We start from the raw sequence: 288,358 nt of genomic DNA on the forward strand, positions 1-288,358 counted from the left end.
GTGCATTGCTCGACTGTTACCGAACCCTGGCTAGCTGACCTTCCTTTGTTGTTGTTTGTCTTGTTTGCGTTTTGTGTGTCACATATATAGTAAGGGATCGTCTCCAAGTTGCCGTCTATTACATGGATAGGGCCTGGCAAGAGGAAGGGACAGTGGGGGCTTCAGCTTAGGGCTCACTGTCTCTTGTGCACCTTCCTCCAGGGTTCTCCAGCAGTTACTGGGGAATTGTCATCTAAGCAATTCCCTAACACTTTCTATCCTATTTTGGACAAGTGTTGAAGGTTCTCATACAAATTTTCCTGCACAGCTCTGATGTTGTCTGGCATCATATGAAGGTCTTGTTTAAGCTATTCTGCCTCAGGGGACAATAATGCCATTGGCGTCTCTGTAATATGGCTTCAGCACTGGAGTAATCCTTGTTGTAATGGATACATATAAGAAACACCAGATGTTTTTTCAGCCATAATTCACCTTCCATCGCAGCTCTTGTTGATGTTCCAGTTGTCTAGTATGTCTAAGTAAGATGGCACAATTCTGTCTCGTTTCCGCCCACTTTAGTCAGAACAGATTGGAGGGCCAGTAATTCTTCTAAGGCCTCTTGCTTTGATAGAGACAGGTTGTTACAGATTAAACTTTTTAAAAAAAACAAACAAAACAAAACAGTCACCAATTTATGGAGGTTCTCTCTCTCTCTATGGAGGGTCCAGGATAGTGAAATTTAATGCAGTTTAATGTCTCTTTTTGAAAAGCATTGTCATTTTTTTCTGCTGATAAGAGAGGGGTCCATTTTCCTGATTCAGTGTTGAACTGGGATGTCTAGGGTTCATCAGTGAAATTGTTTCTAGGGGCTCACTACCAGGACCCTTACAGATCAGCTGTATTGAGTCAACACAGCTACAGGTAATAACAATGTCATGCTGCTCACCCACCATACAATGTGCACCACTGCACTACCTAAACCCACCACTATACCCTATATGGTAAGTGAGCAGTGTGTCTCTTGGAATCGTTAACATTGCGTGTAGCCCCACTGTCCTGGAAAAGCTGATCTGCAAAGATTCCAGATGTCGGAAACCTGAAGATGTAATATTGATGGCCTAACCTAAGGACAGGACATCAATGTTAGAATCATTTTATTGCTTAACTGCTCTTTGTCATTAGAGCGGCATGACTGAGGATGAGTCAGGGGCCTCCATATTAAAAAAAAAGAGAATTCCTGAAGACTGCTTCACACCATTTGAGCCAACGGAACAGGGTGCTGGCCATTTCCATTCTTCTAAGCTCCATAGAACCAGAAGAACTCTAATTCACAAGGTTTTTCTCCATCTATTTTTACACCTGTCTGCTTGTTTTGTCATCTTTGCTTGTCTATCATTGAACCCTTGGGTATTAAATCATTCAACTTAAAGAGGACCTTTCACCATTTTGCCCACAGGCAGTTCTATATACTGCCGGAAAGCTGACAGGGCACTGAATTCAGCACACTGTCGGCTTTCCCGATCTGTGCCCGGTGTGAAGAGCTTACGGTCCGGTACCGTAGCTCTTCTATGGTCAGAAGGGCGTTTCTGACAGTTAGCCAGAGACGTCCTTCTTCACAGCACAGCCAATCGCGCTGTGCTGTGAGAGCCGGGAGGAACGCCCCCTCCCTCTGCTCGCAGTACTCGTCCATAGACGAATATTATCAGGGAGGGAGGGGGGCGTTCCTCCCCGTTCTCACAGCACAGCGCGATTGGCTGTGCTGTGAAGAAGGACGTCTCTGGCTAACTGTCAGAAACGCCCTTCTGACCATAGAAGAGCTACGGTACCGGGACCGTAAGCTCTTCACACTGGGCCCACATCGGGAAAGCCGACAGTGCGCTGAGTTCAGCGCACTGTCAGCTTTCCGGCAGTATATAGAACTGCCTGTGGGCAAAATGGTGAAAGGTCCTCTTTAATTGTAATTTGTATTCGTTCTATGAACCCAATACCTTTATAAAGTGTGTTTGCATTCGACTGTCAGAGAGACGTGTGCATATGCAGGTGGGATTTTTACTGAGCTCATTAGTCAGTAGTGGTGGCAGTATTTATATGGGTGCAATTTACACTCAATTTACAGCCTGAGTAAAGAGTGAGTGCAAGACTGAGGCCTCATGTACATAACTGCAGTTTTATCTGCAATTGGGTCCAAACAAAAAAGTCATAATTTTTGTGGCTGTGTGTCCTGGCCACATTTAAGAGCTGTAAATTATGGAGCAGATCCTATTCCTGCCCACATTTGCTGCCCGGCTCATTCAATAGAATGGATGGGTCAGTGAAAACCACGAATGACATCCAGATACCAATCCATGCGTCATCCATGTCATTTTTACTGGCCCGCAGGTTGTGGGCATTAGGCCAGAGTGAAGTGAATTAACCCCTGACAGCTACACCTATGTCACGTGCTAGATCTTATAGTTTTATCTGTGTATCTATGTGGTAGAAGACTACAAGCAAACCCTGTGTTGTCTGTAACTTAGGGAGCATTCACACTACCGTCAGTGTCCGACAGGTAGTGTCCGCTCCTAGTGTCCGTTCAAAATCTTGCACAGACATTAGGAGCGGACACTAGCTGTCGGGTTTTTCTGTCCGTTTGAAAAGTCGGACATCTTTACAAGCGGACAGTGAAGGACAGGCACGAAGTGCAAAAGAACGCACCCGATCGCCATTTAAATGAATGAAAAGTGTCACGGACACAGCTAGTGTCCGCTGCTAATGTCTGTGCGAGATTTTGAACGGACACTAGGAGCGGACACTACCTGTCGGACACTGACGGTAGTGTGAACGCCCCCTTACTAAAAGTGTTATTTACATCTGTATTACAGAATTCATGTACAAATCTGTCTTAGGCCTTAGCCTAGGCTCGCATGCAGTTTTCACATGTGCAAAATATACATTTACATGTAAAACATGTGACTACATTTTATGGAGATACAATTATATTGCAGTCAGCTTTACAGGATGTCACTGCCAAATCTCCCACCTCTGAAGCTGGTGTTAATAACCACAATGTTAGGTGAGATGTAGTTCTACTGCACCCCTTCCCCACATCACTGACCTATCTCTGTGTATGGCTAACAACATGTATAGGCTACAGAAGGGATAGGTGGAGTAGGAATCTGCTTTTGGCTAGGTAATTGATTCATTGCCTCATCCTGTATACAGGTAGCCTTTTATAACCAAGCAGTGTTAATAAAGCACAGAGTAGCAAAATATAACAGCAGCAATTATATGAGTGTATTTTCGAGCAGGTTCATCCCAACTTCATAGACTAATATGTAGAAATTAACTCGGCCTGAAAAGTGTAGAAGAAAGCATATTTCCTTAATAAGTTATATTACAAAGTTTCTTATAGTCACCTGCACTATTCATTTATGAACAGTTGTTTAGAACTGGAGGTATGCTTGATATACCACAGAGTATCCCTTTACAGAGCATATTATGTGACATATTATTCTGCAATGAGAATGAAAGGCCTGCACATCCTCACTACCCCATCGTATAACTTCGGAAACATTGTTCTGCCAGACGTCTGTGTCACATGTTCTGCTACAAATATTACTGTGTGATGCAAATGTTCATACACAGGTGTCTGAAACCACTAAGGTTTAATTTAGAAACTCACTTTCTCAATACTGTGTGCAGGGCTTGTCTGCTTTTGAACACCTACTCACATTCTGACTGTCCTCCACAACAATACATTGGGAGATCAAAAATATCCCTTTGATTTGCTTTTCATTCCCAAACAGTAGATGTGCCAAGTATCCTATAACTGTGAGCAGTTTGCCATCAGCACAGCGGCTCTTATGTGACTGGTGTTACATTTCATGCTTAAAGAGAACCTGTCAGGGTGATTTGGACCACTAAGTCATGCACAAGTCCTTATGGATCGAGGGTTTAGTGCCCCAAATCCATATGTGTCAGCAAATAAAAAAAAGCTAATAAAAAATCCTTATGTCACCCGATTGCCCCCCTCCTGTGAGATTGTGGAATTCTGAGGGGTTGCCATGATAGCCAAGTAGACCAATCAATAGCCTCCTATCTACCACGAATAGATGTGCAATATGCATTGACATAATACACATAAACAGTAATCCTACTACTGTGTGTGTTTGGGTGTTTGTTCCTCAATCACACAAAAACGGCTCTACAGATTGAATGAAATTTGGCACATAGATAGTTTGTAACCTCGATTAAAATGTAGGCTACTTTTTATCCCAGTAAATGACATGGCTTCACAACTGTTATGAATTTATGTTCACATACTATATTACACTACTCCTGCAGCAGCTTATCTCAGGTTCTGATAAAGCCAGGTCTGTTATCTCTCTGTGTAAACTGTCAGCTAACCCTCAGTCCATTCTGTACATGCATTTACAAATTATGTGATCTGCTCCAGGAAGCATGCTGACACACTGGATGGGAAAACACCTTTAATCCAAATTGGCAGTTTGCTACTTTTAAATATGTCGGGAAAAAGAAAATCTAATTTGTCACAAAATTCTAAAACAACAACAGCTATGAAGGTAGCCAGATGTCAACAGAGTTCTCCTCAAGTGGAGCTGAGGGGGATCATTGGTGCCAACAACACGCTCATTATGTGGTGTCCCAGCGAGCTGCTGAGATGCTGAAACAATCACGGGCATAGCGCAAGGAATGAATTCAGCGGCAGGCCAGCTTAACAGCTGCTGAAACACCAGAGCAGATGGATCATCGACCCCAAAAATATGCTCATTATATGGCATCCCAGCGTGCTGCTGAGATGCCGGAACAATCACGGCCACAGCGCAAGGAATGAGTTTAGCGACAGGCCAGCTTGACAGCTGCTGAAACGCCGGAGCAGGCGGATCATCAACGCCAACAACACGCTCATTATATGGCGTCCCAGCAAGCTGCTGAGATGCCGGAACAATCACAGGCACAACGTGAGGAACAAGTTCAACAGCAGGACAGCTTAAGAGGTCCCGAAACGCCTGAGCAGGCACACCATCGACGGCAGTAATTTGCTGAATATAGGTGGATCATCGACGCCAACAACATGCAGATGAAGTCGCGGGCAGAGGCTAGTTTACTATACACTGTAACATAGAGAAATGGCATTTTACAATACAGGGGATCAAATAATCCCATTTTCAAGTCCCATTGTGGCACAGTAAAAACATAAAAAAATATAAGTGTAAAAAAGTATAAAATTAAATAAATAGTAAAAAGTATTGGCACACACCTCTTACTCATTGAATTCTGGTGTTTCATTCAGTGTATAAAATCCAGCCTGTAGTCACCTTTATAAACATTTGTGAAAGAAAGTGGCAGAGTGGGGTTGCTAAGGCACACAGTGCATAACTCCTCGTTCACATCTGCGTTTGGTAATCCATTCGGGGAGTCTGTATGGGGCCCCTCTGATCGGAATAACAAATGCATTGGTAAGTGGTGTGCAGTGAAAGCACACGGACCCCATAGACTATAATGAGGTCAGTGTGCTCTCCGCGTGCTGCCCGCACGAATCATGCAGACATGAAAGTAGATCACAAAGTACTTTTCTGTCCGCATGTTCAGTGTGGACACTGCACGGAGAGCACATGGACCCTATTATAGACTATGGGGTCCATGTGCATTTACTGCACACACCGCTTGCCAATGTGTTTGATATTCCGTTCGGGGGGTCCCCATGTGGACTCCCCGAACAGATTACCAAACGCAGATGTGAACGAGGGGTAAGATTCGACAATGTTTTACTGCCTCAGTAACTGCAGAGATCCAAACCATCTCTGGCATTGAGGTCAGTACAAAAACGTTTTTTCCGGAATCTTCATGGCATTGGTTTCCATGAGAAAGCAGCTCCATGTATGTCTTACATCACCAAGCACAAGTGTGAGGAATCCCACTGTATCTACCAGTGTAATGGACATGCCTGAGTATGACAATCGCCAGCAGAACATTACCTGCCTGGCTGTACTCCGCACTGTAAAGTTTGCTATAGGAGAGATAATGGTATGGGATTGTTTATCAGGGCATGACCAAGACCCCTTATGGTATGTTGACGCGGAGCAATTTGGAGCTGATTTTGAAGCAGATTCTGCCACAAAGTCAGATCCAAATTCCCCCTGAGATCTGCCTCCCATTCATTTCAGTGAGAAGTACATTTTTTCAGCTAGTAGAAAAATAAGGACGGTCTGGTTCATTCTTCAGGCAGATTCTACCTGAGACTCCGATTGAAATGAACTGAGGCAGATTTTGGAAATATTTTGGAAGCAGATTTTCAGAATCAGCAAATAAATCAGCTCCCAAAACTTGCTGCTTGACAAATTTGATGTAAAATCTGTTATGTTTCACATGGAGCTGTGGTAAATACTAGCTAAATAAAGAGGTACCCGTATATACTTGAGTATAAGCCGAATTTTTCAGCAGTTTCTGTGCTGAAAAAGCCCCCCTCGGCTTATACTCGAGTCAGCAAAATACCAGCCACAATAGCAATGTAGAGAATCTCCCATAAATTAGTGCAAAAAGAAAAAAAGAAGATTTAAAAAAATAAATAAAAGTTTTAAATCCCTCCTTTCTCTAGAATACATACAAAAGTAGAAAATTACTGCGAAACACGTACACATTAGGTATCCCTGTGTCTGAAAGTGCCCGGTCTACTGAATATAGGGTACCGGCAGTGCTCCTGTTCCGTCAGGAAGGGGTTAATAGGAGCACTGCAGATACCGTATATTCAGCCAGACTGAATTCCAAGTGGGGGAAGAAAAAACAGTCCTCAAGCTCAGGGAAGGGGCAGACAGACAACCAAAACACCCCCTCCCCTTCCCCAGCACCTACTGCACCCAAAAACTCTGACCATTTTAATTTTTGAAATTTTCCAGTAGCTGCTGCATTCCCCCCCCCCCCTTCAGCTTATACTCGAGTCAATAAGTTTTTTTTGTGGTAAAATTAGGGGCCTCAGCTTATATTCGGGTCGGCTTATACGCGAGTATATACAGTAGATTTACTAATAAAGGGAAAGTCATCATTGATATAGATGTGCACATTTAGAACAAGGCCCTTTTTTGCACCACATGTGAGCCAAGCCCGATACAAGTCTTGCTCACCACATTCTGCGCCTCTTGCCTCAAGTGATTTCTAAAAACTTACATCAGTCATAGTGGCGTAATTTCCACTCTAGTGCTGGGACCACTTCACAAATCACATTGACCATGTTCCAGATGGCTATTTATTTAGACTGATATACAATATGCCAGTCTTAATACATTTTCCCATAGTGCCTAAGTTTAGATAGCGAAAACTTACACCAGATCTGATTATTTTAAGAGTCAATGCAATTTGAAAACGTGACACACTTTTACACTGTCTATTCTAACTTTACACCAATTATTGCTTGGCTTAGTTATCGTAAAAATGTGTCACTATTTTTGGCACAGTGTCAAATAATAAGCCCTTTAGCTTTTGACAAACCCTGCACTCTTGTCAGGCAAGTTGTAGAAAGTTGTAGATTAGAAAGTATATAAAACACTTAAAGAATGAGGTGTAAAGTATGCTCATCACAGATCTACCGGAATTATTTCCAGAGATATCACCAGCTGAAAATACAGTTGGGACTGGGAGCAACTGCCTATAAATATCCTAATCCCCATTGTGTTTTCAACTGGTGATATCTCTGGAATTTTTGCAGGTAGAAGAATCAAATCTCATTTTTCATACGATGCCAAACAAAGTTTTCTAGGTTTTATAATTCATGAGATATGTCTATTTGAAGTGCCCCCCACCACACCCAGCCTCAATAGGAAAATGTAGTATTACATGTGGACCATTCAAGATGAAAACCAATTCTTGTAATACAACTACACAAAAATGAGAGTTACTCATCATACTCATCAGTATGTCTTTGGATTACAGGGAAGAAACCCACACAAACACGGGGACAAACTCCATGCAGATGTTATCCTTGGCGGGATTCACCCCAGTATTCCAGCTCTGCAAGAGAACATGCAAACCAAGAGCAGTTATCCTTTCTAGCTAATAAAGGTGTGTCTTCATGGGACACCCCCTTTAAGATGGGAAACCCCTATTAGATGGATATTTGTTCTTCCAGAAGCTATTCTTACAATATCCTCCATTAATATGCATAATCAGGTTGGTAAGGAATGTATGCTTTTTCAGTGGGGAAAACATTCTGGCAGTCTTCAGCAAAACAAAGATTTATTGAAATCCAACATGGCGGTCCTTATTTTCCTAGACAATTGGCATTGGAAAGAGTAAACCCCATACACATAAGATGTTTGGTTGATCCCATTGAAATGTGTGGCTTTGAATAACACTTATAAAATGGGTGGAAAGCTTTACCAAGCACAGCATGGTTTACTGAAAAAGGACCTTCCACCACCTCTACCAATTCAAGTTTTTAGCATCTTTTAGTAGGTGTCATGCCACTGATTCCATTGCAGTTGGAATTTTTTCTCTAGCCTTTACCATTCTGAAGCCACAAGCATTGTTTGGTGTTTGCTGTGCTATTTAGGGTCCATTCTGTCAAAAGGGCACCCTTTACACTCTATAATGTCAGAAGGCCAGTGTTAAGCATGGGGTGAGAGGTCCAATCACAGGCAGTCAGTGTCCGAGCTCAGAATCACCCCTTTGTCTGCTGCTGCCTGACACCGCCCTCCTGATAGTACAGAACCTAAATAGAATATCAGGCACCAAAACTAACAGCATTGATTGCTTGGGAATGGTAGGGGGCTAGAGAAAAAAGATTTAAGCTGCACCTATTAATTGATGTAAATAGTTTGACTTGTTGAAGGTCCTCTTAAATGGGCCTGAGATGCAATAGTAGACAGTCACTTGACATACATAGGATCATACCCCTTGCCCTTTGCTAGTGTTTTGGGTCTATGTGCTGTCAGTGTTACCTAGAGCTCACCAGTTCTGGGGGCCCACAATATAACTAAATGTGAATATTACTTGTCTCTAATATTTTTCAGCTTTACACTAGGTTCACACTAGTGTTCGGTTTTACGTTCTTTGGGTCCACTTGCGGACCCAAAAAATGGAAAGCTAATCTGCTTAAAAAGCAGTTACTTATGGAAACCATAGACGATAATGGGGTCCACCGGGTTTCCATCCGAAAAATGCAGAAAAATGTGAAAAGTCCTGCTTGCAATAAACCGTGTATTTTGTTACATATCATACCCAGCTTATTATATGGGCTGTGTGAGATTCTGTACACTGCCTATCTGTATGTAGTGTTACATGGTGTTATATTACTGTTACTTTTGTTACTACACCTTTAAGAGCTCATTACATATTCAGTGGTTGCGTCACACCACACATGGGTATAAAGATAAAAAACAGGAAGGACTCTGTACTGTGTAGAATCAGACTGGATGACTGAAGCGCTGAAACTTCCTTGTATTGCATACAACTCCTCCATTACCAATGACTGTCTCTGGGCAGCAAGAAACTTTTCTGAAGTGAACTTTTCCATTAAACTTTTTTGTTCTTACATTCTCTCTGTACTGTGGACAATCTGCAAAAAGAGAGAAGAGATCTGACGGCAACGGAGGAGTGGACAGATGTCCTAAGACAGCGATGACACTAGTCAGGAGGGAAATTTGCACAGACAGCACCCAGGTAAGCAATACTCCAGTCACTCAGAAAGTAAACTGCAGTCTGTTATATGACTATAGATGATCTGCAACTCATACACAGTGAGTGGCGCTGACCAAGTGTTGTATAAATGGGGTGAATATTAAAGTTCACCAACAGCAGTGCCTGAATTGTCTTCTTTTGTCAACTTGGAAAGCTGGGTGATAACTAATATAACCACGACCACAGCTCCGAAATGCATGACACACAATGGCACCTGAAATAACAAATCTGTGTTGCAAAATGAGATCAGGGATTATAAAAGCTTGAAGTAGGCAGAATTTTCATTCAGGTATCGTAGAAAGTTGAGTGACCACATAGACTGTTACACACTAGTGCTAAATTGTCACCCTGCCTTCTGAAAGGCAGATATGCCTAGTTATGACGATATACCCCAGAACTGGGCAGAATTATCTTCTGGGATTTTAGGAAAGCTGAGTAACAACCTCCACGGAAGCTGTAATGACAGCCATTTTGACTCAGCTTTCCCTAAACCAGATAGTTCTGCGTTCTTGACAAGAAAGCAACTAGATGACATTGGAATTCTTTACATTTTTGGGTAAAAGCCCCTGAATTCTTTGTAATTGTGTAGTTTACAGAAAGGACTTATCATGTTTGAGCAAAGGTTAATGGCATTAGTTTGTCGTGTCACAGCCTGAAGATAAAGCATGGCTCCTACAAGGGTTCGCTCTGCTTTTTGCTAATGTTCTTTACGTTATTTAAAGAAATTCATCTGTATTATATTATTAAGAGCATAACTGAATAAGCCTTTGTTCATGTCTGCATTGTAGGATATGTAGCAGATCCCGCAATAATTCATTGGAGAATGGATTGCTTGGTGGTCGCTTTCATGTAGTTATGACCTGTACTTGCTGGGTAATATTGAGGTTTGTCCAAGATTTACACAGGGTGGGATGAAAAATTAAGATGCATGGGGTAAAAAGCAGGGATGTGTAGTCAGGCTTTATACAAATATCACCCGTAAGCTTGTATTGAGTTAATCACACACCCAGCACAGGCAGATGTACCCAGAGCAGGCACTACTAGAAGAACAAGGTTCAGAGTAGACACAGTGTCCAGGACAAACGTAAACATTCAAGAGGCAGTAGTACTGGCCCAAACACCGCTCACCCCTCAAACAGCTGATTAATGGGAAACCCAACCTATCCTAAAGATAAGACTTCCATCTTAAGGTTGGTTAGCGCCTTACTGGTAAAAGTTACTTTAAGACTATGTCCTTTTTCCTACTGAGGAAAAAGTCTTTTTTTTCCTGATGGTTTAAGTTCAAAACCCATGAACTCCTGGTGGACCCCATTATAGACAATGAGGTCTGACAGACTCTGCATGTTACCACCTCTTGGTTGTGCAGGTCCCCCAATGGACTCCAACAATGTAGAGGCGATACTACTGTAAACCAAGCGTGAAAGGTACAAAAATTCTTGGTGGTTGTCTCCCACTTGGTGGATAAATTCTCTTGGACAGTTGAACCATTATGGAACATTTACATTTTCAATTAGGGAGTGGTCGCAGACCAAAGTGTGGTCATTACAGTTCAAGTCCAGTATGGGTTAATGGTTCTTTCATAGTACCACTTTAACTTTTGCTTACAATAACAGCACATAATATACCTTGAACAGTAAGTTCAGTAAGTAAGTGACCACTTGGTGCCACTTGCATACCAGTAGCACACGAGGTAGGTTGCTATGGACTGTGGCTACCGTTATAATGTCCATTTTGTACTGTAATATGCATGAATCCCATCACTTTAAATCTACGCACACAGTGTCTTTCAGTTTCAGTTCTATTTGGCTTTTGACCAGGTCACAAGACAACCTGTCCTTAGTAGAAGGTTGAACCTGTTTGGGATAATAAGGTGCTCCGATAACAATACATAGCCTTTGGTTTCCTTTTACAACAGTCTCATTGAGGCACCGATTATGCCTGAATTTTCTCATGCAGGATCAGGCAGGGGGTCATGATTCAGAGCTTTGACATTGTCCAGTCAGAGACCCCTTTGCTTACTTCTTTGTGAGACCATACTTAAAAGTATAGTGCCTAACTAGATTATCAGGCACCAACTCTAAGGGTAAGTCCACACTGGTTTTTTGGTCGGATTTTGACGCAGGAAAGAATCTGGTCTAAACACCCCCCCTGCGACCGGATGCCATTGCAGGGCATCAGCATCCAGTTCCGGCATTAAGCTCCAGTTTAGGCCCAAATGAATGGACCTAGTCGGGAGGGAGTGTCGCGAGGCGGATGTCCATGGCTGAATCAGCCGCAGAACCTGCTTCTTTTTTCAGCGAGCAGGAGCAAACTGCTTGCGGAAAAAGGAACACATTGATTTCAATGGGAGGTGGTTTTTGAGCCGGATTTTGACGCAGATTCCGCGTCAAAATCTGGACCAAAAAACCCCATGTGAACTTACCCTAAGAGCACTGATAGCTCAGGAAAGGTGGGGGCTAGAGGAAAAATTCCAACTGTGCCAGAATCAGAGGAGCAGCACATACTAAAGGATGCAAAGAACTGGAGTTGGCGGAGACAACGAAATGTTCTCTTTAACTGCTCTATCTATAGCTAAATTCTATAGTCAACTATCTAAACCCTGCAGCTATACTATTGCATTGAAGTCCTATGATCATACTCTGAAATCTGAGTTAGTGCTCTGCTACTTATTCTTACTCTTTTAGTGTTATAACTGCTTAGCAATTGTATAAGGGAGAAACACGTCGAAACATGATACTAATCTCTATCTGAATATTTGACACTAGTCTTTGTCAGAGGACTAGAGCTATCTAGCTTATTTGTGGAGGGAGGTGTTGAATCTATACGGTATTGGGATCAGGGCTCTCATCCTAATAATACTACTCCAATATGTTTGGCTCTCTTCCATTCAACTCTTTAGAAGTGACTGCCAGGTCCTGTGATGTTATTTGCACTTCTATCCTGCTCCATGTTTCTTGGTGTATATAATGTATGAGACACAGATTTTAACTGATACCAATAGAAGTTATGTTTTAGTTATGTCAATTCCACCTATTCAGTGTGAGGTTTTACACAATAGGTTTGATAACTCGAATCTGTCAGCGACAATTTGGCTTCTCATGTACTGCTGTGCTGCTGAGCAACTGGAGGGCATGTGTTTAATCTGAACAAGCCGAGCTGCAGTGTAAAGCAGAAGGGAAAACCAGAGAGAGTGTCATTGTAAATCACACCTAAACTGAAGTCATTGACTCTAGCTGTATTCTATAAAAATTGCAGGTAAGCATTGTAGATTTAAAATGGAGTTAGACTTGTTCATGCAGGATTAGATAGCCAGGATGGCTTCCTTCTAAAAACACACTTGTTCCCAAGCTGCCTGCGGTACTAATGCTAAGGGCATGTATGATGCTGTGTTGGATAAAGACATCCACGTTTTTCTAATCCTGGGCAAGCCCTATAAAACCCATCCGGTAAGTGCTGCCATTGTGCTATGGTAACAGTGTCACATCACAACCTTTACAGTTTTGTGGTTAGATATGACATATGATATCACGTAAAGTCAATGTTCACTAATGCATGCATAAATGTTTATCAGGAAGCAGGAGAAGAATGCATTACATCAAAATGTTCATGGAATACAGAGCGGCTCATTGGCTGGGGAATAGGAGATTCTTAGAAAGTACAGCTGCTGCAGAACCTCTTGGGAGTTACAGCAAAGGGCAATATGACTGTTCAGACACCATGATCTTCTGATTTAATATATCACCTCAGGCAGCTGAAAAATAATAAGTAAACCTGTATCTCTGTAAAGCACTACGGAATATGATGGCACTATATAAGTAAGCAAAATAAAGAACTTGACATTAGATTGCAAACACTGAAATGGAAAATGAAAGTCCAGCAAACTTCACCAGTAGCTCTCCGCACAGAGAACTAATGATTATGAGGATGACCATGAGGTCTTCCTCTTTCTCTTCTGTTTTTCCTTAGCTGCCATGGACTCCTAGTATATCTTCTCTTCTCAGCTTATCTGTGTCTACGTCTGTAATATATTACTGTGTATTATCCTGTATCTGTATTACTATGCTGCTGTAACACGCTGAAATTTCCCCAAGGTGGGACTATTAAAGGATTATCTTATCTTATCTTATCAAAAATGTATATGTATATCAGGAAAATGACACGCAAGGGGTATGTCCATCTAAAGACACAAAACCACTAGTAAAAATAGGCAACTGAGTCATTCCCTTCTGTTAATGCTGTATGTCTTTTCAGTACTAGCCATTGCTGTGAATCAATATGGCAGCCATTATAGTGTTCACAGGGGTTGTCACGTTGCTGTGTCCAGTTGTAGAGCGATACTGGAACTAGCAATATATTAGCAGTGACATAGGAAAGGCCAGTCACAACCCCTGTATGGGCCGGCATGTTGGTTGTCACTCGGTTATCCCAGATGGTCCCCAATACAATACTGTTACACTTTACACAATAAGGGGTTCCCTAAGGTAATATCAGGAGGTAGCTGTTGTTTAAGTAAAGGATGTGAAGAACTTGTGTGCGTTTTCCTGTGCCAACATCTCTATGCTCTTGCAGATTACTGTTGGACACTGAATAAACTAGTCTATACTATGTATAGGTATGTACAGGGAATATACTGTACTATGTATATGGATTTGTAGATTTACCTACAGACAGCTGTGACTGAGGCAAAAGCTGAAAATATCAATCAGGGCTAAGAAGATGACATTGGCCAATGATTCCTGAGGATAGTTGAAGCACTTGTGAGTGTTGCAGGCCCACCCCAGAGCATTTGCAGGGAGGGGACTTTTTATATCCATAAAAAAGATTATTTTTTTTCTTCATCTCTTCATTGATTTGTGGCCATAATGGTACGTTTCTGCTCCTATTAAAGGGGTTGTCCAGCCACAGAATTGGGGTTAATTTGTTGATTGGTGGGTGTTTCACTGCTGGGACCTCCACGGATCTCAAGAACTGGGATGTTTTGCACCTCAGTTTTAAAATGGAGCAGCATGCACTGACTACCAGAGATAGTTGTGTGTTAGTTTGGCTATCTCAGGTAGTTCCCATTCATATAAATGAAGCAGTGTGTGCTGTCTGACCTGCTGCTCCGCTCAAAACTGGGGTGTAAAAACCTCAGTTCTCGAGAACCAAGCGGGTCCCAGTAGTGTTACACACACTCACTGTGACTCAAAGGCTCCTAACACTGCAATATTCTTGGCTTGGGAGACATTATGGACCTGAGAGATTCCCTTTAAAAGACCTGTTTAAAGCTTGGTTCACACTTGTGCTGAGCAGACATGAAAGACAGGAGCCTGCAGACTCCATAGACTATAAAAGGGATCGCTGGGTGTTGATCAAGCAGCACTTTTCTCTCCATTTGTTTCGTGTGGAAAAAGAGCGGAAACCACATGGACCCCATTGTAGTCTATGGAGTCTGTGGGTTTCTTTAGGTAACTACTTTTTTATGCATATAGGTTTCCATTCGGGGTGTCCCCTAGCAGACTCCTTGAGCAGAAACCCGAATGCAGATGTGAATAGGGCCTTAGCTGTGCATATATTTGAGTCATACAACAGTTTTGTGAGAACAGCAGCCAAACCCCCAAAATGATCATAATATGTGAACATAGCTGTAATTTAGCGGTAATGTTCACTCTGGATCCCAAAGGGTCCATTTTTCCCCTGAGACTAGTTGCTGACAATAACAGGCGTCAGCAGCAGCTGCATAGCAGTGAACTTGACAAAATGGCAATTACTCAATTTCCTCTTCTTGTCATAATGTGTGTGCACTTGTTACAATGACATTCAAAGGCAAACCCTGAGGTTTTTAGAGATGCGGCTTTAAATCTGCTGTGGTCTTGTAAACGTATGAGAACTTTGTAAAAGCAGGCCAGTGCAAAGTGCACATAGTGCAGAGTATCCATATTGAACCATGTTGTAGTTATAGTGTATCCATATAATGCACGTGACCATATTACATCAGCTGATCCAGATCCAAACAGCTAACTAACAACCACTAACAACATCATAGCATTTTATGTTATAGTTTATACTATTGCCCTTCACCCTCACTTTGTAGCATTTAGCAAAAAATTAGCATTTTTTTATGACTTGTGTGCCCTTTTTATTTTAGGTATATTCACATGCACCTAATTTACTAAAAAGCGCACAATGAGAGGCCAGAGGTGCATGGCATCTATTTCATGATCCATACTGAGAATACCAAATAATAGCCCCCTATAGTTTTTTTTTATATTACATTTGGGGGAGGGGCTGAGTGGTGACGTTGTAACATGACCATTTTCAGTACAAGAATTTGAAGAAATGCTTATCTACTGATCAATATAGACTGGCCAGTATAGTATACAGAAATACAGACACAGCTACAGAGTGCGCCTCCTATAGATGTACAAGAAATACATATAGACTGGTCAGTAAGACATTAACCCTGTCATATCACATCAATAAGACACTATGAGTTTTGGCAGAAAAAGCATGTTCTTATACATTGAATCTATGCCAGTCAAGAACTAACATAGATTTCCTATATAACTCATGCCAGTTTTCTGGCATGGATTATAATAAGTATGTTCGGCTGTAGGTGCACTGAATGTCTGCAGAGAAAATCATGTACACCCGCAGATCAGCTTTCACGTTCTGTGCCCCCGGTGAAGAGCTATCGGTGTCGGTACCGTAGCTCTTCACTGTCAGAAGGGCGTTTCTGACAGTCAGTCAGGAACGCCCTTCCTCACAGCAGCGCCTATTGTGCTGTACTTTAACCTGTTATCTTTCTGCTCTCTTCTTGATCCCTTACAGTCTGGCTTCTGCTCTCTACACTCTACAGAAAGGGCCATTGCACAAGTCCACAATGATCTCCGGACAGCTAAAGCAAAAGACCTTCTGAAGCTTGACACTGTAGACCACCAACTCCTCCTCACTATGCTCCACTCTGTTGGCGTTAGATCTCACATTCAGTGAATCATTTGTGGGCTCTTCCCCTTGCTCTTGGGATTCCCCAGGGCTCTGTCCTAGGTCGCCTTCTATTTTTACTCTACATAGTCCCTATTATACAAACCTCTCTGCTGTGTTTAATATCATGTATTCTCTTTATCTGAAATCGAATCTCTTTAACACTAAATTTCAGCTGTTTCCACCATAAACTAACCGACCTAACCCTGATATTTCCTTTTCAGTCTGTGGTCTTACTGTAACACGTAGACATTATGCCCACTGCTTTGGGGTTATGTCTCATTTTTTCTGTACTTGAACCGGAATTTGTAAAGTTATGCAAAATATGTTGATGCTATATAAATAAAATGAGTTATTTTATTATTAATTTGCCACTTTAGCACATGAAAGAGGCATCCGAAGATGCTCCACGTTTACACCCATCTACATCTGAAGATTGGCATTCATGGAATTATTAAATCCCCCCTAAAGTGTAATAAATCTTGTGCAAATTCACTTAAAGATGAAAATGGGATGCAAACACTGTGAGATATCTTGGTATTCTTTATGCTGCCCATGTAGTGGAGTGCAGATGGATAAATGACTTACAAACATATTATAATTCTTGCAATTGTCATACAACTTTATACCCATAGAACACAGTGGGGGGATTAATTATTATTTTAACTTTAGTCTTTTGGTGTAAAATAGTTGCAAATTAAGGATTTGTGACCATTTAATGCCACTAGTGCATCATAAGCCCATTGGGAGGAAGGATAGGAGGTTGGGAATTGAATAGTCGTGACTAGGGTTGAGCCGATCTTGAGATTTCAAGATCGATTTTAAAATCCGATTTCCGATCATTTTCCAGCCGATCCCGATCGTGAAATTTGCTCGATCGCCGATCGGAATCCGATCTTTTCCGATCCCGATCCTCAATCCTAGTCAATGCTTTTCTATGGGAAAAGTCACTTTTGGGGTTGAGCCGATCTTGAGATAACCTCCGTTCTCGAGCCCGCTGGAAAAGATAGGGTCGGAATTCCGATCGCGAAATTTACTCGATTGCCGATCGAAATCCGATCTTTTCCGATCCCGATCGCTCAACCCTAGTCGTGACCACTGTGGCAGGGACCTCTACCAGTGTCTCTGGAGCTCTTCATATCTAGTGCAGTGCTGAAAGGTCATGCAGGGTGTATGATGGTGGTTGTAGCATTCCTAGCAGGACACATCCTAGTGGTAAGCCTCCCTGAGTCTGACGGCGATTAGAATGCCCCACATGGATGGTAGGTGCAGGAATGAAGCTCAGGAAACAGTGTTGAAATTGAGAAAACCTTATCCTAGTTTAGGGAGGAAGAGAATAACTAAATGTTCATAGGTCAAGAGTTGTAACAATTGCTCAGATCACAGTGTAAAGGTTTGCTGTATATGAAGGTACATGTATTGCACATAGAATAGTGTAAAACTCTTAGTCACAGCAATGCGTAGTCTCACAAAGGGTTTCCTTATCTCAGAGTTTCAGCTGCCCTCCTGTCTCGTCTCTCATCTCCCCTCCACTTCCTGGTGTTCAGTTCAGGCTCGAAGCTCCATGCTTGTGTCTAAATTGCAGTTATGTTGGAATTTACATACATAGGTAACAGCAATACTCGATAAACTGATCTCGAGATTATCTAGGCTCAGCAATTGAAAGCAATATGCAGAGAGAGGGAGAGAGACTATAGTTGAACATTGCCTGACCATCAGCAGACCAGTAGAGCTACATAGAGATGGTCTGTAACCTAGGCAATGAAATGCAAACACCAAAAAGGAATATTTAGCTGTACTTAAAGCAACATGGATAAAGCAATATGTCAGGTAAAATATTGCAGTTAGCTTATGTTACAAGTTTAAATATGATCTTGAAGATGGGAATACCCTTCTAAGGCAAAGGTAGGGAGAAGTAAGTAAATCTTTCCTATATGTAGCGCTCCCATAGGACATTACACTCCTGATTAAAATAGTCTCCGGTGTTTTTTCACACCTCACCATTTTTCAGAAAGTGGATGGGACAGGGCTATTACCCATGATGCCACATTCACTCCACAAAGAGCCGTTGCAGGTTTTCATCTAGGCCTAAGTATTACAGAATGATTCACCTTCTCATGGTGAGGTAAAAGCTCATTATGAATTACACAGGGGGCATAAAGATTGGGGTATGATATGCCAGTCTTTATGAATTGAGTTGGTATGACCTGCCATTGCACTGTCGCCTTCTTGTGACCAAAAGTTGTGTCATTGTAGTCTAAACAAGATAAAAGAACATTCCCTTTGTTTAAATGTAACTACTCTCTGCCAGGACATTCCAGTGGCCAACAAGCTTTGATTCATGTTATTTCTTGCTGGAGAGTAGTGTCCTTGCATGGCCTGTTTTTATGGACGTTCAGGAGGTCTTCCCTTTTTTTTTAATAGGCTGGTTAAAGGCCTAAAGTCTGAGGCTGCACTACTGAGAGGTTCTGATGATGATATGTTCCTTTTTGATTCTTGCTTAGCAGTGTGGTTCTCCTATACTTACGTGGGATATTCTATTTTAGATGTATTTACCTATACAGGTGTTCATATCATAGAATTAACATGTAATTTTCCATTGGCCATATGGGCCAAAAGTGGTTAACCCTGGGGACTGTTAGTGCTACAATGGTTGAACTATTCCAGACAGCAGTAATTTCTTTAAATGTGTGGAAAATTCCTGACTGGATACCTGGCTCCCGACCACAGGAGCTTACAATCAGTTTGGAGTTTCTCTTTATATTCCATATTGCTACACATTTCCCATTTCTACTTGTGTCATGTAAAGTCCATTTGATCATGGGGAAGGGAGGTTATGTGAAGCTTGCAACACAAGGAAGGAAGTGGATGCAGTAGTGCAGAAAGCCGAGGCTTGGGGTGGGGGATAGAGTAAAATTATACAGGCAAAAAAAGCAGAAGCAACAAAACAACGAGGAAGTAGTTTAGGGCTTTCTCCATCATGTGTCGTGTAACATAGTAGCCAGCCATAAGAGCCAGAGGTCATCTGTCAATCAGCTGAGGTATGGTAGGTAAGTAAAGAAGGCATACACCTCTGCCTGCAGCTATTTTCTTATTCAATGTATTAACCCTATCTATCCTGCTTTGTAGAACTACTAATTTTGCAACAGTGGATGTCCTCAATTGACATCTATGAACAAGTGTCACAAGACTCCTGTTTCCCCCCAAAAACCAGGGGTCATACGCTTCATAAGATTGAAATACATCTCTAAAGGGTTTTGCCTGTGTGTTTAATAAAAGGTCCTGCAACTTACTGGTTGAGTTTGTCTTTCAAGATCTCTGCATGCTGGTAGTAAAATAGTTTCTAACAATGTTATAATAATGTATCAGCCCGAAGTCAAAAACATTGGATCCCACTACAGGGTGTCTCTGACTGTAATAGACCACGTGTTGAGGAACTTGACGTATTGCTAAATGAACATGAAGACAGAGGTGAAATATGCCGCTCAGGCTTGCTTAAAGGAGAAGTAATCTGGGTATTTGTAAGCTTTATGCATATGTTGTATGGTATGTCTGGCCATAGAGAAAAGTGCTGGACTTATCCTGAAAGTTGTCATATGTGGTATATTCTGTTAGTGCCACCCCATATAGTGTCTTTCTACATACTGTATCACATGTTAGAGAACAGTATGGTGCTCAATAACAGTATCATGTGTTGATCAAATAATCCTTCCATACAGTTACCTAGATATTAACATTGTGCAGTATTGCTGCCATTATATAGTTTTCCCGCCGCACATGTAATATACTATGCAGTGTCTAAGGAACAGTGTCACCATATAGTGTACAAAACATACCAACATATAGTAACAACAAGCTCTGTAGATACAATGATGTGATAACAGTATTTAAGGTATCCAACTAATACTATTATCAAAAGTGTTATGTGGCGCTAGGCTACCTCCATCTGCAATGAGTGGAGCTGAGACACACATTTCCAACCACCTCCTGTGTTCACACTGGGGTGCTTAACCCCTCCCCCCCCCAAGTGTTTCTACAATCACTGAGAGCACAGTGCTTGGCCACCCACTGTTCAACAAGCTACCCCAACCCAGTGGACAAGGGGTAACTTATTGCGGCTAGAATACCCCTTCAATCTTTTTTTATGTGTGTGATAACTAGATGAAGGCATGCAGTAAAATATCTGCAATATGCAATGACATGTAACATATCAGAAAACTATGTATGTAACTAATGTGTAATAAAATGTCACAATTTTGATAGGACTGAATTATTATTAATGATAATTGTCATTTCTTGCAGTTAACCTAATAATTATGTCATGTTTATTCCATCTTTTTTCATTATGTGAATGTTACAGTGACACAGGTAGATACAATGTTAAAGTGACACATAGATACAAGGAGTATTTCAAACAGTGTTCTCATGAATATATATCCAAATCTATCTATCTATCTATCTATCTATCTATCTAGCTATCGATTATCTATCTATCTATCTATCTATCTATCTATCTATCTATCTAATCTATCCCACACAAGCAGGATAAATCACTGGCACATCAACGTGCGATCAATAAGTCCAAATAGGGCTCCTTCATTGAAAAACCCAATACTGCAACTTTAATAAGTGTATAGCCATATCCGGCACTGCAACTCAATCCAAGTGAATGGAATTTAGCTGCAGTGCCAGTGACATGGACATGTGTGGATGTGTCAGTACTGTAGTGAAGAGGCTCAGTTATTACAGTGTGACTTTCCCAGTTCTGTTAAGAGGTGGGGTCCTGGTGGTGGGACCTCCATGGATCACGCATTGATTGTGTGTCATAAAGATGGGTCATAATAGTAAAACCCGCTTTATACCATTCAGACAACACAAATCAGCACAATATGCTTTTTATATGTAGCAGTATCACATTAATATGAAGCTGTTGCCATTGTGACATATGTGACACATTTATTTCTATAAAGTTTCATAGGAGAATCTTATTTCACTTGTCTTTTTGCAGTACATTTGAGAGGTCAAAGGTGAGCGTGGAGTGTGCGTGATTAATATGGCGCGGAGGAAAAGCTCAGATTACCGGGCTCTGCCGGAATATGAGAAGAGCCAGATAAAGAGGACTCTTGAACTGGGCACTGTAATGACTGTATTTAACTACAAGAAGTCTCAGCCTGAGCGCAGGACTATCCAAGTCATAATGGAAACCTTTCAGGTGGCCTGGAGCAAGACCGCTGATAAACTTGAAGGATTCTGTAAGTATCATTGAATTTCTTGTAGATCTATTGGTAAAAGAATATCAGAACGTGCACATCATTTTTTGTGCAATTAACACCGAGATAAGGCCTTTTGCAAAGGCGGTAACATCACAACTAGATAATACACGTAGTGACTTAGTTTAACTTGTTTGTCAAAGTCATCACCTCAGGGTCTCAATAACTTGTCAATAGAGTTAAAATATGGTCAAGCAGATTCGTCTTGGTCTTTCTCTTCCTATACAATACACCCAATGATCCAGTTAGTAGACGTAACGGATAGAACTCTCTCCGTTACCTATAGAAACCAATCAGAGCACTGCTTTTATTTGGTATTCTGCTTTTGAGACATGAAAGCTGCATTTTATTGGTTGCTATGGGCAGCTTTTCCTTTCAGTTTTCAGAAAACTGAGTCTGAGGATTTCCTATATCAGCTTTCCCCAACCTTGGGGAGCCATTTGTGGCTCCCACAGTTATTGATTGTTATATAAGACTTTGGTGGTACCAGGGAGGTCATATCATTACTAGAACGTGGTATCAGGGTCTATATCATGTCTGTGTCAGATAGAATAAGAATAAGGGCATTTTTACTCAATCAGGACTCTTATAGCCTTTCTCCCTTTCAGTATTTAGCATCATCGTCAGTACTGTAAAATGTAAGCACTTTGGTCTATAGTTGCCTTATCTTTCATGTTCATTTCACTGGGACTAGACGTAAAGGCAAAGTACTTATAAACTGGTCTTTTCATCTTTCTTCACCTTGAAGAACCCTATTTTTAGAATGATCTCCCATGGATCATCTGTTTACAAGGTGTCCTGATGCTGATCAGGTATCCTCTGCAGGGAAATACTGCATAAAGTAATGCAGAGAAGCCCTTTAAATGCTACATGGAGATAACCTTGCATTTAGAACTGTATGTTGTATAAAGACAGGTATTAGATAGACTTGTGGTATGTGAAAGGAGCAGCTTTTCCCTTGACTGAGCCACTGTCTTGTTGACTTATTTGATTATTTTGTTAATACGTCAGAGTTGTCCATTTGTGCTACACTTGACGACCATGACTGACACTTCATTCTTATCTGAGGTCCATCACGCTTTGCTCTTTGCCAGCTGACGATCACTCAGGATATACAAGACATTGATAGTTTAACTGCTTCCAGGATTGTATAAGGAGAGCCTGATACTTAGTACCTGGGAGATAAATATTCTATTTGCTTTCAAACCCAGAGAAGGTATTCATTCTAATCTGAAAAAAAAATAAAAATTAAACCTTCTTTTGATACCGGCCACAAATCACTTTCACGAGCTGCCACAAGTCTCTTGAATTTGCAGCAAGAATACAATTTCACCGCTGTGCAAGAGGTCAGCGCTTTAAATTGCTTTTCCCTATCTCACATGAAAGAACTAAGCATTTTCATTTATTGACGAGATGATGGCTGAGCTGAGACAAGTTACTTAAATCCAATGACCCCTGACTTACAGTCCAAAAGGATCTAGTTGTCTGCGTTCAATAAGGACAAAAACCCGATTGCTTGTTTTTTCTTAACAATAAATTGTCTCTTAAAGTCACAGTGGTACTTAGCAGCTGCAAAAAATGTCTTTAGCAAGACAACCCCATGCATTTCCTATACTATGCTCAAGAGAAGAAAGTTGCAGGTTAGAAGCCATTTAATATCCTGTACTATTGGTTAAGTCAAGTTGTAAATGGTTCCTGCTGTCCACAGTTATAGCAACATTAGCAAACAAAGGTAGGGGGGAATGGCAGAAGGTCCTGTCAAGATTCCTTAATTCTGAAAGTAGGAAGGGAACACCGAACACAGGGCACACATGTAGGCTTTCCTGAGGGATGGGTGATAGAATGAGTTCTCCAACAGAGAAGTAATTGATGGCTTTTACAGGACATCAATGTCAGTCCAACATCCAGCAACTCCTACTGGGACCACCAGGTCTTCATAGTGTACAGACTTAGAATCAGACAGTTCTGTACACTCTCTTGTGTCCATGTCAAGATACTACAGCTCAGCTCCCGTTCACTTGAATGGGAGCCAAGATGCAATGGCCTGGCCTGGCCACTACATATTATATGGAGTACACTGTGCAGATCTGGAGGATGAAGCAGCTAATGGGTAGGGGTGCTGGGTGACAGAGCCCCACTAATCCTAATGACAGGCCATCAATATCTACTCTTGGATAACCACTTTACTACTATAAAAAGATAATTAAAAACAATTAGATTAGTAAAAGTAAGTAAAGCTTTAATTCTATATCATGTCATGACTTCTCCGTTTACATGGCTTTAACATTTGCTATTCAAACACCTCAGAAGGAAAGGGCTTACATACTGTAGCCGTAATCTCTTGGAGACCAATTGAGTGGAGGGCTCCCAATGCTTAAGTGGAGGGCTTACGCTCTATTTGCACAAGAACCCATGAATGTCTTCACAGCAGCTATATCAAGTAGGTTTAAAACATTAAATGCATATACTATAGATAAGCTGGGATATAGCACTAGGGGATGCGGATACAAAAATAGCTATCATACACAGGCTCTGGAGCCTGAGCTGTCCCAAAAGTCTTTCTGCCACACTAGTCATCAGTAAATGGTACATGGTAGGTGGGGGCCCAATTGAAGATTATTTTTTATTGGGGTCCAGGAGAATAATGTGACCCTTTGTAGATTGTCACCTTATATAGAAACCAAAGCACAGACAATGCTTCATCCCAGACAGAAAATGTCAGTGGCATGTATTTTATACCATGTGAACACTAAGAGTGTGTAACCTATAAAACTCCGGTAAACTCCATCACATATGGGCAACTGTAGCTTGTATGTAAGGATTGTTCAGACATAGGAGAACCTCTCTTCAGGTTTTTGGTTAGACAGCAGGTCGATTACAAAGAACATATCTCTGGAGAACAAGACCTACAGGACTCTGCAGTGGGCTGTTATCTCATCTGCACTGGAAGTGAACAACACCGATATGAGCAAAACCTAACACAGTGTGAATGGGCGCTATAATGCTTCATTTCCCCTCTGATAGCACATTGAACTAAACAGTGCCTGGTTTCCCTACAGATTACAGCCGATCCCTGGGGTTACCACCAGATAGACACTTTGTAATCACTGTTGCCTTGCAGGACTGGAGTCCTAGCTTTGAGTCTGACCAAGGGTAACATCGGCAAGGAGTTTGTATCTTCTCCCTTGTTTGCATGAGGGTACTTCCCACATTGCGAAGACAAGACTGATAGGAAATGTAGTTGGTGAGCCCTATATGGGGCAGTAGCCTACAATGCCTCTGAAGCGCTGGGAAATGTGATGGAGCTATACCAATAAGATCAATCAGTTTATAGTCAAGGACCTTTTAACAAGTAGAAATTACCAAAAGAAGATAACCCTTTCAACAGGGAGAACAGCACAGATCCTATAACATGGGCAGAATATCGGGAACATACATTTTTAGGAAAGCTCAATTTCAATGACTGGTCTATGTAATTCTGCTCTGGATCAGACAACAGACCAGCACACACAAGCTTTCAGCTTCATCTTTCATGAAGTATAAAGGACACTCGACAACAGTATCAGTCGTCCCCCTTCCCCCATGTAGTGGACATCAATCAGTGTAAAAGGCTAATGCAAACAAAGGCCAATCGACGTGGTATATTGTCAAATGGTGGTCTTCTGTCCGAGCATCAGGCAATGTGAATGTACTCTTAAACACACTCCTCTGTTCCGTTATACTTTGTGTCACATTTGTCTGAATGTAGAAAAAACATTGTAATTGTGTCTGATCTATGTCCTATTTTTAAAGGATTACCTCATTGCTTCAGTACACAAAGGTCTAAAGTACAGATGCCAGGTTCACAATTGATCTGATGGCCACTTTTTATGCAAAGGGGAAATTGAATATAAAATCATCTTCTTACATGTCATATTAACTTACAATAGGGGGAATCAAGGACCTTAGTTACTATAACAAAATTGCAAAATAAAATAGAAGAATCTATTTCTATCATTCTTGACATAATCTCTTAAAGGGAGCCTGTCTCCAGCACGCAGCCCCATAGATAGGTTAGGGTCACTCACTGACAAAAAATAACACATCTAGATAGAAATGTGTTATGGCTCAGTCAGATATGTAAATGATAACAGATCTGGTCTGATTAGTCCTATCCCAATAAGGCCTGCAGAGACTACTTTTAGGTAGTGTACCTCTTGTTGAGAGGTCATTGGCTGCTAGACATGATTCTACAATGCACTCTAAGACATTTTGACCAGTTGACAGACTTTGAGAGGGGACTGTCATCACTCGACTGTTAGTGGATCATAATTTGATCTGCCAACAAGCATAAAAAGCTCCTATGGTTTCATTGTCCACCATTCAGGCACAGGTGGCATCTTCAATAAACACCACTGTCTCTGCGTGGACCATTTTCAGGTGCTTAGAATATTTAGTGTTATGGCATCCACTATGTGTCCTGCCATTGACAGCCATCCACTTTGTTTGCCATGATGTGAATGAGAAACCTGGACTGCTATGGACTGGAGCTGTATTTTCAGTAGCAACAAAAACAGGGTCTGTTTAGAATCTACTGACAGTTGACTTCAAGCATAGAGGCCTCGTGGTGAACACTTTAGTCCCTAGTAGTGATATGAGGGACACTAAGAACTTAGTGATAAGTGCAGGACATTCTGCGGCCATGTGTGTTACCTCTCATGGCAGGGCTTCCAACTAGCATTCAGTAGAGTAATGCTTGGCCACACACAAGGGTTTCCCAGGAATATTTCCTACTGAATGTGACATTTCCTTGGCCTACCCAGTCACCACATTTATTACCAATCAAGTATTTATGTGACCTTAGCAACCTATGAGTGTTCACAATCTACAGGTCCAGCTGAAGCACTGAGTGCAAGTGTGCTGCAGGATATAATATAGAGCAGTTTTTTTTGTTTTTTTTTTTTTTAACTCAAATTTTTTATTGAAATTTTTTTTAAACAATAAGAAAAGAAAAAACAATTACAAGTTACAAGGCGAACACCCGCCCTGCGAACAGAAAAAGCACACAGTGCAACACAAAATACAATCAGAAGAATAAAATTTAAAAAAAAAAAAAAAAAAAAAAAAAAAATTAAAGACAAAGAAAGCAACATAGAAAAAAAAGAAAAAGGAAAAAAAAGGGGGGGGGGAGGGAGGGGTTAGTGGGACAGATGAGTGGGGGAGAGGACTAAATGTGGGGGGTGAAAGGGTAGGTAGGGGTGAGTGTGAGCAGTCAGGAAACCAGTGAGAGCGCTCGCCAGGTCATCCATACCACAGCCAGTTGGGAAGGGCTCGGGAGCAACCACTGGTCAAATACCTGAGACGAACAACAAGAGTATCAATCAGAGGAGGGGTCAGAGCCCAGGAGCGTCCGGTACTCTGCAGACTGTTGAAACCTGAACCAGTAGAACCAGGTTTTGATGTACGCCTCAGTCGTGCCATGCAGGAAAGACGTGAGATTTTCCATGCGCATTATCTCGTTGACCTTCGAAATCCAGAGGGAGAGAGGAGGAGGATCCACTCGTTTCCAAAAAAGGGGGATACAAGCCCGGGCAGCGAGGATCAGGAATCTAAGTAGGGAACGCTTAAAGACCTTTACAGAAGACTCACAATGATTAAGGAGGAACAGGGCAGGGCCCAAATGGTGAGAAGTTTCAGTAAGCTGGAGGGTTATCCGCTTGACCCCCTCCCAGAAGGACGAAAGGGCAGGACAGGACCAAAAAATGTGTAGCAGCGTGCCTTCCTCGTCGCCACAGCGCCAACATAATGGGGAGACCTGAGGAAACATAGCATGGAGTCTCGTAGGAACCCTATACCATCGGGACAAGATTTTGTAGCTGGCCTCCTGGTGGCGAGAGCTGATGGAAGCAGTATGAGAAAGGCGAAAAATGCGCCTACGCTGTTCCTGAGAGAGGGAAAGGGATAAGTCAGATTCCCATTTCAACAAGAACGGCGGAACAAAGTCCTCCGGAGGTTCAACCAGGATCCGGTAAGTGAGCGAGAGGGAGTGGCGAAGGGGGCCAGCACCAACAAAAATCTTCTCCAAGGGGGTAGGTTCGACGCGGAACTCTGCAGGAGCAGGGAGAGAATGTAAAAAGTGACGAAGTTGCATCCCCCACCAAGCGTCCAAAGGGGGCAGCTCAGGAGGGGCCTGGGAATTCAGAAGTGTAGTCCATCCCCCAGAGTCCTGGATATATAGAGCAGTTATGTCTCCATACCCAATCGTATATGATCTTGTATACAGGTTAGAGGTGGCCCAGCAAGGTACTAGAGCCTCCTTAAAATTGAACAGTTTTCCCAAATAACCTACAATGCCTATCTTCACTCAACTTATATCTTCACTCAAATTATAGTCAATGAGCAAACCTCAAGCAATTGTTACTTTCCTTCCTTCTAAACCTTGTGCATTATTCAGCTGGGGCCGACAATAAACACAGGAGGAAGTTTCTTGTATGATTAAGAGAATATGAAATCTATAATCCTACCTAAAACACAATTTATTTAATATTCTGAATATAATTGATGCATTTAGAAAAACCTATTTTCCCAATATCTTTATAATGGAAGGTATTCTTGTGCTTGTTTACTGCTTCATTAATTCTAATAACAATGTTAACTGAAGTTGACTGTCTACTTCACCTACATCCTTTGAAGACATCAGTAGTGGTCTTGGGTCCATTAGGTCTGAACATTTTTATCATTGCTTCTGACCCTTCAGGAAAATCCTGAATATGAATAATGAATACTAATTGGTTGATACATTTTTAGATAGAAAAAGCAATAAAAATGTAAGTAAAGGCCATCGGCGGCAAATCATGGGCTACATTTTAATGAATATTGATTCAGACCACAGAGTTCTTCCCTGTGAAGAGAGGTAACATTGTTTCTGAGGAATTTTAAGAGCAGTAGTGTTCAGTTCTGTATGTTATCATCCCGGTGATACTGTGTGACAAGGAACACAAGGTTTTCATATGCAAATATCCTTCCCGGCATGAACACAACCTCATAAAATTGCCGATTCTTCTTTTTACAGACAAAACAAAGAGCCTATGAATATATAAAGTTCCGGACAGTGTTCTGTATATACAAATTATGACCTTTACGGTTATGTTCATATTCTTGTGACTGCGAGGGATTGCATTCTCAGTCTTCTCAGAAAACTCTGCTACTATGAATTGGAAATTCAATATCTAAAAGCATAAAACCAACTCAAAAACAACAATAAAGTAAACCAATGATGGCCTCATGGATTTTAATGAAAATATTTGACCTTTAGTGCTACACGGCTGTCCTACAAAGTAACTCCAGGACTGCGGACTTTATATTTAATGTAGTAGTGGCTTAATAAATAGGTTTTTCTAGAAAAGTTGCTGTAAAAATATGAGAAATTCTAAAAATATAAATAAATGATTACCCAGTGACATTTTGATAGCATTCTTATAAGGTTTTCTATGACACCTTGGCTTACCATCCCCAAATTCAATGTGTTATACAAAAGCCCTATCTCTAAACACACTGGGCAAAGAAGAGGCCCCATCACTGTGAATGGGGCAAAACTGCAATATCAGACACAGTCCCCGTGGCACTTCTTGGTAAAAATATATTAGGTTATTACTTATGCAAAGAAGAGCCAGGAAGGAGTTTAAGCCCTCTAATTTCCGTACTTTCATGTTAACATATTGTTGCACACACTTTATTCATAGTATTGAGGAAAATGCTTTCAGTTCTCAATGCCAGCAAAATACTATTGTCTAGCGTTGTCAGAAGATACATACTATATAGCCCATAATAGCATTGATGGCTACATTCAATTTACAGCAGTCAGGTTGATATTTGTCACTTTTCACGGGAGATCCTGCCATGAAATCTCACTATTATTTTTTCTATTTTCGCTGTGCTTAATGCGCCTGTCATTCTTCTTTGTTATGGGAACATAAAAGACGGCTACTTTCATCAGATTGGTGCATGGAGCGTTCATGTGCTTTTGTTTTACTTCCATTTTCTCATCTGTCATGTTTTATTTCGTCTTGCTCGGTCATATACTTTATTGAATGTTGTTGAAATAAATTATTTTCTTCAGTATGGAGAGGGCTACATTTACAAGGAGAATAAATCCCCCTCCTTTGGTCAGTAACTAGAAGTATGAGGTATTCCGGTGACCTGAATGGCTGGAACTTTCTCATGGCTATTATTAATTGCCATGCTCCATACTTTATATACCTCAGGCTCTAGTAATATCCATAGCTATGGTAAGAGTAGGGCTATTTTTGGTTAAGCATCATGGTCTTGAGTGTGTTAGTTCATTTCAGTGGGGTCATGCATAAAACCATATGAAGACAAAGTCTGGAGTTATAAAAAATAGCTGTATGAGCCAACATGCAATATAATGGACCTTCATATAGATTCTTTTTTTCTTTTTTTTTTTCTTTTTCTTTTTTGGTAGAGTTGGAAGGGACCTCAAGGGCCATCGGGTCCAACCCCCTGCGAGTGCAGGTTTTCCTAAATCATCCCAGCTATATGTTTATCCAGATTCCGCTTGAAGATTTCCATTGATGGAGTGCCCACCACCTCCCGTGGCAGCCATTCATTAACACACACAACTAAGCAGCCCTCAATAATATGTTCAATACAGTTCCAAGTAATAATAGTAACAATAATATTGTTTATTTTATTTACATAGCGCCAACATATTCCATAGCACTGTACAATTTGTAGGGTTCAAATACAGACAAGGAAGATACATTATGAAGAAATAGTCAATTCACACAATGGGACTGAGGACCCTGCTCGAAAGAGCTTACAATCTATGAGGTAGAGGGGGTAACACAAGAGGTAGCAAGAAGAGGGAACATTTCTTACACAGTGTTCCGGCCATTTTTTGTGATAGAGGTGACTTTCATTACACACATATAAAGCCTGTATGAACCATGTCTTTAAACGTGCAGATGGTACTTGGACATATAAAGTTAGTCTGAAACAGTATCATATCGTGTGGGGTCATGCGGGAGCGGGGACAGAGGAGGGTTCGTCTCAGGGATACTAACTGCAGGAGGGTTTACATTAACAATTGGGATAGGCCTGTCTGAAAAGATGTGCCTTTAGTTTGCGCATGAAGCTGTAGAAATTGGGAGTTAATCTGATTGTCCGGGGTAGAGCCTTCCAGAGAAGTGGTGCAACTTTGGAAAAGTCTTGTATACGAGCGTGGGAGGTTCTGATAATAGAGGATGTTAGTCTTAGGTCATTGAGTGAACGGAGAGCACAGGTTGGGCAATAGACAGAGATGAGGGAGGAAATGTAGGGAGGTGCAGCATTATGGAGAGCCTTGTAGATGAGGGTGATAAGTTTATATTGTATTCTGTAATGAACAGGCAGCCAACGTAGTGACTGGCACAGACCAGAGGCATCGCTGTAGCGTCTAGCCTGATAGATGAGCCTGGCCGCTGCATTCAGAATAGATTGTAGAGGGGAGAGTTTAGTAAGGGGAAGACCGATTAGTAAGGAGTTACAGTAGTCAAGGCGAGAGTGAATCAGAGCAACAATAAGTGTCTTTAATGTATCTTTGGTAAAGTAAAGGGCGTATTCTGGAATTCTACATTGTGCTAAACTCCATGCACATGCCTTTGTATCGCCCATGCCTCCACAGCCCATTTACTGCCTTTAGTGAGTAGGGCTGCAAAATGGATAGGTCTAGCACCTGTCCTGAGTTTTGCCTTTGGCTCACAGCCACATTTATGGGCCCATGATAATACATGGACATGGTTATACGGCAATAGAAATGAATAGGTCAGTGTTCTAGCTGTGAAAAACAGCCAACACGCTGACAATGCACACAGTCGTACTATCTTGTCTACCATAGGGAGTATTGTATGGTGTAAAACCATATCTATGGATCTGTATTCTTCTATATAGTCTCTGTGAACCAGATTCCACCATGTGAATCAGGCCAAAAGCCAGTGTTTTAGGATTGACATTGATGTTTTTAGCTGCACAGCGGCACAAATGCTGTGATTTCACAAAGTGGGGCTTTAGCCTTTAAAGGATTCTTAGATTTAGGCTAAGACCCCCACATTGTGGAAATGCAGTGGAAAACACGCTGCATTTTACAGAATGAGCAAAGTGAATGAGATTTTGTTTAATCCTGTTCAGACAGTCCCGGAAAAAAATCTGCAGAAAAGCGTTAAACACAGCATGTTCATTTCAGCTGAAGAATCAGAATAATAGTAGTAATAGATTTAATAGGGGGAAAAGGGGGTGTTGTCTGAGGGACTCCATTTACAAGGGTCAGGATTTAGGGGCCCTTTCTGTTGGTCTCTTTAGTGACATTCTTATTCAGGAGTAAGGGGTCCAATCATAAACGTTTGCACTGGAACCACCAATGTCTTAAAATGGCCCTGACTGGACCATTAAGATTGCCAAAAACTTAAAGGTTGTGAACATTTTTTACAACCACTCTTATTACTACAATGTCTCTAAAATAAAATACAATAACTACAATTACTACTCTATTTATTGCACACTCAGATCCTATGAAGGTCCATGTGTCTTCATGGTTTCCTTCAATCCATCTGGTCCCCCCTCCCACTGTCTGTAGGTTGCCCATTCACACACCCTCTATAACAGTGTATATCATTATAGGGTCTGTGTAGGGTTTTGATTTGCTTTAGTAAGGTTGTTTTTAACGCTCTGCCTCCCTGTGATAAAATCTTTTCATGTAGCCATGACTGGTGGCCCGGGGTTTAGTTGCCTGTAAACTGTTCATTTCACGCATTTCCTTAGTGCTGGTGGGAGACACCATGTCCTGACAGAAACAGGAAGAGCTTTGCGCCTGTCCATTATATGTGGTGTAAAACCACTTCCTTCACTTTTCTCATAAATGTGTTATCACAAAGTAGCATACACGGTAAAGTGTACGGGACAGACCTATTAAATAAATGACAGCCAGAGAAGTTTTTACTTATTGTACTAGAGAACACAGTTGTGGGTCTGAGAGGCCTTGCCAACGGTTATTAGGATTCCATGAACTTTGTTGCCAGAATAAGGATACATCTGCTCTCCCAAAGTGCCATGATTGAAAAGAAATTTTGATGCCACTGATATGTCTCATGGAACTATATTATGCTAAGACATAAGATAGCTTCAACATGAGAGAGAAGGATGCTTCCATACACATTGAATTGCCAATCCATTTTGCCAAAACTGACAAGCGACCCTCCACTAAGGATAAGGCCCCACGTTGTGGAATCGTTGCTTTTTTTGTTGCAGATTTTGTTGCACTTTTTTAAGCCAAAGTCATTCCTTCTATATGTTTGGCTAAAAAAAACGAAAAAAAAAAAAAAAAAACACAGCAAAATTTGCGACAAAAAAAGCAGTTTCCACAATTTGGGGCCTTAGCTTTAAGCAGTTTACCAGGACTTATATATTGATTGCCTATCCTTTAGGATAGGTCACCAATATTATGGCATACTGCGAAATGGGCTGTCACTGAGGATAAGCATGTGTTTTATGCCTGTACTGTCCTAATAAAGTACTATGGAGCTGTTCAGTAAGGGCCCATCTTTTGCTCTGTTTTGCCATCAGCCCCAACAAATTTTTCACCATTTACACAAGTGCTTGTAAATGTTGACTAAAACCTACGCCAGTAATGCCCTGCTCACATCAGCGTTTATCTTCCGTCCAGGGGACTCCACATGGGGACCCCCCTGAATGGAATACCATATGCAAGTGCAAAGCGCTGTGCTGTAAAAGCCCACGGACCCCATAGACTATATTGGGGTCCATGTGCTTACCGGCAGATGTCCGCAGAGATCGTGCAGACAGGAAAGTAGTTCCCAATCTACTTTCCTGTCTGCATGATTCGTGCAGGCAGCGTGCGGCTTGCACACGGACCCCATTATAGTCTATGGGGTGCAGCACAGCGCTTACAATTGTGTTTATTTTGTTCGAGGGGTCTCCATGCAGACTCTCCCTGGACGGAATACAAAAGCAGATGTGAACCAACTCTAAGGAGCAGGGTAGAATTTGAACTAGTCACACAGACACCTGGGGGATGCGCCTAGTTTTTAACTGGATGTGTGCCTCGTCCTAATCCTATACTTTCAGGAAAATTTCTCAGATATGATACATGCAGAACAAAACTTGAACAACTTATAAAAGGAGAAGTCAAGGACTTGTATGTATAAAATGTGAATACGGTATAACAAGTGCAGATAATAGTATACTGTATGTGTATAAAGTTGCATGCTTAGGGTAAAATACAAGTTTGGCATGTGTGGGGTGAAATCTTGATTTGGATTATGTTTTCCTGCAGTGGACTTGTCCGAAATCAAGGAAATCCGTCAAGGAAAAAACTGCAAGGATTTTGAACGTGGAAAAGCCTCACGACTGAGAGAAGATTGTTGCTTCACTATCTTCTATGGAAGCCAATTTGTTCTCAACACAATAAGTCTGGAAGGTAAGTTATGGAATAAAACACAATAGTGGCTCTATTTAGTCCACTAGGTTTAGTTCACTAAGCCCTTTAAGGCTATGGCCCCATGTTATGGAAACACAGCAAAAAAACCATTTTATAGTACCAACAAAATGAATAAGAGTCTGGCTAACCCCATCCACACACTGCAGAAAAAAAAAGCGCAGTGGAAAAGCTGTATTTTCAAAAACACACATATTTAAATTTTACCTATGGAAACACTTCTATTTTCCTTCTAGATTTAATAGGGGATGAAAAACTTCAAAGAAAATAAAGCAAAAAATGCAATGAAAAACTGCAGAAAAACACGATGCATTTCCGCTGCGTTTTGTTTTTTTTTGCAGCATTTTTTAGCTGCATTCTGCAATGTGGGGCCTTAGCCTAGAACAGCAGGGCAATGGTAGTGAAACCAAATTTCCCACTGCTAAGCCAGGGTTCTATGTTGCAAAATTGCAGCGTTTTGGCCGCAGGAAAAACCGCTTCATTTTCCATTACCTGCAGAGTGGTTGGGATTCGGGCTAAACCCATCCACACATTGTAGAAAAAAATCTGCAGCGGTAACACTGCAATTCCAGAAATGCGAGCATGTCAATTATACCTACAGAAATGCCAGCGGGTTCCATTTTGTTTTGGATTGCTGGCCCCTTGAATGAGATCTAGGGTTAGTGATCTATTACCATGAGAGCTGGGAGCCTATTGAAGGCTCCCAGGTTTGTCTGGCATTTGTCTATTGGGCTGCTCTATGCAGCCTGTAATAGAATTGCCAGTATTTTACAATGTGCAATGCATTGTATTAGTGATCAAGCCCCCTTGGGTTCAAAGTAAAATAAAAGTAAAAAAAAAAATTGTAAAAAAAAAATCAAATCACCCCCTTTCCCTAGAACACATAGAAAAGTATATAAAAAGTTAAACACATACACATTAATTATTCCTGTGTCTGCAAATGCCATCTACCAACTTATAAAAATATTTTTCCTATAGGGTGAATACCGTAGTGGGAAAAAAAGTTCAAAAGAACCGAACTGCCTTTTTTTTTTTGCTGCTTCGCCTGCTATAAAAATTTGAATAAAAAGTAATAGACATCCCTCTAAAGGTATAACTATAAGGTACATCTAGACCCACCAAAAAAGACCCCTATGCATCCCTGTACACCAAAATATAATAAAAGTTGGGGGTTTCGAAATATGGTGACTCCAAGAATGTCATAGACATGTAGTTTATCTCTAATCCCGCCCCATTCTGAATTTTTTTTCCAACTTCTCAATACATTGTACAGATTATGGTACCATTACAAAATACAATTTGGCATCCAAACAATAAGTCCTCATATGGCTCTGTGAATGGAAAGATTAAAGGGATTCTCATTAAAATGCTATTTTTTCTCACTAACACGCCTCTCTCCGTGTCTTCTTCCACCGCTGGGTACAAACTTCTATGCATGCGCAGTGGCCATTTACGCTCTGTACTCCATTGAACTACAGGAGCGTATTGTGCATGCGCGGTACGCTTGGGTAAGCGGCCACAAAAAAATGGCCGGGGCATGTGCAGTTGGCTCTACCCAAGGCCTGATGGCAGAGCCCACTACGCATGCGTAGATGTTTGAACCCAGCGGTGGAAGAAGACGTGGAGAGAGGACGTTCCAGACGAAGATGGAGGCAGTGCTGGAGAGTTCTCTCGCAGCATTGGGGACACCACCAGTGCTGTTTGAGCGCTGGGGTCTGCCCCCAGTGCTGCGAGAGAACTCATTTGCACACCTAAGAAAAACGGGATTTCTACTGAACAGCGGTGTGGAGAAGACATCTAAAGGTAGGAGAAGAATAGCCTTTCTTAAGGCTATACCTACGTGTTAGTGAGAAAAAATTTTAATGATAGAATCCCTTTAAAAAAAGTTATGGGGTTTGGGAGAGGGGGGAATTAAAAAAAAAAATGCTTGCAGTGGGAAGGGGTTAAAAAGTTGTAAGTCATAAATACAGCGTAATAATATAATATTAATAATATAAGCATGAAAGGATTATCTTATCTTATGTCTCTGCTAGTTATCACAATCCAGACTATGTTCTGCACATAAAGCAGCAGATACGGGTTGTTGTAAAACAGCTCATGCCTGCGAGTAGTTGGACATAGGTTGATGAACATGTGTCTTGTCTTTACTGACGTATTTCATGTCATTTTATCTTACAGCGGACTCTGTGGATGATGCTGAAAAGTGGAGATGTGGGTTAAATATTTTACTTGAAGAAGTGAATTTGGCTTCCACGCCAACCACTATAGAAAGGTGCGTGTAAATTCTTAATTCTTTTCCTAGTTTTAGGCTAAGGCACACGTAGCGGGCCATAGCAAAAAAGCGATGTGGGAAAAACTGCAGCCGCAATGCGGTTTTTCCCGTAGCATGAAATACACGGATAGCACACTGACCACAGCCACGGTCATCTAAGGATGAAACCATATTAGGGTCAATTTGCTTGTTTGTATATATTTATATAATTTTAACTATTTGTGGTCACACATTCCTTTTAAAAAGATAATAAAGGTTAGGTTTCACTGTCACATATTTCCGTATGTCTCAGCACTTACTTTCCAAACCTTATTTTTTCTATAACTATAATATGAGGTCTACACCTTGGTGAGATTAACAGAGATGAACTGGTCCTTAGATGCAGATCTATATGACGCTCTTTATAGACCAATAAAAGCGCCATTTTGTGAAATATGCAAATTAGGCTTAAGTGCCCTGGACCTGAGTACAGAGTGCTGGGAGGCTTAGACACTTCCTCATTGCACTTAAACCAACCAAACAGCCTTTGCAAGGAAATGTTGCTTCTAATGGGCTACATAAAGGCAAGATGGTGCTCAGTATAATGTCCTTTGCAATGCACTGTTTGATATTGGCTTTCATGGTGACAGGCTCCCTTTAAAGTATAGGTTCCTTTAAAGTATAGCTCACATCTAGATAATATCTATACAAACAGTTGAGTCATTTTGCAAATACATGTCAAATTTGATCTGATCCTATGTAGAAATATATAGATTGTATCTATTGTATATGTTTAATTGAAATGAGTGTTACAGTTCTAAAAGGTGGATATATTTACCTATATGCACGCTATACATGATCATTTGCCTATACTGTATAGAGGGGTAAGGGGTCTGCAACCAGCCGGGGATGGGTGGGGCCCAGGACCTCCATGATAGCATTAGAAGAAAGCCTGATTCCCTAACTGCTTTACACATTGTCATTGGAAATGGGTCCGACATGTCAGGTGATGTCAGTCGAGAAAAAGCGACTCTCTCCTGGGCTTCTGAGTCTCCCCAGCATCCTCTCCGGGGCTCTTCTGGCCTCTGACTGAGGAGATGTCACTCCTGGGGCCTGTGATCCACTGTGATGACACTCCGGGGCCTGGGGTATGTGACTATGGTGACCCAGAGCGAGGTCACCATAGTCACAAGCAGAAGAAGACTGAAGAAGATGTTGGAGAGAGCCTAATGGAAGGAGGATGCCCAGGATAGCTGAGGTAAGGTGATTATAAGTGTTTGTTCATTTTAATCACTTTGGGGAGCAGGACCCCTAATGAACTCTTACATTTCTTAGACTGTTAGGACCCTGCAGATCAGCTGTTTCCCACAGCACACAGTTCCCAGTATTGTTTGCATGCTGGGTGCTGTGCTGCTCACTTCATAACTGTGGTTATAGGTACTAAAGCTGTACCCTTTTCAAGTATCTGAGATCCAGCTGCAGCAGTTTTTAATTGCTGAAAGCACAACGAAAAAAGCTGCTTTTCTCCAATGTGAGGCCTTAGCCTAAATTTGTGTTTGCGTTTGGTTGACCTCCTTTGTTTTTTTTGTGTTCTCAGTTGGCTGAGGAAGCAGATCTACTCTTTGGATCAGACCAGAAGGAACAGGTAAGGTAGCATTCTCCATGTTTCATTTTTGTCAAAGTATGGCCTCATTCACATCTGCGTTGCTATTACGTTTACGTTCGGGGGAGTCCACATGGGTACCCCCCGAACGGAATACCAAATGCATTTGAAAGCGTTGTGCAGTGAAAGCACACGGATCATCATAGACTATAATGGGGTTGGGGTCTGTGAGCTTGCTGCCAGATCTCCGCAGGGAACATGTTGTCAGGAAAGTAGTTCACAACCTACTTTTCTGTCTGCGTGTTCCGTGCGGGCAGCACGTGGACATTATAGTCTATGGGGTCCATGTGCTTTCACTGCACACCTTTTGCAAATGCGTTCGATAGTCCGTTCTGGGGGTCTCCATGCGGACTCCCTGAATGGATTACCAAATGCAGATGTGAACCAAGCATAAGCATCAGTTGATATTCATCAATCCACTTGGACTATGTGAATTATTGTGTGTGAATGTAATTTGCTTAAAAGGTTTGTTCACTAGAAATAGTATCAGTCTTTCCATACATAGTATTTCAGCTCAGCAAAGGGTCTGAGCTGCAATAACAAACAGAACCTTTGGACAAGAGCAGATTTCCAAATTAAAAAAAAAAAAAGGTTTTAATCTCATACACTTGAGTATAGAAGTATATTTTGACACTGTGATGAGGTATGGGTCTAGTTATGGTTTTTCATCATTGTTGTACAGTAGTTATGAAGTTATTCATAGCAATGGTTATGACATGCTGCTTATGGTGTAACTGTCTGATGTACGCCTGAGTGTCTCCTGTGTATGGTAATGCCAAACAGAGTTCAGGGCATCAATTAAGCAGGATGTTAATACAATGCAGACAGTTAACCAATTTGCACATAGCTGCCAAGTGGCTTTGTGTAGCAGACAGGCGAGATGTCCTAGCAGAATGCTTAGAGTTAGGAATCCTTCAGGAACAAAGGAGAAATATGACATCAAATGCATGTATGTCATAATTAATGTTTTATAACCATCCATGTACCAAAATATGGCTGGGCAAGCCCAAGCAGTCAGTGATTTCAAACATCTGGACCTTCAACGTTAATAAGCACCCCAAATTATGTATCTGTAGAAGGGAGTACAATTTGATCTTCATGTTTGACATGCCTGGAATTGTAAAACATTTTATATCACTTGCTGGACATATCATAACTAGGTTTGGTACCCAGAGTTATGGCATGTACTCAAAATATATCATATCTCTCTGGATTTGGAGCCTTGTAATTAGCCATATCCAGTCACATGCAGGAGGTTCCAGAAAGGTGACTGGGTAAGTGTGTCCTTCACAATGGGTGCTGTATAGGACCTCCTTTGTCAGATACCTGGGGAAGCAAGCTTACCAAGTGTCCAATTCTTCCACTATCCATGGCCAGGCTTTGTAAAGGGGCGTTCACACTACCGCTGCTGTCTGCCCAGGGTTTCGGTCCTAAACCCCGGGGAAACTGGACAGGGGACGACTTGCCGGCGATCAGCTTTAAATGGGTAACTGCCGGTATCCGTATGCAGCCTCTCCGCCTGGAAACGGTTTTTTTTTTTTTGCATGGACACAAAGTCGGACATGCAGAAAGCTGTCCCCTGTCCAGTTTCTCCGGGGTTTAGGACGGAAACCTGGTGAAATGACACAGGGCACACAGGGGCGCAAGTGTGAATGCCCCCTAAGCTTGTTACTATTTTGTTTGTCAGTGTGTGTAGGTGTAAATGTTCTGGGTATATTGGCACCTCATCTACCATAAGTGGCAGCTATTTGTGTGGGTGTGCAAATGGTCGGGTCGCTTCACTCTTTTGTAGTCTAGTGTGAAAGTGGAGTCCCTCTTTATAGTCGCATCCAGGATCACATATACTTGTGTGGGGAGTAGGTGTTTGAATTTTTAAAGGGGCTCTATCACTGGGAAAAGTCATTTTTAACTAATTACATCCTTGCATAGCCTTTAGAAAGTCTATTTCACACCTATCTTTAGTATGTAAATTGTTTCAGTGGTTTCTAAATAAGTCCGTTTTTATTCATATGCTAATGAGCTTCCAGCCAGCACAGGAAGTTCCCAGCAGCACTCGTCTCTCCTATTATCTCCTATGTGTGTGTGTGCAAACAGGAAGCTGAGTCATCATCATCAACAGCAGCCAGTTCATATACCCCCATAGGAAACAATAGCAAAGGGGGTGCATGATGTTTCGTGCACCAGTCTAATTAGCATATGAATAAAAACGGACTTATTAAAAAACCATTGACGCAATCTATATACTAAAGGTAGGTGTGGAATAGCCTTTCTAAACGCTATCCAAGGATGTGAATAGTTAAAAATGACTTTTCCCAGTGATAGAGCCCCTTTAATTCTTTTGTGAAAATTTAACACAATGGTCAACCTTTCCAACAGCTGCAAAACTACATCTCCCATCATGTCCCAACAGCCTGCAGAACTATAGTTTAGAGTCTCCTGCCTTAGCAAGAGCTCTACTTTTAACCACAGTGTAAGGATATGCTGGCACATGGGATCTCATGTGATCTTAACTTTTCTTCCATTGTGCTGAGGGTCTCACAACCAGGGTGGGTCATTCAGGAAGCACAAGATGTGTTTTTCCCACAGTGTTTGGCCCATAACTGAACTTAATCAAAGCATCTACTTTTTTCATTGTTGTATTTCTTCAGGAAATACATTTTGTGCCAAGTTTTTCTGTTAAGGTAGAGTTTTTTTTTTCTTAAGCAAAAGAACCAGTGTAGGTTCATTACATTAGGCCATATATCAGATGACTGACTAGAATGATGAGGTCTAAAGACCCTGATAAGTCCACCATGGTTTGTTTACTTGCTGGAGAAATTCAAGTAATGAGGAAGAGCAGGTACGGTGGCATTAACAGGAGAAAGTAGAAGACAAGGTGCCTCTTTCTTCGTAGGTAGGAGGAGGAAGTTTGCTGGTATGTGTTTTCCTTCCAGAAATGAGAAGGAATGTACGCTACTGTGCTGGTTAGGTTGGCCCAGGCTTGGAAAAGTCTGCAAAGTGTTGTTCTGCAGTCAAAAGAGAAATCCCTGCTTATGTTGTGATTGATGGTTTGCTAGTTGGAGGAATGAGGAACAACAGGCACACGGACAGTAATGTCCTATTGTTGTACTTCAGATTGCTGGTATTTGTTAGGCTGCATTCACACTGTTTTTCTGTTGCTTTTGCTAATTAAGGACTGCATACCTTTGTAACTAATGAGTGGCAAATTTTTACTCTTCATTTGATCCGAGTAACACATTTTTACCATACATTTAAGCTGTACACAAATGAATATTAGAGTGAATAGTAACGCAAGGCCCCATGTAGTAAAACGCAGCCTCTGCCCCTATTCTACCTACACATAAAAAGCGCCAGCGATTCTGCAGCTATAATTGACATGTTGCGGACCTTTTTGAAAATGCTTCTCCGCTGCAAAATTTTTTCTGCAATGTGTGGATGGGATTAGCTAGAATCCCATCCATTTTGTAGGTACTGTAAAACATAGCGTTTCTTGCCGCAGCATTTCTGCCACGGCCAAAACACTGCGTTTTCACAGTGTGGGGCTCCAGCCTAAGGCTAAGGCCCCATGTAGCGAAGTGCAGCAAAAAATATCGCTGTGGAAAAAACCTGATCGGAAGCTCATTGCGCCTTTTTCTACAGCGTTTTTCATTAAGATTTAGCAGAGTTTGTCTCTGCGGACTTTCTGCTCCATTATACCTATAAGGAAAACACCAGTGTTTCCGCAGATATAACTGACATGCTGCGATTCTCAAAAACGCTAGTATTCAGCTTTTCTGCTGCAGATTTTTTTCTGCAATGTGTAGATGGGATTAACCAGAATCCCCTTCACTATGCAGGTACTGTAAAATGCAGCGTTTTTTGCTGCGCCGTTTCCAAAATGCTGTGCCGTGTCCAAAATGTTGCGTTTTCGCAACGTGGGGCTCTGCTCTAATTCTTACAAAACCATCATGTAAATCCAGCCCAGCACATGACAGCTAGATATATTGTGGATTTCAGTCGAAGGGTGTAAATATTTTTAAAGTATTTGACAAAGTTACTTTTTACACGTCAGCTGTCACTTTCGTTGATGTATTGTTGCCCGGTTTCGGCTGCTCCTAGGCAGCTTCTTTGCATAGAAGTAAATAAGAGACCATTTGTGACATGATAACAATTTGTTTAACTCAAATCAATTCTAAGGCTCTCCAGCAAACTTGTAACTTACTGTACCTTACCCAGTGGCTTGATGTTATAGGTTAGCATATGTATTATTTGTAGGGTATGAATGCTTTTGAAACCAATAGTTGTATAGCAACAGACCTTAACTAATATATGAAGAGACAATGGAAATAGTTTTAATTAAAAACATCCTATCTTTTGTGTACACAGTCCTTATACACAATGATATGTCCCCAAGGTTGCCGACTACAAACAAATCCAGAACAGATCCTGCAGTATTTGTTACTCTGCCTCATCTGCAGAATTGGGAATTCTATTGTGAAGCTTTGTATTGGTGCACACACTGCATGCTCACCTGTTCTTATACATTTCTCTAAAGCTGGCTGAGTTGTGGATGTACCTGATGTTGATCGGGATGGGGGGGCGGGGGACACTGGGGTTCCTTTCTCCCCAAACTCTGGCAACCATATCCTCTGCTGTGCTGTCCGGCCTGACCTACTGTCTAAGTCTAAGAGCACTACCTTACGGCTGTAGTAGTTAGTTCTCTCCAGGAAAGGCAGGGCAGGCTGTACAGTGTGGCAGACTCTAGAGGTCAAGAAAGTGGCAAAATTAAGGCCAAAATAATTTTCCAAATTATGGCCACACATAAAACCCACACAGTGCCTCTATATAGTAATAGTGCCCCTAAACAGTGATAGTGCTCCGTACTGAAACACATGCACAAAATGCACCTTAATGCCCCTATACAGTATTAGTGCCACCACACAAAAAGTGCCCACTTACCGCCTCTGTACAAAATTAGTGCCCACAGTGTTCCTAAACAGTGATTGCCTCTTACTGCCCCCGCACATAAAGTGCCACCTTAGTGTCCCTATACATTAATTGTTCCCTGGATGCTCTCCCACAAAAAGTGCCCTTTTAGTGTTCCTATATAGTATTGGTTCCCCCATAGAGTCCACACACATAAAGTGCACCTATAAAGTTATAGTATCCCAGAAAAGGTGCCCCCTTAGTACCCACACTAAAGTAAAATGCCACCCAATGTAGTTAAGATGGACTGAAAAGATATACTTGCATTAAACAGTTCCTATGCTATACAGAGATACCCAGATTCCAGGCCATTTCTAACCGCTACCTGTGGCAATGAGGAGCCAGCACTAAGGCATTGGTATATCCAGAAATCACTTGAAATAGGTCATTATTTAAATTATTTATCGTATTCTGATTGTTATATTGATTTTTTTTTCCAATATTAGGCATCCAGCAACTACTTCAAATGGCTTGCCTTGCCTTCTTCTCTTCAAGGCTAGCCATAGGCATATGTGACCTGTGTTGTTACATAGGCAACATCATTGGCTTATACTATAGGGGGCACCGCAGATGGTCTGGCACCTGTGACTTGTGAACTCCACAAATTGTGCAAACATTGTAATATTAGCTGTATAGCACACTCAGATATGGTGTAGCCCTGTTTAAGTTCCATTATGTACAGGGCTGCTATCTAGTCAATCTTTGTTAATATTATTTGATGAATGTATGTTGGCGTTGTCTTAGGCACGGCTAGTCAGGTAACGTACACTATAATACAATAGTATGGTTGTTTTGACACTTAATAGCACTAGGGCGGAAGAGTTATTTGACTAACACATGTTTAGCACTTATATTTACAGTATACAGTACTATATGGCATAGTTATTTGTACATACCGTATGATAGTGCTGGTGTTATACAATGTATCACACAGGACATCATCCAGTATAAGACTAGTCCTTTAACTATGATCAACACAGTAGAAAAGGCCCTAGAATACGCCGTAGCCTAACACTTCACCCCAGTCATTTTTTTTAGTTTGGTTCCTGAATCTCTAAATGTCGCCATTTAGTAGAAACCAGAAAAACTGGCTTATTCCTCGAACAATTGTTCTTTTTCTACTGAAACATCTCTTCTTATAGGAAACATTGTCATACAATAAGTAGAGGTGAACAAAGGTTAAACCTCAACCAGTGACACAAAGTCTGCACCTAAATCGAGTACAGCAGAGCCCTGAACTGTAACAGGTTCATTATGTTACACACAAATCAGAGTTTATTCACTTTGCGGCAACATGGCCTTGAATAATATTCTATATTAATCATGAATAATATCCCTGCACTGTTCGATTAAACTCCGTCTCGTACTGGAACTGTCAGCAGCGACGGCCACGGATTAGATTGTAAACTCTACTGACATATAAACAGGCCGGCGAGTGAATTCTGTTTAGGTTGAATGATTGTTACCAGCCAAAATAATCATACCACCTGTACGCTCAACCATGACGGGTGGAAAATTGAAAAGCTGCTCTGCGGTAGCAGATATATACAAAATGTAATTCTGCTGAAATGCTTTGCCTATCTGGACTAAACTTTTTAATATACTTCTTCTTCACAGTACATTGGGGGTTAGTCTATAACCAGGTGGATGAATGGACTTCACTATATAAAAAGCCATATTATACTACTCTTACAGAGGTTCTCCACCTAAGTTTTATGGTCACTGTTGCAGTATTAGAATAGTAATAAAGGATGTCTTGCTATGCCACGCTGTCATTACTCTGAGTAGTAAGCAGGCTTTGCAAGACATTATAATACCTATTGGCAAGACATCATTTCTCGTAAAGGTGTTTTCCAAGATGATAACATTTATGGCTTATCCTTAGGCTAGTTCATCAGTATCCGATTGGTTGGGATCTGACTTCCAGTTATTTGTAGAGGCCCTAGAGGTCAGGTCACTATACAATGTATGGTGCTGTGCTTAATAAGCATCGATGAGCTCTTGTCCAAAGCTGCACCCCATTCAAGTAGCTCATTGTTGGGGTTTCGGTTGTCAAACCTCCACTAATCTGATATTTATGACCTATTCTAGTTCCCCTTTATGGCACATGGACATGTTGAGAGAGTGTCCATGTGTGTCCTATATCCGACATCAGGTAATTTGCAGAAGTTGCTGTCTGGTGGCAGCTCAGGAGAAGTCAGGCCGGGAACAAGAGCACATTTTCTCTGGAGGAGTACTGTGTTGGTCATACTGAGCAACCATATTGCCTATTGTACTAGTACTAATATTATGCAGGCAGACTCTGGTGTCCCAGTGCTATATCATGCGTAGAAACAGTGATATACTATTTATGTGTACAGTCTGTGGTGTCTTAGTGCTATACTATGTATACAGACTGTGGTGTTCTAGTACTATATTTTGTGTCCATACTGTGGTGTCTAAGTAATATATTATGTGCAAAGAATATGGTGCTGTTGTGCTGTATACTATGTACAGACTGATTTGTCTTAGTGCTGTATTATGTGTACAGACTGTAGCGCCCTAGTGGTATATTATGTGATCAGATTGTTTTGTCTTAGTGCTGTAGTATGTGACATACTGCCATATCTTAGTGCTATATTATGTGCATAGAATATGATGCCTTTGAGCTACATACTATATACAGACTGTCCTAATGTTATATTATGTGTACAGACTGTAGCGCCCTAGTGGTATATTATGTGATCAGATTGTTGTGTCTTAGTGCTGTAGTATGTGACATACTGCCATATGTCAGTGCTATATTATGTGTATAGAATATGATGCCTTTGAGCTACATACTATATACAGACTGTCCTAATGTTATATTATGTGTACAGACTGTAGTGTCCTAGTAATATATTTTTTGTACATACTCTGGAGTCTTAATGCTATATTATGGCACAGATCATGGTGCCTATGTTCTTTAAAATGTATGCAAGTTGTTTTGTATGAGTACTATATTACATGTATAGGCTGGAGTCCTAGTGTTATATTACGTATACAGACAGTAGTGTTCTAGTTTTATATCATGTATGTGGGGCATTTGATATATAGAGCCCTATGACACTTGCCAGTTATAAATTAAAGTTTATATATGTTTTGGTTGTTGAATATGATAAGGCTGAAAATTAAGCTTATTTATGGTGTAAGAAAGAAATCTTATTTTTTTTTCCTTTTTCCAGTATTAGCGTTCGAGAACTGAAGACAATACTCCCTCTGATTAACTTCAAAGTTGGAAGTGCAAAATCACTGAAAGACAAATTGGTGGTAAATATTCGTCTGTGAAGTATATAAGCCTTAAAGGGGGTTTCCAGGACTACAATGTGACTAAAGACATGAAATGCTTGTTATATGAATAAACAAACATAACTAAGTACCCTTATTTGTGTTAGACCATTTTTACCATTTCTCATAATTTCAGACTCGTGCAATACTTTCAGGTTTACACTTCCTTGTTGTGGGAGTGTCAGTGTTTTTCCAGAAATATATCTGTTTTCCAGGATATGATCTGGAAAAAAAATTTGCATATATTTCCCATAATTCCCCAGTGGAGCAAAAATGGCTTGTAAGTATGGTTGAGCCGATTTTGAGATTTCAGGATCGATTTTAAAATCCGATTTCCGATCATTTTCCATTCGAACCCAATCCTAATGTAATTCAATGGGATTTTTTTTATTGATCGAAAATCGGATTTTAAAAACGATCCTATTCACTACACAGCATGGAGTCCAAAAATTTTGGACTCCACGCTGTGTAGTGATTAAAAAATCCGCCGGCAACTTAGTCCCCCCCACTTACCTGCACAGAACCGCTGCCGCCTCCTCTCCCAGTGTGTACGCCACTCCCCGGAGCTCCGGGCGCCCCCGCCTCCCTAGGCTGGTGTGACTGATGCTGGAAGAAGGCGGGGCTTGTTGTGGCTAAGGAAAGTGTGGGCGGGTACAGTGCGGGGAGCATGCGAAGAGAGAACAATGGCCCGGAGCTATGGGGAGCGGCAGTGGTTCTGTGCAGGTAAGTGAGTTGAGCGATCGGGATCGGAATTCCATTCCCGATCTTTTTTAGGTGGGATTGGAACCCAATTGCGATTGTGAAATGTACTCGATCGCCGATTGGGATACGATCCCGATCGCTCGACCCTACTTGTAAGTCTCCATACGCCTGTAAAGGTTCCTACTCCCTAAGGAGTGTTATTATCCCCTGACCCAAGTGTTTTTCTAGGCACTCCCTGTGTTTTATGTCTCATTTCAGTGTAATATGGCTTATGTACATATATGATATTTAGTTTTATCCATGTATTCAAGTATATACATTTATGTGGTTGCCTTATTTGGGTAGGCCAGCATCCTTCCACTGCACCTACTAGCAGTTTTTCATTCACAACCAGTAACCCTTTGATGATGTGCAATACTCTCCCTGTCTTGCTATGTGTCTTTATCTTGCTTGTTTTATAAGTGTCCTTATAAGTGTATTATTATGTTGCAGGACATCGGGATTCCTAGAGATGACCTCAGTTTTGAGCATATACATACGTTCTACAAGAAATTGATGTTTGATCATCAGAAATCTGTGAGTATACAAAACTCCTATATTTCGACCAAGTCTTAACCCTTTGGCTGTATTCACACAGAGTAACGCCAGGCGTTTTTTGTGTGTTTTTTGCACATAGCGCCGCGTTAACGCCGGGCAACGCCACCGCAAAATAGCGCGGCATTAACGCGGCGCTATGTGCAAAAAACACACAAAAAACGCCTGGCGTTACTCTGTGTGAATACAGCCTTTGTGCTTGCGCATAAAGGAGCTGTGCCATGTGGATTACCCCTTTCCATGTACCCTACTGTAATTAGTCATATGCTGTAGCAAGTAAGCATGCAGTATATATGGAACAGCTCCTATTATATTTATGCACAATGCGGAAAGGAGACAGAGCTATTTTTGAAGATTTTGCTTGCAATTTGTTTCTAAAAAAAAAAAAAATAAATAAAAAAAAATCTTTTTTTTCAGATTCTGGATGAATTCAGGAAAGATTCTTCAGTATTTATTTTGGGGTAAGAATTATTTAAGACTATGTACATGGAGCCAAATATGAAAACATGGCTAAATGGAGGGTTAACACAACACTACAACTCCCAGGATGCCCTAACAGCTTTTAGTAGTTTTGCAACAGTTGACAAGCTTCAGGTTGCATTATGCTAATGAACTGGCAGTGAGAAATGGAAGAATGCAGCTCACACCCAGTAGATGATCAGCCTGAAATCTGTGCGGGTCAGCTCCAGTTAGTGCACTATAGTTCTCGCATCTTGCCCTGACTAGTATTTTGGGCATATACAAGCTTTGTTGATGGGAGTGATTAGCCTGTGATCAGTACCCTTCTGTGGATTGTTAGGGTAAGTTCACACGGAGTATTTTGGTCCAGAACCTGAGGCGGAGGCTCCTGGAAAAAAGACCTGAGCGGCTCCCATTGATTTCAATGGGAGCCGTCTTTTTGGTCAGGATTTTGAGGCGGATACGGCCTCAAAATCCTGACCAAAATATTCCGTATGAACTTACCCTTAGTGTCGTCAGGCGGTGTTTCTGATGTTAGATGGGCCACTAAGTTGGTTCTATACTCTCTTAGGGTGCAGTGTCACGGAGGAAAATGGCGCTGAATTTTGTGTGGAATCTGCGTCAGAGTTCTATTGGGAGGCTTATTTTGGAGGCTGATTTTGAGGCACCAAAAAACTCAGTGTGCACTGACCCATAGACCAACAGTATCAATGGAGGCTGACAACAGAAAACCAGACATTTTCTTAGGCAGTCATTCTATTAAAGAGCACTACACTCAATCTCTCCCCGAAATGGCTGATAACAAGGAACAATAGAATGCATTGTCCTGCATAGCAAATATAAATAAGATATGGAAGACTTTAGCTTTAAAGCCATTTCCCCATTTGTATTTGGATATGTACATAACTTGCCAGTGTGGTTGTATTTTTTAGAAATGTCGATCGAGCAGATGCTTCCGCTGTTCATTTGCATGACTTTCAAAGGTTTTTACTGCATGAACAACAGGTGAGTACGTGGCAGTGCTGTGTTCTTAGGAAGAATGACACAGCCATCCATTAAAAACCCCATTATACTCTATTCTCTGGTTATAAAATTGGATGAAAATATGGTCCAAGGCTGACATCTGCATATAATATCTGATAATGAACAAAATGAGATTGAAAGTATCTGATATGCAGTTCCAATGCTACTTGGATGTTTCTTTTCTGAAGAACGCATTGTGATAATATATATAAATTCAGCACAAAATCGAGATCATTGCTGTCCATAGCTACAGACAGCAAACAAAGTCTGAGCCGTCCGATCTTGTAGTTCCTCCATTCCATCTTCTGTTTCTAACCTACTGTCTGATGCGTTGGAGCCTTACAGTGAGAATGACGTGCCATGAAAAAAAGCATAGTGCACCGTGACATAACACTTAGAGTCCATTCACACTGAGTTTTTTTGGCGAGGATTTTGGCGCTGAATCCGTGTCAGAATCTACGTGGAAAAAACACCTCCCCATAGAGTTCTATGGGTCCACTAGCTTTTTTTTTTCGCTAGCAGAAAAAAATCTTCCTTCAGGCAGATTCTGCCTGCGAAAACCAACGCAGTCAATGGGAGGCGGAAAATCCATGTGGAATTGGCAAAAACCATGTGGAAAAAAATGCTAGTGGTTTTTTCAAGGTCCTTACACTGTGCTGGAGGAAAAAACTATTTCCTAATTCCTGAAGTGGATTTTTTCCTCGCCAAAAAAGTCAGTGTGAATGGACTCGACTCCATTCACACAGAGGAAAATGGTGAGGAATTTGGTGTGGAATTTCAGCGCTGAAAAAAAAGCCTCTCATTGACTTCAATGGGTTACCGTATATACTCGAGTATAAGCCGACCCGAATATAAGCCGAGGTCCCTAATTTTACCACAAAAAACTGGGAAAACTTATTGACTCGAGTATAAGCCTAGGGGGGGGAAATGCAGCAGCTACTGGAACATTTCAAAAATTAAAATGGTTGGAGTTTTTGGGTGCAGTAGGTGCTGGGTGCTGAGAAAGGGGAGGGGGTGTTTTGGTTGTCTGTCTGCCCCTTCCCTGAGCTTGAGGACTGGGTTTTTTCCCCCCACTTGGAATTCAGCCTGGCTGAATATAGGGTATCTGCAGAGCTCCTATTAACTCCTTCCCGACGGAACAGGAGCACTGCAGATACCTTATATTCAGTAGACCGGGCACTTTCAGACACAGGGATACCTAATGTGTTTCACAGTCATTTTCTACTTTTGTATGTATTCTAGGAAAAGGAGTGATTTAGAACTTTTTTTTTTTTTTTAAGTACAACTCCCAACATGCTCCATTCACTTCCATAGGAGTTCCAAGAACAGCAGAGTAAGTGTGCATGTTGGGAGTTGTAGTTTTACAACAGCTCGAGTGCCAAAGTTTGCCTAGCCCTGCTCTATAGGTATAATTGGAACAGAAAGTCCTTTCTGTGAAAAGCACTGTGGGAAAAAAATGTGATGCGTTGCTGCTGCGCTTGTTTGCTGAGGCCCACTACGTGGGGTCTTAGACTAACAAAGGAAGCAAGCAAGCAAGAAAAACAAAATATATATATATATATATATATATATATATATATAGATAGATGGATAAATAGATAGCATGCCTATGTTTTAGAAATAACATAGACACCTGCAGACAAATGAATACATTATCCAATATTGCATATGTTGATGAATAATATTGCACTTTATGTCATAACTCAAACATCTGAATAAAATAATGTACATAATAATATTTGCTGATAAGGGCTGTCCCACTGACACAAGCAAATCCAATCTGCATCCAAATGAATCTCTATAATACAGGGCATGACTTTTATTTTTTTCAGTATCGTAATAAATACCCTTTCATACGGGGCTTTCGGAGTAAAATCTCTGGCAGCCCAGCACGGGGCTTATTATGTCTCCATTCACAATAGAAATTTCTTGCTCATTTAATTATTTAAAGCAAAAAAGTCTATAAATGGCAGAACTGTGAGGTCCATTATGTTCATTGTGGTACAGGGCTGATCAAAAGAGCGCATTTTGAATATTCTGCCTCCGTTCCATGTACAGCAGGGGTGCGACATGCAGTGTTTGCGGATATTTAACATTTTCTATGCAAATAAAGAAGAAACTACTGCTGGGAAAATGATTGTTCTCTGCACCTACAATGCCACCTAAAGACCATCATTATTATCCAGATAGATTGAGATCAGTTTGTAATGCTTTTTTGCATATGAAAATGGCATGTCCTCTCAGTGGGGAGAGGTGCTGGAATCGAACAGCGTCTTTCTCTGTCTCTGTATTTGCATAGAATAATTATATCAAACTTAGGCCTATTCATTACCTACCGTGGGGCGCTGATGCCACATATAGTGAGTGCCAGGGTTGGCTGCTGTTTACAGTGACGGCACATCGCAACGGTCAGATATTCCAAACAACTTTATTACTCACTTACCTGGGTGTCACCCTATTCTGTATCAGAATGCTAATAGGATTTTGGCCATAGCTACTCCATTCCAGGCACAAAGGTATAATAATAATAATTATAATTTGTGTGTTTTTCATGATATTAACAATCACTTTTGTCCTTTGTGCTGATCACAAACTGGGGACCTCAGTGGTAGCCAGTGGAAAAACACTGCAGAAGATGTTTATTTTCCCTGACACACCAACTGCGAGAAAATTGCATATTATATTGTGTCCATTGAAAGCAATAGCATGTCTGTGAAATGCATAGGCAAGCTATGACACTCTTTGTAACTCTTGCTAATAGCTAAGGGTCCTGCGTGTAGCACCATCCCTAACAGAGTATTTGGATATGAATTATCAAATGTGTATAACCCCTTATCTATTTTTTTTCTCTCCATCTCTTCTGCAATGTGGCCAATAGAGATGAGTGAACAGTGAAATATTTGAGATTCGATATTCGTTTCGAATAGCCCCTCAATATTCGACTATTCGAACGAATATCGAACCCCATTATAGTCTATGGGGAAAAATGCTTCGTTTCAGGGGAAGCCACACTTCGACTCAGGAGAGTCACCAAGTCCACTATGACACCTCAGGAAATGATGCCAACACCCTGGAATGCAACTGGGACAGCAGGGAAGCATGCCTGGGGGCATTTAACATGCCCAAGTACCTGTATTACGCCACTATCTTGTCGGGATCCCTGTCAGCTTGCGATATGCAGGAGCTGACTTTTTTCCCATAGGAATGCATTGAGTAGCGTTGATTGGCCGAATGCCATACAGAGTACAGCATTCGGCCAATCAACGCTGGTTCTGCCGGAGGAGGCGGAGTCTAAGATTAGTCCACAGCAGTCTCCATTCTGGTCTGATCTCAAATGTAGCAGTGTTGAGCGCACAGCTCTGCTACATCTGTCAGATATGATTGCCACCAAAAATGTCACTTTTAGGCCAGGATCCCATGTAGCGTGCCTTGATTTACATTACCTGCAAAGTGGATGTGTTTCTGGCTAATCCCATCTACACATTGCAGAAAAAAAATCTGCAGCGGAAATGAGATATCTTCTTTGAGGCAAATGTTGATCTTTTTGAAGAGTTTCTAAATGGCTCTTAATTCTTTGTAATTTGAAGATAGGCGACTTAAGGACTGCGGCCTCAGAATCTCAGAAAAGAATGTGTCCTGGCCTTGAGCTCCCCAACCCCAACGCTGACATCTGTACTTAGAGCAGACTAGCTCCGCATGCCAGAGAACTCCCTTGTCCAGATTTTCTGGTTTTAGCAACCAGTTCAGGGACTGATGGATTGATGGGGGAAACATCATCTCCTTGATCAAATTGAGAGATTGTTTGCTCCAAATTTTTAAGATTTGAACTTAAAGAGACTAGGCATGAAACTGACTTCATTTGAATGGGTTTGAAAAGTGTCCGGCCGTGAGCGCTGGTGAGCGTTTTATGCTGTCCCCGGTGAAACCTTTTTTTTTTTTAACCGGACACAGAGTCGGACATACAGTACTCTGTGTCCGGTTTAAAAAAAATGGTTTCGCCGCGGAGAGCATAAAACGCTCACCGGCGCTGAAGGGTTACTATTAGAGATGAGCGAACACTGTTCGGATCAGCCGAACCGAACAACATGCACTCATAGAAATGAATGGAAGCACCTGTGACGCCGGCCGGCGGCAAAGTCAGCGTCACAGGTGCTTCCATTCATTTCTATGGGTGCGTGCTGTTCGGATCGGCTGATACGAACAGTGTTCGCTCATCTCTAGTTACTATGGCAACCTGGGGCCTAACAAAGACTGCCATGATTGTCATTATAGATTCTCTATTAGGATCTGCTAGAGGCATATCCTAATAGAATGCCTTATAATTAAGTAACAAGCGCAATGTATTGGACAGGTGATAAAGCCCCTTAGTGGTAAAGTACTCTAGCGGGACTTGGAAAAAAAAGTAAAAATAAAATGAATAAAGTATTTTTAAAATTAAAAAAAAACAAAAAAACACTAAAATAAACACAAATGAACCTAATTTCCCATTAAAATATTTAGCATGTTTTTTTTAGTTTTTTTTAAAAAAAAAATAAAAAAAAAATACACATTTGGTATTGCCACGTACATAACAACCTACATATTTCACCCCCATGATTAATGACATAAAAAATAATGCCAAAATCTCCCTTTTTATCCTTCTGTCCAAAAAACAGAATAGAACGTTATCAATAAGTCGCTCGAATCCTAAACGGATACCAATGAAATCTTTACGTTAACCCGCAAAAAATAAGCCATCGCACACCTTCATTGATGTAACAATCAAGAAATTTATGGGTTTCAGAATATAGCGACTTCAAAATGAATGCTTTTCTTAAAAAAAATTTTTTTGGTGTCCTAGTAGTAAGAATTAAAAAACCTATGCATATTTGGTATTGCCATAGTCGTACTGACCCGCAGAATAAATTAAGAATGGTATTTTTACCATAGAATGAATAGTACAAAATTTATAATGCATAAATCACTTGCAAAATTGCTATTTTTCCCATTTTCTCCCAGAAACAGTTAAAAAAAGTAAATTCTTAAATGATTTGTGTTGTAAAAATGATGCGGTTAAAATTTTTTTAACTAATCTTGCAAAAAACAAGCCCAAATATAGCTATATCAGCGTAAAATAAAAAAGTTAAGGCTATTGCAATTTGATGATAAAAAAAATAAAAAATAATACTGTGTCCTTAAGGCAAAAATAGGCTGTGTCCTTAAGGGGTTAATAGCTGCTCGTCCACTGATTTTGGAACAGTTGGAATTTTTTCTTTACAGTTGGAATTTTTTCTTTAGCATCTGCCAAAAAGGAGTGGCCAATTTCAACATAGGTATATAAACAAAAATCTGTTCCTTAGAGGTCTTATTGTCAAGGAGGGACTCCAGTTGTTGTAGCCAAGCATACATGGATCTAGCTACACTAGTGGCTGCTATATTAGGCATGGGCCCCACTGGCCAGAAACACGCGATTTGCCCGCGGCGGAGACGCTGTGGGAAAAATCATGGCATTATACAGTAACTGCAAATTAGATGGGATTCATGCGTTTAAAACCACAGCGCAGACACACTGCGATTTCCAAAACCAGCGCGGTTTTGGAAACCGCAGCATATCAATTATAACTACGGAAACACTGGCAGCTTTCCCATAGATATGATCGTAACACAAAGTCCGCAGAGGAAAACTCTGTGAACTCTCTGTTCAAAGTGCTGCGGGAAGAACCGCAATGCATTTCCACCGCGGTTGTGGGAACGCAGGGCCTTAGCCTTAGGGATCAGCAATCCAGAAAAAGCTTTCCAAACTTTCCTAAGTACCTCATCCCTATAGTCCATGGGATTCCTTAGCTGGGACACATCCTCAAATGCAAGGCCGTCTTTAGAAAAATTTAGACACTTGAGTATCGATTTTTGGAATTTCATTTGAACTCTCTGTGTCTTCAGGATTAAAGGGGAACCTGTTTTTTTTTAACTTTCCTAGGCAAGGCTAACGTCTACTCAGAATTGTTCCATTTATCCTTGATAAGTTTGTGGATGTTTTTGTGCTCCGAGAACACGCTGAAGGGCTAACCCAGCAAACATTTCGCCCTGTATAGATAAAGGCTTAACTTCATCCTCTGCAATGTTCATCGAACTTTTGAGTACTTCTAGCAAAACATCTATACATAGTTCACACACAGTTTTTTGGTCAGGATTTTGAGGCCGAATTCGCCTAAAAATCCTGACCAAAAAGGCGGCTCCCATTGAAATCAAACTCTCCTTCCTCTAACATCTCACATTGATGACATTCAAGGCTATCAAATTCAGATTCCGGGAATTAGCCAGTTTTGTTTTTTGTTGATTTAGAGGTAACATCTCTTAGGACCTGTAACAGGCAAACACAGGGGCTGTAGGGGAGAAGAACCTTTTAAACCTTTGGTCATTAAATTGCCAAGTTAAACTTTGCCACATCAATAAGTATGTGATAGTAACTACAATGTAGATTTACTTAGAAATAAATCAGGAATTCCATAGTTTGAGCAGTAAATGGATTAGATATTGTTTTGAGGTTGTGTTCCCTTCATTGTTTAATAGGCACATCTCCTTGCTTTGGTGTTCGTTGTGTCTGGTACTACAGCTCAATCCCATTGAATAGCAATGACCTACAGAATGCTGTAATCTCAAGCATGGACATTACCAATAGTACAGAACTGAGCCTGGACGGCAGAGGAGAAGGAAGCTTCGGTTAGCTCATAAGGAGGACTGCTAGAAGTTAGGTCCTGACCCATCTGATCTTGATGTCTTAAGGAAGGATAGGATATCCATATTGTAGTCTCTTTAACAACTTTGTCCTATTATATAATTATATTGTGATAAAAACACATTGTGCTAAAAGGTCTGTAGTATCTTATTTGTCTTTATTATCCCGAAAGGAATGCTCGGCCCAGGATCTTAATAAGGTTCGTGAACGCATGACCAAATTTATTGATGACACTATGAGGGAGACGGCAGAGCCCTTTCTGTATGTGGATGAGGTAAGAAAATGTTACACGAAAGAGCTGTGAATTGTGTATGAAGCTCCTTTAAATGAACGTAAAAACAGGATACTCATTTAACTCCTTCTGGCTGTTCAACTTAGGGTGCATTCACACTTCTGATACGCTACCTGATTCTAAACGTTAAAACACGTTCAGAATCTGCGCGTATAAAGCAGTTCCCATTCATTTCAATGGGAGCCGGCATACGAGCGCTCCCCATTGAAATGAATGGGCTGCTTTTTTCACTACGAGCGCTCCCATTGAAGTGAATGGGAAGTGCTCGCGTGTACGGCTAGCTCTGCTCATGCCGAGCCGTACACGCGAGCACTTCCCATTCACTTCAATGGGAGCGCTCGTAGTGAAAAAAGCAGCCTATTCATTTCAATGGGGAGCGCTCGTAAGCCGGCTCCCATAGAAATGAATGGGAACTGCTTTATACGCGCTGATTCTGAACGTGTTTTAACGTTCAGAATCAGGCACTGTATCAATAGTGTGAATGCACCCTTATAAGAAACTTTGTATAAACGTATATGCTCTATTGTATGCCTTATGCAGGGTCTGTAAGGAAACCTTTTTCTGTGTAGGGAAATAGTCAGACGCTAGCTTCACACCTGCGTTCGGGTTTCCATTCAGGGGTTTCCTTGGGAACCGCCCAAATGGAAACCTAGTCCGCTTAAAAAAGCAGTTACCTGTGGAAACCCACCGATCCCATAGACTATAATGGAGCCCGCCTGGTTCCGCCCGAAAAGGGTGAAAAATGCGTAGAGAAAAGCCCTGTTTTCAGCGCTTTGTGCTCTGCAGTTTTTCAGCGGGTTCAGGCACAGAAACCCCAAACAGACTTTACGTGCTGGTCTGAACTCAGCCTTAAGGAGTATACTTACTTCTCAAAGAAATATCTCCATACTTTTGCAACTACAGAAGGCCTAGTTTAGGATGTATACAGAGTAGATATTCCTCAACTGTATATGAGCAAGTGTATGAAACCAAGGAACAATGCAACTTACATAATTGAGAAATATGTTATGTCCCTCAGATTCATGTCTGCCCCAATTTTGATTTTGGCCAAATTCGCCACATACCTAGGACTCCTAGTTCTGTACCATCTTAGCTACTATTATTCAGCTTAGTTCCTATCCTTATGGGCTTGTATCTTTTTCAGTTTCTGACCTACTTATTTTCCAAAGAAAACAGCATTTGGGATGAGAAATATGATGAGATTACTGTACAGGACATGAATAATCCGCTGTCACATTACTGGATTGCTTCCTCGCATAACACGTGAGTATTGATGAAGGTTTAATCCTGTGGATGCCAAGGATGATCTGTATTTCATTGTCTTTAGAACACCTCTGGCGCCCAAAATATAAAATAAGGGTAATTTGAATGTGTTAATCCTTCAGCCATTACAAGGGAAGGTCAGACATTTGCAACACATGAGACAAACATCCAAATAAATAAGGTGTTCTGGGGTTAAGTACATGTCCACTTTTAAACACCACTTTACAGTTTACAAATAGAATTGCGCTATGTGAAGCATTTAGAAGCTTTAGAAATCCATTGCATTGTCTTTCTTCTACTAATTCAGTGTTATAGCCCTCCTTTACTAGGCTTCCTTCCCCAGTAATAGCCATGAGGAAGCCTGACCTGTGAGTACCCGGGGCTCAGGGAAAAACCCGTGGTGGAGTAGGGGTGTGGACTGGAAGGCTCCCACTACCAACCTGCCCTCCAGTCCAGAAAAACCAGCCCATGATATATAAAAAGAGCCCTGGCAGACTATGCTCTGCTAGAGCATAAATTATCGCTCTGGCTTTCCTTTATCTCACCTGGCTGAGGAAACCAGGCGAGATATACACTCCGTCCACCACTTTACCATGCACTTTACCACAGTAGGTATATGACTGTGTTGAAGCTTACATACTGCTACCATTATTTATTATGTATTTGGTTAGTACCAGTTTGGATGAACCCTGTCGGTACATGAGTATCTTTGCAAATGCACTGCAACCTATTTTGACACCTTCACGAGCTCTTGTTATCCATAACATGGCATATTTATATCTCCACTAGTGTTTTAATGGCTTCTTGATGCTTTTTTTTTGCCAGACTGATTGTGATCTTATATGGTCTGTACATGCAGTTAAAACTATAGGTTACTATCTATGATATACTGAGCTGTTGCCTTATTGGGATCTAACTGCAAGTGTCATGGGGATTCTTTTTGTCAGAGCCTATTGTGAATGCTATTTATTTGGATATGGCATAGAAGTGTTTCTATGTAGTAATAGATTGTCACCTACCCTCTTATACGTTTTCTATCCCATGTGTGATTTTACATAGTGATAGTGATATTTCTTCTCTCTGTACTACTAGGGTTATATTGCATATGCCCAGTGGCGTTTAGCTCTGTATTTTATGTAAGGCTTCATACATGATGTCTTAGTTTTTCTGCTGCTAATATCCCCATTATGACTGTAGCATAGTTTCCATTGCTCTATCACACAGGGCTGTGTACAGTAAGAAGCAGTCTGATCCCTCCCATATCCATAACTACTACAACCACTGGTTTTACATGTAATTCTGACAGGAGTAACTGTACAATAGGAAACACATAGCTGAGAAAAGCTCAACTGGCCATTATATGTGAGGAAAAGTCAACTGTAAATATAGGACAGACACATGTAGCTACCCATTCTATCTTAGCATTTACCATGCAGGCATGACACAGGAAAAGCAGAATCTATGACCACAGTTAGGAAAGTTGCTTTCTGTCTGTGAATAATATCCCATCCGTAATCACACAATCAGCCAAAGGTAGATAAAAGTACATAGAAGACTTTTTTCTTATATTGTAAGCTGTGATTTTTTTGCACAGTCTTTTCCACAGAGCAACAGTTTGTAGACATGTGTGAAGGCTGTGAGGAGAATCAACCCCTCCCCTCTCTATGCATTGTGTGAAGACAAAACAGAACCATCCACTCACTGTGATCCAGTCTTACTTATCTATTGTATCTATGGTTGGATCTTGACTAGCAACAGGGAGTGAATTGGAAATTAGCTCGAAGGGAAATGCCTAGTTGCAGGAACTTTAGAAAGGTTTTTCAGGCAGTCACAGTCACATTTTTAATTAAAGTGAATTATTTTTTGGCCCAGATTTATACGCACTATGAAATGAGACTAAGTTCTCTGAAAAGTTAGTGACTATTTAAATCAATTTATTGAACCAACTCTTCTAATATCAGATGCCAGATTGAAATGACACTTTTGGTTTTCTTAGTACTTGACAGATTCAGCTTGTAGACAGTTATAGAAGCAGACATAGATTTAATGCCTGGGACTGGGTGTCAGGTGCTCCCATTGGTGAACTTAAAAATGAGAAACATGAACTAAAAAATATATAAAATCATCTCCCTATATGTACACGGTATATGCTCTATTTTGTTTTGTTACAATACGGTTTTTGGCTGTTATTCTGATGACAACAATTTCACCACACCAGGAAATGTGTCAGACATTTGCTATTTATACAACAACATGGTTGTGCACAAAACCATGTCAAAAAGAAGCTCCACCCAGATTTTCAGCAAAATTGCAGCTAGCAATGCTATGGCACGCAACATAAAATGGAAAGAAAAGGATTTATAAATGTCCCTTCTGCAATTTCAAGCCTGATCATTACTAGTGTCCTACAAGGCTTTTTCATCAATGTCCAATGTAATGGCTGGCGTTTTCCTTTAAATAGTGGTTTTCATAAAAAATGAATGGATGATTTTTCACTGCGATCAAGGGACTTGCTGTATCTGAAATAAGACCCTTAAAATATAACATAGCTTACTCCTATGTGCCTTGTATTTGATGTCCAATTCATTCTGGCTTTTCCAATTTATTCCTCAGAAGCTGTTTAGCAGCCCATGGGGAGGAAGCTACTGTGTATCATTTATAGCTGTTCAGTGGAGATGACCTTACTATAAGTCCATAGAGGAGAAACCCAGCAACAGAGAAAAAAGCTGAAAAATTATAAAACCCAGTGCACATGTTATTATAGAAGCAGAACAAGGACATATAGTTGCAAGAAAAGTACCGTATGTAAGATTTCTGCATTGATCACTAATAAACTGTAGTCCAATTGTTACAGAGAAAAACAATCTAACTCAACTAACAACACCCAACCAGGTTGTACTGTTCATGGCTTTTATTGAGCACACTGAGTAAACATCCAAAGTATAGGGAGAAAAAGTAAGTGAACCCTTCATTTTAATAACCTGTAGATTCCCTTTGTCAACAATCACCTCCATCATAGACATCCAGGAACTGACAAAAAAAAAAAAGATTTGCACAACACTGAGGAGGAATGTTGGACCGTTCCTCATTGCAAATATCTTTCATTTTATCAATATTTCTGGCATTCCCAGACCTTTTCAGTTCCTCCCACAGAATTTAGATCGGGTTATGGTCAGGCTGTTCTAGAATATAGATCTTGTTCAACCATCTTTAGTTGATTTACTTGGTTCTGTGGGTCATTATCTAGTTTCATCGCTCAATGTCTCCTCAGCCTAAGGTCATGCGCTGCTCTCCTTACGTTCTCCTGTAAATGTTTTAGTACACTTTAGAATTCATGGTTTCCTCAGCGATCACAAGACGTTCAGGCCCTGAAGCGACCGAGCAGACCCAAACCATAATGTTCCTTTCACTGTCTCATCTGTCAAAATAACATTTCCCCAAAAGCATTGTGGAACATCCAGGTGGTCTGAGGCAAACTGGACTAAAAATAGGCAATTTATTGAAAATAACCAAAATCGAAATCGGCTATTTTAATTATTTTTCATGCATCCTGTCTCGCATTGCCATTGGTTAAAGGATAAGTCACTAAAAGGATATGTCATTAACTGTGCACTATCCATTCAGAATTGCTGATACTGGAATAACCAAAACCAAAGTACTATGGCGGAGCATATAAATAGGGGGAGTGGTATGTAATAATAGGAGTGTTCTAAAATAATTGTTCATCATTCACAGTCAAGGTAAAATGTTTAATTAAACGTGACTTTAATTTGGGCAATAATCGTGCAGCCCTAGTCAGGGCGCAATGTTTTTTGGTGGCCATTGTTGTTCAATTTCTTCTAATAATGGACACATAAGCAGAAAATTTTTCAGTTTGTAGAGTCTTTAGCAGGCCTTTTGCCTTTACCCTTGGGTTATTTATGACCTCTATCTGGATTGGAATGATCTTAACCTGAACACCCTCTCCTAGGGACAGTAGCAGAAATCAGGAATTTTCTCCATTTGTTGGTACCTTGTCTAACCCACCTAGGTATTTAGCAAAGCGTTACTGCCTGTTCCAGCTACATGAGTCTATAACACATCTACTAAGGTGTTGTGACAGTTGTTTGCCTGGAGGTATGGTTTACAGTAACTAGTGTTTCAGTAACCAGGCTTTGTGCATGTTCTTTATTGGGCATTGCACTTGTGAAATCCACACTTCCAATCTCATCCCCTTGGTGGATACACAGTTTACCAATTAACTCTTGAAGCAGTCATTAACATGGAGGTTCACTTATGCTGAGGCTCCAGATTACAGAAAAACTGGGGTTTTTCTGCAAATTTTGCTGCATTTTTTGAGCCAAACCCAGGAGTGGGTCAAAAGGAATGGGAAATATATTGGAAGCTCTTAGGGCTAGTTCACGCGGAGTTTTTTGCAGGCGGATTTTGAAGCGGAATCAGCCTGCAAAACCGACTCCCACTGACTTCAGTGCAAGCTGCTCGCTTTTTTCCCCCCCGCTAGCTAGTAGCGGCAAAAAGAAGTGAGATGAATCAGTCATGGCGTCCGCGTCTCGAGACACGCTCCTGTTTATTCCCATTCATTCGGCCTAATCAGGAGCGGGATACCGTCGTGGCTAGCTGCGCAGAAGTTCACACGGCGGAAACCATTTTCCACCGTGTGACCATATCTTTATACTTGTCTTCACTGCTCAATCCACTTCTGTCTATGGCAAAAAAACTATTCAAAATCTACGACAAAAACCTCCAGCTTTTCCATAACGTGGTGCCATAACCTTTCGTGTTCGCTCTACACTGTGGATGTTTACTCACCAATGTGTGTTATTAGTTTGGTTAGATTGTGATTGCCAATAAATGTGGATAACTATCAACTTACATTTTATTAGTGATCAATGTAGAAATTTAGGTCATTCTAAATCAACTGTACATAGATACTGTATACCTTCTACTGAGCCTTAGGGTAAATTGCCACAATGTGCATTCAGGATAGCATACCCAGCAATACAAAACAATCTGTTTTGAGTAAATTGGTATTGCAGTGGTATTGGAATACACTATACATTTGGGACTACAAAGGTATGATTTTACTATTAGAGGCCCCTAAACTACACTATTATTTGTTTCAGAGACATTTTGCACCTGGCAGACCTCCTTTAACTATAAATAGGTCCAGAATTCTGTGCTGATTTAATTCATACCATGTGTGTACAGTGGTCAAAAGAGAGAGGTCTATACCTTCTGATATGAGGTGAAATAGTCACTGACTTTTCAACAATATATACATGAATCAATAGTCCAAGCAAGTATATGAAGCTTTGTAATATATCTCATCATAGTAAAATCACACTTATCTAGCTTTTTTTCTGCTCTACTGACTTTCACTCTGAAATATTTGCTGAATTCTGTCGTGCTAGAGCAAGACTGATATAAGATCCCAGAGATGTCAGATTACAACTCATAGTAAAAGTTTATGGAGTGTGGATGTTAGAAGAGTGAGCAGGAGCCCAGCAAGATAGAGAAGAAACAGAGTCACCAAATAGACTGCTGCAAATAACTGCAATCTTTGTGTCTGACTCCAAGTACTTTATTCACATTAATGCAGGAAATGCCCTATATGATTCCACTGCAACTTCTTAGTGTAAGAGATGGCATCAATGCAGATGAGATGATTCCCCTCTACTCAGTCTGTGGTAGATATTGGAACAGCCAGACTCCAGTGACCAGTTCTGAGGATTGTTGAAAGGTTCTGTAGACATTAAATGATAAACCTCTGTCTGAAGGTGCCACTAGGGGGAGCTTAGCAACATAACAGGGGGGACATTTTATACATAGCAGTAAGCATATCAACTCCACCTGGTGGTGAGCGTGGAATACGGCAGATTTATAAGTCTAAGATTATATAGCAGGGGTCGGAAACCTATGGCTTGAGAGCCAGATGTGGCTCTTTTGATGGCTGCATCTGGCTTGCAGACAGGTGCGTAACTACTGGACTACGGGCCCCACAAGCACTATTATACTCGGGGGTCTTTTCGGACCCCTGAGTATAATGATCGGAGGCTAAGGAGAGGTAAGGGAATATATAAAAAACAGTGTTACTTACGTTGCATTTTTATTGAGCAACTACTTTATGTACCATTACTGCAAGAAAACTGGTACAAGACATTGACTAAATTCCCCCTAGGTCTATAGAGTGGATATGCAGCTCTATAAGAAAATTGGAGCTCTGATGCCAAACATAAATATGGCACAATGATATATTACATAGACCTTATGCAAATCACCTTTTATCACATCAGAATTGCCTATCTTGCTATGTTCTGCTCTGCCCCTGCCTAGGTACCTAACAGGAGACCAGCTGCGCAGCGAGTCGTCCACAGAAGCCTATGTGCGGTGTCTGCGGATGGGGTGCCGATGTATCGAGTGTAAGCATAGCTTTATTTTTCATTTATAAGCAAGTATAATATTAGTCTTCCACCTCTATTTTCTTATGCATGCTGCTGGTCTTCCTGTGCTCTCTCAAGGATTGCAGGAGGTGCAGTATTTTTTAGTTGAACTTTGAACAAAATATGTATAAAACCAATATCAGTAAATTTGAGAAAGTCCCTCTCCCTGAGGGATTCTAGTGAAAGCCCATTTCATTTATTACCACCTTGCATTATGGCTGGAACATTGAATTGCTGACGTACCACCCGAAATTTCTAGCCGAAGGATTGTAATGTGCTCACGTTGTGCTGGGTTCACTGAAGTGTGATTGTTTCCTGTCTCTCACCTCACTCCAGTGGACTGCTGGGACGGCCCTGATGGAAAGCCAATTATTTATCACGGATGGACAAGAACAACGAAAATTAAATTTGACGACGTGGTGCAAGCTATTAAGGACCATGCATTTGTCACCTCTGAGTGAGTCCCTGCTGTAACTCTTTAATAACTGGACATATGATGTATGATCGCTACATAAGAAGAATGGGCAGACAGATGTGCCTAGGTTATGTAGCCTCACCTATGCACTAAAATCACCCATTGATAAATTATCACTGATGCGATATCTGTTTCTGTGATAACCAGTTATACAGTCATGACACTTGACTCTTAACAATACATTTTTCTGATGACGGAGTCAATGGGGCTTTATTAATGAAGACTGGCGTTTTCAACACCAGTGTTCTTATCTCGGGGAAGGGTACGCCTCATTTATGATGTGGTACATCTCATCATACCTAAGCGCACCCTCTTCCGGACGCATGCCGCACTGAAATATATGCCAACTCATAGTTAAACTGGTGTAAATGATCATAAATCTGGCAGGGCTGTTGTCCTTGACCAAGCCACATTCTAGAAAGTGGTGAGGGTAGTGAGAAAAAGAATAATTTGTCTAGGGATACAGTAGATATTCCAATAGTGAAGTTAGGGTCCCAACCCGTCTTATCAAGTGTAGAGAAGAACTTCATGTATTTGCAGTGTCAAAAAATTAATTTTATTGGTAAAGCCAGTAAACGTTTTCGGTCTCTTGGACCTTCATCAGACTCTGATTTCTGAAGGACAAAGGTATTCCTTTAAGGACCAGTAAATAAAATAGAATGGCTTCAGTCCAGCCTCCTGGAGACCGGATCAAGCCCGCAGTATGGGAATTATACCAAGTAATGGAAGCCGTGTATTCGCGCAAATGAACCGCCTATGGCAATAGGATGGCGCCAAGGCGGTTCATTTGCGCGAATACATGGCATATTACTATAATGTTTGTAGGTTATATTATAGCAGCAATTCCCAGACCTCACTCCTGTCTGATATACTATTTCATTTCATGCCGCTGCATACTTAAGGTACAAACAAGCCAAGCTTGTGTCAAAAGGACATATGCCAGGCAAATTTGTTAAGTTTAGATTTCTCGATTAACAAAATGCAAAGTTAAAGAACGAAAGAGAAATCTATATCACATCAATATTTGGGGTGACCACCCTTTGCACTAATTCTTCTAGGTACACTTAGACACAATTTGTGAAGGAACTCGGCAAGGAGGTTGTTTAAACATCTTGAAGAACTAACCATAGATCCTTCTTTGTCTTTATGGAATCTCACAGACTCGATAATGCTAAAGGGATTCTATCATTAAAAAAAAGTTTTTAAACTAAACCCACGCAGAAAGGCTATTCATCTCTTACCTTATTTTGAAGGTCCACACCGCCATTTTTAAATTTTTCTTTTTTTCATTAAGGTAATTGTGCTCAGAAACCACAGGGGGCGTTCTCCCTGTGCTCAGAGCACAGTGTTGTTATCCATTCCAGCGCCGCCTCCGTCTTCTGCGTCTCCTCTTCTTCTTATACGAGACCAACACAAAATGGCCAAAGGAACAGCTGACTAGGCATTTTCTAAATGCTATTCCTACATGGTTTTAGTTTAAGGCTAAGGCCCCACAGAACGACCTGTAGAAAAGAAGTGCTGTGAGAAAACCTTAAGCGGCAACACATCGCATCATTGATGATATTTGATTTATGTGGTAGAAGATATTGTGGTGCATATGCCAAAAGTAGTCCACAAAGTATGAACAGAGGCCAGGTTTGGCTTACTTGAATGTAGAGAGGTCTGGTTGATACAGATGTAATATAGGCAAACATTGATTTGCTGCTAAATGGGTTGTCTCCATATTCCCCTGTAAAGAGGACCTTTCACCACCTCCACCAAGGCTAGTTCTAAGCAGAGCTCCTATCAGAGGCAGCCAGTGTCAGAATCACACCCCCTGCTTTCTCCTGCCTGACAGCGCCCATATGACAGTACAGAGTCTAAATAGCAGATCATTCACCAAAAATAACAGCATTGATTGCTCAGGAATGGTGGGGGCTAGAGAAAAAAAAATCTTACTGTGCCATAATCATTTGATCAGCGCATATTGGAGGATGCAAAGAACTGGTCTTGGCAGAGGTGGTGAAAGTCCCTCTTTATAGACATATGGATGTTATGAGGCTTTGGGTCTGATGCTTAAGACCCCCTCTATTGGAGGCCATTTATATAATGTTTTTAGCATCTGTTTAGCAATTCCAATTAACAGATGCAAAATAACTTATTATCAAAACAGCTGCAAAAAAATGGCCACCCTGTTTTTTGTCTGACAGAGAAGTGCATAGAAATGGGTGTCCATCAATTAAACAGATACGTTAAACTGATGCCAAAACATTATGTGAATGGTCCCTTAGAGCATAGAACGATGCAAAGAGCAGTTTTTACCCTGGAGGACTTGGTGATTTTTTTTGCATTCATGTGTGGTCACTGTGTAGCACAGTCCGGATGTCACTTTGAAAGCAGCCTGCCCTCATGAGTGTTGAATTTCAGCGGTCGAACCCAATCAGCCAATTGCTGAGACCACTTCCTTTATAGAGGAGGCTGTCTAGCTCCAAAAAAGCCTATGTGACAACCCATACTGTCAAGCATATTCACTCTTTTTTTTTTTTTTTCTCTTATCTTTCTTTTGGAATCGTTAGCATTTGTGATTGATTTGCAAAGAGATTAACCTTATTTTAAGAAGTCTGACTGCAGGTAACCTTGTCTTGTCCTCTGTAGATACCCAGTTATACTCTCCATAGAAGAACATTGTACAGTGGAGCAGCAGAGGTATATGGCCAAGGTGTTTAAAGAAGTGTTAGGTGAAATGCTATTGACCAAACCAATCGAAGCAAGTGCAGATCAGCTTCCATCTCCTACGCAGCTAAAGGAGAAAATCATAATAAAGGTGATTATTGTGTCTTGTCTGTTGGTTTGGTGCTGACCATTACATTGTATGTTCACCCTGGTAAACTGGAGTCTAGACATTCCTATTGATGTGTTACATCAACTCCTAAACAGAGCCTTGGCATATAGTAACCTATAATATGACAACCCTACAATACACAACTTCCATCAGGTATGTATAATGCAGACAGGGGGTCCAGAAATAAACCTTGTCTCACACCCGCTTGTAAGCACATCTTAATTGTCCATGCAAAGCGAATAACAAAGAGACCCTCACCAACTTTCTTAAGATCATATTGTCCTTGGTCAGTCACTCGTTCTAGTTAGGGAGTATTTTCTCCCCCTAGTTTCACAGAGCTATAGCAATGTCATCCGTTTTCTGCTAGCAGGAGACAAAATGCTCCTTCCAGTTTGGTCACAGACCCCCTATAAACTGTATTCCCAGGAATATCTGTCTTCACTGTAGAAGCCATAAAGGTGAATACTGACTTCTTTTAAAAGAAAGCAACCACACCTTTCCTGTCTAAGTCCTTGAGGGACAGTATGAAGCCGTGTTTCCAGAACAGTGCGGATTCCCTGAAGATACGAACAGCAGAATTAATTGCTTGGTTATAAATTAAGAAATTAATAAACTTCAAATGAGTGACCTTAGAGTGCAAAGTAGGACAACCTTAACATGCACATAATTGTGTTACAAACACCAAAATGACATCCATAACCCAAAAGACCAATCGAACCACGAAGAACGAGAAAAGATCAGGAAACATCTTGAAAAATAGTGAGTTAGGCTGCCTTTATACTGCGTGTTTAAAGTATGCCCTGTGCTGTACGGCAAAAGTATCAGGCAGGTATGGAAAGAAACACTGCAGAATAAGACAGCAGAAGTGTTAAGTTTAGATTTCTCGATTAACAAAATGCAAAGTTAAAGAACGAAAGAGAAATCTATATCACATCAATATTTGGGGTGACCACCCTTTGCACTAATTCTTCTAGGTACACTTAGACACAATTTGTGAAGGAACTCGGCAAGGAGGTTGTTTAAACATCTTGAAGAACTAACCATAGATCCTTCTTTGTCTTTATGGAATCTCACAGACTCGATAATGCTAAAGGGATTCTATCATTAAAAAAATGTTTTTAAACTAAACCCACGCAGAAAGGCTATTCATCTCTTACCTTATTTTGAAGGTCCACACCGCCATTTTTAAATTTTTCTTTTTTTCATTAAGGTAATTGTGCTCAGAAACCACAGGGGGCGTTCTCCCTGTGCTCAGAGCACAGTGTTGTTATCCATTCCAGCGCCGCCTCCGTCTTCTGCGTCTCCTCTTCTTCTTATACGAGACCAACACAAAATGGCCAAAGGAACAGCTGACTAGGCATTTTCTAAATGCTATTCCTACATGGTTTTAGTTTAAGGCTAAGGCCCCACAGAATGACCTGTAGAAAAGAAGTGCTGTGAGAAAACCTTAAGCGGCAACACATCGCAGTTCTTCCCACAGACCTTTAAACAGAAAAGTTTGCAGAGTTTTCCTCCACAGACTTTCTGTTACAAATATACCTATAGGGAAACCGCTGGCGTTTCCATAGGTATAATTGGCATGCTATGATTTCCAAAACCGTGCCAGTTTTGGAATTTGCGGTGTTTGTGCATGGCGGTTTTTATCACAAAGTGAATCCCATCCACTTTGCCCGTACTGTAAAATGCTGCGGTTTTTCCAACGCGGCATTTCCGTCCCATGGGGCCCTGGCCTAAAACTGTTTTTCTAATGATAGAAACCCTGTAAGGCTCTGTGGAGGGCAAATCATCACTTCTAGGACTTCTCCACCAAAGGGTAGTCACAACAAAAAATAATTTGCTTACACTTATGTTCATTCACTTCATTGTGGTATTTGACAAAAATAAACTATTAATGCTTAGATTTTTGGAAGCCTTTTTACTTTGCAGCATTTTTGCCTCACTCTCCTAAAATGTACTAAGAGTACTGTATGGTATACGTTATATGTTACTTTGTTCCATAGAGCTAAAAGAAACCCTGAACCCCCGCCACAAGTGAAGCCAAAATAATCATCTCTTTCGTATAATAGGGGTCTATGACTACATTAAACATATCCTCTGGAAGCCATCCCACCACATACAATAAACTTGCAGAGAAAGGCGGTGAAGGTAGTTCAAAGAGCATTCGCTGCTTGAATAAACCCCTTTTAGCTAAGTAACTATGTGTAGGATACTCAGGTGGTGAGGTTCTCGTGGAGTGTGGTAGAAAGAATGGATTAGATAGAAATAATACACTTCTGTTGAGCTCTGCCAGTATCAAGACAGTTCCCATAATTCTATGTACGCTTCTATGAAATCTCTTCCTGCTTTACGGAAAGTTGTATATAGTAATATATGCTATTAGATATGGCTGTAGATCTGGGAGCGCATTAATTGTATGGAGAGTACCCTCATAGGAAACCTCTCTGGGGTTGAAGGAATGAGCTCAATAACAGAAGTGCCCTGATCAACATATCAGATCACTTAGTCGGTGCAGATGCAAACACTAGATCTTGTCTTTTGATGGATCTTATATCCTACAATCAAAACAGGATTTGGCGACTTTTTGTCCTTTTTTAATTTTTGACTGCACTTTCTCATACTAAGATTTTTTTTATATTGTTGGAAAATAATGAAATATATTTTTTTATATGAATAAATGTGCAAAAAAATTGTGTATTTTTAACCCTTTGTAGCATAAAAAATTGGGACCCAAAGGAGATTATGTCATCAACACAGATGACCATAAAGAAGAAACCAAACTTCAAGGAGAATTGTATATGTGGGATGCCATAGATCAGGTAACCAGCTTATACTTTCTGTATACACTGTTTTTTATACGATACTGTACCCTTTATGTCCAGATTTAATCCCAGTTAGATCACAGGGTGGCGCTGCAGCGCCTGTAACAGATACCAGAGGAAGCTCAGAATCAAAGCCAAAAAGGTACAAGCATTGGATGCGAACAAAGTTGAGGATATAAACCTTAATTTCCTACATTTATAGCTTTATTTTATTTAACTGATTACTTTGTTTTTATTCTTTTAATTATTTCTTTTGTATAAACAATCAGTTCTTGCCACAGTAACAGGAAAGTAATTCACAGCTATAAAAAACTCTGATAGTTTTTGTTAGAAATGTTTATTTTCATTATTTCTCCAATCAGCCTGTAAATGAAGAATAAACTTTTTAAGCAGGTTATGTAGCACAAGCATGATGTACAAAAAAGTGAAATTACAGCGAATCGTTGGGAACCGATCAATAACTGTCTCTAGAGAAGAACCCTTTCTGTCTGGCAAGTCCCCATAATGAACTGAATACTATGCAGGGGGGTAACTACAGGGGGTCCAGAGCAGGCCCCAAATGTCCCTCTACCATATTAAATATACCATTACTCCAAATGGTACAAGGCATGAATGGGCCCCATTGCAGATTCTGAATTTGGGGCCCAGAAGTGTCAAGTTATGCCTCTGTTACTGTGATGATGATGGGACCCCTGGTAAAAACCCCTGATTTACCAGTTACCAGGTATTGAAGAATGAGCCATCTAAAAGGTAAAGGGGTTGTCCGGCCTTATTTTTTTTATGGTCTATCCTCAGAATAGGATATAAATATATGATCGAAAGGTGGCCGACAACGCCCCCCCCCCCCCTTCCCGCTCCTGCACTGATCATTTGTAAGGATCCGCTTTCGGAACTCACACTGTAAACAATATAGGGCCGGAAGCAGAAAGTTCTATCTACTATATAGCGACTCAGCTCCTTCATAGTGGTTTTCTGCGCTTGTTAATATGGGAAGTGCTTATTTTTATGGGCTATTTGGTCATGTATATGTTGTTATTTGAGATTTTTAATGGTATTCTAATATAGGGAAGTGCCAACTGCAAGATTTCCATGTAAGACATATAGATTCAATATGATCTATTTTTGTTGGTGGTTGCACCTATGTTGTCAATCTCCATAATAGTTAAGAGGAAAACAAACACAGTGGAGCTGCCCACGATAAACCGATCAGAAAGCGTTCCCCTGTTAGGACCTTCCGGGGATCAGCTGTAATTTGTTTGGAAAGCTGGCAGTAAGACTTCAGTTTCTCTGCTGTACAAACACAGGGATAATGAACTATTACACGGTGTCCATTCACATCAATGTGTTGTCTATATAATGCAGGACAAGGCAAACCTTTCAAAGCTCTTTGTAAGGGTTGGTTCACATCTGCTTTTGTATTCCGTCCGGGGAGAGTTCGCATGGAGACCCCCCCCCCCCCCCGAACGGAATGTAAACACAATTGCAAGCGCTGTGCTTTAAAAGCACACGAACCCTATAGACTATAATGGGGTCTGAGTGCTTACCGGCAGATGTCCGCACGAATCATGCAGACAGGTAAGTAGATCCCTGCGGACATCTGCCGGTAAGCACATGGACCCCATTATAGTCTATGGGGTCCGCGTGTATTTACAGATCAGCGCTTTAAAATAGTGTTTGGTATTCCGTTTGGGGGGGTTCCCATGCGGACTCCCTGGAATGAATCCAAACGCTGATGTGAACAGGGCATTACACTGCTAAATTCTGACCAAAGATGCGTATTCTGAGCAATTGTATAAACTCAGAATGATCTAGTAGGGTACTTGAAAAAAGATTTATTTTTTTTTTGTTACTTTGTTAGGGGGTGTTCACACTACCGTTGGTGTCTGACAGCTAGTGTCCACTGCTAATGTCCGTTCAAAATCTTGCTAGCTGTGTCCGTGACATTTTGCATTAATTTAAATGGAGATCGGGTGATTTTGAACGGACATTAGCAGCAGACACTAGCTGTCGGACACTGACGGTAGTGTGAAGGCTCCCTTAATAGTTAAAAAATAAATGTTAGCTAGCTGTAGCTTATGACTATAGTTTAGATACTGAACTATCTCTGGATAGAATACAGGCTGTACACACTGGGGCAGATAAATAAATATACACCCGAATTCTGGTGTAATATGCACCCAAAACTGGTGTACATGCTTTACGCCTCATTTTCTATGCGTTTTAGGCACTTTATAACATTTCTTGCACCTTGCACGACATGTGGACAGAGTTTGATGAAAAGGGGGTATGCTAAACCCTAAGCCAAAATTTTGCATTTGCACCAAGTTTTCATCCATTGCACCAATTTTTTGCACCAAAATTTAATCAGAAAAGAAGCAAACTCATAACTGTTTAATGTTATACTAGACAGTCTGAAAGTATGGCAGATTATCAAACAGCATTAGACACTTTGGAAAATCGGGCGCATCTTAAGACTGTCTAGTCTACCTTTGCCATATCCCACGGTTGGACAATTTTACTTTATCTGCCCCAATGTGTACAATACACATTATAGAGACCCTTGTAGTTTGTGTTGATATCAACGGCAGCCAAGCTGCCATAATGGTGCTTGTCATGGATCAGGTCTTGTACACATATACATAACAATTCTGTGGGGCATCCGTCCACCTTGCTCACCACATAAAACACACACGACCCTGGATGCATCCTTAAAGAGAACCTTTGCTTCCACATTCACCTATCACACTAGGCTACACAGGGGTGAATTGATTCTCTACAATTACACCATTATCCCCAAACCATGCACAAATAGCAAACAAAAGGGTCACAAGCCTAAGCATTATTTATTCTCTCGGGATTTCGGGGGATTTTAAATTTAGCTGAGAGCACAGCAGGAAGTAGATGGACATATATAGAGGTAAGGCTCGTAGTTCCAATGTACACTGAATTCATGTACCTTATCGTCTTTTATGGCATTTTACTGGAAAAAATAGCACTGCATGCTGCACAGTTTTGTCCAGCAGATATGAAATCGATGATGTGGCTATGAAAGTAATATGTACTTTTGGGTCACTCGCAAAGAAATAAAAATGGTAAACCACACAGGTAGAAGCCTCTCCTTAACTGCGTAAGCATAGCTATTTTCTCTGACTCATATAGAAGTAATTTCTCCTGACATATGTGCACAGCTTTGTGGATCTAAGCGTTAAATTAAATACGTGAAAGGTCTAAAAATGACATCTACAGTATAATAAAGAAATGTAATGATTTACGCTTCATTAACATCTAAGTACTATCAGTGTGCCTTTCATGTTCTATTTAGCATGTCAAAAGACAGATACAATTGCACCTATTACTATTGATGAGGTAATTTATACCATTATATTCTGCAGAAAATACAACTATACTTTATATTTTTTTCTTAACTAGTAATACATGTTTACCTTCCAGTATTAATAAGGAACATATATTATTACTTGGTTCATATATTGCAAATTTAAAGGGGACCTGTCACCATAGGAAAGATCATTACTAGAGATGAGCGAACAGTAAAATATTCGATATTCGTTTCGAATAGCCGCTCAATATTCGACTATTCGATCGAATATCAAACCCATTATAGTCTATGGGGAAAACTGCTTCATTTCAGGGGAACCCACCATTCGACCAAGTCCTCTATGACACGTCAGCAAATGATGACAACACCTCTGGAATGCAACTGGGACAGCAGGGGAAGCAAGCCTGGGGGCATCTAACAAGCCCAAGTCACAGTTTTACCCCACCATCACAGCCTATCAACTACACACTTTCCACATTCAAAAAAACCTCTATCAAAGTGGGAAAATACCTGGAAACCTTCTTTACTCCCCAATTGGATGGACAGAAACCCAAATTTAAGCTAAAGAAACATTAACAAGCACCCCTTTAAATCACGTTGCCTAGGACAACCACTGATGGAATAGGCAATGGGAAATCCAACAGTACCCACCCTGAACTGTCATTGTGGATGTGTGTATGTGTGTGTGTGTGTGTGTGTGTGTGTGTGTGTGTGATGTGGTAAGACCTTCCAAAATTCACTTTTCTGGCCCTTAACGTGAGCCCTTCCAAATTAAGTTAGAGGCCCTTAAGCTGAGCTACCAGCAGAGATTGAGGCCCTTTAGGTGACTTCAGCCTCTTACCAGCAGAGTTTTTTGCCCTTTGGGTGAGTTGAGCCTTGAACCAGCATAGTGTGAGCCCATTTAAAATTGTTAGCCCCTAAAACGGTGGTTCCAGAACCATCCCTGCAGTGATTGGACTGAGGACCCAGACATTGTCCTTGATTTTAATTGGGAAATTGATAACATTTTGGCATCAAGTCCTGGGGCTAACTTTTATTTAGAGGACCGTAAAGGTGGAGAATTGGCTGCAACCACTACTAGCGGTAATGGTCCTCTAATATCAGACTCTACATTACCTCTACAGGGTTCTGATCAGGTGTTAATAGTCCAAACAACATGCTCCAGTACTTTAGATGTACAGTAGATCAGAAACCACTTTCCCTTCTGACCCCAGATTTAACCAAGCTTCACCTTCATCATCCTGCTGAGATGGAGCCACTAAAGGAAACCTTGCCTTCAAAGGCATGTTCTGGAGCTGCGACTGAGCCAAATCTAAACACAGAGTCCTTTGAAATGGAAGGAAATTCACCAGCAGTGTTTTTGGCCCTTAGGGTGACTTGAGCCTTGCACCAGCACGTGTCCCGTAACATCAGGCGGTCCCTAAGTTGTGCACTAAGTTGCACAAAGTTCCACTTGACCACCGACGCGTGGACAAGTGCATGCGGCCAGGGACGCTGCATCTCAATAGCGGCACACTGGCTGAATGTACTTGAGGCTGGGACCGGGTCGCAAACTGTGGCGGCCTGCCTTGTCTCTCCGCCCAACATTCATGGCAGGAGTGCTGAAACACCACCCTCCTCCTCCGCCGTTAACTCGACCCCAGCTACGAGCTGGAAACGCTGCAACACTGGCGTGGGGAGACGTCAGCAGGCCGTTCTGAAGCTCATCAGCTTGGGGGACAGACAGCACACTGCCTCCGAGGTGAGGAATGCCATCCAGGATGATATGGCAATATGGTTTTCCCCGCTGCACCTGGGCCCACGCATGTTTGCGTATGTGATAATGGCAGGAACCTGGTAGCAGATCTGGAGCTTGCCAGACTCAAACACTATTCACACATGGCCCACGTTTTCAACTTGTTGGTGCAAAGGTTCTTTGAAACCTACACCATTGTGCCTGATATACTGGTCAAAGTGCAGCCATTTTTGAAAGTGAGAAGTAGCCTCTGCTAGGCTGAAAACATTCCGAGCACACTCCTGTCATCTTCGCACCATTGGCTCGTGGAGGAAGACGAGAGGGAAGGAATGGCATTTCATGTCACTGTCCCACACGAGGCTTGAGGGTGAAGTTCAGTGCATCCCATTGCTTCAGCACGGATGGTGTGAAGGGGAGTGGAAAATGGAGGAAATGGAGAGTGACCCTTACAGTTGGGGGCAGCGAAGTCATGCCAAGTAACACATTGGCACACATGGCTGACTTCATGTTGGGTTGCTTTTTAAGAGACAAAGGCATAGTTCACATCATGGAGAGCAAACAATACTGGGTTGAACAAAAAATTGGATTGAGCTGATATAGCATGACTGAATTGCTGTGTATCACATTTCGCTTTTGGGGGGGTAAACCCTTAAACATTGGATTGAGCTGATATAGCGTGACTGAATTGCTGTGTCTCCCACTTAGCTTCGGGGGGTACGGCATAAAAAACAGGTTTGACCATACATGGCCTGATTGAATGAACGGCTGTCTCCCACTTATCTTTGGGGGGTAGACCCTTAAAAATTGGATTCAGCATACATAGCCTGACTGAATTTCTGTCTCTCCCACCTAGGTTTTGGGGGTACACACCCTGGATATCTGGATTGAGCGTACATAGCCTGACTGAATTTCTGTCTCTCCCACCTAGGTTATGGGGTACACACCGTGAAAAAAAGGATTGAGCGCACATAGCCTGACTTAATTTCGGTGTCTCCCACCTAGGTTTTGGGGGTACACACCGTGAAAAACTGGATTGAGCCTACATAGCCTGACTAAATTTCGGTGTCTCCCACCTAGGTTTTGGGGGTACACACCCTGGATATCTGGATTGAGCGTACATAGCCTGACTGAATTTCTGTGTCTCCCACCTTTGTTTTGGGGGTACACACCGTAAAAAACTGGATTGAGCGTACATAGCCGGACTGAATTTCGGTGTCTCCCACCTAGGTTTTGGGGGTACACACCGTGAAAAACTGGATTGAGCGTACATAGCCTGACTGAATTTCGGTGTCTCTCACCTAGGTTTTGAGGGTACACACCCTGGATATCTGGATTGAGCGTACATAGACGGACTGAATTTCGGTGTCTCCCACCTAGGTTTTGGGGGTACACACCGTGAAAAACTGGATTGAGCGTACATAGCCGGACCTAATTGCTCTGTATCCTTGTTTTTGGGTTACACACTGCCTGAAAAGCTGGTTTGCACGTATATAGCAAGAACTAACTGCTCTGTATTCCTGCTATTTTGTGGTGGGACACCCCTAAGAAAAGCTGGTTTGCACGTATATAGCCGGTTCTAACTGCTCTGTATTCCTGCTAAATTTTTTTTTTGGGGGGACACCCCTAACAAAAGCTGGTTTGCACGTATATGGCAAGAAGTAAGTGCTGTGGATTCCTGCTATTTTTTGGGGGGACACCCCTAACAAAAGCTGGTTTGCACGTATATAGCAAGAAGTAACTGCAGTGGATTCCTGCTATGTTTTTTTTGGGGGACATCCCTAACAAAAGCTGGTTTGCACGTATATAGCAAGAAGTAACTGCAGTGGATTCCTGCTATTTTTTTGGGGGGACACCCCTAACAAAAGGCTGGTGTGCACGTATATAGCAAGAAGTAACTGTTCTGTATCCCTGTTTTCCACCGTCCGTGGAAAGCTCCACTCCTCTCCCTGCAGTATATAGCTCTGAGAAGAGCTGTTGTTGTTCTTCGGTTTTTCCCTGCCTATCTGAAGCTAATGCCTATCTAGCCCTCAGCAGATATGTTTCTCTCCCTATCTCTGACCGCAAATCTGGCGAATATGGCGACGGCCATTCTTATAAATGGGAGGTCACATGGATTCGGCAGACAATGGGTTTTTAATTTTTTTTTTTCCAATGCTTCTGTTGTCGTAGTTCCTATCCCACCTCCCCTGCACAGTTTTTGGTGCAAAAAACGCGCCAGGGAAGGTGGGAGGGGATACAAATTTTTACTGCGTATGCTGCGTGGTATTTAATTGGGAACGAATACCTCGAACGGCCTGATATTCGATCGAATACCTATTCGATCGAATGGTGTTCGCTCATCTCTAATCATTACTTGATGCTGGATAAACCTGAAAGGCTCCCTTTAGCATAGAGGGCACTTTCCTTTAAAAATGTTGGTGCCTACTACAGGTCCTCTTAATCTTGCTCTTACATATTTTATATTTTTAAAGTTGTGTAAGGTCCATATGCAGATAATTGCCAATATATTTCTTCCTAGAAATGGTCCATTCGGTATTGCGCCATCGCTGGTGATAAATTGTCCTATGGTGATGAAATTGAGCAGAGTACAGATGATTCTGCACCTAAGGTAAGTTTATTTAGGATCTTTTATAAATCTATAATGGGCCACAAAACTTTTGTATTGTTTAGAGTTTCTTTTTATAGTTTTTTTTTAATGGAAAATATTTGTTTATTGTCCTTGTTTGAAGAGTGTTCTTATCAAACAGCTTTATTGATAGATCAGATTTCACTATCACAAAAAATACTATATGTGTAGATATTGAGGGGAATTTAATATTCCCTTTACGCCAGAAAACTGGCATAGATGGATAATACTGAGGTGCACATTTGGCGCAAAGAATTTTCTTGTGGCTAATGTGTGGCTCATTCCCTGATCCGCGCACCTCATCCATCACATTCTGGGAATGTAGGCATTACAGGGTGGAGATCAGGATGGGCCAAGGCAGGGACTCCATGGCCCAACTGATTTACTAAAACTTGCACCAATTTGCTGACGGGATTTGGAATGGAACTCCACACCAGAACCTATAGTACTCATAGTGAGAAAGTGAAATAAAGTACCAAGAGGGAGGATGTTCCCTTTAGTATTCAATATCGATAAAGCAATATCAACAGGGATTAATTGTCTAAAGTATGTACAGATAGGAATCACCCAATGATGCCCTTAAGTATCTACAGGGATGAATGTGCCTTTCGACAGGGAGTAACAGCTTTACAGTAATAACAGTAAAAAAAAAAAAAAGTGCTCTATATAGTACCTACGGGAAGAAGTTTGCTATATAAAGTGTAGATTGCACTCGGTTATGATGTAAAGATAGCGTCCCAATCCAGTAAATTTATAGAAAGGACTTTATACTTCCAAAATGTGTATGCAGTTATATTATTTTATTCACACAAGTGCTATAGAGCTATATGGGAAGAAGTGCACTATTACACCCAAAGGGAAATAAATCCATATAGCACCCAAAGCCCCTACAGTATTCATAGAGAGCAGTGCCCTACTGGTAATACAAAGCATGTGCCCAGTGTTATGCCTCTTATATTATCCCAGCCCTGTTTCGGCACACTAAGCTCTCCAGTAATGATAGCTTTCTTCCTTTTATACGCAGGAATGTACAGATGGCTTTGTATCATTGAATACATCCCGGCCTTACTCAGTCCCATGACACTGAATGTTCCCGAAATTAGGTTGGATATTGAAGTTACAATGTAGCTATGAGCCAAATAAACACCAGTGCTTATAAGATTGCAAAAAGACATATTTACACAGTATCAAACTGTTACAGCGGAGCAGATAACCTCAGTGTGAAATGTATTTAGTGTCATGCTTCTCTTGTTCCCGTCCAAACCTGTAATTCTCTCTAATCAGTGCTTACTGTCTCCTGCAGTATTTGTCGGCACGATGCATTATTCTCCAAGTGGCGGTCTGTGAATTGTGCAGACATTATAAATAAGTCGACATAAGCATTCAGAGGCCGTTTTTGTGAGAAACACCACAAGCGATGTGACAGTCGCATTTTATACTCATTTTTCTCTACGAAATGTGTACTGTATAAAATTGGAAAAAAAACAGGAGCTGCAGCAAAGGGGAATCTGCTCCTTTATTATCACACAGATTGTACAGCCACTGTCAATGTCCAACAACCACTCGTGTTCTAGATAGGCCAAGATATAGTCAGGGTCACAGCAGTTCATCAAGTATTTGGTTTACATTTTGACAGGAATGAAAGGTCTATCTATCTATCTATCTATCTATCTATCTATCTATCTATCTATCTATCTATCTATCTATCTATCCTTCTAACCATTTCATTCCTATCTATCTGAAATAGTTGAAGTACTCTATAAAACTCTGCTAAAAAGACAAAATAGATTATTTTATACTAATATTTATACAGGGTCAGGGGATAATCGTACACATCAGGGAGAGTATGTGACTACATAGGCAGTACGGAGACTTACAAGTCATTCCTGCTCCGCTAGGGATTCTGGGTAAAAAATATGCAAATCTATTCTCCAGGCTGTAATTAGGAGAACAGTGCACTCTGTACACCACCCTCTAGAGGGCAGTATCCTTAACATCATGCATGACTCAGTTAAAAAGTCTAATATCATGATGCGGATTTTATTGCCAAATTAGTATTTCTATTCCAAAAGGAACAGATTCCCAGCTATGGACAGAGCTGTTTCAACCTATTGGGTCTCCTCAGCATAGCGCAGGGATACTGATTTGGCAGAGTGAGAGACTATAGACCAGGGTCAGGGGATAATCGTACACATCAGGGAGAGTGTGTGCCTACACAGGCAGTACGGAGACTTACAAGTCATTCCTGCTCCGCTAGGGATTCTGGGTAAAAAATATGCAAATCTATTCTCCAGGATGCAATTAGGAGAACAGTGCACTCTGTAGGCTGCCCTCTAGAGGGCAGCATCCTTAACATCATGCATGACTCAGTTACTCGTACACATCAGGGAGAGTATGTGCCTAAATCCACATCATGATACTTGCCTTTTTAACTGAGTCATGCATGATGTTAAGGATGCTGCCCTCTAGAGGGCGGCGTACAGAGTGCACTGTTCTCCTAATTACATCCTGGAGAATAGATTTGCATATTTTTTACTAATATCTATACATGCATTGTATATATAATTATGTTACATGAGGCCACAGTATAATGCTCCACAGTGGCCCTACACAATGTAATATGCTTCCCAGCAGCCACACACAATATAATATACTCCACAGAGGCCCCTTGCAGTATAATGCTCCACAGTGGTCTCACACAGTATAATTGGCTCCCCACAGTGTCCCCCCAGTAAAATGCTTCACATAGGCCCCACAAAATATAACATGCCCCTAAGAGCTCAAGCTGCTTCACGAACCCCTCGAAATTTGTTTTCACAAACATGCTGATGTCATGACTGCTCAGGCTCAATTACAGTTTTCAGCAGTGACCCTCAGGGATGCGTGATATCAGCCGCATGTCGGTGATGGCCAGAAGATGGCGCCGGCTTTCTTGTGAAAGGTTCTATAGCAGTGGTTCTCAACCTTTCTAATGCCGTGACCCTGCAATACAGTTTCTCATGTTGCAGTGACCCCATTCAGTTTGGAACACGTGTCCATAACGGCGTGCGTTCCAGCTGAATAGCGCTGCTGCAGACAGTAGTGTGGCTTCTCAGTGGCTAAAGCCATCGGAAATATGTATTTTCTGATGGCTTTAGGCATACCTCCCAACTTTTGAAGATTAGAAAGAGGGACAAACAATGCGGCGTGCCACGGCGAATTGAGCTCCGCCCAATTTTATGTTGACTCCGCCCATTCTCATTAATTTTTCATGTGCTCCCACACAGTATAATCCTCCTACAGTCACCCGTACATTATATGTCCCCTCGCCATCTCTCCCCCAGTTTCATATAACCCCTTCATCTGCCCCCAGTTTCATGTCCCCCCCAGTTTCATGTCCCCCATCTCTGCCTCCAGTGTCAGGCCGTACCCCCCCTTCATCTGCCCAGTTTCATGTCCCCCAATCTCTTCCCCCAGTTTCATGTCCCCATCTGTTCCCCTGCTTCATGTTCCCCCATCTCTGCCCAGAGCTTCATATCCCTCCATCTCTGCCTCCAGTATCATGCCGTCCCCCCCCCTTCATCTGTCCACAGTTTCATGTCCCTCCATCTCTGTCCCCAGTGTCATGCTGTACCCCCCGTTCATCTGCCCCTTTATTATGTTCCACCGTAATGTTTAAAACAAAAAAACTTACACTCACCTTCCAACGCTCCCCCGCCGCTCTCTCCGCAGTCTCGCTCACTCATATAGTTGTAGGCACAATGTGACGTCATCACATCGCGGCTACACATACAGAAGCCGCAGCACAGCGTTAAAGTAGGAGCTGAGCTGTGACAGCTCCTGCTTTAATCGCCTGTGTGTTCAACTCATCGGCGTCCTCTGGGTGCCTATTAGTTGAAACCGGGACATACCTCCCACCGACCGGGATGGTTGGGAGGTATGCTTTAAGCGACCCCTGTGTCTTGGTCGTTCAACCCCCGCCGGGGTCGCGACCCACAGGTTGAGAACCGCTGTTCTATAGGAACTGAAACGTTGGACTTAAGGCTTATAAAGTCCTGCCATTTTTTCACCATCTATGCAGTACTGCCTGTGTTTTCTTGGAGTTACTTACATAGTCAGTAAGCTGTTGACCTAAGGGATTTGCACCCATCTTTGCACAATTTAACTCTTAGGTGCTTCTCTCTTGTGGAAAAATAGAAGGACTTTATTAGCTTCCAAATGCAATATTTCAGTTCCTATAGAACTAATATACACATTTTTTCACTATTTTTGGAGTGCTGTCTGTGTTTTATGGATCTATCTATCTATCTGTCTGTCTGTCTGTCTGTCTGTCTGTCTGTCTATCTATCTATCTATCTATCGACATTCTGATGATATTCTGAGCTTGTGCTGCTCCTTTTCCAAGGAAGCTGTTGCTTCTTTTGACCACCTGAACATACCTAAATGTATCATCTTCTTTATATGTAAAATCTTGTAACATGAAAACCAATTGACACTGCTAATTCTTACAATATATTGTCACTTTTTGCACTTAGCATTTTATTTGAGATATTCTCTCTGATATGATTCACTTATTTTATATTAATTTTTCACTAATTATTATGATATATCAATTAAGCCTACGTGCATTATATACCTAGAATGACTGCACTGAGACACTGCTTGACAAAGGCTCATTGGAGCTGAAACATTGCGATATGGAATAAACTCCACCTAGCTTTTCTCACTGAACTTTCGGAGTTCTGCCTTTTCTTTAGATATCAATTGAGTTTCTTTTCTGAACCTGAAGCCTTGGGCTATGCACCCAGTTTAAAGTTGGTGCAGTGATGGATTTTCTTTGGACTATCTATCTATCTATCTATCTATCTATCTATCTATCTATCTATCTAAGTATCTGTAATGTATTCTTTTCATATCAATCTATACATTTTATGTGTTATATCTCTTCTTTTTTAACTAGTCAATGAAAGATCAACATTTACAAGAGCCATGGTTCCATGGCCGGATGAGTGAAGGAAGATACATGGCAGAGCGTCTTCTGCAGGAGCACTGCGCTGAGATGGGAGGCAAAGATGGAACATTCTTAGTGAGAGCAAGTGGAACTTTCCAAGATGACTATACTCTGTCTTTTTGGTATGACCATGTCATATGAAGTATGATGTCAGAAGATCATATGGTCTTTCTCTTCTTTTGATAATAATCCACTGTGTAGCTAGGAGGTGCAGCAGTTTGCTACCAAACTACTACTCTTAAGGGTTTTCATTGAACCCCAAGAAGGAAAAAACTAATACTCACCGAAGCAGAAGAGTACAAAAGTATCCGTCTCCATCAATGATCATGAATTTATCTATTAGTTTATCCAGCTGTTATTTCATATTTTGTAATATTGTGTTTGGTTTTCCAGGAGATCAGGCAGAGTACAACACTGTCGAATCCGCTCTTGTACAGATGGAGAGTACGTCAAGTATTACCTAACCGAAAATCTCACATTCGATAGTATTTATGAACTAATACAACACTACAGGGAGTCCTCGCTGCGCTGTGCTGAATTCGAGCTAAGATTAACAGATGCTGTTCCCAACCCCAATCCACATTTGTCTAAAGAGTAAGTAAACTTCACACCTAGAAGTGGGGCAAAAACCCCCATGGCTGCTTCCACTGGGGCTAACACTGATTCAGTGTTATGAATATAGAAACTCATTATTGTTATATATAAGAAATTATTAAGGATTATTCCATGTTAATTACACCTTTTCATTAGATGTACCTTCTGGTGGCTAGAAGACCATTGACGCTAGCCCTGTTCAAACTATGCTGGTATAACAGGGGTGACCAATCTTTCAGTGGACATAATCGCATTGTCGGCTGTGGTCTTTCAGAGTAAGAGGCATTTGCTCTAGCTATTCTGCCTAGTGGGGTACCCCAGCAGCACCTGTTAAAACCACTATGAGCTCCTGTATGGTCCAGGCCCAACAACTCTTTTAATCTGATTTGGTTCCATCAGTGTAATGGATATACCGTATATACTCGAGTATAAGCCGAATTTTTCAGCACAGTTTTTGTGCTGAAAAAGCCCCCCTCGGCTTATACTCGAGTCAAGCAAAAAAAATAAATTTTTTATTTTTTTTTGGGAGGGGTTCTATGACCAGCCGCAATAGTAATGTATAGAATTTCCCATAAAATCGTGAAAAAAAAGAAGCTTTAAAAATAAATAAATAAATAAATAAATAAAGTAAATAAAAGTTCTAAATCCCTCCTTTCCCTAGAATACATATAAAAGTAGAAAATGACTGTGAAACATATTATACACAATAGGTATCCCTGTGTCTGAAAGTGCCCGGTCTACTGAATATAGGGGATCTGCAGTGCTCCTATTCTGTCGGGAAGGGGTTAATAGGAGCACTGCAGATACCCTATATTCAGCCAGACTGAATTCCAAGTGGGGGAAAAAACCAAGTCCTCAAGCTCAGGGAAGGGGCAGACAGACAACCAAAACACTCCCTCCCCTTCCCCAGCAACTACAGCACCCAAAAACTCCAACCATTTTAAATTTTTGAAATTTTTCAGTAGCTGCTGCATGTCCCCCCCCCCCTCGAGTCAATAAGTTTTCCCAGTTTTTTGTGGTAAAATTAGGGGCCACGGCTTATATTCGAGTCTGCTTATACTCGAATATATACGGTATGTAAGTTAAGATGGTATAAGACAACTGGTATGTATAATGGTCCAAGTGTCTGCAGTATCTATACTGGACAACAGCTCTAAATTGAGTCATGGACCTAAAATACAAAAAAATGCATCGTGTTTTATAACTTTTTTCAGCATTTGTAAAATGATGTGACCTTTCAGTCTGAGAAAGGTAAAGCTAAGAATGTTTCTGCCTCTTACAGCTGGTACTATGATAACCTTAGTCGTGGAGAAGCTGAGGAAATGCTGATGAGGATTCCTCGGGATGGAGCTTTTCTGATACGGAGGAGAGAGGAACCGAACTCTTATGCTATTACTTTTAGGTATGTGTACTGCATTAAAGGGTGTGCATTACTATGACGTGCCCCTTTAAAGTGGGCCACAAAAGGGACTCAATGTGCTTCTTAGATTGTGCAATGGTAAAAACACTATAAAAATCTCACAAATTGGGCATGTCGTGGTATACGGCCTCATTGTGCAATGCCAAAAATTCATTTATAACAATGTAACCTATGGATGCATGGGTCATTTAGTGTTAAAAAAAACATTTCAGCAATTATGTGTTATGATTTGTACCTTAGACAAGATATAATGTCTATATTTGTTTTGTTTTTTTTAGGGCAGAGGGAAAAATTAAGCACTGCAGAATCCAAAAAGATGGCCGTCTCTTTGTTCTTGGGACTTCAGCCTACTTTGAGAATTTGGTGGAATTGGTTAATTATTATGAGAAGCATGCACTGTACCGGAAAGTAAAGCTGCGCTACCCAGTGACCGAGGAGCTGCTGGAAAGACTAAATGCTGTATGTGTTTTCTATCATTTATTTAGCAGTCAAATTCACATTGCCAAGGAACTAAACAATAGAACACAGATACATATATCTGAATACACATGCAAAACTGAACATATACTGTATGTGTTAGTCTAGAATGATAATAAGATAAAGCTGGGCAGAGAAATGGCTAGGAAACACTAGGGCAGATGTATAAAACTGTCTAGAAGAAGAACTGTCTTGGAACAGCAAAGCCGTGCTGTGATAGGTTGCTGTGGGCAGCACAGAAAGTTTATCCTTTAGATAGTTTTATAAATCTTCCTTATAATGTATTGGTTTGATATTTTCTCTTATTTTGCTTTGTTTCTAAATTTTTCTACTGTGGCAATTTAATTTATATATACAACGTACTATGACTATTGCAGAATATCTGATAATCTGGCACTAGGGTTGAGCCGATCTTGAGATTTCAGAATCGTTTTTAAAATCCGATTTCCGATCATTTTCCATTCAAACCCGATCTCAATTCCGATCCCAATGCAAGTCAAAAGGATTTTTTTAATAACTGAAGATCGGATTTTAAATACAATCTTATTCACTACACAGCATGGAGTCTAACAATTGAACGCTTTAATTGTTAGACTCCACGCTGTGTAGTGATTATAAAAAATCCTCTAGCTACTTAGTCCCCCCTGCTGTCCACTTACCTGCACAGAAGCGCTGTTGCTGGTTCGGTCCCCGCTGTTCTCGCTCCTCTTCTCACCTCACTGCCCCCGCCTCCCAGATTAGTGTTACAGACCTAGGAAGAAGGCGGGGCTTGTGGCTTAGGAGAGGGTGGGCGGGTACAGGGCAGGGAGATATGAGTGCATCACTCACGTCTCCCCTCCCAGTACCCGCCCACCCTCTCCTAAGCCACAAGCCCCGCCTTCTTCCTAGTTCTGTAACACAAATCTGGGAGGCGGGGTCAGCGAGGCGAGAATAGGAGAACAGTGGGAACCGGACCAGTGGCAGCGATCTGTGCAGGTAAGTGTTAGCTAATAGAGATGTTAGCTAGTCTCCCATTAGAATGAATGGACGCAGCCGGCGCACAGGGGGTTAAGCGGACGGACGCCGGCACAGGCTGTGTGCCGGCTGCATCCGTTCATTCCTATGGAACCTAGCTAACATTTTTAGCTTTTCCCACAATGCTTGGCCAGTAGCAAAGCATTTTGGGAAATAACCTCCGACCTCGATCCTGCCTAAAAAGATCGGGATTCCGATCGCGATCGTGAAATTTACTCGATTGCCGATCGGAATCCGATCTCTTCCAAACCAGATCGCTCAACCCTATCTGGCACCTACATTTTTTTTTTAACCCCTTAACAATCACATTAAAATTACAAAAACCCTCCAAAAAATATCACAATTTTTTTTGCCGATTTTTAATTCATTTCTCAAATATTGCTGATGAATATTCTAAGGGTCCATTCACACGGGGGAAATTGTTGAGGAATTTGGTTTGGAATCTCAGCGCTGAAAAAAAGCCTCCCATTGACTTCAATGGGCAGGAAAAGGAACCCATTGAAGTCAATGGGAGCCTTTTTTTTCAGCGCTGAGATTCCACACCAAATTCCTCAACATTTTCCTCCGTGTGAATGGACCCTTACTTTGGTGTCTTATGTGCATATTAACCCTTTAGTGATCTAACACATTTTAAGCCTTACTTAATTTTATCCCTCTCTGCATCCCCACATTCATAACTTTTTACATTTTATTGCGATGGAGCTTTACAACACATTGATCAGTTTTTATTACTTTTTATGTTTTGAGAGGTGAGATGAACATCAGTTCTAGCATCTGAATTTTAAGATTTATGGTGTTGATAATGTAGAATAAACTACACATTTTTTTGGTTCATTTTTTTCATTAGCAAGTGGGAAAAAAGACTATTTGTACTTTTTTTCTTTAAAACGACTTAGCTGTTAAATAGCAAGTATGCTTTCTGATTTATAATGTGAGGAAGTGATATCATGAACAAAGTTCCATGGTACCCCCTCCCCTGGGGTTATCTGAAGTGAAAGGGACAGGAGAATAAAAATGTAATTCTACCTATAGACTGTCAGTTGCACATGTTCTCCTACACACTGGTTTAAGTGAAGCTGCGAATACTGTATATGCAACATCACTTTAACCAGTTATACTTCAAGATCTACATGAGCTACATGCAAGACTCTTGGCTGAAAAATAAAACTAAGATCGCAGGTCTAGCCCCATGGCGCTGGTGTTAGAAGCGTTTAAAGTGACTGCTCCCTCTGCCTCTGGATGTATTCTGCTTGGGGTAAACTGTAATGTACGTTGCACAAACCTTGAGCTGAATACTTTCTGAACTGTGGGGTCGGAAAGTTAAGGAGTGTATCTGTTGTATCTTTTGTAGGAAGTTCATCATTATAACTTTTACTTTTTCTGAGTTTTTTTTTTTCTTTTCATTTTATATTTAGGAAAAAGATGTGAGCTCCATTTATGGAGTTAGTACAATATATGTGGATCCCATTGAAATCTCACCAGCCATGGTAAGTATGGAATATACTGTATATTGTTTTTACACATACAACACATGTATTACTACTATCCTTTCCTGATTACCTACAGACAGTGCCCTAAATTTACTAACAGATCAGTGTTTCCCAACCTTTTCAGACTCCGATAACCCCTGGAGAAAAAAAATTGCCTCGGGGAATTCCTACCAAATAATTTTTTTACCAAAAAACAAAAAACTTTCTAAGGACTCAGATAATATTGCTTTAAGGCGTGTGGTCATCTTCCCAACCAGAGTGAGGTGGCTACTTGGTAGATTTCGGCCGTTATACAGTGTTAATCCCTTCAAGAGGACCTTTCATGATACTCTACCTAAAAGTAGCCTCTGAAAGTCTCTTTATAGGGCAGCAGGAGAAGCACTTTTACACCTTCTTGTGGCAACAGCCAGTGTCTAATCAAATCACACCTGTAATCCTTTACGTATCTGCCTGAGACATTTTTTGTCAATCAATGTAAATCTCTTTAAAGATAAGTAGACAAATATAATCCTATTAATGAAAGTTTGTGAGTTTGGATGTTTGTGTGTTTGGATGTTTGTTCCTCGATCACGCAAAACCCGCTCCACCGATTTGACTGAAATTTTCCACAAACATAGTTACTACACTGGATTGTGCAATAGGCTACTTTTCGTCACAATAGTGCACATACGTTTTTCCCAGGACCCCCACAAAACCCAAACTCACATCACTATCTCTGCAATCTCACACACTTTGGACCACAGCAAGCCACAAAATTCATATTACTCCCTACAGCAGAGGTCAGCAACCCCTGGCACACGTGCCAAGAGTGGCACTCCTGCCATATTTCACTGGCACGCCAGCAGCACAGGACCTGCAAGAGTTAAATGAAGTCCAAGCGTCCTTTCAGTGCTCTGCTAGAGCTGAGGCATAAGGACACTCCCCTTTGAGAGGGGTGCAGGAAACCCAGGGGGTGGAGCTTAATCACTCAGGTCTCTGCCTGCTATAGTGCTCTGCATCCTGCAAAAATTCCCCGAGGAGGAGAGGAAGCTGCTAGCAAAGTGCAAGTAAGACACTCACAGGTCCCTTTCTTTAGTTCCTTTTCTCATTAATGTCAGGCATTTGAGGTTATTAGTTTAGTCTTAGTAACTCCATGTGCCTCACATTAATAGGAATAAACCCCATCATGTCCCTCATATTAACCCCTGTGTGCCTCATATAAAGGTTACTAATATGTGAGACATATGGAGGTAATAATAAAAGACCTCAATAATGAAGATACTTAACTATTGCCTCCAAGTCTCTCACATATCAGTAACTCTTACACAAGGGTTAATGTGAGGGACATGATGGGGTTAATTGCTATTAATAAGAGGCACATGGAGTTACTGAACTGTCATGCACAGGGCCAGACTTTTATCTACAATTGGTCCTGTACATTTCAATGGGCCCATACACATAGATCCTGTTTTTGCGGCTGTGTGTCCGGGACAAAATGAGCTGTAAAATATAGAGCAGGTCCTATATATGTCCTATACCTTTCCTACACCTGTCCATATTTGCAGCCCTCTCAATTTATTTTTAATCTATAGGTCAGTGAAAACCATATCCATGCCATTTGTGTGCAGGAGGCCTTAGGCTGAAGCACCACGTTGCGTTAACACAGCGTTTTGGTTGCAAATTTTGCTGCGGTTTTATGAGCCAAAGTCACCAATGTACCGTTTCAACACACCACGAACACATAACGGTCGATAATAATGTCACCAATCTGCCTTACTGCCCACCTTAGAATTACCCGGCGACCCTTCACATAAACTAGAACTCAAGACTGGCGTCCCTGTCCATGCGTAATCTGGATGCACCCCAATTGTGTAATGGCACGAGGCTACGTGTCACACAACTAGGAACAAATATCATTGAAGCCACTATTCTTACAGGAGCAGCTACAGGTGACAGTGTGTTAATCCCACGCATTCCAATTATACCAAATAATTTCCCATTTCAATTCAAACGACTACAATTTCCCCTTAAATTGGCTTTTACAATGACCATTAATAAATCCCAAGGACAAACGCTGAAAGTAGCAGGAATACATTTGGCCACACCAGGCTTCTCACATGGACAACTTTATGTTGCTTGCTCAAGAGTATCCTGTACCCAAAACTTACATGTACTGGCGGAAAATAACAAATCATACAATGTTGTATATCCAAGTATATTCACTTGTAATACCTCTGTCCCAAAGACACTATGTACAGTTTATACCAACACCGTATAGCAGCTGAAATACAAATTACATTCAACACAAAAGTCTCGCGTATTCTCAGTATTACAGCAAAAACAAGATACAAAGTTCAAGTTTCATATCCCATACCCTATACACAGTCCGAAAACCTTACCCGCGCCTGTATTTACACACTTCTACAATCACCGCAGACGAAGTCGCGGGTACCAGCTAGTATAACCATAAATCCACCAACACACATAAAATGAGTGCTTGGATTGAATACACAAAACTCTAGGTCCTCACCCAACCTCTTGACCTGCATGTTCTGCCCTGTTATATCCCCTTGTCTTCTGATTTGGTGTTGACTGTGGACTCTCGGATTGACCTTGGCCTGGACATGTTGACTCTTTTGATTCTGTTATGATCTGCAGAATGAACATTGCTGTGGGTTCTGGTTAGATTTCAGATTGCAAAACATCTATTTTTTTCCCAGTTTCTAGGGGGATAACTGTCCAAATTCAGCATAAGTTTAACTGGCTTTATGATAGTGAAAACGTTTGGGTAGCGCTGTGTGAGATTTACTCTTTTGATAAAGGGAACACTAACAGTTGTTATGTAATGTATATATTTCCAAGAGGAGCAGAGTAACATAGTAGTGCAGAGGTCTAGAAAAAGATGTTCCAGAATTACTCATTCATAGGAAATACACATATGTCCAGTTTACTTTCAAGCCATTTTTAAAAATCCACCTTTATCTTATAGACATGTCAGAAGAAAACATTATTCTTAGCCAAGTTCCCAAACCCTCTCAGCACTTCATAGAGATTTCTGATGTAAGTCATCTATATAAAGAGTATTCAAAGTGACAAGCACTGGCTGAGTTGATAGTCCACCACTCATGCTATATACGGTTATGTGCTAAGTCACACAATTACGAAAAGTGAGTGAAAAATACACAAATTGATAGGGTATGTCCTGAAAGCACACCCCTCCACCCCAAATCCAAGCAGGCCCTATAATCTCTTCTCACAGATACTCATCACCGATTGTCAATCCAACTTCAGTTTGATCCCGAAAATCCCAAACCTGTCTCTGTGATTGGTACAATGACGATATCAGGAATAAAAGCATGTAGTCAGGGAGAGTGCTACCAATATATGGAAGGTTGCATAATGATACGTCCTTATTACCCAGATACTGCTAACCTGTTAATGACACTGCCTAGTTTAACACTTCCTTTTCATGCAATGAGTTGTAATTTTCTATTGCACCGTTTGGGAAACCTTTATCTTATATATTTAATTTTATTAACTCTTTCTCTTTGCCTCTGCCAAAGCCTTATAGAGATATTTATGAGGGAGTCCCCCATAAACACAAATCATTATAAATGGTGGTGCTGTAAGGCTGAGTTCACACTGAGTTTTTTGGTCAGGAATAGAGTTCTATTGGGAGACTTTTTTTTGGAGGCTGATTTTGAGGTGGATTCCTGACCAAATTCCTGATCAAAAAACTCTGTGTGAACTCAGCCTAAGAGGTTGAGGCAGTGAACAGTGTTTTCACCACTGGTAGTTCTTATAGGTTGGTGCGTCACAGATGAGATCATCTCCCGATTACGTTGACAAAATCTTAGCGAGAACCCCCCCTCCTTCCCAAGTAAGGGCCCGTTCCCACGGAGTAATGCTGTGCTCATTCTGACATGTAAACACGTGTCAGAGTGAGCGCTTCAAAACAGAATCCCATTGACTTCAATGGGTTTTGTTTACCGCGCGTAACACATTGAAATCAATGGGATTCTGTTTTGAAGCGCTGACTCTATATATAATTTATTTATTTACAAACACACTCAGTTATCCCTGTTTGCTCTTTCTGCCTACGCATTCCCATATATTTTATGTCATTTAAGCCACAAGGAACGGTTAGAGCGTTATACAACTACACGGCTACAAGACCCGATGAGCTGAGCTTCTGCACGGGTGCCTTGATTCACAACGTCAATAAAGTCTCTGACGGATGGCAAGTATCAATTACAATTTCATTCATCGCTAATTTTATTGAATCTGGGATTTAATAAGATGCCTCTTAATACCAGGATTTGAGCTGCACAGGCTTATGCTAGTGAGGAGGAGGGTGTTAGAAAAAGGAAAGTATTGCACTGATTACTCCTATGGGACCATCTATGAAATCTTATATGGTTGTCAGCTAGCTTTCCCAGAACTAGATCTAAATGATATGACCCTTCATGCGTCATTATAGTTATTTGTAAGGTAATGTACATCCTATTTTGAAGGTGGACAGGGGACTATGGAGATAAGCTGCAGCGCTTTTTCCCATCAAACTATGTCGAGGACATATCAATAAACGAAGGATTTACCAATCAGGTAAGAGATACAGATTTCTGAGCTAGACAACAATATATTTTTAGAGCTATGTATGTATTTCATCATTGTGAGGCCCTTTATGAAAAAATATGAAAAATCTATTTTTGTATATAGTTGGAAGTATTATAGTAAGCACACTTTTGTCAGTAGGAAGCAGTATTATAGCAGTTATATTCTTGTACATAGGGACAGTATTAGTAGTTATATTATTGTACTAGATGGTTCCCGCGTCTTCGTCTGCGGTGATTGTAGAAGTGGGTAAATACAGGCGTGGGTAAGGTTTTCGTACTGTGTATAAGATATGGGATATGAAATGTAACTGTATCTTGTTTTTGCTGTAATTCTGAGAATACATGAGACTTTTGTGTTGAATGTAATTTGTATTTCAGCTGCTATACGGTGTTGGTATAAACTGTACATAGTGTCTTTGGGACAGAGGTATTACAAGTGAATATACTCCGATATACGACATTGTATGATTTGTTATTTTCCGCCAGTACATGTAAGTTTTGGGCACAGGATACTCTTGAGCAAGCAACATAAAGTTGTCCATGTGAGAAGTATGGTGTGGCCAAATGTATTCCTGCTACTTTCAGCGTTTGTCCTTGGGATTTATTAATGGTCATTGTAAAAGCCAACTTAAGGGGAAATTGTAGTCGTTTGAATTGAAAAGGGAAATTATTTGGTATAATTGGAATGCGTGGGATTAACACACTGTCACCTTTAGCTGCTCCTGTAAGAATAGTGGCTTCAATGATATTTGTTCCTAGTTGTGTGACACGTAGCCTCGTGCCATTACACAATCGGGGTGCATCCAGATTACGCATGAGTAGGACAGGGACGCCAATCTTGAGTTCTAGTGTATGTGAAGGGACGCCGGGTAATTCTAAGGTGGGCAGTAAGGCAGATTGGTGACATTATTATCGACCGTTACGTGTTCGTCGTGTGTTGAAACGGTACATCAGTGACTTTGGCTCATAAAACCGCAGCAAAATTTGCAACCAAAACGCTGTGTAGGACATATATAGGACCTGCTCTATATTTTACAGCTCATTTTGTCCCGGACACACAGCCGCAAAAACAGGATCTATGTGTATGGGCCCATTGAAATGTACAGGACCAATCCTACTAATGAAAGTTTGTGTGTTTGGATGTTTGCAAGTTTGGATGTTTGTTCCTCAATCAAGCTAAAACGCCTTGACGGATTTGCGTGAAATTTTTCAAAAACATAGTTTTCGCTTGGGATTGAAACATAGGCTACTTTTGGTGCCACTAAACAACATGGCTTCCTAGCAGGAGACTCACAAAAGCAGGACTCCTAGCCCCAGCTATAGACTCACACACACTGCCTGGCATTTCCTGCCACAAACTGCCTGCACACTCCTTACTGTCTCCTCAGGAGTAGCCCTCACTCTACTCACTCACATTTACATATAGATTTCCACACAGAGGCCCATTGCTTCTGCCTGCAATTAAAATGGACTGGGATTGCAGGCATTAACACTTGACCCCCCTCCCCCTCAAACACCCCTTCCCCTTCCCTTCAACATTGCAGACCGGCTCCTGCCTGCTGACCTCACAAGAGCCGACCTGTTCCATACTGAATGCTCCCAGGCCTGTGTTTACAACACTACTATCGCAGCTGGGCTATGGACAGCTGCGATAGTAAGGCACACAATCTCTCATAGACAGCAATACACTTGGATTGCCGTCTATGGAGACTTGCAATCAAATGATTGCAGGTTCACACCCCTCAGTGGAACAAAGACAAAAGTAAAAAAAAAAAAAAAAAAAAAAACAATAAAAAAATCAACCAACAACACATATAAAACTACAAACTACTGTGACGCATATACATATTAGTTACCATTCTGCCCAAAAATGCCCCGTCTACTAATAAACTATTTGCCCTACTCCCTCACCGTCACACTCACACGTCACAAACCACCATTTTGGTTCACACTTTGGGCTATCATTTCAATAAAAGCTCATCTAACCAATACACATTCCCCAGAATGCTATATATCTACCATTAATCTGGCCCCGCCATATTGTGGTTGCAAAAAAACCCCTTAGGGAGCCTTCACACGGCATAAACATATGTGTATTTTGCCAAAATACACATGTAAAAATACACGTATCAAAAGAAGACTCCCATTCACTTCAATATTTTTTACATGCCTGGAAAATGTCATTGACGTCAATAGGAGTCTTAATTTTACACGTGTATTTTGCACAAATACACACGCGTTCACTCCGTGTCAAGGCTCCCTTACACTCAGTTAACACCACCGTCTGCTCTCCATTCTTGCGGTTCCATCTTCTGTTGTCACACAGTTCGCCCCTAAGCGCAGCTGATGCTGGGTTCACACTACCGTTCGGCACTCCGTATTAGGTTTCCATCTTCTGCATGCAGAAGCCGAAAACCTGTCAGACCGGGTCTGGCCATGAACGGCAGTGAGTGTTTTATGCTCTCCGCTGCAAAACCCTTTTTTTAAAAAATCAGACACAGAGTACTGCATGTACGACTCTGTGTCTGGTTTAAAAAAAAAAAAAAAGGTTTTGCAGCGCAGAGCATAAAAAAGGTCCAGTATGTACATGTCTACTTTACCATAGACCAGCTGAAAGTAACAAAATAAAAATCATCCGAAAATAACAACAAATTGTCTGTATTACTACATACACACTTTAACAGTTTCACACGTCTGTGTCTGCCCAATTCTCAAATCACCGCAGACGAAGTCGCGGGTAAAAGCTAGTTGTAGATAAAAGTCTGGCCCTGTGCATGACAGTTCAGTAACTCCATGTGCCTCTTATTAATAGCAATTAACCCCATCATGTCCCTCACATTAACCCTTGTATAAGAGTTACTGATATGTGAGAGACTTGGAGGTAATAATTAAGTATCTTCATTCTTGAGGTCTTTTATTAGCACCTCCATATGTCTCACATATTAGTAACCTTTATATGAGACACACAGGGGTTAATATGAGGGACATGATGGGGTTTATTCCTATCAATGTGAGGCACATGGAGTTACTAAAACTAAACTAATAACCCCAAATGCCTGAAGGATCTAAAGGAAGGGACCTGTGTGTGTCTTACTTGCACTTTGCTAGTAGCTTCCTCTCCTCCTCGGGGAATCTTTGCAGGATGCAGAGCACTATAGCAGGCAGAGACCTGAGTGATTAAGCTCCACCCCCTGGGTTTCCTGCACCCCTCTCAAAGGGGAGTGTCCTTATGCCTCACCTCTAGCAGAGCACTGAAGGGACGCTTGGACTTCATTTAACTCTTGCAGGTCCTGTGCTGTTGGCGTGCCAGTGAAATATGGCAGGAGTGACACTCTTGGCATGTGTGCCAGGGGTTGCTGACCTCTGCTGTAGAGGGTAATATGAATTTTGTGGCTTGCTGTGGTCCAAAGTGTGTGAGATTGCAGAGATAATGATGTGAGTTTGGGTTTTGTGGGGGTCCTGGGAAAAACATATGTGCGCTATTGTGACGAAAAGTAGCCTATTGCGCAATCCAGTGTAGTAACTATGTTTGTGGAAAATTTCAGTCAAATCGGTGCAGCGGGTTTTGCGTGATTGAGGAACAAACATCCAAACACACAAACATCCAAACTCACAAACTTTCACCTTTATAATATTAATAGGATATAAGAGGGAAGTTTTATAGTGGTTATATTCTTGTACATAGGAAGCAATCTTAGTATTTATAGTCTTAGGCCCGGTTCAAATCTCCGTTCGGTTTTTTGGTCGGGAAGTCTGCTTGGGGACCCCCAGAATGGAATACCGAACGTATTAAAAAGTGGTTAGCAGAGAAACTACACGGACCGCATAGACTATAATGGGGTCTGTATGTTTTCCACGAGGTGTCAGCATGAATCACAGAGAGAAAAATGCTGTTTGAAGTACTTTTCTCTCCGCACGTTGTGTGGACACCGTGTGGAAAACACATAGACCCCATTATAGTCTATGGGGTCCGTCTGGTTGTTCTGCTAACTACTTTTTAAGGTGTTCGGTATTCCGTTCGGGGAGGTCCCCAAGCAAACTCCCCAAATGTAATACTGAATGCAGATGTGAATCGAGCCTTATATTCTTGCATAAAAAGAGTATCCGGTGTCAAAAACTATATTTTTTGATAAAATTTTAAATTCTGATCCACTGTTGACATTTCCCAGATCATTGAAGACAGTCCTTTGGGGGCTATGTGTAGAGGTATCCTGGATCTCGGGACATATGAAATCAGTAAGTGGCTATTATGAACAGATTAAGGTCATTTGGACTTAGTTAGAAAGCCTATTCAATTACTTTTTTTTATATCTCAGAAATCACTTTTTGTAGTGAGAAGTCACAAAACTGTCTGTTTATTAGAGGAGTCCACTGCTCAGAAATCTGCTGTTCTTACTAGAGGAATCTAGGATTGTTAATGAAGATGGCAATAATTATATATCTACGCCTGTCTTGAATAGAGTTGGTTATATGTGTGACATAGATATGAATGGAAATTTGAAGGTTCTCCACAATAACTTTGCACATGGAAAAATCATATGGGGGCTTGAGGTTATTAGAATTACTTAGTGAGGCTTCAGACTTGTAACTTTAAGTGATCATATCTTGCCATGCAAAATATACACATTAAAGGGTTCCATATAGAGATGAGCGAACAGTAAAATGTTCGAGATTCGATATTCGTTTCGGGTAGCCCCTCAATATTCGACTACTCGAATCGAATATCGAACCCCATTACAGTCTATGGGGGGAAAATGCTGGTTTCAGGGGTAGGGAACGTTCGATCAAATTACACTTACCAAGTCCACGAGTGAGGGTCGGGCTGGATCCTCCGAGAAGTCTTCTACGTGCAGCGTCCCCGCGGCATCTTCCGGCTCTGAATTCACTCTGCCAGGCATCGGGCCTGGGCAGAGCCGACTACGCATGTCCGCACTACAAGCGGGCATGCGCAGTCGGCTCTGCCCAGGCCCGATGCCTGGCAGAGTTAATTCAGAGCCGGAAGACGCCGCGGGGAAGCTGCACGGAGAAGACTTCTAAAGGTAGGAGAAGAACCAGCGTTGATTGGCCGACTGTATAGCATTCGGCCAATCAATGCTGGTTCTGCATCGAACTTTTCCATTCGAATAGCGAGTGGTACTCGATCGAGTACGAGTATTTCGAATACCGTAGTATTCGATCGAATACCTACTTGATCGCGTACTACTCGCTCATCTCTAGTTCCGTATACTTTTCCTGAAGTGTAAACCCATCATTTAAACACTATATCACGGTGTATTAAATATTTGTACTTCCCATAAAGTTAGATATATTTTTAGATCTCTGCTTTCTGCCATTCCTTTGAAATTTGTCATAGAAATGCATACATAAATTAACAACTGGGTGTTACCATTCCCCATGTCAAAGAGTTATATCCCTACTATCAGTAGTATCAGACTAGGTAGGGACATCGTCCCCGACTGGTAGCACCCGATTGAACTGAGGAACAGATAACACTAATGGCATGTTCACAAGGCAGAATTTGGTGCTGATTACTGTCATTGCTTGCAATGAGAGAGAGATTAAAGCAAGACGCTGAAGAAATAAGTGTCCTGATCAATCTAAGGTCTCATTCACATCTGCGTTGGTATTCTGTTCGGGGGAGTCCACATGAGACCCCCCCCTCCAACGGAATACCGAACGTAACTGCAAGCGGTGTGCCAGTGAAAGCACACGGACCGTGTGCTGTCACTGCCTAGCGCGTGCAATTGCGTTTGGTATTCCGTTCTGGACAGAATAACTACGCAGATGTGAACCAAGTATTAGCGCAGATTCCATGGCTGATCAGCAGAGAACACAGAATTCTTGGTGTGTGCCACTTCATCCGAGTTGATCAGTGAAAGCTGTAGCAGAAAACTGAAGCTCTTCTTTGGCTTTCCACCGCAAGAAGCTGGAGTGCTGGAAAATGAAGAGAAACCTGAGGTAGAAACCTGCCTCAATCCCACTTCACTTTCTGCTGTCTGAGAAGGTGCTCCAGAATTGATATATTTTGGGGAACGCAGTTATTCACCAAAACTGAGAAGTCAGAAGTTGCGACAATGTTTAAACAAAGTGCGGATAGCTTTTAAGATCTCTTTAGTGGTTCAAACTGGAAACCACAATGTTATTTTTGCAATTTATGTATATCCATGATATTTGGAGTTTCCACCATTATCAAAATAGCTGCGTTTTATACAGATTTGGATAATAACATTAGATGGAATTTAATTATCACTCTAAAACTTCCCTTTTCACAGAGAAATTGGTACAAGGTAAACACAACAAGCTCTTTGTCTTTTCACTGGAGCCCAAGGATGAAAAGGATCCCTCGGTAGATTTTGCAGCTGAGAAAGTGGAAGAGCTGTTTGAATGGTACAATAATATTAATACAATAATACACAAAAAAGGTGCAGAGGTAAGTGTGCATGTGTTCCAAGAGTCATATCTACCCTATTCATTCTCAGTGGAGGTGACCTGGATAAACATAAATGTGAGATTTAGGAAGGAGATTGTTACAATGTCAACCATTGTGAATGCAGCTCTGGAGTACATTACAAGCTGTAGAGTATATATGTTTTTAAATTTTAAAATGGTGTTCAAGAGGGGACACATTTTCCTAAAGCCATGACCATATTCTTAAACTGAACGTAGAAAAAAAGAGGTTATCCGGCAACTCTCCGATATCATAAAATTTTACTTTTAATAGGTATTATAAAATGACCAAAAATAATCCATGTCATAGAACAAAAATAGAAAAGAAAAATACAAACCCCCCTAAAAATCACAGACGCGTTTCGGAACCATCTAGTTCCTTCCTCAGAGCGAAGGAAGGAACTAGATGACTGCGCATGAATATCAGAACGGTTGGGATCCAACACAACCACAGCAAGCCCTAGATAAACTATACAGGCGGAAGCAGCCCTGCTCATATTCAAGTGAATGGGAACAGAACTGCAGTTCCCTGACATCACCACAACAGTGTATGGAGTTCTGTAAATAGAATACAGTTTCTGGTCCGTTCACTGTAGTGGTGGTGCCTGGAACTGCAGTCCCACTCTCATTAACTTAACTAGGAGCACAGCTTCCGGCAGCTAAACAGTTAACTAGAATAGGGTCTGGGTGTTGGACCCCAAACAGTCTGATGCCGATGAGTTTTCCTGTGGATCGGTCATCAGCATCAATTATATTCAGGTCCAGGACAACCCTTTTAACTATTCTGATGTTTGCTATGGGGCCTGATACATGTATTATACCATTGCCAGCCTCCGATTGTTGCTTACTACACCATTGGATGGGCTTCACTAACATACTGTATAGTCTGGCTGTCCGCACAACATTCACATAGAGCTTTGATGTGATTGTATCAGTACATCATTCCCTAGCCAGAACCTAATCAGCATAACGCATATCTGCAGAGCGAATTAGCTGCTCATTTACAGCACAATTCATTGCTGGACCTTTGTGGGTAAAAGGGTTAAGGGCTATGAGATTATGTTTTTTATTATAATAAGCAAAATTAGGTTTCAATCAGCTCCTAATGCAAACATCTGGAGTTAAGTGACTCTGACATCAGCCACTTGTCTTGATTGCTAGCGACATGAATATGTTTAATCGCAATTGGCATATTATACATTTTAAATTGCTTTTCCCATTGACTTTAACAACCCCCATACATATTTATGCTCCTGCCGCACACTGGTACATAAAAATCTCTTTATTCAAAGTTTCATTTATCAATTTGCTGGTTAATATTTTTTTTTCAATGTGTTCAAGATGGGATCAAAAGTGATAACCCAAGCAGGCAAATATGTACCTGTATTATCTTCAATAAGCGGCACAAACTAACTAACTGCTCTATAACTGTATAATCCAATAAGAAACTGCTGGGAATTGTAGTTCTATAAATGATGGAAAGACAGAGGAGAGAACCTAGCCTGGTGACAAATCAGCTATAAAAAAAACCCAGCAGAATACATATTTATAGGGACACTTTTAGGAACAAATATATACCGTATATACTTGAGTATAAGCTGAATTTTTCAGCACAGTTTTTGTGCTGAAAAAGCCCCCCTCGGCTTATACTTGAGTGAAGCAAAAAAAAAAAAAAAATTTTTTTTTTTTTTTTTTGGGAGGGGGGGTCTATGACCAGCTGCAATAGTAATGTATCTAATCTCCCATAAAATAGTGAAAAAAAAGTAAATAAAAGTTCTAAATCCCTCCTTTCCCTAGAATACATATAAAAGTAGAAAATTACTGTGAAACTCAAGCACATTAGGTATCCTTGTGTCTGACAGTGCCCGGTCTACTGAATATAGGGTATCTTCCGTCGGGAAGGGGTTAATAGGAGCACTGCAGATACCCTATATTCAGCCAGGCTGAATTCCAAGTGGGGGGAAAAAAAACTCCTCAAGCTCAGGGAAGGGGCAGACGGACAACCAAAACACATTTTTGAAACATTTTTGAAATTTTCCAGTAGCTCCTGCATTCCCCCCCCCCCCCCCTCGGCTTATACTGGAGTCAATAAGTTTTCCCAGTTTTTTGTGGTAAAATTAGGGGCCTCGGCTTATATTCGGATCAGCTTATACTTGAGTATATACGGTAATTTAAGATATCACTATTACATTTTGTAAGACACAAAGACACTTAGTTACATTCTTATACATAGGGGGCAGTATTAGTAATTATTATAGTATTAGTAATAGTTTTACTGCCATTTCTAAGATGCAGTTTTATAGTTATATAATATTATATCCTAAGAGGCAATATTATGGTTTTTATAATAATATACATGGATGCAATATTATAGTAGTTATATTATTGTACATAAAGACAGTATTATAGTAGTTATATTCCTGTTTATTGGATACAGTATTATGACACCTGTATATACAATATATGTGTTGCCAAGATGAAAAACATAAGCTATTCAGTATGAACTGGACAGCCTATATAGTGGAGCATATTTCCATCTACTCCTTTACAGTGTGGACAGGAGTGGACGGTATATAAGGGAGAAGAATAAGTACTTCCAATATATTTTCCATTCATTTTGTAGTTACTCCTGGGTTTCGCTCAAAAAAAAAATGCAGCATTTCCATATTGTGTGGTCTTAGGCCTCGTTCACGATCTACTTTCCTGTCCGCATGACTTGTGCGGAAAGCACATGGACTTCATTATAGTCTATGGGGTCTGTGTGCTTTCACTGCACACCACTTGCCAATGTGTTCGGTAGTCCTTTCGGAGGTGGGGGGGTCCCCATGCGGACTCCCCTGAACAGATTACCAATGCAGATGTGAACGAGGCCTAAGCCTAAGTGGTTCCTAGAACTAAAAAAATGAATGGGATTGAGAATCTGCCCACTCTGAGTGCCAAAAGTTCCTGCATTCTAATCGGTGGGATCCCAGGAGTTGGACACTTTAGGTCTAGACATTGATAAACTATCCTAAGCCTAATAAAGTCTGCTATAGCTCAGAAATTCTGAAGTTTAAGATCATTATTATAATAACATGAGTCTATAAAAATGGATGGCCACAAGAGAAAACGCATTTAAGTATTGGTAGCTTTCAGTTGCATTCACGTGGACTGTACCATATAGTGGATCACATCCTTCTCAGAGACCTAAATCACTACATATGTTCATAAAAATAGAAACAAAGCCATAAATAATAAAGCTTCTATTATCATTATGATAGTTCATTATTTGCCTTCAGAAGAATGAATTAAAGAGGCAATGATAAATTTCACGGTACTGTACCATTTGGCTCTTCATTCGTCAAGCTAACCTCATTGTCTCACATGAATCTGTCCACAGGATTTTTTTATCAAGACCTGTGAGAAGAATCAGGTTATTGCAAGAGAGTTGTCGGACTTGGTGATTTACTGCAAACCGAGGAGTGAGGCCAAGGACAATTTAGGTAATGTTGGGAATTAACATGTTGTGGAAATAGGACTATATCTCAAGCCTTGACCTTCATAGATTGAAATTGCCAAGAGTTGTCAACACAATTGTATTGTATTTATCTCTTGTATTTTTTTCTATGACATTTTATAACTCAGGTGCGGTTCACTTCTACGTTCGGTTTTCATTTGAAGAATCCTCTTGGGACCCTCCTCCAAACGGAAACTTATACGCTTAGAAAAAAACCTACGGAAACCTGCAAACCCCATAGACTATAATGGGGTCCTTGTGGTTTCCGCACAAAACTGTCAGACTTTTAGGATTTTTTTTTTAATATGCAGAAAATAACATGGAATATTTTTAAAAATCTGACCTATAACTCTTTTAAAATATATTTAAAAAACTTGATCAAATATAGGTCATTTTCTACCAGGACCACATGGGAGAAACTGCCAGAAAATATTGCCAAATGTGACTGGCACAAAAAATGTAAAAATAATTCAAGTTCCTAAACATATAACTCCAACAAGACACTTTAAAAAAAATTAACCCTGTTGGAAAGAATAACTGATGTAGCTTTAAAACAACCCTCCAGTGCAAAGTAAAAATGTGATATGTGGTCTCCTTTTAAAAGTTGCAGCTTCTGCTTATCCATTGTGGACTCCTATTTACATGTCACAAAATGGCTGAAGCACTCCCATAGTAATTCTATAATACACAACTAGTTTTTAATGTTATCAAAGTGTTTAATGCTGAGTGATGAATCTGTCACATTATTACACTTGGTTCACATCTGCGTTTGGTAATCTGTTCGGGGAGTCTGCATGAGGACCCCCCTGAACGGAATGCCAAACGCACTGGCAATCAGTGTGCAGTGAAAACACACGGACACCATAGACTATAATGGGGTCCATGTGCTTTCTGCGCGCTGCCCACATGAATCATGCGGACATGAAAGTAGATCACAAAGTACTTTCATGTCCGTATGATTTGCGCACACTGACCCCATTATAGTTTATGGGGTCTGTGTGCTTTCACTGCACACCGCTTGCCAGTGCGTTTGGTATTCCGTTCAGGGGGCTCCCCATGCGGACTCACTAAGTCACTAATGGGGCTTTGAAAGATGCGCCTATGACTAGAAGCTAAGATCCTAGTGAGCTAAAGGACCTTGACATGACCATCTGGTGGACCTCATGAGAAGAAGACACCCCAGCATCTACCAAGGGGGTAGAGTTTTGGACTTCCAAAACACATTTGGGAAGATTTACTAATGCTGTTAGACTAGAGATTGTTAAAGAGGACCTGCCACCACGTAGAAAATACTAAATAACATTCACCATTTGATTATTTCCAATCCCCTGATACAGTCCTATGAAAAGGTTTGGGCACCCCTATTAATCTTAATCATTTTTTGTTCTAAATATTTTGGTGTTTGCAACAGCCATTTCAGTTTGATATATCTAATAACTGATGGACACAGTAATATTTCAGGATTGAAATGAGGTTTATTGTACTAACAGAAAATGTGCAATATGCATTAAACCAAAATTTGACCGGTGCAAAAGTATGGGCACCCTTATCATTTTATTGATTTGAATTCCCCTAACTACTTTTTACTGACTTACTGAAGCACAAAATTGGTTTTGTAACCTCAGTGAGCTTTGAACTTCATAGCCAGATGTATCCAATCATAAGAAAAGGTATTTAAGGTGGCCAATTGCAAGTTGATCTCCTATTTGAATCTCCTCTGAAGAGTGGCATCATGGGCTACTCAAAACAACTCTCAAATGATCTGAAAACAAAGATTGTTCAACATAGTTGTTCAGGGGAAGGATACAAAAAGTTGTCTCAGAGATTTAACCTGTCAGTTTCCACTGTGAGGAACATAGTAAGGAAATGGAAGACCACAGGGACAGTTCTTGTTAAGCCCAGAAGTGGCAGGCCAAGAAAAATATCAGAAAGGCAGAGAAGAAGGATGGTGAGAACAGTCAAGGACAATCCACAGACCACCTCCAAAGAGCTGCAGCATCATCTTGCTGCAGATGGTGTCACTGTGCATCGGTCAACTATACAGCGCACTTTGCACAAATAGAAGCTGTATGGGAGAGTGATGAGAAAGAAGCCGTTTCTGCACGTACGCCACAAATAGAGTTGCCTGAGGTATGAAAAAGCACATTTGGACAAGGCAGCTTCATTTTGGAAACAAAAATTGAGTTGTTTGGTTATAAAAAAAGGCGTTATGCATGGCGTCCAAAAAGAAACAGCATTCCAAGAAAAACACATGCTACCCACTGTAAAATTTGGTGGAGGTTCCATCATGCTTTGGGGCTGTGTGGCCAATGCCGGCATCGGGAATCTTGTTAAAGTTGAGAGTCGCATGGATTCCACTCAGTATCAGCAGATTCTTGAGAATAATGTTCAAGAATCAGTGACGAAGTTGAAGTTACGCCGGGGATGGATATTTCAGCAAGACAATGATCCAAAACACCGCTCCAAATCCTCAGGCATTCATGCAGAGGAACAATTACAATGTTCTGGAATGGCCATCCCAGTCCCCAGACCTGAATATCATTGAACATCTGTGGGATGATTGGAAGCGGGCTGTCCATGCTCGGCGACCATCTAACTTAACTGAACTTGAATTGTTTGTCCAAAATACCTTTATCCAGGATCCAGGAACTGATTAAAAGCTACAGGAAGCGACTAGAGGCTGTTATCTTTGCAAAAGGAGGATCTACTAAATATTAATGTCACTTTTCTGTTGAGGTGCCCATACTTTTGCACCGGTCAAATTTTGGTTTAATGCATATTGCACATTTTCTGTTAGTACAATAAACCTCATTTCAATCCTGAAATATTACTGTGTCCATCAGTTATTAGATATATCAAACTGAAATGGCTGTTATAAACACCAAAATATTTAGAACTAAAAATGATTAAGATTAATAGGGGTGCCCAAACTTTTTCATAGGACTGTATTTTTTCCTTTTAAAATCTGTCTACCCATTCAAAAGATATAGCCCCTGGAACAATATATGTAAACCAGCGCGGAAAAGCATGTTTGATAAAATATTAACCAGTAACTAAAGGTATATGCTGAAGACCGCTTTACATGAATAGAACTTAGGTGCAATACAAGATACAACCCTGCACAAGAGAGATGTTTTTGTCAACTAAGTTTTCTTAGCTAACCTTATACAACCCCTAAGTAACCTCTTTTCTTTCCCATGTGCATGCAGTCAGATTATATATTTTACTTTTGTTTGCTCTTAAAGGACACTTTCTTAAATAGACTGTTTTGTAAATTTAGATTAAGAATACCTAAAGAGAAATGTTGGCCTCTTATGTATTGAGATGTGAATTTAATGGCGAACGGTTCAGAACTTTCTACAGAAGACATTCCTAATTTATGATCCGGTGACAGTTTCCCAAGCGTAATAACTTGTTTCTTTCTCGACATAAATATATTCCATTCTCGCGCCTCAAGCAGGTCCAATTAAAATAACTCATTTAATTATGCAATTATTTTAACTGTCTGTTAATGAGTAATCTGGGGGCTGGCAATTATGGAAGTTAACCTAAGCACATGTGAAGGTTGCAGATATATATTTTCCATCAATGACAGCAGTGACATTACTCTGAGATGCCCCTCAAACTCCGAGAAATGAATATTCAGCCATAAGATTTCAGCATATTTGTGTTGGTGTCCAGGCATGGTAGTCAATTCTGATGCTTAGTATTTTTTTCAATGAAATGGAAAGACGGCGCTCTCAGGTCACAACAGGATTTTATTCAAAAAGACAATGATGCACAACGCTAAAAAATCGCCGCGTTTCGGGCACACCTGCCCTTTCTCAAGTGCGTAACTTCACACAAAGCTCGGTCAGTCTGGCTTCATCAGGAGGTGAATGACAGAAGGGTATTTATATGCTATCGCGATGTACTGTCATTCACCTCCTGATGAAGCCACACTAAGGCGAAACGCGCGTCGGGGTGTCTTGGTTCCCTCACTCCTGTTGTTCCGGGGTTAACCCCTTATGGTTTACTTACACTGCCAATATGTCTATGGGTATGTATTGACTTTGGACCTATGGCATTCATTGTTATACCTCCTATTTACCTCTTAACTAGTTACTCCTTATTATATGTATAATATACCCCAATTTTGGGGATTTTGTTATAGGAGTTACACTCTTTTGGAGGTCTATATGTATATTTTGTGCACTTTGTTTATTATACATATGTGCATTGTGTTGGTGCAGTGTATTTATTTATTTCTATAAGGATTTGAATAATTAGGATTATATACCATACATATAGGGAGAAACTCTCTGGTTCATCAGTAGTGAGAGGGGTACGGTTCTGTCGGACTGTTTTTATACAGTCGGACCCCTCTGTGTTGCCCTCCATTGTATGTTATATGTTTTGTATGTTTTTTACTGTCTTTTCAATAAAATATATATTTTTATTTATTTTTTGGATTCCTCAATTTTTGTTGTTGTTTAGTTGCATTAGTTTTGAGGTTATTTATTTATTATTGATGGATAAATTTGGTTGGTTGTGACATATTTTGCATATTGATGTGACTGTAAAATCTGTCTTTTATTATAAGCATCTTACATTTTCTTATATACAGAAAGACCCGATTTCCGAGAAATACGTTCATTTGTTGAGAATAAAGCCGAAAGCATCTCAAGGCAAAAACCCCTTGACCTTCTAAAATACAACCGTAAAGCTTTAACAAGGGTATACCCCAAAGGACCAAGAGTCGACTCCTCCAACTATGAGCCCCTGCACCTCTGGTTATGTGGCGCTCAGATGGTGGCTCTCAACTACCAGACACCAGGTATGGATAAATAACATGGGAATTTATGTATTACCTGTTATCGGTTATTCTCAGTCCTCCTAATTTTATCTAATACATAGTAAACATGTTCACACCATTGGCCAATCTCCAAGGCACTGAGGAAACCAAACATCTTCATTTACATTTGTGAAGATTTGTGGACTCTGTGCCAAGCAAAGTGAATGGGAAATAAAACAAGTGTTTATCAGCTAAGTTCCTTAACCCCTTCAGAATCCGGACAATTTTTGTTTATGCGTTTCTGTTTAAATGGTTCCAGTATTCAAAGAGTCACAACTTTATTTTCCAGTTCACATAATTATTATAAAAGGATTTATGTTATGCTAAGCAAATTGTACTGTTTAGTATTCTATATAATGTACTGGGAAGCTGGAAAAAAATTGAGAATGGGGTGAAATTGGGAAAAAAACTGCAATTGTGCCATTTTCTTCTGGGTTTTATATTTATGGCGTTTACCAAGCAGTTAAAATCACACATTGCCTGTATTCCAAAGGTCTGACTAATCACAGAAATACCAAAATTATAAAAAATGTTGGTGTTCTAATACTGTAAAAATATTTTGTAACATTTAAATATACAAAAATTTGTTTTTGTCGCCATATTGTGAAGCCCTTAAATTTTTCATATTTCTGTATTCGGTGTTGTGCTAGGTGCTTTTTTTCAGGTTAAGATGTAGATTTTATTGACACATTTTTGGTAATTTCTCTTTCATTTTCTCAATAGCTAACTGGTGAAAAAAGCACAATGTGAGTGTGTGTGATGCTCTGCTCCAGTTAATGTCCGTTGCTGTCATCCTATAACTGATAACAGCAACAGACATTACAATGGTGCTGTGAACCCAGCCTTATACAATCAGCATCTGCTGTGTGTGAAGAGAGGGCCCAGATATTTACATCCATGTGCAAGAAGAGGTTATTCGAAAAATGCAGTACTTCTGCCTTTTGGATAGTAGTAACACCCAGATCACTGAGGATAGTGAGCAGAGGTCAAGAGGAGAGATGAAATCCATTAACATCTCATATGCCACAGTCAATATCGAATGCGGCATCTAAAAGATTAGATGGTTATCTTGTCAACCCCATCACCACCCGCATTGCAATTTCAACATGCAGTTTTCCTAATGTTTTATTGTGTCAAAAAAAGAATAATAAGTACACATAATTGGTACTGCTGTGTCCATAACATCCCAGACTATAAAATTATCATGTTATTTATCCGACACAGTGAACGCTGTAAAAAATATATAAATAAGAAAAGTGGCTTTTTGTTCATACTGTCGCTCAAAAAAAATGGAACAAAAAGCCAAAATGATAAAAGTTATTGCCAATCAACTCATCTCACAAAAAAAGTCTAATACTGTTCTGTTAACAGAAGAATAAAAAAACCTGTAAGTCTCCAGTGTGACAGAAGAAAATATGGGGGCAATGATCAGGGCCAGTATCCTGTGGGGGGCAGTAAAATACGAGGGATATTAGGTGATGGCCTATTCTTGGGATAGTTTTGTTTACCATAAATATACCTTAGTATAGGGGCAACACATTGGCTCAGTGGATAGCACTGTAGCTTTGCAGCGCTGGAGTCCTGGGTTCGAATTCCACCAGGAACAACATCTGCAAGGAGTTTGTATGTTCTTCCTGTGTTTGCATGGATTTCCTCCCATTCTACAAAAACATACTGATAGGAGGAAAAAAAATTTACATTGTGATCCCTATATGGGGCTACTATCAGATATCATAGAGCAAAAAACAACAGCAATTATATATATATATATATATATGTATATATATATATATATATATATATATATATATATATATATATATATATATATATATTAGTTTGGTCATAATAATTATAAGCAAATACAGTTAAAATATATTTCATATAGATGAGAAAAAGGTTGAGATGGAAATACACCCACTGAGCAGCGACAAAGTATGTTATATATATAATGACCTACTAAATAATAAACATATAATGGCAGCACCATTAAACAATCTTGAGTTATATTTATATCCAAAGGCTAAACACTAACCTATATATATATGTGGTAGCAAAAGAATCTTATTAAACCATGTTATTAAACCATGTAATATAAAGGGGCATAATTAATATTAGTGGGGCAGAAAACACTATAGGTGACAGAAGGCACTGTGGGGCCTCAAAAAAGTGCATGACTTTGCGTTAAAGGGGGCATGATCTAAACATTTTCACAGCATTGCACTTTCCTACCCTGCCTCATTCTGAAACCTTTCTTAAACTATTTGAATCTTACCCCTTGGAAGAACTTGACTACCCTGCACAGACTGCTGACCTTAGCTTCATTGAGCACCTAAGGAAGGAACCACAACCCAGATTGCAAGCCAGAACCTCTTGTCCTAAAAGTACATCAGGCACTGCAAAAAAAGGCGCCAGTCCTATAGTAATCCACAGAGACTGTAGTTAAAAATGATCATTTCTTGTATTTGATTCCCTTTCCAGATCGATACATGCAGATAAATCATGCCATGTTCTCCCACAATGCCCGATGTGGATACATTTTACAGCCAGAGTGTATGAGACAAGACTCTTATGATCCAAGTACTTTGAAGAAACGAGGACAAATGGTTTTGACTATTAGGGTAGGATAAATTCATTTAAGCATAATGTGCAATTGCCTTGAAGTTTGTATATAGTATAACATGAACTCATAATGCTTATGCTCTTAGGTCATTGGAGCTCGTCATCTGCCAAAGCCGGGCCGTGGTATTGCCTGCCCATTTGTAGAGGTAGAGATATGTGGTGGAGAATATGACAACAACAAGTTCCGAACCAGTGTTGTCAGTGAGTAGGAGACTCTGTCTAAAGCAATTACCAAGTATTGATTTTATTCTGCTCATTGAACTTTCCATAAATGTATTGGGGATCAGTCACATGTATTAGTGAAGACATTCTTCTTTCAGTGATGAATACGCTTTTCATCATTTGCTTATTTACATAGGACTGCACAAGCGCCCATGAAGTATAAAGGACGATTGCATCATGTGTTCAAATCTTTATACACATTCCTGAATAGAATAAAAAAATCTAAATTAAAGATCCAGCTCCAAGATGCTTCTAAATTGTTATTTTTTTCATGTTAGATGACAATGGCTTAAACCCTGTGTGGACCACTGTTCAACAGCAGGCCTTGTTCGAGATCCATGAACCAGACCTGGCGTTCCTTAGATTTGTTGTGTATGAAGAAGACATGTTCAGTGACCCCAACTTCTTGGCTCAAAGTACATTTCCTTTAAAGGGACTAAAAACAGGTATTGTACATACACATTGTACGTTTCAGAAAGCTCCTCCTAGTGGTGTCATTAATGGGGTAAAGGTAAACCACTGACTGTTTCCAAGAGCAAAGAAAAGAATTTGGAAAATAGTAAAGGGAAAAAAAAACATGAAAGTATTCTAGTTGATAGTTAAATGTTAAAAGGGGCTTCTGTTTTAAGGCACTTTAAGTTGTTGGAATGACATTCACATCTTCACAAAGAGCACAAATCTCCACAAATCCTACTTGTAACCATTAAACAATTTCTAGGTTACAGATCTGTGCCACTCAAGAATGGTTATGGTGAAACTATAGAGCTGGCTTCCCTTCTGGTCTACTGCCACCTACAAAAACATCTGGTAAGTTGCCAGTTTCCATTATTTAACAAGTATGAACTCTCACATGCACAGTTCCCTCTTAAAACTGCGCCATCATGCAACTTTGTTTTCTAGTCCCAGCAGGTAATTATTTTAATTGACATAAAATATATTTTACACGTTTTATATGTCCCACAAATATGGAATACAATAACATTTTATTTGGTGATGACATTTGTGTATTTTGCATACAGTTAGGATGTAGTGGTTGGAACCATGAAAGAGAACTGAAACAGTCAACAGGGGCAAATAAATAATTCTAGGCCTTCTGTTGGGGGCTCACTGAGCAAATACCATCCAACTGATGTAGGTTTATCAGTCCGCTTAGAGAACAGAATGAAGCCAATTTATTCCCACGTTGCATGGGATTCAGTACAGCAATCTCCATACATTACATTTCTTTCTTAGGAGCAGCCATTGGGAAGTGTCATATATCATTCTCAATGTCTTTTGAAATATCCTAAATAGGACATTTTATTCACCAGGAGGAGGGTCTCAAAATATTTTGATGAATCTACGGTGAACCATGAATCTTTACGACCATTACAGAGTCAAACACTTTGCCAATGTAATCTGAATGTGAAATTAAAACATGAGCGGCGGCCCGATCCATCTGTTCTGTGACTTGAAAACTCCTCAATAAACTGTTATAATTTAATAGTAGGCCTGCTTTGATAAAAAGCACATCTGCAGACACTTAGATGGGAAATGTGAGATCATAAAGGCCTACAGATGGCTCGAAAAAACAGACATTTCTGGGCCTCGATAGCAGAAAGCTGTTGAAGACACTAACAAAGTCTAAATTACACTTCTGATTACGTTGTCAATTTAGGAAAATTGGGTAATTTTTAAAGAATATAATCTAAGTTTTTTTGTTTTTGTATTTTTTTCTGCATTCCGATGCTAATAGGAAGCTTTTCTCCTTCTATCAAATCTTTACATTTATTTCATTACAGTAACTTATGAGACGTCCATAAGGCAGATCTGTGAGACTGAAACTGATGAGCAGACATTTCACTGGAGACACAAAACTTTCTTCTCTACAGTTCTTTAGACATTTAAAAAGATATTAAAACTAAATTCAGATTCTGACTTGAGACCACCATTTATTATCAGCCAAACTCAGGTCTATTGCATGGTCTAGATCATGTCCAAACACCACCAACAAAAACTCAACTATGTAGGTCATGAATTTCGGTGAAATTCCCTATTTAGGCCAGGGTGCAGTGTTTTACAGTCTCTGCAATCTAGTGAATCTCATCCACACATTTCGGGAAAATATGTGCAGAGTTATGCGTCGCACATTTCTACTATGTCAATAGGTTTCCTATTTAATGGCTGTTACCATACAGATGACATACATAGTAACATGTGCTAGGCATTATTACACTTACACTGCATGCAGCTCTTCAACAAAGGTTCTATATAAACCTAGCCAAAGGCTCCGAGATGGTCTGTTCTGATGAAAATAGAGTAGGCCCTAATACATGGGAGCACAGCTGCAGTTCCCGACTGCACCACTACAGTGTATACAGTGTATAGACCTTTGCACACTGTTGCGGTAGCACCAGTATCTGCAGCTATGCTCCCATTCACTTAGGAGCTGAACGGCTTCTGGCAGCATACCTCCCATATGGCTTCTAGAAGCCAAAAGAGCTGATCAGCGTGGGTCTGAATCCTGGATAGGTCTTCAATATCAAACTTTTCAGAGTCTTTGACCCCTTAAATGTAAAATACATAACAGTATTTTTTTTTTTTTTTAGAGTATTAGTTGAGCTCCTTGCTTTCATGCAAGACTCTCTGATACTGTAGTAACTTTAACCCCACCATTAAAGAGAGTCTACTACCTCCTCAAAGCATACTTACCATTACCATGTTACACAGCATATTACAGTGATAAACAATATACCGGTTATATATGCCACTTTTATGGATTTGAAGAAAAACAACTTATGCAAGCCTTATGTAAATTGACATAAAAATACACCCCCACACCCAATACTTTGCTGTGAATTGTGGATAACCATGTGTTCTTTTTTTTAAGGGAATGGGTGAAGAACTGTATTCGTCATCCAGTATGATAGGCCATCACAATGAATTGGCATTATATGACACACATAAGACCGTAAGGGGGGTCCCCAGCAGAGAACCTATGGTGAGACAACATGGGGTGGATGGCAGAGGAGCTATAGTCCCAGAACCAGTGAAAAGGTAAGGATGGAGGTTGTGGATGGACCAGAAAATCTGACAACAGGATTATTTGTAAAGAGCTGAATGATGCATGTATGCGGAGACCTGTAGTCTGCCCCGAGACCAAACGCTTTATACTGGTGGTGGCAGCTGTCTTTCTATCCTTTTGCACTTGGTACTCAGAAGCGTTTCTCACTGTCCTTGATGTGGTAACATATTTGGATTGTGGTTCACCTGTATATAACACGCTAGTGCGTTAGGAAACTGGTTTACAGCTACATTATTCACTTGACTGGTGGCGGTTACTCTTTCACTAACACTGGTGTTTACTCTCTGCTGGCGGTGGCATTTATTTCCGATATTGGTGGTGTTGTGTATTTCAACAGTTCAGTTATTTTTCTATTAATATCAGGCTACAGGTAAGCAATATTATGTTGTTTCTATCTTCCTATATTTCCTAGTGAAAGTTATTAAATATAATTTCAGTACAGGAGGAATCATTTTTAACTAACACTAGATTACAACTTCTACAATAACAAGAGCCTATAGGCCAGCACAGAGTTCTTTAAAAGGGTTGTCCAGGATATACAGTTTTTTGCTGGGGAAGGTGAAAAAACAAAAAAAAACATACTCGCTTGTCTCCGGTGTCTCACACTGCAGTTCGATCCTGCTTGTCCAGGGGTGTTCGCTGCTAATCAGGGGACACCGGAGTATGTTTTTTTTACTTTTCACTTTTCGGCCTCCTTGAAAAAAATTATGTATCCTGGACAACTCCTACAATGTAAGAAATATAATGTGATGTATCAGTCATCATTGTGCTCCAACACATCAAGTTTAAGAACACAATTCAGAGCGGACAGGCCTGCAACCTAGCAAACAGGCGGTAGTGACGGCTACAGAATAATAACTATGGGGGTGGAATATTGACAGTCATTGCTGCTGCCTTCGGATTGTGCAGCAGCCATCGTATAGAAAACTAGTGTTTGATGTCAATTAGATATTCTAATAGACTTAATTGAAGGTCATATTATAAATATAAGACCACAGATTCAGTAACTTGCACGAACACTTTCCTGCCAGGTCAACTTTGACCCTAAGTAAATGACCTAACTGCACAACATCTTTAAAGAAATACCTCCCCCCCCCCATCCTTATTTCGATATAACATTCACTTGACTCACTGTGTATGACCGACCTATAAGTGGCCAACAACAAACCAGGATTCTCAGGAGCCAGTCAGTGATAGGTGACCATTATGCAGAGTATAATGGTGGTGGTGGTGGTTTGTACAGACACTAAATGTTTACTTTGCACAAGGAAAATAATTATTACAGTTATTCCTTATCTCTCTCTAATTCCATTTCTTATCTCAGGAATCGGAAAAGTCAATCCACAAGTTGATCCTGAATTCTAAGGTAAAGGTTTGTGTTCTGGTACTACTGAACTAGAGCAGCCAAATAGGCAATGAATCAGCCCCATCATCCTATATTAGGACCTCAGCAATAAATCTTCCTAGAAATACATTTTTATATGTACTACTGCGCAAATGGCCAGACTAGCCATTCAACCATGTAGGTTGTAATCCAGCTTTCTGAGAACCAGATAACGCTAAGAAGCAGCTGAATCAGTATTAGAATCAGTAGTAATATGAAAGGACAACTCAAGGATTTAAAGATGAAGAAGAGCTGACTTTGTCATTTCACACAGTATAAAGGAAACCTGTAACATGGAAAATGCAGCCCTATCTGCAGGCCGTATGCTATGTGCTGTCAATCACTGCCCCCATGATTAAATGTCACATTCTAAGCATACAAAGAGCAAAGAGAAAATGAATAAATGACAAGTTATACTTAATATCAATCTGCGCGACTACTCCTGCACTTTAACATGCCTGCAGATTAGACTGCATTTTTAATGGGACAGGTTCCCTTTAAAGTGTCATTTTAGGTTCCTGGGCTCCAGTGCTAAGCCTGAGCCTGGGGTCAACAGTATTTGAATTGCCCCCCACCCCCTTAGGCACAGGTTTTACTACAACCAGCCTTATGTACAATTTACATTCCCCTATAGTTGATGTGGCAGTACTATAGGAAACACAGAGGTATTTTATTTATTTTACACAGGACTAAAGGTAAATCATCTGCAGTGTATTGACTAGGTACACAAGCCAACAAAAGTCAAACAACAGTTAATAAGTGACTACAGACCAGCAAACAGAAAACCCCATTATCTACATATTACAATATATAGTATGGATGTGCAGGCTTTATGTCACTTCAGTGCCAGACCTTCAGTCTTCAGTCTATAGTACAGGTAGAGGCCGGATAGTTAACACAGGTGAAATGTCTGTCTAGAGGTCTGACTTAATGTTAGGTAGTTGTCTGTGGTCTGTAGGTTAGGAGGGTTATATGGGGAAATAACATATTCCTCAGTGGATTCATTGCACTGGATAAGCCTACTTACTAAAATACATGCTGGCCCCCAGCCGCTCCCATTTTTAGGTTTGTAGAGAGCAGTGCAGAGGAGCCAGAAGTTTTGTTCCTCTGACTTTCAGGCATGTGACTGATCCCACTCAGTCCATGTACAAGGAGAAGGAGTAGAGCTAAGATGGTCACATGACTGAGAGTCGGAGTGGCAGAAGTGGAGGAAGAGGAAAAAGATTTCCGGCCCCCTGCTGCACTGAAAAACTAAGACACATATACGTTACCAAGTAATCTTATCCAGGGCAATGAATACACTGAGAAACTTATTTTCCCCCAACCCTCTTAATGCTGACAGTGCCCAGCATATGCTACAATATTTCTTATCTAAAAGAATTCTTACTTCATGACTTGTGCCAGTAATACATCAGCCTGTGCTTCTAGTAACAATATCTGTATCATTATTATATTACACTTATATGTTCTTTTGTATCAGTTTTGAACCATTTATCACTAGTCCGCCACATACAGACAGTCTTATGAGTGCCAAGTGCAAATACATAAAGGTCATTAGATAAGAAGTCTAAAGTCAAGAGACTGGTGTGCAGCGTTTATTGCTTCTATACATATTATATACTACATATTATGTACAGTCACATTAATGATCTGCTGACCATAATTTCATGAGATAAACAACAGCAGTGAGAATACCAAGAACTCCCACGGTACAGCTTGCAGAAACATTCTCCGAGGGGTTGTGTAACATACCTGGCATCCAACTAAAAAGGGAAATTGTAAGCAGAGGCCTGCATCCTAGCTTCACCCTTCAGCCAGGCAGCATGGCCAAGAATCATCCGTTTCTCTGATCTGACAAAGCATAGAGCAGGCTCGGCTTTTTGACGGATTTGGGGGTGGAATTCGTCCGTGAATCTCTGTAGCGTGAATAGTGAGCCTAACCAGTACAATGTGAGATCTTGCTATTCATGTCCTTGTTTCATGAATCATTGGTCATCAGAAATTCTCATATAATTACTATATTATTATTATTATTTTAACAATATTTACATGTGATGAGGATATCTATCCCTTTTACTTTACTTGTAGCATTGTTTAATAAAATATATTATTTAAAGGGATTTTTATTTTATGTAGATTGTGAGCCCCATTTAGGGATCACAATGCACATTTTTTTTCTTCATTTAAGTATGTCTTTGTAGAATGGGAGGAAATCCACATAAACACGGGGAGAACATACAAACTCCTTGCAGATGTTGTTCCTGGTGGGATTCGAACCCAGGACTCCAGCGCTGCAAGACTGCAGCTCTAACCAAGGGTTGCCCCTTATTTAAAGGGATTCTATCATTAAAATACTATTTTTTCTGTGTACCATGTCGGAATAGCCTTAAGAAAGGCTATTCTTCTCCTACCTTTAGATGTCTTCTCCGTGCCACCGTTCAGTAGAAATCCCGGTTTTCATCGGTATGCAAATGAGTGCTCTCGCAGTACTGGGGGCGGGCACCAGCGCTCAAACAGCACTGGGGGCGTCCCCAATGCTGTGAGAGAACTCTCCAGCGCAGACTCCATCTTAAACGGCCTCTCTTTGCGTCTTCTTCCGGCACTGGCTTCAACCTTCTAGGCCTCGGGCAGCCAACTGCACATGCCTGCCGGCCACAAGAAAATGGACGCTTAAAATACTGTGTGCCACGTGCCAGAATGTGCGTGCGTTAACTTCGCGGGAACTAGTCCTTAGACTTCATGACAATGCAGATCAGTGGTTAGCACACATGTCTTGCAGTGCTAGCTTCAATTCCAGCCAAGAACAACACCTGCAAGGAGTTTGTATGTTCTCCCCATGTTTGCGTGGGTTTCCTCTGGGTACTCCAATTTCCTCCCACACTCCAAAGACATACTGAAAGGGAATGTAGATTATTTGCCCTACTTGGGACAGTGACAATATCTTTGTACAGCATTGCAAAATATGATGGTGCTATATAAATAAAAATAAATACTTTAAGCACCATGCTTCCACTCAGCTTAGAACCCAGAGAAGATGCTGCCAAAATATGGCCCCTATCATGCTCTTCACCTCTCATTGGGCCAGAAGGGCAGTCATGGCTGCATTGCATTGTAGTATATATTCTTGGGAGTGTTCAGTATTCTATAATAAAGAGTGTACTCACCACTGGCAGGGAGTCTATCACCACAACCTAACCCTGCAGATAGATAGGTTAGGGTCACCTGAATTAAACATATTCCCTAATGAACTGGTGTCTCTGTTGCCGATATTGCTGTTTTTGTCAATTTCCAAATGAGTATAATGGATAAGAGGCAATGCTCCAGAGAGCTCATTTGTATATTGACAAAAACCGGGATCCCGGTAATGGAGGCAGCGATTCACAAGGGGAAAACATTGTTTGATTCAGGTGACCCTAACCTACAGTATTTGTGGGGCTGGATTGAAATTACTGGGGTCCCTTTAATGTGACTAGCGTATAAGCCATTTTGAGGCAGATTTACTAATACTTTCTAAAAGTAAAACAGCACAAAATTTAGACTAGACAGCCTTATCAAAGTGTCTAATACTGAATGATTAGTCTGACAGATCTTTAGACTGTCTAATCTAACTTTACACCATCTATTAGTTAGCTTAGTTCTTGACAAGAAAATGCCCCAACATTTTGGCACATTTTTGGCTGATGGTGTTGGATCCTAAGCCAAGTTCCCTTCCTGGAAATCCATGCCCTTTTTGCAACAACTGTTCTAAATCTGTTACTAAATGTGATGTAAAGTATAGAATTTCTGCGCATTTGCAATACTGGAGATCAACTTTGTTTCCTCCGCTAGCATTTAGTAAATTACATTTTTTTTCCCTTTCTCTTTTAGGTTAGGAGAGAAACGTATCAGTAATAGCAAATTTTATTCTTAATGATCGCATGGTAAATGGCCAAGTTCCTCAGATGCGGAAAAAAATCATGAACATAGTTCTTCAAGAGAATCTTAGTATTGGATAATATAATTCGACATGGTGCCTCCATGTTTTGGTTCACAATAGATGGGTAATCACAAACTTACTGTAGCACGGCCAGTGCCATCCTCAGGAATGTTGTCATATTATTAAAATAAGTGTGAAAAACTGTTCTAAGCTACACAAGAGCTCATCCTGAATGTCTGAAGACCAGAAGAACTCATTGTCTCACACTGGATTGCCATGTTGTCCTACAACAGATGGGTTTCATGCTTCGCTTTGAGTTATTTTCTATGCTTGGACGGTTCTCCCCATTATATACTATCACGCAGACCCTTGGGGTTGTCACAAATGCAACCAGGACAAATATTCTGAAAGCACTGCCTCACTCTTAACTGTGTTTGACCTATTAAATTATGGAAACGTATGTACATTAAACATGTAAAAGAAAACTGCCATATCGTCTATACAAATGTGGCACAACCACAGTGCCACCACCACCACCACCAATTCTATCTTCTCCCATAAAGGTGAAGCCTATCGATAAGGGGGCAAAATTCCTTTGGACCAAAAAAAAATCCAAAAAAAATCCAATCTTTGGTTAGTTGTTGAATTCCATAAAGAACCTCAATTTCTCACGAAACTCCAATAAGTTAATGGCACAAATGATAAAATATCATCTTTATTGATATACTCTAAAACAATAATTCGCCCGGGTATAAATTTAATAAAAAGATATATGTACCCTCGCCCTTCACGAATTCTAACCTATATAGGTATAATGTCATAAGGTCAAATAACAACCCAATTCTAAGTAGAAAAACGTTCTCTCCACTATCCTCAAGGAGAATGTGTCCTAATTTACAAGTAAGGGCATGCTCTTGTTGATATATATTCTAATCATCAGGGCACACTACAAATAGTATCCTGTCTATTTAGGACAATGAGAGTACTCTCTTAGTGTGAAAGGGTCCATAAAAATTGCACAATCCTTATGCCTAGAACGATTAGGGAGGGTTGCTGGTCATCAATATTCTCAGCCTCTACTGACCAAGGACACACCAAAAGTGCAACATAATTCTCACATATTGCACATTCGGCCGGATCGCTGTAATACACTACTAGCCCACTCAAATTTTTTGTGCGTTATAGTATTTATTGGGAGGGAAGGGGTAAATTTTAATTTTAGGGTAACCTGCTGGCGAATCCTAGGAACAACTCGCCCCAGTAGCCCCACAACCCTCACAATGTGTATGGTGTCTGTGTTATAGATTATATTTTAACATTTGTGCCATTACCTTGTTGGAACTTTGGTTAGTTGTTGCCATACACATTAAATGGAAAACTCATTTTAACAACAGCTATTCCTTCCAAAACCCGGCTGGACCAAGCATGCATGTGCACTCAATAGGGAGATGGGTATAAGCTGCTGCCAGACATCTCTACAACAGCTTATTGCATCTCCAGACTGGGCATACTGAAATCCAACATGCACGATTCTTCTTTTCCCCCTAAGTTTCAAATTAGCCTACAAAATGGCTTCCTTAATAAAAACTAAAAAGACTGGTTCATATAATCCTTAGTACTGATTTAACAAACCAACTATACTAATATTACTTTAATCTGGCCATTTGTTAATTCATCACTTTTTTTCTGCATTGACTATAAAAATAATCCACTGCGTTATAAGACTCAGAAGACTCGGTGGTATCTTTCCAGAGATTTTTTTGATCCTTATAATTTTGCATATTCAATAATTTGTTAGAATTTGTCAGATCCATAGATCTATTATGGCACTGAATGTATAGAAAGATCATAAACACAGTAAGGCTAGGGTCACATCTGTGCAGGGCTCTCTGTTGCTTCGTAGGCACTAAAACATTGGGTATCCAAGGACACTGATGGACCCTGTACAGTATAATGGGGTACGCTGAGTGTCCACTGTTTCTATTCTAAAACTGTTAAAGCCAATTACTGGCAGTTTCTGCGGCGGAGACTCCAGCACAAATGTGAACTTAGCTTTATATTGTGGTCTTTGAGTGTATGTTAAACTTGTTTAGTGTGTTTTTATTATTAGGTGTTTGCTTGTGTTTTCATACTTTTCATTTGAGTTTTGAAACCTACTGAACTGATCAAAATGGTGCCAGAAATAAAAAAAAATCTAGCACTTGGAAAATACTGTAAAACATTGTCAGACTTGATGCTAAGGGCAACAGATCACTTTTACTTAAGACAGTTTGGAGACACAAATCCCTCTCTGCATTAAATTCTACTTTACTTATATGATTGTTTACAAAACAGGCGGTGTGTCTGTCACCAGCATTGTCAGAATATAATGTAATGATATACACACACACACACATATATATCTATATATATATCTATATATCAGGAGCCATGTACAAAATATAGTGGAGACCAACAGTTGAGACTTTCCATATAGCGACCAACCAGATCATTTCTTTTCTCTTTTCTTACCTGCACTGAAGAAATAAAGCTCAATTCTGATTGGTGGGAGGTGACCATTGTAACCAACCAGATCTCTTCTTTCATTTTTCTAAGGCTGGGTTCACACCTGCACCTGTATTCTGAGTGGGGTTTCCATCCCCGAAACTGCTTAAAAAAATGCAGAGAGAAAAGTGCCACAGAAGGACTTTTCTCTCTGCATTTTTTGGGCGAAAACCCAGCGGACCCCATTATAGTCTATAGTTCACATGTTTCCCCAAGTGGTCCCAAAGAGCAGAAACTCAGGCACAGGTGTGAATCTAGCATATCCTGTACATGGAGCTGGGATCTGGTTCTGTAATAGGATCTTCACATTTTAGAAACAAGTGACCTTAATGCCCATTGCAACCTGCATGACATCGGCTTTCATGTTCTGCACTGAATTTATTGTGAAGTGTGATAGGTGGCCATTCTTATTTCTATGAGCGGATTTTGTACGTGAAGCCATCATGCCACATATCACAACCTGAAACTGAGTGAGAGAGGTGCGATGAGTGCGAGTATAATTTATTTCACTGTATGTTACTTGTATTTCATCTCAGATAATCTGAAGCTGAAAAACTAGCTGAGCTTTATAAAGAAAATTTAAATATTCAGATGTGATTGTACAGTAGTGTGTCCCCCTCCTCCAGGAAGCTGAGATATGAGATGGTGGCATCAGTCACCCTGCGCTAGACTGCCCACTGCCACCTGAAGCACTGTATGGCAGAGTTCTCCCAGAGTTTCTGTAGGATTTCTTTTTTGACCAGTGTTGACAGACAGACGTGTGGCTGGTTAGCGGCATACAGGGTGATTATGCCATCCATGGTGCTCCTCATACAGTATCTCAGCTTCCAGGACCCCTGATTCAGTGCAACATGAAGGATGAAGGAGGGGAAGCAATACTGGGTTTTCCTGAAGTCACCCAAGTTTTTCAGCCTTTAGTAGCCTCTCAGCCATCCTCATGCGCATCAGCCTTTTATACCTGAACCTGTAAAGCCTTGTGCAGAATGCATGACCTGAATGTGTCTTATAATGTGGTTATGTGTGAAATGACAAATATTAGACAATGAGGTTTAATTTAATATTGGCACCTTTATAAAGCAGATTTGTTCTTTGTTGATTGTTTTAATAAAGGTTTGCAATTGCGTATATAATACATCTGTGCGTGTGTATGCATTCTGTCTCACGTAACTTGTCAGCTTTAACCCTACTATACCTTGGTAAAATTTAGATCTTGTTTTCACCATTTCCTAACAAAATTTATACTTTTCCATTTACATAGCCATGAGGTTGTATATTTTATTGGCAATATTGAAGATCCTACCCATTGTTTTGCTTTGCATCGCCATACTCTGACCCCTAGATCTTTTTCCTATCTATGGAGCTTTGTGAAGGGTCATTTTATGTGGATCATCTTTAGTTTAATTGGCACCATTTTAATTACTGCGCACCGTGGACTTTCAGGGAGAATATTTTGGATATGCTATGTAACCTATACTGAGGAAGGGGAGTAAACCATGCTGTGTCCATCACCCATTATGCATGGTGAATTTTGTGTCACTACTGAAAAGTTATCTCTACAGAACAAGAAGTGTTAACATTAAGTTCACACAGAAGAATTTGCCATGGATTTCACCCCCAAATCTGCTAAAGATTACGCCCAGATTCTGCCTTCCATTGTTTTCAATGGGAGGCAGAGATGGCAGCAGGACGCTGAACACATAAGCATCCTGCTCATGTGGATTCCACAGCTTGAGTCTCCATGCTGATGAGGCCCATTCATCTCAGTAGTGGAAAGCCGTGATGGAACGCCAAAGCCTTGCATCAGCATCCTGTTATGGAAAGCACGCAGACGGAAAATGGCAGCGTAAAATGAAGCTCATTTTACGCTCTGGGAACTTACCATAAGTGAAAATGCCATTTACTTAATAGTGATAGTAATGATTTTTTTTTTTTTTTAATATGTTTAACATAAAATTCAGCTTTAAAATTGGTCCTGGTAAAATCCATTTAGAGGGGTTTACTGACGGTTTAGAGATACAAACCATATGCCATAGAGTCGTACACAAAATATCATAATTCACAATCCCTGTCTACAGGTGGTGTGTAATGATGCTACTCCCAACACAGGAGCAGTTATAGGGAATATGATTTCCCCACTGTTGCTTTGGTCATTTACATAAACATGATTCTTGTAAATGGAGCAAGTACACATTGGATACCTAAGCAATAGCAAGTGAGATGCCGTATAGTGATAAATGTACAGAATAGAAATAGATTTTAATTAACAAGATCATTTATTTTTACATATTTTGTAGAAATTGTGTCACAAACCTGAGACATTTACAAGGCAGGTTTTTTTCTGTTACAGTCCAGACCCAGTTAAACAAAATACATAAATGGAAGGCAGTAAACGCACAGGAATGTGTCTGTGTGTCTAATAGGAATGAAGACAATAAAAAAAGATGCAAAAATGTACAAACGTTTGAGGTATTTTAACATTTTAGAAAAAAACGTAGACAAACTGCATTACAGAAAGTAATAGCCACCAGTCGAGGGCCTGATTCCTATTCTCTGGTATTCGGTTCCCATCAATAAGCTGTCACAGTGTCAGCCCATTGGGGTTTCAGGCAGTGCAGTTTGCAAAACTACTGTCTCTCTGTCTTTTGCACATGTAAAAAAATTTCAACATAGTTGCCATTGCTTCATCAGTAGTAAAAGGGGGCCATGTCACTAGTGTGAACAGAGTCTTAAGCTAAGGCTCCACGGGAAAAACTGCAGCAGCAAGGCATCGTGGTTCTTCCTGCAGCGCTTTTACACAGAAAGTTTCAGAATTTTCCTCCACAGACTTTCTGTTACAATTATACCTTTGGAAACACTGGCGGTTTCCCCATAGGTATAAATGACATGCTGCAATTTCCCAAACCATGCCGGTTTTGGAAATCGCAACATGTCTGCACCGCAGTTTTTACCGCAAAGTGGGCATGGGATTCGCTAGAATCCCATCCACTTTGCCCTTACTGTAAAACGCCGCAGGCAAATTGTGGCATTTCCGTCCCGTGGGGCCCCGGCTTTAAAGAGGTTGCCCACAAAGTACATAGAGCAGGACCTTTGTCCCCCCTCCCCAAGTTACAGTACTCTCATTCACTTCATTGGGAGTGCCGTATATAACCAAAGTACAGTATTCAGCTATCTCTACCTTTCCCATTGAGATGAATGGAAAACCTTAGTGCTGTTATGAGTTGAGTAGATGCTTCTGCACCTTCTGCTCTTCATTATTATATCCCGTAATAAAAAGCAAATAATATGGTCAACTGGCACCATCTCTTTATTTTTATTATTTTATTAATGCTGAATATCTTGTGGCCAAAACATGAAATGGTCTATGAAGTAGGCAGCATTATAGGCCTAAATAATAATGTGCAATTTTATCAACAGGTAGAGAATGATTTATGTGCAATAATGTCCTGTATGAGAAAATACATAAATATTTGAAAAGGAAAAGCTTAGTAAATTGAGAAGATCAATTAGTAGTAGTCCTGTATGAAAGCTGAATATGTGCTACAAGTTACAGAATCTGTTCCATAGACATAAGATAAAAGTATATATTACACGTAATGTCTAGAGACAGCTCAAGGCCCTAAAAAAAGGGTCAGAATCCTCTTTGGATGTTTTATTCACTGCTGCTCTAGATTGCTCCCACAATTTCATGGACCATAGAAGCAGTCAGAGGGGAGGGAGGACTGGGGGTAAATGGTGAAATAGTGTCACGGCTGCAAGCTAGCCTAGTCAGAGGGCAGTAATTGCCTATGAAATTCGATTTTTCTACCTCGAAGCCAGTGCAAAATGTGTATAAAATACACCTGTGTATAAAATAAAATGAAATAAAATATATATTTCTGCATATGCAGAAAAAAACGGACAGAAATAAGGAATGGTATAACAGACAACCATCCATTTTCATCCATTATATGTCTGTTAGCCATAGACATTAAAGGGGTTGTCCCATCACAAGGATCCTATCTATACTGCTTGTTAATGTGGATTTAAGACATTTCCTAAATACAATGCTTCAGCACAACTGCTTTGTTTGTGCACTATATTACTTTATTCAATTCGTTGTGGCCACAGCCCTGACTTAGCCGCTCATGAGTCAAATGATGTATCTGCTGCTCTCAGTGGGGGGAGGGAGGAGGGGATAAGTGCACGGGAGCGAGCCTGTGTATCTAGCTATTCCTGTGTCTACACCACGTGACCTAGCTTCCTGCTATCAAATAGAGGAGAGGAGCTGCTTTCATTTCTTCTGTTCTCCCAGTTATCAGGCTAGCTAATTCAATTGTGTTCATTATGGCAGAGACAGGCAGTCTCTGTATGTAACACAGAATGGAGTTGCTGCTGCCTGTACTTCATAGTCCAATATGGGTGGGCAGAGCTACACACTAATTTGGGGGCGGAGCTAAATGGCAGGTTGTATGTGAAACCCCGCCCACCAAATGATGCAAGAAACCAGGAAGAAAGAAGATTTTACAGCAGTGAAAACTGGTGAGTATGCGAGCTGGGAATACCCCTTTAAGGTCAGAAAAATAATGAAGAGTTCATATCCGTCTTTTTTGGAATGTCAGAGTTGGGCTGTGGAAAAACTGAGGAGCCGATGTTCTGGCCTATAAACTTTGCAGCCCTGCTTATAATTCTACACAATTATAAGATGACTTAGGGTATGTTCACATGGAGGAAAAGGTTGGGGACACGTTTTCCGCGTGTGAACATTCAGCGGGGCTCGCCGCGACTGAATGCAGATGCAGGTTCATCGTTCTGTCACGACATCCCATTCCTGTGTAGGCCCGAATGAATGGGCCTACACTGGAGCGTGTCTCGTACAGCGGCTGAGTCAGCTGCGGAATCCGTGGCAAGAAGGGTCATTTCGCTTCTTTTTTCCGCTACTAGCTGAAAAAAGAAGCGAGCTGCTCCCATTGAAGTCAATAGGATCTTCCTCACTACACCTGAAACAAGGCAGATCTCGCGTCAAAATCCGCTGCCAAAAAACTGTGTGAACAGACTCTTATGCAACTATATAACACAAGCTATTAAAGCCATACCAACCCCCATTCATAGTACATCGGAATGTGCCATTGTAATAAATGACTAGCCCTGATGTTTTGAGTATTCCACTCAAAACCAAATGGCACAAAGTTTAGCATGGAAAGGAAATTTGAAGTATTAAAACTTCATAATTCCCAGATTTTGTCCTATTAGATCTTTGACAAACAATGAATTCATTTAGGTGAACTGATCACAAGGGTTTTTGTACAATGACTGGATGGGTCTAAACTTACTGACATGTTGAGGTTCAATAGAAACAGGAAGCCTGTTTCTTAAAGGCAGTCCGTGCATACAGTTCAATAGGGACTGTTGTGGTCAGTCAGATAACCAGGGTTCACATGAATAGAATATTTTTAATCACATTAACATCGATCACAGGAAAAATGTGCAGAGTGTATTTGGGTATTAGCACACAGTAACTAGTTATCTGCAGGTGCAATACATCTCTCACTACACCTGAAACAATCAATATAAGTGGACATGACTTGGTCTGGTGTATGTGAGACGTAGGCGGCACGTCATCAATGACTGATGCTACCCTCCACTCATTCCTCATGCTAATAAAGTTTGTTGTGACCCAGACCACATGTACATGAAATGCTGGCAGCACAACACCGAGGAGGACGTCGGCTGGCACCTCTTGCTAGAGCAGAAAACGTTTTGTTCTGGTCTGTCAGAGGACTTTTCGCAGAACGCGAAAATAGCAGTTATACGTGGAACCTGGCAGAACCCATTGACTAGAATAGAATCTGTTGTTTTAAAACTGATCTTGTATCTTGTATTCATTTTGCTCTGTGCTCCAGTTACATATGGAGCTACATTCAAAGTTCAGGTCCTCACATCTCACTTATATTCCCCTGCAGGTTAAGTGCATGTGGCACAATATTTTGGAAACAAGGCACTATATGGCAGAAAATACTACATCTCCCTCAATGTATGGTATAGCGAAGACTGCTAAATGCAGCTTTGGGTGTGACTAATGTACTACATGCAACTCAATACAATTACAAGATAATTAAAGCAACAACTGAACATATACAGTATGTAGCAATAAACAGAGAACCAATGCCCAGACATTAATCAGGACAATTTCTATCAGTAGTTTGGGGAGTCTACAGCCAATCCCACTACTCTAGGAACCCAAGCAAGCACCGCCACAACCAGCAGGACAAATACCACCACATCCCAAAGGAAGTTGGGACTTTTAACCTTTTTGACTTTCTTGCCATAACCCCTTGCTTTGTACCATTCCACAACTTCTTGCATAGTAAATAGCTGGGGTTCATACCCCAGTTCTTTCTTGGCTTTGCTAATGCTAAAAAAGTGAGTGACCCCTGTTTTGTAGACCTCAGCGCGGGTCAGCAAAGGCTGAAAGTTATAGATGGGCCTGATAAGGAAATGTAACCATTCAGTGAGGTAGGACATAAAATATATAAAAAAGAGGGGTACGCGGAATGATGGAAACTTGTATCCAAGACCTTCAATGAAGGGACGGAAGAACTGAAAATTATCTATTGGAGTGGCATCTGCTATGAAGTATGCCTGACCTGCGGCTTTATACATCTTCTCTTCTGTAAGTCCTTTGGCGGCTAAAATATGGGCAGATGCAAGATTATCAACATGAACAAACTGCACTAGATTATTACGATCCCCATAAGAAAAGATAAACAACCCTCGGGCAACATTATCAATGATCCTAGGAAGATGTCTTTGCTCCCCTGGACCATAGATACCTGCTGATCGGAGGGCACAGGTCCTTAAGCATCCGCTTTTATTTGCCAGCAGCTGCCCATTACTTTGCAGCACTTTGTTCTCAGCAACAGCTTTGGTGCGGGAGTAGTTGTCGGCGTGCCGATGTAGAGGTAGGTATGGCATTGACTCATCACCATTTTTAATGGACTGACCACCAAAGACCACATTAAATGTGCTGGTGTAGACTAACCGTGCAACGTTTTTATTAATGCAGGCCTGGATGACATTCTCAGTCCCCTTCACATTGACTTCTTCCGTCAGCTGCGTCTGAAGTTGTTCCCGTCCGGACATTCCATAAGAAGCAGTATGGATTATGCAGGAGGCGTTCGTGAAAGCTTCCTCCACTGCAGACAAGGAGCGAATATCACCCTGAATGAACTGGATTCCATTAGGAATGTCTTCTGCTGGTTTCCGCACATCAAAAAGCACCACATTGACCCCCATCTGGTGTAGTGTACAACCTAACCTAGAAACCAGAAATAGGCATGGTGATTCTGTTCTCAATTTGATTTCATGCTCAGTAATCGCCAACCGGTGCCATCTATTTGTTATGGATCTACAACTCTCAGAATTGTGGCTGGAATGCCAAGCAGGAAATCCCTGTATTATGCACTACACTGTAAGGCCCTGTAATGAGCACAAATAGATTGCAATTTGACATGAAGGGTTTCATTTAGTAATTCAGCCTCTCAGCATTAAAGGGATTCTATCATTAAAATATCTATAGCTGTTTTATTCATATGCAAATGAGACGAGAGTGCTTAAGGGGTGTGTCTTAGCTTACCTGTGCTTTGGTCTCAGCACTAGATTCCTGGGCATAACTTCTCTCATTTACATATGAATAGAACAATGATTTACATGAAAATGGGACTACAAAGCTGAATAACAAGGGCAAACTTGGATACTGTGGAATCAAACCTGGGATTAGGTTTATAACCAATTTATTACTGACAGACTCAAAGAGATAGATAAGCACAGTACTTGGCAACCGTTGCTAGTCTCATGGACTTTCTAGCAATGACAACACGTGCCCCCATTCTGTTGGCTTCCTGGGTTGAATGGACAGTGCTCCTGCCCATAACATGGTGGCTGCTGAAGATATATATGTCCTTTACTCCACTCGGCCTCCTCTGTAACAACCCACTGTGCTGCAGAAAGGAGTAGAGGCACAGTGGGGATGGCTTAGTTACCTATATGGTCACATGCTCCTCCTACCACCATGTTATGGATTTGCGTGCTGTCCATACCCAGGAAACTGTCAGAATGAGGGTGGGTTGACTTCACCTATAAGGAAAACAGCATGTAGGGGTCAAGAAAACCACACAGTAAAAGGCAGTTCCTACCAGACCTGGACCCCCAACCAGTATCAGCAAGTAATGCATCCAGTTTTGTACTTTAGAAGCATATATCTGACTGAGCTTTCTCTTACCAAAACCAAAGGTGTACGGTTTTAAAAAATTATTGCGTCACAAGCAAATGTACCTCAACTAGCCACAGTGGGGGGCACTTCAACTTTATGTGACAGTACAGGGGCAGTTATTTCTGTGCCACAAGTTTTCCCACGTCAGCTGGTCCCTTCTTCCCTCCCTAACTGTGCTTGAAATTCTGAGCAGGCTCCTTTATACCCTTCTGACTTCTGTGCTTCTACACATGCGACCCCCGTACTTGCAGGAAAGACTTTGGGCAGAGGCGGACACAAATACACTTGTGCAAGATTTCAGGCGCAAGAGGTGGGGACCAGCTGACATAGGGGAAACTTGTCGATCATGCCTTGTGGGCATGATGTAGCTCCAAAATTACTGCAAACCCAGGGACTGTGACTCGGAAGCTGCAGTGCTGCCCATCATAATTAGTTCAGGTACATTTTCATATTGCAAAATTATTTTTAAAAGCTTATAACTTTGTGTTTTGGTAATATAAGGCTAACTCAAAAACATGATTCTAAAGTGAAAAACAGGTAGCTACTGGTGGTACTACTTAAGGAATCCCAAAATTACTTGACAGGTTCCCTTTGAACATTCCATACAGTTGCTTCTTATCTATATATTTCTAAAACTGGATGATGACCTAAAGCGCCATCATTAGCTTTTTCAGCCTCCCAAATGGCTGAAATATTCAGTGATTTATTAACTAGTTTACAATGACTGTAAGAAGAGCAATGACAGCTATAATGAGTCTTGCCCAGTTTTTCCAGAAACTATATAATAAATAGCTGTTTTAACCAACCCGACAGACAAAAACAATTCAGGGTAGGATTTATTTTTGGGAGATTTTTTTGGTGGTGGGGAGAATAGTATGTGTTCTTTAAAGCACAACTAAAGATAGAAATACAAGCTATGCCCATGTGCACATAACAGGGAATGTGTTTTTGCTTTCATTGTTATTTGAAGATCAGAGTTCATGGCCACTATCTATAGATAATGCCTCAAACCAGCAAGTCTGTAACAGAGATTTTATTGTAACTGTATACACTTCCCTGCACACAATAATAGCTCAAACTACATAATATTTGGCAATTCTACAATATATACAATTATACATCTATCCTTTCTTCTTAGGACACTATCCCTTTAAATGAATCTTCATCACAAGCCCATAGATGAAGAGTGGATAGGAGTAACGGCAGAATATTTATTAAGCCCAGAACGGCAAAACCCATTAACGTAATCTAATTAATAATGGAATTTGGCTTCTCCGGAAGATGCAATTAGTCCTCATTAGTCAAAGTATCCCCAATGGGATTGAATAATTAAATAGATTATTAATAGACTTTCCATAATTATGCAACATTATTAATTATACCACGGTACCAACCTGTGTCCAAAGTAACCGCCACCTCCAGTGATGACAACTGTTTCCTTGAGAGATGGCTGAACACTCATCTTTTCTAAAGGCACAAAATCAGGTAAACTCTGTAAATAAGGAAAAAAATAAGTGAATAGAAAGATTTTAGAAATATCTTGAAGGGACAAACATTTACCTGAGGAACACAATAGGATCAGGTTCACAGGTGAGAAATGGTTAATGGGACCTACTGCTGAAGTCAAGCACGAAGTTCTAGCGTACAGCATGTTCGTGGCAATGGATGGAGTGGCAAGCTACCGTGTGCCGAAGCTCCACTCAAAGTGCATGGGCCTGATGGAGATCCTGCATTCAGCTGTTTCATGCAACTGTCCGGTGAGAAGGAACAGGGTGTTTAGGACATCCATTCTATTGAACGGGGGGGATCCTAGAATTGGAAATGGGGTCACTCAGCAATGAGACATTCACTTATGGGACCTCCGTCTTAACCCTTTAGTGACCAGTTTCCTAAGCCTTGATGCCCAAATAATTTTTTATGCGTTTTCCTGTCGTCTCATACCAAGTCCTATAACTTTTTCTTATTTTTTGATCAGTGTAACTGTATGGGGCTATTTTACAGTAGATATAGCTCACTGATTAACTTTTATTAACTCTTTAGGGAAGGAAGAGAAAAAACAAACAAACAAAAACTGCAGTCCAGCCATGATAAGAGCCCCAGGTGACATGTAAAGGTATCGGACCCCTGCAATCTCATTCACAGGGACAGCCGCATCAGAGTGTGCGACAGACCAAGCATTATTCCAATGCAATAGACATAGAAAGTCAACTGCATGCCCACGAGTGACCGACGTAGAAAGTCTATATGCTGGTCATGAATGGGCCAAAGGTGTACTCTAGGATTATCAACTGATGACCTATTTTTATGATAGGTCATCAATTTAATAATAGCGAAATTCTGCTAATCACTATTTGAATAAACTATAGCATTTTCGTGTGACAGCTTCAGAGAAAACCAAGCACCATTCCATACATTTGTATAGTGGCTGTGCTTTGTATTGCAGCTCATCCCATTCACTTGAAAAGGACTGAGTTACGATCTGTAGGTCCACCGTTGATATTTAATTAATTACTTATCCTAAGAATAGGTTATCAATTATCCAAGCCCACAAAACCACTTTAAGATGCTCTACCCTGTTAATAAATATGGCACATCTTAAGAAGTTCAAAAACTATATAATAAAAAAGGCCACACTTATCCAATACCAGATAAAACATAAGCTACGCAGGATGCAGACAGGCCCCATTGCAAAAAGCTAATAAAATATCCACTCACACACCTACAATCCATGAGGTAGGGGAATGCCAGCATTTCAAATGCACATAAATAAAACTTATACATGGCGCTAGTCACATGACAATGTGAGGCGCACAGCGCCAGGGAACAGCCAGTCTCTTACTATTAGATCAGGCGGGCTGTCGACACCTCTATACGTGCGCCTCAACAGTAACAGCATCCTGCAAATATAACAGGGACTGGCTGCATCCTGCAAAAAAAGATGAAATAATTATAAGGTAGTTGGTAATATTTTGGCCAAAACACGCAAGCTCGCAAATAATTGTCAAGGTTCCTCATGTCATTGTGAGTCCCTAACAAAAACACACTGCTATAAAAGGATAAGATTAAAAAAACCAAAAAAAAAGACCCCCTCTCTTGGGTATATAAGGTTCGATGCAATAGAAGTGAAGTCTACGCAGCCAGTTTGCTAGCATGGATAATAGAACATATTCCCTGCACTATGCTATGGACTGGTCCATCCTAAAACTGAGGGAGAGAATAAAATAGTCTGAGGAGCTGGGGACCATTTTACAGAACTGAAGAATGGACTGGGAATTCGATAAGACGCTCCAGTAAGAAAAGAAGGTCCCAAGGAATGGACCTATACATTATGCAATTGGATTCCTTTAAAAACACACACACACACACACACATATATATATATATATATATATATATATATATATATATATATATATATATATATAAATATTTACATATATATATGGATTTAAAACAAATAAACATGCCACAGTAAATACAAGAACATTTAATATCACTATAACCACCTGAACAATAGATTTAGCATAAATATTGAATATTTAAAAACTAAAAGTGATATTTCCTACAGTTCTCCCCTAATACAAACTCCATAAGCCCCTACAAAGGCAACTAAAATATCCCTCAGTGTACGAGCACTCACAATACAGAGCCGCGCTGTGCCGGGCACTAGTGTCACCAGTCTGCTCATGTGATGTCACACTGACCTCTGACCCCCGGTGCCATTACCTTTCTCTGCCGCCGCTCGCACTGTCCTCGCTGCCTCCTCTATCGCCGCCTCCGTCACTGTTAGCACGCCTTCTCACTGACTGACTTTGACAGTCCCGTACAAAGCATACCGGCGCTTCACACTGTTGCCCGGGGCGACGCACGGAAGCCGAGTGGACGTACGTATTGACGTAAGAACACGTGACTTCAGCGCTGAACAATGGCGGGGAAACTGAAACCGGAGGAAGTGAAGTTTGTGTTGGAGGGATTGTGCGGCGTCAATAAGCAGCTCGGTATTTGTATTACGTTTTATATAACAACAATGCAGGAGCTGCGCTGAGTGTCATGTGTAACACTAGTGCTAGTGTATAGCTGAGGTGATGCCATAGTAACCTATCAGATTACAGCTTTTAGTTTTCTACTGCATGTTGCAAAATGAAAGGCGCGATCTGATTGGTTGTTGCATACATATACTTTACATGTACCTTTTTTTCTACCTTGGGTCTAAATGTATCAGTTTTAGAAATTCAGTAGTGTGCAGAAAGTGCTGCTGAACTACACATCCCAGCATGCTCAGCCAGTCACACAGGGTTGCCAAGACATTATAGGACGTCTAGTAGTGATATGGGAGAACTGCACTAGCCTTTATGATTTTCCAAAAAGTGGGTGTGGCCACCATCCATGCCATATTCATTATCATTCTCGTTAGATCTGTTGTGGACTTGCACCAAGACCATGAATTAAGTGCTTTCTGCGCTGGCTCAGAAGTGGACATCAAGACTGGCTTTAAATATGTTGGCCTCTAGGAGTTCCCATCGGTATCCTTTTTACTCTTGCTAGTGAGCACATGGATAGGGCTCCATATAATAGTAGTGTCAATTTAGGCACATGGGTGATCACAGACTATTATAAGGCCAACAGCACACAGACTCAATGGTCCCTATATTGGCTGTATTCCTCATACTACATTGTGCCCGAAGACCCAGTATCATAGTGATTTGTGATGTTGTAAGTCACTACAGGGACCACTGTCCTATACTGTAATTTTGACAGGGCAGTAGTCCAGTAGTGATGCAGTGATTCGCATCATTAGTTATTAGCTATGATAGTGTAGATCCTGGTCTCCAGGCTTTTATTCTGTGGGAAGAAGCACCAGGCATGTTAAAGCAGTTATGCCAGGAAAATGATTTTCAGGATGGGTTGGGGTCTCAGCAGTCAGGCTCCCACCGATCAGCAATTTATCCTCCATAAATAATTTTTGTGGCATAACTGATTTGAAGTCCATCTTTTATCACAGAAGAGTTGGACACTCCACAATATGTATTCATCAATGAGAGTATGGCTGACTTTCCTTTAATCTTTATAGGCATCTTAAGAAACTTCAATGTTTCTTTCAAGTAAAAACATTTATATGCTACTTATACGTGCTTTTGTATACAGTTATGAAGCTAAAATCAGATGTCCGTTTACAGAAAGGAGTGTTGTAGTATTTGTTCTCTTCCTTTAACATCCACACCTGGTATTTACTTTGAAAACTGCATCCAAAAACCTGAACAAAACTTTGACAAAACCTGCACATACCCAACCTCATAGTAACCTTCAACTTTTGCTGAATCGATTTGTGAATAGGACTTATGGACAATGTACAGCATGTTGGTTTTGCAGATCTGTTACACAAACCGGCAGTAATGGAGTTCATGGCTGATATTTTGGCACTACAGATTTCAGCATGGACAGTGTTCTGCACAGAGAGCAACCAAAGGGTATACGTGACTTGTTAACTGTGTATTTCTGGCATTGTTTGCCCTGCTGATACGTTGTGTTTTTATTGCAGCCTCTTGTGTGGAGATGCTTGGAGAGAGTCAGAAACAGCTTGAAAAATCCATTAAGTGTCAAGCTTACTTGAACCATGTAAGTCTGTTCCCTTACTGCTTAGCTGTCTCTGCAAATCCTCCTGCTGCTGTGTTAGTTGGATATGATCAGGATTACTTTACAGCCTCCGGTTGTTTCCTTGTACTGACAGCAATCAGAGATCTAGAAATAGTGAGAAATGAAAAGCCACCCTTGATATGAAAACATAATTTTTACATATGTCGCTGGTTACTTTAAAGGGGTTATCCTGGCTACATTTTTTATTTAATTTGGCTAGTGGAGGTGACAGTCACCTGTCCCCAGTGTTCTGGTGTCTATCTGCTTTTTGGTCCATTGTTTTCATCTTGCTGAATTCTCCGCTGCATGTGACCTCTGAGGCCAGTCTGTGGCCTCAGTGAAGGACACGGACGTCACCACCCTTGATGTCCTCGGGTCCCTTCCTTAGGCCACTGATTGACCTGAGCGGTCACATGACGTGAAGGGACATGAGACATTACAGCTGGCGAGTACTTTCGTAAAAAAAAAAAAACCCAAAACAGCTCAGCAGCAGGATCAGACCGTGGTGGGATGACACTGTCGACAGGTGAGTATGTTGAAATTTTCATTAATTTATTGATCTTCAGTCCCCCAGATATCCATTTTGTAACCTTCTCCTAGTTTCACACTATTCATATGGGGGCATATCCTTCTGAGTAATACTTTCTGAATGTTTGGTTTGTGTCGATGATACTATAGTCCATGAGAGATCTCATTTTCTCCTGCACAGTCTGCTGACCATGCTCTCCTCTTTCTGAACAGTGTCTGATTAACCCACTACCATACTGATTGATGTGTGTGCATTTTTCCTATCTATTGCCTGTATGATCTGCCTTTCTTGTTAACTTGGATACTTTCTTCCCTTTACAACTTCCTCCCTTCCTCTGTGCTGCATCTTACACTGAGCAGAGAAAAACATACTTACAGGAAAAGTGCTAGCAATATTAGTTAGACTAAGTTCACATCCGCAGCAGAGTCTCCGTTAGAGACTCTGCCGCAGAAACCGCCAAATATCGGTGGAGAGTGAAGTCCTGTACGGAGGACTTTTCTCTTGCCTCTTTCAGTATGACCCGAACAACGTAGAGCCTGGAGTAGATGTGAACCTAGTCTTACACACGCTACAGCAGCAAAAAGCTATAGAGACTATTTAGAGAATTCCATCATTTTACATTGAAGAAACAAATGAACAATAAAAACATTTCAGTGCAAATCTATCCAGCTGTCCCTAGCCTTCAAAATACACAGTGTATTAGAAAGTAGCAGAACATAACTAAGCTGAAGTTACAGAGTAAATTCCTTTAAAATAAACAGGGCTGTGAATTTGGTAGGTAAAAGAGAGCCTGGCTGTGACACTGTCTCCTGCTCTGACTCGGACTCTCATAAATGGCCTGTCAGAAGCAATAAAGATCCTCAAATATGTTAAAAAGTGAGTGATTTTCTATGAAAATAAATATGTAACGAACTATAGATCTAATTATCTAATTATACAGTATTGGCCCTGACTCACATGCCACGACTCTGACTCTAACCCCAAAGCCCTGAAAATAACCCTCCTGACAAAAGTAATCGACTGTGTTATACCTAGTGCTAGCATGTGGTCTAATTTCCAGGATTTGTTGCTAGGGAATGGCAGCCCCCTGGATACAATTTATTGCAGGATTTTTGTTTCACATAATGCTCTATGCCCAGCAGAAGGCAGACTTGTGACCTAGGTTGGTTATAATGATCATAGGATAAAGAACAATAATGGGGGTAATGCATCTATGCCAGTTTCCTGGCGTGGTTGTGTGATAATGTGGTGCATCTTTGGCGCAAGGCTGTGTTTAGCATCTCTGGTTCTGCTACTCACTCTCCACTGTCTGCAAATGTGAGTGGAGCAGAGAGTGGGCCAAGGAGGGGACACCATGGGCCAGCATATTTATTATGACTCACCCCATATGGGAAATTTCTTCTTAACTTGTGATTTTTTGCAGACTGAGCAATGAATGGGCACCCAGAGACCAGACACTTATCTCTTATCCTGTGCTGATATCTTTTGACTGAATGGTTATTAGATTATCAACTTTCTACCTGAATTTTCCTTGTTTCTCCTATTTGTAATAGAAAAGGAAGACTTCCAGATGTAGATTACGCTCGAGTTAAGGTTAGACCAGAGGGAGACAAAATAAAAGTCCTGGTCAATTTACCATTTAGTAGAAATCTTTTTTAATTGCCCCATATGTCATAGTTATACATAAAGACTTACGGTGTATGCGCTGACGGTTTCCCTATAGGTATAATGGAAGAAGAAAGTCTGCAGAGGTTTCTGTGAAAAGCGCTGCGGAAAAAAAACATGTTACTACCACAGGTTTTTCCCACAACGCTTTTTTGCTGCGGGTGCTAGGTGGGGCCTTAGCCTCACAATGGAATTGCTCATATAGCAGTGAAAGTAGATGGGAAATGTAGAAACTCCAGCACTCCAAATAAGGGTAAGTTCACATGGCGGAAACCTTTTTCAGCCGTGTGACTTTTCCACACGGCTAGCCGCAACAGAATGAATGGGTCTAATCAGGAGCGAGCCTTGAGCTGCAGACACCATGGCTGACTCAGCCGCGGATTCTGCAGGAAGATAGGGAATGCTGCTTTTTTTTTTCCCCACTAGCTGAATAAAATCGTTAGTGGGAGAATAAAAGAGAGTGACTGCCATTGAAATAAATGGGAGATGTTTTTGCAGGTGGATTTAGAGGCGAATTCCACGTCAAAATCCGCCAGCAAAATACTCCGTGTGAACATACCCTAACAGATAAACGTTATTTATTTACTCATAAACATGTCACAATGTTCCAGCTTCTCATGGGATCTTTATCAAGGGTTATTGCAGCGTAAGTGAATATAGGACTTGCTTTTACTTTGTATTTGGTGCAGTCTTTCCATTTTCTGTATCAATGAAGTCTACTAAACCCCAACTACCTTGAATAGGATTGTTTGGTTGTGCTGCTCACTTCTCTATATACGGTAGTAAAGGTAAATTGTCACTTATGGCCGTGAAGGGACAATAATCCATAATGCATTAGGTTTTTTCTACTTGGCTTATTGTATAATTCCTGCTTCAGTGTAAAATAAAGGCATTTTCTCCCCTCTGAAGATTTCACGCTGAAATGACTTGTGTGTCAATTACTCCGCTTACCGATGCAGATGCTGTAGTGCTATCTCCTTATTATGACTACCCCTAAAGCTAAATAAGGTCAGTTTGCAGCAGAAGAATCAATAGATATCAGTTGCCGACACCTTGGTATAGTATTTAGCTGGAGGCATGAGGCAAATCCCATGCAGCCAGTTAATCTAAGAGGTGGGAATGAGGAGACAGTCAATGCCATTTCTAGCACTTTATTTTCTCTGTATATCCCTAATAAAACAAGCCTCCAGAACGTGGCAGTAGCTTCTTACATCAAGTCTTTCACATCTGTCGTGCATTATTTTACATAAATAAAAATGTTATTACGCTAGATTTGTGTCTTTGCTGCTACTTAACAGTATTGGCCGGTGTGACAATGTGAATGTAGTGAACGGAGATTTGTTTCCGATTCATCTCCATTTCGCTTATTGAATTCATTCTTTTTCATTACATGTGACCTACTGGATGAGGATTAAAGTAGATGGAGAGACCTAGATAAAAGGGACTGCTTGTTTTCCAGAAACTGCGCCGCTCTTGTTCATACCCTGCCTGGTATTGCAGATCAGCAACATGTATTGGAAACTGCTGCAAATGCAATGAGAGCTCATGAACATAAAATATGCAGTTTCCGTAGATGATAACAGACCTTTTTCCTTTTACCAAACCCCATTCACTTCATAGTGTAGTGAAATAGTTTATAGTGTAGAAAATATCTGTAACAATTGTAGACGTGATGCCAATGTTCGGCTCCACAGCATACTTCATCTCATGCAGCCTTCTGCAGTGGATTTCTTCCATTGCAATGCAGTTACAGATTTTGGTGTGGATTTCCAGCCTTAGGCATATGTCTGCTCACAAGCTTGCTGTCAGATAAAATGTTATGAATGTATTGAATGTCCCTAAATAGCTTCATTATTTTCCCCATTCGGCTCACTCCTGCGGCTTAGGCCTGACTCCTTATTCCAGCTGTCCTTCCAGTAGTTAATCATGCGGTCGCGTTGATTAGACATCCATGAGCATCCCTGCGCTGCCGTTTTATGGAGGTGGTCACATTAATTTGGGCTGTAATAACTGTGACTTAACAAGGGTGTGCAAAGGGAGGTCCCTCGAAGGTTGTGTAGCCACCGTAAATCATGCCACCTTCTGTCTGCTATTATAGTCTTCCTGGCTTTCTTAAATCCTATCAGCCTGGAAAAAGATTGATGACCTTGAAGAAACCCTCACGCAGAGATTTATAGCAGATGAAATAAAGGCCAGTGTAAAAAATACATAAGAGCCCATGTGAGCAGCCCTGTCCATTAAAATGTCGAAAAATCAATCATTTTTCTCAGTAATGGAAGGAGAGCCCACAAATATATCCATGGTACCGCAAACTTAACACAGGGCATCAAGCCTGAGATGGGAATAGAGGGTTTCCGAAATCAGCTTAGGTGCTTGAGAATATGTCATAATGGAAATAAATATCTGGAGCATCGTGCAATGTGGACAAATCAGACAAAATGACTTGTAAGACTATGATGTATTATTCAATTGAAGGGCTCTTGAACCCCCCCCCCCCCAAAAAAAAATAAAAATAAAAATAAATAGAAAATGATCTGCCACCAAGTACAACATTCTAAATGGCATACACCATTTGATTGCTACTATACCCTGGTGTTTTTATTTTTATGGCTCTGGAAAGGGGGTGGACGGACTGGTTAAGGAGTGCAATGAGAATCAAATGATGTATGTTATTTAGCATATTTTACTTGGCGACAAGTCTTCTTTAAGGCTATAGCCACACGGCCACATTTGTCACACAAATTTGCACAATGCGAATTTGTTGTGATTTTACTCCACCATGCATGTGTCTAAATATGCACAAATATAACTGGCATGACTCCGTTTTCTACCTAATCTGATGGACTGGGACAATTTTGCTCATCACTGTCCACCATCTGAAAAAGTTGCTAGCAGGGTACAGAAACTGAAATAATGTGCTATGGTGACTAGCATTGTTGGAGTGATCTGTAATATCAACCAGACTAAACATAACCCAGAAACACAGAAATCCTTCCCAACTTGGTAGTAACTGGTGTGGCCACTATTACAGCAGATTTCTGAATAGCAAGTACACTATATGAAAAAAGTATAGGGGCCCCTAGGCATTACATCGAAAGGAGCTTTTTTAACGTTCCATTCTAAATCCACTGACATTACGGGAGTGGTCCGGTAAATCCATTTTTTTTTTTTTTCCTCTTGGAGGCCAAGAAAGGTCCCATATTGCAATCTCTATTCTAGTTTATCTAAGTGATGTTCGATGGCTTTGTGGTCAGGGATCTGTACGGGCTAGTCACTCATTCACACAGCCATGATTTCCTTGTTATTGAAGTAATGGGCAGGGATGGTGCATGCATGAGACGTTAAATCAGCTACAGTAAGGAAATCCTAGCTGGATTAATGTCAAATGTCCAGTTATAGAACATTCCTGCATTCATGGTCATATCCATTGGCATCCCACCAAGACTCATCACTGCCACTGTCACCACTAAGGGTGTGTTCACACGGAGGAATTTGCCACAGATTTCGCCCCAGAATCCGCCCACCATTGTTTTCAATGGGAGGCAGAGATTGCAGCAGGATGCGGAAAAAAAGAAGCGTTCTGCTCGATCTTGCCGTGGATTCAGAGGTCCGCGGCTTGAAACTTCCTCCTGATTAGGCCCGTTCATCAAGGCCAAGTCAGGAGCGGATGCCGCGATGGAATGCTTATGCACTGCATCGGCATCCCGACATTGCTAGACCACAGCGAAAATACTGGTAGCGGAGAATGAAGAGGAATTTCTGCCATGTGAACAAATCCTTAGGGAAAGTCTTTAAAACTCTGCAAAATTATAAATTTATATTTGCCAAAATGTCTTGTGTCTACGAATATAAATATGGTTATTTTCATGGGGAAACCCTTAAACATCTTCCATCAGTAGAATTTTGGGCATTCACCTCTATCGAGCACCCATTTTACATGTCGATGGCAGCTTAGCAGTGCTGTAGAAGCACATGCATTGTCAGGAGGCTGCTTTCTATTGGTTATATCACATTCTGCTCTGTCTCATTACGTAGGCTCATATAAATGATTCTTCTTTCATGAGCCTGGTTGGCTGCACCCATTACCCCTGTTCATTAATCTATGGCTACCCATTCAGAATAAGTCAAGGACATATGTTTTATTTAACGGTTACAAAATGCCTGCAGTATATTGGCTTTTAATAATAATTTTCCATAAAGAACATCATGTTGTGCTGTTGTCTGGATGAAATAAATGGGATTTTAATTGTTCATCATAGCAATGGAAACACGGCTGGTTCTGCAGTAAAACATTTAGTTTATTTATAGTCAAGGATGTCCAAACGGGACCATCTGGCTGTCGAATTACAAGGGATGCGTGTACCAATGGTGGGTGTTCGGTATCCAGGCAGATGGAAGGTTAATAAATAGAGGAGGTTGTATGGATTCTAGCGTAACCTGGCTGGAGGACACTGCCTACAGAGGGTGCTCTTGCACTGCGCATTTCATTACTGTAACTCCAGCCTGCTGCAGAGAATTAATAGGGAAGGCTTTAGCTATCGGAGGGGATTGGGGACCTTTGAATCCCACCTGTCAGTTTGGTTCATTTGCAGAAACTCAGAGCCATGTGATAGACTAATTTGTGCTGCTAGAAATAAGTACATTTTTAGGCTGACTGCTTGTTACTCTGGTGAGTTCGCCTATCCCATTAAAACCAAGGGAGAAATTAAGAAATGTTAGTAGCTAGCATCTGACATTAAAGAATCTTTTTGTCATACATTACACTCCTCAAAATATAGACTACACTAGGGAATACTATACAATGACTGACCATTAGCTGTGAGTTTTTATTTAACAAAGAGCACCTAACTGAGCCTTTTTTTTTTTTTTTTTCTAGAATGTTCATACAGTAAAATTCCTTTAATCTGGCTTTAATATATCCAGGAACTCTAATGATTTCTAATAAAACTGATTATTTAATCTGTGTTCTATATTAAAATCTGTACCAGAGGCGTAGCTTGAAGCTCCATGGCCCCACTGCAGAATTTGTAATAGGGTACCTTACCTTGGGCATTTCAGAATACTGCTATATTTTATGTGACAGGGGGACCTTTGGGTCCCCTCAGGGTCTGGGACCCTATATCAACTGCTGCCTCTGTGCACCCTATAGCTACTCCCCTGCCTCTACAAAACATAGGGTCCACTAACATGTACGGTTTTTCCTTGTTTATACATCACAAGGCTGGAGCCTAAGCAGCATCACATGGAGTACCTCTATTTTCATACTTCATCAATAAACATACTCTATCCATACTCAGAATCTACCATATTTCAAGGGGTAAATGCCTCCAGAACACTGCCTGTAATTGAACATAGCAGTATATTTTTTTTCTGTTGGATTTCATATTTATATGAAGCATATATTAGGGCTCCATATACATCTATAGATGTCATATTATAGCTCCATAAACCTTGTAAGAAGCCATAAAACAGCAATGTGCCTAAGTCTTAAAGGGATTCTATTATTAGAATCCTGTTTTTAACTAAGCCCATTTCGGAATAGCCTTAAGAAAGGCTTTTCTTCCCCTACCTTTAGAATTCTTCTCCGTGCTGCCGTTTGGTAGATATCCCAGTTTTCGTCATTATGCTAATGAGTCTCCAGACAGCACGGGGGGCGTTACACTGTGCTCAAAACAGCACTGAGGGCAACCCCTGTGCTGCTTGAAAACTTTCCAGCACCGCCTCCATCTTCTTCTCCGCCACTTCTCTCTCGTCACCGTCACGTCTTCATCTAAAAGTGCCGACTCTGCATGTCCGTTGGCCATTTTCCCGTTCCGCCACAGGCAAATGTGCGCAGTCGACGCTTTTGGATGAAGACGCGATGGTGCTGTGAGAGATGGGGCAGAGAAGAAGATGGAGTGAGACCTGGAGAGGTTTCAAGCAGCATAGGGGACATCCCCCATGCTTTTTGAGCACGGGGGAACGCCCCCGGTGCTATCTGGAGACTCATTAGCATAACGACAAAAAACAGGATATCTACCAAATGGCAATGTAGAGACGAATTCTAAAAGTAGGAGACGATTAGCCCTTTTTAAGGCTATTCCGACATGGGCTTAGCTAAAAATGAGATTCTAATGACAGAATCCCTTTAAATCCAAGAGCTGAGACCTTCAAAGCTGTCCTTGTTTTAGGATTGCATAGACACGAGATGTGAGCTATAGACAAAATATGGATGTCCATTCATTTAAGTGGGCATTCATGGAAGTTCCTGGAGCAAATTTATAGTGGTGGGAGAAACTGGGGCAAGCAGCCATTTTTGGGAGGCCGCTCTTGCTCTTGTAGTTCAATACAGAAGTGTACTGCACAGGCGTCGGAGGTTGGACCAAGACGCAAGACAGAAGAGGTGGGGTTGCAGCTGAAGATGGAGGCGTCGCTGGAGTGAGCTCTCGGGCAGCAGTTGGGAAAGTCAAAAGTAGTTGGGAAACCCTCATCGTTTGAGTGCTGGGGCCCGCCCTCAATGCTGTGGAGAACTCATTTGCATACCGGTTAAAACTGGTATTTCTAAGCAACGGTGCCGCAGAGACCACGTCTAAAGGTAAGAGACGAATAGCCTTTCTTAAGGCTATTCCGACGTGGTAATTAGAAAAAAATCTTGGTTTAGTGGTAGAATCCTTTTAAGTCACGACGTGTTGCCATGTCACGAGACACCTGTCTGCATCAGAATGCGCAGATATCCTGGCGACACTAGCACCATAGGCCGCATCGTGTAACACTGTTTGATTGTCATATACAACACAACCAGCACTGGGACACACCTTCCCCTGACTTTTGGCCTCTCAGTGTAAAACATAGTAACATAGTACGGTTGGAAAAAAAATAAAAATAAAGCCATATGTCCATCAGCCTTTTCTGAAACCCTAGGGGCCATTTATATATTTATACATGTTTATCATATTTTCCCTTAAATGCCTCTACTCCAGACAAAACAGATTCAACTTCTTTAATCTCTCCTCATTACTGAGGTCCTCCATGCCTGGTATCAGTTATGTGGCCCTCCGTTGAACCTTTCCCAACTCTAGGACATCCTTTCTGTGAACTGATGCCCAGAACTGAACTGCATATTCCAGATGTGGCTGCACCAGTGATCATAAAGTGGTAATATTACATCAATGCCTCGTGAGTTCACATCCCTTTTAATACAGGATACTATCCTGCTGACCTTAGAAGCAGCTGATTGACATTGCATGCTGTAATTTAACCTATGATCTACAAGTACACTCAGATCCTTCTCCACCAGTGGCTCCCCAGCTTTACTCCCCCTAGGAGATATGGTGCATGCAGCTTATTTTTACCCAGATGCATAACTTTACATTTATCCACATTGAGCTTCATTTGTCATGTGGATGCCCAAACATTTAGTCTGTCCAAGTCTGGTGGTAACTTACATATATCCTCTAAAGACTGTACTGTACTACATAGCTGGGTGTCGTCTGCAAAAATAGAGACAGTGCTGTTAATCTCATCTTCTATATCATTAATATATAAGATGAATAACAACAGACCTAGCACTGAACCTTGGGCTACACCACTTATAACAGTGGACCAGTCTGAGCTGCTGTCATTGACCACAACTCTTTGGATATGATCCTTAACTTTTTCAAGCCAATGGACCCGATTTACCTATTAAATGTCTATGAGGGACAGTGTCAAACTCCTTTGCCATGTCAAGGAACACTATATACACAGCCACTTCCCAATACTCTCCTCTACATTAAAGCAAATCAGGTTAGTCTGACATTTTCTGTCCTTAGTATAACTATGCTGTCACTTGTAATATGTACTGTCGCATACTCCTGTATATAGTCTATTAAGAGTTTGGTGCATTTACGCTTGTGAGTAGCATCTGGAAGGTCTCTCTGAAGCGTTTTCTATTAGCTCACTCTGTAAGTTCTTTTCTTTGAGAGTTAAGGTTATTTGGCATTTTATACCTTAAATGCACTTGTGTGAATTAATTAATAGTAATTTGGACTTTAAATTTGGTTAAAAACCCTTAACATGTATACATATGTATAATATTAAATAATCTACATTAATAATCTGATTAGGGGGATTAGAGAGTCTCAATTATATACTAAATGATGCTGGTCTGCTCCACCCAGTAGCTTCCTTCTAGGTACATGCAAAGGGGTCTATCATTGGGAAAAGTCATTTTTAACTAAGCACATACTTGCATAGCCTTTAAAAATTCTATTCCACACCTACCTTTTGTATGGTAATCCCTTCAGTAGTTTTTGAATGTTTTTGCACTGTCTGCTATTTGTGTGTGTGAGAGCAGGGAGATGAGTCATCAGCAGCAGCCTGTGCTGTACACACAGGAGAGAGACAGTGCTCGGTGAGATTTCTGGGTGCACGCTGGAGGCTAATTGGCATATAAATAAAAAAAAAAACGGTTCATTGAAAAACTGCTGAGGGGATTAACAAACAAAAGGTATGTGTGGAATAGCCTTTCTAGCTTAGATGTTACCTAAGTCTTTGTACGAAATTCATTCCCTTGACAAGGGGCTAGAGGGAGGAAAACAATCCTCATTGCAACCCGCCACTAGGTAGAAAAATTGAGGCCTGCAAGACATCAAAGGACAGGAATAGCAAACAACAAATTATGTAAAAGGGAGCTTCAACTTTTAAGACAAGGCAGTCTCATTTCATAGAGCAAGTGATTCTGGACGAAAATGTAATACATTGTAATTAGAACTGTTGCTTTTTGCTTGATAAAGCTCTCTAAAGTTCCTACCACTAGGTGTCTCCCTTCTAGCTAATTTACAGTTCACTTGCTGTTGCTAGGCTAGATTCATCTCCATAAATTGGAGACGGATCACAGTGAGTAGAAGGGGGGTATACTTGATCTGTTCACACAGTGAATGGAGAGGGGAGGAGCTGATTCTCCTCACATCACGACTGCAAACTACTGAAACTGAACATTCTGCACATCTCATAGCTTACAGTGTAGGAATAAAAGTCTTCTATGTACTTGTAGCCCACTTTTGGCTTACAACAATGTAGGAGTATGAGAGGAGGGTTTTGTACAAACCTTTCCAATGATTGCATAGTAAAAATTAATGTAAAAATTAGTGTCAATCAACCTGCTATTTAATTCATTGGTGCTTATTACAGGCAGAAATCCTGTACCCATCCAGCCTGGTTCATCTTGTTATAGATCATTGGTGCAGAATAGAAATAACCCTTCTTAGCTTTTACAAATCAAATATCACGGTCAGATTCCCAATGTACAAGCAGATTCTCCATAGCGCTAAGTTTGTCGTCTTTTCCCTGCACTGTCTCCAAACTTTTGTAGTAAGTTTGACTTCAGCATTGTAGAGGGGTTAAAGAAGAAGGTGATTTCAATGATGAGAACCGGTCGGCTGCAGTTAATGATAAATAGCTAAAAATTCCCTTTGTGGTTTGATGTATATCCTGCTGAACCGAGACATCAAAGAGCTGTCAAAGGAAGCTGCCCATGTGCTGTTAATTTATAACGACTCAAGAAGGCAATCCATAATCCCCATCACTCCTTCTGCTTTATGATAACCTAAACCTCAACCCCCAGCCCAGGCAAATCCATAGAGAGATCTGCATCAAACTGGCCTGTCACAGGAACTGCCTTCCTATCTACTTTGATCACACGGAAAGAGCTAAGGCTATATTAAAGGGACATCTTTTCCATACTGTGGGTTAAGTTGTCTTGGTAGAATTTCACATGAACATAAACGGTAACAAGATTGAAAAGACAAGAAAAATTAAGATGCCTAGTATTAGAGCATCTGGAATTGCAGAGGGTGCAGGTAAGGTAGGCATATCAATTCAATTCTGCCACCTCCTAATCTAGGTAACATTATAACAGGGACACCATTCCTCGGTTTCACTCATTGCCACCTCTTACTTGGTTTTTACCATATACAAATGTCATCTTGATTGTAGAATTCACCGTCTATAGGCAGTCAGTAGCTCTAGTATCTGCATAACCCATGGTGATGTGCAGATATCATATCTAAGATAAGCTACAATTCCTTGTAAATTATAAGTAGGATGCTGGAAAATCACGTATGCCGGTGTAATGCTCTGGAGAGGCCTCAGCGTACACATAGGCAGTGTGCCAGCCCACTGCTGGTAGAGACAGATGACAGGTTTCCAGTAAGCTGATATTATTAACAGCAAACAGTTTCTAGAAGATTCTGCGACAATGGTAAAATACATCTGGTTGTGGTCAGCATCCAATGCGTTCTTGGATTGTTGCTTCAGTATAAAACAGCAACACACATTCTACATTCATTTTCTTATCCGCAAATGTACAAGAGACCGCAATGACAGCGACTTCCATGATTGTAGATAAGAATTTACATGAGGAACTGCTTTTCACTGGAGTTTCCCTTTAAACCATGGACAAATGTCTGTGTGGGTTGATAAGTAGCAAAATATTATAGTGATATGGTGGTTTGGAGACACCACTGCATATTGTGCTTATCGCTAGCTGGTATAAATGGGAAACTGCAGCACTCGCTATAATATATACTTTGTAGTCCACAGGCAGTTCTTAAAGGGAACCTGTCGCTAAGATATGACATTATTGCGTCTTCAAGATGTTATTGAGCTAGATGACTAGCCACTTTAATTCCAATTATAGTCCCATAAAATAATTTGCCACATATGTAATTCTTTAGTCCATTCCACAAAGCAGCGAAGGGGTCGTGTAATGCTTTTCTCTGCAACATTTACATCTAAGGAGAGAAATGTGGCTACTTCTAGCCCTCAGGATCAATGGATACTTTTACTGTTCATGATTGGTACTTCTGCTTTTTATTTAGGAGGGTAGGATCTTGTCTTATCAGAGAGAATCCCTTACAGAATTTGGCTCTTTTCCCAGCATCCTTTGCAAACAGTTGATTTTGTCAGAGGAAGCCTCAGGCAGCCAGGTGTTTCTCCTGTAGCGGCCAATAGCTCAGGTAATCCTTATTGCTTGGCTGAGCCAGAATGAAAGCAGCTAAAAAAAAATAAAAATATATTGGAACAAAACTGGGTATTTTGCGGCCTCCGTACGTTATGTTTTACTCCACAAGTCTTTTCCGGTGTCTATTTGCAGAACCGTTTTGCCCGCATTGCCTATGAATACTTTTCAGAGATGGATATTTTATTGATCCCAAGAGGAAATTGGTTATTCTGAAACACATAAAAAGACATCTTAAGCCATGAACCCAACTGGTCGCCTACATACATTTCTGCAGCATTTGGGTTTCTGAAGCGCTAGCTCCGATCTCGCAACATTCTCTTTATTTTATCATTTGAGTTTGGGGATTTGGAAAATGTTAAGTATCGCTTGTTTCTTTTCCATACTGCAGAGTTTAAAGCCTGTCCATACTGGTTTTGTGATGAAAGAACATGTGCACAGCGGATCAGAGGCTGGCGAGAGAGTTTAAGAAAGAAGAAAGCTTTTATATTTGTAGAAATGTGTTTTGCAACTTGTTATAACCACAGGGCATATGGCTCACGAACAGGGGATATTTATCATAGTCCTGGAATATGTAATTATATGTAAATTATCACTGGTGTCCTCATTAAAGTGCTGTCTGTATCCCTATTTGTACTGTTATTTGTCATGGGGTAAAGCTGGCCATAAACGTAAAAAGGTTGTACAGGATAAGAAATGACAGCTCTCTTTCAGAAATCCTATTGGACCTGCTCTTGGGTAGCGTTTGGTATTACAGCTTGGTTCCATAAGGAGTTGGAGTTGCAATACCACACACATCATCATGCCGTGCCCATTGTAGACCCTTTTACTGGTGGACAGAAGTCAGAATGGTAATTTTGACCCAGTTGTGTTTCACAATCAAAATTGTTCCTTTTCTTTTGAAAAGCTGCTATGGAAAGCCTCTATGTTCTACACATAAAGGTTGATGGAGAACTTTCTCTGTATACAGGTCAGAAAATGTCACCTACAATGTATACTTTGTTGGTTCTGACCAAATATTTTACATGTATTGAAATGGACAACTGCTATTTACAGGCTTGGCCCTAACTGTTGGCACCCTTGAAATTTTTCTAGAAAATAATGTATTTCTCCCCGAAAATTATTGATGATATAATTTCACTCATAATTCCAAAAATGGGCCAGACAAAATTACTGACACCATCAACATAATATCTGGTTGCACACTCTGGAAAAAAATATCTGAAATCAATCGCTTCCTATAACCGTCAACAAGCTTCTTACACTTCTCAACTGGAATTTTGGACCATCTTCTTTTGCAAATTGCTCCAAGTCTCTCATATTTGAAGGGTGTCTTCTCGCAAAAGCAATTTTAAGATCTACAGGTGATTCATTGGGATTTAGAGCCGGATTCATTGGTTGCCACTTCAGACCTCTCCATTGCTGTGTTTCCATCCATTTCTGGGTGCTTTTTGAAGTATGTTTGGGGACATTGTCCTGCTGGAAGACCCATGTCCTAGGATACAAACCCAGCTTTCTGACACTGGGCCCTACATTGAGACCCAAAATCCTTTCGTAATTTTCCGATTTTATGATGCCTTGCACACTGTCAAGACACCTAGTATCTGAGGCAGCAAAACAACCTCAAAACATATTTGAACCTCCACCATATTTGATTGTTGGCACTGTGTTCATTTCCTTGTAGGCTTCATTCTGTTTTCGGTAAACAGTAGAATGATGTGCTTTACCAAAAAAACTTTATTTTGGTCTCCTTTGTCCACAAGACGTTTTCCCAGGAGGATTTTGGCAAACTGCAGTTTAGCATTTTTATGTCTTTGGAACTTGAATGGGGCTGCTTATCTACATTTGGATTATAATGCGTTGCAACCTTTCATCAATTTTTCTCTTCCATCTTTGTCCAGGCAGGGAGATTAGCTACAGTGCCATGGGTTGTAAACTTCTTGATAATGTCACACAACATGGACAAAGGAACATCAAGATCTCTGGAAATGGACTTATAACCTAGTGATTGTTGATATTTTTCCACAGTTTTGGTTCTCACACACTTCTCTTCACTTTCTGTTCTTGCTTAGTGTGGCATACACAGACACACAATTCAAAGACTGAGTCATCTCTTCATTCTTTTTATTTGGTTTCAGGTGTGATTTTTTTTTTTAATATATATTGCCCACACCTGTTACTTGCCAGAGGTGGGTTTGAATGAGCTTCAAATGTTGTTCAGCCCATTTTTGGAGTTTTGTGTGAAATTATGTACATTTTGCCTTTTTGCCACTCAGGTTTTTTTTGTGTTTTTCTATTACACACAAAAGAGATAAATATGTATAGCAAAACGTGTAATTGCAATCATTTTCTGGGAGAAATACTTCATTTTCTGTAAAAATTTCAGGGTTGCCAACACTTTACGGCCATGACTGTGTAATAGAAGAATGGAAAAAAATGTGACCAGGACCAGTACAAATATACACTGGATTTTTCAGCTATTTTTAACTTAAAAAAACAAGTTTGTGCCCTGTGACGAAATGAATGTCTTATTTCCTCCTATCTACATAAATCGCAATCCTCAGTAAAATTCACCTATAATCAGTCATCATATGTTGTGTCAAAGCCGCTTAGAAAATACGACAGCAATACAACAACATATATAAAAGCAATGCAAAGAAACGCACGTTTCAGCAGATGCACCAGACAAAAACTCCCAATGAATCTGCACGGAGGAAGCGGTTCTGACTTTAATTATGGAAAATATGCATATGTGCTGAAAGCTGTTAATATCCGAAGAAAGTAAAACTGTCGTCTAGGTGTAATTAACTACTTCTCCGCACCCCACAGAACCAGATGGCTGCTCGTTACTTTTTTAAAATTATTATTTTGTTTTTAACTTTTTTTTTTCCTGGGTCTTTATTGGGAATCGGTAAGTATAGAGATGGCAGAGCAGATTGACATTTCAAAGTATGAAAAGGAAATTTGACATAGTAAATCATACTGCTGGCGCTATAAAGAAAAAATTTGGCTATTTACGTTTAACCTCCATATGCGCAGCCGCCATCCTTATTGAAACTTGTCAGCATATAAATAAAGAGGAGGAAAAAAGAATGATGGATGCAGTTTTTGTTTAGTAACCTAGATAGATTTAAAGTAGCACTCCTACAGAAATGTTTATTCTCTGGTGCATTAGAAAAGTACATGATGTAAATTGTATTATGTGTAATCTTCCTAGCAGTGGCTGTATTTGTGGGCTATTCACAAAGGTATGCTTTCTATAGTCCTCAACTGTGTCGTGATCAGCAATAAGATTCTCCAAATGACAAAAGTCAGCTTATCCATTCATTCTAAGACTGTTATAGGAATGAATCCCCATTAGTGTACCTGGGATTTTATATAATAGGTACCTTCACCTGTAACACACCTAATGTAGTGTATTTGATCATTTGCACCAAATGTCCCACTGAAAATCTGTATGTTGGAGAGACTGGACAGAAACTCAGAATGAGAATTAATTCACATCGCCATACAATCAAACAACAGAGAACTGATCTTCCTGTGCCAAAACATTTCTGCCAGGAAGATCATAACATCATCAATGACATGAAAATCTTGATCTTAAAAGGGAACTTTAAATCAAGGAAACAGCGACTGATTTATGAGTACAAGGCCATGACCCTATTCAAGACGCTGGACAATGGAATGAACGTTTCACGTGGGTTTATGTCTTTCTATACAGATTACTGAACTAATACAGCCATTAAGAGAAGAACCTGGGATCTGGCAATTGATTATTTGTTTTTATAAGTATATAGTAATAAGCCTCTTCCCCCCCCCCCCCTCCTGTAATCCTACCCCTGTGTCCAGTTATATATATGCAGCCTCTAGAAAGTGTTTTTAACTATATCTGAAGAAGGAGCTCAGAGGAAGCTTCGAAACGTCATATTCTGTCATCATTATGAGTTAGCCATTAAAAAAGGTATCACCTACTGAAGACTTGCAAAGCCAGTTGGCAGTGAGAGATCGGCATGGTACAAAGTCAGTTCAGCGGAGAGAGGTCTAGGAGGCAAAAAGGGGTTGTAACAGGATGTAACATAGGCACACGCTCAGAAGGCAGGAACGTAGTCAGGAAATTAGGTCAGGCCTCAGATACAAACGGTGCAAACAGCTAACGCCCAGGAATATTGAATAGCCGTCAGTGAGGGAAAGACGGAAATGGACTAATAAAGACTCGGCAGACAGACAAGCAGTTCTTAAAGGGGAACACACAAACAAAGAGTGTTAGGAAAAGACTGGCAACCTCACAGTAGCAATTGTAGAAGTCCCATGTCTATTTTTCACATGCAGTAATGGAGAACACCTTCCAGGAGGCTCTGGCGTAAATCCCTTTAAATTTTTGTTACTCAATTACCTCTTTGTATTAAGAGGCGGATATTACTTTTATGTGTATAAATAAATCCAGATTTTTATTAGCAGTAAATGATGCATTTCGGGATCGCTGACCCCTTTCTTAAATAAACAAATAAACACAACCGGGCAGCACTGATGTAAAGAGCTGGACTTGTTGCAGGTGGTGGGAGGTTCTTTTTAACTTTGCTACATTTCTATCTTTCTAACAGTCCAGGGAATAAAAAAATGAGTGTGTGCATATATGAAAGCAAGATATAGACCTAGACTTTCTGGCGGCATTTGTGTCATTGTAATATATAATAAAATTTGGAATCTGCTTTATTGACTTCCATGAAACCCTGTGCTGAAGTCCACTTTCTTTCTGTTTTAATTGTATAAAAATTAGAATTTAGTGTTGGTTACTTGTATTATTTTTTTGATATAACACCAGTTGAATGCACAGTCGGGATGGCATATTTATATGCAGCTGCTGGTTCTCCCAGTCCCAACCGTGCTGCTGATATAAATGGAAATAATACAAGTAAGTTGAGAATTTTCCAAACCTCAGCTTCCCTGCCTTATACCAGTGCCCACCCACCAGTTCTCCAGTGAGATGTAGTGTGCAGGTTTCTGATGGCAATAGAGAAGCAGATGAAGTGGAACTTAGCACAGGATTTAACAGAAATGAGCCCAAACCTGTTAATAAAATATATAACATAGGTTAATGGTTGAAATGGTGCCAAGAAAATCATATGTTGTACAAAAATAAATATCCCTTTAAGCGATATGTAAGGTATATTCTTTAAATAATAGTTTTGGAAATGTGGGTAATCTGGATATATCCCTTATTGAAAACCGGCAATTCAGGTTTGTCCCTATTTAACTAATAGTTTTGGTAACTGGTCCTCTGGCAAGGCCCTTCTAAATAGTAGTTTTGTCCCTCCAAATAAGTGGAGGGAACTTTACAATGTGAATGTTTCACTCAGGGGTAAGAAACTTGAGCTGAAATAACTTGGGCATTTCAGCATAGTCAGCCTCCATAGCATTGTATGTATCCATGCTTGGAATGTGATCTTTACACAGTGGAAATCTCCCACCGCGCTGAGCCATGCTATTTTCATGCCAGCCATCCCGAGTTTCATGGTGTATTTACCTTTTTATATCTCACTAAAATTAAAGGAAATCGCCCTGCTGAGAGAGATGGTTTTGATCACGCCAGAGGAAAGTTGCAGGAAAGCACAGTGACTTGCTGGCCATGAACACTGTTTCCAAAGGATGAAGACAAACAGTTAGTTCTGGAAATAGCAGTGTTATTTACAAGGAATGGCTGCTTATCTGAGACACAAACGTGTCCTGTTTATCAGCTTCAAGTCTGGATTTCCACACAATGATACTTTACCGTCCATTTACTACAAGTTTCCAGTTGCACCTTTTTTATGTGGGCTGTCGTGATTTTTTTTTTATATATATCTTTTTTTATTTCTATACAAAATATACAATTATAATTAATAATAACACACTATGCACAATATGAAAAATGCATATAAATGTATATTTTTGTTTACGTTGAATGAATCACTTTTTTTTTTTTTAATTGAAATTATTATATTTTTAATTATTATATTTTCTGTTCATGGAGGCTGCCATCTTGCTTAAGTTTCTGTTAACAGTGTTAACAGTTAACAGTGTTTAGAGAGGTATTTAACAGCAGCCATATGTGCCACAGACGCTAAAGTCTAAAGATGTTCACTGATGTCTTTTGAAGACATGCTTTGTGACCTGTGCAGAGGTCATTGTGCTGTGACTATACACCTGCGGTGAATATGGTGCCTACATTACCTGTCATTGTAAACCTGTGTGTTCTGATAATGGGGTGATTGGATGTGTCAGCCTAGTATTAGCTTAGAGTCATTTTCTGATGCCACATTCACTTTAAGTGCTTATTCACGCACAGCATTCTGTAACCTGTCTGTACCTCAGAGTTTTAAAAAGTTGGTCCAGTAATAAGGTGACATAGAAAGAAGAGTAGACGCTCAGGAAAAAAGAAATTAAAGAAATGACAGATTTAGAGTGTTTTGTGATTTGCAGAAATGTCAGTGACTAAAAAAAAAGCCGCAAAGCAAGTAAAGAAGCACAGCACAAATAATAAAATGCATTGTTTGTATTGTAGTAGAATTTTCTGTTGGCTTACAATACAGTATTTAAATGGCCATTAAAGTTTCTGACAGCAATCTAGCTCATTTTCAGTTCACTTCTTGTTGCTAAAGAAGTTCTGTCCATAGATACCATTTGAAAAAGCAAGATGGGTTCCCTGTAAATTTAAGAAGAAAGAGAATTGTCTCTTCACACAGTGAATGCAGAGGGAATGGAGTGCTTTTCCTTTTTCTGCACTGGACTGACCATCAAGCACATCTCTTTTCTTACGATTTGCTATTGCTGATCATTCGTCCACCACATTTGTTTACTCTTCTGCATGCTGACCAAAATACAAGTGGGTTAGCCAATCACCAGTTGCTGTACTGGTCTGACCACTACAGTGACATGCTACAGCAGAACACATGCAACACGTCCCTTTGTAGAACATGTTATTACTCAGAACAACAGAGTGACACCAAGCCAACACTGAGGAATTCCAATGGTAAGTTTATTTTTAAGTTTATTTCTATAGCCTATAGAATTTTGGCAAAGCTAAACGTTTTTTAGCTTTTTGAAACATAAGTCTCAAGAGTTCTTGCTCCTACTTCCAGAAATGAATCTTAGAAGTGGCACAGCATCAGAACAAAATGCCATGAAAAAATGTTGACCTGGGCTAATGAATTTGTTTTACCAATCCTAAAGCACTGATACCATTGTTAAAATGGCTGTATCAACAGCACAAGGCAAAAAAAATATATAGATTTTTAATTTAATGGCACACTCATGGAAATAAACTTTATGGATCTCCCCTTTACGATGCCTAGTATCTATGTTCCCTGATGCTCCAATGACGGTTCCATTTTCCTCTCTAGATGTTATTCTTGGCGCCTGTTTGAACCGCCAGATGACAAAACCTGAGTGAATAAAAGCTGAACACTACGCCTGAGGATCACCTCCTGCCCTGGACAATCCATCTTCCATGCCACTGACACTGTTATAGCAGCAATGGATACTGAAACACATTACTGCCAGTGGAATAGTGCAGGTAGCGGCCCCTGCTCAGCCTTTTAATGTCCATTGATGATTTGTATGGGAGACCTCTGAATAGCTCTGTATGAATCAGTGCACGGTGATACATAACTGTACACACAGCATGCACAGCTAATGCAGTAATGTCTTAATACATGGAGGACACGCCATTGAGATGTTACCGCTGTCTGCTTTTAGCAGGGTCACCACCACTTAGCAACTGACTGTACGTCCTTTCTGTTGAATATGCAGAATCTACAAGATCAATCAAGAAAAACACTGATCTTTTAAAAGTAATATACATTAATGTGCAACAATTTTTAGAAAGCTGTGGAAACATTGATGCAAATTAAGTATGTTTTCAAAAATGTACTCAATTAATACAATGCAAAGTAAATGAACAAAGGAAAAATCTATATCACCCATTAGGGAGGAATCCTGGACGTGATGATATAGACTCCACAGAGCCCTGATCTCCATAGAAGATGTGTGGTTATTTCACCAAGGTGCCGAGTTCCTTCAAAAACTGTGCAAGTGTTCCTAGAAGAATTGATGGAAGGCAAAGGGAGGTCACACCAAATAATGATTTGATTTAAATTTCTCAAAAATAAACTATTAACACTTTTATTTTTTGGAAAACTTTCTTACTTTGCAGCATTTTCTTCTACAGCTGCTTAAAACTTTTGCACAATACTGTGTATACGTGTGATACAAACACAACAAGTCAAAGGTTTTAGAACATTTAAAATTTTCTAGTTATTTTTTACATTAACACAGTTCTAGTACAGCAAATTAAGTGAAATGGTTCAAGAGGCAGTTGAAAAATAATCAGAATTTTTAACACAATAGTCTGAATTTCTGATTTTAACCAAATAATTTTTTAGGGAAGACATTAAGGACAGATGCTTTGCAGCACAGAAAGTATTACAATACCCTCCGCAGCAGGATTTGCTCTTCAGGGCAGAACATAAGATAAGATAATCCTTTAATAGTCCCACAGTGGGGAAATTTCAGTATGTTTCAGCTGCATAGTAATACAGATACATGGTAATACACAGTAAATATTGCAGAAGTAGTAGACACACATATGCTGAGAAAGATATACTAGGAGTCCATAGCAGCTTAGGAACAGAGAAGAAAGAAGGAGGACATTCATAATCATTAGTTCTCTGTGCGGAGTGATCTTCGCTTGGTCTGATGTAGATTATACAGCCTGGTCGCGGTTGGAAGGAAGGACCTGCGATAGCGCTCCTTCTCACACTTGGGGTGAAGCAGACGGTCACTTACAGTGCTGCCAAGTCCCATCAGGGTCCCATACATGGGGTGGGATTTGTTCTCCCGCATGGAGGTCACCACAGACAGTATCCTTCTGTCACCCACCACCTGTACTGGGTCCAAGGGGCTTCCCAGGACAGAGCTGGCCCTCCTGATCAGCCTGTCAAGTCTATTTCTGTCCCTGGTTGATATACTGCTCCCCCAGCAGGCTACACCGAAAAAGATGGCTGAGGCAACCACAGAGTTGAAGAAGGCCCTAAGAAGTGTCCCCTGGACTCCGAAGGCCCTCAGTCTCCTGAGCAGGTAGAGTCTGCTGTGGCCCTTTCTGTGCAGCGCCTCCAGGTGATCAGCCCAGTCTAGTTTATTATTGAGGAGCACACCCAGATACTTATAGGTCCTGACTATCTCAATGCATGTCCCCTGGATCTCCACCGGGGTCGGAGCACCTCTCCGTTTCCCAAAGTCCACCACCATCTCCTTGGTCTTCCCAGCATTAATCCTGAGCTGGTTCCGCTGGCACCATTCAACAAAATCCCGATTTAAGTCTCTGTATTCCCTATCATCGCCATCGGTGATAAGGCCGACTATAGCAGAGTCATCGGAGTACTTCTGTAAGTAACAGCTGGATGAGTTGTGCCTGAAGTCAGCAGTGTACAGTGTGAAGAGGAATGGGGCAAGAACTGTACCTTGTGGTGCCCCCGTACTACAGATCACAGTGTCAGACACACAGTCCTGGGCTCTCACATACTGAGGGCGGTTTGTCAGGTAGTCTAGGATCCAGTTGGACAGGTGATGGTCCACACCACCAAGGTTCAGCTTCTCCCTCAGTAGCCCTGGCTGAATGGTGTTGAACGCACTGGAGAAATCAAAGAACATTATTCTCACAGTGTTCCCTGGTTTCTCCAGGTGAGAGAGAACTCTATGAAGAAGGTGGATGATGGCGTCATCTACCCCAATGCCCGGCCGGTAGGCAAACTGGAGGGGGTCCAGAGCGGAGCTCACTAGGGGGCGTAGGTGTGTCAGGACCAGTCTCTCTAGGACCTTCATCAGGTGGGATGTCAGTGCTACAGGTCTGTAGTCATTGTAGTCCATCGGGTTGGGTTTCTTTGGGACTGGTACCACACAAGATGTTTTCCACAGTTGAGGTACCACTCCCAGCTTCAGACTCATATTGTACATGTGCGTAATAATACCACACAGCTGGTCACTGCACATTTTAAGAACTCTTGCGCTTATCCCATCGGGTCAGCCGGCCTTGTCTGCCTTAATTCTCTTAATTTCCCGACACACCAGAGACTCCTTGAGGATCAGACATTCGGATTGCGATTTACTGCCAGTCGGTGGGGGTTGGGTCTTGGTGTGTGAGGGGAAGGGGGTTGCTTGTGAGGGGGGAGTTGGTTTGGAGTCGAATCTATTGAAGAATAGATTAAGCTCATTAAGCCACTTCCTGTCACCTTCTATCTGATGAGCTGCCATTTGTTTATGTCCGGATATCACCTTCAGGCTGTCCCAGACCTTTGAGACTCTACCCTCCCCCATCTGTAGTTCCATCTTCCGCCTGTAGTTGGCTTTCCCTTCTCTGATCAGTTGTCTTAGTTGTTTCTGCACCGCCCCCAGGCCATTTTTGTCTCCTTAAGAAGAGTTTTAATCTCAGAGTTGATCCATGGTTTGTTATTGGAGAAACACCTCACCTTTCTAGTTGGTAACGTGCTGTCCACATAGAAATTAATGTAGTCCGTTATGCAGTGTGTGAGTCCCTCAATGTCCTCTGGAAATGAGTCTTGAAACACTTCCCATAGAGTTATATTAAAACAGTCCTTTAGAGACTCGACACTTCCCTCTGACCAAATCTTCACTGTACGGGTAACCGCCGGTTCTCTGCGCACCAGTGGAGTGTATGTGGGTCGCAGATGTACCAGGTTGTGATCTGATCTGCCTAGGGGTGGTAGGGCAGAGGAGTTATATGCATCCCTTACATTGGCAAAGAGCAAGTCCAGTGTTTTGTTGTCTCTTGTATGGCAGGTTACATACTGGGTGAAGCCTGGTAGAGTGGATGCTGGGGAGACCTGGTTGAAGTCTCCAGACACTAGGAGCAGGGCATGGGGGTGAGATGATTGCAGATCGCTCACAACCGCATGGAGGACCTCACAGGCAGAGTCAGCTTTAGCAGAGGGGGGGACATAGGCAGCTAGTACGATAACATGTGATAGTTCCCTTGGCAGGTAGTAAGGTCTCATGCTCACGGCTAGCAGTTCAATATCCTTTCCACACATTTGTTTCTTAACTACAACATGTCCTGGATTACACCATCTCTCATTCACAAATATTGCGACCCCTCCTCCCTTGAGCATACCGCTCTCCAGTGTTCTGTCCGCATGAAGAAGTTTGAAGCCCACCAAGGAGGCGAGTGTGTCCGGAGTGATTTCAGTAAGCCAAGTCTCTGTAAAAACCATCATACTGCACTCACGAAACTCCTGTTGATGTCTGGTCAGTGCTGTCAGTTCATCCATCTTATTCACAATTGATCTCACATTCCCCATAACGATAGCCGGAATCACATGCTTGTTGCGATTTTTCCTTGCCTGTTTTGACACACCGGCCCGCCGTCCACGTTTCCTAAATCGCCTGAGTTTTCTACTTAGCTCATGTGGGATGTTGAGACCATGCTTGTTGTCTTGTCCTGCAGCCATAAGCTGTAACAACGCTTCCTTTGTGTACACAAGCCTCCCCTGTGTGTGTGAAGGCATTGTCCCGCACAAACAAAGGCTCAAAAGATTCCTTTGAAAAAGTGTTCTGCCGCAATTTCAGTCCAGCAATAATTAGTCCAGTAGATCCAGCATGCTAATGTTCCTTATAGTGATAGACAAGGAGTGTAAGATAGGAAAGGAAAGAGAAGATCAGTTTAGTTTGTAGCAGCTGAAACAAAAGGCTGCCACACATGAGGGCGCACAGTTGAGATAGTAAGATGGTAAGAAAAAGGCAATTAAGAATAGGAGACAGACAACTCTTATCCTTTGAATTTTAGGCCTGTCCTACAGAGAATTTGCCAAGGTACAGGGTCAGTACACTTTCCTACACCATCAAAAAGCACGTGGAAACTGGAGGAAACTCTGACAGAAAGGCCTGGCAGATCAGAGGCCACTACAAAATCAGATAACAAAATTTAACATCTTTGATATATCACACAGGCTTTTTGTACCTTGTCAAGTAGGTGAAAGGAAGTTTCCTGAGTATTTGACACCCACTGTCAAACATGGAGAAGGATGCTTGATGGTCCAGAGTTTGACAAATAGAGTCACTACAGTATTTCGATGTGGATGTGGCATACACCCACTGTTGTACGCCTAGTCAGGGGTCCATAATACAGTAAGAAAGTGATCCAAAACATACTTCTAGGTTATGTCCGAATTGTCTAAGAAAACCAGAAGCCAGTAGGCTTCAAAGAATGGAATGGCCTGCAGTGTCCAGACTTAAACCCCATTCATCCTTCTTTTCAACCATTGGGATAGGCTGCAAAAAAGGGTGAAAACAAAGCAACCCATAAGTGCAGCACATTTGTGGGAACATCTGCAACAATGTTGGGAAGAAATTTCTGAACAATATCTTAATGCAGTTGTACGGAATGCCTCAATTGTGTAACGCTGTTCTATCAGCTAGAAGGGGCGACTGAAGAGTCAAAAATATACATTTAATTTGTTGAAATAAAGTTAATCCACTATTTTTATTCATTTTAACTTGTTTAATTCTTCTATGCTTTCATTTCATGTACATATGAGATATTAAACTGTGTAAATATCAGTTATTTACTTGTATGTACCGGTCAGTATTGTTGTAGTTATATTGTTATACTTAAGGAGCGGTATTATAAAAGTTTTAGTCTTTCTTTTCTTGTTAATTCAGAGCATTATATCTTTGAACTAGGAATACCAATATGAAAATCTTTACAATACAGGGGTACCCTCAAAGTAATGGATAATAAAGATAAAATATAACTTTTATTGGTATATTTTAAAACGGCGCATAGGCCCTAAAACAATGTACAGTGTGAACAAGGACACACAACTTCTCCTGTGTCAAAATAGCAATTGGCTAAAAAGTTAGTTGTGCTGCCTTATAACAATCTAGGAAACCAACTGATGATGTAAACTAAGCCGTTGCCTATTATTAGACACCAGGAGATGGAGTACACCAGATATTTCTTTCCCTCTCAGGGCAAACTTCTTAGCCGGATAATGCCGTACCACCCTATTAGTCGGTGTCTCCACAAAAAAACGTGAAATAAAAAGTGTGAAAAGACCACACTGCAGGGTGTGAACTACACCCGACCACAAGTATGCGTGATTGATGCACGCGATACAAAATTGTCAACACGCACTGGGTGAGGAGCGAGGAACTGACCCTTCAGGATCCCTCGTTTTAGAGGGAGAGGATGGTGACTCTCCCATTCTAACAATGAATTTGTCGCTGTGGTCTTTTTAAACAGGGTAGTTGTGAAGGTCCCTCCTTCATTCAAGGTGATGTATATATCCAGGAAGGGGACTGTTTGTTTATCAAAAAAGGCCGTAAAATGTAGGTTGAAATCATTACAATTTAGAGCATTGACGAATTCATCAAACTGCTCTGATGTACCAGACCACACCACCAATATGTCGTCAATATACCTGAGCCACAGCACTATGTGCTGGGTCCATGTTTCATAGTTTTCACCGTGTACAACTAGTTCTTCCCATCTTCCTAAATAAATGTTGGGATAGATCGGTGCGGAGGGGCACCCCTTAGCGCTGCCCTGCTGCTGATGGTATACCTTGCAATTGAATAGGAAGACATTGTAGGACAGTACAAAGCGTAGGAGCTCCAGGACAAGTGCATTATGATGACTGAACTGAGTCCCCCGGGTCCCCAGATAATGCTCCACAGCTCCATACCCCCTGTCATGGGGTATGGATCTGTAAAGTGCCTCCACATCAAGGGTGGCAAGGGCCGCCCCCGGTGGAACCTGGATGCCCTCCAATTGACGAAGGACATCCATGGTGTCCTGGACATAGGAGGGGAGGGCCAAGATGAATTCCTTGGAATCACATAGCATTTTGGGTGTATTTAGCTGCTTAAACATCGATTCTAGCACTTTGTATGTATTTAGCTACTCGAATATCACTGGTAGTTGATATATTGCATACATTGTATCGATGCATAAGTATGTGAGTTAGACTTTTTTGAAACTGAAGGGAGGAGGATTCATTAACTTCCTCGCTCCTCACCCAGTGTGTGTTGACACATTTGTATAGCGTGCATCAATCACGCATACTTGTGGTCGGGTGTAGTTCACACCCTGCAGTGTGGTCTTTTCACACTTTTTAATTCGCATTGTTTGTGGAGACACCGACTAATAGGGTGGTACGGCATTATCCGGCTAAGAAGTTTGCCCTGAGAGGGAAAGAAATATCTGGTGTACTCCATCTCCTGGTGTCTAAGAGAACCGGCGGTTACCCGTACCGTGAAGATTTGGTCAGAGGGAAGTGTCGAGTCTCTAAGGGACTGCTTTGATATAACTTTATGGGAAGTGTTTCAAGACTCATTTCCAGAGGACATTGAGGGACTCACACATTGCATAACGGACTACATTAATTTCTGTGTGGACAGCACGGTACCAACTAGGAAGGTGAGGTGTTTCTCCAATAACAAACCATGGATTAACTCTGAGATTAAAACTCTCCTCAAGCAAAAAAAGAGAATTTTTAGGTCTGGGGACAAAGATGGCCTGGGGGCGGTTCAGAAACAGCTGAGACAATTGATCAGGGAAGGGAAAGCCAACTACAGACGGAAGATGGAGCTACAGATGGGGGAGGGTAGAATCTCTGAGGTGTGGGACAGCCTTAAGGCAATTTCAGGACACAAGGAAAAGACAAGGCACCGAACAGTAGGGGACAGGAAGTGGCTTAACGAGCTTAATCTATTCTTCAATAGATTCGACTCCAAGCAAATGCTCCCCCCACCAGCATGTCAGCTAACCGCCCTCCCCTCACACACCAAGACCCAACCCCCACCGACCTGCGGTCAACTGCAATCTGACTATCTGATCCTGCAGGAGTCTCAGGTGTGTAAGGAAATGAAGAATATTAGAGCGAACAAAGCGGGGGGACCTGATGGTATAAGCGCAAGAGTTCTTAAAATGTACAGTGACCAGCTGTGTGGTATTATAACGCACATGTACAATATGAGCCTGAAGCTGGGGGTGGTACCTCAACTGTGGAAAACATCTTGCGTGGTACCAGTCCCAAAGAAACCCAACCCGATGGGCTACAATGACTACCGACCTGTAGCACTGACATCACACCTAATGAAGGTCCTAGAGAGACTGGTCCTGACACACCTACGCCCCCTAGTGAGCTCCGCTCTGGACCCCCTCCAGTTTGCCTACCGGCCAGGCATTAGGGTAGATGACGCCATCATCCACCTTCTTCACAGAGCTCTCTCTCACCTGGAGAAACCCGGGAACACTGTGAGAATAATGTTCTTTGATTTCTCCAGTGCGTTCAACACCATTCAGCCAGGGCTACTGAGGGAGAAGCTGAACCTTGGTGGTGCGGACCATCACCTGTCCAACTGGATCCTAGACTACCTGACAAACCGCCCTCAGTATGTGAGAGCCCAGGACTGTGTGTCTGACACTGTGATCTGTAGTACGGGGGCACCTCAAGGTACAGTTCTTGCCCCATTCCTCTTCACACTGTACACTGCTGACTTCAGGCACAACTCATCCAGCTGTTACTTACAGAAGTACTCCGATGACTCTGCTATAGTCGGCCTTATCACTGATGGCGATGATAGGGAATACAGAGACTTAAACCGGGATTTTGTTGAATGGTGCCAGCAGAACCAGCTCAGGATTAATGCTGGGAAGACCAAGGAGATGGTGGTGGACTTTAGTAAACGGAGAGGTGCTCCGACCCCGGTGGAGATCCAAGGAACATGTATTGAGATAGTCAGGACCTATAAGTACCTGGGCGTGCTCCTCAATAATAAACTAGACTGGGCTGATCACCTGGAGGCGCTGCACAGAAAGGGCCACAGCAGACTCTACCTGCTCAGGAGGCTGAGGGCCTTCGGAGTCCAGGGGACACTTCTTAGGGCCTTCTTCAACTCTGTGGTTGCCTCAGCCATCTTTTTCGGTGTGGCCTGCTGGGGAAGCAGTATATCAACCAGGGACAGAAATAGACTTGACAGGCTGATCAGGAGGGCCAGCTCTGTCCTGGGGAGCCCCTTGGACCCAGTACAGGTGGTGGGTGACAGAAGGATACTGTCTGTGGTGACCTCCATGCGGGGGAACAAATCCCACCCCATGTATGGGACCCTGATGGGACTTGGCAGCACTGTAAGCGACCGTCTGCTTCACCCCAAGTGTGAGAAGGAGCGCTATCGCAGGTCCTTCATTCCAACCGCGACCAGGCTGTATAATCTACATCAGACCAAACGAAGAGCTCTCCGCACAGAGAACTAATGATTATGAGGATGATCATGAGGTCTTCCTCTTTCTCTTCTGTTTTTTTTTCCTTAGCTGCCATGGACTCCTAGTATATCTTCTCTTCTCAGCTTATCTGTGTCTACGTCTGTAACATATTACTGTGTATTATCCTGTATCTGTATTACTATGCTGCTGTAACACGCTGAAATTTCCCCAAGGTGGGACTATTAAAGGATTATCTTATCTTATCTTATCTTAATAATAGGCAACGGCTTAGTTTACATCATCGGTTGGTTTCCTAGATTGTTATAAGGCAGCACAACTAACTTTTTAGCCGATCGCTATTTTGACACAGGAGAAGTTGTGTGTCCTTGTTCACACTGTACTTTGTTTTAGGGCCGATGCTCCGTTTTAAAATATACCAATAAAAGTTATATTTTATCTTTATTATCCATTATTTTGAGGGTACCCCTGTATAATACAGAGCATTATTATAATATATTCCTTTACATAGCAGTAATAATTATATTCTTGTACTTAGGGGCCAGTGTTATCATAGATATATAATACCGTATATTTGTACATAGAGAACTTTATTATAGTTCTTACAGCATATTGACTGATATTTATGTATATTGGAGCTGTGAAGTATTATACAGTAGTACTAATATTATTGAACATAGGGAGCAGTATTATATTAATGACATTCTTGTAGCCAGTGGGGGAATTACTATAAGAGCATAATACTACTCCAAATGTTCATGACTGTAATGGTGTTAGCATTATTATAGTTAAACTTATGTACACAAGGAGCAGTATTATATTGGTTATATTGAGAACATGAAATAGTATTATTGTAATTATATTCTTGAGAATAAGAGACAGTATTATAGTGGTTAAATTCTTGTCCATATAAGGCACTATGTATTTATACATAGCTAGGAGTATTATAGAAGTTATATTCTGGTATCTTTAGGCAGCACAGTAGCATTCATGTTCTTGTCCATTAAGGGTTCAGTATTCTAGCAGTTATGTTCATGGACATAAGAGGCAGTGTCATAATAGTTATATTCTTGTGGATATGGCACCACATTACAGTGGTTATGCTTTGCTCATAGGGTCATAGTTTATTATAATGCATTCAATCAGCTGAAGACATGACTACCTATTATCACCACCTCGTGTACCCAGTACACCTTACTGTATTATATAAAGAGCATTTCTCACAAGACAACAAGGCAATATCCCCTTGTCGAGAGTATGACATTTGTTCTTAGTGACATTAGTTCTTGTGTTGTGCAAATATAACCAAAGGATGTCTGTAGTCTGTAAACAAAAAATAGATTAAAATGGTAAAAATTCTGCACCTAGGTAAATTATTATAAAAATAGTATCAATTTTGCACACCCTTGCTTCAGTACCATGGACAGTGTACTGAGAGTTGGGTGATAACAACACCCAATAACAGCATGTACAGTACATAATGCTATCAGTGCACAATGAACATTAAGTATTATATGTCATATTGTGCAAAAGATTTATGCAGGTATGGAAAAAGTGATAAAGTCATTGAGCAATAGAAAAATCTAAATCAAATCAATATTTGGTGTGACCACCATTTACCTTCAAAACAGCATCTATTCTTCCAGGTACAGTTTTTGAGGGAGCTCAGCAGGAAGGTTGCGCCAAACATCTTGGAGAATTAACCATAGATCTTGTTTGAATGTAGACTTACTCAAATCCTTCAGAAGCAAAGCAGTGGTCACCTCACCTGTAAGCGTGTACTTGATCCAGCCTCTGATGCACAATTCAACACATCAGCAATACAGCACATTTTTAAAAGTCTATCATTTTAATAGTAAGGCATTAAAAACCATGTACACCAGCAGAATAGAACAAGCATATACAGTAAAATCCATGCAATGTACCCCTGGAGAGTGCTGGTTAACACTTGTCTGTAGTCATAACCATGTAGGACTCCCGGTACCCCCACAGTTCAGATAATATCTGTGTATGGAACTGAATGCAGACAGCTCTGTAGTGGATGTGTCTAAGGATTTGTCAACATAATTTAATCTTGGAAAACCCCTTTAAGGCTGAGGCCCCAAATTGCGGAAACGCAGCTTTTTTGTTGCAGATTTTGCTGTGGATTTTTCAGCCAAAGCCAAGAATGGCTACAAAAAGAATGGGAACTATATAAGAAGCTCTTATACTTCTCCCTTCTGCTCAATCCACTCCTGGTTTTGGCTCAAAAAAACCACAGCAAAATCTGAAACAAAAAAAAAAAAGCGTTTCCACAATGTGGGGCTTTAGCCTAAATAGAGACTTACTAGTACCATATGTATGTATCCTAAAACTCAAATAGTGTTTATAGAGTCTACTATAATCTGCTGCTGATTAACGTCACAGCCTATTTACACAGTACTCCATCTGCCCACTAGACAATCCGGAGTCAATTCCATCAAATACTTTCCATCCTTAATACTTCAGCATTCAGTAACTGCTAACCAAATGCAAATGACAGCACAGCTTCCAACAAAAGCGATGACTGAGCACACCCCACACCATGCAAGGAGCCCTACTGTCACAGATTGTTCCGGATTTATTAATATTAGCATATACAATATGTAGCAGAGCATTCTTATACTGAACATCTCTGATATCATGCAGTGGACTTACTTGCAGTCCTAATAGGAAAACACTGCAAAGAGGTCATGTTATCACCTAATGTCAAATTTAGCACCACTACACCTATATCTTTTGCTAGCAATATTGTACTTTTATATACAGATAATGCATTGAAAATTCCTTCAGTGGTAAAACACTGATATAAAATATTACCCAAGCGCCGCTCTTGTAGTCGTAAAAATACAGCACATTAGATTAGATATCTCTCCTACTGTAAAAATGGACACAGTTTATTTGCTGCAGTTTTTTGAGCCAAAATCAGGAGTGGGTGGAGAAGAAGGTAGAAGTATTAGAGCTTTCTATATATTCCCCATTCCTTGTGTAGCCATTCTTGACTTTGGCTCAAAAAACCTCAGCAACATCTGCAACAAAAAAAAGCTGCGTTTCCGTAACGTGGGCCTCAGCCTAAAGGGGTTTTCTGGGAAACAAATCTTGATAACCTATACCAATCCCATCAATATGAGATTTTTGAGGTTGTGATACCCAGCCCCCCCTATCCATCAGCTGTCCTCAGTAGCTGATATGTGGAGAATGGAGCAGGAAGCAGACAGCTCTATTCTCTGTGTAGTGACCAGACTAATAATGTACATCTCCTCGCATTTACAGTGACTCGGTTCAGCCACTATGCAGAGAACAGCGCAATCTTCTTTCTGCTTCATTCCCTGTGTTTCAGTTGCAGAGAACAGCTGCACAATGGGGGTGCCTGTGTTGGACCCCTCTAATATTAGTGACTAGAGATGAGTGAGTAGTATTCGATCGAATACTACGGTATTTGAAATACTCGTACTCGACGAGTACCACTTGCTATTCGAATGTAAAAGTTCGATGTAGAACCAGCATTGAATGGCCGAATGCTACACAGTCGGCCAATCGACGCTGGTTCTTTTTCTACCTTTAGAAGTATTCTCCGTGCAGCTTCCCCGCAGCGTCTTCCGGCTCTGAATTCACTCTGCCAGGCATCGGGCCTGGGCAGAGCCATCTGCGCATGTCCGCTTGTAGTGCGGGCATGCGCAGTCGGCTCTGCCCAGGCCCGATGCCTGGCAGAGTGAATGAAGAGCCGGAAGATGCCGCGGGGACGCTGCACGGAGAAGACTTCTCGGAGGATCCAGCCCGACCCTCACTCGTGGACTTGGTAAGTATAATTTGATCGAACATTGCCTACCCCTGAAACGAGCATTTTCCCCCCATAGACTGTAATGGGGTTCGATATTCGATTCGAGTAGTCGAATATTGAGGGGCTACTCAAAACGAATATCGAACCTCGAACATTTTACTGTTCGCTCAACTGTATTAGTGACTCATCTTAAGGTTAGGTTATCAATCCCCTTAATCGTTAACTGTCAATGAAGAGAACATGTATGTATTTTATGTGAACTTTAACAATGAAATTTCAATAAATTGAGTGAATGAATTTACATAAAATCTTGTAGAACAACAATTTTACATATCACGTTGGGAAATTTCTGTGTAGAACAATCATTTATATTACTACAGCAAAACACCAAAAAATGATATGTTTATAAATAATGAAACCGGCAAGACTAATCTGCTTGTCCATATGAGTAAGGATCCTGGCAGACTCCAACCATAAACCACACGACTCATTATATATAAGAAATATTCAGTCACTTGCCTTGTTAATGACATAATCTTTGTCATTCTGCCTCGGCTTGTGAATACATGAATTATTAAGCACCTTTCTGTCAACACAGGAAGTTATTGCAAATATTGCTTTATTATACCGAATTCAATGGAGAAAGAGTCTCAACGCGTTTCAGTCACCATGAAATTCTAAAGACAAATATCAAAATTCAAGCATGTCCTGACACAGTTTCCTTTATTTTAATATTTTTCCATAATTTACACAAGGTAATAGGATGCATGCCAAACTTTGAAACTCTGTGTGAGTTTTTATTAAAAGAAATGTTGATTTAATTTTGGGAAAATAATGAAATAAGAAAACATTTTATAACAAATCTCTGGTCTTTCTAGACTGTGTAAATGTCAGTACTACTGCCCTACAAAGTCTATGATATTGCTGCGATTTGTCTTATGAATATAACTATTTTAATATTTTCCCCTATGTACAATAAAGTAGCTGCTATAATACTGCACCCTTTGTACAAGAATATAACTGCTATGATACTGCTCCCTGGTAATAAGATTAAAGTACTGTAATGGTGTCTCCTATGTACAAGAATATGACTACAATAATGCTGCTATGTATAAGAATATAATTGCTATTACACCGTCCCTATAGACATACTGTATGATGTGTAGTAGTTTTATATATAATCACAAGGGCCTTATATAGTAACATCTCTGTGGATGGAGAGAGGCCATCAGTCCAAAATGATGGCAATAAGTACATTTTATTTTCAAGTCATGTAAGCTATTACGATTTTTCTCTTGAGTTAGTCAGTGATGATGGAATCCGGTGACAATCTGTTTCCGGAAATGGAACGACACTACCACCCCCCATCCACTCCATCATACTTCCAGGGTTCCTCCCGCGGGACAGCTCTTTCCTCTTTTCTGACTGCCGGTGCATGATATAGTCTCGTGCTGCTCTGTGCTTTGCAGTCGATTATCCACCTCTACTGCGCAGGCTTGCAAGGAGCTCTCATGCTCACACAAAAAGAAGTGCTGGGAATATAGCATGCACTGGCATAATCAGGAAAGAAGGATGGGCTATCTCGCAGGAGGAAGTCTGGAAGGAAGGGACGTATAATGGGGTGAGGGTTGGGCTGAGTAGGTTGGGAAGGGCTAGTAGAGGGTGGGATAGCTAGAGAGACAGAAAGGGGGTGTATGGAAAAGAAAGAGGAAGGGGGGACTGAGTTGTGAGGAATCTAGTGTGGAAGTTACATAGCAGGAAGCTGAAACAGGTAAACAAATGCAGAAGATACAAGGAGCTCCTGGAGACACAAAGAAGTCACCCAAAACACAGCTAAAGGCATATGGGTGCATTTATCAATCCATTAATAGCACTAACAGACCTTTTTTAAAAAAAAACAAACATTTTTTGCCCAGAAAACCCCTTTAACTCGATTGCAAGTTGAGATTACAACAGGGTTTGTTTGTAGTCTGTAACCATAGGGACACACAAATCTATATATGATCTGAAAACACAAAATGGAAGAAGGTTTTTCAAGACTATTTACTTAATGTATTATATTTAGATGAATTGGAGTAACAGAAATACATTCCTCAAGTTTTTCTCCTCCACCAGTTTCTATTCAGCCTGTACAGTTGCTCCCATAGTGGTTGCCACTCAGATTCTAAAATGTTCATTGTGTCTAGTTGCGCTGGTAGAAGGTAAATTTATCGCTATATAACTAAGAATATTCCCTGTTCAGGACAGGTTGGGTGAGAACCCATATGGGATCTGTAAGGGCATTCATATCACCTGTCACTCAGAAACAGATATAACTCAGGTCGATACATTTTAGGAAGAAATAATCTTCTCCACAAGTTGAGCAATGTTTCTAAGACAGGCTGGTCCTCAGATCTGTGGCACGTTATTCCTGTCACCGAGTCTTAGGTACAGGCTGCTGTTGTTCATTGTGTTTTCATCTGCTGTTCTCTAGTAATGTACACGGAAACTTATCTAAGAAACGCAGCTCCTCGAGAAATTGTGAAGAAGACAAGTTCTCCTCTGGGCATGTTGCCCTTGTACATAATATTCACAGAGGCACAGACAGAAGCTTCCTGGCAGCTCCGACTGCTCCAAGTCTTACACGGCCAATTAAAAGGTGTATTTGTTGTACAGTGCGCGACTTAGAAGGACAAAAATATTATTTATTTAATGGGAGACACTTGTATCATACAGATGAGGATACTTGGAATGAAGCCTGGAGCTCAGCAGTCCATCGTTGCACATCCGAGCAGTACTAATATGCTCCTGCAAGGCATTTTACACTCAAGTGTATTCTAAATGTTCACAAAACTCAATTTCTTAGGTCATGCGCTCACTTTGCTTCTCTCTGCGTTTTATTCCATTTTCCAGGTAACAAAAATTTGTAAAAATGTTACTATTTTATAATTCTTTCTGGATTGTTTCAATCCAGCAGTTGATCATGCATAATTTGTGATAATCCAGCACTTGATTTCAAGACAGAACCACCATATATAAGGAGGACGACTGAGGCTTGTCTTACACGACCGTAATGTAAATCTGCAAATGGTCTGCAATTGAGGGTTTTCAATTGTGGACCATTTGCGGACACATTATATTCAATGCGGCCTCTTACACCACTGGATATTTTATCCGTGGTGTGGCCGGGCCACAACCGTGGTCCGCAATTTATAGGATATATCCATAATGGCCGTGAATTGCGGCACTGCACGGACTCGCCCATAGAACTCTATGGGCGTGTGCGGCAGGACACGGACATCTGTGGAGCCTATGTTGCTGATCAGCAACTAGTGTTGCTGATCAGCAACTTGTAGACCGTACATTCAATACGGTCATGTAAGACCAGCCTGAGTAGAGAAAACTAACTAAGAAATTGCTTGCATTATCAAGAATATTATGACTATGGAATTTGGTAATCCCCGAGAATTAAAATGTTATCTATATTTGTATGGTAGTCTCATAATCCAGAATATTTTATAATCTCACACATATTGGATCCCCTGCTGTTCAAGAGGTTTCATTTAACAAAGAATGTGAAGTGCATTGCTTTATCTTGTACAGATTTAGCTTTTGTAATCTACGCAATTCACTTCTAACGCTGCATTCAAAGTTTGAATGTTGAATCTTGACATACTTTCTATACATCTATACGTGATACAGGTTATGGGTAGCATAATGTTTTATATAACATTCACATCTAAAGCTGCATTCAGATTATGAATTTATTTCATCAAAAGAACTGCAGCTAAAATAGCAAGTCCATGGACAAATAACATGTATACAGATCCCTACCGATGTGCTTTATGTAAGCAGCCACAACAGTGCCAGGAGCCGGGGGCCCTGATACTACATCTCAGAGACCAAACTGGGGCATATAACATATTACAAAGTTTTACAACGTCCCGTGTGCTCCTCCGTAAACTTTATTTAGATCATCCAACAGAAACGGCAGTTTTTATTGACAGAATCACTGTTGTAAAATCAGTAGTGTGTCGGGGGCCATAAAAAGTTATAAGCATCTACTGTAACTTATAAAGCGGAGACAGATGGCGGCTGTTCCATTAAATTACTGATTGTTAAGATAAGGGAGATTCTACAGTAAAAGAAGCTATATACAGCATCAGTATGTGGACCTATATCAGTTCATACACAGAATGGGAGACTGCAAGGACCAGAATATTAAAGATTTGTATTGAACTAGAAACTGTTTTCTACTGATAGTAGGTAGTATTATAACAGTTATATTACAGTGAACATATGAGGCTGTATTACACTATTTAGATTCTTATACATATAGGGCAATGTGAAAGTACTTAAAGAGTACCTGAAACATTGAAATATGTGCAGGGTTTTGCTGGGGTGTCTGTTCTATTACTGAATAACGCCTGCCCCTTCCCCTTCTCCATTATAACTAGTTTGGTTTGTCTACATGTAATTCTAGACAAAGAATCTTCAAAGAAGAGAACCAGCAATCCAAGAATAAAAATTCAAATGTAACTTTATTCCTCAATAATGCAGAGTATAGTCACAGCTTCGCGTTAATGCATAACGCGTTTATTCCTCAATGGTTCAAAAGAAAAAACATACAAAATTTTTTGAAAAGTATAAAGTGGACATAGCGATATTTGACTCACATGTATTGAAGGAGCATCTGGGCTGACGCATTTCAGTACCGTCTGTACCGAAAGCGTAGTAGCCTGACATGTAATTCTGCCAGGAGTAACGGCCTAAGTGGCCATAATATAGGAGATTAATAAACTGCGGATATAAGTCAGATTTAGGGCTCGTTCACATCTGCGTCCCGGCCTCTGTTCTGCAGGTTTCCGTTTCCTGCACGAAACTGGGCAGGAGACGGAAACCTGCAGGAATTTTTCAAACCCATTCATTTGAATGGGTTTGAAAAGTGTGCGGCCGTGAATGCCGATGAGCGTTTTGTGCGCTCCGCGGCAAAACCATTTTTTTTTTTAACTGGACACAGAGTCAGACATGCAGGACTTTGTGTCCAGTTTAAAAGAAAACGGTTTCGCCATGGACAAAATGCTCACCGGTGCCAGGGCCGCACCTCTAATGAGGCGACGGCCTCAGGCGGCACTATCAGGGGGGGCAGCATAGAGGAGCACTGGTCTGCGTGATTTGCTCCAGACCATTATTATATGCCACCCCTCCTGATAGTGGCTGCGCTGTTAAATAGATCACCGTCTGCAAGACACTGATCTATTTAAAACTAATGCTGTGTTGCTGTAGACCAGGGGTCGGCAACCCCTGGCACACGTGCCAAGAGTGGCACACGAGGCATATTTTTCTGGCACACCAGCCAGCCCGCAACCTTCATGCATTAAATTGAGAGAGAGCGTCCCTTCAGTGCTCTGCTAGAGCTCGAGTATAGGACACGCCCCCATCTCTCACTGCCCACCAATCAGAGGTGAGCCTCTCACTGCACAGGATAAGGGCTCCCTGGACCTGCTGCTACACATGAGGAGCTCCTGTCGTCTGCAGCCCTGAATAGGAGAGGAAGCTTCGGTGAGTAAAGTGAAAGTAAAAACAACACCAGGTACATGTGTGTTACTAACTATTCTTATTAATGTCAGGCATTTGGGGTGATTAAATTAGTTTCAGTAACTCCATGTGCCTCACATTAATAGCAGTTAACCCCATCATGTCCCTCACATTAACCCCTGTGTGGCTCACATAAGGGACACTGATATGTGAGACATATGGAGGTACTAATAAAGGACCTATATAATGAAGATATTCACTTATTACCTCCATATGTCTCACATATCAGTGTCCCTTATGTAAAGCACACAGGGGGTTAATATGAGGGACATGATGGGGTTAACTGCTATTAACCTTTTCACTGCCAAGGGTCTCTGGAAATTTTGCACCTCCAGTAGCCAGAGCAATTTTCACAGTTTTGAGATGGACAAATCAAACCTAAATTGCAACATTAAAAAAGCATCCAACCCCCCCATACCTATATATTATCTTAAAGTAGACACCTGCAGCATTGTCAGAATGCCACTTGGTACTTTATACGAACAGGCACCTTCATGCAATTTTGATTTAAAGTGAATGTTTTATGAAAAAATGCAAATAAATGTATATTAGTTGTTAAAAGCGGAAACCAAACAAAAAATTAAATGCACCAAACCTCCTAAAAATAAGAGTTCAACATGTGCAGAGTTCATACATATCACTATGGCCTGAACCCGCATGCACGTGTCTTCAGAAAATCGCTAGAACTGGAAGGAACAAAAATCTGCTTTAAAGCTGGAAATGTTAAAAAAGTATCATCCTATAAAATGTAGGGATTACACACCATGAAAAGTAAGTGAACCCCTAAACCCTATATATTTTTTGAAAGTAGACAACCTGAAGATTACAAATGTCTTAATGGGTCATCGATAGCCACATCCACCTTCATGCAACTTTGCGACCAACACAAATAATTTTTTGAAAAAATACGCTAAAACACATATTTGCACCTAAAACTCATGTTCAATCTCAGATTCATATACAAAATACTTTTAAAATAATAGCTTATGGTGTATACAATGTGTAAATATACTATATGTACCGCAAACATCAACTACAACAAGAGCTCGGACTCCCAAAAACATGAATACAGAAGACAAGCAGGATTTTGCTGCTGTTCACTAATATGTTAAAAAGCTATACTGCACCTACCAAACTGTGACTGTGATAACAAAATCTAACTTTTTTCAGAGTACACAGCATACCGTATATAAAAACACAATTTAATAGTTTATATATACAAGCACCTTCATTCAACTTTGCGGCAAACAGATTGCTAGCAAAAATTGCGCAAAAATTCAAATTTGCCACTAAAGTGCGGCTCAAGAAATCCCTTTCTGCAAACATAATGTACTGTACATAAAACTGCAATATGTGAGGAGTTCATACATACCACACATGTATATATTTACTGGGACGGGTGTTAAAGAATCACCAAAATCGCAGAAATGCGCCATCCCATTTTGTGCATGCAAATTAAATAGGACTTAACATAAAAATGTTATTTTCCATCCCCCTATAAACAGTTTTTGCAATCTATACGTTCATCTCTAGTGATAATCATTATTACTATTATTTTAGTGTGTAACGGATATCACTAGAGACGTATTTTACTGTAGAAAGCTCAGGTATAGACAGGACAGGGATTGGGTGAAATGTAAACTTTATTTGCGACTTTATGTATATGTTGTGTAAGTGTTTGGTGCGACTTTTTTTTTTTTTTGGCGCTGCGACCTGGACAATGGTAAATGTCTGGGTCACAGCGCCAATAAACTTCCTGGTTATGTTCAGGAGGTATAACATAAGAATACCCCACTAGTAAAGCTCAGGGGGAATTACATTATAACTGTATGTGACAATCAGAGACAAATGTATAGTATACTCTCTGATTGGCAGGAGAAGGGTTAATAGGGACAATAGAGTCCCTGCCACCCCCCTCCTGCTGTCACATACAAGTTATGCAGAGAGTCAGATCGTTTCTCTGTCTCTCTCTCTGCTGGGCTGCTCCGTGTCCCTCTTCCTTTCTTGTTAAAGATCGCAAATTGCTTGCTTAGACAGGAAGGGGAGGACACTTTGGAGCTCTATATCTTTGGACTGCATCAACATATCTTGATGCTTTCAATTGCATTTTAAAGAGGAGAATCTCATCTTTAAAATGATATCAAGAACTCGATGATTGGATGTACAGTTTTGGAGCCATTCACTGTTAAAACGCTTTCGGGAATTGAGATCTGCAGTTGGATCTCAATGCCAAATAGTGTTTTCAACAGTGAATCACTCCAAAACTGTAAGTAAAATCATCAAGTTCCTGGTATCATTTTAAAGATGAGAGTCTCTTCTTTAAAATGCATTTTAAAGCATCAAGATAAGTTGATGCAGTCCAGAGATATCGGCATTAGTAGGGAGGACGTAGTAACTACGTCCTCCGCTACTGAAGTGCCACCTTGGGAGCACGTATAGCTACGTACCTGGCAATGAAATTATGAGGCACATGGAGTGGCTAACCTGCAATGCACATGACCAGACTCTTTATCTACAACTGTGGATATAAGTACAGACCTATATATTTCAATTGTCCCATATATACAGCCATTCTTTTTGTGGCTGTGTATCTGGGCCAAATTGAAGAGCTGAAAGTTATGGAACAGGTCCTATATCTGTCCTATACATACCCTATATCTGTCTGTATTTGCGGCCCTGTCAATTCATTTTTAACATATAGGTCAGTGAAAACCACATCCGTGCCATTTGTATGCAGGAGGCCTAAGGCTGAGGCCCCACGTTGCAGAAACGCAGCGTTTTTGTTGCAGATTTTGATGCGGTTTATTTCAACCAAAGCTAAAAATGGCTACAGAAGAAATGGGAAATACTGTATATAGGAAGCTTCTTCTGCTCAATCCACTCCTGGCTTAGGCTCAGAAAAGCGCAGCAAAATATGCAACAAAAAAAAAGCTGTGTTCCCTGTGCCCCAGGCTTAGGCTAAAGCCCCACATTGCAGAAACAGCTTTTTTTTCATTGCAGATTTTTGCTGTGTTTTTTGAGCCGCAGCCAGGAGTAGATTGAGCAGGAGGGAGACATATAAGAAGCTTCCTATATATTTCCCATTACTTTTCTAGCCATTCTTGGCTTTGATGGAAAAAAAAAAACACAGCTAAATCTGCAACAAAAAAAGCTTCATTTTTGTAATGTGGGGCCTCAGCCTTAGTGTGATTCTATTGGGTGGTGACACTGTAACTAGATGCAATTATAGCCAAATCCAGTTCCTGGGCACCAGTGCGGTCACTTTGTTGTAAGTGTGACACCCATTAATTCCTGGCTGGGGTTTTTGCTGTTACTGCACCACCAAGAACTAAAAGTGACTGAAGTTAATCTGCGTTTCACTTACAGAAAACTGAAGTTACAGCCGAGGACTGGATGGAGCAAACAGGTACATTGTGTGTCAGCTCTTTACAGGCATGACCTTACTCTGCTCCCAGTCACATACATTTACCACTAATTTTGGGTTACACATGTACTTACTTCTAATGGAAAAGAACATGTGTATCAAGGCAAATAGTGGTAAGAGCATATGGCTGGGAGCACAGTATGACAGCACCCCTATGTTGTGGTTTGTGCTATATGACTTTAGTATAGGGGTCATCAGCTTTACAATTATTACCCGGCACTCCGAGGACCTCATCTTTGATTTTTAATTTAAAACGGCATGCCGAACAAAAAAGGTTGCCTACCCCTGCTGTAGACACAGAGAAGACAGACAACACGTCTGCTTCTATGTGTGGGAGGTGCCATGTGATGACATCATGCGCCTCCTACGCTGAGATGCAGCAGACGTCCTGCGCGCTGTGATCCCGGCTAATGAAGAGGAGACGCCGGCTGCATCAAGCACCCCTAGGTACGTGAGTATAACTGGGTTTTTTTTACGGCGAGTTGTGGGTATTTAAGGGGTTGTTAGGAGGGGGCTTATTATTAACAGGAGGTTTTTATATAAGGGCTATTAAGGGCATTATTAATATAAGGGGGTATTATTAATAAGGGGCACTATATACCGCTGGAAAGCCGACAGTGTGCTGAATTCAACGCATCGGCTTTCACGATCTGTGCCCCAGGTGAAGAGCTATTGGTGCCGTTACCGTAGCTCTTCACTGTCAGAAGGGCGTTCCTGACAGTCAGTCAGCCTATAGCACTGTACTGTGAGAGCGGGGAGGAACATCCCCTGAGTACTCGTCTATGGACGAGTACTATCAGGAGGGGACGGGGCGTTCCTCACAGCGTTCTTGACTGACTGTCAGGAACACCCTTCTGACGGTGAAGAGCTACGGTAACGGCACCAATAGCTCTTCACCTGGGGCACAGGTTATGAAAGCCGACAGTGTGCTGAATTCAGCGCACTGTCGGCTTTCCAGCGGTATATAAAACCACATGTGCCCCAACTCATGAAAGGTCCTCTTTAAGGGGCTTTGTATAGGTAAGGACAATATGGGTCGGGTGCCTGGAGAAGTGAGGAGTCAATGATGTCTGTGTTACAAACTTTACAGAGACAAATCACATGCTGGAAAAAGTGGTCATGACGGTCCAGAGGGAAGAGACGGGAAATGTGAGTGATTAGTCAGGGACGTCCCCGGTAAGTCACCACAAAATGTTACGCACTGTATCACTGTAATGTTACCACTAGCGCATTTCTGTCATCTGCCTCAGGCAGCAGAAAGGCTAGGTTCACCACTGACCGGCGCTCACGACCAGACTCGGTCTGACAGGTTTTCGTCTTCTGCATGCAATCTCTGAGCACAGTCAGGAACGCTGCTTGCTGTCTGTGAATAAGATCCCATCTGTAACCACATAAGCAGCCAGAAGTAGATACAAGAACATAGAAGACTTTTCTTACATTTTAGGCTGTGAGATGCTGCAGAATGTTTAGTCCTTTACACAGAGAAATTAGCTTGCAGACATGCTGTGAGGAGTCTTTGATCAGCCCTTCCCTTCAGCATTTACTGTGTGACAAGACCAACCCCCTCCCCCTTCCACTCACTCTGTTCTGTCTTGCATCTATGGAGATGAACCTAGCCAACCAAAAAAAAAAGAGCGTTATCTGTAATTTAGCTTGAAGGGAGACACCTAGTGGCAGGAACTTTAGAGAGGTTTTTCAAATGAGAAGCAACAACATTTTTAATTAAAGTGCATTATATTATTATATTCCAGAATTACATACTCTATTAAATGAGACTAAGTTGTCTGAAAAATTAGTGAGCATTTAATTTGTTGAGCACATTCATATATGTAGGCAGCAGTATTGCAGTAGTTATATATTATCGCAGTCATTGTAGTTACATCATTGTACATTGCGACAGTTTTGAAATTAGTCATATATATCTTGTAAATACTATGAGGCAGGGTTATAGCAGTTATATTTTTGAATATAGGAGACAGCACTACAGTAGTTAAATTTTTGCACTTATGAGACAGTATTATACTTACCGTATTTTACAGTACATGAAGCACTATTATTGTAGTTATATTTTTGTCAAATACATAGGGAAGTATTTATAGTAGTTATATTCTTGTATTTAGAGGTAATAATATAGTATCCAACAGACTCAAACATGCAGAGCAGTACTATATCAGCTATATTCAAAGGCAGGAGGGTTATAGTTGGTATATTCTTGTATACAGTATTATAGTAGTTATATTCTTGTGTATTCGGCCTGTTAAATAGAAGTTATATTGTAGTACATAGAAGGCAATATTAAAGTAGTTATTTTGTTGTCTATGGAGGATCAGTATTGTAGTAGTATTATACCTGTACATAGAAGACAGAATTACAGATAGTGTAGAAGGCAGTTTTATAGTAATCATATTCTGTACATAGGTGGCAGTATTATAGTAGTTATATTCTTGCTCATAGGAGATCAGTAGTGCAGTAGTTATATTCTTGTATATAGGAGACAGTATTATGGTAATTATATTCTTTGACATAGGAGACAGTATTACAGATAGTGTAAAAGACAGTTTTATAGTAATCATATTCTGTACATAGGTGGCAGGATTATAGTAGTTATCTTCTTGCTCATAGTGGAACAGTAGTGCAGTAGTTATATTCTTGTGTATATGAAACAGTATTGTAGCAATTACAGTGTATTCTTTAAGATAGGACACAGTATTACAGATAGTATAGAAGGCAGTTTTATAGTAATCATATTGTATACATAAAACCTACATATATATCCTTCAAACATAAAAAAAATAAAAACATAAATAATCCAGGGTACAAAAAGCTAAAAAAAATGGATTAAAAATATAAAAACAATAAATTCATATGTAAGGGAGGAGATCACAGTTATCCATCTACCCAAATAATAAGTTTTATAATCACATACACAATACATATTATAACAATATTAACAATACTAATAATGAAATCAGTATATCATAAGATAATTTATAATTTATATAAAATAAATTAATCAAGGAAACTCATAAATTAATAATATGAGGTAAATTTATCAGGAAAACAGTGCCTATATACAATAAAACTAATTTAAAAAAAAAAAAAAAAAAGCAAATAAATGTGACTGATGTACAAAAGAAAACAAATAATATATGAGATCCACATCAGAAAGTTTAAAGTTCCGGCAACTGCAACCTCCAACCTTCAGCCCCATTAATTCCATGGTGCTTTACATAAAACACACAAAACAAGTACAATATTAACAGTGACCAACTAGTACAGTGGAATAGAGGCCCCTGCCTGCAAGTGCTTACACTTTTTGAGGGAAGGGGGATTCACATGATAATTAGACTCGGTACACCATCGTGTACCCTTTTTGCTATTGTGGCACTGGAGAGAGTTCTCTTGCAGCATTGGGGATGCCCCCAATGCTGTTTGAGTGCTGGGGCCCGCCCCCAGTGCTGCAAGAGAACTCATTTGCATACCGACAAAAACCAGGATATCAATTGAACGGCGGCGCGGAGTTCTGACGTGTTAGTCAGAAAAAAAAGAGTTTTAATGATAGGATCCCTTTAAAGGCAGTGTTTCACTAATCCCAGAAAAAAATGTATAGTGATTCAGCATCCAGTCTAGTGTCGATTTAAAAATATTCATACTTTAATAAAGCCATTTAAAATTCCACAATCACCAGAAACCAGTAAAAAATAGCAAAAAGACACAGCACTTACATATATGGACGATACTTGGGTTACATGGAACAATGGATACACGGAAAAAACTTTAGCCGCTTACGCGTTTCAGGGTCAGAGCCCCTTCCTCATGGCCGAAAAGAAAGTAAATAAAATGTACATTGTGATCCCTAAATGAGGCTTACAATCTACATTAAAAAAAAAAGAATGAATGGCAAAGATGGCCATGCCAACTATTGATTTCATTTAGATTTCTGTTTTTTTTCATTCTCTTTGCATTGTAGGTGGCAGTATTATGTTAATATTAGTCATATTATTGTACATATAGGACATTAGTATAGTAGCATTATTCTAGTAATTTGGGCAGTATTATTGCAGTTATACTCATTAATATAGTAAGCAGTATTATAGCAGTTAGCGTATGTTCTTGTACATTGGGGCAGTATTGTAGCAATTAGATTCAATTTCATAAGGCAATGATATAGTAGTTATTATAGTCTTGTACATAGCAGGAAGTACTGTAGTAGTTATATTTGTGTCCATTGGGGAAGTAGTCTAGAAGCTATATTCTTGTACATAGGAGGCACTATTGTAATATTTATATTTGTGTGTCCAGGGGAAGTATTATGGTAGTTATGTTCTTGTACATATGAGGCAGTAATATAGTAATTATACTCTTGTACATAGGATCAGTATGAATTATAGTTATTAGTCTCCTATTAATAATATAACTACTATATTTCATACTGATCCTATGCACAAGAATGTAACTAATATAATGCTACCCCTATGTACAATAATATAGTCGTTACATTGTTGTATTGCAGTATCATGGTTATATTCTTGAACATGCAAAGATGGTTGTTCCAAACATCTCAGAAATCTAACCAGACATCTTCTAGTAATCCTATATAGTCTCAGTGATACTGAGTACAGGGCTCTGTGAAGGCCATATCATCACTTCAAGGACTCCTCTTCTTAAAGGCGGCCACACCAAATATTGATGTTTTAGATTTCTCCTTTGTTCATCCACTTAGCATTTTGTTAATTGAATAAAATTGTATTTACACTTCTATTTTGGAAAACATTCTCACTTTGCAGCATTTTTCCACACCTACCTAAAACCTTTGCACAGTGTTATAGTAAACTTCTAGTATGTTATAGTAGTTATACTATTGTACTTAGAGGAGTAGCACTACAATAGTTATATTCTTAAACATAGAAGGCAGTGTTATAGAAATTATATTCCTGTACATAGAAGATGATAACATAGTGTTTATATTTTAGTGCATAGAAGGCAACAGATATATCCTTGTAAGTAAAATGCAATATTGTATTAGTTATGTTCTTTTAAAATAAGACTGTATTCTAGAAGTTCTAATTCATAATGAGAAAATAAGGGAGATAAATGGGAGCCGATCAAGGTGCGCTAGCATACTATAGCTGGATCATATGAGCACAACTCAAGACAAGGTGCCAAATGTGCTACATAATAGCAGTCATGTACTGAATAAATGTAAAAATGTTTGTTTTGATAACAAAAATAAAAGTAATGCACATAATTGGATTACAAAAGAGATATACTTTTATACACCGCTGTGGCTCCATAGCTGCAGGCTGTCAAGGCATGTTAGTTGTAATTTTGCCAAAGCCATAGAGCCATTAATACAAAAATATTGTATAGCCAACCTGTCAGCTATATTTTCTATACATTACCCTGTAGATCTTAAGGCCGAGGCCCCACGTGGCGTAAACACTTCATTTTACACTCACAGTGACAAATCCCATCCTCTCTTTGCAGAAAAATACACGCAGCAGATATGCCGCAATTTACCAAACCGTTGTGGTTTTGGAAATCGCAGTAAATCAGTTATACTTACTGAAACGTCATTGGTTTCCCTATAAGGAGAAAGGATTTAGAAAGTCTGCAGAGGAAACCTCTGTGAGCTTTAAGTTGTAGTCGCTCCATCACCTTCACGTATATCAGGCACATGATTACTGTCAGACGGCACCCGTCAGCTATGGCAACCACTGGGCTTCAACAGTCTCATTGCTGAGGTCAGTAATAGTCAGTAATTCGCTGCGGCTATCTATACTAGTGATTGCCTGCCTAGAAGTAAACTGCTGAGCCTTTTTCTATCCTCACCTCTTGAGTCTCTAAGTTCAGACTCACATGTCCATGGTAGAAACGACCGTGAAAAAATGTACAATTTTCGTGACCATTTGGCACCCGAGGGGCACCCATTTTTGCATAACCATCAAACATTTCAGTATATTAAAAATGGCCATCGCACAGCTGATTTTCACTGTTGTGTGAACTGTGGACAATCTCATCCAAAAGTTCAAGACTTTGTATAGACAGGAACTACTGTATGTTGGCAGACATGACTCAGCTATTCAATGTAAACAGGTATTCTAGTAATTGGAAGTTATCCCCCATGCATTGGATAGTGTATAACCACTAGATGGGTGGGGGTCCAATTGTTGGAGCAGCGGGTCACCATGTGCACTCACTTCTATGAGACTACACCAAACCCTAAGGGTGCATTCACATGGAGGAAGTTGGCGCTGATTCTGGCGCGGACACCACGTCAGAATCAGCGCTGAAAAAAAAGACTCCCATTGACTTCAATGAGTTCCGTTTTCATCGCGGAACCCAATGAAATCAATGGGAGGCTTTTTCCCATTGATTTAATTGGATTCCGCATAGTCAGCGCCAACTTCCTCCGTGTGAATGCACCCTAACAGAATGAGTAGAACAGCATTGCACTTTCTTAACCTTCCACTTCATCTTGTCAGGTTCTCAGTTTTTGTGATTGGTGGTGGTCGTGTGGAAAGGGCAAAACTTTAATTTACTGTAATACCCTATTAAAGCTGAATTCCCATGTGCTGACAGTAGAGAAGAGAAAAAGCAACAGGACAGCAGTCACAATAGTCAGTCCCCATACTCTGCATTATAAATCATATTTTAGGTGGGAAAACTCTTTATAGAGCAGTTCTGTGTGGTGTAACTGAAGAAAGACTCACCCTCACTGCTAACTGCAGTATATTCCAAGTGTTACTGAATCTCCCTTTATATCTCTATCATGTATAGCCATAACACCCCTAACTCTGCACTAAAGCCAGGATTCTTGATTTATCTTGCACTGCTGTAGATTATATCTCAGACTCCATTCACATCCAGAGACGCATTCAAAATCCTGGTGATGGCCACTTACATTCTGTCAGTACCGTGTACAACGAACAATGGAGCTGATATAACAAAATATATGACATGCTGCTTTATTGTATAATGAAAATGTAGATTTTATTTTACCCCAGACTATTGTTCAGCGCTTTATGTAACATTACATCTCTCCAAATGTACCACGGCAGAGCTCTGTAACAGCATATGGTAATTGAAGACTATAAAAGCAAAGCAGCGTATTGGCTAAGTTACTCAATGTAATACGTAGTAATTAATAACGATGATCTTAAAGAGATTTTATGGGTCAGAGATATGAAAAAAAAATCCCTAACATGAAAGGGGGATGGGGAGGTTGCTCAGAAAGGACACTCATCCATTTGCCAGAGACATTAGTAACTATGGAAGAACACATCTGGCTCTGGAGGACCCAACATATCTGTGCACTACATAGCCAGACCACTGATTTTAGTGGATACCGTGTAATGCTTCATGTCCCGTGTGGTGGTCCGCAGTGACACTCAACCATTTATTAAAACTTATCCTTGGGGTCTCAGCATCACGATACCCAGTCAAAGGAACCCTTCCGGAAAAAAAGGGTTTACCGTAATGGGCAACCCCTTTAAATGAATAAACACACTAATCTAAAATTTCTTCATTTTAAAAGTCTATTTCCCTTTAAACACAACCAATCCTGCAAATCTTGACACTTTTTTTCTATCATTTCTGAGTTGTCTTGCTCTACCAGATATGGGTAGACAACCACCAATGGCAGCCATCACTGCAGGAATTGTAACAGACCCTAAATGCTGTCCATCCTCATGTCCTCTCTTCTACTCCTCTGGCTGTGTAGGTGGCTGCAGTTCTTAGGCAATAGGTTCATGTACACTTCCTAAATTATGTGATTTTTTTTAAGGGATTCTATCATTGGAGTCCCGTTTTTAGCTAAACCCATGTAGGTATGCCCTTAAGAAAGGCTATTCTTCTCCTACCTTTAGAAGTCTTCTCCATACCGCCATTCGGTATATATCCCGTTTTTAGCTAAAACCCATGTCGGAATAGTCTTAAAGGGATGCAATTTTTCTTCCTAACACGTAGGAATGCCTATTCTTCCCCTACCTTTAGATGTCTTCTCCGCACCGCTGTTCGGTATATATTCCCAGTTTCTTCATTATGGTTATGAGTTTTCTCGCAGCGGGGGAGGTCCCCAGCGCTGAAACAGCACTGGGAGTGTCCCCTGTGCTGTGAGAAAACTCTCCAGCGCCACCGTCTTCTTGTTCCCCATCTCTTCTCTCCTATTCCACCAAAAGAAAATGGCTGACTGCGCATGTCTGTCGGCCATTTTCCTATGGCCTCTCCCATTCAGCCACAGGAAAATGGCCGATGGACATGCGCAGTGGATGAAGTCGGCCATTTTCCTGTGGCCAAACAGAAGAGAAGAGGCAGAGGTGGGGAACAAGAAGAAGGTGGCGCTGGAGAGTTTTCTCGCAGCAGAAGGGATACCCCTAGTGCTGTTTCAGCGCTGGGGACCACCCCCAGTGCTGCGAAAAAAATCATTACCATAAGGAAGAAACCGGGAATGCATACCGAACAGCAGCCCAGAGAAAACATCTAAAGGTAGGAGAAGAATAACCTTTCTTAAGGCTATTCCTACGATTTAGGAAGAAAAAATAGCATTTTAATGATTGAATCCCTTTAAAGCTATTCCGACGTGGGTTTAGCTAAAAACGGGATTCTAATGATAGAATTCCCTTAAACATATATATGTGATTATGGCCAGAAAGTAATACCATATCTGAAACTACAATCTTTGGGTCCTCCGCAGGTAAGGCAGTGTTCATCAAACATACCAGATAAAAGTGCAGCATGCTGCGCTATTTTGTACAAATAAATGCCAGGCTCTCTGATGGAAGCCCCATCACTTGTATGAGTCTGTTATGCAACAGATCCAGTGCTTTAAGCATTTTTGGAGCAGAACAATGGACATTCGTACTCGCCTATATGTGAACACTGCCTTACTTCATCTGTTTTCTTCTCTATTTCTAAATCTTCACTCCTTGTGCATGTCCTTATTCTCAGATCTGATTCTCCTGTCACATCTTATAGTAATGAATGGGTTAGTGAAACTTCTGTTACAAGTGAATGAAGTTTGAAGGGAGGAGTCCACATGTCAAACAATGAGGGGAGGGGGGTAAAAAAAACATAGTCACATAAAAAGAGGCGGGAAGACAATTAATATTTATAGCAGCAAGTTATTAACAACTCCTACAATTTATCCCATTGAATGAAGTGCTCCTGAGCATTGTCATAATTGGCAGTGTTACTCTGGAGTATGGAATTGGTCCAGTGTGACTCTGCGCTCTTGTACGTTGTACTCAGCGCTCTCTTCACTGGATTAGTCATTCACAAATTAATCAGAAACAAGGTGAAGATAGAAAATGCTGCTGTGTCTTGTCTGCTGTCCCTGCTCTTACTGGAGATCATCTGCTGCTCTGTCCTGTGCGGCTGCCTGGGGCTCACCCTCTTCATTGTGGCATGTGCCCTCTATTACATCTCAATACCTGTCCGCAGGATGATGACAACTCAGGACAAAGCAGTGCTCATCACAGGTAAGAGGGCTCCAACATACAAGCCGAAAACTTATTACTTCCTATGCTTTTCACAAATTGCAAGATTTTCAATTGATTTTAGTAAACCCAGATATATCAGAGAATTGTATAAATATTAAATGAGTTTGTGGGATGTAAGCTAACACATTAGGGGCTGCGTAGATAATATAATAAGAAGCATCTTAAATAGTTGATATAACTTATAGTGAGCTGACGCTGGAAGGTTTGAGAATTGCATAGATAACAAATGATAATGAACCCTTTACTGACTTGTAATACATTCATTTTATTAATGGCAATAATTCTAGGTCGTGGTCATCTGTATAAACAGCAATTGCCTGTGGTGACCGTAGTATAGGTTATAGCAAATGTACAAAGAAATATTAGGACATGATGTAAATAGGAATACCTTTAGGTGATCCTTCACTGAAAGCTTAAGAAAAGGCATAAAACGGCAATTACCTTTCATGAACCTAAATGCTACAAAAAGAATTTCAACAGATCTGTACGTACATTATATTATATTATTGTATATATTATTATTGTATCTACTTCACAAGGGGGCAGGAGACACTGTCTGTTTAAAAATCTCCACAGAAATTCCTCTAGGCTGGGGCCCCACGTGGTATAAACGCCACAAAAAAAAAAACGTAGCATTTTCAAGTCACGGCATAGAGGAATCCCATCCACACATTGTGGGACAATGTGCGTTGCTGTTTTGGAAATCTAATCTGACTACCATTTTTACTCACCTGCAAAATCCAAATGGCAAAAAGCATTCTGAAGTTTCATAAACTTAAAGTATACCTAAACTTTCAAACAACTTTTGATTTTCTGCCATCATTTGTGTCAGTCATTAAGGATAAAGCCCCACGTAGCTAGCTGGCTGCAGCCAAAAAGAACGCATCGTGGTTTATTCCCCAGCGCTTTTCACAGAAGTCCGCAGAGTTTCTGCTTCAATTATTCCTATATAGAAACTGTCAGCATTTCCGTGGGTATAACTGACATGCTGCAATTTCTGTCTATCTATGTCTCTCGACCTACCTTGTAGTGGGTTATAGTTGGTGGGTTGCCCGGTCTCTGTTGCTCTAAGATTCAAGATTCAGTTACAAAATGTACTTCCCAAGAACAAGTCATTTGCAACTTCACTTCTCTCTAAAGATGCTCATGTAAATAAGGTCAGAATAACCTGATATTCCATTCTGCACTCATATTTTAGATGAAGCTTTTGAGATTGTAGATATTTTCTATACAGTTTCTCAACAACAGACATGCTGCCAATAAGGAAGCCTGAGTCAGCATTAAAGGGAGTCTGACAGGTCCAAAATGTGCCATGTAGTGTCCTTTGGTAGAAGCAGAAAAATACCTTTGTGGCTATGAACTGATGAAACAACGCAGCAATAATAATCTTTTATTGATATGTTAATCAATCTGCTAGTTCATTGGATGGGTGGGGGAGTCTTGATTTGCCTACAGAAAAGATTGAAGCAGACAGACGCTGCATATCTATATAAATATGATTATCTCTGCGCTTTTTCATCAGTTTGTGGCCGCACAGGTATAAGGTTTATATAGATTTATACTCCAATTAATGGCCCCTACATGGCACAGTTTTTGGATCATATGATATATATTACTTCTTTGACAACTACATTGCTCTCTAAATATCTCTATATAGTGACAACCACAATGTCCCCTCAACAGGGATCAACACAGTGACCATTATAATCTATATGACCTCCTCTATGACCTCCAGGGCAGACTCATTGTTGTATCAAAGACAAGTCTGTTCTGCTTTTTTTTATTCCATAAGAGCAGGAAACTTGTAATAACTATATTGGAAAACATATTACATAAGCGACTGTCCTAGATGTTAATTCTTTAGTATCCCTTAGTTACAGCATATGGATTCTAGTAACAATTTTCTCATGTCTGGAACCTTGAGGACATCTCATGAAGATATCTGAGCTTCTTGATGTCACAGCGTATAATTTACGCCAAGTCATGGATCTTCTCAGAAGTTCCCATTTTTGCATAGATATTTGCTGAGTAAATGAGGGTGGAGAAGTATGAGATGATAAAGGATTATCACAGGCTGGGGCCAAACATCTCATCATCTGGGACACTCTGACGTAGGAAGATAAGATGACTTATCTGTCGTATTGAGAGTTTTATGAGTTTACGCTTTAGAGTTCACAATTTCAATGCTAAGTTTGCCATTGTGTCTTACCTCTGTCCCTTACTTAGTAGAGAACAGTTCGAAGTAACATTGGGTAAGGTGCTCGTGGGAGACCAAAGGAAATTGATCGCTGGTTCCCCCATAGATGAGGAGGGAAGAGGACCAAGTCTCCCTAAGGTCTAGTTCACACTGAGTTTTTTGAAGGCAGATTTTGATGTGGAATCTCATTAAAGAAATATGTTTCCTTCTCCATTTACCAGTTTTTTATATAGACGTCTATGGAGAGGAGGGATAAGAGGAGACTGTTGCAAAAGACACCCAGCTACCTACAGCTGGTAAGCTGTGATACACTCTCTGGTGCTCTCTTTCCATTCTGACTACTTCTTTATTCAGGACAGGGAACAAAATTCCCCCATTTTCCTGACCGGTGGGGATCTTAGCGGTTGGACCCCCACCAATCTATAAGTTATGCCATTTCCTATAGAAATAGAATAACTTCTTAAGTTAGGAATACCCTTTGAAACTTTTTCAGATATATATGCTTTTGGTAAATCTGCATGATAGAAAATATGGCAACCATTATAGCTTCCATGCTGTTTGACAGCTATACATTCATTTGCAATATAATGGCCTATAATGTTAGCCATATTTGTTGTCACCCAGGTATTTCAGAAACAGACATATGGCAAAATAAAATAATACTTTACCCAGCATATGAATGTGTTGAATAGTTCTATTTTATTAATAGTCGTAAGTCAAAATCTGTCAATATTTTTCATATACATGATTCACAGCCCAGCAGTTTTCCTGCATTTGAGGGTAATCTCGTATTTGTATGAATCAGAACCTAGAGCTATGATTTGCATTGCACCTCATAAATAAGTGTTGCCAGGGGAGCTGTCTGCGAGTTATACGTTCCACGTGTGCTGATCTCCAGTTATTTGATTAACAGTAGAAGGGATTACTGGAGTGTCAGCGTTAAATTACACCGCTTAACTGAACATGGCTTATATCATGGGTGCCAGATGACTCGTGGTGCCGAACTTAACCCTTGGGATGCTCTAGGGACTTCTCTGTCATTTCTTTAGAATATTTTACATGAGATGTTTGCTTTCTGGTGGTTTGAACATGAATACTAGAAAGGATGTTACTGTTGATCAGTTTGGCCATGTGTAGCACCATCTCAGCTCTGTGCTGTGAAATATGAACATCATTGAAAGAAAGGAAGAGCTATTATGAAATCAACCAGTAACGTTTCCAATGCTCAGTAAGCCTAAAATTAGTGCCAAGATGGTAGGCGAAATGTCGCTCTATTTGGCACTTTGTTTGCAGGGATCACCTCTCCTTCAGATTGTTTACTAAGGCCTCCTTCACAAGTCCATAGTGGTTTTTGTGGTCCGCAAATTATGATCTGTAATCCACAAAAAAGTATGTCATCCGCTGTCATGACATAAGGGAATTACTAGAAGAGCAATTCCTCAGTAGCTACTGGTGAACCCTGAAAGGAAGGAAAGGATAATACAGTCAATACCATCTCCTATCCCTGTCTGCTTGCATCACTGCCCTAGGTGGCAGAGGGCAACTGGGCGACACTCTCTTCTTATGATATAGGTGATACCACAGAAAAAAGACAAGACAAACAACAAATGGGAGGTCAGCTAGCCAAGGGGTTGAAACTAGTCTAGCAGCACAGTACAGAATCCCAATTCAAGAGTGTAGTCACAAGAAAAGCCAGAGGTCAGAAATGTAACTATAAACAGTAACAGTATAGAGCCGGCATGCACAGAAAGGTAAATAGCAAGCACTAAGGTGAGGGTGGGAAAACAATATGTAGGAAGAAAGAACCCGCCCCAGACTTGATTAGAAGATAGGGTGTCAATCACACAAGTAAGGCTGCTATTTGAGAAGCAGAGGGAAATAAAAGTGATGGGTGTGGTGGAAAATCAATTACAGAGGTGAGGGAATAGAACAGTATTCAGACAGTACAACAAAAACCTAAAACAAGGAATCATAGCCGGACATGCCTCCTGCGCCGTAGCATGCGGTCAAAGGATAGCGACTAAGTCCAAATGGACAAGGGTGCTACAGTACCCCCCTTTCCTTTTACGAGGGGCCTCTGTACCTTCAGCAGATATCCCAGGTTTCAAGGGGTTCTGACGATTAAACAGGATCATGAAATGTGGGGCATTAAGGTCCTTGCTAGAAACCCACGTCTGCTCCTCTGGGCTGTAACCCTACCAATGTGCGAGAAACTGGACAGAATTCTGGCTCTGCCTCGCTTGTGACACAGGTGATTGCTGGGAGCTAGCACTAAGTAAACAGGAGACACGTTGTTTGGTCTCCATAGGAACTCTGACAACTGCCCGGCCCATAGGAGGTGTTTAGCGGTGATGCACAAGGTGTGGGAGGTTTTTCCTTCCACCTCCTACTGTGTGCTTATTGGATGTACGGGCATACACCACGCTCTATGGGCGGGATGAACCGCTGTATATAGAAGCAGAGCAGGAGACACCAGCGCCACTGCCTATGTGACTCTCAGACTGACAATTTTCCCCTGATGACCGAGCAACGCTGGTGAAACGCATAGGGTGGTTTTTAACTTTATTGAGGGACAGACAGGTTGGGCTCCCAGAATAGGTGTCAGCTTTAACTTCAGCCATTTTGGAGATCTTTTGAGCATACGGACCATTATTCCTTGTCTCCTTTAGGGTGTTTTGGGGGATTACTGACAGAGTGAATCTGAACTCATAACCCTGACATAACCAGGAGTGTGTGCACTAAGCACTCCAGTATATGCATGAGCTACTCATATGACAATCTTAATGGGTGCGGTGCATGCATGTATTTCAGTGTGAAGTCAGATCTCCATTAAAAACACTCTGGTATATGCATGAGCTACTCATATGACAATCTTAATGGGTGTGGTGCATGCTTGTATTGTGGTGTGAATTTAGATCTCCAATATAAACACTGGTATATGCATGAGCTACTCATATGACTTAATGAGAGCGGTGCATGCTTGTATTTCAGTGTGAATTCAGATCTCTGATATAAACACTCTGGTATATGCATGAGCTACTCATTTGATTATTTTAATGGTAGAAGTGCGGGCTTGTATTTTGGTGTGTATTCAGATCCCCAATATTAACACTCTGGTATATGCATAAGCTACCCATATGATTATCCTTATGGTAGTGGTGCATGCTGGTATTTTGGTGTGAATTCGGATCCACAATATATATATTCTGCCCCCCCCCCATCCCCCATTTTTATGGAGGATAGACAAGGGATTAGAGGCACCTGGGCTGGGACATTCTGTTGCAGGTGTTTCCTATGATCCTTCCCTCCGTCCACTTGTTGTGTATATATCACCCCCAGAGATTTAACATACGGATATAGTCTTGCTTTGTGCTCTGTTGGTCCACAAATTGTGGATCATATTGGACCTATAAGCAAACTGAGGATAATTTTGAATGGGAATAGTGTGAAGGATACATAGAACCGCATACCACATATGGTCTGAGTCCCTCAATAACACTGTCACTTGGTAGCACTAGGGTGTGTATGTGTATTCTGTCTTTATTTTAGCAGTGTTAATAAAAGTGAAGTTTTATTTATTTATTTGATTATTATGATATATCCTTGACCCTATCATTTTTTCTCTGCTCCTTGTATAAACCCTCATAGAGGCAAAGGCAGGAGTTGACCCCCTGTAAGCTATCTGGTCTACATTACAGTTGACATCCTTAGGGGTATCCTTAGGGTCACCACAAAATTAAAATGTGTGAAGAATAGTGCCAATTGGGCCTGCCTGGGAGACAGTTGCTTAGCGCTGTCCAGATAGACAAGGTTATTATGATTGGTAAATACAGTGATCTGGTGTTTGGCCCCTTGAGGAAATGACTCCACTTCTTGATCGCCCATTTAATGGCTAAGAGTTCCCAATTACTAATATCGTAGTTGCGCAGTGCAAGGGAGAATTCGAGAAGAAGGCCACTGGTTGCAAACATATAAAGGTTTCAGAGCCCTGGGACAACACTACAACAACCCCCACTTCAGAGGCATTAACCTCCATAATGAATGGGCAATCTAACTTTAAGTGGCTCTATAACAGGAGACAGAACAAAACATTCCTTAAGTCGCACGAATGCCTTTTTCAGCCTCAGGAGTCCAATTGGTCAGATCGGCCTTAAGGTTGGATGGGCTTTCCCAGTTATTAATAGCCATGATTTTGAGTGGATCCATAGAAAAAGAGTCGGGAATAATGACGTAACCGAGGAAGGTGACCCTTTGGATTCCAAAAAGGCACTTGGAACAGTTTTGAGGCAAAAGTAGCAAAACATTCCTAACATGCTCAATGTGCATGGCCACATCAGGAGACAAAAACAGAATGTCATTCAGATAGACAACCACATAACAGCCAAGCAAGTCTATAAAGATATCATTAACAAAATGTTGAAAAACTGCGGGTGCTTTACATAACCAAAAGGCCAAATATTCAGAGTGACCTTCCAGAGTGTTAAAGACCATCTTCCATTTGTCTCTTTCTTTGAATAGGATCAGATTGTCAAGCAAATTGTCATGCAGAAGTCAATTTTAGAAAACCAGCAGGTATCCATAATCTGATTAAAAAGGTTAGGGATCAGATGAAGAGGATACTGATTTTTGACCGTAATTTTATTTAATGTAATATAATTTTATTATATTTTATTTAATAGTCAATGCATGGTCGCAATCCGACATCTTTTTTAACAAAAAAGAACCCAGCCCCCACGGGAGAATTAGATGGAAGACTATCCAGAATGTATTCCTGCATAGCCTCACATTTTGGAACAGAAATATTGAACATCCTTCCCTTAGGGTATTAAGACGGAGTTCAATTGCAAAATCGTAGGGTCTATGCGGGGGCAAATCCTCAGCAGATTTTGGATCAAATACATTGTCAAAATCAAACAAAAATTCAGGTAAAACCATTTCCTTATGGAGACAATTGGAATTATGCAAAGCTATACAATGGGAAGTGCAATGATTCCTCCATCTCACTAACTCTTTTTTGGACCAATCAAAACTATGATTATAGAGGTCTAACCATGGAAGCCTTAGAATGATGTCGGAAGAAATCACAACGCGGACACGCTGCGATTTGTAAAGCCGTTGCGGCTTTGCAATTCGCAGCATGTCAATTATATCTACGGAAACACCGGCGGCTTTCCCGTAGATGTAATGTAATGAGAAAGTCTGCAGAGGAAAACTCTGTGAACTTTCTCTTAAAAGCGCTGTGGAAAGAACCACAATGCGATCACGCAGCGGTTCTTTCCGCAGCGCTTTATCACTGTGTCTACCGCCCGTGGGGCCTTAGCCTAAGGGGGTCTTAAATCGGAATTTACCCCTGGCCGGTGGGATAAAATCTGCTCCAGTAACCAACAAAGGAGTATCTAGTGGTGCAAGTTCAATTCGTAAAGCATAAACAAATGAAAATTTAACAAAGTTAGTAGCTGTCAAATGCTTATATTTACTTAAGATTTTCTTGAGGCGTGTAGTGCCCTTTAAGGGTTTAAAGAAATAGTAACAATTGTGGGCATGAGGAGAGATTATGTCCTGTTAGGAGCAGAGCACAAAATATATTTTTGCAGGCCATGTTTAGATGCCTCAGCAATCCTGCCGTACCTTATTCTCCTTGCCACAGGCCGTCAGTGACTCCCAAATACAGAGATTGTCCATAAATCCAAGACAAAGTCTATAAAAACCAATGTTCCCATACGCCATAACTAAAGGAAATTGTATTTCTCTTTAATGTACTTTTGAAAGTTTCTACAGCTAAACCATTACAGGAAATTGTCCTTTGCTATTTGAATATGTTAGTCCTTTGCTATAACACTTCCTCGGCCGCCCTGACGCATTTAATGATCTATTATTTAAAAAGACATTTACAGTTTTTATATTAAAAAAAATAATAAATTACAGGCCAAAATTGTGACAAGATTGAGAAGTTTCTAGGTCAGGAGATTACTAACAGCGAGGAGTGACCTTCACTATCATAAAAATGTTCTAAATTTCTTGAACACTTGAGGCAATGTACCCCTTAATCTTCATATAATGAGGAGTATATAGCATAAGACAACTAGTCTGGTGATGCCAGTAAATATGTAGGCAAGATACTATTAAGGGGTTAATGTCCACCCATTTGATGGAAGCCTCATTGGTTTTCTCCTAGTTGACCCCAAAAGACATTTGACTAGAAAATATTTTGTGTAAATGTATTCTTAGAAAAATATGACTAAGGTGACATACGCATGACTATGTGCGTGTCATCGGACCATGATTGAACAGCACTGGCGTCACGTGGATGACATCTGTGTCCCATCCATGCCTCCATGGCTTCATTCATTGAGGTCAATGAGCATAGACCACAAAACGGACAGGAATAGGACCTGTCCTGAGTTTTGCTCCCGGCCCCATACAACAGGTCGTAAGGGGAGGGAGGGAGAAGGGGGTAAGCTGTGACATCATCTATTGTCATCAATAGATGCAATGATGGGTGCTATATGATGTTATCTTTTAGTGTTACCTTCTATTGTAATTCTGATTTATCTGTGATGTGAATGAGGTGACTACTGTAACTTCTATGGAATTGGCAAGTGACAGGCTATTATTAGGCTTAGTGGCCTGAGTGAAAATCGCAGTGTTTAGTACTTTTTAAAAATATAGATAAATGGCATGGAATTAAAAATAATAATCATCAAAATTCTTCGAAAATATTTTCAAATAAAAAAAAAAGGTAATTTTCTGTTGACACATTCCCTTTAAGGCACCGTGGTATACTTTATATGTATGTATGGTTTGCCTTACATAAAGAAATTATGATATTGAAATACATCATTATATTGCAGGGGTCCGGCAGTGAGTGAAAGCTAGGTTCTTGCTGGCCCTTTAATGGAATGGAAGCCATTGTTCATTTGTCTGTTTTAGGGGGTGGGGCATTGCTCTATACATAAAGAGAGAGCTGTCCTGTTTGAGAGACAAGTCTATCTCATATGAGTGTATTAAACTATGTGGTTGAGTGCATCTCATCCCATATGTTAGACACATAGTAGGACTATAAATAAGACTCAGTCCCATCTGGACAACTTAGACATTTGTGACCTGCGTGATAGTTTAATTTGATAGAGAATGTCTTTAAAGCTGTCTGGTCACTGGGTCCATTAATCTTTACATAAATCATTTCTATTTTATTTACCACCAGAGACCACAGCTCGAAGAGATTTACAAACCATTTGCTCTTTGAAGATTGAAAAAGTCTTATAGGGTTTTCCAGCCAATAAACGTTACATTCCAAAAGTGTAAAAATAAAAATAAAAGAAAGGTCGGTATCTTTGCTAAAGAAAAAAAATTGTTAGTAATTTATGAAATTTAAATCTCAAAGGAGAACTTTTTTTTTTTGGATTGCAGTTTAACTTCAATGGGAATGAACTGCAATACCAGGCACAACCAGTGGACAGATGTGGCGCTGTCATTTTATACATGGTATCTAATCAGCAAACAGTATGCTATAGAGTTGAATGAGCTGAGCAGAGTGATTCAAGTAAATCCGTTTTTTTCTGTGCTTAGGAGTCATATGGGTGGTCTTATATGTGATTGACCTCCTTCCATGTATGACTGTTTATACAGAGATAACTGTTAGCCAATGAATAGGACTGTACGTATCCATTATGATACAAATATGCAGTGAGAAGAACAGGGATGACGGACGCCAGTATTTTCAGGATCAATGGGATCCTAGAAAACCACTCTAAAATTCTATTCCGCCACTACTTTGACCTGCAGATATCTAAGTACTAGGTGAATATACAAGGGCTGTTGCAGGAAAAGTTTAGGGTGATTCAGTATGGCTTACATCCCGTCTCCTGTAGTGGCTGTCACCCAGATTCCCGGCATATGTAGCCAAGAACAAAGAACCACCCTTATTCTAAGAATTCTCAGGAACTTGATATTTGTGTCCTTTAAGGTCACTGTACATAAGTTTGAGCATACCTAATGGTATTGTCCCATGACTAAGGATATGTAGGATATGTAGTATCAGGAAAAAATAACTGGTTTTTAATTGTTATTATAAATAATGCCCCTGTTGTCTAGAGATTGTTGTTTCATACTTTTTATTGCACTCCCTGGTGTTCTTTTGATTCCTTCTCAGAACTGCAGTGGGCTTCACGGCAAGACATTTCCAAGTTATAGTTCTCAACAGCTATGGGAGCAGAAAATAAGATAAAAGCCAGAAAAGAAAAGCATATTGCTGAGGACAAGTTGAGGTCATCATCACCGACAATACTAGGCCATTAACGTCTATGGTGATCACTAGCACAAGTCAAGAAATGATCAAAAGTAGGGAGAACAGGCAGGGCAGAAGGAGTTAAAGGAGTTGTCTGATAAATAAATATTAGAGATGAGCGCACACAATGTTCGATCGAATAGATATTCGATCGAGTATCAGGCTGTTCGAGGTATTTGATTCCAATCGAATACCAAGAGGAAAACGCACCAAAAATTCGATTCCCCTCCCACCTTCCCTGTCGCTTTTTTTGCACCAATAACGGCACAGGGGAGGTGGGACAGGAACTACGACAACAGAGGCATCGAAAAAAAATCGGAAAAAGTAATTGGCTGGCTAAATCAGGTGACCTCCAATTTATACGAATGGTGGATTTAACATTCGGTTAATTTGAGACTGTGAACTATGTGACTGTGAGACCGGGATAGATGTACAGGCAGGTTTAGCTAGGGATTACCTTTATTTAGGTGGAAATGTTACTCACACAGCTCTTTGGGGCGCTATCTGGTCGGGATCCCTGTCAGCTTGCAATATGCGTGAGATGACTTTTTCCCATAGGAATACATTGACCAGCGTTGTTTGGCCGAATGCCATACAGAGTACAGCATTTGGCCAATCAACGCTGGTTCTGCCGGAGGCTCATCTGTGAGGAGACAGAGTCTAAGATCGGACCAGAATGGAGACTGCTGTGGACCGATCTTAGACTCCGCCGTCTCCGGCAGAACCAGCGTTGATTGGCCGAATACTGTACTCTGTATGGCATTTGGCCAATCAACGCTGGTCAATGCATTCCTATGCCGAGCTGTACCAGTGCTGGCCGTGCACTCAGCTTGGCTATGCTGGAGATGCAGCCGAGTTGAGCGCACGGCCATAACTGCTACACCGGAGATCTGCTGCCACATCGGAGAGCCGCTGAACCCTGCTGCACACTCAGCTCTGCTGCATCAGAGTCGGCCCAATAATCTTCAGAACAAAGTTTATGAGGGTCAGGTTACTGATCTCTATGAATCTCTGATGCAGCAAAGCTGAGTGTGCAGCAGGGTTCACATCTCCGGTGTCGCAGTGCTGGCCGTGCGCTCAGCTCGGCTGCATCTCCGGTGTAGCGAAGATGAGCGCACGGCCAGCACTGCTACATCTCGGCATAGAAATGCATTGACCAGCGTTGATTGGCTGAATGCCATACAGAGTACAGCATTTGGCCAATCAATGCTGGTTCTGCCGGAGGAGGCGGAGTGCAATATCGATCCACAGCAGTCTCCATTCTGATCCGATGTTAGACTCCGCCTCCTCACAGAGGAGCCTCCAGCAGAACCAGCGTTGATTGGCCCAATGCTGTACTCTGTATGGCATTCAGCCAATTAACGCTGGTCAATGCATTCCTATGGGAAAAAGTCAGCTTCCGCATATCGCAAGCTGACAGGGATTCTGACGTAATACAGTGACTTAGGCATGTTAGATGCCCCCAAGCATGCTTCCCCTGCTGTCTCAGTTGAATTCCAGGGTGTTGGCATCATTTCCTGGGGTGTCATAGTGGACTTGGTGACTCTCCTGAGTCGAAGAGTGGGATCCCCTGAAACAAGCATTTTTTCCCCATAGACTATAATGGGGTTCGATATTCGTTCGAATAGTCGAATATTGAGGGGCTATTCTAAACGAATATCGAATATTTTACTGTTTGCTCATCTCTGATAAATATTAATAAATCCTATATCAGAAATCCCCTATGAGGATAAATGGGTCCCATACACTGTGTAGAGCATTATCAACCTTTCCTTATCAGAAAGTCAGGAATGTTGTGTAAAGAGCAATTCTAATCTTAATCATGTAGAGTTGTTGATAGTACATAGTAATACAATTAACACCGGTAGTACAATGCTTGTGAAAGATGCCAGTTTATAATACGTGCTGTTCACAAGACAGCGGCGCTAAGGATGATTAACAAACTCATACACCATCTAAATCTTTGGTTTTAGAACAGCTGACATGTGTTAGCTGTCTCTGTAAATTCGCTAATTGTTAAGAAAAATCCCAACATGTTCTTATGGCACCATGCATTTAAAGGGAAAACAAACTGGGTACTGTGTTACCACACTGTAAAATGGACCCTTAACCCCCTATACAGGGATCTCTTCTTCGCTGCAGGGACCACCATGTCTCAATCTCAAGATCTGTCTCAAGTTCAGAGTCGAATGATCAAGAGACACTGAGACACAGAGACACTGAGACATGGCATCAAATGGAAAAACGAAGAAGTGGTCATTAGGCAAGCTGAAGTTGGGGCCAGGTGGAGTTCTTTCTAATGATACAAAAGCTAGAGGTTAGGGCAGGCAGAACAAGTTCAATGGTGGATAAATGGAAAGAAGTAATAAAACTATCAGGCAGTCAAACAAATGAAAATCTTCAGGAGGACTAGGGACTTTATAGCCCAGGGATCCTCCAATTGGGGTAGGTGCCTTAATCCAAAGGTACAAAGCATTGTCCAGAGGCAGAATACTGGGTGCACACTGATTCTTTAAGGCAGTGTGTGCATGCACACTATGAATATGAGCAGAGGCTTTTAGGCAGGATGTGATGGCCGCCATTAAAAAGAGCAGCACGGCGGGCAGAGCAGGGATGCCAGCAGTGGCGTAACTACCGGGGTAGCAGGGGTAGCGGCTGCCACGGGGCCTGCGATATTAGGGACGTTTTTTTCTTCTTAATAGGCCTTTACCGGGATCGGTAAGTGATGCCACGGGCCCCACAAACATTATTATTATTCTCAGGGGTTTTTTCAGACCCCGAGTATAATGATCGGAGGTCCAGGGGAGGTAAGGTAACATAAAAAACCGTGTTACTTACCTCTCCGGGCAGGTTCGGGCCTACTTCTGTGATTCTCCCTGACGTCACATGACCAGGGCCTGTGTCCCAGGTCATGTGACATCCTGGGAAGATGGCTGACACCACTGAGGACTGCAGCGAAGGTGGAGATAGGTGAGTAACAGTGTTTTTTATGTTAAGCAGGTTGCAAATGCTACAAAATCCCTCCCCTTGAGCCATGTTTTCTTGGGTCCAGAAATAAGGTAGATGGTTCTCTCCTCAGGACCAGTCCACTAGATAGAGATTTTAATACTGATCTTCTTGGTGTCCAGAATCTCCTTGACCTCAAACTCATTCTCAGGATCAGAGCAGGAACAGAGATGAGAGTTAGGAATTCACAAAGACAGGGGTAGCTTGTAACCGACCAGCTTTATCTGCCTCGGCACCTCTAAAAAAGACCCAAGAAGTAGAGAGCAAAGTTGTATTGCCCCACTCATAAGGCGGAATCTATAGTTGATTTTTGGGCAGATTCCTCCCCAAAGTCAGCAGTGGATTCGCAATTGCAAGTTCCGTGCAGTAAAAGCACACGAACCCCATAGACTATAATGGGGTCCGAGTGCTTGCCACACGCTGCCTGCACGAATCATGCGGACAGGAAAGTAGATTGTGAACTACTTTCCTGTCCGCATGATCTCTGCGGAAAGCTGGTGGCACACTGCTTGCAGTTGCGTTTGGTATTCCGTTCGAGCAGTGGCGTAACTAAGAATGGCGGGGCCCCGTGGCGAACTTTTGACATGCCCCCGACCGACACCGAAAACCTCGACTGACCCCCTCCTACGCATTCCTGCACGCTCTATTATGCCCCGTAGTGGCTCCTGCACACAGTATTATACTCCATAGTGGCCCCTGCACACAAAATTATGTCCCTTAGTGGCCCCTGCACACAGTATTATGTCCCTTAGTGGCCCCTGCACACACTATTATGTCCCTCAGACCCCAGAGTATAATAATCAGAGACCCAGGGGTAGAAAAACAAAAAACCTCTGTTACTCTCCTATCTCCCGGCTCCGGGGTCCCAAAAGACCCCCAAGTATAATGATAGCAGCGGTAGCGGCTGTCACCGGACCCCTAATGTCCCGGGCCCTGTGGCAGCTGCCTCTGCTGCTATGGTGGTAGTTACGCCACTGCATTCGAGGAGTCCTCATGCGGACTTCCCCGGATGGAATCCAAACGCAGATGTGAACGAGACCTTAAAGAGGATTTGGTCTCCTGCCAGATTTGAAGAAACTCCCTGTAGGTAAAGTTAGGTGTTAGGACTTTGAAGGCAGCAGTTACAGGAAAAGGAGCTTGATGATTCTGTCTTTAAACAATGTAAAAAGAAGGGGCTCCACTAAAATTACTTGTAAGAGAATTTAGCCCAAGTAAGATGACTGACCAAAACATCATGACATTAGGAGACAAAATGACATAATAATTTTCTCAAGTTTGGTTTAGAAGCGCCACTTGTCCATTACACAAGGGGTTATAAGTAAAAGACAAATCCAAATTTTAATTCAGTAAAATGCACAAAGATCTCCAGATCCTCTACTCACAGTACTTATCCATAGACGAGTATCATCAGGAAGGGAGGGGGCGTTCCTCCCCGATCACACAGTACAGTGCTACACACTATTGGCGCTGCTGTGAACAAGGATGTTCCTGACAGACGGCACCGCTAGCTCTTCACCCGGGGCACAGATCAGGAAAGCCAACAGTGCGCTGAATTCAGCGCACTGTCGGCTTTCCAGCGGTATATAAATCCATGAAAGGTCCTATTTAATGGGATTATATATGCCATCCAAAAAAATGTTCTACTGCTGTACAAATCGCAGAGCATAGTTATTTTAGACACTGGGATGACCATTGATCTTGGAGTTGTGGGCAGCATTTGTCTTCTCTTAGGGTCCATTCACACGGAGGAAAATGGTGAGGAACTTGGTGTGGAATTTCAGCGCTGAAAAAAAAGCCTCCCATTGACTTCAGGTTGCTAGCAGAAAAAGGAACCCATTGAAGTCAATTGGAGGCTTTTTTTTCAGCGCTGAAATTCCACACCAAATTCCTCCCCATTTTCTTCTTTGTGAATGGACTCGTAAGAAAAAGGTTCTTTTTAAAAGTCTTAGCAATAGGAACAAGGGTCTTGTCAAGAGGAATATCTGTTACCTGTATTGGTGCCAAGGTGACAATCCTGAAGAACCGATCATGTGTTACAGGCAGCTCCGCAACTTGGTTGGTAGTATCAAATGAACAGAAAGGGCATGTGCTTTAACATTTTTTTCAGAAGGCTAGAAATGGAGAAGTAAATTAAAGTCCAGTGACCATCTAACTGTGCAAGGGTTCAGATGTTCAGCTATTTGCATATACATCATGTTCTTGTGCTCAGTATAAATAGTGGCCGGGTGACTATCTCTCTCCACAAGTTACATCCATTGTTCAGCTGCCAACTTGGTGACCATTAAAGAGTTCACATTCTACAACTGGATAGCTCCTCTTGTTCCTGCAAGTCTTACCCCTTCAGATGGGCTATGAAAGAAGCAGGGCTAACAGTACAAAGGGGCAGGGCTAGCAGAAAGATGGCCATCAAGGAGGGTAGCCTGTCGTTGGAGGGGAAGGGACACATAATAGGAACATGATGTTCCTGTTAAAATTGTAAAACTGCCCCCTCAGATGGTTTGTCCTACCCCTATTTATTTGCTGTCTTATTTGTAGCATTCTATGTGATTGGCAGACAAGACATTATGCAGTCAAGGAAGTTCTGCCTTGTTCCTGTCATGTGTCAGGTGATGTCAAAATGTGGAATAGCTGCAAATTTTATTGTTTACGGTCACATTAATTGCTGCAGGATCGGGCCTATACAACGATTTTTTAAAAAAATTACCTTTAACGTCCTCAGGCACAAGTGATGTAATACACTTCTAAAAAGCCGACAATGGAATGAATTCAGCACATTATCGGCTTTCCCGTTCTGTGCCCCTGCTGAAGAGCTATCGGTGCCGTTACCGTATCTCTAATATGGAGAGTCCGGTCTCCTTGCAGGCATTATTTGCAATCTTGTCCTATGAATACCTGTTTGTCTCCACTCTGGTGCTGCCCCTTCCCCTGCTCACCTATATTTTCTGGTATGGATCATGCATGACTAGTTTGTGGTAGCTGCCAGGCTTCATTGACAGCTGGTAGCCTTCTTAAGACCTATCATAGTAAAACAACTATTGAGGCTTACTTGTGGAAGACCTCAATACTTCCATTGTGATTTTCCCATAGACTGTAATACTCTTGTATTGCAGTCCATGGTTTAAGACAGCAATTCCCAACAGGGGTGCCTATGAGCATAAAAATAAAAACAATTATTAAAAATTCTAATTAAAAAAATGGCTGCAGTAGGAAGGGGCCATCCAGCTTAATTGTTATCTTTATTCTGTGGATCAGGACCATACTAATGCTATACCAAATTTATACAACTTTTTTACCTCTTCTGTACAATGAAAGCACTTACAAATATTTTTCTCAGATATCTATCTCTTTATCAGGTGGGATAAATATTGTAATAGCTTTTACTTTAAAAAGATATTTTGATACATGTTATTATTAATTATTTTTATTTACCCATACACAGTATGTATATTTGGCTTTAATTTGTATTTCTCTTTCGGACCCTGCTTTCAAGGACTCAATCTCCTGGACATTTCCCAGGATCAGAAACATTCAGAGTTGGACCTCTTCTACATCAAGTCTCCATCCTCCCCAGAGAATCTTATTTCATGACCCTTTCCAGTGTCTTGTCCACACAGTACAATCCTCTTCAAGACTACAGTGCATGAGGCCACCAGAGCTTGAGGGTCCATTCTCATGGAGGAAAACGGTGAGGAATTTGGTGTGGAATTTCAGCGCTGACAGAAAAAGGAACCCATTGAAGTCAATGGGAGGCTTTTTTGTCAGCGCTGAAATTCCACACCAAACTCCTCACCATATTCCTCCGTGTGAATGGACCCTGAGGCCTGACTCATTGACATTAGGCATTGCCAAGGTTACTCAGGGTGCGAGTAACTCTTCTCCTGTGCTGTGTGAGTGGGGTGGGTTGGAGGACTGCTTGAAAAGTGGAATTTTTTGGGCTGTCACCAACTTGGGAGAGATTTGTACATCTTAAGAATTAAGTTTCCTACTTACCACTTACATGCAATGTAGGTTAAACAACTCAGGACACTTATGGGTAAGAGGTCAGGTCCTCCAGTGTCAGGCAGTACACCCCCCATCATGACTGCGGAAGTCACCATGGCCTGTGATCTTGCACATGGGGCCTAATCACAACTCTTACTGTCAAACTTCCATCTGTAATGTACCTTGTCACTGAAGAACTGAAATATCAAACACCATATTTTGTTTTCCTTTGGTATCAGGAAGAAAACCATAGTCTTGAAATGTCTTTGTGTTTGTTTATCTCCAAGTACACTGTATACCGTGCTCTGTAACATAGTGTTGCATTTCTGCTTACTGCACATAGCTGGGGTGCTGCCATGTGTTAAGCTTGTTTTTTCTTATCTATCCTGTTCCCCTGTTTCTGGCTTAGTTTATAGTGTTATTCAATTTATCACTAAACAAACTACCAGTCCATTTGTTGCCTACTGGCATACATGAAGATCCAACGAATTGTTTATTCCTGTGTCAAGCAGCGCATTGAGCTGTCAGTATCTGAACCGGCTCACTAGTTTATCTTGTGTGCTTTTTAGGAAATCTGTCAGTTGAGTTTGTTTTATGTGGCTTCTGCAGGAGACTTTCAGTTGTGGTCATGGTAGGGCGATTTATCTTATTAACCCTTGGTCACTTACAGTATACAGTCATGGCCATACTGTAAGTGTTGGCACCCCTGAATTTTTTTCAGAAAACAAAGTATTTCTCTGAGAAAATTATTCAAATTACACATCCTGTTATACACATGTTTATTTCCTTAGTGTGTATTGGAACACACAAAAACACTGAGAAAAAAAGGCAAATTGTATATAATTTCACACAAAACATAAATTGGCTGGACAAAATTGTTGGCACCTTCTCAAAATTTGGGGGAAAAATAACTTTGTTTCAAGCATCTGATAAATGTTCAAACTCAACTGTGGCAAGTAACAGGTGTGGGCAATATAAAAATCACACCTGGAACCAGATAAAAAGGAGAGTTGACTCAATCTTTGAGTGTGTGCCGCTGTGTTAAAGGAGCCTTGGTCATGTTAATGCCCATAGAAACCCTGCCGCTATAGTGGCCACTCATCTCCTGAACATCCGCCATATGTAAATACCCATCATCCAACCTAATAGTACAGTGGATGTCGGGAATGGGTTTAAAGGGTTTGTCCAGTTTCAGCAAATATGTTATTGTTTGTATAATAAAAACTTCTACAATTTCCAGTATACTTTATGTAGCAATTTCTCATAGTTCCCTTGATCTCTGCTTGTTGTAATTCATGGTTTATGTTCAGTGTATAAAAATAAGTCTCTGGTCATGTGATGGACACGCAGGTAAAATAAGCATTACAGTGGCTTGTTACAGTCACAGTACAGTAACCAAGACAGTGATAAGTGCTTGTAACGACTTGTACACCTATGGGTGCTTCATATGACCATGGACTGACCATCACATGATTTACTAAACATAAATAGAGAAGAATGAACCTCTCAATATTCGTTTCGGATTTGGGTCGTTCAGCGTCAAGATTTGTTTTTGATTGAAGAAGTTCAGTATAATTTAAACTGGCTTAAAACATAGTCTATGGCTAAGGCCCCTTGTAGTGGGCACAGTGAAAAACCGCAGCGGAAACCCATCATGGTTTTTCCCACAGCGCTTTTCACAGAAAGTCTGCAGACTTTCTTCTTTAATTATACCTATAGGTGAACCACAGTTGTTTCCTTAGATATAATTTGCATGCTGCGATTTTCCAAAACCACAATGGTATTAGAAGTCACAGCATTTGTGCTATGCGTATTATTCTGCATTGTGCAGTATACAGTAATATGCCCTTGTGGTAGACAGAGCTTAAGCCAGGACATACCACTCATTGCCTAGGAGAGCCGGATAACACCTGAAATCCGAGACTGTCCTACTAAAGTCGGGACAGTTAGAAGGTATCACTATTGCAATGAGAGGGGTTGTCTACGAATTTCTTATTTATGACCTACTGTATATTTAGAATAGGTGTCAATATAACATTGGTGTTGACTCTCATCGACTTGGCCTTTGCTTCTTTGTGAATCGGTGGCAGCCAAAGCTGCTCATATATAGCACAACTTAGCCCGGCTCAACCCAAGTGTCACAACACAGTGCAGGTTCGAACCATGAGAAATGCCAAAATAACACTTATTGTGGTACCACACCAGGGTGAAAGTGAAGATTTTCCTTACACTTTACACATTCAAGGAAAACACATTGTATTAACATGGCGATATTGCACATTCTCATACTAGTCAGTGATAGCATTGAAAAGACAACTTTGTTTACTGCTGCACAAGGGTTGCTCACCTGTCTTAGGTAGAGATGCTGTATATGGCCATCTATGGTCACTCGCCTACAGATTGTGAAGCTATAGAGGTTAACCCTCCCTTTTCTATAGCTATATAGTTCCGATACACTGTGGCCCAGGTAAACAGATGACCTAAGCTAAGGATCCTATAAGGATGTCACGTCTTCTATGTCTTGTTCCTGCACTGTGTACAACTACATAAAGCTTATTGTATATTTGGCAGAATGTTATTTGGGAATGGTTGCCATTTCTTCGAAGGAATTAGTTGGTTCTTTGACTTCAGTTAACAACTATGATGGCTTCCATGTTGTGTCGATGTCTAGGGCACATTAAATGTACCCTATTTACATCAGAATTTTCTCATTAAACTATACAGATCGATAAGACAGATTTTGTTTCTCCTCATCTTGAGCGCTTTTCATTCCTTTGTAATCTTCAGACATGCAGACACAATTTGGAAAGGGAAATTTACTGCAAAGTCTGTCAGAAGGTGTTTGGTATTTTGTTAAATTAAAGGATTATCTGTGAAGGAAAAACAATGTCTCCTCCAATCTACCAAGCCGTGGGCTATGCGGGGTTACTGATGTGGAAGTCTCTCTCAGTTAAAGCTTCTCTAGAGTTTCAGAGTTTGTCATCAAGAAACGCCAATCCTGGCTGATCTTCAGTAGGGAGAGGTGTTTGCTTTGGATGGGCCATGCTAACTTCTTTCACTTTTCTTTCCTTAGGCTGTGATTCAGGACTTGGACATGCACTAGCTAAGTACTTGGATGAACTAGGTGTTCTTGTCTATGCTGGTGTTTTGGATAAGAAGGGACGAGGTGCTGAAGAACTAAGGAGAGTTTGTTCTACAAGGCTTTCTTTGATCCAACTTGATGTCACAAACCCAGGACAGATAAAGAATGCGTACAATGAAGTCAGAAATCACGTGCAAGACGCAGGTACAAAACACAGGAGTATAACAAATAACTTCAAAAACAAGGCAACTCCTACAATGTGTGGTTCAGGAAGAGTTAAAGGGGTTGTTCAGTTTCAGAAATAAATTAGACCAATGTTATTGTTTGCATAATAAAAAGTTCTACAATTTTCCAGTATACTTTCTGTATTTAATTCCTCACAGTTTTCTCAATTTCTGCTAGCTGTCATTCATTCTGCTTACTTCCAGTGGATGAAAATCAGTCCTTGGTCATGTGATATACAGTCTATGGTCATGTGATGTACAGTCCATGGTCTTGTGATGGACACACAGGAGCACATTTCCATGGACTGAATATCGCATGACCATGGCCGGTATTTTTAGCCACTGGAAGTAAGAAATTGATACAGAAAGTATATTGGGAAACAACAAAATTTGTTTGAAACTGGACAACCCCTTTAAGACATTGACCAAACATAAATCATTACTTTAATATTCAAGAAGGGTTTCCTAGCAACATTTGATAAGATCTGAATATAGTATATCTCACACTGAGTAGCTTGGCCTGACATCATGAAATTTCGTCATGTTTCTGAGGTCAGAATATGACAATGTCCAGAAACCTGCCCATCCCTGATCCAGATATAGGAGGTGCCAGTTTAACAGACAATTTGTAATGTCCTCATTAATGGACCAGAAAATAAAAACAAATCTAGAAATCTTGACCAAAATCTGAAAAGCAATGTGGTTAGTGCAGACTTCATAGCTGTGTATTTACCAATAAGAGTCAGCAAATAGAATCCAGCACTCCAGCGACAGATGAGAATGTATTGAACACAATCTACAAATTGTCCAAAATTAAACTAAAACCAGATAATCATACACATTAGGGAGAGTGTGTGTACATAGGCGTACAGAGACTTTCAAGTCATTCCTGCTCCACTAGGGATTCTGGGTAAAAAATATGCAAATCTATTCTCCACGATGTAATTAGGAGAACAGTGCCTCTGTATGCTGCCCTCTAGAGGGCAGCCCCCTTAAAATCATGCATGACTCCGTTAAAAAGCCTACTAACATGATGCGGGGTTTATTGCCAAATTAATATTTCTATTCCAAAAGGAACAGATTCCCAGCTATGGACAGCGCTGTTTCGGTCTTTTGGACCTCCTCAGCATAGCGCAGGGATACTAATTTGGCAGAGTGAGTGACTATAGACCAGGGTCAGGGGATAATCATACACATTAGGGAGAGTGTGTGCCTAGTATCCCTGCGCTATGCTGAGGAGGTCCAAAAGACCGAAACAGCGCTGTCCATAGCTGGGAATCTGTTCCTTTTGGAATAGAAATATTAATTTGGCAATAAACCCCACATCATATTAGTAGGCTTATTAACTGAGTCATGCATGATGTTAAGAAGGCTGCCCTCTAGAGGGCAGCATACAGAGGCACTGTACTAATTACATCCTGGAGAATAGATTTGCATATTTTTTTTTACCCTAAAACCAGATAGTGAACTCTATAGTATCACTTTTTTGTACTGTTTTTATATTTTTATTATATAATTTTTTTCTATTTTCTGTACATAATTTGGGTGGGGTAGGGGGGGGGGGGTTCATCTTGCCTGAGCTTCTCTAGTGTGTTAACAGCATTTAGCAATATGCTTTACAGAATAAGTATAGGAATCAATCCTCTGGATCTGACTGTTTCAGGTCTATGGCAGACTTTTATAAATATGAAGGGGAGTAGACAGGCTGTGACATCATCTATTGTCAATAGTGGATGTAATAATGAGTATTATGCGGTGTTAATGGTAGAGGTGTTAACTACTATTGTAATACTATCTGTATTATCTGGGATTTATTAAAACCAGAAATATATCACTTTTTTCTAATCTGTTTTTATTTTTAGTAGAGATGAGCGAACACTAAAATGTTCGAGGTTCGAAATTCGATTCGAACAGCCGCTCAATGTTCGTGTGTTCGAACGGGTTTCGAACCCCATTATAGTCTATGGGGAACAGATACTCGTTAAGGGGGAAACCCAAATCCGTGTCTGGAGGGTCACCAAGTCCACTATAACACCCCAGGAAATGATGCCAACACCTCTGGAATGACACTGGGACAGCAGGGGAAGCATGTCTGGGGGCATCTAATACACCAAAGACCCTCTATTACCCCAACATCACAGCCTAACAACTACACACTTTACACACTCAATACCACCTCTCTGACAGTAGGAAAACACCTTGAAACATGTGTATTTGGCACTTGCAGTGAGGAGAGCTTGTCACCAGCAGTGAATTTGGCTCTTGTAGTAAGTTGAGGTTGGCACCAACATTTGTTTTGAAAATCAGGGTGGATTGAGCCTCTAACCAGCAGAGTTTGGGCAAATTCATGGTGGAGGGAGCCTCTAAAAACCCTAGTTTGGACCAACTCATGGTGGAGGGAGCCTCTAAAAACCCCAGTTTGGACCAATTCATGGTGGAGGGAGCCTCTAACCAGCCCAGTTTGGACCAATTCATGGTGGAGGGAGCCTCTAAAAACCCCAGTTTGGACCAATTCATGGTGGAGGGAGCCTCTAAAAACCCCAGTTTGGGCAAATTCATGGTGGAGGGAGCCTCTAACCAGCCCAGTTTGGACCAATTCATGGTGGAGGGAGCCTCTAACCAGCCCAGTTTGGACCAATTCATGGTGGAGGGAGCCTCTAAAAACCCCAGTTTGGACCAATTCATGGTGGAGGGAGCCTCTAAACAGCCCAGTTTGGGCAAATTCATAGTGGAGGGAGCCTCTAAACAGCCCAGTTTGGGCAAATTCATGGTGGAGGGAGCCTCTAACCAGCCCAGTTTGGGCAAATTCATGGTGGAGGGAGCCTCTAACCAGCCCAGTTTGGACCAATTCATGGTGGAGGGAGCCTCTAACCAGCCCAGTTTGGACCAATTCATGGTGGAGGGAGCCTCTAACCAGCCCAGTTTGGACCAATTCATGGTGGAGGGAGCCTCTAAAAAACCCAGTTTGGACCAATTCATGATGGAGGGAGCCTCTAAACAGCCCAGTTTGGGTAAATTCATGGTGGAGGGAGCCTCTAACCAGCCCAGTTTGGGCAAATTCATGGTGGAGGGAGCCTCTAACCAGCCCAGTTTGGACCAATTCATGGTGGAGGGAGCCTCTAACCACCCCAGTTTGGACCAATTCATGGTGGAGGGAGCCTCTAACCAGCCCAGTTTGGACCAATTCATGGTGGAGGGAGCCTCTAAAAAACCCAGTTTGGACCAATTCATGGTGGAGGGAGCCTCTAACCAGCCCAGTTTGGACCAATTCATGATGGAGGGAGCCTCTAAACAGCCCAGTTTGGGCAAATTCATGGTGGAGGGAGCCTCTAAAAACCCCAGTTTGGACCAATTCATGGTGGAGGGAGCCTCTAACCAGCCCAGTTTGGACCAATTCATGGTGGAGGGAGCCTCTAACCAGCCCAGTTTGGACCAATTCATGGTGGAGGGAGCCTCTAACCAGCCCAGTTTGGACCAATTCATGGTGGAGGGAGCCTCTAACCAGCCCAGTTTGGGCAAATTCATGGTGGAGGGAGCCTCTAACCAGCCCAGTTTGGACCAATTCATGGTGGAGGGAGCCTCTAACCAGCAGAGTTGTGGGAAAGCAGGGTGGAGGGAGCCTCTAACCAGCAGAGTTGGTGGAAATCAGGGTGGAGGGAGCCTCTAACTAGCAGAGTTGTGGGAAAGCAGGGTGGAGGGAGCCTCTAACCAGCAGAGTTGGTGGAAATCAGGGTGGAGGGAGCCTCTAACCAGCAGAGTTGTGGGAAAGCAGGGTGGAGGGAGCCTCTAACCAGCAGAGTTGTGGGAAAGCAGGGTGGAGGGAGCCTCTAACCAGCAGAGTTGGTGGAAATCAGGGTGGAGGGAGCCTCTAACCAGCAGAGTTGTGGGAAAGCAGGGTGGAGGGAGCCTCTAACCAGCAGAGTTGTGGGAAAGCAGGGTGGAGGGAGCCTCTAACCAGCAGAGTTGTGGGAAAGCAGGGTGGAGGGAGCCTCTAACCAGCAGAGTTGGTGGAAATCAGGGTGGAGGGAGCCTCTAACCAGCAGAGTTGGGGGAAATCAGGGTGGAGGGAGCCTAGTATTAGCAGAATTGTGCAACGCTTATGGTGGATGAGTATGAGGATGCGGAGGAATTGGAGAGGTTGAGTACAGACATGGAGTTTCATGTTGGGGTGCTTTACACAGGTGGGCACAAAAATGAAGGCTCTATCCAGTGGTGGTTCATTTTTATCAAAGTGAGCCGGTCGGCACTCTCAGCTGACAGACGGGTGCGCTTGTCAGTGATGATGCCACCGGCTGCACTGAACACCCTCTCAGATAGGACGCTGGCGGCAGGACAGGACAGCACCTCCAAGGCATATAGGGCAAGTTCAAGCCACAGGTCCAACTTCGACACCCAATACGTGTAGGGCGCAGAGGGGTCGGAGAGGACAGGGCTGTGGTCGGAAAGGTATTCCCGCAACATGCGCCTATACTTCTCACGCCTGGTGACACTAGGACCCTCTGTGGCGGCACTTTGGCGAGGGGGTGCCATCAAGGTGTCCCAGACCTTAGACAGTGTGCCCCTCGTTTGTGTGGACCGGTGAGAACTTGGTCGCCTACTGGAGGAACTGCCCTCCCTGCCGCCAACGTCACATGCTGGAAACATCTCCATCATATTCTGCACCAATTGCCTGTGGCAAGCATTGATGCGATTGGCCCTCCCCTCTACCGGAATAAAAGACGAGATGTTGTTTTTATACCGGGGGTCAAGGATAGCAAAGATCCAGTACTGGTTGTCCTCCATGATTTTGGCAATACGCTTGTCGGTTGTAAAGCACCCCAACATGAACTCAGCCATGTCTGCCACAGTGTTAGTTGGCATGACTCCTCTGGCCCCACCGGAAAGTTCAATCTCCATTTCCTCCTCATCCTCCATGTCTACCCATCCGCGCTGCAACAATGGGACAATTCAAAGTTGCCCGGAAGCCTCCTGTATCACCATCACATCATCGGACAACTCTTCTTCCTCCTCCCCCTCCTCCTCCTCCTCCATTAAACGCGATGAAGCGGACAGATGTGTGGACCTACTCTCCAGCTGTGACGGATCGGATGCTATCCCTGACTCCTCTGTGTGATCTGAGTTATCCCTGATGTCAATCAGGGATTCTCTCAGAACACACAAGAGCGGGATTGTAAGGCTCACCATCGCATCCTCAGAGCTCACCCTCCTTGTGGACTCCTCAAAGACCCGTAGGATGTCACAAAGGTCTCTCATCCATGGCCACTCATGGATGTGAAACTGAGGCAGCTGACTTTGTGGCACCCTAGGGTTTTGTAGCTGGTATTCCATCAAAGGTCTCTGCTGCTCAACCACTCAATTCAACATCTGAAACGTTGAGTTCCAGCGTGTGGGGACGTCGCACAAAAGCCGGTGTTGTGGCACATGCAGGCGTTGCTGGAGAGATTTTAAGCTAGCAGCGGCTACTGTCGACTTGCGAAAGTGGGCGCACATGCGCCGCACTTTCACCAGTAGCTCTGGAACATTGGGGTAGCTCTTTAGGAAACGTTGCACCACTAGGTTGAAGACGTGGGCCAGGCATGGAACATGTTGGAGTCCGGCAAGCTCCAGAGCTGCTACCAGGTTCCGGCCGTTATCACAAACGACCATGCCTGGGCCCAGGTGCAGCGGCTCAAACCATATTGCCATCTCATCGAGGAGGGCATCCCTCACCTCGGAGGCAGTGTGCTGTCTGTCCCCCAAGCTGATCAGCTTCAGCACAGCCTGCTGACGTCTACCAACGCCAGTGCTGCAATGTTTCCAACTCGTAGCTGGGGTCAATCTAACAGCGGAGGAGGAGGCGGTGGCGGAGGAGGAGGCGGTGGAGGAGGAGGAGGAGGCGGGTGTTCTTCTCGTGTCCTTCCAGGAATGTTAGGTGGGGAGACGAGGTACACCGGGCCAGTTTGGGAAGCAGCCCCAGCCTCAACTACATTCACCCAGTGTGCCGTCAGTGAAATGTAGCGTCCCTGTCCGCATGCACTTGTCCACGCGTCGGTGGTCAAGTGGACCTTTGTGCAAAGCGCGGAACTAAGGGCCCACCTGATGTTGAGTGACACGTGCTGGTGCAAGGCGGGGACGGCACACCGGGAGAAGTAGTGACGGCTAGGGACGGCATAGCGAGGTGCCGCAGTTGCCATCAGGTCCAGGAAGGCGGGAGTTTCAACAAGCCGGAACGCCAACATCTCCTGGGCCAGCAGTTTAGCGATGTTGGCGTTCAAGGCTTGCGCGTGTGGGTGGTTAGCAGTGTATTTCTGCCGCCGCTCCAATGTCTGAGAGATGGTGGGTTGTTGTAAAGAAGCACCTGATGGTGCCTTTGATGGTGCAGGAGAAGGAGATAAGACAGGAACAGGGGAGGATGAGGAAGAAGTCAACAAAGTGGCGGAGGCAGATGAAGTGGTGTCCTGGCTCGTCCTCTGGAGTGCATCGCCAGCACAGTCAGCAGTGGCAGTGGCAGAGGCAGAGGCAGTGGCAGTGGCGTGAACGGCAGGCGGCCTTTGTCCTGCCGTTGCTGCCTGCCACTGATTCCAGTGCTTGGATTCCAAATGACGGCGCATTGAAGTGGTGGACAGGTTGCTCTTCTCAGAGCCCCTAATCAATTTCGAGAGGCAAATTGTGCAGACAACACTATATCTGTCCTCGGCGCATTCCTTGAAAAAACTCCACACCTTCGAGAAACGTGCCCTCGAGGTGGGAGTTTTTCGGGGCTGGGTACGAACTGGAACATCTTGGGAGATTCCGGGTGTGGCCTGGCTTCGCCTAAGCTGCTGACCTCTGCCTCTGCCTCTAGCTACCCTTTTTGGTGCTGCACCTGCCTCAACATCCACACTACTTTCCCCGCTTGACATCCCCCCTGTCCAGGTCGGGTCAGTGTCCTCATCATCCACCACTTCCTCTTCCAACTCCTGTCTCATCTCCTCCTCCCGCACAATGCGCCGGTCAACTGGATGCCCTGACGGCAACTGCGTCACATCATCGTCGATGAGGGTGGGTTGCTGGTCATCCACCACCAAATCGAACGGAGATGGAGGAGACTCTAGTGTTTGAGCATCTGGACACAGATGCTCCTCTGTTAGGTTCGTGGAATCGTGACGTGGAGGGGCAGGTTGAGGGACAATGAAAGGAGCGGAGAACAGCTCTGGGGAGCAGGGACAGTTGGGGTTATTGTTCTGTGAAGCTTGGGAATTTTGGGAGGAAGGAGGACAAGACTGTTGGGTAATAGGAGGAGAGGAGGCAGAGTCTGACTGGCTGCTGGACAATGTGCTGTAAGCGTTCTCTGACAGCCATTGCAAGACCTGTTCCTGGTTCTCGGGCCTACTAAGGTTTGTACCCTGCAGTTTAGTTAATGTGGCAAGCAACCCTGGCACTGTGGAGTGGCGCAATGCTTGCTCCCCCACAGGAGTAGGCACGGGACGCCCTGTGGCTTCACTGCTACCTTGCTCCCCAGAACCATTCCCCCGACCTCGCCCACGGCCTCGTCCACGTCCCTTTCCGGGAGCCTTGCACATTTTGAATTCCCAGTTAGAAACTGGCACTATATACCAGTAGCAAAAATTGTGGGTGCACGTAACCCCAATATATTCTTTGAATTAACAGTCAGAAACTGGCACTATATGGCAGTAGCAAGAAATGAGGGTATTTATAACCCTAATATATTCTTTGAATTACCAGTCAGACAATGGCACTATATACCAGTAGCAAGAAATGAGGGTATTTATAACCCCAATATATTCTTTGAATTCCCAGTCAGACAATGGCACTATATACCAGTAGCAAGAAATGAGGGTATTTGTAACCCCAATATATTCTTTGAATTCCCAGTCAGACAATGGCACTATATACCAGTAGCAAAAATTGTGGGTGCACGTAACCCCAATATATTCTTTGAATTACCAGTCAGAAACTGGCACTATATGGCAGTAGCAAGAAATGAGGGTATTTGTAACCCCAATATATTCTTTGAATTCCCAGTCAGACAATGGCACTATATACCAGTAGCAAGAAATGAGGGTATTTATAACCCCAATATATTCTTTGAATTCCCAGTCAGACAATGGCACTATATACCAGTAGCAAGAAATGAGGGTATTTGTAACCCCAATATATTCTTTGAATTCCCAGTCAGACAATGGCACTATATACCAGTAGCAAAAATTGTGGGTGCACGTAACCCCAATATATTCTTTGAATTACCAGTCAGAAACTGGCACTATATGGCAGTAGCAAGAAATGAGGGTATTTGTAACCCCAATATATTCTTTGAATTCCCAGTCAGACAATGGCACTATATACCAGTAGCAAGAAATGAGGGTATTTGTAACCCCAATATATTCTTTGAATTCCCAGTCAGACAATGGCACTATATACCAGTAGCAAGAAATGAGGGTATTTATAACCCCAATATATTCTTTGAATTACCAGTCAGAAACTGGCACTATATACCAGTAGCAAGAAATGAGGGTATTTGTAACCCTAATATATTCTTTGAATTCCCAGTCAGACAATGGCACTATATACCAGTAGCAAAAATTGTGGGTGCACGTAACCCCAATATATTCTTTGAATTACCAGTCAGAAACTGGCACTATATGGCAGTAGCAAGAAATGAGGGTATTTGTAACCCCAATATATTCTTTGAATTCCCAGTCAGACAATGGCACTATATACCAGTAGCAAGAAATGAGGGTATTTGTAACCCCAATATATTCTTTGAATTCCCAGTCAGACAATGGCACTATATACCAGTAGCAAGAAATGAGGGTATTTATAACCCCAATATATTCTTTGAATTACCAGTCAGAAACTGGCACTATACACTCACCGGCCACTTTATTAGGTACACCATGCTAGTAACGGGTTGGACCCCCTTTTGCCTTCAGAACTGCCTCAATTCTTCGTGGCATAGATTCAACAAGGTGCTGGAAGCATTCCTCAGAGATTTTGGTCCATATTGACATGATGGCATCACACAGTTGCCGCAGATTTGTCGGCTGCACATCCATGATGCGAATCTCCCGTTCCACCACATCCCAAAGATGCTCTATTGGATTGAGATCTGGTGACTGTGGAGGCCATTGGAGTACAGTGAACTCATTGTCATGTTCAAGAAACCAGTCTGAGATGATTCCAGCTTTATGACATGGCGCATTATCCTGCTGAAAGTAGCCATCAGATGTTGGGTACATTGTGGTCATAAAGGGATGGACATGGTCAGCAACAATACTCAGGTAGGCTTTGGCGTTGCAACGATGCTCAATTGGTACCAAGGGGCCCAAAGAGTGCCAAGAAAATATTCCCCACACCATGACACCACCACCACCAGCCTGAACCGTTGATACAAGGCAGGATGGATCCATGCTTTCATGTTGTTGACGCCAAATTCTGACCCTACCAGCCGAATGTCGCAGCAGAAATCGAGACTCATCAGACCAGGCAACGTTTTTCCAATCTTCAATTGTCCAATTTCGATGAGCTTGTGCAAATTGTAGCCTCAGTTTCCTGTTCTTAGCTGAAAGGAGTGGCACCCAGTGTGGTCTTCTGCTGCTGTAGCCCATCTGCCTCAAAGTTCGACATACTGTGCGTTCAAAGATGCTCTTCTGGCTACCTTGGTTGTAACGGGTGGCTATTTGAGTCACTGTTGCCTTTCTATCAGCTCGAACCAGTCTGGCCATTCTCCTCTGACCTCTGGCATCAACAACGCATTTCCGCCCACAGAACTGCCGCTCACTGGATGTTTTTTCTTTTTCGGACCATTCTCTGTAAACCCTAGAGATGGTTGTGCGTGAAAATCCCAGTAGATCAGGAGTTTCTGAAATACTCAGACCAGCCCTTCTGGCACCAACAACCATGCCACGTTCAAAGGCACTCAAATCACCTTTCTTCCCCATACTGATGCTCGGTTTGAACTGCAGGAGATTGTCTTGACCATGTCTACATGCCTAAATGCACTGAGTTGCCGCCATGTGATTGGCTGATTAGAAATTAAGTGTTAACGAGCAGTTGGACAGGTGTACCTAATAAAGTGGCCGGTGAGTGTATACCAGTAGCAAGAAATGAGGGTATTTGTAACCCCAATATATTCTTTGAATTCCCAGTCAGACAATGGCACTATATACCAGTAGCAAGAAATGAGGGTATTTATAACCCCAATATATTCTTTGAATTACCAGTCAGAAACTGGCACTATATACCAGTAGCAAGAAATGAGGGTATTTGTAACCCCAATATATTCTTTGAATTACCAGTCAGAAACTGGCACTATATGGCAGTAGCAAGAAATGAGGGTATTTGTAACCCCAATATATTCTTTGAATTCCCAGTCAGACAATGGCACTATATACCAGTAGCAAGAAATGAGGGTATTTATAACCCCAATATATTCTTTGAATTCCCAGTCAGACAATGGCACTATATACCAGTAGCAAGAAATGAGGGTATTTGTAACCCCAATATATTCTTTGAATTCCCAGTCAGACAATGGCACTATATACCAGTAGCAAAAATTGTGGGTGCACGTAACCCCAATATATTCTTTGAATTACCAGTCAGAAACTGGCACTATATGGCAGTAGCAAGAAATGAGGGTATTTGTAACCCCAATATATTCTTTGAATTCCCAGTCAGACAATGGCACTATATACCAGTAGCAAGAAATGAGGGTATTTGTAACCCCAATATATTCTTTGAATTCCCAGTCAGACAATGGCACTATATACCAGTAGCAAGAAATGAGGGTATTTATAACCCCAATATATTCTTTGAATTACCAGTCAGAAACTGGCACTATATACCAGTAGCAAGAAATGAGGGTATTTGTAACCCTAATATATTCTTTGAATTCCCAGTCAGACAATGGCACTATATACCAGTAGCAAAAATTGTGGGTGCACGTAACCCCAATATATTCTTTGAATTACCAGTCAGAAACTGGCACTATATGGCAGTAGCAAGAAATGAGGGTATTTGTAACCCCAATATATTCTTTGAATTCCCAGTCAGACAATGGCACTATATACCAGTAGCAAGAAATGAGGGTATTTGTAACCCCAATATATTCTTTGAATTCCCAGTCAGACAATGGCACTATATACCAGTAGCAAGAAATGAGGGTATTTATAACCCCAATATATTCTTTGAATTACCAGTCAGAAACTGGCACTATACACTCACCGGCCACTTTATTAGGTACACCATGCTAGTAATGGGTTGGACCCCCTTTTGCCTTCAGAACTGCCTCAATTCTTCGTGGCATAGATTCAACAAGGTGCTGGAAGCATTCCTCAGAGATTTTGGTCCATATTGACATGATGGCATCACACAGTTGCCGCAGATTTGTCGGCTGCACATCCATGATGCGAATCTCCCGTTCCACCACATCCCAAAGATGCTCTATTGGATTGAGATCTGGTGACTGTGGAGGCCATTGGAGTACAGTGAACTCATTGTCATGTTCAAGAAACCAGTCTGAGATGATTCCAGCTTTATGACATGGCGCATTATCCTGCTGAAAGTAGCCATCAGATGTTGGGTACATTGTGGTCATAAAGGGATGGACATGGTCAGCAACAATACTCAGGTAGGCTTTGGCGTTGCAACGATGCTCAATTGGTACCAAGGGGCCCAAAGAGTGCCAAGAAAATATTCCCCACACCATGACACCACCACCACCAGCCTGAACCGTTGATACAAGGCAGGATGGATCCATGCTTTCATGTTGTTGACGCCAAATTCTGACCCTACCAGCCGAATGTCGCAGCAGAAATCGAGACTCATCAGACCAGGCAACGTTTTTCCAATCTTCAATTGTCCAATTTCGATGAGCTTGTGCAAATTGTAGCCTCAGTTTCCTGTTCTTAGCTGAAAGGAGTGGCACCCAGTGTGGTCTTCTGCTGCTGTAGCCCATCTGCCTCAAAGTTCGACATACTGTGCGTTCAAAGATGCTCTTCTGGCTACCTTGGTTGTAACGGGTGGCTATTTGAGTCACTGTTGCCTTTCTATCAGCTCGAACCAGTCTGGCCATTCTCCTCTGACCTCTGGCATCAACAACGCATTTCCGCCCACAGAACTGCCGCTCACTGGATGTTTTTTCTTTTTCGGACCATTCTCTGTAAACCCTAGAGATGGTTGTGCGTGAAAATCCCAGTAGATCAGGAGTTTCTGAAATACTCAGACCAGCCCTTCTGGCACCAACAACCATGCCACGTTCAAAGGCACTCAAATCACCTTTCTTCCCCATACTGATGCTCGGTTTGAACTGCAGGAGATTGTCTTGACCATGTCTACATGCCTAAATGCACTGAGTTGCCGCCATGTGATTGGCTGATTAGAAATTAAGTGTTAACGAGCAGTTGGACAGGTGTACCTAATAAAGTGGCCGGTGAGTGTATACCAGTAGCAAGAAATGAGGGTATTTGTAACCCCAATATATTCTTTGAATTCCCAGTCAGACAATGGCACTATATACCAGTAGCAAGAAATGAGGGTATTTATAACCCCAATATATTCTTTGAATTACCAGTCAGAAACTGGCACTATATACCAGTAGCAAGAAATGAGGGTATTTGTAACCCCAATATATTCTTTGAATTCCCAGTCAGACAATGGCACTATATACCAGTAGCAAAAATTGTGGGTGCACGTAACCCCAATATATTCTTTGAATTACCAGTCAGAAACTGGCACTATATGGCAGTAGCAAGAAATGAGGGTATTTGTAACCCCAATATATTCTTTGAATTCCCAGTCAGACAATGGCACTATATACCAGTAGCAAGAAATGAGGGTATTTATAACCCCAATATATTCTTTGAATTACCAGTCAGAAACTGGCACTATATACCAGTAGCAAGAAATTAGGGTATTTGTAACCCCAATATATTCTTTGAATTACCAGTCAGAAACTGGCACTATATACCAGTAGCAAGAAATGAGGGTATTTGTAACCCCAATATATTCTTTGAATTCCCAGTCAGACAATGGCACTATATACCAGTAGCAAGAAATGAGGGTATTTGTAACCCCAATATATTCTTTGAATTCCCAGTCAGACAATGGCACTATATACCAGTAGCAAAAATTGTGGGTGCACGTAACCCCAATATATTCTTTGAATTACCAGTCAGAAACTGGCACTATATGGCAGTAGCAAGAAATGAGGGTATTTGTAACCCCAATATATTCTTTGAATTCCCAGTCAGACAATGGCACTAAATACCAGTAGCAAGAAATGAGGGTATTTGTAACCCCAATATATTCTTTGAATTCCCAGTCAGACAATGGCACTATATACCAGTAGCAAGAAATGACGGTATTTATAACCCCAATATATTCTTTGAATTACCAGTCAGAAACTGGCACTATACACTCACCGGCCACTTTATTAGGTACACCATGCTAGTAACGGGTTGGACCCCCTTTTGCCTTCAGAACTGCCTCAATTCTTCGTGGCATAGATTCAACAAGGTGCTGGAAGCATTCCTCAGAGATTTTGGTCCATATTGACATGATGGCATCACACAGTTGCCGCAGATTTGTCGGCTGCACATCCATGATGCGAATCTCCCGTTCCACCACATCCCAAAGATGCTCTATTGGATTGAGATCTGGTGACTGTGGAGGCCATTGGAGTACAGTGAACTCATTGTCATGTTCAAGAAACCAGTCTGAGATGATTCCAGCTTTATGACATGGCGCATTATCCTGCTGAAAGTAGCCATCAGATGTTGGGTACATTGTGGTCATAAAGGGATGGACATGGTCAGCAACAATACTCAGGTAGGCTTTGGCGTTGCAACGATGCTCAATTGGTACCAAGGGGCCCAAAGAGTGCCAAGAAAATATTCCCCACACCATGACACCACCACCACCAGCCTGAACCGTTGATACAAGGCAGGATGGATCCATGCTTTCATGTTGTTGACGCCAAATTCTGACCCTACCAGCCGAATGTCGCAGCAGAAATCGAGACTCATCAGACCAGGCAACGTTTTTCCAATCTTCAATTGTCCAATTTCGATGAGCTTGTGCAAATTGTAGCCTCAGTTTCCTGTTCTTAGCTGAAAGGAGTGGCACCCAGTGTGGTCTTCTGCTGCTGTAGCCCATCTGCCTCAAAGTTCGACATACTGTGCGTTCAAAGATGCTCTTCTGGCTACCTTGGTTGTAACGGGTGGCTATTTGAGTCACTGTTGCCTTTCTATCAGCTCGAACCAGTCTGGCCATTCTTCTCTGACCTCTGGCATCAACAACGCATTTCCGCCCACAGAACTGCCGCTCACTGGATGTTTTTTCTTTTTCGGACCATTCTCTGTAAACCCTAGAGATGGTTGTGCGTGAAAATCCCAGTAGATCAGGAGTTTCTGAAATACTCAGACCAGCCCTTCTGGCACCAACAACCATGCCACGTTCAAAGGCACTCAAATCACCTTTCTTCCCCATACTGATGCTCGGTTTGAACTGCAGGAGATTGTCTTGACCATTTCTACATGCCTAAATGCACTGAGTTGCCGCCATGTGATTGGCTGATTAGAAATTAAGTGTTAACGAGCAGTTGGACAGGTGTACCTAATAAAGTGGCCGGTGAGTGTATACCAGTAGCAAGAAATGAGGGTATTTGTAACCCCAATATATTCTTTGAATTCCCAGTCAGACAATGGCACTATATACCAGTAGCAAGAAATGAGGGTATTTATAACCCCAATATATTCTTTGAATTACCAGTCAGAAACTGGCACTATATACCAGTAGCAAGAAATGAGGGTATTTGTAACCCCAATATATTCTTTGAATTACCAGTCAGAAACTGGCACTATATGGCAGTAGCAAGAAATGAGGGTATTTGTAACCCCAATATATTCTTTGAATTCCCAGTCAGACAATGGCACTATATACCAGTAGCAAGAAATGAGGGTATTTATAACCCCAATATATTCTTTGAATTCCCAGTCAGACAATGGCACTATATACCAGTAGCAAGAAATGAGGGTATTTGTAACCCCAATATATTCTTTGAATTCCCAGTCAGACAATGGCACTATATACCAGTAGCAAAAATTGTGGGTGCACGTAACCCCAATATATTCTTTGAATTCCCAGTCAGACAATGGCACTATATACCAGTAGCAAGAAATGAGGGTATTTGTAACCCCAATATATTCTTTGAATTCCCAGTCAGACAATGGCACTATATACCAGTAGCAAAAATTGTGGGTGCACGTAACCCCAATATATTCTTTGAATTACCAGTCAGAAACTGGCACTATATGGCAGTAGCAAGAAATGAGGGTATTTGTAACCCCAATATATTCTTTGAATTCCCAGTCAGACAATGGCACTAAATACCAGTAGCAAGAAATGAGGGTATTTGTAACCCCAATATATTCTTTGAATTCCCAGTCAGACAATGGCACTATATACCAGTAGCAAGAAATGAGGGTATTTATAACCCCAATATATTCTTTGAATTACCAGTCAGAAACTGGCACTATACACTCACCGGCCACTTTATTAGGTACACCATGCTAGTAACGGGTTGGACCCCCTTTTGCCTTCAGAACTGCCTCAATTCTTCGTGGCATAGATTCAACAAGGTGCTGGAAGAATTCCTTAGAGATTTTGGTCCATACTGACATGATGGCATCACACAGTTGCCGCAGATTTGTCGGCTGCACATCCATGATGCGAATCTCCCGTTCCACCACATCCCAAAGATGCTCTATTGGATTGAGATCTGGTGACTGTGGAGGCCATTGGAGTACAGTGAACTCATTGTCATGTTCAAGAAACCAGTCTGAGATGATTCCAGCTTTATGACATGGCGCATTATCCTGCTGAAAGTAGCCATCAGATGTTGGGTACATTGTGGTCATAAAGGGATGGACATGGTCAGCAACAATACTCAGGTAGGCTTTGGCGTTGCAACGATGCTCAATTGGTACCAAGGGGCCCAAAGAGTGCCAAGAAAATATTCCCCACACCATGACACCACCACCACCAGCCTGAACCGTTGATACAAGGCAGGATGGATCCATGCTTTCATGTTGTTGACGCCAAATTCTGACCCTACCAGCCGAATGTCGCAGCAGAAATCGAGACTCATCAGACCAGGCAACGTTTTTCCAATCTTCAATTGTCCAATTTCGATGAGCTTGTGCAAATTGTAGCCTCAGTTTCCTGTTCTTAGCTGAAAGGAGTGGCACCCAGTGTGGTCTTCTGCTGCTGTAGCCCATCTGCCTCAAAGTTCGACATACTGTGCGTTCAAAGATGCTCTTCTGGCTACCTTGGTTGTAACGGGTGGCTATTTGAGTCACTGTTGCCTTTCTATCAGCTCGAACCAGTCTGGCCATTCTCCTCTGACCTCTGGCATCAACAACGCATTTCCGCCCACAGAACTGCCGCTCACTGGATGTTTTTTCTTTTTCGGACCATTCTCTGTAAACCCTAGAGATGGTTGTGCGTGAAAATCCCAGTAGATCAGGAGTTTCTGAAATACTCAGACCAGCCCTTCTGGCACCAACAACCATGCCACGTTCAAAGGCACTCAAATCACCTTTCTTCCCCATACTGATGCTCGGTTTGAACTGCAGGAGATTGTCTTGACCATTTCTACATGCCTAAATGCACTGAGTTGCCGCCATGTGATTGGCTGATTAGAAATTAAGTGTTAACGAGCAGTTGGACAGGTGTACCTAATAAAGTGGCCGGTGAGTGTATACCAGTAGCAAGAAATGAGGGTATTTGTAACCCCAATATATTCTTTGAATTCCCAGTCAGACAATGGCACTATATACCAGTAGCAAGAAATGAGGGTATTTATAACCCCAATATATTCTTTGAATTACCAGTCAGAAACTGGCACTATATACCAGTAGCAAGAAATGAGGGTATTTGTAACCCCAATATATTCTTTGAATTACCAGTCAGAAACTGGCACTATATGGCAGTAGCAAGAAATGAGGGTATTTGTAACCCCAATATATTCTTTGAATTCCCAGTCAGACAATGGCACTATATACCAGTAGCAAGAAATGAGGGTATTTATAACCCCAATATATTCTTTGAATTCCCAGTCAGACAATGGCACTATATACCAGTAGCAAGAAATGAGGGTATTTGTAACCCCAATATATTCTTTGAATTCCCAGTCAGACAATGGCACTATATACCAGTAGCAAAAATTGTGGGTGCACGTAACCCCAATATATTCTTTGAATTACCAGTCAGAAACTGGCACTATATGGCAGTAGCAAGAAATGAGGGTATTTGTAACCCCAATATATTCTTTGAATTCCCAGTCAGACAATGGCACTATATACCAGTAGCAAGAAATGAGGGTATTTGTAACCCCAATATATTCTTTGAATTCCCAGTCAGACAATGGCACTATATACCAGTAGCAAGAAATGAGGGTATTTATAACCCCAATATATTCTTTGAATTACCAGTCAGAAACTGGCACTATATACCAGTAGCAAGAAATGAGGGTATTTGTAACCCTAATATATTCTTTGAATTCCCAGTCAGACAATGGCACTATATACCAGTAGCAAAAATTGTGGGTGCACGTAACCCCAATATATTCTTTGAATTACCAGTCAGAAACTGGCACTATATGGCAGTAGCAAGAAATGAGGGTATTTGTAACCCCAATATATTCTTTGAATTCCCAGTCAGACAATGGCACTATATACCAGTAGCAAGAAATGAGGGTATTTGTAACCCCAATATATTCTTTGAATTCCCAGTCAGACAATGGCACTATATACCAGTAGCAAGAAATGAGGGTATTTATAACCCCAATATATTCTTTGAATTACCAGTCAGAAACTGGCACTATACACTCACTGGCCACTTTATTAGGTACACCATGCTAGTAACGGGTTGGACCCCCTTTTGCCTTCAGAACTGCCTCAATTCTTCGTGGCATAGATTCAACAAGGTGCTGGAAGCATTCCTCAGAGATTTTGGTCCATATTGACATGATGGCATCACACAGTTGCCGCAGATTTGTCGGCTGCACATCCATGATGCGAATCTCCCGTTCCACCACATCCCAAAGATGCTCTATTGGATTGAGATCTGGTGACTGTGGAGGCCATTGGAGTACAGTGAACTCATTGTCATGTTCAAGAAACCAGTCTGAGATGATTCCAGCTTTATGACATGGCGCATTATCCTGCTGAAAGTAGCCATCAGATGTTGGGTACATTGTGGTCATAAAGGGATGGACATGGTCAGCAACAATACTCAGGTAGGCTTTGGCGTTGCAACGATGCTCAATTGGTACCAAGGGGCCCAAAGAGTGCCAAGAAAATATTCCCCACACCATGACACCACCACCACCAGCCTGAACCGTTGATACAAGGCAGGATGGATCCATGCTTTCATGTTGTTGACGCCAAATTCTGACCCTACCAGCCGAATGTCGCAGCAGAAATCGAGACTCATCAGACCAGGCAACGTTTTTCCAATCTTCAATTGTCCAATTTCGATGAGCTTGTGCAAATTGTAGCCTCAGTTTCCTGTTCTTAGCTGAAAGGAGTGGCACCCAGTGTGGTCTTCTGCTGCTGTAGCCCATCTGCCTCAAAGTTCGACATACTGTGCGTTCAAAGATGCTCTTCTGGCTACCTTGGTTGTAACGGGTGGCTATTTGAGTCACTGTTGCCTTTCTATCAGCTCGAACCAGTCTGGCCATTCTCCTCTGACCTCTGGCATCAACAACGCATTTCCGCCCACAGAACTGCCGCTCACTGGATGTTTTTTCTTTTTCGGACCATTCTCTGTAAACCCTAGAGATGGTTGTGCGTGAAAATCCCAGTAGATCAGGAGTTTCTGAAATACTCAGACCAGCCCTTCTGGCACCAACAACCATGCCACGTTCAAAGGCACTCAAATCACCTTTCTTCCCCATACTGATGCTCGGTTTGAACTGCAGGAGATTGTCTTGACCATGTCTACATGGCTAAATGCACTGAGTTGCCGCCATGTGATTGGCTGATTAGAAATTAAGTGTTAACGAGCAGTTGGACAGGTGTACCTAATAAAGTGGCCGGTGAGTGTATACCAGTAGCAAGAAATGAGGGTATTTGTAACCCCAATATATTCTTTGAATTCCCAGTCAGACAATGGCACTATATACCAGTAGCAAGAAATGAGGGTATTTATAACCCCAATATATTCTTTGAATTACCAGTCAGAAACTGGCACTATATACCAGTAGCAAGAAATGAGGGTATTTGTAACCCCAATATATTCTTTGAATTCCCAGTCAGACAATGGCACTATATACCAGTAGCAAAAATTGTGGGTGCACGTAACCCCAATATATTCTTTGAATTACCAGTCAGAAACTGGCACTATATGGCAGTAGCAAGAAATGAGGGTATTTGTAACCCCAATATATTCTTTGAATTCCCAGTCAGACAATGGCACTATATACCAGTAGCAAGAAATGAGGGTATTTATAACCCCAATATATTCTTTGAATTACCAGTCAGAAACTGGCACTATATACCAGTAGCAAGAAATTAGGGTATTTGTAACCCCAATATATTCTTTGAATTCCCAGTCAGACAATGGCACTATATACCAGTAGCAAGAAATGAGGGTATTTGTAACCCCAATATATTCTTTGAATTCCCAGTCAGACAATGGCACTATATACCAGTAGCAAGAAATGAGGGTATTTGTAACCCCAATATATTCTTTGAATTCCCAGTCAGACAATGGCACTATATACCAGTAGCAAAAATTGTGGGTGCACGTAACCCCAATATATTCTTTGAATTACCAGTCAGAAACTGGCACTATATGGCAGTAGCAAGAAATGAGGGTATTTGTAACCCCAATATATTCTTTGAATTCCCAGTCAGACAATGGCACTAAATACCAGTAGCAAGAAATGAGGGTATTTGTAACCCCAATATATTCTTTGAATTCCCAGTCAGACAATGGCACTATATACCAGTAGCAAGAAATGAGGGTATTCATAACCCCAATATATTCTTTGAATTACCAGTCAGAAACTGGCACTATACACTCACCGGCCACTTTATTAGGTACACCATGCTAGTAACGGGTTGGACCCCCTTTTGCCTTCAGAACTGCCTCAATTCTTCGTGGCATAGATTCAACAAGGTGCTGGAAGCATTCCTCAGAGATTTTGGTCCATATTGACATGATGGCATCACACAGTTGCCGCAGATTTGTCGGCTGCACATCCATGATGCGAATCTCCCGTTCCACCACATCCCAAAGATGCTCTATTGGATTGAGATCTGGTGACTGTGGAGGCCATTGGAGTACAGTGAACTCATTGTCATGTTCAAGAAACCAGTCTGAGATGATTCCAGCTTTATGACATGGCGCATTATCCTGCTGAAAGTAGCCATCAGATGTTGGGTACATTGTGGTCATAAAGGGATGGACATGGTCAGCAACAATACTCAGGTAGGCTTTGGCGTTGCAACGATGCTCAATTGGTACCAAGGGGCCCAAAGAGTGCCAAGAAAATATTCCCCACACCATGACACCACCACCACCAGCCTGAACCGTTGATACAAGGCAGGATGGATCCATGCTTTCATGTTGTTGACGCCAAATTCTGACCCTACCAGCCGAATGTCGCAGCAGAAATCGAGACTCATCAGACCAGGCAACGTTTTTCCAATCTTCAATTGTCCAATTTCGATGAGCTTGTGCAAATTGTAGCCTCAGTTTCCTGTTCTTAGCTGAAAGGAGTGGCACCCAGTGTGGTCTTCTGCTGCTGTAGCCCATCTGCCTCAAAGTTCGACATACTGTGCGTTCAAAGATGCTCTTCTGGCTACCTTGGTTGTAACGGGTGGCTATTTGAGTCACTGTTGCCTTTCTATCAGCTCGAACCAGTCTGGCCATTCTCCTCTGACCTCTGGCATCAACAACGCATTTCCGCCCACAGAACTGCCGCTCACTGGATGTTTTTTCTTTTTCGGACCATTCTCTGTAAACCCTAGAGATGGTTGTGCGTGAAAATCCCAGTAGATCAGGAGTTTCTGAAATACTCAGACCAGCCCTTCTGGCACCAACAACCATGCCACGTTCAAAGGCACTCAAATCACCTTTCTTCCCCATACTGATGCTCGGTTTGAACTGCAGGAGATTGTCTTGACCATTTCTACATGCCTAAATGCACTGAGTTGCCGCCATGTGATTGGCTGATTAGAAATTAAGTGTTAACGAGCAGTTGGACAGGTGTACCTAATAAAGTGGCCGGTGAGTGTATACCAGTAGCAAGAAATGAGGGTATTTGTAACCCCAATATATTCTTTGAATTCCCAGTCAGACAATGGCACTATATACCAGTAGCAAGAAATGAGGGTATTTATAACCCCAATATATTCTTTGAATTACCAGTCAGAAACTGGCACTATATACCAGTAGCAAGAAATGAGGGTATTTGTAACCCCAATATATTCTTTGAATTACCAGTCAGAAACTGGCACTATATGGCAGTAGCAAGAAATGAGGGTATTTGTAACCCCAATATATTCTTTGAATTCCCAGTCAGACAATGGCACTATATACCAGTAGCAAGAAATGAGGGTATTTATAACCCCAATATATTCTTTGAATTCCCAGTCAGACAATGGCACTATATACCAGTAGCAAGAAATGAGGGTATTTGTAACCCCAATATATTCTTTGAATTCCCAGTCAGACAATGGCACTATATACCAGTAGCAAAAATTGTGGGTGCACGTAACCCCAATATATTCTTTGAATTCCCAGTCAGACAATGGCACTATATACCAGTAGCAAGAAATGAGGGTATTTGTAACCCCAATATATTCTTTGAATTCCCAGTCAGACAATGGCACTATATACCAGTAGCAAAAATTGTGGGTGCACGTAACCCCAATATATTCTTTGAATTACCAGTCAGAAACTGGCACTATATGGCAGTAGCAAGAAATGAGGGTATTTGTAACCCCAATATATTCTTTGAATTCCCAGTCAGACAATGGCACTAAATACCAGTAGCAAGAAATGAGGGTATTTGTAACCCCAATATATTCTTTGAATTCCCAGTCAGACAATGGCACTATATACCAGTAGCAAGAAATGACGGTATTTATAACCCCAATATATTCTTTGAATTACCAGTCAGAAACTGGCACTATACACTCACCGGCCACTTTATTAGGTACACCATGCTAGTAACGGGTTGGACCCCCTTTTGCCTTCAGAACTGCCTCAATTCTTCGTGGCATAGATTCAACAAGGTGCTGGAAGCATTCCTCAGAGATTTTGGTCCATATTGACATGATGGCATCACACAGTTGCCGCAGATTTGTCGGCTGCACATCCATGATGCGAATCTCCCGTTCCACCACATCCCAAAGATGCTCTATTGGATTGAGATCTGGTGACTGTGGAGGCCATTGGAGTACAGTGAACTCATTGTCATGTTCAAGAAACCAGTCTGAGATGATTCCAGCTTTATGACATGGCGCATTATCCTGCTGAAAGTAGCCATCAGATGTTGGGTACATTGTGGTCATAAAGGGATGGACATGGTCAGCAACAATACTCAGGTAGGCTTTGGCGTTGCAACGATGCTCAATTGGTACCAAGGGGCCCAAAGAGTGCCAAGAAAATATTCCCCACACCATGACACCACCACCACCAGCCTGAACCGTTGATACAAGGCAGGATGGATCCATGCTTTCATGTTGTTGACGCCAAATTCTGACCCTACCAGCCGAATGTCGCAGCAGAAATCGAGACTCATCAGACCAGGCAACGTTTTTCCAATCTTCAATTGTCCAATTTCGATGAGCTTGTGCAAATTGTAGCCTCAGTTTCCTGTTCTTAGCTGAAAGGAGTGGCACCCAGTGTGGTCTTCTGCTGCTGTAGCCCATCTGCCTCAAAGTTCGACATACTGTGCGTTCAAAGATGCTCTTCTGGCTACCTTGGTTGTAACGGGTGGCTATTTGAGTCACTGTTGCCTTTCTATCAGCTCGAACCAGTCTGGCCATTCTCCTCTGACCTCTGGCATCAACAACGCATTTCCGCCCACAGAACTGCCGCTCACTGGATGTTTTTTCTTTTTCGGACCATTCTCTGTAAACCCTAGAGATGGTTGTGCGTGAAAATCCCAGTAGATCAGGAGTTTCTGAAATACTCAGACCAGCCCTTCTGGCACCAACAACCATGCCACGTTCAAAGGCACTCAAATCACCTTTCTTCCCCATACTGATGCTCGGTTTGAACTGCAGGAGATTGTCTTGACCATTTCTACATGCCTAAATGCACTGAGTTGCCGCCATGTGATTGGCTGATTAGAAATTAAGTGTTAACGAGCAGTTGGACAGGTGTACCTAATAAAGTGGCCGGTGAGTGTATACCAGTAGCAAGAAATGAGGGTATTTGTAACCCCAATATATTCTTTGAATTCCCAGTCAGACAATGGCACTATATACCAGTAGCAAGAAATGAGGGTATTTATAACCCCAATATATTCTTTGAATTACCAGTCAGAAACTGGCACTATATACCAGTAGCAAGAAATGAGGGTATTTGTAACCCCAATATATTCTTTGAATTACCAGTCAGAAACTGGCACTATATGGCAGTAGCAAGAAATGAGGGTATTTGTAACCCCAATATATTCTTTGAATTCCCAGTCAGACAATGGCACTATATACCAGTAGCAAGAAATGAGGGTATTTATAACCCCAATATATTCTTTGAATTCCCAGTCAGACAATGGCACTATATACCAGTAGCAAGAAATGAGGGTATTTGTAACCCCAATATATTCTTTGAATTCCCAGTCAGACAATGGCACTATATACCAGTAGCAAAAATTGTGGGTGCACGTAACCCCAATATATTCTTTGAATTACCAGTCAGAAACTGGCACTATATGGCAGTAGCAAGAAATGAGGGTATTTGTAACCCCAATATATTCTTTGAATTCCCAGTCAGACAATGGCACTATATACCAGTAGCAAGAAATGAGGGTATTTGTAACCCCAATATATTCTTTGAATTCCCAGTCAGACAATGGCACTATATACCAGTAGCAAGAAATGAGGGTATTTATAACCCCAATATATTCTTTGAATTACCAGTCAGAAACTGGCACTATATACCAGTAGCAAGAAATGAGGGTATTTGTAACCCTAATATATTCTTTGAATTCCCAGTCAGACAATGGCACTATATACCAGTAGCAAAAATTGTGGGTGCACGTAACCCCAATATATTCTTTGAATTACCAGTCAGAAACTGGCACTATATGGCAGTAGCAAGAAATGAGGGTATTTGTAACCCCAATATATTCTTTGAATTCCCAGTCAGACAATGGCACTATATACCAGTAGCAAGAAATGAGGGTATTTGTAACCCCAATATATTCTTTGAATTCCCAGTCAGACAATGGCACTATATACCAGTAGCAAGAAATGAGGGTATTTATAACCCCAATATATTCTTTGAATTACCAGTCAGAAACTGGCACTATACACTCACCGGCCACTTTATTAGGTACACCATGCTAGTAACGGGTTGGACCCCCTTTTGCCTTCAGAACTGCCTCAATTCTTCGTGGCATAGATTCAACAAGGTGCTGGAAGCATTCCTCAGAGATTTTGGTCCATATTGACATGATGGCATCACACAGTTGCCGCAGATTTGTCGGCTGCACATCCATGATGCGAATCTCCCATTCCACCACATCCCAAAGATGCTCTATTGGATTGAGATCTGGTGACTGTGGAGGCCATTGGAGTACAGTGAACTCATTGTCATGTTCAAGAAACCAGTCTGAGATGATTCCAGCTTTATGACATGGCGCATTATCCTGCTGAAAGTAGCCATCAGATGTTGGGTACATTGTGGTCATAAAGGGATGGACATGGTCAGCAACAATACTCAGGTAGGCTTTGGCGTTGCAACGATGCTCAATTGGTACCAAGGGGCCCAAAGAGTGCCAAGAAAATATTCCCCACACCATGACACCACCACCACCAGCCTGAACCGTTGATACAAGGCAGGATGGATCCATGCTTTCATGTTGTTGACGCCAAATTCTGACCCTACCAGCCGAATGTCGCAGCAGAAATCGAGACTCATCAGACCAGGCAACGTTTTTCCAATCTTCAATTGTCCAATTTCGATGAGCTTGTGCAAATTGTAGCCTCAGTTTCCTGTTCTTAGCTGAAAGGAGTGGCACCCAGTGTGGTCTTCTGCTGCTGTAGCCCATCTGCCTCAAAGTTCGACATACTGTGCGTTCAAAGATGCTCTTCTGGCTACCTTGGTTGTAACGGGTGGCTATTTGAGTCACTGTTGCCTTTCTATCAGCTCGAACCAGTCTGGCCATTCTCCTCTGACCTCTGGCATCAACAACGCATTTCCGCCCACAGAACTGCCGCTCACTGGATGTTTTTTCTTTTTCGGACCATTCTCTGTAAACCCTAGAGATGGTTGTGCGTGAAAATCCCAGTAGATCAGGAGTTTCTGAAATACTCAGACCAGCCCTTCTGGCACCAACAACCATGCCACGTTCAAAGGCACTCAAATCACCTTTCTTCCCCATACTGATGCTCGGTTTGAACTGCAGGAGATTGTCTTGACCATGTCTACATGCCTAAATGCACTGAGTTGCCGCCATGTGATTGGCTGATTAGAAATTAAGTGTTAACGAGCAGTTGGACAGGTGTACCTAATAAAGTGGCCGGTGAGTGTATACCAGTAGCAAGAAATGAGGGTATTTGTAACCCCAATATATTCTTTGAATTCCCAGTCAGACAATGGCACTATATACCAGTAGCAAGAAATGAGGGTATTTATAACCCCAATATATTCTTTGAATTACCAGTCAGAAACTGGCACTATATACCAGTAGCAAGAAATGAGGGTATTTGTAACCCCAATATATTCTTTGAATTCCCAGTCAGACAATGGCACTATATACCAGTAGCAAAAATTGTGGGTGCACGTAACCCCAATATATTCTTTGAATTACCAGTCAGAAACTGGCACTATATGGCAGTAGCAAGAAATGAGGGTATTTGTAACCCCAATATATTCTTTGAATTCCCAGTCAGACAATGGCACTATATACCAGTAGCAAGAAATGAGGGTATTTATAACCCCAATATATTCTTTGAATTACCAGTCAGAAACTGGCACTATATACCAGTAGCAAGAAATTAGGGTATTTGTAACCCCAATATATTCTTTGAATTCCCAGTCAGACAATGGCACTATATACCAGTAGCAAGAAATGAGGGTATTTGTAACCCCAATATATTCTTTGAATTCCCAGTCAGACAATGGCACTATATACCAGTAGCAAGAAATGAGGGTATTTGTAACCCCAATATATTCTTTGAATTCCCAGTCAGACAATGGCACTATATACCAGTAGCAAAAATTGTGGGTGCACGTAACCCCAATATATTCTTTGAATTACCAGTCAGAAACTGGCACTATATGGCAGTAGCAAGAAATGAGGGTATTTGTAACCCCAATATATTCTTTGAATTCCCAGTCAGACAATGGCACTAAATACCAGTAGCAAGAAATGAGGGTATTTGTAACCCCAATATATTCTTTGAATTCCCAGTCAGACAATGGCACTATATACCAGTAGCAAGAAATGAGGGTATTCATAACCCCAATATATTCTTTGAATTACCAGTCAGAAACTGGCACTATATACCAGTAGCAAGAAATGAGGGTATTTGTAACCCCAATATATTCTTTGAATTCCCAGTCAGACAATGGCACTATATACCAGTAGCAAGAAATGAGGGTATTTATAACCCCAATATATTCTTTGAATTACCAGTCAGAAACTGGCACTATACACTCACCGGCCACTTTATTAGGTACACCATGCTAGTAACGGGTTGGACCCCCTTTTGCCTTCAGAACTGCCTCAATTCTTCGTGGCATAGATTCAACAAGGTGCTGGAAGCATTCCTCAGAGATTTTGGTCCATATTGACATGATGGCATCACACAGTTGCCGCAGATTTGTCGGCTGCACATCCATGATGCGAATCTCCCGTTCCACCACATCCCAAAGATGCTCTATTGGATTGAGATCTGGTGACTGTGGAGGCCATTGGAGTACAGTGAACTCATTGTCATGTTCAAGAAACCAGTCTGAGATGATTCCAGCTTTATGACATGGCGCATTATCCTGCTGAAAGTAGCCATCAGATGTTGGGTACATTGTGGTCATAAAGGGATGGACATGGTCAGCAACAATACTCAGGTAGGCTTTGGCGTTGCAACGATGCTCAATTGGTACCAAGGGGCCCAAAGAGTGCCAAGAAAATATTCCCCACACCATGACACCACCACCACCAGCCTGAACCGTTGATACAAGGCAGGATGGATCCATGCTTTCATGTTGTTGACGCCAAATTCTGACCCTACCAGCCGAATGTCGCAGCAGAAATCGAGACTCATCAGACCAGGCAACGTTTTTCCAATCTTCAATTGTCCAATTTCGATGAGCTTGTGCAAATTGTAGCCTCAGTTTCCTGTTCTTAGCTGAAAGGAGTGGCACCCAGTGTGGTCTTCTGCTGCTGTAGCCCATCTGCCTCAAAGTTCGACATACTGTGCGTTCAAAGATGCTCTTCTGGCTACCTTGGTTGTAACGGGTGGCTATTTGAGTCACTGTTGCCTTTCTATCAGCTCGAACCAGTCTGGCCATTCTCCTCTGACCTCTGGCATCAACAACGCATTTCCGCCCACAGAACTGCCGCTCACTGGATGTTTTTTCTTTTTCGGACCATTCTCTGTAAACCCTAGAGATGGTTGTGCGTGAAAATCCCAGTAGATCAGGGGTTTCTGAAATACTCAGACCAGCCCTTCTGGCACCAACAACCATGCCACGTTCAAAGGCACTCAAATCACCTTTCTTCCCCATACTGATGCTCGGTTTGAACTGCAGGAGATTGTCTTGACCATGTCTACATGCCTAAATGCACTGAGTTGCCGCCATGTGATTGGCTGATTAGAAATTAAGTGTTAACGAGCAGTTGGACAGGTGTACCTAATAAAGTGGCCGGTGAGTGTATACCAGTAGCAAGAAATGAGGGTATTTGTAACCCCAATATATTCTTTGAATTCCCAGTCAGACAATGGCACTATATACCAGTAGCAAGAAATGAGGGTATTTATAACCCCAATATATTCTTTGAATTACCAGTCAGAAACTGGCACTATATACCAGTAGCAAGAAATGAGGGTATTTGTAACCCCAATATATTCTTTGAATTCCCAGTCAGACAATGGCACTATATACCAGTAGCAAGAAATGAGGGTATTTGTAACCCCAATATATTCTTTGAATTCCCAGTCAGACAATGGCACTATATACCAGTAGCAAAAATTGTGGGTGCACGTAACCCCAATATATTCTTTGAATTACCAGTCAGAAACTGGCACTATATGGCAGTAGCAAGAAATGAGGGTATTTGTAACCCCAATATATTCTTTGAATTCCCAGTCAGACAATGGCACTAAATACCAGTAGCAAGAAATGAGGGTATTTGTAACCCCAATATATTCTTTGAATTCCCAGTCAGACAATGGCACTATATACCAGTAGCAAGAAATGAGGGTATTTATAACCCCAATATATTCTTTGAATTACCAGTCAGAAACTGGCACTATACACTCACCGGCCACTTTATTAGGTACACCATGCTAGTAACGGGTTGGACCCCCTTTTGCCTTCAGAACTGCCTCAATTCTTCGTGGCATAGATTCAACAAGGTGCTGGAAGCATTCCTTAGAGATTTTGGTCCATATTGACATGATGGCATCACACAGTTGCCGCAGATTTGTCGGCTGCACATCCATGATGCGAATCTCCCGTTCCACCACATCCCAAAGATGCTCTATTGGATTGAGATCTGGTGACTGTGGAGGCCATTGGAGTACAGTGAACTCATTGTCATGTTCAAGAAACCAGTCTGAGATGATTCCAGCTTTATGACATGGCGCATTATCCTGCTGAAAGTAGCCATCAGATGTTGGGTACATTGTGGTCATAAAGGGATGGACATGGTCAGCAACAATACTCAGGTAGGCTTTGGCGTTGCAACGATGCTCAATTGGTACCAAGGGGCCCAAAGAGTGCCAAGAAAATATTCCCCACACCATGACACCACCACCACCAGCCTGAACCGTTGATACAAGGCAGGATGGATCCATGCTTTCATGTTGTTGACGCCAAATTCTGACCCTACCAGCCGAATGTCGCAGCAGAAATCGAGACTCATCAGACCAGGCAACGTTTTTCCAATCTTCAATTGTCCAATTTCGATGAGCTTGTGCAAATTGTAGCCTCAGTTTCCTGTTCTTAGCTGAAAGGAGTGGCACCCAGTGTGGTCTTCTGCTGCTGTAGCCCATCTGCCTCAAAGTTCGACATACTGTGCGTTCAAAGATGCTCTTCTGGCTACCTTGGTTGTAACGGGTGGCTATTTGAGTCACTGTTGCCTTTCTATCAGCTCGAACCAGTCTGGCCATTCTCCTCTGACCTCTGGCATCAACAACGCATTTCCGCCCACAGAACTGCCGCTCACTGGATGTTTTTTCTTTTTCGGACCATTCTCTGTAAACCCTAGAGATGGTTGTGCGTGAAAATCCCAGTAGATCAGGAGTTTCTGAAATACTCAGACCAGCCCTTCTGGCACCAACAACCATGCCACGTTCAAAGGCACTCAAATCACCTTTCTTCCCCATACTGATGCTCGGTTTGAACTGCAGGAGATTGTCTTGACCATGTCTACATGCCTAAATGCACTGAGTTGCCGCCATGTGATTGGCTGATTAGAAATTAAGTGTTAACGAGCAGTTGGACAGGTGTACCTAATAAAGTGGCCGGTGAGTGTATACCAGTAGCAAGAAATGAGGGTATTTGTAACCCCAATATATTCTTTGAATTCCCAGTCAGACAATGGCACTATATACCAGTAGCAAGAAATGAGGGTATTTATAACCCCAATATATTCTTTGAATTACCAGTCAGAAACTGGCACTATATACCAGTAGCAAGAAATGAGGGTATTTGTAACCCCAATATATTCTTTGAATTACCAGTCAGAAACTGGCACTATATGGCAGTAGCAAGAAATGAGGGTATTTGTAACCCCAATATATTCTTTGAATTCCCAGTCAGACAATGGCACTATATACCAGTAGCAAGAAATGAGGGTATTTATAACCCCAATATATTCTTTGAATTCCCAGTCAGACAATGGCACTATATACCAGTAGCAAGAAATGAGGGTATTTGTAACCCCAATATATTCTTTGAATTCCCAGTCAGACAATGGCACTATATACCAGTAGCAAAAATTGTGGGTGCACGTAACCCCAATATATTCTTTGAATTACCAGTCAGAAACTGGCACTATATGGCAGTAGCAAGAAATGAGGGTATTTGTAACCCCAATATATTCTTTGAATTCCCAGTCAGACAATGGCACTATATACCAGTAGCAAGAAATGAGGGTATTTGTAACCCCAATATATTCTTTGAATTCCCAGTCAGACAATGGCACTATATACCAGTAGCAAGAAATGAGGGTATTTATAACCCCAATATATTCTTTGAATTACCAGTCAGAAACTGGCACTATATACCAGTAGCAAGAAATGAGGGTATTTGTAACCCTAATATATTCTTTGAATTCCCAGTCAGACAATGGCACTATATACCAGTAGCAAAAATTGTGGGTGCACGTAACCCCAATATATTCTTTGAATTACCAGTCAGAAACTGGCACTATATGGCAGTAGCAAGAAATGAGGGTATTTGTAACCCCAATATATTCTTTGAATTCCCAGTCAGACAATGGCACTATATACCAGTAGCAAGAAATGAGGGTATTTGTAACCCCAATATATTCTTTGAATTCCCAGTCAGACAATGGCACTATATACCAGTAGCAAGAAATGAGGGTATTTATAACCCCAATATATTCTTTGAATTACCAGTCAGAAACTGGCACTATACACTCACCGGCCACTTTATTAGGTACACCATGCTAGTAACGGGTTGGACCCCCTTTTGCCTTCAGAACTGCCTCAATTCTTCGTGGCATAGATTCAACAAGGTGCTGGAAGCATTCCTCAGAGATTTTGGTCCATATTGACATGATGGCATCACACAGTTGCCGCAGATTTGTCGGCTGCACATCCATGATGCGAATCTCCCGTTCCACCACATCCCAAAGATGCTCTATTGGATTGAGATCTGGTGACTGTGGAGGCCATTGGAGTACAGTGAACTCATTGTCATGTTCAAGAAACCAGTCTGAGATGATTCCAGCTTTATGACATGGCGCATTATCCTGCTGAAAGTAGCCATCAGATGTTGGGTACATTGTGGTCATAAAGGGATGGACATGGTCAGCAACAATACTCAGGTAGGCTTTGGCGTTGCAACGATGCTCAATTGGTACCAAGGGGCCCAAAGAGTGCCAAGAAAATATTCCCCACACCATGACACCACCACCACCAGCCTGAACCGTTGATACAAGGCAGGATGGATCCATGCTTTCATGTTGTTGACGCCAAATTCTGACCCTACCAGCCGAATGTCGCAGCAGAAATCGAGACTCATCAGACCAGGCAACGTTTTTCCAATCTTCAATTGTCCAATTTCGATGAGCTTGTGCAAATTGTAGCCTCAGTTTCCTGTTCTTAGCTGAAAGGAGTGGCACCCAGTGTGGTCTTCTGCTGCTGTAGCCCATCTGCCTCAAAGTTCGACATACTGTGCGTTCAAAGATGCTCTTCTGGCTACCTTGGTTGTAACGGGTGGCTATTTGAGTCACTGTTGCCTTTCTATCAGCTCGAACCAGTCTGGCCATTCTCCTCTGACCTCTGGCATCAACAACGCATTTCCGCCCACAGAACTGCCGCTCACTGGATGTTTTTTCTTTTTCGGACCATTCTCTGTAAACCCTAGAGATGGTTGTGCGTGAAAATCCCAGTAGATCAGGAGTTTCTGAAATACTCAGACCAGCCCTTCTGGCACCAACAACCATGCCACGTTCAAAGGCACTCAAATCACCTTTCTTCCCCATACTGATGCTCGGTTTGAACTGCAGGAGATTGTCTTGACCATGTCTACATGCCTAAATGCACTGAGTTGCCGCCATGTGATTGGCTGATTAGAAATTAAGTGTTAACGAGCAGTTGGACAGGTGTACCTAATAAAGTGGCCGGTGAGTGTATACCAGTAGCAAGAAATGAGGGTATTTGTAACCCCAATATATTCTTTGAATTCCCAGTCAGACAATGGCACTATATACCAGTAGCAAAAATTGTGGGTGCACGTAACCCCAATATATTCTTTGAATTACCAGTCAGAAACTGGCACTATATGGCAGTAGCAAGAAATGAGGGTATTTGTAACCCCAATATATTCTTTGAATTCCCAGTCAGACAAAGGCACTAAATACCAGTAGCAAGAAATGAGGGTATTTGTAACCCCAATATATTCTTTGAATTCCCAGTCAGACAATGGCACTATATACCAGTAGCAAGAAATGAGGGTATTCATAACCCCAATATATTCTTTGAATTACCAGTCAGAAACTGGCACTATATACCAGTAGCAAGAAATGAGGGTATTTGTAACCCCAATATATTCTTTGAATTCCCAGTCAGACAATGGCACTATATACCAGTAGCAAAAATTGTGGGTGCACGTAACCCCAATATATTCTTTGAATTACCAGTCAGAAACTGGCACTATATGGCAGTAGCAAGAAATGAGGGTATTTGTAACCCCAATATATTCTTTGAATTCCCAGTCAGACAATGGCACTATATACCAGTAGCAAGAAATGAGGGTATTTATAACCCCAATATTTTCTTTGAATTACCAGTCAGAAACTGGCACTATATACCAGTAGCAAGAAATGAGGGTATTTGTTACCCCAATATATTCTTTGAATTCCCAGTCAGACAATGGCACTATATACCAGTAGCAAGAAATGAGGGTATTTGTAACCCCAATATATTCTTTGAATTCCCAGTCAGACAATGGCACTATATACCAGTAGCAAGAAATGAGGGTATTTGTAACCCCAATATATTCTTTGAATTCCCAGTCAGACAATGGTACTATATACCAGTAGCAAAAATTGTGGGTGCACGTAACCCCAATATATTCTTTGAATTACCAGTCAGAAACTGGCACTATATGGCAGTAGCAAGAAATGAGGGTATTTGTAACCCCAATATATTCTTTGAATTCCCAGTCAGACAATGGCACTATATACCAGTAGCAAGAAATGAGGGTATTTGTAACCCCAATATATTCTTTGAATTCCCAGTCAGACAATGGCACTATATACCAGTAGCAAGAAATGAGGGTATTTATAACCCCAATATATTCTTTGAATTACCAGTCAGAAACTGGCACTATATACCAGTAGCAAGAAATGAGGGTATTTGTAACCCCAATATATTCTTTGAATTCCCAGTCAGACAATGGCACTATATACCAGTAGCAAGAAATGAGGGTATTTGTAACCCCAATATATTCTTTGAATTCCCAGTCAGACAATGGCACTATATACCAGTAGCAAGAAATGAGGGTATTTGTAACCCCAATATATTCTTTGAATTCCCAGTCAGACAATGGCACTATATACCAGTAGCAAAAATTGTGGGTGCACGTAACCCCAATATATTCTTTGAATTACCAGTCAGAAACTGGCACTATATGGCAGTAGCAAGAAATGAGGGTATTTGTAACCCCAATATATTCTTTGAATTCCCAGTCAGACAATGGCACTATATACCAGTAGCAAGAAATGAGGGTATTTGTAACCCCAATATATTCTTTGAATTCCCAGTCAGACAATGGCACTATATACCAGTAGCAAGAAATGAGGGCATTTATAACCCCAATATATTCTTTGAATTACCAGTCAGAAACTGGCACTATATACCAGTAGCAAGAAATGAGGGTATTTGTAACCCCAATATATTCTTTGAATTCCCAGTCAGACAATGGCACTATATACCAGTAGCAAGAAATGAGGGTATTTCTAACCCCAATATATTCTTTGAATTCCCAGTCAGAAACTGGCACTATATACCAGTAGCAAGAAATGAGTGTATTTGTAACCCCAATATATTCTTTGAATTCCCAGTCAGACAATGGCACTATATACCAGTAGCAAAAATTGTGGGTGCACGTAACCCCAATATATTCTTTGAATTACCAGTCAGAAACTGGCACTATATGGCAGTAGCAAGAAATGAGGGTATTTGTAACCCCAATATATTTTTTGAATTCCCAGTCAGACAATGGCACTATATACCAGTAGCAAGAAATGAGGGTATTTATAACCCCAATATATTCTTTGAATTCCCAGTCAGACAATGGCACTATATACCAGTAGCAAGAAATGAGGGTATTTATAACCCCAATATATTCTTTGAATTACCAGTCAGAAACTGGCACTATATACCAGTAGCAAGAAATGAGGGTATTTGTAACCCCAATATATTCTTTGAATTCCCAGTCAGACAATGGCACTATATGGCAGTAGCAAAAATAGTGGGTGTATATAGCCCCAATTTTATTGCTAGGGGACTTGCAGGGTATTTCTGGGGTGAAGGTGGGGGGGCACACCGTTGGAACGGGGATTTGGGGTGTATATATGGGGTATACGGGAATACACTGTCAGTGTATTCCATTCAGGATCCTGGGAAAGCTGGGTTGCGGCGATTGAGCCCGTCAGTGCCACGTTACACTGACAAGCTTCTCCCTGGAATTTAGCTCTTATAAGAGCTGTTGGTTGTCTTCTCCTTCCTATCCTAGCCTGTCCCTGCCTACCCAGAATCTAAGCCCTAGCTAACTGGACGGAAACCTCCGTGTCCGGTGAATTGCAAGCTCAGAATGACGCGAAGCTGGGCGTCGCTGTTCTTTTAAATTAGAGGTCACATGTTTTCGGCAGCCAATGGGTTTTTCCTACTTTTTTTAACGTCACCGGTGTCGTAGTTCCTGTCCCACCTACTTTGCGCTGTTATTGGAGCAAAAAAGGCGCCAGGGAAGGTGGGAGGGGAATCGAGTAATGGCGCACTTTACCACGCGGTGTTCGATTCGATTCGAACATGCCGAACAGCCTAATATCCGATCGAACATGAGTTGGATAGAACACTGTTCGCTCATCTCTAATTTTTAGATTATAACTTTTTTTCTGAAATTCTATTTCTGTATATATATATGGGGCTGCCTCCTGGCCTGAGCTTCTTCTCTGCTCTGTTAACAGCCTTTAGCGATATGGAAAATCTAATATAAAATCACCATAAAATTCCTAAAAATTAGTTTCACATAAAAACTTGGTTTAAAAAATAGGCCATTTTGGTGACTTATTCCCTTTAATGGGCTAATTCGGTTTCTTGCACACCTTTTCTGGAGTATTTATCTTTCAGCAACAGATTAGTGAACAAATATTTTCTTAGGAAGCAAAGTCTATAATGACGGAATTATGCATTGAGATATGCAACTGCTGAGATAAAGGCCGCGCATATATTGTCTCTGAATGTAAATACGCTCTTTATACAAGCACACAATGGACGGACTTTCTCCTGACTCTGAATATATTTCAATGTTGAATACCTTCCACTGAATTAAACAGTGCCAACCCTAGAGACCAAAGCTAGGAACATCACGTGGTGTTCTAATGTCTATACAGGCTGGTAAAACATAGGTTTAGACAGTACAGATTATGCAATGAACAATCATTTCCGGTGAGAATCCATATATCTTTGGCTATTTTTTTTACTCCAGTGATCCATTATTTTTGGAACCTACATTTTCTTGGAAACCTTTAGTGATCGTGACTTTAGAAACCAAAATATATTTTATGGCTCATTGGTGTGTCAGATGGCACTATAGATAAAGGATACATCCAAACCTCAAGTAATAATACTTGCATTCCTTCTTATGTCCATTGACCTAGGTCTTTGGGGTATTGTGAACAATGCTGGGGTTCTTGGCTACATGGCAGATGGAGAATTGTTACCCATAAGTGTCTACAAGCAATGTATGGATGTGAATTTCATTGGAGTTGTTCAGGTCACCAAGATGTTTATGCCATTATTGAGAAAAGCAAAGGGAAGACTTGTGACCATATCTAGTATGGCAGGTAAGTGGTTCAGAATAAGAAATGGTAAGGTTAATAATATTATATTGTGTTTCTCTGTTTGTCTTCCATCTTCTGTACTATAGTCTACTGGGCATGTATAACCAACTGAACCTTACTAGAACGAGTGCAGAGACCTATACGTATAATTGTGATATTTTCACAAGAAAAATTTCTTTAATAACAATACTTACAGAGTTACTCTAAAATGCATATTAAGTTTACCTTTTTCCTTTTGTATTGATGGCACAATCCCTGTATACATGAGCCGGCCTAGAGCAGTGTAGGTCACTTCAGTATTCTTGGTGAGTAAAGGAGGCACTGGAGTAATAGGACTCCAAGGAAGATGAACCTGGAAACAAATTACAGAGAGGAATAAGTCTAGACAGACTAACCCCTCGTTCACATCAGCGTTTGGATTCTGTCCGGGGAAATCCGCATGGGGACCCCCCTGAACAGAATACCAAAAGCAAGTGCAAGCGCTAGTGCAGTAAAACCACACGGACCCCATAGATTATAAATAGGTCCGTGTTTTTACTGCCAGATCTCCGCAGGCAGCATGCGGACAGGAAAGTACTTCACAATCTACTTTCCTGTCCGCATGATTCGTGCAGGCAGTGCGCGGCAAGCAAATGAATCCCATTATAGTCTATTGGGTCCATGTGCTTTTATTGAACAGAGCTTGCAATTGCGTTTGTATTCCAGTCGGGGGGGGGGGGGGTCTCCATGCGGACCCTCCCCAGACGGAATACAAAAGCAGATGTGAACGAGGGCTTATCCAGCAGTTTTTGCACCACACATGTCACCAAGTGATGTCAGAACAGTTGCAGTACAAATAAGCAGAATATCAGTCCAGAAACTGGAATATTAATGCATCTATATTAGTTTTCTGGCTTTGATGGGTGATAATGTTGCACATCTTTTTTACGTGTCCCTTTTTTGCGCCAATGATGTACTACGTCCTCTGTTCTGCACTTTTCCACTTTTGGTGAATATGGGTGGAGGAAGGTTGGGTGAGTCAGAGTAAAATTTATTATAACAAACAACAATTTTCTGGCATCACTTCCATTCTGACGCATGGGTATAGACCTGATTTAATGAGATGCTGGAGCCTCTTCATAATTCATGCTCACCTTGCACCAGTCTTAAGAAAATCTGCCCCACTGTGCAACAGCATATGGATGATGCTGACTGTTTCGGATCTACGGTATCTGATCTTTCTATCTATGGGTATTGACTAATCCATTTCCATTGGCCTGTATTCATGGTGTAGCTGTGAGTAGCACTTGAGCGTGAAGAGTAGTTCCCAATCGTATTAATAAGAGTGAGGCAAGTGTATGACAGCAGCCATGGTATGATGCCCTGTGCACCTGCAGTCCCTGCCCCCTACCCCACACTGCAGACGCACAATCATACTGTCAGTTATATGCAGAAAAAATTAGTGGCTGGATCAATCAAATCTCTAAAGCCAAGCCTGAGATCCTGGCTAGTAATTAATGAGCTCATTAGTTTGTCAGAACCCGCTTGTCACAGCTCAGTAATTGGCTCTTTGATTATTTAATTAGTTTGTTATGTGATTGTAATTGCACATACATAATCTCTGGTTTACATGAGGCAGGACAGAATGGAGGCGCTGGCCAGAGCGGCATCGTGATTACTTACATTGTTCCTGCACTACTAAGACTTCAATGCGATAGTCTCGCTTCATCACGGCTATTTTCCACAGACAATCATTTAATATCTTAAAGTGATAGTCTGTTATGGACAACAACTTTTGTCTACAAGGGTCCCGGGACTGGTTTAATAGAAAATGGTGCCCTGGTCAACAAGCATGGTGGATCCCCCTCCCCTCTTGCCAGTTTTTTCAGAAGTTGTACAGAAATGATACTGCCATACTGTGTCAGCAATATCAGCATAGTGACATCGACATTTCACTTAAAACCACCAAACAGTGCACAGTATTGAAATGAACACGGTCTTGATGTGTCCTGATAATACGGTGATTCATTTTCCAAATAATACACCATTAATGAATACAGAAGGCAGTCTCGTGGTGATGTAATATTGAGCTGCCATGTTTAGAGGATATTTCCACTTACATTACCCCCCCCCCCCATCATGACTATTCTATATGTACTATAGCAGGCAGAAATTCTAATATACCCCATTGGGTGAGACAAACAAACATGGAAATATATGGGAACCAAATAGATAAGCGTTTACCAGGTACTGCTTATCTCATAGCCAAACAGAGCACTCCATTGTTAGGAAAGCTGTGACAGCCCCATAAACATTACATGGCAGCAGACTCCTCTAAGAGTTCTCAGAATTATAACGTTAGGTTTGGATTATTAGTGATTTATTAGCCCCGAACAGATCCAAATATGGAACTAGTTAAATCTGTAGAATTGGACAATGTGTCTGTGCAGGATTAGTTAGCACGTCTTAGTCATTTTAGAGTAATACAGTACATGCAAGTTCTAGCTTGTTATAATGAAAAGGTTTTTCTGCACAATGAACGGTACGTGTGATTATATCCTCTGACCACATGTACAACCCATTGCTGTGAAAGAACTGGATCTGAGGTCGCTGTGACCTCCAATAAGCTATTCATTTTGATTGGGATTAACTTTTCTGTGCAAAATAGAAAGAGCCTTAAAGCATTTAGCACAGTGGAATCCTTGGACGAGGCGTAGACAAACATCACAAATGTCGGAACGCCTGAGCTTAGCACTGATATATAATCAACTGGATATAGTGGAATCTGTAGCAGTCGTAGAATGTTAATAGGGTGGGGTGAGGGTGATGAAGGGGTTGGAGCATTGCATTGGTTTGGCCCATGTCTCCTGTGTTCTGTTATTGTAAGTGAATTTTCCAAACATCTGTTAGATGAATTGCCCAGGACTGGCAACATTTAGATGTGTTTTACAGGTCTCTTCATACAGTTTGTTGTAAAGGGATTGTATTTAGGTCTCACTATAAAACATTACAGTCTACAAACACGACATCACTGCTAAATATAAATATACAAAGCACTACAACCCCCAACCATCATCTCATGGCCTAGCCACTGGACTTGATCATAATACAATTCAGTTATACTCTTTACATTGAACAATATAAAGTACCTCCTGGAAAGACACGACTACTGGGCATGATCATGGCATTTCAATGTTATACTCCAAAAACTACAGCTAAAAACATGACCTTACCGCTGAATGTGGTTATAATAAAACTTTATTAAATTCATGTGCATAAAGCACTACAGCATGCATAATACATCACACTTTTCAAAATAACACAACCACTGGACATGCTCTTTAGGGATGAGTGAATCGAAGCTGACAAAGTGGAATTCAATCTGAGTTTCATGAAATATTTGATTCACACTGAATCCAGATTTCCTCAGACTTTGTGGTAACAGCTCCAATCGGAGGTTTTAACCCCTTGGATGCCGCGGTCAAACATGACCACAACATCCAAGGGTTTCTGTCATTCTACATGTCCCCCTTGGCACCTTCTATGGCGAGATTGGGGGGTGCTATCGTGATTAAAAATTAAAAAATAGTGATACTCACCTGTCCTGGGCTCAGCATCCACTCCGGAGCTCTTCCTGCTGGTGACTGAGGTCCTGCTCCCCAGACCTCACGGCTGACGCCTCTGATTAGGCGGCAGCGGTCATGTGGAGTGTGCCAGTGTAATGACAACGGCGCGCCAGTGTAATGTCATTGAGCCAGTGTAATGAAGTCAGCACGCTGCATAATGACGTCATCACGCCGCATGTTACCGCTGAGGCCCAATCACAGGCCACAACAGTGACGTCTATTATATACATAGGGTATTGCACCTTTCCACATGAAACGACCATTGGAGATGAGCATAATCCAATTCTATTGTACTGTATATGTAGAACACTACACCACCAAACATGGTATCTCTACTAGGTTGGCAGTTGCTGGTGTTAAGTAGTTGGCTGCTTTTCCTTCAGTATGTCTTTATCTCTTCTTCAGGACACACTCCTATTTCTGGGTTTGCAGCATATGCAGCATCTAAGGCAGCTCTGTCCATGTTTTCTGCAGTGATGCGCCAAGATCTTTTCAAGTGGGGTGTCAAAGTATCCGCCATCCACCCCAGTGGTTTCAAAACAAGTATGTATATATGTAAATGTTTGTGTTAGTTCAGATTGCTTTCTCGGTGGCTACTTTTTTACCGATGCAGAAACTTGCATGAGAATACTTCCTCTCCAAGGTACATGGACTCAGGTCTTTCTTATGCAAATGATGGGATGCAATAGATGATAATACACCAGTGAATCAGGCAGTTTCAAATTTGCCCTGCTCCATATTTCTGTAGTCACATCCATCCCTTTATGTCAAAATAGGCATATTAGAGAAAATTACTATGTATGCACGATAGCAACCATGTATACATTCAGGAAACCATAAGGGAAATCGACACATCACTTTATTCACTCCTCCTAAAGGAGGCAGCTCTAAGCATACACTGAGGAGTCATCCATAATTGATGATTGCATGTTTTACATTCATATTGGGAATATGCTTAATAAATTATACAAGCGCCTTTATCCAGACATATTTTCTGCTTTCAGATATTTTTGGATCTCGAGAACACTGGTCAAGTCAAGACCAGAACATTCTAGATAACATCATGCCAGAAGTTAAAGAAGATTATGGGGTGGAATATTTGGCATCTTTAAAGGACCTTCACTATACAATGTCTACATTCACCTCCCCAGACCTTTCTCCTGTCCTAGAGGATGTGTGCCATGCTCTTCTGGCTCGAGAACCCTACTACTCCTACACCCCAGGCAGGTGTGCATATCTCATCCCTTGTTTGTTCCGCTATTTCCCGCTTTGGGTTTATGATATCTTTGCTAAACAAACTTTCCAAATCCACCGGAATATCCTACCAAGGTCCCTGCAGATATCCGAGTCTAATAATAAAATCGACTAGAACTTCCGTCTTGATGGTGGAAAATTTTTGCAAAAACACATGGAAACCTCTAACAATCTTCATGCAAGGCATGCCTAACACACTGCTGCAACCAGTTCTATCATTCTGAAGATGTCCATAACTGTACTATGGACAGTACTGACCATTTCCATAGTTTTATCTTTGGTCTTTAGTTTGAAATTTTTGGAAAGGTCCAGGAAACGGGTCAGGACTGGAAGAACTGACATTCAAGGGAAAAATATGTCTCTTTATATGTGTATATGTTTTATGGTCATTCAAATAACTATAACATGAAGGACCATCGTGCAAATGAGGCAAAGGAAAATCTGCAATTTTTTATTTCTTTTTTTATGGACTCAAAGATGGAAACCAGAAATAAATTGGTCATAATGGGTGGAGCATCCTCTAGGAATGAAATGTATCACATGACCTGTCCAGTTTATGTTATTTTTGTAACCAAAAAATATTATTAAATCTTTTGTGTAAATTTTTAATTGTTGTCATAGTTGTAACTTATATGATGTAACCTTGGATATCAAATCGCACAAGTAAGGATAAAAACACGGTGGCATGCCCTAATCCGGGAGTAGGGAACCTTCGGCTCTCCAGCTGCGGTGAAACTACAACTCCCAACCTGCTCCATTCACTTCCATTTGAGTTCCAAGAACACCAGAGCGAGTATGCATGCTGGGAGTTGTAGTTTTGAAACAGCTGCAGAGCCGTACGTTCTCTACCCTTGCCCTAGACCATTCCCACAGAAGTGGGCATAAGATCCTTATCATCAGTTATGTACATGGGTAATAGGTTATACATTGCATTTCAGTAGTATTTGTATATTTTATATACTATAGTCACCTCTCCTGGTTACGATCTGTGGGACAGTCCCCAAATGGTCAGTCTACGCATGAATTTACATCATTGTAACACATTCAGTCACTGAAACCTCTGGGGTAATTACAGAGCATAGCAAAATTTCTTTAATCCAGTATGCAAAAATCCATAAAATCTGGTGATCTGCTATTTGTTTCTACTATAAAAATAAAATGTGTAATTTCATAAGAAATGACACTCAAGACTGAGTAAGATAATCTAATAGACATACATGAATTGTGAACAATTTTTATTGTATACTTACTGATGAATTTTATACTCCCCTCTATCCCTGTATGATAATCTAAAATAATCCAATCCTTCAGGTTCCTTTGTTGCAGATGAAAAGAAAATTGCTGTACTTGTTTCCATCTAAATTCTAAAAATCAATATAAACCTAATACATAACATAGTACAGATTCTATTAAAAAGTCACAAAAATTTCCAGTACACAATGGTTAAAAGGGTTGAACAGCGGTTAAAAAAAAAGCACTCTGTTGTTTTCAGGTTGTTGAAGTGATCCAATGGTTATAAAATGGCAGATCTGCTCCAGAGTTGCAATACCAGACACAACCTGTGGACAGGTGTGGCACTGTATTTGGCAGGAATGTTTCTCTAACAACATTTCCCATAACAATGTATATAATCAGAAGCTTCAGACATTTTATCTTCTCTTTTATGGTTGACAGTTGTTTGCAGATGTAGTTACTAGTTGATAATAATTCCCAAATGCTCGCCTTTTGTTCTGGATAATTAAGGGTAAACACAAGTAATATGTTCCCTCCTTGCTACATTGTATCATCTCTTTCTCGTCTGGCATCTCCATGCTGGTAAGTGGCAAGAAGCAAGCTGTGTACTTCCAGCGTCATATAGATATTTCCACCATTATTGAACTTTCCAGCTGAGGATCCGAAGACCAACAAATAACGCAGCATTCCCTTCCTCCTTCCATCCCGCATGGAACCAATAATGAGAACAGTTGGAGAATGTTTGTTTTGTGTTGACAAGAACTAGAGAATGAATTATGGGAACAACGCAGATAACAATATTAATCAAAATCACCGACTGAGTAGATCCAAGTCCCATAAAAGATGTTACAGCTCCATTCCGAGGAAATTGTAACTGAAGAGAACCTGTAACCAATTTTTCTCAAAATATAGTGTTTAATTTAGCCTCATAGGGGTTGTCCATAGACTAATTCCATTAAAAATGTCATCAACAATAAGTAGTTGAGAATCCCAGAGATTTGCCTTCATTTCCCTACAGCATTACCACAGAAGAATTGAAGCATTACAGTGTCCAATAAAAACAATGGCCTGAGCTGGTAATGCAGATAGGCAGTGTCCTGCGGTGGGAGAGACGCACTTTGACTAATAGGGCAGGGGTTTTCTAAGCCAGGCAATTCATTTGATTTGTCCATACACATTAGTTATTGGCAATGTCAGAGGCACTAAAACAATAAACCTATCTTATCTCCATCTGAGGTGTGGTAGAGAACAATCTATGGATTCCTGTTATTAGTCACTTCAGGTTGGCACTGGGATGACTGCAGAACCTTCCAATGGCAGAGATACACAACTCCAATATTGTCCCACTAGCATGTTTGATCCTTTTATTTGCCCGCATGCTTAGTTTGGTGGGGCATGCATATAAATTGTTATTTCATTTTTCCGTACCTCTCATGTCTATGGTGGAAGGTAGGGTTGAGCGATCGGGAATGGAAAAGATCGGATTCCGATTGGCGTTTGAGTAAATTTCACGATCGCGATTGGAATTCCGATCCCGATCTGTTTAGGTGGGATCGAGGTCGGAGGTTATTTCCCACAATGCTTTGCTACTGGCCAAGCATTGTGGGAAAAGCTAACAATGTTAGCTAGGTCCCATAGGAATGAATGGATGCAGTCGGCACACAGCCTATGCTGTCGTCCGGCCCCTTAACCCCCCTGCGTGCCGACTGTGTCCATTCATTCTAATGGGCAACTAGCTAACATCTCTAGTAGCTAACACCTGCACAGATGCTGCCGCTGGTCCGGTTCTCACTGTTTTCGCTCCTCTTTTCGCCTCACTGCCCCCGCCTCCCAGGTTAAGTTACAGACCTAGGAAGAAGACAGGGCTTGTGGCTTAGGAGAGTGTGGGCGGGAACTAGGAGGGGAGATGTGAGTGATGCACTCACGTCTCCCTGCCCTGTACCCGCCCACACTCTCCTAAGCCACAAGCCCCGCCTTCTTCCTAGGTCTGTAACACTAACCTGGAAGGCGGGGGCAATGAGGTGTGAAGAGGAGTGAGAACAGCGGGGACCGGACCAGCGGCAGCATCTGTGCAGGTAAGTGGACACCAGGGGGGACTAAGTAGCCAGAAGATTTTTTTTTTAATCACTACACAGCGGAATTGGGATTGGGAACAGGTTTGAATGGAAAATGATCAGAAATTGGATTTTAAAAACGATCCTGAAATCTCAAGATTGGCTCAACCCTAGTGGAAGGGATTATGGGATAGCACTCTTTTTGTCATGAAGCTATAGATGTGCAGAGTGTCCGGAAAGCCAGTACACAAAATGAAAGGGTGGACTTTAGCTGGTACATGTAGCATTTTTTATTAATGAATATGTGACTATAAATGCACTGTGGCAGTGCTGCAGGTAGACCGACACAGTGCATTTCTGCAGGATGATTTACCCGTGTTGCTCGAAGACGTGCCTTTGAACATGAGGGCAAGGATGTGGCTCCAGCAGGCTGGAGCACCTCCCCATTTGCATCGTCCATGAATACATCAACAACCGACGGCTGAATCGGTGGATCGGACACAGCGGACCTATGCTGTGCCTCCCTCACTCACCAGATTTGACCCCATTTTTTCTTGAGGGGACATGTCAAGTCTGTTGTGTACACAACACCATTGACAACCCGCGAAGAGCTTGTGAACCGCATCCCGGCTGCGTTTGTCACGGTGAGGGCCATGCCAAGATTCTGTGAACGCGTGCGTCAATCCATCTCCTGGCATTGCACTGCTTGCATCGAGGCAGGCGGCCAGCACTTCGAACAATTCTTGTAAATAAGTAACAGTGATTAAACTACTTTCCCATTAAAGTGCTTTCTCTTCTTCATTTCTCCTTTCACATGGTGCAGCGAGGGATAGGAAACCGACATCTCAGTCTACCTGCAGCGCCACAACGGTGCATTTCCGGTCACATGTTCATTAATAAAAAACGCTTCATATACCGACTAAAGTCCACCCTTTGTGTAATGTAGCTAGAAATGTCATGTGTAAGCTGTTTCTGTAAATTCACATATCCACTTTCCATGCCTGCTAAACAGGAAGACATGTTAAAGAGTTATGAGGTCATGTCTTCATATGAGTTATGTCTCTCTCCTGATTTTCTTCCTTTCCTCTCAAAGTCATGCAGTCTCACAGACACACTGCAACTTCATACCCCTCCTCATTTTCTATGTATACAGTATACAGTGATTCTATGGTGATTCTAGAGAATCCCATCTACACATTACAGAATAATATGTGCAGCAGAAATGCTGCAATATCCAAAACTGTTGTGTTTTTGGAAATCGCAGCATGTCAATTATAGTACTGAATCTCTGACAGGTTCCCTATAGGTATAATAGAGGCAGAAAGTCCACAGAGAAAAACTCTTAGGTCTTTCTGTGAAAAGCGCAGCAGGAAAACCACAATGCGTTTCCACCTTTACATAGAGCCTTACAAAGTTTTGTACATACTGTGAAGTGGAGAGAGGTATAGTGTGGGAGAACCGCTATTTTTCCCCAAGACTGTTGCAATATGCACAGGCGTTTAGCTTGTAGGTCCCGGACTGGAGTAAATTTCGGGCCAGTCCTGCAGGGCAATCCACTCCAGGCTTGGAAAAAGACCAGCAGGGCTTTGTAAGTAGCACAGGTGTGCTGGTTAGTGAGAGAGAGGAGAGAGACTGAAACACTGATACAGTCAACCAGTCTTGGAGAAAGTTCTGCCAAAGAGGATACTACTAAAGAGCTGGGTATGTGCAACTTTTGTTGTACTTTAAAACGTTGTTTGTTAGAAGGCCAGTGGTAGGCTGACCCCCTGGTTAGTGAGGGAACAACCTGTGTAGCAAGCCGCTGGAGAGGCGTAGGGTTTTGTTTTCTTTCATTTGTTTTGATATGCTGAGCAGCACTATCTGTACCTTTAAGCTTGTCTGCTTCAATAAAGACTGCTTTTGGAAAGAAACCAGAGCTTCGGAATTTCCCCGTACATCACAATACAGCAGCAATGCTAATATATGAAAAAGTATTTATTGCAATAGCTTTATTGGGGACCTTTCTCCACTTCCAGCGGCTTAAACTTTTTACATCATTTAACAGGTGCTATCCCATTGATTCCAGCACAGCTGGAATTTTTCTGAAGCCCCTACGATCAAGAACAATCAATGCTGTCAGTTTCAGCACCCAATAATCTAATTGGGATCTCTATGGTCAGGGTGGGAGGTCCAAGGCTATCTGCTCCAGCTAAGAACCGCCTACCTGACCGTAAAGAGCCTACTCAGCATACTGAGAGCTGGAACTAACATCTCCAACTGCTCAAGAATGTTGGGGCTAGAGAGAAAAATCCAACTGTGCCGGAATCAGTGGAACACGACCAATTAATTTATGTAAAGAGTTGGACAGAGGTGGTGAAAGGTCTCTTAAATCTAATAATATGGCCACCAACCAGAGCTACAAGTGTTTCCATGGTGTGTTCTGCCAGTTTACAGATAAAATAAAGACCAATTACAAGAAATGTTTTCGACATCAGGAGAACATCCGTATAATGTCTTACAACTGTTGATAATGTCAGTGCAGATAGATTGATAATAAGGAAACATGATCATTGACGCATACTTCCCCAGGATTATTGCCTGTGATTCAGTCGTTCTACTCATAGGTGCTGTGTACATCTGCGTATATGGCCGTTATTTATGGATTACTTGTAAAACAGAAGATCATTTCCTATGTAACAACCCCTTAAATAGATGTAATTAGTGAACAATAAAACAGGATGTAATAGGCCGCTCTAATATAAACACTGTAAAATTAAGACAGAATATTCCATCACATTATAGAGCTGCTGGATAAATGGATGATGTAGTGAAGAGGACGCTGTACATCTGGGAACTATTACTGATTCTTACACTTAGTGGTTTGTCATGAATGACATATTTGCATTAGGATAGATTAGGGGTAGGCCACATATTTTATATGGACTACCAATTTAAATTAAAAAAAAGATAATACTAGGTTCACACTAACGTTCCTGTTTCTCTCCTTCAGGATCCCATGGGGACCCAAAAGATGGCAGCCCTGGTTGTTTAAAAAGCGGTTACAAGTGGAAACCCGCGGGCTTCATGGACTATAATGGGGTTCGCCCAATTTAATACTAAAACTAGTGGAGAGGAAAGTCCTTGTACAGAGACTCCAATGCAGATGTGAACCTAGTCTGAGGTACTTTGAGTGCCGAGTAATAATTGTAAGGCCGACAACCGCTATACTAAAGTCATATACCACAATCCATAACACAGAAGTTCTTCCACAAGATGCTTCTGGACACATGCATTTACTGGTATTTTCGGGACACACCTTTACTTTCCCATTAGAAGCAATGAAAATACATGTGCAGCCCTCAATGGTAAATGCATATGTCCTGAGGCACCGTATTGCAGCAGCCCTACACGATATAGCTGTATCCATTCCTAGGCCACCGGTACTTTCACTTTGATGTAAAGCTACATTCACATGGTGTGTTTTTGCACAAATATGCACGCATTTTTATTGGAAAACTGCCTGTTTTAATGCAAAAACACACTGTCATACAGAATAATATCTCATAGTAATCCCTCCTCACAGAATAATGATCCATAGTGGCCCCTCCACATGGTATAATGTCCCATAGTGGCGCCTCCACACAGTGTAATGTCCTATAGTGGCCTCCACACAGTATATTGTCCCATAGCGGGCCCTCCATACAATATAATGTCTCATAGTGACCCCCCAGACAGTACAACTATCCATAGTGGCCCCTTTACACAGTGCAATGTCTCATAGTGGTCCATAGTGTCTCATAGTGGTCCACATGATATAATGTCTCATAGTAGCCCCTCAACACAGTATAATGTCCCATAGCGGTCCCTTCGCGCAATATAATGTCCCATAGGGATCTCCACACAGATTAATTATCCATATTGGCCCCTCCACATGGCATAATATCCCATAGTGGCCCCTCCACACAGTGTAATATCCCATAGGTGCCCAAACCAATTTTCCAAATATTTTGGGTTCAGCCGAATTGGAAATTTTTGGGGTTTGTCACTCATGAGTTATTACTACACTTTGGGGCCTCTTCAGACACTAGAGTATAATAAGCAGAGGCACAGGAGAGGTGATCAAACATAAAAAACATCTTTACTCACCTTCCCTGGGCTCCGGTGCGGGTCTCTGTTCTCTTCGGCACATCTGGAAGATGTCAGCGACCACTATCTTAAAGAGTAATTTTTTCAGTGACCAGTGGAGAAAGGGACATCAGGGGAGAAAGAGATAATAAGCTGAAGACGATAATTGAGATGAGGAGCCAGGCTGGGGACTAGAAACAAGGGGAAATCCATGCAGAGGACCAAGGTATATCATGTTGGGTATGAGAGGAAAACCATGTTAAGGACCACAATATAAATGGATACCATGTAAGGGATTAGGTATGAGATAGGAACCATGCTAAGGACCACAATTTAAGGGAATACTATGCTGTGGATCATGAATAACATGGGGAACCATGCTGAAGACTAAGAATCAGAGTAACTGTAATGTTAAACTTGTATATTTGTATTAGAGACCTTCCATTCCATTTATTAAGTAGTAAGTTTTCTAGTTGTTCACCTTTGAACCCTCTCTAACTCTTCTTCTTGTACTATTGATTTCTGTAAACTTTGATGAAATGTAGTGACCATTTAAATCAAATTGGTATTTCCATTCTGGTAATTATCGCTATATCCATAGGATGTATGTACAAATTTCTGATAGATACAGGTCCCACCTATGGATATAGCCAAAACTGTCTTTAAATGAAGACCCCCTTTAAATTACAACATTCTGTTACCTGCAACCAGACAAGAGAGTATTCCTGGCATGCATAGCTAAAGAAACATTGTCTCACATAGGCTAGAAAGCTGTGCAACTTTGTTAAAAATAATATTACATTGTGTCCAAATCCATTCATGTAAGTGGACGATAAGACATTCTTAGTAGAGATGAGCGAGTACTGTTCGGATCAGCTGATCCGAACAGCACGCTCCATAGAAATGAATGGATGCACCTGGTACTTCCGCTTTGACGTCAGCCGGGCCGCTTAACCCCCCGCGTGCCGGCTACGTCCATTCATTTCTATGCGAGCGTGCTGTTCCGGATCCGAACAGTACTTGCTCATCTCTAATTCTTAGCTTTCTTACAAAGAACTAGATTCTCATTCATATAAGGATATTCCCATGTGTGTTAGGCCAACGTGCCCAACAGTCTGGGACGTAGCTATATGGGTTGTAGAGGTAGCAATTGCTACTGCACCCTGTAATGGAAGGGGGCCCCAAAGGTACATAAAATATATTGCTATTATAAATTGCAATGGGGCCCCAGGAGCCTAAAGTTACGCCTCTGCCAATAGCTCTACTACTTCTGTCTTCTGAAAAACTACTCCATATCTGCTCAGTAGAGATTTTAGACAAAATGACAACATCTAGAAGGGATTCTCTAATCGCTAGAAACCTGTTGAGATGGTTCCCAGACTTGAGCAACCCTTAATTGTCCACATCCAGATGTAGCGTCCACTTCTCTTCTTCCCACCTGGGTTGAACTATGGCCCATTTTCTTGCCCGTAGACAATATTTATGGTCATAGGTCTAAGTTAAAAAAAAAAAATCTGTAGCGGTAACCTAAGAAATGTAGTTTAATGAGAAAAGAAATCAAATACTCTCAAATCTCTAAGTATATTCCAGAAATCTAAAGCAGTCAAAACATTATATAGCAGCTGGAGCCAGTGTGAAACAGAATGCTACATTGTGTTATAAAGTAAATAGGATTATACATGCTCGCAGTCACAGCGGCCAGGGAGACGTTTGGACCATTGCCACTAAGACCAATCTATCCTAATGTTACCGGCTGTGCAAAGTAAAGGAAAAATATCTCGATCCTCGGGGATATTTGATGAAAGCTAGCGTTCTGCTATGTATAGATTTCTTACATAAAGGAAGTCTATTGTCACACTGGGCCAAATAAACCTTACCCTCGAAAAGGATATAGTGCAAATCACAAGGCCAGTTTCACATATCTAAAACTTAGTCACTTTATCCAATCGGCTAAATTGTATGGTTATAAAATACAATATATCACATATCAATTTGCTTTTCTATAGTCACAAACTATTTTTTTCTGGCTGTATAAAGGTCTAGGCAGGTTCATTGGACACTAATTCACCTAATTATGTTCCATGGATGTTGTAGAAAAAAACTGGTCAATATATGATCTCAATTCAGGTTCTGCTAAGGAGATTTGTGCTATTCCAGGGATAAACTGAAGGTGGCGCTCTACCTCCTTTTTATTCTCAATAACGTCTTCTGTTCTATTTAAAAAAGGGCTTATGTAATAGCAAATGTAATGGGGGATATCTATAAAGACTGGCATATTGAATGCCAGTCTTTATAACTCCAGCACTGGCAGAAGACCCCTCTTATTTATGGCAAAGCATACGCCTCTTCTTAAATTCTGCACCACCTGTTAGCACTGTGGTTAACAGAGAGGGACTCTTCTGCATATCTGGTTGGCATACAGGGCAATAAGACCCTTTTGGGACTCTGTGTTTGACTTGACTTACACCTTCTTCCCCACTGGCTCTTCTTTCTGTTGTTCCTGGTAAGAGCTCTGCAGTTAAGAGAGGTCTCCTGTGATACTTCCTCATGGCTACCAGATCAATCACCCCCTAGGATCTGGTGCAGCGCTGCTACTCCCACTCCTTTTGAGTTGCACCAGGAGCTTTTCCGCATATGGAGAATGAAGACCTTGGTGGTGGAGGACTTCTCCAATTCCTCCATGTCTGAGGCTCTTGGGCGGCCATGGGTACTGTTTCAGGAGTCTGCGGAGTTCTCCAAATTCCGTTCCTTCCCTCTCCTGTGTTGTGTTAGTCTGTCTCCCCATTTCTCCTGATCGGTAGCAGCATTTTGCAATTTGGTGTTTCTGATAACAGCCTTCCCTATATCTATGGTATTCATCACTGCAGTATTGCTGTGGGTTATCTCTTTGACACTGTGCTTTGATGCCGTTGGCACTTTTACTGGAACTGATACACTATGTTTTTGAGAACCACACGGCATCCTTCGTTTCTCCCCACATTATGGCTTTCTTTGTGCTCTCTTGGCTGGTTAGCTTATACTTTATGTGCTGCTCTTTGTTATACTTGAACATTTCTTTAATAAACTTTGATTAAACACAAATGCTGCGGCTCCTCCACCAGGTCCTGCAGCTTTGCTATACGATATGCTGATTTATAGCTGGCGTAGATTTCAGTGACCATTTGTACCATGAAATTGGTGTAAATTACGTTAAAATTTAGCACAACTCCCATGTCACTTTCGTTTTCACAAGGGAGCTGCAAAAAAATGGCAATTGTGATATTTATTGTTGTAACTCGCATTTAAAAAGTCGCAAACCTGATTTTTTTTTTTTTTTTTAAACCATATATCTGGAAAAAAAGTAAATAAGTATCCTGCCATAGAATGTTAAAATTACTTATGATGCTGAATACCACACATCCGTTCCTTTACCCTTAATCTGGTTGATATATTTGTTCTCAGGAAGAAGGTTTTTCCCAATACAGGAAAGTTGGAGACACCTCATATAGCTTTTTTGCTGCCTGACCAACCCTGTAAGATGATAGGTTTGACATGATGGGCTTGTCTCTTTTTTCACACACTGAACGACCAAGGCCCTTAAGAAAGTAATAGCCTTGAGCTTTCAACATCTACATGATGGAACCCCAATGCTAGAAATGAACTAAGGCATGGTTCACATCTGCATTTGGTATTCCGTTCGGGGAGTCCGTTTGGGGACCCCCTAAATGGAATACCGAATGAATTCACAAGCGGTGAGCAATGAAAGCACACGGACCCCATAGACTATAATGGGGTCCGTGTCTTTTCCGCACAGTCTTCGCATGAGTCATGCACAGAGGAAAGTAGTTCATGAAGTACTCTTGTCTCCGCATGACACGTGCGGACACCGCGTGGAAAACACACAGACCCCATTATAGTCTATGGAGTCCATGTGCTTTCATTGTCATCGCTTGTGAATGCGTTCAGTATGCCGTTCGGGGGGTCCCCAAGCAGACTCCCCGAATGGAATACCGAACACAGATGCGAACCAGGCCTAAGTTACATACATGAAATCTAAATCTTTATCCACTGCCTGTGCCACAATGCAAGTTTAATGCTAGAAAGCAATATATAGTAACATGCAAAATGCATTGTCATTCAATAACCCAAAATCTATAAAGAGTAGCACCAAAAATATTCCCTGTGTGCAGCTCCAACCTGATCAGCTCTAAATAATAATACACAGAGAGTGTGACAGCCAGACAGTAACTCATACAAATCAATAGAACATGTAATATAATATGTCGTCTTCAGCTTGGCAGAGCAGACAGGATTTGAAGGGTTGTTTCGGAGCAGAGATCCAGATATAAAATGACAGCTCTGGCCAGGAGATATTTCCAAAATGGAGCATTTGGGAAAGTGACACGCTATATTATGGTTATTATCCATGTCGTCATTTTGGACAAGGCTAAACGCGAATCTGCTGGTTTATGGAGGTGAGGATTTTCTGCTGCACATCACATTTATTTATGCAATCTGCCTTTTCAGAAATTTTATTTGGATGTTTTGTAAAAATATAGTGATGACAGATATGGGGGTAATCTTCCCAGGCAGCCACAGCAGGATTGTCATCCGCTAAACATAGTGTGTCCTGTTCACTTTATAAGCAAATTGTCTGTGAGTATAATTTACTATTAGTATTAGACAGGGGGTAAAATGCCTAACTGTAAACAGCTTGCATCACTGACTCTGTATTTAATGGCAGAACGCCAATCCGGTTAGGGATGGCGTTCCTGACTGTATAGCGTCCCTGCTAGTTTAATTAATCTCACTGTTACTTTAAGCCATCTTCAGGTTATTTTAGGGTGATTCCATTTAGGAACAGAAGGGGGTGACCTTTTCTTCATCTGTTGATTTGTTCTGTTTATTTTGTGTTTTTATTTGACATGACTCACCCCTGTGTCTAATTGGCTACTATGGTTCATCCTCGGGGGTAGATGATTCCTCGCATGGCCAGCAGGCTGAAGTGTCAGCCACTACAGCCCCCGGCCAGCTTCCTGTAGCCCAGGCCGCCGGGGGTGGGGACTTATTGCCTGGGTCTGTGTCCGCGGTTGCCATAGAGCCCATTGGCCAAGGGGCGCCGGGCGCTACTGCGCCTCTGGCGATTGCTGGCGCCCGGCCGGTTCCTGCATCAGCGCCTTTTGTGGATAGGGCCTCTGCTACTGCGGATGCCATGGTAGTCAGTGCCCCTAGTTTGGGTATGGGCCCCCCTCTGACCTCTTCTATTGTTACTCACCCCCACCTAGGTGGCGCTTCGCCTCTGATCGCCGACCAAGGAATTCATGGGAGGTCTCGTGGAGTGCGCCGATCAAGGTCATCCTCGGGGACCTCTTCCCAGGGCTCGCACGGGCGTAGAAGCCGCAGGGCCGCTGGGTATCATAGACACTGCTCCCGCCACAGCTCACGTTCTTCTCGATGTAGTCGTAGCTCTAGGAGGCCACGGCCCTCCCGCTGGCGTTCACCATCGTCAAGTGAAGATTCTTGCAGCTCTGGTGGCTACAGTAGATTGTCCCGCCGTCGTGGTCATAGGCAGGAGCCTCATTCCTCGGCTGTCCAGCCGTTTCGTGGAGAAAGTCACTCTCGCACGGTTCCTGATGTGTCCTCTGCGGTTGCTCCGCCTCCTGGGCCTGCTACTTCGCCGCAGGCTCCTGGTGAGTTTAATTTTGCTGGGGCTTGGGGGGCGGGTTCTGATGTTGCTGCAATTGCTCCGGCCCTTAAGGCCCTGTTGTCGGCAGCCCCGGCTGCGACGGTTACACCATCCCCCCCTCCTCCTCCCCCTTTAGCAGGTTTGCACAAAGATACTTTTTATTGCGGGGTTAGCCCACTAGGGGCCCATTTAGATGCCGAGACTAGACAAAAAATTTGGGACAATCAATTCATTGACATATGGTCTCTAATCTCCGCGGATCAGCATACCGTTGACCGGGAGAGGAGGCCTTTTTCTGATCGCCCCGTTGAGCGTAAGCCGAAGGTGGCTCGCACCATGAACAACTGGATGCAAGCGTTTTGTGTTTTGGGCTGTGTCATGGGCGAGCGCCACCCGGAGCGGTGCTCAGAGCTATTTTTGTACATGGATACGATCTACAGTACCTTTAAGTCCCATGGCGGGAGTGCATGGTGGAAATATGACGAGGATTTTCGTCACCGCCTTGCTCTCCAACCATCTTTGGGTTGGGGTGTTAAAGCTACTGATGTGTGGCTTCGCCTAACAACCTCTCAGAAGCAGCCCTTTCAGCAGGGGGCCGCCGGACCTTCCCCTTCCCATGGCCCGGCGGCCACTCGCAGACCGGGAGCCTGCTGGCCCTTTAATGAGGGCCACTGCCGGTTCTTCGGCCTGTGTAAATATAAGCACGAGTGTTCGCACTGCGGGGGAGCCCATTCCGCTTTGCGATGCACTCGTCCGGTCAAGCGTGGATCAAAATCTCCAAGTGCCCCTGAGGGGAAAGACTCCGGTGAGCGTCCCCGCGATGCTGCCATGGCTAGAAATTTATCCCAACCGTGAGGCTTCCGTGGTACTTCAAAATGGTTTTGTTTACGGCTTCTTTATTCCTTTTATCCCCTCTGACCAGTCGTATTTCTTTAAGAACTTGAAATCCGCTCGGGATCTCCCGGACATTTTAAGAGAAAAGATTGAGAAGGAGGTTAGCCTGGGTAGGATTGTTGGCCCGTTCCCTTCCCCCCCTTTTCATAATTTACGTGTTTCCCCCCTTGGTATTGTTCCCAAAAAAGAGAGCGGAAAATATTGTCTTATTCATCACCTGTCCCATCCGAAGGGGTCATCGGTTAACGACGGCATTTCCCGGTCTTTGGCATCGGTTTCTTACGTTTCCTTTGACCGGGCAGTGGCGTTGCTCCGGGTGGCCGGTCCGGGTGCCCTTATGGCCAAATCGGACATCGAGGCGGCCTTTCGGCTCCTCCCGGTTCACCCGGAGTGTTACCATCTTTTGGGTTGCGCTATGGACGGCCAATTTTACTTTGATTCTTGCCTCCCCATGGGGTGTTCCATATCTTGCCATTTTTTCGAGCTATTCAGCTCTTTTCTCGAATGGGTGGTTAGATATGAGACCCGGTCCAGATCCATCATACACTATCTGGACGACTTCCTTTTTGTTGCTCCTTCCTCAGATTCCCGTTGTCAGTTTTTGCTTGATTCTTTTAGGTCCCTTATGTCCCATTTCGGGGTTCCTTTGTCTCCAGAGAAGACGGTGGGGCCAACTACGGTGCTTTCTTTTCTCGGCATTGAGTTGGACTCGAATGAGATGGTTTTCCATCTTCCTGCTGACAAATTGGACCGGTTATCTGATCTGCTTCGTGGTTTCCTTGCAGTGTCTAAGGTCACTTTGAAGCAAATGCAGTCCCTGCTTGGTTTGCTAGTTTTCACCTGTAGAGTTATGCCTATGGGAAGAGTTTTTTCGCGTAGGTTGTCCCTCTCCACTAAGGGTATGTCTTCCCCCTACCACAGAATTCGACTGACACGGTCGTTAAAGGCTGATTTGTCGGTATGGTTGAGTTTCTTAGAGCAGTACAACGGCCGCACCTGTGTTCAATCGGTGGAGGTATCCAACCAGGATATTTCTCTGCAAACGGATGCAGCCGGTTCCCTGGGTTTTGGAGCGATTTTGGGTCAGGAGTGGTGTGCCTCGCCTTGGCCTCCGGAATGGGTAACGTCCGGTCTGTGTAAAAATCTCACTTTACTAGAGCTGTTCCCAATCGTAGTGGCTGTCGTTTTGTGGGGACCGGTCCTTCGGGACAGGAAGGTAACATTCTGGTGTGATAATGAAAGTGTCGTTCATGTCATTAACAACCTTACCTCTTCTTCTCTTCCAGTCCTGGCCTTGCTCCGGCACATGGTTCTGAGATGCTTGGAGTTCAGCATCTGGTTCAGGGCTCGGCATGTCCCGGGTTGCAAGAACGTTTTGGCTGACGCTTTATCTCGCTTTAATTGGCAGGTCTTTCGAGAGCTGTTGCCGGGGGCGTCGGAGGGGGGTTTGGAGTGCCCCCCTTACCTGTGGGATATCCCGACCAGAGAATGATGTCCTTGGTGCAGAGTTCGGTGGCGCCCGCTACATGGGCGGGCTATGGTAAGGCGTGGAGAGAGTGGTGTGAGTGTATTGGCCTTGAGCGTGTGGAGTCCTCGGATGAGGATAGGTGGAAGGTTGTTTTCCGTTATTTGTCTAATCTTCGTGATGTGGGTGTTTCAGCATCGGTGGCGTCTCGCCGAGTTACAGGTTTAAATTTTCACTTTCAACTTAGGGGTTGGGGTAACTTATTCCAGTCTTTTGTTTTACGTCAGGCCCTTAAGGGTTGGCGTAGAGAAGTTGTTCGTAGGGATTCCCGCCGGCCGGTGTCTTATGCCCTGCTGTGTCGGCTTGTCCCAGCTTTACGGGATGTATGCTCCTCCCGTTACGAGTCCTTAGTTTTTGGGGCGGGTTTTTCTTTGGCCTTTTTCGGAGCCCTTCGTCTAGGTGAATTAGTTCCTCCCTCTGGGTCTCGCCCTGGCGGGCTCCTCCAGGATGATGTACTCCTTTGTAATGACTCCCTCCGTATCCGGATCCGGAGGTCTAAGACGGACACGTTGGGTAAAGGGGCTTGGGTTCACCTCCAAAAGGTAGAAGGGGATGTTTGCCCGGTCCGGGCGGTAAATAGTTATTTGGCGGTTAGGGTTGAGGGTTCTTCTTTCCTAGTCCACGAGTCAGGTTTGCCTGTTACTGCTTTCCAGTTCCGATCCGTGCTGAACAAGACATTATCCTTTGTAGGTGCTAACCCCTCTGAATATGGTACCCATTCTTTTAGGATTGGGGCCGCCACCGAGGCGTCCAGAGCCGGTTTGTCGGTAGAGTCGGTACAGAGGATAGGCAGGTGGAGATCTTCTTGCTATGCCGGGTACATCCGCCCGGAGCTCCTGGTTTAACCTTTTCTGTTTTTCTTCCTACAGGTCTGCGGAGGCCTCATATTTGTTTCTTAGGTCACAGCTACGTTTTTTGGGCGGCCCAGAGGGCTGAAGTCAGACCTGGGGGTAGGTCACTTGGTTTCCGAGAGATGGAAGTCGAATGGAGAGGCATCAGAGGATTGAAGTGGTGTCAGGTTTTGCCCGAAGCCATTTCGATTGGTCAAGCTGCTCCTCCTCCGGTGATTCTCGTAATACACGCGGGTGGGAATGATCTTTGTGTCCTTAGGGTCGCCGAGCTTCTTACTCTTATGCGGGCAGATATGGAGAGAATAGCTAGCTACTTCTCTGAAGTAATATTGGTGTGGTCCGAAATGATCCCTCGGGTCACCTGGCAGGGTGCCAGGGACGCGGCAGCTGTAGAGAGGGCGCGTAGGACGGTCAATGCCCGTCTTTCGCGTTTTGTACGTTCTAAAGGGTGGGTAGTAGTGCGCCATAGGCAGCTTGAGGGCGACAACCGTAGGTTGATGCGTGCCGACGGAGTTCATCTGAATGAAATTGGCTTAGACATATTTTTGTCGGGTCTGCAGGACGGGGTGGAGCAGGCTCTTTTTCTTCTGGGGGGGGGGGGGTCGGAGCCCAGTGTAATTCTCTGGTCTCCTCCTTGGCGGTATGTATTGTGAAAAGGAGTGGGGATGACATGCCCGTGGGGAGTCTCACGGCTGGCATACCGCGCCACGCCTGCAGTTGTGCTATTAAATGTATATATATGTATGACCGCTAATATATATATATATATAGATAGATTCAGTGTTATGTTTACAAAACAATACGGGTTAAATGGTTGGTTATCAATAAAGAGCCGTGGCCGACCCCGTCCACCAAAATTTGAGTTTAAAAGTCGTGTGTACCGTGTTTTTTTTATTGAAGATGGGTTCTGGGGATTAAGGGATTGCTTTACGTTTTTAGTCTATGCAGTCTGGCAGAACGCCAATCCGGTTAGGGATGGCGTTCCTGACTGTATAGCGTCCCTGCTAGTTTAATTAATCTCACTGTTACTTTAAGCCATCTTCAGGTTATTTTAGGGTGATTCCATTTAGGAACAGAAGGGGGTGACCTTTTCTTCATCTGTTGATTTGTTCTGTTTATTTTGTGTTTTTATTTGACATGACTCACCCCTGTGTCTAATTGGCTACTATGTGGTTCAGCCCGGTGTATAAGTTGTGGTGTCTCTTTTCAACTTACCTCTTTGACTCCCTGCAGAGCTTTTCCCGCCCTCCCTCCCCTTTACTGCTGTTTTTTCCATTGTGATATTGCGTTTACTGATACTTGTCTCGTTGCAGAGCCTGCAAGCATTCATGAGAAAGTCACGGCGGTATATATTGTGAAAAGGAGTGGGGATGACATGCCCGTGGGGAGTCTCATGGCTGGCATACCGCGCCACGCCTGCAGTTGTGCTATTAAATTTATATATATGTATGACCGCTAATATATATATATAGATAGATTCAGTGTTATGTTTACAAAACAATACGGGTTAAATGGTTGGTTATCAATAAAGATCCGTGGCCGACCCCGTCCACCAAAATTTGAGTTTAAAAGTCGTGTGTACCGTGTTTTTTTTTTATTGAAGATGGGTTCTGGGGATTAAGGGATTGCTTTACGTTTTTAGTCTATGCAGTCAGGGAAATCGCCATCGAACATGCACATGGGGTACAATACAGGATGAAAGGGAAATCGCCATCGCACATGCACATGGGGTACAATACAGGGTGAAAGGGACTGCCCCTGGGGCATAAAGACGATAAAACTGACAGGGGAAGCACACGCTAGGAGTAAAAGAGAGATGAGAAAGAAGGACTGAATAGATAAGATGAGCAAACGTAAAAATAAAAGACATTAGGAGGACTGGACAGGAAAAGAAAGGTGGAAGGAGGACAGGCCGACAGAGGGAAGAAAGAAGAAAAGAGGGGAGGGGGAGAAAAGGAAATAGGAAAATAGAAGCCGTCATTATGACACCGAAGACCCTGGGGGAAGAATGCTATTAGCAGTTCTGAAAAAGAGTCAAGACGATCATTAATGTGAGACAAACCACCCCAAAATGCATGAATAATGGAATACGAGGTGAAAAGTATTACAATATACGTTAGACTATATCAGGGAAATCAATAAGAAATATGACCTCACTATAATATCAAGTTCCCTTTTGAGTCCTCTTGGATATGATATTACAGAAAAAGATCATACTCCCTATGGAGTCCTCTTGGAGCCAAGGTGTGCAGAGTATGGATCCAGTAGGATTCATGTTAAATTGGGGGATATCTTTGCGCCAAATATAAAGGGGTGATCTGGGGAAGAATAAAGTTTACCAATGCATCCCCTATACTGGTTAATATGAATGGATAGTCTATGTGATAGTTATATAGCAGCTGCCACGTAAAAACGAATCGGTAGATGGTGAAATAGCAGTAAATCTACTCAGTACAACAGTGCCAACACTTTGGAGGCAATTGGGGGGGCAGGTGTGTTATTTCATCTTACATATGTCGACATTTAAGGATCTTCCCCAACAAAATGTATTTTCCAAAGATCTTATTAAAGGCCCCATGCAGCATAAACCGCAGCATTTTCCAGTCCCTGCGAAGTAATGTGATCCGCTAGATCCGCTAGAAAAAATTTGCGCAGCAGAAATGCTATAATTTCCAAAACCTTTTTGGAAATTGCAGCCTGTCAATTATACCTACAGAAAGCCAATGGTTTCCCTATAGGTATAATTGAAGCAAGTTTTTCCGCAGTGCTTTTTTGCTGTGGGTCGCTACGTGGGGCCTTAGCCTTAAAGTGGATTGTCACACTGAAATGCTGCCCATCTGGCCACAGGCAGCAATGAAAATATACACCTGACACATAGATCATGAGTCCACTGTATTCATGGGAAGAGCATCCTCCACCTCCCCCCGTGTTGTCCAACCCTTAGGCTGGTAACAGATAAGACACTATGTATGAAGGTTTACACCTCAGCTTTTCAATTACTTACAATTCGCAGAATTTTATGATGTCATCCAATATCTAAGCATGGGATATGAAGCTATGATAATACATATATATATATATATATATATATATATATATATATGACTCAGTGAATCAATGCAGAATGTTGGACGTCATAAAAATAACATTACAAGGTAGAAATTATTACAAGGTAGACATTGACTTTAGGCTAAATTGCCAGTCTGGACACACTGCCTAGTAACACCCTGCCGCAGGCTGTGCTTTATTACAGAATAATGGTATTACGAGTTATGCTACATTATAACTGTATTGTAGGTTATTCTACCAGACACATAAAAGCAGACATTGATGGCCTAATACGGGACTGTCAGTATAATATAGACTGAGATTGAAAAGTTTCTTTTCTTTTTGAAGCTGAGAGACACTTTTACATTTTCCAACTCAGGACATCTTGTAATCACCTTGAGCTGACCTTCCCTTTTCCTTCTATCACCATTACTAAAATATCTGCTACCGGCGTCTGCAACTCTGCATATTCCATAAAGATGGCACCTTCACATTTAATAGCTGCAGATGTTTTTCCCACCCGGTTTGGTGTGTTAAGGATCTCTGCTGCCGCTGGGCCATTTTAAACTCCATTTCTCATTGCATATTCAAGGCCCGGAGCCATTGTACTGAAGCTCATGTTTCATGTATATAGAGCATCAAATTGTGCTTCTCCTTCGCAGGATAAGAGACAAAAAAAATATCTGACTGCAGCGGTTTCTGTGCCGTGTATGTGAGAATAAATAAATATATCCAGATAGAGGGGACATAGAAGAGAAGGCGAGATGTTCTGGAATTTTAAGCACCATAGGCTTTGTACTGCAACTCACAAGGACTGAGGGAGATTAATCATAGGGTCCAGGATAGGCACTGACAGGAGCTCCTAACCTGGACTTTATGCTCATGCCCTGCTGAAAAAAAATTCCAGAAAACATTATGCGTGAGAACACCTTCATGGTTCCTATACAAGTATTCAGACCAAAGCTGTCAGTCATCTTGAATTTCAATGCACAGGATTGTGATTGACGTCTCTGCTGCAGCAGCTCCAGCCTTGGCGGATCAGGATGTTGTGACGGACAAGCCAGCTCTGGAGCAGAGCCAAGATATTTGGATGCTGGCCCGAATGTCACCGCACCCTTGTGGCTGTATTATTATGATAATCAGCCTGGCAAAGACATCCACCAAAAGGCAAGGAGGCCCAAGGACCAGATCCAACAATGTATAAGGAGGAGGGCAGCTGGGGGCAAAAAGATATTGCTCAGTTTTGAATCCTTATTTTTTGTATGGTATTCTTCAAAAATATTTGGAGCTCAACAAATAAGGGGTCCATGGACTTGAAAAAATAAGCCTAGTGGTACTTTGGTAAGTGGTCAAAAGTAAAATATGGTTTTGTCGGGCACAGGTGTACACAGAATGTGTATCCAAAAACCTGGATAGCAACCAATATAGATGCCATGACGGCCTAACCTGGAGTATTCACACAGATTCCCACATGGCTGAACTAGAAATCAGTCTTGCATTTGTTTTTATCTAAAAATGCATTTCCTCCTAAAAAAAAAAAAAAAAAAGTTTTAGACTGAAGTGGCCTTTATATTTTGGTTTTTGCCATTCAGGAATGTAGAAAAGCTGGTTGATATTCCTGCGAAAATTATGTATGGTCATACCAGTTACATAGTAGATAAAGTTAGCTAAAGACTCAAGTCCACCGGGTCCAACCTATAAACCTTTATTACAGATAAGCAAGACAAGAATTCAGATTTACTGGAGATTTTTGATTTATCTGAATAATGAGGCATTTAGCCCAATGTGCCTTCCTCATTGAATACAGCAGGAGTATACACATTTTAGACTTCTGACCTTCCATCCGCCTGTGCTATGCCCACTGCTACAAACACATCATTATGCCATAAATCACACAAGACTTGCATGCAAATAACTCCTTGCTACCACCACCAGTTTGCACAGTTCCTATTTCCTTGGATGGCTCAGGATTTTGAGAATTATGAAATATTATTTCCCAGAATTGAATCATTTCCCAGCGTCAGTCAGGGCTACATGTTTCTCAATTAGAATCAGGCAGCAGCGTATCTGAGTCTGCGGAGAGAATAAAGCTGTAAAGTGGGAAAAAACAAATCCTTTCCATAGGCCCTTGTCATATTGGGTGCATGTGTTTGTATACTGTGTTTTGGAAGGATCACTCATATAAATGCTTATGACTCATGACTGCATTGTATTGTATTGTATTGTATACCACTGTCCCATTACTGTTGCTGAGTTAACATGCTGCTGACTATATTCCAGTTTTCCTGCACCTTTGGGGGTCTATTCTTGGGATTTTGGAGCAACCAGTATGGTTACCGGTCAGTGCGGAAAGACCATAGTGTAACCTGGGCGTTTTCTGAAAGCCATTAGTCCAATGAACTGCTAAAGCCTGGAGTATCAGGGTCCGTCTGAGTAACTTTTGTGATGACTGTAAGTACCAACTACCTCAGGCAAAGTACCCCAAGAAACTGTGATTTGCAAGTGGTTTTTGGTCATATCTTCTGGATGTACTAGCATAGTAGGGACATGGCTGCCCTGTTTATTAGAGATGAGCGAACAGTGTTCTATCGAACACATGTTCGATCGGATATCAGGGTGTTCGCCATGTTCGAATCGAATCGAACACCGCGTGGTAAAGTGCGCCAAAATTCGATTCCCCTCCCACCTTCCCTGGCGCCTTTTTTGCACCAATAACAGCGCAGGGGAGGTGGGACAGGAACTACGACACTGGGGGCATTGAAAAAAATTGGAAAAAGTCATTGGCTGCCGAAATCAGGTGACCTCCATTTTAGACGAATAGTGGATTTCAAATCCGGGTCATATGAGAATGTGAACTTTGTGACTATGAGACAGGGATAGCTGTACAGGCAGGGATAGCTAGGGATAACCTTTATTTAGGGGGGAATGTTATTAAAAATAACTTTTTGGGGCTCTATCGGGTGTGTAATTGTGATTTTTGTGAGATAAACTTTTTCCCATAGGGATGCATTGGCCAGCGCTGATTGGCCGAATTCCGTACTCTGGCCAATCAGTGCTGGCCAATGCATTCTATTAGCTTGATGAAGCAGAGTGTGCACAAGGGTTCAAGCGCACCCTCGGCTCTGATGTAGCAGAGCCGAGGCTGCACAAGGGTTCAAGCGCACCCTCGGCTCTGATGTAGGAGAGCCGAGGGTGCACTTGAACCCTTGTGCACCCTCGGCTCTGCTACATCAGAGCCGAGGGTGCGCTTGAACCCTTGTGCACACTCTGCTTCATCAAGCTAATAGAATGCATTGGCCAGCGCTGATTGGCCAATGCATTCTATTAGCCCGATGAAGTAGAGCTGAATGTGTGTGCTAAGCACACACATTCAGCTCTACTTCATCGGGCTAATAGAATGCATTGGCCAGCGCTGATTGGCCAGAGTACGGAACTCGACCAATCAGCGCTGGCTCTGCTGGAGGAGGCGGAGTCTAAGATCGCTCCACACCAGTCTCCATTCAGGTCCGACCTTAGACTCCGCCTCCTCCAGCAGAGCCAGCGCTGATTGGCCGAATTCCGTACTCTGGCCAATCAGCACTGGCTAATGCATTGTATTGGCGTGATGAAGCAGTGCTGAATGTGTGTGCTTAACACACACATTCAGCTCTACTTCATCGGGCTAATAGAATGCATTGGCCAATCAGCGCTGGCCAATGCATTCTATTAGCGTGAACTGAGTTTGCACAGGGGTTCTAGTGCACCCTCGGCTCTGCTACATCAGATTGCTACATCTGATGTAGCAGTGCCGAGTGTGCATCAGATGTGTAGTTGAGCAAAACTGACTCAGCACTGCTAAGTCTCTGCATTCGCATAGGAATGCATTGGCCAGCCTTCGGCCAATCAGCGCTGGCTCTGCCGGAGGAGGCGGAGTCTAAGGTCGGACCTGAATGGAGACTGGTGTGGAGCGATCTTAGACTCCGCCTCCTCCAGCAGAGCCAGCGCTGATTGGTCGAGTTCCGTACTCTGGCCAATCAGCACTGGCCAATGCATTTCTATGGGGAAAAGTTAGCTTGCGAAAATCGCAAACTGACAGGGATTTCCATGAAATAAAGTGACTTTTATGCCCCCAGACATGCTTCCCCTGCTGTCCCAGTGTCATTCCAGGGTGTTGGTATCATTTCCTGGGGTGTCATAGTGGACTTGGTGACCCTCCAGACACGAATTTGGGTTTCCCCCTTAACGAGTTTATGTTCCCCATAGACTATAATGGGGTTCGAAACCCATTCGAACACTCGAACAGTGAGCGGCTGTTCGAATCGAATTTCGAACCTCGAACATTTTAGTGTTCGCTCATCTCTACTGTTTATCTCTTTTGGTAGGCTTGTTTAACAGGCGGCACAGTGTTTGCGCCTTGAGCTTTTAAAAAACCACAAAGAAGTCACCATACCAAGTCGATCTTCTGGCAAGAAGGGTGTGTGTGAACCATCATCTGTATCCATATAGCATAATTAATTCTAAGGTACCCTATTTAAGAGAAGCCTTTGGGAGCATCTGCATCCTCTAACAAGCCCTCAGTACTCAGATGGACCTAGGGTAATCTCCATGTAATTGAAGGAGTCTGAGAAGTGTCATCCCTCCAAGGTTCCTTCAGGTTGGTCACATTTTTCCTTGAAGTGTCTACACTCAGAAGAAACAGTCCTGTACTTGTTACCATATAGCTCCACATTCCACTAAAGTTTAAGGAACCTTCACAGCCAGAGTCCTACTGATCATGGTCATGGTCGCTTAGCTCTCTGTAGACAATAGACCATATAATTCTCTCTAATTGATACCACAAATCATGGGTGAGTTTCATGACCTGAGATCAGGGCCGGCTCCAGGTTTTTATGGGCCCTTGGGCGACAGAGCCTCAGTGGGCCCCCTTGTAAAGGAGGTGGGGGAGTCGAGACACTGTGCGTTGCAGATGAAGCGAGTGACGTCATGCAGGAGTGTGGCGTCACCAACGCCATACCTCCCAATCTTTTAAAGAGTAGAAAGAGGGGCAAAATGTGCGGCGCGCTCTTTTATGTTGATTCCACCCATTTTCATTCATTTATTATGTGCTCCCACACAGTATAATCCTCCTACAGTCACCCGTAAATTATATGCCCCCCCTCCATCTCTCCCCCAGTTTCATATACACCCTTCCTCTGCCCCCAGTTTCATGTCCCCCCTCCATCTCTGTCCCCAGTTTCATCACGTTCTCCCCCTTCATCTGCCCACAGTTTCATGTCCCCCGTCTCTGCCCCAGTGTCATGCCGTTCCCCCCCCTCCCCTTCATTTGCCCCTTCAGTTTCATTGGGCCCCCTCCATCTCTGTCCCCAGTTTCATGCCGTTCTCTCCCCACCCCCTTCCCCAGTGTCATGCCGTCCCCCCCCCCCTTCATTTGCCCCCTCAGTTTCATTGGGCCCCCTCCATCTCTGTCCCCAGTTCCATGCTGTTCTCCCCCCCTCCATCTGCCCCAGTGTCATGCTGTTCCCCCCTCCCCTTCATTTGCCCCCCAGTTTCATGGGCCCCCTTCATTATGTTTCACCTTAATATGTAATACAAAACAAACACTTACATCACTCACCTTCTATCACTCACCTTCCCTCGTTCCCCCGACGCTCCTCTCTCTCTCCCACCAATCACATACGCAATGCAGGAGCTGTGAGATCAGCTCCTGCTTAGCTCCGGACCGGCTTGCGTGTGTAGGCGTGATGCGATGACGTCATCGCGCCTACACACGCAAGCCGGGGCCGGAGCTTTAAAGCAGGAGCTGATCTCACAGCTCCTGCATCGCGTATGTATTTCAGCTCATCGGCGGACGGACGCCGATGAGCTGAAATTGTGACAGGCAAGTGCCGGGGGGCCCCCAGAGGCTCTGTGGGCCCCGGCACTTGCCCGACTATGCCGTGCGCTGACGCCGGCCCTGCCTGAGATGCCTGGCTTTTTGGTATTCACTTTAACCATCGGTGACAAGACTTTTCCAGACATAGGAGATGAATTTGGGTTTGAGGTGTTTCTGTGAGTTCAGGATTGTTAGGACATCAAGTATATTTCTCTCACAGTTGCTTTTTTCCATGGTCAGGTGTGATGAAAATTCTGACTGAAGGAATAACACTTTCTAAAGGATTCTATAATGTAGGAGCTGATATCTGTTCTGACTTGAAAGGGAGATCTGTTTGACATGCCACAAAGATGTGAGAAGACATCGACTGGCTGAACTTGGGTTTCAGCATTTTTGAGTTCAGAATTGTTAGCCGTGTGTTTTTATAGGGACATGGGTTTGCACTTTCTAGACCTTCCTTATGTCAGTGTGTTTGTTGCAGTTTGTTGATGTCTGAGAAGCAGGTAAAGGAACAGATTTAAAGGGGCTCTATCACTGGGAAAAGTCATTTTTATCTAATCACATGCTTGCATAGGCTTTAGAAAGTCTATTCCTCACCTACCTATAGTATGTAGATTGCCTCAGTGGTTTATGAATACGTCCGTTTTTATTCATATGCTAGTGAGCTTCCAGCCAGCACAGGAAGTTCCCAGCAGCCTCCTCTCTACTATTATCTCCTATGTGTGTGAAGCAAACAGGAAGCTGAGTCATCATCATCAGCAGCAGCAGCCTCCCATAGGAAACAATAGGGAAAGGTGTGCACGATCTATCGTGCACCAGTCTAATTAGCATATGAATAAAAACGGACTTATTCAGAAACCACTGAGGCAATCTATATACTAAAGGTAAGTGTGGAATAGACTTTCTAAAGGCTATGCAAGAATGTGATTAGTTAAAAATGACTTTTCCTGGTGATAGAGCCCCTTTAAATCTATCTTCCTTCCAGACTAAACTGTTTAAGGTCAAGAAAACCTAATATAATATTTCAAGGCATTGAATTTTCACACTAATGCAAGGTATCATCTGAGAGCACCAGTTTAGAGAAATTTCTCCTTGGGATTGGTCTTGTTGATATTTGATGACCATCTTGGTTTACTATCCCATTGTCATGTCTACTTTGCAGCACTGTAGGAATTGATGACTTAAAGGTTAAACTGTCACATGTATCACATGACATCCATGGGCTCAAGATCATGGAGTCAGTCTAAGGTTATATGCAGAAACTGAAGGAAGGGAAGCATTCAAGGTCTGAAGAAGAACTGTGAAAAGGTCTTAGAGATACAAAACCTACCAGCCAATTCTTCTTATAAACCTACCTGACAAGACACGAATGATTTGGATTAGACCAGAGGGTATTCCAAACTTTTAACTGTGACTTTGCCTTAGAGATGTTTTCCCATGTGCCCAAGATGTTTGTACAGTAGCGGTATATACACTTATATATAGTAACATCATTCTTTATAAGATATGTAAAGAGCAGAGCAGATACAGAACTTGACCCAGATCATCATACAGCACCTTTAACAAGTATCTTTTATTTTTCATGTCAGATGGGTGACAGCAAGTCATAAAACAGGCTGAGAAGGAAGGTAAGCTGACTCACTTAATGCAGAACTGTAGTCACATAAAATGCTTTACCCGTAACCCTGTAAATAAAGTGCCGGACACCTATAGCTATAATGACAGACCTTGATACCTGGAGGTGAACGTAAATTACCACTGATAAGGTGAAAAGGTTCACTAATAGCTCATGTTATTGCAGAATTATTGAGGGCAAATTCATGTGTATTGTGGAGGTAGAGAGGGGTCACTCTCAAGATCAATCCATTACCATTCAAGAAACTTTAAGGAGTAAAAAGATAATGTAATATTAATTGTAGAAATTTAGTTAAGGGAGTAATCTACTTTGTATAATTCCCCTTTATTAGGTGGGTATTATGTTTATAAGGTAATCGCTGTGAATACCTTTTTTAGAATACATAGCATTGTGCTGTAACCTGTGGAGAATCCTGGCAGTAAGCGTTTTATTTCCCTGCAGCGCCTTCACAGGAAGGAATGAAGTATTACACAGTCCCAATTAATTCAATGGGTTGCCTAAATAGTGCAGGACAAATTGAGTCCTCCACAGAGATATGGCCTCCATTCCAGCTAATAGAAGAGGGTTATAAACGTGGTTCTCCTTAACTCTGAGTTTCCTAATAGGATATTTGAGAACAGTTTTTCTAGAGCAGACAACCCCTTTATTCGCTTTTAGTAATGATACAACGTATCAGTCCAAAGCTCTAGATCAGGGGTCTCCAACCCATTAGCCATGGGCGGACCAGGATGGCTATGAATGTGGTTCAATAAAAAAACCTGTGAACTTATTTGAAGCAATATGAGTTTTGGGGTGATTATGTGTCGCAATATGTACTATTTTATGCATACAAATGTCAACATATATGTAAGTTCAGATTTATTAATGTGTTATCTTTCAAGGGCAGACAGTAGAATTGATACCATCACCATTACATTTGCTTGTGTTGACAATTGCATCTACTTCCATCAAACCCAATATTGATGTGTTAGTTTCTATAAATACATTGTCAATAGAGATGAGCAAATACTATTCGAAACGGCAGTTTCAGATTCCACGCACCCATAGGAATGAATGAGAGCGGCCGGTGCGCAGGAGGTTAAGCAGCCGGATGTAGGTGCCAGCTGCGTCCATTCCTTCCTATGGAGAGAGGTATTTGAAACAGCCGTTCCTATACTATTCACTCATCTCTAATTGTCGATTATCCCATTAGTTTTAGGTTGCCCTCTTTTCTTTTACTTGGGATCTGGTCGATGATTTTAAAAGACTCTCTGAATGGACTAGGATTAGGATTAGTATGTGAGGACTTTTGTGTTTAACATGAAAATTATGCACAGACCTTTCTGAATGCTCTACAGCTAATGGCAGAGTTTTTTGTATTTAATGTCCCAAGACAATTCTTCTTCTTCCAATGTCCCCCATATTTGCCAAAAAGTCGGAAGCCCTGCTCTAGATGGTTTAGAAAAGAATTATTAAAGGGAAGCTCCATCTTGTTAAAGAATGTAAGAAAGGATTGTATTAATAAGCAGTTTATTATGATGGTCAACAAACGCCTGCAAAATGATCTGTTCAAGATGTATAAGTGCTGCTTTAGGCTAAAGCCCCATATTGCAAAGGTGCTTTTTTTTTTTTTTTTTTGCCGCTGTGCAAACACTGCGGCAAAACATACTGCATTTTACAGTATCTGTAAAGTGAATGAGATACTGATTACTGTATATACTCGAGTATAAGCCGAGTTTTTCAGCACAGTTTTTGTGCTGAAAAAGTGCTCCTTGGCTTATATTCGGGTCATTACGGTAATTTTCTGCTAGCAGGCCAGGATAGCAGACCCCGCCCCCCCACCGCTCCATCACACGCCGGGTGACGTGGCCACGTAAGCTCAGGCCCGCACCCGGCGTGTGGCTGCTCCCTGGCCTGATAGCAGAAGTACCGTAAGTACTTCTGCAGATTTTAATGTACAGCATCGCCGCGCTCCTGGAAGTCGCATGGTGATGCTGCGGGTCCCGGCACCCGCCCCGGTGTCTGGATGCCCGGTCTGTAAATGTAATGGCGCCGCTCTGCAGAGCGGTCGCCATAGAAACCGTCACCTCCGCTGTATTGCTTACAGCAGAGATGCTGAAGCTTATGCCTGCGATCTCTGATTGTAGGCATAAGCTATGGCATCTCCGCTATAAGTGTTACAGCGGAGGTGCCCTCCGGAGATGTTCTCCCCCCTCCGGAGATGTCCTCCCCCCTCCGGCCTGCCCCATACCTTTAAAGTTGCAGGCCGGCTCCTGCGCAGCGAACTCGCAGGAGCCGACCTGTTCCGACGACAGCCGGAAGCCTAATGAAGGCTCCCAGGCCTGTCATCGCTATATTACTATTACGGCTGGTCTATGACCAGCCGTAATAGTAATGTAGAGATTCTCCCATAGCCGGCAATACACTTGTATTGCCGTCTATGGGACTTGCAATCAAATGACCGGAGGTTCAAGTCCCCCAGGGGGGGCTAAAAAAATTGTAAAAAAAAAATAAATTAAAACAATATATATAATAAAATAAATAAAAGTTCTAAATCCTTTCCCTAGAATACATATAAAGGCGGGTTCACAGCACCTGATCTCCGTTATGCAGGTTTCCGTTTTCTGTCGGCAGAGGACAGAAACAGACATTCAGTGTCTGTCAGTGAGCGTCTTCTGCTGCCCATGGCGAAACCGTTATGCATAACGGAGATTGGGCGCTAGTGTGAACCTGCCTTCAAAGTAGAAAATGACTGTGACACACATACACATATGTCATGACATAGATATCCCTGTGTCTGAAAGTGCCCGGTCTACTGAATATAGGGTACCTGTAGTGCTTCTATTCCGTCTGGAAGGGGTTAATAGGTGCACTGCAGATACCCTATATTCAGCCAGGCTGAATTCCAACTGGGGGTAAAAAACCCAGCCCTCAAGCTCAGGGAAGGGGCAGATAGACAACCAAAACACCCCCTCCCCTTCCCCAGCATTTACTGCACCCACGAACTCGGCCATCTTAATTTTTGAAATTTTCCAGTAGCTGCTGCATTTCCCCCTAGGCTTATACTCGAGTCAATAAGTTTTCCCAGTTTTTTGAGGTAAAATTAGGGGGGTCGGCTTATATTCGGGTCGGCTTATACTCGAGTATATACGGTAATCCCATCCTCACATTGCAGAAAAAAATCTGCTGCGGAATAGCTACTACAGTCATGTTTTTGAGAATCGCAGCATGTCAAATATACCAGTGAAAATGCTGTTGTTTTCCCTATAGATACAATAAAGGAAGAAAATCTGCAAAATACTAAGCAAAAACGCTCTGGAAAAAACCCAATGCGTTTCCACTGCATTATTCCCACAGCATTGTTTCTGCATTTCACCACGTGGGCCCTTAGCCTTATAGACCTGCTTCCTAAATAAGTATGTGAACTTATTTTATGCGTAAAGAATCAACAGACAGGGTTTCAATGTGCTAAAACGCGTTATGTGTTTGTCTACCAATAAAGCTCAAGTTTTGAAGATGTCCTGGTGAGCGCTGATTTTCCTTCCTTGGTCCTTGGGGCACATCTGCTGCAGGACCTGCAGACCTGCACCCAGCTCATGTACATCGGCAATCTCACCTTACCATCTAAAATTAAATAAATGTGATTAAAACTATAATATATGGATTATATACATTATATAAGATTATTGCAGAGCCATAAGAATATCTTGATGAACATGGTTTGTTTATATTTTAATAATCCAAGCTCAAGTACATTGGCAGCCTAACCTGCATGCTGATGGTTCCCATCCACAATGAAATAAAATGTGAATAAAGCTAGATTCTGAGAATTTTCTATATTACATAAGTCACCAGTCTTTGATATGAAGGTGTGTTTATGCCGATCCTGTGTACGTCACAAGAGCTTCCTGTGTATAACTAGGTCAGACAAGATGGCACATCTCAGCCATTTCTTAGCTTTCAGATAAGCTGCACATTGTTTCTTTTAGCAGCAAAAATACAAGAAGCTTTATCCAGGGGAAAAAGTATTTAAATAAGAAAAATAATCCCGTTCTCACTGAGTTCCTGACTAAAGCTGAAAAAGAACATTGGCCGCCGCTTTATTATGTTCTAAATCCCGTGGAGCTGAGTAATTAAAAACATTTTGACATTTCACTGACCTGGAAATGTACCCCGGGTCGCGAGTGCTTTGTGTTAGGACAAACATTACATCACAACCCCCCCTTCACCCCCAGGAGTAAAATAACCTGGCGCTTGTGTAACTTTTTACTTACTTTATAGTTTTTTGCTTTTTGTACAATGTGCAGGAAAATGTCACTGATATAGATGAGCGGCTCACACAACCCTCTGGAGGAAAGTACATAAAAAAAATGCTGACTCCATCTTGTTTGGAGCTGGACATCTGCGTTACTTTTTGCTACGGCTGTTTTTCACCTGACAAGTACCAGATCAATAAATCTGCTTGAGACGGATTGTGGAAGTTCGGTTTTAATTGAGTAAAAATAATTCTTGGTTTTACAGGGGCAGGAGCAGAAGAAATCAATTGAGGTAGACAACATGTGGAGGACATCTACAAATAGACACCAATTACATTCCAAAATGTTCCTTTTTGCTTTCCCTGGTGGATTGTGAATGTGCTGCTATCTGTAGCTGTGAAGTCGGAAGGAGCTGACCGTGTGTAGGGACAACTATACATTGGGGGGACCTTATTAAGATGGCTGTTTTCTACACCTGTTTCAGTCAATTTCTCTGCTGGTGCGAGATGCCTTTTAATAACCTCTTAAAAACTCAGGGGCTCCATGGGAGGTCCCGCACACGAGAATTGATACGTACGCCAACTGGTGGCTGGCAAATATAAAGCTATAACGCACACCATTTTCCTGGCACCAGGTATACTAAATCTGATGGACTGAGCCGATACACTCCAGACTAGATTGGTTCTGGTTCTGCTCTGCCCACTGTCTTAAAAATTGATGGGTGGGGCAGAAAGAGATAACAAAGTGGCACATCCTTGGGGGAAATAGGGGATTTTGGCCAAAGATACACCACTTCTACACCAGTTTTCTGGTAAATCACTTCTATACCAGTTTTCTGGCAAGCATAGTATAAAAATAATAATACATTTCATTTCTATAGCCAACATATTGGCGCAGCATAGTACAGTAAATTCCCTCAAATGTGTTTGCTATGTGCTTTTAGAGTTGAAGTGCTGTACTCCGGTATTTTATTTCTGGACAGTCAAATCAAATCTGATCTGTCCTGTACTATTAAAGGGGAGGTGGGACAGGAACTACGACAACGGAGGCATCGAAAAAAATCGGAAAAAGTAATTGGCTGGCTAAATCAGGTGACCTCCAATTTATACGAATAATAGATTTAATATCTGGTTCATGTGAGACTGTGAACTATGTGACTGTGAGACAGGGATAGATGTACGGGCAGGGTTAGCTAGGGATTACCTTTATTTAGGTGGGAATGTTACTCACACAGCTCTTTGGGGCTCTATCTGGTCGGGATCCCTGTCAGCTTGCAATATGCGGAAGCTGACTTTTTCCCATAGGAATGCATTGACCAGCGTTCATTGGTCGAATGCCATACAGAGTACAGCATTCGGCCAATCAACGCTGGTTCTGCTAGAGACTCGTCTGTAAGGCAGAGTCTAAGATCGGACCAGAATGGAGACTGCTGTGGACCGATCTTAGACTCCACGTCCTCCGGCAGAACCAGCGTTGATTGGCTGAATGCTGTACTCTGTATGGTATTCAGCCAATCAATGCTGGTCAATGCATTCCTATGCCGAGATATAGCAGTGCTGGCTGTGCGCTCAGCACCGCTACACCGGAGATGACGCAGAGCTGAGTGTGCGCTGAACCCTGCTGCACCAGATATTCAACCATATACATTTTCACTGCTCCAGGGTCCGGTTGCACTGTGTTTTACATTTCTCCATTTGACATTTGGCATTGTGTTTAGTGATGAAATGCAGGGATTCTCATGGTGCAGTATGTGAACCTCTGGGGTTATGTCCAACAATCCACAGGGGTACATGTGGTGAGGGCCCACCGCTGTTAATGGTAGTTTGTGGGGTTAGTCACTCTAGGGTTTCTTAAGACACCAGAGTATAATAAGCAGAGGCCCCGGGGAGGGGATCAAATGTGGGGGGACTCCACAGGGACTGTGGAGCGGTGATGGAGGTCACATAGTGTAATAACACTATGCGTTATCATGCTACGTGACTGATGAGGCTGATGTGATCTTTAGAGGGCAGAAGAACCCCAAAACAGATGGGGTAAATCTTCTATTTGTTGGTGTCTCACTGGGAAGGGTATATATTAGTGTATTTATACCCGTCTTATTATATGAATACATTGAAGAATATGCCATTAAGGTTTATGTAGGGCCCTTTCTGCGGGGCCCCATTATTTCTGTTTATATCCTACACTATTGCTCGGGTAGTAAAGATGACAGGGTGAATACTAAAAAGCAATAGACTTTGTCATTCACATTGTATCCAGACAGGTTGAGGTTAGGAGCAAAGGGAATGGTTGCACTTGTAACTGCAGAATGCTGTCAACCTTGAAAGTGTGCTTGGTATATATTAATAATGGTAATATTGTGACTTTTAAAGCGTGCCATGGCTGGTGAATAAATCCAGTGGCAGACGCATTTCGTCTTGGGTCAGTGACAGATTTATTTCTGATAAAATAACTGTGGTTTTTAAGTACGGTGAGCAGGTCGCTGTAACCCAGCGCTGAGATCTTGCTTGTCCATGTCTGCCGCTCAGTATGTATTGGCTTACAATCCAAAAGAAAAATGTCTTCATAAAAGTTTATGCACAGGCAATGTTTCTTGTACCTTCTCTCTCCTGACCGCCATTGCTTAGAAGTATTCCAGTTTTATGTTTATGAATCTCTATCATTGTATAATGCAGAGTTCTGTAACTTTCTGATATCCTTTGTGTTTCAGTTCTTAACCAGATTCAAGATCTCTACTTGCTGCCAGTAAATGGAAACATCCAGAGCTAATCCTGAGAATATGATACAACTATATCCGACCTCTGTAATTGTCTGACTGGTTCACTTTAGCATGACTAACCGTACTACAAGTACTAACACTACCCCCGACTCTCAGCGCCCCCCAACCTAACAAATATATAAAACACATATACACAGATCTTGGATAAATTGTGGAGGTCGGCCACAGCTTTATTAAGTAAATGTGAACATAGCAGAACCTTGCTACCCCATAACGATCTGTATGACGCGTCACCAGAATGCCCCGCCACCGCTTGTGGTGTGCATGTGTGAGATGTGCAACGGGTGACACGTCTATCTTCTTCTCTACCTATGACAAAGGGGAGGGGACAAGGTCCTGCCAATATGCCAGCTGTGACACCTAGGAACAATAAAAATAGAAATAAATATCAACATTAAGCCAAAGCAAGTAACAACAAAAAACCCACAGTCACAACAAACTCATAAACCCCACCCAGCGCCGACAACTATATAGATACGAGGCTCCGCCCTTCATCCCGGAAGCCAACAGAAGCCGGCTGCCGGGAGGAAGGCTGCACCAGCAGCACGCCCAGTCAGGAGCTGGTCGGCTTAAAGGGGTATTCCCATGTACATAATTATATCTATATTTATAGATAATTAAAAGTTAAACATTTTTGCAAATATAAGTAGTTAAAAATTCTGCAAAGTTTTAAAGATTTTCTCTACTATTTTAGTGGTCACAGTCTGTTGTCTTGATTGGTTGCCAATGGATACGACCACAAATGCAGAAACTTTCTATGGTCTGGGACTTGTCAGAAACCAGCTATGATGTCCTTATTGTAGCCGGGTTATCAGGCAGGGACACTACATGTATCAGAAGATATCCCAGCCACAATCAGGACATCATGGCTGATTTTCTAACCTTAAAAAGTTCCTGCATTCATGGTCGTATCCACTGGCAACCGATCAAGATAACAGACTGTGACCACAAGATATTTAGACAGAATCTTTAAAACTCTGAAAAATGTTTACTTATATTTGCAAAAATGTTTAACTTTCAATTATCTACAAATTTAAATAATTCTGTACATGGGAATAGCCGTTTAAGCAGCCGACTGGCTCACAAGACTAGATAAAAATGGAGTCATTTCTCAACTGGGAGGAATATAAGGTGTATTCAAGTTTTCGTGTAACTATTGTGTATCCTGACAACAAGCAGAGGTTTATAAAATGTCAACTAGTCGCTACAGAAAATATATCAGAAAGCTGCAGAACTCTTCATATACATTATCCTCAAATCCAAGCTGTCTTAGGATAATACCTGCTTCTATGAGATCCGTATATAATGGGAAATCCAGATGAAACAACCCTTGACGACTTCATTACATTAGAGTTCTTTGAAAGGAAGTGACACTAGAGTAGTGAGTGTATGAAAGTACAACTGGATTTGCCATTCAGAAGCCTAAGAAAGCTGAATGACAATGATGTACTGGTGATGTGACGTAAAGCAAAGCTACTAATGTCATTGAAAAAGTACCACAGTATAATATTTAGTTGGAAAATGTCTGATACTCTATCTAGACAAAGTATGGCGCGCTCCATGCAAAAAACTTTGAATTGATATGTAAATGAGGCAGTTGGTGCACTGGGGGCGGGTCTTCAGTTCTGGGAGCATTGCTCTGCTGCTCATGTAGGATGGGTAATGTCATAGCAAGGGGAAGATCAACTCTCACTGCACTGGGTGCCACAAGCATGAGATGATAGGATCATGGATGAAATGGAGGTGAGTTACTTTACAAAAGTTACAGACATAACACCCGTATGTTGTTTATGACTATATGATGGTTGTGACAGTTGAATGTACTTGTGGTAGGTGGTAGACTCTAGAGATGAGCGAACGGTGTTCTATCGATTACATGTTCGATCAGACATCACGCTGTTCGCACTGTTCGATTCGATACGAACACCGTGTTGCAAATGCACTTACAGTTCGATTCCCCTCCCACCTTCCCTGGTGCTTTTTCTGCACCAATAACAGCACAGGGGAGGTGGGACAGGAACTATGACAACGGAGGCATTGAAAAAACTAGGAAAAAGTCATTGCCTGCCGAGGACATGTGACCTCAGATTCAAACGAACAGGCGGCATCAGCTCCGATTCATTTGTGCTTGCACTTAGAGACAGACGTCTGCTGAGGGCTAGTTAGGTTTTAGATTCTTATAGGCAGAAACAAGCTTGGCGCAGTGTCTACCCACAAACGCTAAAGAGGGATTCACAGCAATTAAACCAGGCTGGTACTGCGCAACCCAGCTTTCCGCGGTGGGGATTAAGCTAAGTGGGATACACTGAAATTGTATGCCCATATACCCTATATACGCTTAATCCAGGGTTCAACAGTGTGTTCCTCCCCTCCCTCCCAAACTAAGGGGTATACACTGAAATTCTCAGCCCATATACACTATATACGCTTCATCCAGGTTGTCACAGTGTGTACCCACAAAAAATCAGTGGGATATACATTCTAATTCTCAGGCAATAGATGCTTCATCCAGGTTGTCACGGTGTGTACCCATAAAAATCAGTGGGATATACATTCTAATTATCAGGCTATAGACGCTTCATCCAGGTTGTCACAGTGTGTATCCCCCAAAAAACAGTGGGGTATACATTCTAATTCTCAGGCTATATACGCTTCATCCAGGTTGTCAAAGTGTGTATCCCCCAAAAAACAGTGGGGTATACATTCTAATTCTCAGGCTATATACGCTTCATCCAGGTTGTCACGGTGTGTACCCACCAAACCATCAAAACGATCTAAAAATGCACAAGGCTACCGGTAAGGGACGTGGCGAGGTAGTGGGCGTTGGAATGCTGCTGGGGAGCAAGGTCGCAGGGGAGCAAGGTCGCGGTGAAGCCACAGCGCATTCCGTGCCTACTCCTCAGGGGCATCAAGCATTGCGCTTCTCCACAGTCCCCAGCTTGCTGGCCACGTTAATTAGGGCGCAGGGCACAAACCTAACTAGATTCAAAAATTAAAGTAGAGATAACCAATGCTACGTGCCCAGTTAATAAACAAAAATTGGAGATAGGTAGGTAACTATCAGGGACGTATTTAAAATTTCACTTTTATTGATATATATTAAAAGCTATACTTAGTACAAGACAACATAACAAAAATGTGGTATAAAATACCCCAAAATTCACAAAGGTAATGATTATGTGCAACCACCTAGCCTGTGGGGGAGTGGGACACACCGTCCTCCACAATCGTTTATTTACCCCACTAGTGTTACACTTCTTATCTTTGTTGTGGATAATGGGTTAAAGAGCAGGGCTGGAAAGACGTGTGCTATAGCCACCTTTGTTATCTATAGAATACTGGCTGGCAAATAACTCCACTGCTATAGATTTTTCCTTCCCATAAGCTGGAGCTACAGTTTAATAATTCATTTTGTTAAAACACTGAAGCTCTCTGCTGTGCAATAGAATGCCTACAAAAGAGGACTTGTTAGCAGGCTGGTATACAGAGTAACCAGATAGTAACACCTATCTAAGGCTAAAGTAGTTATCCGGGTAGAGCTGCTCTGCTGCTGATAAAGCTGCTCTGCAAATTGTGGAGGACGATTGTGGAGGACGGTGGAATTGGCAGAGGAGGTGGTGGACGACGAGGACACTGACCCGACTAGGACAGGGGGGATGTCAAGCGGGGAAAGCAGTGTCGATTTTGAAGGAGGTGCAGCACCAAAGAGGGTGGCTAGAGGCAGAGGCATGTCCAGAGGCAGAGGTCAGCTGCTTCGCTGAAGCCAGGCCACACCCAGAATGGCCCAAGATTTTCCCTATCATAGTCAGCCCAGAAAAACTCCCCCATCGAAGGCACATTCCTCGATGGTGTGGAGATTGTTCAAGGAATGCGCAGAGGACAAATATAGTGCGGTTTGCACAATTTGCCACTCGAAATTGAGTAGGGGCTCTGAAAAGAGCAACGTTTCGACCACTTCCATGCGCTGTTATTTGGAATCCAAGCACTGGGCTCAGTGGGAGAGAACAAACACAGGACAATCGTCGTCCGGCGTTGCCGCCACTGCCTCTCCCACTGTTGCCAGTGCTGGTGCTGCAGTCCAGAGCACCAGCCAGGACACCGCAACATCTGGCTCCGCCACTTTGGGGACTTCTCCCTCATCCTCCCCTGTTCCTGTCTCAGCTCCTTCTCCTGCACCATCATGCTCCTCCTCCAAGCAACCCACCATCTCTCAGACATTTCGGCGCAGGCAAAAATACAGCGCTAACCACCCACATGCGCAAGCCTTGAATGCGCACATCTACAAACTCCTGGTCCTGCATCTATACAGTTAAATCTCTACATGCCATTATAACTGAACATTATTGTAACTTGCACAACCAGTGTGTACTTGTACTTATGTGATAAGAGTGCGCACTTATCCGTACGGTATATACTGTACATTCCATTGTTTCATACGCTATCCCTTTGGAATTGCACTTTCAACACCCTCTACAAAAAACACCAGGACAAGAACATTGTGATCCGCTGGTCAAATAAACATTGGCTCTGTATCGCGTAAATCCTGGGGAGGAGAGAATAGTTTTGACTAGCGACACTTTAGCAGGAAAGGGGTTTTAAACAGAATTAACAATAGGTACAGGTGCAGGGAAGAACGTATAGTGGACAAATCCTCATGGGGGTGCAGCAGAGAACTGGTGGTTTAACTTGTTCACTGCTGGAGTATCAGCAAACAGCAAGGCTATATTCAACGTGGCAGATTGTGGTTTTCACTGGTTGTTTTGCCAGAAATCACATAGATTTCTGCTAACCCAATTCAGATAAATGGGTCAATCATAAAAATTCTTGCAACAAATTTGTTGCATGTGAATTCATGCTGAAGTTCTAGGTTGTAAACAGTAGAGGAGCATGTCTGGGGCCATGCCAAAAGCAAGGGACTTTAAATTAGTCCTTAAACTGTATTTATACCTAACTGCTGATGGTTTCCATACATAAATCTATACCTAGTAGCGTTGCCTTTCAAATAGCCCTTATTTTACAATTAGCATGTGACAGAGTTGCCTATGCATGATGAAGATCCTTATAATATCAGCTACACAATGCATCCTAGGTAAGCATATATCTTCTATATTACTTCAATGTCCAGTCTAAATGTCTGATCCTGCAAGTCCCTAATAACTACTGAGGGCCACTGTCAGCTATAATCTCCATCCATCTCTTTATGTAAGTCAGCAGAAAATATTATCTGACTCTACGGGAAGCGCAACTACTTATTACTATCAAAATACACAAATCATATCAACCACTGTCCCCCAATTTCCGCAACTTCCTTGTACTGAGATTCTTTTATTCCCTGGTTTTCAGTACTTTGCGTATTTATGTATATTTTACACTTAAGATATTAAAGATAACTAGGAGTTATTGATGTCAATTATAATATGTACATTTCAGAGATTTTTTAACCAGCATTAATGCTAATTCCTAGGACAAGAGAAATTGGAGAGAAAGTAGTGCCCTCTAGTGGTCATCCTCATATTGCAGGCCTGAGAGATACAATGTTGATACAGACTTATGCCTCACATAACTCTTTACTTTACATCTCTTCGGTTTTCTGCCATGGTGCCGTAGTTTTTTTTACGGCTGAGTTAGCCACAGAATCCTTGGCATGATCAAGCCGAACACTTATTTTTTCAGCATCTTGCTTCGATCCTGTAGATTCAGGGCAGAGTTTGGTGTTGACTTAGAAGAGAAATCCATTTTAAAATCAGTACCAAATTCCGTTGTGTGAACATACCCTAACACCAAGCCTGGGGTCACTTGGGCATACTTGCAGTGGGTTAGCCATCACAAACTCACCACATTGCTGAATTTACTTGAAAGGCAATACAGTGCAGGCCAAAAGTATTGGAACCCCTGCTATTCTGCACTGTGGCTAACCTCCCTAGATGTGGACGGAAAAGAAAAATTGACGAGAGATTTCAACGCAAGATTGTGTGGATGGTGGATAAAGAACCTCGACTAACATCCAAACAAGTTCAAGCTGCCCTGCAGTCCGAGGGTACAA

The 288,358-nt window shown here is 41.7% G+C and overlaps 3 protein-coding genes across 5 annotated transcripts; 2 read left to right on the plus strand and 1 right to left on the minus strand.

Moving 5' to 3' along the window:
• Positions 1–9,382: 9,382 nt before the first annotated feature.
• PLCG2 (phospholipase C gamma 2) lies at positions 9,383–119,153 on the plus strand. Its single transcript, XM_075282050.1, has 33 exons — positions 9,383–9,633; positions 21,623–21,866; positions 34,210–34,353; positions 36,550–36,643; positions 38,220–38,267; positions 46,454–46,538; positions 47,751–47,834; positions 48,270–48,313; positions 49,244–49,316; positions 56,222–56,323; positions 57,486–57,604; positions 63,938–64,023; positions 64,381–64,501; positions 67,154–67,322; positions 70,052–70,156; positions 77,750–77,839; positions 82,797–82,969; positions 83,241–83,441; positions 84,724–84,843; positions 85,140–85,320; positions 87,768–87,839; positions 91,952–92,061; positions 92,336–92,426; positions 96,607–96,673; positions 98,710–98,867; positions 102,264–102,366; positions 106,987–107,196; positions 109,696–109,835; positions 109,923–110,037; positions 110,337–110,504; positions 110,777–110,865; positions 112,928–113,094; positions 118,374–119,153. Exons 2-33 carry the CDS (start codon positions 21,668–21,670, stop codon positions 118,414–118,416), a joined length of 3,771 nt encoding a protein of 1,256 aa, XP_075138151.1. The 5' UTR covers positions 9,383–9,633; positions 21,623–21,667; the 3' UTR covers positions 118,417–119,153.
• Positions 119,154–127,038: 7,885 nt separating this feature from the next.
• On the minus strand, positions 127,039–133,073 carry SDR42E1 (short chain dehydrogenase/reductase family 42E, member 1). Of its 2 annotated transcripts, none has more exons than XM_075280617.1 (3): positions 132,941–133,073; positions 130,609–130,706; positions 127,039–128,260 (listed from the first exon to the last, which is right to left on the minus strand). In XM_075280617.1, exons 2-3 carry the CDS (start codon positions 130,674–130,676, stop codon positions 127,138–127,140), a joined length of 1,191 nt encoding a protein of 396 aa, XP_075136718.1. In that variant the 5' UTR covers positions 130,677–130,706; positions 132,941–133,073; the 3' UTR covers positions 127,039–127,137. The 2 variants fall into 2 exon arrangements, with proteins under 2 accessions (XP_075136718.1, XP_075136717.1); XM_075280616.1 differs by lacking the exon at positions 132,941–133,073 and adding an exon at positions 132,054–132,114.
• Positions 133,074–186,219: 53,146 nt separating this feature from the next.
• LOC142213628 (17-beta-hydroxysteroid dehydrogenase type 2-like) lies at positions 186,220–248,986 on the plus strand. 2 transcript variants are annotated; one of them, XM_075282020.1, is made up of 5 exons: positions 186,220–186,575; positions 207,141–207,353; positions 243,399–243,584; positions 247,592–247,729; positions 248,191–248,986. In XM_075282020.1, the coding sequence occupies exons 1-5, from the start codon at positions 186,299–186,301 to the stop codon at positions 248,553–248,555; spliced, it is 1,179 nt and encodes a 392-aa protein (XP_075138121.1). In that variant the 5' UTR covers positions 186,220–186,298; the 3' UTR covers positions 248,556–248,986. The 2 variants fall into 2 exon arrangements, with proteins under 2 accessions (XP_075138121.1, XP_075138122.1); XM_075282021.1 differs by lacking the exon at positions 207,141–207,353.
• Positions 248,987–288,358: the final 39,372 nt, after the last annotated feature.

The sequence above is a fragment of the Leptodactylus fuscus genome, chromosome 7 (assembly GCF_031893055.1).
Source record: "Leptodactylus fuscus isolate aLepFus1 chromosome 7, aLepFus1.hap2, whole genome shotgun sequence".
Classification (NCBI taxonomy): domain Eukaryota; kingdom Metazoa; phylum Chordata; class Amphibia; order Anura; family Leptodactylidae; genus Leptodactylus; species Leptodactylus fuscus.

Bases quoted from the DNA above. Each gene is read 5' to 3' on its own strand.
- SDR42E1 (XM_075280616.1), bottom strand. From the start codon at position 132,110: ATGCTGTTACTGTTGAGGCGCACGTATAGAGGTGTCGACAGCCCGCCT. The intron at 130,707-132,053 runs GTAAGAGACTGG...CCTTATTTACAG, and splicing joins ACAGCCCGCCTGATCTAATA to AGTTTACCTGATTTTGTGCC. The intron at 128,261-130,608 runs GTTGGTACCGTG...TCTGGTTTCTAG, and splicing joins GGCGGTTACTTTGGACACAG to GTTAGGTTGTACACTACACC.
- PLCG2 (XM_075282050.1), top strand. From the start codon at position 21,668: ATGGCGCGGAGGAAAAGCTCAGATTACCGGGCTCTGCCGGAATATGAG. The intron at 84,844-85,139 runs GTATGTGTACTG...TGTTTTTTTTAG, and splicing joins TCTTATGCTATTACTTTTAG to GGCAGAGGGAAAAATTAAGC. The intron at 96,674-98,709 runs GTAAGTGGCTAT...CCCTTTTCACAG, and splicing joins TCTCGGGACATATGAAATCA to AGAAATTGGTACAAGGTAAA.
- LOC142213628 (XM_075282020.1), top strand. From the start codon at position 186,299: ATGGAATTGGTCCAGTGTGACTCTGCGCTCTTGTACGTTGTACTCAGC. The intron at 186,576-207,140 runs GTAAGAGGGCTC...TTCTTTCCTTAG, and splicing joins CAAAGCAGTGCTCATCACAG to GCTGTGATTCAGGACTTGGA. The intron at 247,730-248,190 runs GTATGTATATAT...TTCTGCTTTCAG, and splicing joins CCCCAGTGGTTTCAAAACAA to ATATTTTTGGATCTCGAGAA.